Source organism: Hemicordylus capensis, chromosome 3 (assembly GCF_027244095.1).
Source record: "Hemicordylus capensis ecotype Gifberg chromosome 3, rHemCap1.1.pri, whole genome shotgun sequence".
In the NCBI taxonomy this organism is placed as follows: Eukaryota; Metazoa; Chordata; class Lepidosauria; order Squamata; family Cordylidae; genus Hemicordylus; species Hemicordylus capensis.
In genome coordinates this window covers 314,189,082-314,455,794 of record NC_069659.1, presented here as the reverse complement: position 1 = coordinate 314,455,794, position 266,713 = coordinate 314,189,082, and the positions used below count along the sequence as shown (strand labels likewise).

At 43.5% G+C, this 266,713-nt stretch overlaps 3 protein-coding genes across 6 annotated transcripts; 1 reads left to right on the top strand and 2 right to left on the bottom strand.

Moving 5' to 3' along the window:
* Positions 1-25,743: 25,743 nt before the first annotated feature.
* On the top strand, positions 25,744-83,084 carry PCOLCE2 (procollagen C-endopeptidase enhancer 2). The gene is made up of 9 exons (XM_053305347.1): positions 25,744-26,065; positions 34,639-34,744; positions 55,847-56,102; positions 57,651-57,775; positions 65,877-66,013; positions 75,880-76,031; positions 76,842-76,925; positions 78,457-78,624; positions 82,585-83,084. The coding sequence occupies exons 1-9, from the start codon at positions 25,968-25,970 to the stop codon at positions 82,713-82,715; spliced, it is 1,257 nt and encodes a 418-aa protein (XP_053161322.1). The 5' UTR covers positions 25,744-25,967; the 3' UTR covers positions 82,716-83,084.
* Positions 83,085-84,768: 1,684 nt separating this feature from the next.
* On the bottom strand, positions 84,769-147,316 carry TRPC1 (transient receptor potential cation channel subfamily C member 1). 4 transcript variants are annotated; one of them, XR_008318720.1, is made up of 14 exons: positions 146,938-147,316; positions 142,129-142,283; positions 141,847-141,948; positions 140,436-140,638; positions 137,741-137,872; positions 135,457-135,652; positions 132,693-133,029; positions 122,814-122,953; positions 119,767-119,910; positions 117,066-117,241; positions 115,564-115,765; positions 114,275-114,469; positions 91,099-91,242; positions 88,875-89,003 (listed from the first exon to the last, which is right to left on the bottom strand). XR_008318720.1 is itself a non-coding variant. In XM_053305343.1 (13 exons), the coding sequence occupies exons 1-13, from the start codon at positions 147,071-147,073 to the stop codon at positions 88,776-88,778; spliced, it is 2,346 nt and encodes a 781-aa protein (XP_053161318.1). In that variant the 5' UTR covers positions 147,074-147,311; the 3' UTR covers positions 84,769-88,775. The 4 variants fall into 4 exon arrangements, 3 of the variants coding, with proteins under 3 accessions (XP_053161318.1, XP_053161319.1, XP_053161320.1); XM_053305343.1 differs by lacking the exon at positions 91,099-91,242 and having other exon boundaries at positions 84,769-89,003; positions 146,938-147,311; XM_053305344.1 differs by lacking the exons at positions 91,099-91,242; positions 122,814-122,953; positions 132,693-133,029 and having other exon boundaries at positions 84,769-89,003; positions 146,938-147,311.
* Positions 147,317-150,022: 2,706 nt separating this feature from the next.
* PLS1 (plastin 1) lies at positions 150,023-266,125 on the bottom strand. The gene is made up of 16 exons (XM_053312024.1): positions 266,022-266,125; positions 227,629-227,737; positions 212,218-212,381; positions 203,523-203,652; positions 197,994-198,126; positions 196,727-196,808; positions 185,439-185,604; positions 184,692-184,834; positions 182,833-182,928; positions 179,590-179,785; positions 170,818-170,896; positions 169,703-169,817; positions 168,661-168,794; positions 167,490-167,613; positions 164,157-164,281; positions 150,023-152,232 (listed from the first exon to the last, which is right to left on the bottom strand). Exons 2-16 carry the CDS (start codon positions 227,696-227,698, stop codon positions 152,097-152,099), a joined length of 1,893 nt encoding a protein of 630 aa, XP_053167999.1. The 5' UTR covers positions 227,699-227,737; positions 266,022-266,125; the 3' UTR covers positions 150,023-152,096.
* Between the last annotated feature and the right edge of the window lie 588 nt (positions 266,126-266,713).

Sequence of the window (266,713 nt, the reverse complement as noted above, 5' to 3'; positions counted from 1 at the left end):
GTAACTGGCCCTATCCACCCCCAGCACAGTACTTCCAGTGACTGTTGCTGGTGTGTGTCTTATGTTTCTTTTTAGAATGTGAGCCCTTTGGGGACAGGGAGCCATCTTATTTGTTTGTTATTTCTCTTTGTAAACCTCCCTGAGCCATTTTTGGAAGGGCGGTATAGAAATCGAAATAATAATAATATCAGGATAAGAATGGGTGGCAGAACTATTGTGCAAAACCATAGCATTCACAAACCTCTATGCTAGATGATATTACTTCTTCCTCCCCTACCCTTGTCATGCTTCAGCAGGGTCAAGAAGTGGATGCCCAAACCTGAAGAAGCTGGTTGTCAGCACAGGAGGCAGAGATGATGGTATGTTCCAAATCAGGCAAAAAATGCTGGTGAATTCTGGAGAAAGCAGATCAGAATCATAGGGGCTAAAAGCAGATGGATAGTCAGAGGTCGGCTGAAGAGTGAGTTCCAAGGAAAGCAGAACAGGATCTGAGGAATCAGATGCAGTAACATATTCAGAGCTTGACCAAGTTCGGCTAGGCTACGATAGGCAAGGGTGACCCAAGGTATTACAGTGCCTGAGGCGAGGCGTCAAATTCTGCCTTGCCCCACGCCACCATTGGGGGCCAGGCCCCTTTCAAAAATGACCCTTGCAAGCTTTGAAAATGGTGAGGGCTAGGAGGAGGGAACGTTGTCAGCAGCCTCTCTCTTCTCTTCTCCTTGTGCTTGTTGCAAGGAGTGTTTAGGGCAGTGCTCCTTGAAAAACTTGCAGAGGTTAAATTGGTGCCAAGTTTCTCAGACTGATGAGCAAGATCGGAAGCCAGGGTTTTATAGTTCTAGGTTAGCAGAGATTGATCTGTGGGGTCAGTTGATAATTATTTGGTTCGTTGTAACCTAGATGGTACCCTTGTGCCACAAAGTTTAGGCTGCCAAGTTTGCTGAGGAGGCAGAGCACTGCTGGTACAGGAGGTAAAATACCAGATCCTGCCTGACCTTATTTTGAGACCTCATCCCCCACCTGATGCCTTGCAGAAATCAGAGAAAGCAGCTCTAAAGAGCCTTGCTATCCCAGGATGTGAAAAATATGATACCTTTATGGGATCAACTGGGCTTTAAAATACCATACTCCCCCTACACATGCACACACCCAAGTGACACATAGACAGAATAAAAATTACAAAAATAAAATGTTACATCTTAAAGATGATGGTAACCTGATTCTGTAGCTTTTTCAAACAATGCAGCAGGAAGAACTGAACATGAAAAACAGCCATGCCTTTCTGGGAGGGTTTGGACTGTACAAGTTTCAGGGGCAAGGTGGTTAGAAAACGCAGCTAGATCTGTAAAAATATTAAGATGGACAAACTCTACACTAGTTGCTTATTGCAGTCTTTAGCATCAATCCAGGCAGGGGCACACCTGCCTTGCCTTTTATGCAGTGTTGCATGCACTGGATCTGTGTTGCCCATATTAATGTTGATAAAGTAGTACTGTACAGCTGAAGTGATGGAAACAACAAATTTGAAGAAGGGCATTTTTGTGGACAGAAATCTTGCAAGTCAAGCCTTGCAACTGTCAGCTGTGAGAAAAGCTTATTGGCTGACATACTGCACAAGAATACATTGGCCTAGTAACACTGTGTTTGGAATAATGGGCTTACTCTTGTGTAATACAAGTTGCACACATTTTGTGTCTGCACAACTTACATAAATGCAACGTTGCTAGATTGACATTAAGGCTGTTCACATTACCAGCTGCAGCAGGGTAGGAGCAGGAAAACCTGGGTAGTGAGGCTCGGGTGGAGCCTCAGGACCCCCTCCTACCCTGCTGCTTCAGAATAGGGCTACCCTGTTATTTAACCTAACCTTTTATCTAGGTTAAAGGGGCAGAACCCCATCTTATCTTGGCAGTCCCAACCATGTGTGTGATCAGGGCTGCAGTTTCTGGCAGCCCAGCTTCCAGAAAACCACAGAGTGCTGCTTAAAGAGCAGCCAAGATGATGAGAGCTGCAACATGGCTGAGAGCAGCTGCTCCACTGCCCACGCAATGCATCATGGGATACTGGAGGACTTCCTCCTCTACCTCCCCAATGCAATAAGTGCCACCGTGCTGATCATGTGGGTGTGTGGTGTGGCGGAGTGCAAGCGCCAATAAGCTCATGTGGGGGGAAACAGGTATATTCCTGCCTTCCCCCACCCCCCAGCTCTCCCTAGCCACCAGAGATTTTGGTTATGCAAATGACCTCAGTCTCTTGCACAGTATGTCAACCACTGTGTCTTTCTAAACTTTGGCTCTGTTGTCCCTGTGATGAGCATGCACAAATCCCATCTATGGACGCACATTTTCATGATCAAAGAATTTTTTTAAAGGAGGCTTGGTAGTAGGAGGCATACAGAAACATAAGATTGCGAGGTCTCAGCTTAGACATTTGTTCAAGCTATGCCTTTAAATTCAAATGAAGGGGAAGATGAAGTAACTTTCCAAAATCCAGACCAACAGCCTCACCGAAACAAAGCCATGTCCACATGTCCCTGGGGAAAGCCTAGTTGCCCCCAAATTATCCAAATTATCCAAGTTGGTGTGCAGAATTTATTTCTAATACAGAAACAGTAAAAGGATAAGCTGAGAAGGTGTCATGGAGTATTAGGGATGGAAAAAACATTTCAGCATTGAAATGTTTCTACTTCAAATGGGCCATTTTGAGTGTCTTGAGCTTGAAGCAAAGTGCCCGTTAAATAAAGGGCCTGTTTTGAAAAAGGAACAAAACAATCTCATTTCAAGTTGAAACATTTAGATTTCAGGCATCATTTTGGAGGCCTGTTTTCCCCTTACTGATTGGTTTTCTGGCACTGGCTCCTGATTGTCTTGTGATCTCCTTGCTTCTTGGTTGGTTTGTTATCATACTAATCAAGTCTTATCAAGGGCAAATGTGCCCCCATTGGCTGGGGGAAGGAAGGAGGGAGGGAGAGCCCAAAGTAGGAAGTTGTTCTAGTTGAGCTTATGGCTATGCATGCTGCTATCAGTCAATCATCTTTATTACGGTCGAAGGCCAACATAAGATAGAACAGTAGAGCATGATTCAAAATAATAAAAACAAATTATTAAACTATTAAACTATATTGCTTTAAATTACTTTATTTTAAATTACTTTATATTACTTTTATTACATAAAACTATATTACTTTAAAATTACTACTCTAATAGTAAAAAGCTATATTATAATACTATAAAGCTGCTATCCTTAGAAAAGAGGGTAACTATGAAATTATTAAACAGCTGTATTAAAAAAATTATGTACATATAAAATGTAAGGCATCTAAACAGGAACACTAAAAAACACTAAATAGTTGAACCTTGTAGCCATTTATACTCCAGGGACGAGTCTTGAGTCTTCTGGTGAAAGCCATAACTTTAGTTTTTTGATAGTTGATTTCTAGTTTATCATTCTTGCAGTACTGAGCTAGAGCAATCAACGCTCTTCTAAGACCTATAGGGATCCTAGAGAGGATCACAGTATTGTTGGCATAGAGCAGGGAGGAAATGCATCTATCTGCCAGCTTGGGATGGTGAAAGTCTGGGTTACTAAGGTGTCTCACCTTGTCATTGATGTAAAAGTTGAAAAGGAGCGGGGCCAGGATGAATCCTTGTTTGATTCCCTTGTGTCAGGACAGGGTTCGTGAGGTACCCTTGTGGGTTGCACCTTACCTTGAGGGTCATGTCTGCATGAAGAATGCAGATCAGATAGAGCAGACATTGGTTGATCAAGGAGGCTTACGACTTCTCCCATAGCTTGACTCGGGAGATGAAATCAAAAGCAGTCTTAAGATCAGTGAAGGCAGTGTAAAGGGAGGCTGAGTTACTGGAAGAATATTTTTCAATGAGGTACTGAAGCACCAGGCATTGATCAGTTGTGGATCTACCCTCCCTAAAGCCAGCATGCTTCTCTGCAAGCAGATTTTCTTGGTCTAGCCAGTCCTTGTTTCCCATGTAGATGTCTAGCATAAAGCTTGCTGATGGTGTTGAGCAAGCTGATGGGCCTATAGTTGGAAGGATCATCCTTTCTTCCCTTTTAAAATATGGAGACAACTGCCAGTTCCCAGTCCTCGGGAATATGGCCATGAGAGTCAATATAGGTAAAGAATGAGGCCAAGACTGAAGCCCACCACTCTATATTATTTTTATAAGGTCTGGAGGGATGAGGTCTTCCCTGGGGACCTTCCCCACTCTGATTTGTGAAATAAGAGACTCAATCTCAGCCATAGAGACCTGTGGCCAAGAGACCAGTGGGCAAGTCCTCTACATCCAGTGGGGAGGGGAGAATCTTCCACAGTGCAGTGGCATCTTCATACAGCTTCTGAAAGTGCATTTCCCAGACCTCTGATGGGATATGGGTCCCTAGCTGAGCCAAGCCATTGCCAGTGGAGTTGGTCGTGATGCGCCAGAACATAGCTGCTCTGACCACCTGGATGAGTCGTGACCAATTGCCTCTCTTGTCTTGTGTGCCAATAGGTGTTTATATTGCCTCTTAAGGTTGAGGAGGTTTGGGAGGACCATTGCAACATTGGTTTCTGAACTGGATATGTGAATTTGGTAAGTGGAAACAAGAGCTTTCCTAGTGTCAACATGGTCCTTGTCAAACCACGGTTTGGATGGACACACAGGCAGCTTTGAGGGAGGGTCAGCCTCACAGATTAGGTGCTTTTGTAGCTCATGCACTAGGGTTTTGTACGTCACTGGGGAGGGACGAGTGGGATCCTTTGAAGATAGGTCTAGCTGGTAGCTATGTAGAGTTTCCTCTGCAAGCAGCTCCTTTATTGTTTGATCTAACGGGGGGCGGGGACCATTTGGCATGATTTGGCTTGTCCTGCAAGTAAGATTGTGTGGGGTGGAAGTGGGCCTCCAAGTGGATCTGCTGGGGAGGAAATGATAATTGAAGGCAGATTGAGAAATTATCGCTGAAAAGGTCAATTCTCAAAGGGTAGCAGGTTCCCGGAGATAGCAATGTAAGCAATGGTACTTATTTTGGAGCCAGATAAATAAGTACATTCTCCTGGATGGTCCTCTGCAAAAGAGCCATTTAATGTATGGAGGTAGAGCCTGGCAGTCGATTTTGCTAGGCAGGGGCCCACGTAATTTGACCTCTGGTCCTTAGAAAGGCAGGTGGGTGGGGGGTGTCAAGAAGGGAGGTAGAAGCTGATTTCAGGAGAATAGGATGTGGTCATCAGGCCCCAGCCTGGCATTGAAGTTGCCCCTCAATACCAGCAGTGCATCAGGATTGGCCAGCACAAGGTTCTCTGTATAATCTTTGAGTTCTGCCCATGCAGAGCTGATTTTGGGTTTTCTACGTTGTGGTAGGAGATACATATTGATTATCAGCAGTAAGCTGGTGAATTAGAATAGCCATAGCAGCTTGCTTAAGTTGGATATGGGGTGATGTTGTCGGACGCAGGGTAGTAGAAACTAATATCCCTAGGCCACCTTTAAGTCTCCCTTGGCCTGCCCCAGGAACCTCCCCCACTTTGTACGAGTGGTATCCATTAAGCGTAAGGTCATCCACTGTCCAGGTTTCCTGCACCAAGATTATAGCGAACTGGGAGAGGAAGTTAGTGGAATCTGCATCTCTGAAATGGAGCCACCCAGCCATCTTCCATCTTATGCTGGTCTGTGGGATGTCACAGGGTTGAGGTAGTAGTTGAATTCTGGGTGGGAGAACTCCGTGTACGAATCAGAAAATCACTGGTGGCCAAGCTCAGGGACTGGGGTTCTTGTCGAGATGGGGGTGGGGGCACCTGCTAGTTCCTGCCCTTCTGGCCCGGGGGGTGCTGGTGAGGCACTCCGTTAGTCCAACACTTCCTTCACAGAAGCCTGCTGTCTTGGGTCCAGTTCAGGGAGGTCATCAGTGACAACCTGAGTGCTCATGGACTCAGGTAGGCTGCCTTGGGTGCTCAGCTTGCTAATGTTCTCATGATGAGAGTTGCCATCCAATGATACAGACATTCCTAGACCCTGCAAGGCAGTGGGCGCTTTCACAGATTCAAGACCTTGGGTGGGGCTATGCCACTGGACTTCTTGAGAGGATGCTATAGGGGGTGCTGCATGGCTCTGCCCTTCATTCTCGTTGAATGTCAAAGAGCTTGTGTGAATCAGTTCTTCCATCATAGAAGTCATCCGCCCTAGAGTCAAATGAGGGGTAATCATGGGAAGGATCCGGGAGACCCGTAGCGTGGACAATCTTTGTAAGGCTGTGGCAGAAGAAGACCAAAATAATCCCAGGAGTAATTGGTGCCCTAGGTGCAATATTATTATTATTTCTTGTTTACACAGTCAGACAGGTGTTATTGACTGGTTTGTTTTATCCAGACATTGAGTCCTTCCCAAGGACCTGGGATGCCAGAATTTTATTGTCAATTGTTATAGATATCGTCACAGAATATAGGCTGTTCCCAGTAAAGCTGCTTTTTGTAATTGGCTGATGGTGATTTCTGTGGCCCCTATGGTGTTGAGGTGCTCTTCAAGGTCTTTTGGAACTGCACCCAGGGCGCCAATTACCACTGGGGTTATTTTGGTCTTTTTCTGCTACAGCCTTTCAATTTCAATTTGTAGATCTTTGCATTTGGTGATTTTTTCTATTTCTTTTTCTTCTATTCTGCTATCCCTTGGTATTGCTATGTCGATTATTTTGACTTGTTTTTCTTTCTTCTCGACTACAGTTATATCTGGTGTATTGTGTGGCAGATGTTTGTCTGTTTGTAGTCGGAAGTCCCATAATATTTTTACATCTTCATTTTCTACCACTTTTTCAATTTGATGGTCCCACCAATGTTTGGCTACAGGTAGCTTGTATTTTTTTCAGATGTTCTAGTGTATCATCCCTGCTACTTTGTCATGCCTTTGTTTGTAGTCAGTCTGTGCGATCTTTTTACAACAGCTGATTAGGTGGTCCACGGTTTCATCTGCTTCTTTACAAAGGCGGCACTTGCTGTTTGTTGTGGATTTTTCGACTTTTGCTCTTATTGCATTTGTTCTTAGTGCCTGTTCTTGTGCAGCCAATATTAAACCCTCAGTTTCTTTCTTCAAGTTGCCATTCTTAAGCCATTGCCAGGTCTTGGTGATGTCTGATTTTCCACTTATATTGTGCAAATATTGACCATGCAGTGGCTTATTTTTCCATTTTTCTGCTCGGTTCTTGACTTGTTCTTTCTTGTAGGCCTGCTTTGTTTCATTGGTGTTGAATAGTTTCGCATTATTGACCATTTGAAGTGCATCTTCTTCACTGTCCTTTATATATTCTTCAAGGCATTATTATTATTATTATTATTATTTAGTCATCAACTGTATTTTTAACCCCCTGTTGGTGCTTTAAGATAAGATGAATTGCTAAAATACCTGTCTTAAATTGTCCATTTCCTGCAATGCTGTTCAACCTGCCAAGGATAATATTTAAGGATTCTGCTGCAATTAAACAGGCATTGCTGAGATGCTGAGTGATGAGTTCAATCGAGGAGTGGGGTGGGTGGCCAGGAGCTAAGAGACCCCTGCCTCCCTGTTTCATGGAACTTCCTGGCTCAGCCCTCTAATGAAACAGTATCGGAAGAGTTTGATTTATAGCTGCCTTCCAAGATGCCAGCTTGCATGAAGTGGTCTCCTTGGCTGAAGGGGAGGGAGATTCCATGCCCAGAGCTGTAAATCTATTCTTGGTATTCTATTCTGGTAAATCTATTCTTGGTACTCATAGTGCTCACATCTCCCACTGTCACCTCTGAGGGAGAAAGGAAGGCATCGGTTTTCGTTTGCTTCTTCTTTCCAATGCATCCTCCACTGTCATCAGCAGGACTCTTGCTGGCAGGGCTCTTGTGATATCTTTTCCTCCCCCTGGTGGGGAGACAAGCCCCTGGAAGGCATGCCTTGGAAGAGGGGGAGCCCAGGTTGGGGCAGGAGCTCACGAGTTGAGCTGTTAACCGGTCACCATCTTGGCTCCACCTCTCCTATGCTTGCTGCTGTGGCTGCTGTTGCAATACTAAGAAGTAAGGAGTCATAATTATTTGTGAGAGAACAACTCGTGCCAGTGAAGTTCCTGCAATGCAGGCACTATGGCTGGCAGTGGATTCTGGTTCAGTACTTCTTTTTTTGGCAATTTTTGGACTGTGTTTGAAGTGTGTGTTCTGTGTTGGAAGGAACTGATTCCCTTTTACTGTGTGTTTCTGCAGTCTTTTTCAAAGCAGGGTTGTAAAATGCATTGCAAATTGCAATGCAAAACTTGTTTGGATGTACTTTGTGAGTGCAGCTTGTTCTGGTCATAGGGAAGAATGGGGAAACTCAAAACACCACACAGTTCTCCATGGGTAGTGCCTAGGGACACCAAAGTGGGTTTGTGGTAGGGCATGATGGATGCTACCTACCACCCAACCCACAAAAGAAATGGGTAAGCAGGCAATTTTTAACAAATGTTTAACTTTTCCCCAACACACACACACACACACCCCAGATCCTATGGTTAACAATAGTTTAACAATAGGATCCATATAGGTTGTTAAAAATCACCCACTCAAAATGGTTTGAATTTTGTTCCACCAAAAATACTGGTTCAGCTGCTGTTTCGATGAAAGTTTTTGACCATTTGCGTTTTGTTTTGCACTCAAAACAAATCCATTTTGTGCACATCCCTGCAAAGTATGTAAACAAAATGAATGTACATTGCATCCATTCAGAGCAAGAGAACTTTACTGCAGTCATGCTTTCAATTAGCTTTTTATAATAGGTATTTGAGCAGGTGTGTTCAAGGGTGGAAGCTATTAATAACTGAATTATTGTAAGTTTCCTATTGTTTTTCATTTAACATGCATAGTCATGGGAATTTAATGACTGAATAACAGTCCAAGCAAACAACATATAAGTGTGCTTGGGAAGGAAGTAGAAACATCATTCAACAGGATATTGGAAAAAATGACAGCGCAACATAGATACCCATAAGAAAAACACTCTGAATTTAAAAAACTGAATGCAATTTCTTTGTACAGTGCAACCATGGGGGTACTGTAGTTGTTATAATGTGCTTATACCAGCATCATAAACTGCAGCAAATTGTATATACTTGGGGTGTCACTCAGTTAATAAAATCTTAGTTGATTTATTACAGTTTTCATTTATAAAACTATTTAATACGTATTATTTGCATATGACAAATAATTATTTTGAAGAAAAAAGCAGATTTTTGTTTTTAGCTTATGCATGATGCCACAGCAGGCACCATATTACTACTAGGGGTGTGCCAAAATGCGATTTGGCTGTCTGAATAGTGGGCACCTCCCTTTCAAATTGAGGGCTTACATGGCCCTTTAAAGCAGAGAGCAGCTCTGTAACTGCTCCTCATCCGCTTGCCAGCATTGCCACCTTACCAGTACTCCCCTCCCCCAGCTATGCCCATGCTCTGGCGAGGCATCTGCTAGCTGCCTCTGCACAGCGCTGGCACACACATGGCTGCTGCACATGTGCAGAGGCCACATGCTTGCTGGCACCACAAAGGGGCAGCTAGGAGACGCCCTGATGGGTCACAGGCATAGCTGGGGGGGCACAGGGATGGTGGCAATGGCAGCGAGCATAGGAGGAGCAGGTATGGACCTGCTCTCCTCCGCTTTAAAGGGGCTCTGTAAGCCCTCGATTTTAAAGGGAGGTGCCCATGATTCGGACATCCAAATCTCATTTTGGCACATCCCTAATTACTACCACTAATAATGATGATGAGGTTTATATACCATTTCCCAACAAAAGTTTCCAAAGTGGTTTACATAGAAAAATAAATAATAAACCAATAAGATGGTTCCTTTTCCCAATGGACTCACAATCTTAAAAAAAAAAAAAAGTACGGTAGACACCATCAACGGCCACTGGAGGGATTCTGTGCTGGGGCTGGATAGGAACAGTTGCTCTCCCTCTGCTAAATATAAGAGAATCACCACTTTAAAAGATTCCTCTTTGCTCATTTAGCAAGGGTTAATTAGAAGACACAATATTCTAGGCATTAGAATATTAGAAGAGGCATTCCCTCTGCTGTTGGTGTAAAGTGGGAATGCCTCTTCTAAGATCATGCTTGTTATCTGCATTTCATAAGTAGGTATTTTAAAGATAATTAACATTTTTAAATGTTTTACCCAATTAATTCAGATTGCATTTTTAGTCATTTAAAATGCTTTTAGTTAATTAATTGAACAGATTAATCCATTTATTTAATCAAAGTCCTTATTGTACTTTGGGTACTGATTGCTAAAAAAAATGTAGTTATCTGTCTGAAGCTACATGGAAGTGTTGAAACCTGCATACAGACTGTAGCAACAAGGTTAACATGACTGCTTCACATTTCTAGAAGCTGCTCTATGGAAACAATAGCAGGCATCCTCCAAAAGACTGATGCAATGAGAACGTCAGGTACACTCTTCATTTGGTGTAAGAACAAAAGAGGAGGAATGGTATTGATTCCCCTTTTATAAATAATGCAATACAATAAATGCCTTCCACTTTCTCCTGTGGCATCAGTGTTTTCATCCTCACCTGCCCTTGAGATTATTCCACTTCTAAAAGAATTCCGGTGTTGCCCCTCGAATGTTGAGGCCCAGCATTCCAGCTGGCCCAAAAGTGTGACCAAACATTCCAACTGATTTGCTCACACATGGAACACATTATCACTATTGTCTCAGCAATGTAGTGCCTTAGAAAATTGGAGGGCCTGCTGTGGCTCAGACTAGCTCAGGTAGTGCCCTTTCCCACCCACTCCAATTATATTTAAGTGAGTGTTTGCCTGTTTCATGTCTCTAATAGACTGGTAGATATCAAGTGTGAGTTCACTGAAGATGAAAGGATGCTGTTTTAAAATAACTGGGGAAGAATGAGAGCTTTTCCATTTTAACCATTTTATGGTCATATACTGGAGCCCAGACAGAACCCATAGCATTGCATGGTACTGCACACCCTTTTCTCGAGCCAGAATCAGTATAAGCATTTCATCAATGTCACTACATTTAGCAGCAAATACATTTGAAAGCCCATACAAGTGGCTTTAGTTCAAGTATCCTCGGATTTGCTTTTGGAGCAGGTATAGGCAATTCTGTCCCTAGAAGCAATCTGGGCCATCAAGTTAAGAGATTATACTTGGCTCTGTCCAACATCTCTGCGGTCCAAAGAAATTCAAGATAAGCCTGTGCATACTTGGTTTGTGGCTTAAATACCACACTCATGTGAGTCTGGGAGTAGTTAAAGAAAAGGGGGATGCCATAAGGAGAGATAGACTTCATTACGGTCATTGGCCAGTACATCTATACAGAAACAAATCATGTAAACCCTTTACAGCAGTAACAAGTACCATACCAAATATGAAGTCAACTTTATAGACACAGTCAAGATGTCAACTCCTGGTGACCACAGAGCCCTGTGGTTTTGCTTTGGTAGAATACAGGAGGGGTTTACCATTGCCATCTCCCATGCAGTCTGAGATGATGCCTTTCAACATCTTCCTATATCGCTGCTGCCAGATATAGGTGCTTCCCATAGTTTGGGAAACATACCAGCGGGGATTCAAACTGGCAACCTCATGCTTGCTGGGCAAGTCATTTCCTGCTGTGCCATTAGGTGGCTGTACCATACCAAATACCAAATATACCTATACATTAATACTATATAATCAGATGACAAGTTACTCAACTATATCCATCATTATTTATTGTTGAACATTCACAGCTGCTAAACAAAACTTACTGTAGCTACATTATCCAACAGAATAAATAAGATATAAGCTTCATCTTCTCTATCTTGCATATCTTTTAAAATGCAATAAAGAGAAGACGGCTCCAAGATACAGGCCCACTTGGGCAATGGACAAGGAATACAAGTTGATCTGATTACTTCTGTCACGGAATACAAGCTAATCTGAAGGCCATATAAAGCTTTCTGCCTTAGAAAATGAATTGTTGTATCATTTTTTTTAAAAAAAAACATGGCTCATCTGCTTTGGTAATCTGGAACAATGTGCTCTACATGCACTTTTATTACCTACATTCCATTTGCAGCGTTTGTAGTCAGAACTGTATGCCACACCCTCCAAGTTTCTTGGTCACATCCCCTATACATTTATAAGTTTGTCCCTATTGTGGAATCCTCAGCAGTGGTGTGAGATGCTGTGTCAGTAGTATCCCCTCATTCCTCTGAACCCCACCCTCTCCCAAGCTCAAACCATATTTCCCGATTCACCCCCCTCCCTTGCCATGTTGCTTTCTTGGGACCAGGGACAGCTTGCCAATGAGGTGAGGCGAGATGACAGCTTCAGGGGGTGCCTGCACCCTGTGGCAGTGAGTTGTGGGCATCCTGCCCCACCATCGGGGGTCATCGCCTCACCTGCCTTACCACTCCCTTCCTTGATGCCCAACACCATTTCCTAGCTGGCTAGCACAGTGCTGGGAAAGTGGATGGCTCTTTTCTCTTTCACTCACTCCAATGAGCAGAATATAACCCATCCAACCACTGTGCCAGCCCACTGGGATATGGAGATGGGTGGCAAGGTAGGGAGTGGTGACAGCCCTGGGAAGTAGAGACGTGGAAATCCTCAGGCAGCACGGGTGCTTGCCTCAGGCAGTGCAGGCAATCAAGCCAGCCCTGCTCAGTGTTAAAAATTCTAAAGCATTGCTCTTAGAACCACAGTAACCTCTTCTGGCCACTAGAGGCATGAGGAGTTATTTTAATAGGTCTCTCTTGGTCAGTTAAATGTCAGAACTGTTCAGCTGCTGAAGGCTAGTGCCTGTTTGTGTTGTTGTTCGATGGCCCTCTCTTAGTATGTGATGTTTTAGTTTCTTAATAAATCTTTGGTTTTTGGAACTCAACCTAATGTCTCCAGACAATCTCTTGGGCTGAACTTCTTTACCACCAGAGCATACTCTGCTGTGTGAGGGCTTTAATGACAAAACTGAGATCTGCTGAATTCTTTTTATTTCAAATGGCGGGAGGGGGCCTTGTCACAGTCATGGACATACAGTGGAGGATGTGTCAGAGGCTGAAGTCAAGACCGGGAGGGCCCGCAAGAGAACCAGGAGCAAGGGAACAGACCAGTATCTGGAGTGAGGAAGCAAGCCAGGAGACAATGCCCAAATGAATGGCCAAAGCTGAGCAGACAAATGAGAACAGAAGCAAAAGGCAAGGCAAAAAACCAGAGGTCAAGCCAAGCATGAACCAGACTCAAGAAACACAACACAGCAGACCTTGAAACTAAGGCAAAGCCTAAATCCAGGCAGGAAGCCTGTGTATCCTTTCTGTCCTGGAAGGAACCAAGTAACTGCCTCACTGGGTGGAGTGAGTCCAGGATTTGAGAACTCCATACTGGAAAGGCTACTGTTGTTCAGTTGCTGACACATGGGACAGCAGTATGCAGGTTTTCTAATTTCCGGTCTTAAAAACAGGCAGTTCCAGATAGGCCTCCAAAGCTGATCAGAATAGTGGTGCTGAGGGGCAGGGGCATAGCAAGCTTGGAGTGGGCCCAGAGACAAGATTTTAAAATGGGTCCCTCCCCTCACTGAAACTCAGCTCATGAAGTAAAGAAATCTTAAATGAGGCTGAACAAAAAGCTGTGTGTGTGTGTGTAACACACACGCACAGAGGATATATATATCCTATGTGCCACCATAGAACATAATCCTAAATTATTTTTAAAAGGTTTTGTAAATTGTGGATTATGCAAGTCATTTAATGGTACTAGAGAAAGACATGCTGTTCTGGTAGCTCCAGGTCTTAACACTCACATCAATTTTGGAGGATGAATACAACTGAAGGAAGCCCGGGCAGGTGCGTGGCTGGGAGAGTCAGTCACGTGACTTGCCTCCAGGGGGGCCCCCAAGGCAGTGGGCCCCAAGACAACTGTCTCCCCTTGCCCTATTATAGTTACACCCCTGCTGAGGGGTGGTTAACTCTTCTCCCTGTGCTATTTTCCCCCATTTAAATCACTCTCTTGAAGCTGAAGCTAAACCTACAGTTGGGGGGGAAATACAGCTGCCTATATCATGTCTGTATTTCTCCCCCACTGTAGATCTAATAGCCACTTTGTGGAGAGATGCAGATTAGAAGAACAGGGCTAAACATCCACACACACACACACACACACCCAGCAATTCTGCACCAATCAAAACTGCAGCCCCTCATGTTTTCAGGCTGGGAGGAAGGTGCTCATATGTGGTTTGGTCTCTTAAGTCCCCTCCTCCTGGAAACATTCTGGAACGTTGCCTCCATACCTCAGCAGCTGCTTTTGATTCAGCACTAAGAAATTCTGCTGGAAAGGAGAAGCCCAGGTTCATGCTTGCATGTCCTTGCATGCCTCTAAAGGAATTCTTTTCCCTGATAGTTGAATTTGGTCCATGGGTGGAACTTTATCAACTTGATTCTTTCAGCAGATCTTGAACCACACTGTTCTGTACCACCATCAGCCTTGAAAAAGTCTTCAAAGAAAATTACAATAAATAACTAATGACAAAGACATGATTTATTACAGATCAGTGGCATGACTGAAATCCTAGTTTCTTTAGCAAAGAGTTCCCCTTGTATGAGGGTGGTCGCCTCAAGAACACAGCAAAAATTTGCTTTCTAGGGCTGTGGCAAAACTTGTGCCCTGAAGCGCTCTATGCAGATTATGTTCTGTGGATAATCAGAGGATGTCCTCTTCCAACACTGTAATTTCAGCCTGTTTTATGATCATTATAAAAGGAACTGTAAACATTATTAAACCAAACAGCTAACCTTCAGTTTACTTCAGTTGACAGCAAATAATTCCTCCATAGTATCAAAAAATGAAACTCTACCAAGGATCTTTGTAGAAGTAAAATACATTGAAAGTTCAGATTAGTCAACAAAGAAAATTGTTACATTTTTCAGGCTAAAGAGAAGGGGACTTGCAAAACTCTCTTTGTCTAGAAAATGAAGTTCTGTAACTAGTAGGCATGTGCAAAGTCAGATCAGCAAAATCAGACATGGTCCCATTTTACAGGAATCAGAGGCTTTCAGAGAGATTCCATTCCCAAACCGAAAAAACCCAGTTGAGGTCAGACTTTTCTGACCCCTTCCGAAAAAAATCAGCGTGATGAGAGGGTTTTTTTGCAGGGGGGGGGACATCTTCTGCCCTGCCTGTCTGCCTGTCCATATCTCATTCTTTAAAAAAAGTTTTTTAGCCTGTTTTTTACTCACAGGCAGCCCGCCAGTGTTTTTTACTCACAGCCAGCCAATTTTCGGGTTTCTCGTTCAATTCTCTGGTGTGCGGTAACTTCCCCTTAGAGTCTCTTCACTTGTTACCTCACTTGCTTCACCTGCAACTCTCTGGTGTTGTGTTACTTTTCTTCTGGGTTCACAGTGAGTATTTGTGGTTGATTTCATATCCCTGTAATCCTGATTCTGACCTGATCCCCAACCCCAATCCTGATTCCGATTCTGACCCCAACTTTCAGAGGGATCCAAAGGACCTTAAATTGACATTTGCGGGGTCAGAAAAGGTTGGGTCAGACCCAACTCTGACTTTAAGGTCTGTGCACTGGCCTAGTAACTAGCACAACAGTATTATCATTGCTGAAACATAGGAGGTGAGCTATAAAGGCATGCAGATTTCTCCAAAACTGGCTGGCATAAAGAGCAAGGATGCACAGGTGCAGCAAGAAAGCCATCTAACAGAACTTTGTAACTAACTGCATCAGGGAATTGGCAGTTTTTGGCCCCTTCCCAGGAAGCCCTGTATACCACCTGAAAAATGTCCCCAAGAGCTGCGCAACCCCCTGGGACATATTTTCAGGGGGCACAGAAGTTTACTGGGAAATGGGAGGGCATCGAAAATTGCTGCTTCCCTACTGCTCCAGTGCAGTTAATTGGAAAGTTCTGTAAGGCTGCTGTCTTGCTGCACGGGTGCACCCTTCCTTGCTCTGTATGTCAGCTAATATTTTGAAAACACCAAACAGGTGTTAACATTATTAATGAAACAGCAACCCTTTAAAATTTTTCAGTCCTAAGAAATCAGATTGGGAGGCTTGAACTGTACTATACAAGTATGGCCACCTTGTATAATAATAAACTTGAGTAAAAACATCAGCATAAACAGAACCTTCACATTGAGTGGTCTGCCTGTTCCAATGCAAGCACTGACCTTATTTTTATCTGGTTTGGACTAGTAGCAACTTGGATGTCTCTGACTATAAAAAGGACTTCAAAGGGAGGCTGTTTGTTTTAATTATTTATATAAATTTAAAATGCATACTTGCTTTTCCATCAAAATGGAAGTCCAAGGCAGATAAAAACCTAACAAAACCTTCAGTAACATAATATGATATTCATTAATAAAATAACACTCCATACATCCTTTAGAATAAGAACAATTATTATTCCTAACAAAAATGTTTGGCAAAATGTGTTAACTTCTTTCTAAAAGATAAATGATGCAAGAACTGGAGGTTCTCCCTGGGAACAGAGTTCCGCTTATTTATTTAATTTATTTATTAAATTTGTACACCACCCCATAGTTCCATCTCTGGGTAGTTTACAGCAACATAAAATGAATTAGAACAGAAATAACAACCTCAAAGCAATTTAAAACCACAAGTCTGGTTAAAAAGCTTGGGTGAATAAATGTGTCTTTAGAGACTTTTTTAAAGTTGTCAGAGATGGGGAGGCTTTTATTTCATCAGGGAGCACATTCCAGAGTCTCGAGGCAGCTGCAGACAAGGCTCATTCCTGTGTAGCCATCAGACAAGCTGGTGGCAGCTGCAGACAAACCTCTCCAGATGATCTCAATGGGCAATGGGGCTCATAGTGAAGAAGATGTTCTCTTAAATACCAAGGGTCTAAGCTGTTCAGGGCTTTATAGGTTACTAGCTTAACCCGCGCAGAGCATCTGTGAACTAGTACTTGATTGCTCCCCTCACCTCCTGCCACAGCCCCCCTCACCTCAGAGATCTCTCCACCCTCACCTGAGCCGCACTCCTGCTCCTCCTCCATCCAGTTGCTTCCATCCCCCTCACCCCTCTTGGTCACTTCTCCATCGCTTTACTCCACCACCCGCTCACCACTTTTGGTCACAGCTGCAGCGTTGCTGGTGCCTATTGGCCAAGCTGCAGCCACCTATCCCCAGAGACCTCCCCACCCCACCCCTGCTCCTCCCCAAAGAAGCACCAGCAGTTGACCGGGCCCTTCTTCACTGCTGCCACTTTCATGGGTGCTCAGGCCGCTGACAGGCCTGGCCCATCCCTTGCCTGCCTGCCTCCCTCTACCAATGGCCTCGGTAGCCCCAAACAGCAGCAGTGGTTGACTGAGCCCTTCTTGCTATCAATAGGCTCTGCCATGGCCGCTCGTTCTCCTCAGACCGCTGACAGGCTCAGGCCTATCGCTTGTCCTTCCTTCTTTCTCTCTTCCCCTCCCTTCTTTTTCTCTCTTTCTTTCTTCCACTCACTCTTCCCCTCTTTCTCCTCCCTCCCTCCCTTCTTCCCTTCCTTTCCTTCCTCTCGCTCTGTCTCTCCCTTCCTGAGTTCTTGTTCATCTTGTTTCCTCATCTAATTCACACAATGGCAGCCTCCTTCTCCTGAAGGGGCTTTTTCCTCCCAAACGACACCTCTCTTCGCAGACCCCTGCCCACTATCCTTTTATATCTCTATATAGAATATAGATTCCTCTCCTCTACAGTCAAGAACATCTTCCAACCAGTAACAGTTGCATTCCAACTGATCTTAACCATCACAGGCTCCTCCTCCCTATCTGCATATGGAATCCCCACTGCCCAATCACCACAGTGCTTCTGCTCTCACAGGTTCCTCCTCCCTTTCTGCATATGGAATCTCCACTGCCCAATCACCATGGTGCTTCTGCTCACAAATTATTGCGAGAGCTGCCACACACAGGATTAGCCACGGGTACCCTCAGAGCCCTTTGGTTTGCTTTGGTATAATACAGGAGGGGTTTACCATTGCCTCCTCCAACTAGGAGTTGAAATCAACTTGATGGCACACTTTACTTTTACTTATGCCTTAGAGAATTATATAGATAGATAGTCAACACTTTGTATTTTGCCAGAAACTTAATGATAGCCAGTGTAGTTCTTTTAATATAGGAATAATATGGTCTCTTAGAGATGACCCAGAGATCAATCTGGCTGCAGCATTCTGTACCAACTAGTTTTCAGATTACATACAAAGGCAACCCCACATAAATCACATTGCCAGGGGCATAGAGACCATAGAGCAAGGGGCGGGGGACAACTGTCCCCTGGCCGCCAGGGTCTGGGGGAGTGCTGCCAAGGTACTCTCTTGCCCTTGGCCAGTGTGCGCCCTTGCGCCCTCAACATTGGCCCTGCCCCTTGCATCTGATGTCAGGTGCAGGGGATGTGGCCTGGCATGCATGTGTGCTTTGCACATGTGATGGTGAAGCCTAGGGGGCAGGGAAGCCACTGGAGGACTTCATCCTCCAGCTGCAGCCAAGCTCTCTATGTCCCTGCACATTGCAGTAGCCAAGTTTGGAAGTGACCGGCATATGTACTAATGTTCTGAGGTCATTTATCTCAAGAAATAGATGCAGATGGTCTATCAGCCGAAGCTGATGGAAAGCACCTCTGGCTGCTGCTTCAACCTGAGACACCAAGGAGAGTTTGGGATCCCGAAGCACTCCCAGCCTTCATACCTGTTTCTTCTGAGAAAGTGTGACCCCATCCAGAACCAGCAGATCAAAACTGTCTCTTGAGTTCTGACCCCACACAATAAGTACCCCCACTATACTTTGATTCAGTCTCAGTTTGTTATCCTTCATCCAACCCATCATTGGCTCCAGGCAGGCATTTAGGGAGGTTATGCCTTCTCCTGATGATGCTGACATGGAGAAATAGATTTGGGTGTCAGCATACTGATAACACTCTGCACCAAATCTCCTGACGATCTCTCCCAGCGGTTTCATGTAGATGTTAGATGTTAAAGAGCATTCGAGATAGTATGAAGCTGTGGGAAAAACCATACAAAGTTCACATTTTGAACAACAGTCTCCAAGTGATGCCATCTGGAATCTGCCCATGAGGTAAGAGTGGAACCACTCCTAACCCTCTCAGATAGTCCAGAAGGAAACTATGATCGATAGTATCAAAAGCTGCTGAGAGATCCAAAAGGGCCAACAGAATCACACTCATTCTGTCAATTCCCCATTGGAGATCATCCATCAGGCCAACCAAGGCAATTTCCACCCCATGGCCCACCCGAAAACCAGTTTGAAATGGGTCTAGATAATCAGTTTCCTCCAAGACTGTCTGAAACTGGGAGGCCACCACCTTCTCAATTACCTTGCCCAACCAAGGAAGGTTGGAGACAGGCCTGTAGTTGCTTAACTCTTGGGGATCCAATGCAGTATAAAAGAACTGGTCACTTTGTGACACTGATGAAACAAGCCTAATTTCATATGCTTGCTGTATACTGGCATATCTAGTATACAAATCAGACTTGGTTCACAACAAGGGCAGGATGCCTCCTTGCCTTAAAGAAGCAATTACTTTGCCTTAAAGAGGCAATCATTCTTCAGACTTCTTCCAAAGAAACCTGCATTTGAGTTCAAACCAAACTGGGCCAGTTTGGTTTTGGCCCCCTTCGAACTCCCCCCCAGTCCGGTTGGGTGGGGGGGTGTTCCTCGAGCCTTTTGAAAAAAATTAAAGGCTACCCCCTCTGGGGGGTTTCTCCAAGGTGTGTGGGGGTCCCACAGAGGTTCCCCCTCCCCCACCAGCCTTCCTTCCTTTAAGATTCTCACTTTGCTGGCACACTGCAAAATAGCCACTGCACCAAGGAATAGGCCTGGAAAGAGCTGAAGACACACAGACTGGGTGAATTTTAAAGAAAGGAAGGCCAGCGGGGGGAGGGGGAACCTCTCGCGGAACCCCCCGCCATCTTGGAGAAGCCCCCCGGAGGGGGTAAGTTTAATTTTTTTTAAAGGCTTGTCGAATCCTCGAACTGGGGGGACGGTGAATCGGGGTTGAGCCGAAACTGGGGGGGGGGTTTCAGCTCAACCCTGAACCTTCGAACCGAATCAGTTTGATGTCGAGCCTGTTTGCACACCCCTAGCCACACATATTGCCTGAGCATAAGTCTCCAAATGTGCTCTATGTTGTAATATGTTGGATTTGAGTAGAGTCTTTCTCCACTTGCACTCCTATCATCTATCTTGCCACTTCCCTTGGTTCTTCCCATCTATCTTGCCACTTGCCCTTGGTTCTTTTGTATACCAAGGGGCCAGTTCTGAAGTGGGTTGGAGAGGATGCTTAGGAGCGACCGTGTCTACTGTTCTGGTGAGGGTGTATCAGGGGCAGCATCAGGGGATGGCCAAGACTATCAGAAGGCCCATGGCCAAGCCTTGAGACCTTGCTCAGTGCTTGAATTGTTTTGGAGCCTCGGCTGAGAGCTGGGCAGTGATCATCTAGAGCACAATCCATAGCACCATCTGGAGTGCTTCAGGGTGACTGTAATAGCCATCACTTTATTATTTTTTAACAACAATGCAATGCACTCATTCTGTTGCCATATGACTGTGACACAGTGATGGAACAGGCACATTTGATTGTGAGCCCATTTGGAACATGAAATCTTTTTCTCATACGTTTTGCTATATAAACCACTCAGAACTATTTTGTTGAAAAGTAGTATATGATTAATAATGATAATTGCATTGTTACAAAAAATGGGGCAGCTAGGCACAGTGTGTGTGCTATCCATCACACCAAAAGCAGGTAGGATTCAAAGCAAGGTTATAAAGAGTTAGCAAATAGAGTGATTTCAAATATCATACTCACTTTGCAATAAAGCCCATTCATTTTTTATACTGATTTTTTTTTTCATTCCCTCTAATACCAAACTGGACATGGTCATATGCTTATCATTTTGGAAAGAAATAAGACCACCCCAAAATATGAAAGTGGTTTCTACATTCTTGGGGGACTCCTTAGTATGTAGAAGTAAATTATGTAGGAGTGAAGTTTGTATGTAGAAGTAAAGTTTGTAAATTAAAAGGTTTTAAGAGACTGAGAAAGAAAAAAGGAGTCTGTATTCCTTTTCTTCTCATGAGCCCTAAACAGCACTTATACATAGCTCATGTTCCAGGCTGGCTGGGGCCCTAAACAGGAAAACTCATGAGAAGATGGCAAAAGCCCTTTTCTCTCCTGCAAATACTGTATGTCCCTGTATATCTGTGGGCTTTTTGTTTTGTAATTTTACAACTTGCATTTGATGAGATAGCTTTTCTGTTATCATAAATTTCCATACATTGTCTATAGATTGATTATATATGCAAATACATAAGTATATATAAAATATATATAAATACAAATATTTATATACCACTCTTCAACCAAAGTTTTCAAAGCAATTTACGTAGAAAAATAATATGGAAAGATGGTTCCCGGTCCCCAAAGGTCTCATAATCTACAAATACAACCAATATTTATATACCACTTTTTAACAAAAAGGTCTTGAGGTTCACATAGACACAGATAGATAGATAAATAGATAGATAGATAGATAGATAGATAGATAGATAAAATAAAATGACTCCCTGTCCCCAAAGGGCTAACAATCTAAAAAAGAAACATAAGATAGATGCCAGCAACAGCCACTGGAAAAGATGCTGTGCTGGGGATGGATAGGGCTAGTTGTTCTCCCCCTGCTAAATAATGAGAACCACTGTTTTTAAAAAGGTGCCTCTTTGCTCAGTTAGCAATCTAATCTCAATCAGCAATCTGAACATTGCTCAGTTAGCAATCTAATGTCTACATATAGACATCCGTGCCCCTGACTGCCCATAATCTCGAGGTCACAAGTTTTCTGCTAACAGCAAAAATGTGAAATGTTTTAAAAATAATCCTATGCATGTATACTCAGAAGTAAGTTCCATTAAAATAATAGGATTACGGCCTTTGTTCATTTTAATTTTGTGAATGCAGAAACACTGCTGGGATAGTTTGTGGTACCTTAATGCTTCAATGTATTCTATGCTAGGGATTCCAGACAAGTCATAATGTATCCTGACCAGTCATAATGTATCACATGACCATCGCTTAGGCAATAATGTGCCTCTGTACATCCTTTCCATCAAGCAATCGTTTGTATAAATAAAACTCATATGAGGGTGTGAGTTGCTATCTAGTACTTTAAAGGTAGGTTTCTTCATATTTATATACAATGAAATTGACAGACCCTGTGTCAATTCCTCATCTGTGAGGGACTCTCGCATCTATACCCCAAGCACCACGTATGATAACCAGGTGTGCACTTAAGAGTGCAATCAAGCAGATTCTCTAACACACTAAAATAAGCAATCCAAACTGATTCAAATGCAGAAGGGCTTCTTAATATTTCTTTTTTCAGTCCTATTTATATGCAATAATTAGTAAAATGCCCATTTAATGATACATTATGGTGATTTTTGAAGAGATATATTTCTTATTTCAAATTATTATTAAGGCATGCAGCTTTGACAAATAAATTGATGGTAACAAACAGAAAGTGTGCAGGAATTATTGGGAAGCCTGTGTGCAGGTCTAGTCATCCAGAGAAATTTTGTGCCCAGGGGACTCCTGTCATAATTATATCATCAGTAATCATGATTCCTAGCACCTCATCAGATTCCTAACAGTTCCCTTTGTGCTTGGCTCTATTCTAGGGGATTGTGGCACCTCCAAGAGATGTTTAAATCCAGACCACTTTCCATCTTTTTCTGCAGAACAGATCATCAGGGGAGTGAAGGAGAAGTATCCCTGTCTGTGTCCCAAGAAAGTTGGGCCTCAGACATTCTCACCCTGGACTGATGAGAACAGGAGGGGGGGTGATAATAAGAGCGGGATGTGATAATAAGACCCATTAACAATTTCCTCACAATGCTCAGCACATCTTATGCTGCAGGTCTTAGTTACAGAGGAGTTGCATACCAAAGTGTAGGTGTGCCACATGGTCTGCCCTTTACCTCAAACCAGTAGGACAATTTGTGCGACTGCTGTTTTGGTATCTGGATGGCATTCAGAGTGGTGTTAGGTTGTCCTTTGCCACATATTCCTGGTCTTAGAGAAAGAAAGTGCCTTGTAGCTGTTCCACTGTCTGCTGCACCAGAGTCTAAGGCAGTGGTTCCCAAGCAGGGTTCTTCCAGATGTTGCTGAACTACAACTCTCATCATCCCCAGCCGCAATTAATTGTAGCTGGGGATTAAGGGAATTGTCGTGCAGCAACATCTGGAGGAACCCTGCTTGGGAACCAATGGTCTGAGGCGTAGGCAGCATAGGGTTAAACTATGTCTAGGTTTACAACTGATGCCTCCATAGCTATAGATCTTCAAATGTGGTGGGAATGTCTGCACTACCCATGTACTTTAGATGTAGATTCAGTGGCTCAATCTCAAGGACACATGTGTTGAGGATATAAAGTTCTTGAGCAGGGAGCAATACCAATCAGAATACAAAAGAAGTGACAACCAATTAAAAACCGAGACAGATGCAGGCAAAAAAAAAAAAGAAAGAAAGAAAGAGTAGGGCACTCACTGAATACTCATCCATATCATGGTTTAGCATGCCTTTTTCACTGGAACATTTCAAATAGTAAGTAAAACAAATAGCACATTATGCCCACAAATGTGTTATTTTAGTCTTCAGTCTTGCAAAAGTAAATATGCAAACCTATTTAGAAGTGCCCCCAATCGAGAATCAGGACTGACATTGTGAAGTTCTTCTGTGGTTACGGGCTCAGTTCTGCAAATACTTATACATGTCCAGGGAGATGCACTGCTCTGAACGCTATGGATTGTCCCCCACCAACTTGAAAAGAACACTTCAGTGCATGTTTGTTTGTTTGATCCTGCTCTATCCCATAGGTTAACAGCATTTTTGTTTTATCTTCCTGTTCCTAAGGGGCTCACAATCTTGAACAATATTGTTCAAAGCCCTGATGATGCATAAGACTAATCCTGGTTCCCACCATGGCCAACAAGATGCCCACAACACACAGGTCATGAAAGCAAAAGCACACTGTTGCCCTCAAGTGTGTGTAGAAGGGCAATTCAGATGGATGCCCCCTCATGCTATTAAAGGATGCCTCAATAGCACGTTGGGACATCCTGTAGTGACGTCAGGGTGGGCACCCTCTGGGCACATGCTCTGAGTGCTTTCCTGACAGTGTGTGCTGATGGATGATCATCCGAATTGGCCCCTTATATTGTACAAGTATACAGATGATGTCTGCATACTCAAAATTTTTGTGTGAATGACCGTACCTGCATTCATTTTAAAGGTAAAGCTGGCCCCTCAAATGCATGGTACATATAGGAAATGCACTGCACTGCTGTACCTGCATTCAACATAGTGTGAATAATGGTACCTGTGTACACTGTACACTTGTACATATGTTGAACATAATGTGTGAATAGGGCTCAAACTGTACCAGTGCACAGTGTATATAAGTCCCCGAATGAATGTACACATTCATACATCAGCCCTATTTAGACTTTTTAAAAAATGCTGCACATGGTTACACTGTTGAAAGCAGGTCTGAAAGTCCTGCCCCACCACGTCACTCACTTACTCCACTGTAACTCCGCTAAAAAAGCGAACACCAAAACCATGATGGCCAGGACTTAGGTGATTGGGCAGTCTGGGGCGATCCAGGCTGCTGATCACAGAAGCACCTGCCATCATGGTTATGACATTTGCCTCTTTAGATGAACACTCTTCAGATGAATGTACAGTGGGGCTGTTGGTTCCCCCCCCCCCTTCTAATGTCTGAATAGGGCTATTGTGCTGAACACTGGCACAGTAATACTGTTCTATTTGTAGCATGCATTCAGATGTATGGAAGTGCAGTCATTCACCCAGAAACATGCACCTGTGTACAGACATCTAAACACAGGTACAACACAATGTCTGAACTGGTATTTGTACGAGTGTACAAAAAACCTGCATTCATTTTAAACGTGAAGCTGGCCCCCTGAAATGCAGGATAGAGACAGGAAGTGTACTGCTAAACCTGCATTCAACATAACATGTGAATAACTGCCCCGCCTATCGATCTGTACCTGTACACTGTACACAGTTACATGTGTTGAATATAAGGTGTGAACAGGGCTTCTGTCTGTGAGGAATACCTGGGCAGCAACAGTGCCTGTGAGGAAGAGAAAGGAAGGGAGCCAGTTGGGATATTAGCTTTGAGCAACAGGCCTCTTCAGTCACAGACCAACAAGCAGGGGCGTAGCTAGGGAAGAGGGGGTCCTGTGTTCACCCCTCTCCCTGGCAGCCCCTCGGAGTGAGGGAGATAATGAAGAAAGAAAACAAGGAGGGGTGGAGCTGGGGCGGGGGCTTCCGGAGCTGGGGGGTGGGTGCGTGGGTTCTTTGAACCCATCTGCTCAATTATAGCTACACCTCTGTGAGCAAGGGGGAAAGTCCTGCGTGTGCTTCCCTACTGGCCGTGTTGTGACCCCCCAGGCCCTGCACGGTAAAGCAAGGTGCCCATGCCTTCTTTGGGCATTCGACATTTCCCATGCCTTCTTTCGGAATGCGGCTTGAATTCGGCACACATAACGTTGCAGTTTACACCACTTCGGGGGTTGTAAGGCTTGCTATGTGGAAACCACCCTGCTGCTGGAGTGGAGGACAAGAGCTTAAGGGGGCTGGCTCCTCCCGAAGCGGCAGCTTGCCTCTCCTCCCACCCACCTCGAGAGCTCTCCTCACAGCGAAGCAGGAGAGGAGGCCGAGGGGGTGGCTCCCTCCCTCCGGGTTGGGGAAGAAGAAGCCTCTTCTCTCCTCCCCTTGCCTTCTCGAACAAATGGGATATTCACGAGGAGCCGCCAGAGGAACTCCTCCTGGCTAGGGCAGCGGTCGCTCGCACGCTGCTTTATAAAAGCCAGCGGGGACCCCCTGAGCAAAGCCCCGCGCCGTCGACGCTCAGGAGCGGCTCTTGCCCGGACCAGGAGGGGAGGATGAAAGCAGCCGCCTCGTGCTCCCTGGCCCTGTTGGGACTCTTGCTGGTGGCAGCCGCGCAGCCCTCCAACAACAACCGACAGCCTCAAAGACCGAGGTAACTGTTCGCGTCAGTCAGCTTTGCTGCTGCAGTGAGCGGGAGAGCCCGAGCCCGCGAAGGGCAGAGACAGTTTCTCCCGCCGCTTGCAATCTGCTGCTTCCCGCTGCTAGTGCCATTCTCTCGCCACGCACGGCAGCAGAGCCGAAACACGAGGCTGAACTACCCCACCTGACGTACCCCATGGTGGCACGTTCTTGCTGCTGTCCCCACAAGGCATTGCAGCGGCGCCGGCAAAGGAGTGCATAGATGCCTTGCCTGGCCGTGGCTGAGGGGGACTCGCTTTTGCTCCCTCGGGTGCTGCAGAAGGGGCCATCCCTGGCCTGGCCCCTGCTCTGTATCTGGCTTGTTGAAGTGTGCCGCGCGCGGGGGTGGAGGGGAGACGATGACCGTCCCGTCGCGTTGCCCCGTCTGGAGTGTGCAAAGGCAGCCTCTTCTGGCGGGGCAACTTGTTGCAGAGAACCCATACTCCGAGCCCAGTAAGCGCGCGCATGGCTGCTGCTGCTGCTGGTTTTGCTCAGAGACCCAGAACCGCCTTCAAGTGCTAGGAAAATCAGAGCGGCACAAAAGCGAGCATGCGTCTCTCTGAACGTGTGCAGAGTGCAGTTCCCTCCCCACCTAGTAACCATAATTGGCGGTCGCATAAACTGAACTGTAGAGCAAAGCTGCTGGGTCAAGGGTGTGGTTTCTGCAGAAGCAAAATCCCTGACACCTCATATTTTAAACACAGCCATATAAGGATGATTCTTTTGGTTTTTGAAGAAGAGCGTTGCTGTATGACCCAGAAAATGATTCGGATTCACACTTAAATGGCATCTAGGTCTGCTGCTGCTTCACCACAGGGCTGGCCAGTAAACAGTGCGGTGTTTGAATGGAAAACATACGTTGGACTCAAACCAGAGAGCCATGATTTGCCACAGCAACTCGGCACATGCCCACCACATGTTTACGGCTGCAAGACCTCATTTCCAACATGCACACCGTCCACAGTAAAACACAGTGGGCAAGGGGTCTACTCATTTGCTGTGTAGAGTGTGAATTGGCTTGGGGAGAGAAGAAATATTTTAGTGAGATAGTTAAGTTTGAAGGCTGTTTCGTACCCCATTCCCTGCACAGTGTAGAGGAAACCTGTGTGCACCCTCATGTGTGCAAGCTGTGCACAAGTCTTGTTTTACCACATGTATATATTTGGAAGAGTCAGCTGGCAGTGGCTTCACAGCTCATGAATGTGCTGTAGAAAAGACATAATGGTGTCCCCTTTTTTTAAATACACCTGTGCAAAACACCATGGAGCAGCCCTAAGTTCTGTTCATGGGAATGTGAAAGTTTTTATCTAAATTAAATGGTAAAAACTCCCCAAGTGTGCTTGCTCTGTTAGGAGGCTGTGGCTACTGGGAAACTTTTTAGGAATTGGATGCGTACATTGACTAGTACATCCAGTCCCTAGAATATGACAAATATTTATACACCAGTTTTCAACAGAAGTTCCCAAAGCAGTTTACACAGATACAATATAAGCAATCAAACAAACAAATAAAATAGCTCCCTGTCCCCAAAGGGCTCACAAACTAAGAAAGAAACATTAGATAGACACCAGCAACAGCCACTGGAGGGATGCCACTCTGGGGATGGATAGGACCAGTTGCTCTCCCCCTGCTCAATAAAGAGAATCACCAGTTTTAAAAGATGCTTCTTTGCTCAGCTGACAGCAACAATGTGCAATCTGAGTCAATCTTTTGCTGATTCTCCCCCATCTGCATGATATGAGAGTGGTGGGGGGGTGGGGTGTGTGTTTGACAATAGCACCGGTTTACTTAGGTCCTGCTTTTGTCACAATCCACAGTATTGTGTTAGTACAGGACTTTCTCGCAGTATGCTGTACTTTTGTGGCAGAGAGTTCTCTCATTTATTTACTTTGTCACTAAAGCATGGAACTGGTTGTAGAAAATGTCACTCAGTAGACTAATTGAGCTGTATCAAAGGAGTTGCACCTGTACCCCCAAATACGAAATTAAGCATGCTGTGTGGATTAAAATGTATGGATGTGCTGTTTTTGACCTTTAAAGCCCTTAATGGTTTGGGCTAGGATATCTGTAGGACTGTCTGCTCCCAAGGGTTTCCGGCTACAAGGTCCTCAAAGGGGGCTCTGCTCCAAGTGCTGACAATAAGGGAGGCTCGGCCCTTGACAGGGCCCTCTCAATTATTGCCCCCGGGCTTTGGAGTGGGCAACCACTCCTAAAGTCTCCACTACAGCTTTTAGAAAGCAAGTAAAACCATGGCCTTTTACCCAGGTTTTTATATGAATGTTGATTTCTTGTTGCTTCTACTTCTGTGCTGGATTTTATGGTTCTGTTGTGTGTATGTTTTGAACTTTTTAAATATATTTGTATTTTTTCTTATATGGTATTCCAATTTATTATTTGTAGTGTTTGAACTATTTAATAGTTTTGGACTGTTTTGCTTACATCTTCTTTTTATATATATATTTATCTTAGGCATACCCGTCGCTAATCCCATACGTGGCAGCTCTCGTGAGAATTTGCAAAAAGCTGCCGGATAGCAACAGGGACGGGTGGGAAAGAATAGTGGCGGTGGCAGCCGGCCAGTTAGCAGGGAAACAAAACAGTGGCAGTAGGCAGCGGGTGACAGGCAGCCAGGAAGAAAACGGCGGTGGCAGTGGGTGGCTGGGTGTGCTTGGGAAGTAGTAGTTGGCAGGCAGGTGGGGGGAAACTGCAGCAGAGGCTGGCTGGTAGGCGGGCAAGTTGGGAAGAAGACGGCGACGGCGGTGGGGGAGGGACGGTAGTGATGGTGGCAAACTAGAGGCACAGATGTTCTACGCTTGGTTCATCTAGTTTGTTATAAACCACCTTGAGATTATTTTAGTGAAAGGCTATATATAAATCTAACAATAAAACTTGGGCCATAACTTTAGTAATAAACTTTTCTGTCTGCAGCAGCAATTAATCTAGAATTCAGATACAGTTCTGTGACTGAGGCAGAAACCAGCTTGCAGTTTCTGCCTGCCACTTTCATGGGTGGTGAGCTGAGGAACAGCAGCAGCCGCCGTCTGTCTGCTCACTGCTCCTCAAGCCACACAGCTGGCTGTGTTAAGGGAGATTTTCTGCATCACCACCCTGAAGCCTTCTAACTCTGAATAGTGAGACAAGTCATTCTCCAAAAGGAGATCCATTCCCTACATCGCCAGGCCACAAAGCCGGGAGAGCCTGTTCCATGAAGTCCCCCCTACACTAAATATGAAGAGGGCCACACTAAATGTGAAGACGGCCAACATGAGGACTAGCTTGTATAGCTCCCACCTGATGGCAGCACTTGGTCCTCTCTGAAGAATCTTTACACTGCCTAACACACCATGACACATCCTGCCTCATTTGCACCTGGACGCAACTCTGCCTTCCCTTCCTTTTGCATTACTCTGGGAAAATAGAGGCTTCATTCAGCCTGTTCTTCTGTGTTGCTTCCATACATAAATTAAAGTTGTAGTGAAGTCAGCTGTTGAACTGGTGAACTGCTCCTAATATTCCAAGAGTCCTAATATACAAATTGGTGCAACAGTTGACTCACCAAGGACCAAATCAGTACACACCTGCACGAGCCTTTTTCATGCTATGCTGAGTGCATCTGTGGTGTAAGCCACATGGTGCTTTGACTTCAGTCTGCACAGCTCCTCTGCTGTCCAGATGGTACATAAGGACTATATCAGGGCCAGGCAGTTAAAAGAGTGATAATAGACTGCCATACTTCGTGTTTTACCTGCATTTTTCCTATGTCTTCCTTTCATATTTCTGCTTTAAACACCAGGCAGGCAGAAGTGTTCTTATCTTAGGGAACATCAGGACTAAAGTTTAAAAAATTCATCATAGTGTAGCAGTTAATCTTAATCTGTAGATTAGTGGCCCATCTAAAGATTAGTGGCCCATCTAGAGTGCAGAATCTTGAATAGGATAGCCATAGAAAATGCCTCAAAGTGACTATGCATCTCCTGTAGGGATGTGCACAAAACCGGTTCGCCCGGTTCGGTTCGTATCCGAACCAGGAGGGGGTGGTTCAGTTTTGGTTTTGTTCGAACCACCCCCTGGTTCGGTTCGGACCTGGACCGGTTTGGACACCCGAAAATTGGTAGGATGGTAGCTGGCACCCAGGGGTACCTGTCACCCAAACCCCAAAGCAATCGGACACTTGTACGATATTTTTATGAATTTTTGAAAATTATTTTTATTTTTTTCTCATAGGATATATTGGGACTCGAACCAGGCCATTATTCCTTATTGTGGAGCACCCATGGGTGCCAACAACCATGCAAACCCTGAAGCAATCAGACACCCCTATGATTTTTTATGAATATTTGAAATATTTTTAATTATTTTTCTTATAGAGTAAAATGGGACACGAACCAGTCCATATCCCCTATTGTGGAGCACCTAGGGGCACAAAAGCGGGGTGGGTGGTAGACAGACAGGGGTGCCTACCACCCAAAAAATCCCAAGGCAATTGGACACTCCTCTGATTATTGGTGAATTGTTAAAGTATTTTTGAATTCCTCATAGAGAATAATTAGGATTGCAGCAAATGTATAGCTTCACGTCTGGGGGAAAGGGGTGTCATAGAGTGCAGTGTGGTGGGTGGTAGTTCCCAAGGTGGTCAAGGAAGCTACCTGAATTATTTAAAAGGAATTGGGCAAAGGGGTGATTTTTAAGTGATTTTTGAAGTTTACACGTCTTTAAGGTTTTTCTCCATAAAGAAGCATGGAGGTGTCAACAAATGTATAGCTTCACTTCGGGGGGAAAGGGGTGGCCTAGAGCAGTGTGGGGTTGGTGGTAGTGCCAGGTAGGGGCAAGGAAGCTACCTGAATTTTTTCAAAGGATTTGGGCAGAGGGCTGATTTTTGGTTAATTGTTGAAGTTTACGTGTCTTTAAGGTTTTTCCTCATAATAAGTTATAATGTAGCTTTCAGCAGCCCCATAAGTGCACTTGGGGGGTGCTGGGGTGGCCCAGAGTGAGTGGTGGTGTAGTGCACATAGGGTGCCAACCACCCCCATGGGTTTCTAATCCATGGGGTACAGGGTTCTGTTGTTTCTGAGGTATTCTGAGTGTGGATTCTATGATAGCATATTAGAGTGGATTCGTGGTGTCTCATTAGAAATCTCATTTGCTATCATAGAATCCACACTCAATACCTCAGAAACAACAGAACCCTGTACCCCATGGGTTAGAAACCCATGGGGGTGGTTGGCACCCTATGTGCACTACACCACCACTCACTCTGGGCCACCCCAGCACCCCCCAAGTGCACTTATGGGGCTGCTGAAAGCTCCATTATAACTTTATCCAAGGCCCAAAGATATTCTATAAATGTTTTTGAACGTGGCACTTTCTTTCTTTTATATATATTTTCATCAGTGTCCCTGGTAGAGAATGTCAGGTCCCCTCTACCACCCACCATTCATACACAGCATTTGAAGTTGAGTGAGTGGTGTCGGGCAGAGGAGGGAACCTGATATTCTACACCCAGCATTGGCAGCTTCAGATGACATGGAAGTGGCAGCAGTACCAGAAGCATGTACTCAATGGGAACTGGTGGTTTTCTACTACTTTCTTGTCCTATGGTATATGAAGCCGTCCGTTGTCTAGAACAGTGTTTCCTAACCTTTTTAATCTGGTGGCACACCTAAATAAATTTTCAAAATTGGCACATATTGGCCTCCCACAGAGACTCTCTTTTTTGTGGTAGAAAAGCTGCCACATGATTTTACTTGTTTGTTTGTTTAAAGCTGGCTCCAAAAGCAGGATATTTAAAGCTGGGCCATTTTGCTCCCTTGTGCATTAGGAGGGTCAGTTCCTTCCCAATGCATTATGGGGCTAGTCAGTTTCACCAATGTGCATTTATTTATTTGTTTGTTTATTTAGAGCTTGCTCCAAAAGGTGGTGATTAAACACCCCACTTTGGAGGTGGTAGTTAAACACATATGCAACAGGAGGGATGTGTCCTACCAAGTGCATTATGAGGTGAGTTGGCTCAAAAAGTGAGGTGTTTAAATAGCCTGCATTTGGAGCTGCCTCCAAGCGAGTCAGCATGGTACCCTGGCCAGTGTCCTGTGGTACTGTTGGGAAATGCTAGTCTAGGACATTTTTGTTATTTTAAAATGTGTCTGTCCTGCTTCCTATTCCACACAAATCCCACAAAAAGCATGAAAGAAGTATATTCTGGTGTCAAGTGTGAAGATGATGTAAGCCTAAACTCTGTACCATCTGCCCAGCTGAGCAAATTGCTGATGGTGATTGACCTTTACAGCCTCTTGATTTTAGTTACATGCTGCTTAGAAAAAAATACTCCTTTTTGCTTAATCATAGCAAGAAAGCTGTGCAAAGAGAAGCATTGTTGGACTAAGGCTGTCTGCCTTCACTCTGCATTGCACCTTAAGGGATCCTGAGTCTGTACCCTTACTTTCTAAATTAAAACACTTAGGTGAACTATATAATGGGTTGTAGTAAACAAAAAGCAGACTATGGAAGATTGAAGATCACTGATCTAGTTTACTCCTTCGTTTAGCATTAGTCAACACTTTTCCACACTTGTGTCATCTCCTGTTCCAAGTTAAATGGAGATGAGTCACTGGTGAGGCTTGTCCAGTGACCTTGCCATGGCTACTCCACCCATTGGGTTCTTTTTGCTATTTTGCCTTTTCTTTCCAGATTGAAGGCATAGATCTGATTGTGTCCAAGCCAGCTCTGTTTTCTGATACAACAGATGCTCATTTTATCCCAATTATTGTAACAGATTCTTAGAAGAGTTATCCTTTCTTTCACATTACCTGAACAAATTGTGCACAGCATTTATAATATATCTTCCCTCTAAGCTGTGAATCTTTAATATTTCATTTTCTCATTATATAAGAACTGACTCTTTGACAGCCTTCCATAAATCTCCAGAGTCCATTTCAAAACTTTCTGTTTAAATAGCTACACATGATTTGTACATTTCTCCACCATGGTTAGAACTGTTCCCTGGCACCCCGATGTGCTGTCTTATTCCATATGTAGTTTTATAGCAATACACTTTTAATTCATTATTGAGATTAGTATTATGTTATCATTGACAGAGTAGAGTCTCAGCCCACTGAGCTTCTGGGCAAACAGGTAGGGTTATAGGACTGCTGTGTGTATCCCAAGATGCCACACAAATATAGTATTGGCACTGGGTTCAGTATCCTGAGAATCCTGACGTTTAAAAAAACAAATCAAGTTTCTAGTCCATATGAGTTTGACTTGAAAATGTACACGCAATGTCTAGTTAAATTTCTGAAGCCAGAGCAGGGTTCAGTGGGATTTTTCATAGTTCATGATGGTGCTTCAGTGTTCTGATAGTTCCTTGGCTGTCTCCATGAAGCAGAATAAGTTATGAAACAAGGAACACTTATGTGAATTTTATTTAATTTTCATAACCATTTGGGTCAAAGAATTCAGCTTTTTTGCTTCAGGTTTTGGGTTAATGTGGCACAGAATTTCGAACTTTTTTTTAAAGCACAAATTACATAAAGCACAAATTACATACATTACATGTGCTTAAAGGTTCAAGTGCCAGGAAAACAGTAACCATCAGTGCTATATGCTTATTAACTGCCACTAGTGCAGTGTTTAAGTAAAGTGCAAAGATGGGGCAATTTAAGGCCAGCAACAGCCACACTACAGTGCATTTAAAGAGCCCTAGCAAGCCATTTTTCTCAGTATATACACCCCATGTGTAAAATAGAAATGATGGTAATATTGGGGTTGTTATCAGAATTACTGAGATGATGTGGATGAAATACCTTGACTTTGGGGAAATATGAAATATTGTTACTACTACCTTCTCATGTGCTACCAGGAAACTGCATAACACATTTCTTGGGTGTTCCTCCCTTGGTAGGGGCAGGGTGCAGTGATCAAATCTATAGTTTTGCCTGAAATATAGTTGGCTACTCAGTAACTTCTCAGAGGCTACTTAACCAGCACAGGCATTCCATTTTTGGCCCCCAGTAGCATAGTCCAAACTGATCAATAATAAATGTGCACATTACATGTGTTGGGTTGTTTTGGCAGTTTGCATGACATTTCAAATAGCTACAGATAGCTTCACTCATTTTCACAGATATTCTGTACCTTTTGTCAATGGCATTTTAGATGGTAGCCACTCTATCCATTCTTTTTTTTTTTTAAATTATTATTATTTTATCCATAATATAAACAGAAAAACATAAGAAAAATAGAAAAGACTGGGGGCGGGGGGAGATGTGATCAATTACAATGATTCTCATTACAATCTGTACTTCCACCTGAGTTCTTTACACCATCATCTCCCTCTCCCCTTCTCCAATCTGAAAGATAAATGGCTGCAAATTTTAAAAACATTAAGGTCAATAATTAGTGTACCTGTTATCTACACAGAGCATTCAGCATTAAATTTATCTACAAAAAGACACTAAATCTCGGGTGAGGAACCAAACCCTGTGATATATTATATTATACTCTATTCTTTATGATGCCATCTCAAAAGTAATACTTTTCTTTCCCCCCTAGGTCTTTTAAATGTGGTGGAATACTTACAGGAGTATCTGGGTTTATTGGGAGTGAAGGATTCCCAGGAGTCTATCCTCCAAACAGCAAATGTACTTGGAAGATAACAGTAAGAACTTCTAATGTCACAAATCACATTGCAATAATGGCATGCAACCCTTTTCTGTTGCTGGCCCTTTGTTTCAGGTGATGGATGCCCATGATACCCCTGCTAACTTGGCAAAGAGGCACCTTTCAACATGATGATTCTTTTTATTTAGCAGGGGGAGAGTAACTGGCCCTATCCACCTCCAACACAGTAGCTCCAGTGACTGTTGCTGGTGTCTATCTCGTGTTTCTTTTTAGATTGTGAGCCCTTTGGGGCAGGGGCGGAGCCACCATTGGGCCAATGGGTTCAAAGAACCCGGGCCCCCAACCAATCAGGGGCCCCGACTCGCGGCCCCGACATTCCCCCCGCGTCTGACGTCAGATGCGGGGAGGCTAGTTTAGCTCCCATGTGGGGGCCACGTGGTCCCTTCAGAAGTTAAACAAAGGCTGGCACTGCGTTCACAGCGCCAGCCAGGAGCGGCTCTTCCCTGCAAAGGCAGGGAAGAGCCGCTCCTGGTTGCACGCTGCGAATGCAGCACCAGCCTAAGTGGCTCCTGAAGGGGTCACGTGGCCCCTTCGGCAGTTAAAGGGCAACTCTCCCATCCCGGGCCTCAAGGCTCCGTTCAGCCAGACCACGCCCCCGCGCCTGATGTCAGACGTGGGGGTGGGGTCGGGCTCAGCACAGGCTGCTGGCGGTCCCGCTCCGCCATTGCTTTGGGGACAGGGATCCATCTTATTTATTCATTTATTTATCTCTTTAAACCACCCTGAACCATTTTTGGAAGGGCGATATAGAAATCTAATAAATAGTAATAAATAATAATAATGATATAAAATTGGTAGCATGTCAGCAATTCATCAGCGAGGACTAAAAGTAATGAATCTGATCTTGTCAAAATAGATCAGTGGTAAAAAATCCTTAACTTGAGTTGCAAATGGGTTATAATTTAACAGTTAACTTTTATCTCTGATGAGAGCTTGGCTGTTGACCACAATAGAACTAGGACCTCTTGCTTTAAATTAGAATCTATATTTGGAATGTAGGTTTTAATGCTGGTGCATGTGGACTATATGGATAGGGAACAGTGAATGAGTACAGAGTGCTCTTGTGCTGATACATAAAAGGAAATAATTGCTGCAGCATCGTATAAGTGCAAATGCTCAATCTTACCAGCAGTGTTTTAGATAACTGCTGCAGTGCAGAACCATCTGTGGTACATTGCACATCATATCAGTCAGTATATATCTCAGGAGTGGAGCCACCATTGAGTGAATGGGTTCAAAGAACCTCAGGGGTTTTGCCTTATGTCCCAGACATGCTCCCCGCTTCTGACGTCCGACTTGCACTGGGAAAGTATTGAGCTGCCTCCTTTTAAAACATTTTAAGAGCCCTTAAAACCCATCTGTTTGGCCTGGCCTTTCAGGGTTTTTAATTAGTTTTAATTGTTTTATGCTAACCTGGTTTTCAGGGTTTTAATTGTTCAGACAGTTTAATTGTTTTTAAAGATGTTTTAATTGTTATATTTATATTTCTGTTTTAATTGTTATTGGTTTTAATGGTTTCTGTTTTAATTGTAAACCACCCTGAGCCATTTCGGAAGGGCGGCATAAAAATTGAATGAATGAATAAATAAATAAATAAGAAATAAAGTTGTTTGATTCTTTAAGACATTAAAGAAAATAATACAATCGTCTACAACAGGGGTGACAACAAAAATTCAAATAATTTTGCTTCATATTAGACAGTCTAGCCAGTTCCATTTGAAATGTCAGCTTATGCTTGGTAAGAACCTCCCACGCTGTTAAGAGCCAATACTTCCTTGTGAGTCGCATCTGACCTTTCCATAGTTGAGCTGCAAAAATTTGGCTACAACAAATAATAAAACAGCTAAAAGCTTTTTATGGTTATAGACTGGAGTTTGATTATCATAATAATTTAACAATAAGACAGAACTGAGATCAATGTGATAATTATCTTACCACATGTTATAACAACTTTTCTCTAGAAATACTATATTGAATTACTAGTAGGGGAGACCTGTTGTTGACTGGGCAAAGTAATTCTGTATAGATTACACTGCTGGGAAAATTCACAAAATGAAATCCAGGAGGCCTCTAATATTGTGGGGATAATGTTTGTGGAAACTGATATTGGAGTGCTTTACCTAACCCCCCAAACCCCCAGGGTGTGGAGGACTGCTGAGGGAGATGCTGTTCCGGGCCCTCACCTGCAATAAGCCCTGCCCCCCACAGCCCAAGAGCCAATGAGAGTGGGACCTAGTCTCATGCTTCTTACGAAGGAAGCTTGGGCAAACAAGCTGTGCCGCACATGCGGGTGGTGAGCGGCTGGATTGGGTTCCTTAGCTAAACAATTTGATCTCGCGAGGAGAGTGGATGGAGCAGCCTGCGTGGGGAGAGTGGCTTTTAAACTTTCCCTGTGTGTCAGCTGAGAATCATGGGGAAGTGTAAAGTGTATATAGCCACACTCTCCCCACTTCTCAGCTGACTCATGGAGCTTTCCCAGACAGCAGGCTTTACTGCAGGTTCTGAGTGAGGCTTTACTGTGAGTTCAAAGTTGCAAAAAAAAAAAGGACGCGAAAAGTGGATTTATTTTTTTAAGCCCGGCTGTCTAAAAACAACCAAAGGGCTCTGTGGTTGCCAGGAGTCGACACTGACTCGATGGCACACTTTACCTTTACCTTTTCAAACTGGGCTACATTCTAATGTGCACTAAAAAACCCAAATTGTGTATAAAGTGCTCCCCGATAGCTCGCAAGGACTTTGGTAAATTTGGCCGATATGTGACACACACCCTCAATTCTGGAGGAGATACGAGCTAAAAGCCAGGGGTGAAAAACTTTATGGAGAAGTTTAAAGAAGCAATACAAATGGTGAGAATGGATGGAGCGGTCTGTGCCTCTTGTGCCGCTTCTTTAAATCTCCCTGAGTGCTAGTTGTATACATTTAAACTGTATACCAATTTAGTTAGTGGGGTGGAAAACTGCAAATAACTGAAACTACCACTTGTGATGTGATAACTAAATTGGTATATACACAGAGGTGACCAAAGAATGGGCAAAACCACTATTTGAGGGCCACCTGTATATTAATGTTATTAGCACTTTTTTTATGTGCTTGCAAAAGGGAAGTAAAAGAACAGTGTGAAATTTGTAGGATTTCAAACATTATTAATTTTATTGAATAATTACTATATATGATACATTTGAATAACAGTACATTTGAACCTGAGAAAGTTCTTATCTTGGGCATGATGTCATTTTGTTCTTCGACGTTATCTCTGTGCTTTACATGAATGGGATTTGCGCCTGCGCAGAGAGACAACATTGGAGCTTCCAAGCTAGATTTCTCAACATTTGGCGGTAACCCCACCCCCTCGGTATATAGGTGGCTGCACCGGCTTCCCTCTCCAGTCTTTCTTCGTCTGCGATAGAAGAGACATCGTTGAGCACTCCTTGCTAGATCACTTTGCTAAGTACAAACTTTCTACCACTTTTACCCTATATTTTGTTCAGTGCTCCCCTTCGTTAGCGTTTTTATTTCGTCCATGGCACCCCCCCTCCTCTTTCGAGGTTTTCTCTCGGTTCGCCGTCCCGTTGTGGCCTTCGGGCCCGGCGTGCTACGGTTCCCTCATCTCTGTTTTTTATCTGATACTTCTCCAACCTATGGCCAAGACTACAAAATTCAAGCAGTGTGGTCGCTGCAAATCTAAGATCCCTTCGACCGACGGCCACAAACTTTGCCTTTTTTGCCTGGGCGAGGCCCATAAGGTTGGCTCTTGCCCACACTGTGCAGCCTTTACCGAGCGTCTCGACTTCGTTCAAGCCTTCAAGTGTTCGGGCTTGGACAAACTGCCTAACATGCAGGCCTCAACAAGTGCCTCTCTTTCGGCCCGGGGCTTACAGCCTGCTTTGTCCCCACCGGGGATCTCAGTAGCCACTCCAGAGACTAATGTACCGGTCGATCCTGTGGCTCGGGCTTCGACTTCGGTACTGAGGAGTTCCATGGCAGTGTCGATCTCGACAGCGGCACTCATTGAGCCACGTTCCATCCAACCTGCTAAAAAGAAAAAGAGAAAGAAGGACCGTTGTGCTCCTACGGAGCCTGTTAAGAAAAAGCAGAAATCAACGTACGATACCGAACATCGATCCCATACACTTCAGATGGAAATCATCCTGGATGCTGAGGTAGTCTACGCATCTAGTCCTCACGATCCCGCATACGAGTCTGAGCAGGACTCTGAACCCGAGGAACTTCCTCCGGAGCAACCCTGCTGGTGGAACAATCGAGAGCTCGAAGCTGCCCTTGACGAGCGCTACACCCATCAAGTAGAGGAGGAGGTGGACTATTTTTACGCACACCAGGAGATTCATCAACACCACCGGGCCTCGACCACCACAGAACTGCCTCTTTGACGTTCTGCTTCACCCCGCCCTGCGATACAGTCCTCTTCGGTACCGACCTCGATACCAAACCCTAGTTCGGGGACAGCAACTCTCCCTCCCATCCTCCACCTCAAACCACATCTCTGTTCCCACCACGGGTTCAACCCAGAAACTCCCCTGTGCAGGCAGCCACGGCCACGATCGCCCCAGACTCCAGACCGACGCCTACTCGGCTTCGAATCCGACCCCTTCTTCCTCCGGTCTCGAGTGACTCGTCGGATTCATCCTCAGATGAAGGCCCAGAGTTGTCTTTGTCCGACAGGATATCATTGGGCTCCTTGCCCCCTACACTTTTAATGGAGCCTAGACCCAGCTCTCCATCGGAAGATTTCAGAATATACACAGATTTTGTCTCCCGCATGGCAGCTTCTCTGGGAGTCCAACTATCCCAGAGGAATAAATCTGAACCAGACCCCCATTTCAATTGATTGAAGACGATGCCCGTCCCTCGGTATCGCTTCCCCTGAACCCGTCCATCCTCAAGGTCACCAAGGCCTCCTGGACTAAGCCTTCCTCCCTTCCCCAGATGTCAAAAAGACTTGACTCCTTCTATAAGGTACATGCCTCAGCTGACCAGGATGACTCCTTTCTAAAGCAGCACCCTTCTACTGACTCCATCGTAGAGTCTTCACTCTCTAAATTTCGTGGGTACACCTCTTCCACCCCACCCGACAAAGAAGGAAAGAAATTGGACACATTTGGAAGGCGTTCCATATCCTCTTTATTAACAAGAATTACAAATTATCAGGCCTACTACACCAGATATCAGTCCTTTCTGTGGGACCATATTGCTCCCTTTCTAGATCATCTGCCTGAAGAGCAGCAGGGCCCTACAAAAGTCTTCCTGCGTGAAGCCACGCAAGTCTCAAAGCAGGAACTCCATGCAATTTGCCACTCAACAGAAGGAGCTGCTGAGATGATGGCAAACTCTGTCGCTCTTCGTCGACACGCCTGGCTCCGGTCCTCCGGCCTTACCCCCGACGCTAGATCCAGGGTGGAAGATCTTCCCTTTGACGGCTCATCCCTGTTTGGAGAGAAGACAGACGATACACTTCAGAAAGTACAAAACCTTCGCAACACGGCCTACTCCATGGGGTTTCAACAATCCTATCCGGGCCATATAAATCTCAGAAATGGCAGCAGCAGCCATACTCTTCCAAACCCCATTTCTATCAACCACAGAACAAGTCTTTTCACTCTGCCAGGTACCAGCCATACAGAAAGCGCTCCCACTTCACCGGCTTCAAGCAGCAGCAACACTCTAACACAACCCCAAACTAAAAGACAGTGACTTGAACCCCCCTCCCCAATGGGGCACCAGACTCTCCCCCTTCATCTCCACCTGGGAGAACATCACCTCGGACTCCTGGGATCTTACCATCATGAGGGTCGGCTATGCTATAAAGTTTGCATCCACCCCACCATACAATCCTCCACTCCGGCCACCCCTGCTCTTCTAGCAGAGGTAAACTCTCTACTCACCAAATGTGCAGTAGAACTGGTCCACAATCCCCAGGTTTCAACTCCTGATACTTCACAGTACCCAAGCCAGACGGCTCCCTTCGCCCCATCTTGGATCTCTGGGAGCTGAATTCCTACGTCACATACCAGAGGTTTTGGATGGTCACCATTCCCACCATCATCTCCCTCCTGCACAAGAATCAGTGGTTCATCTCAATAGACCTCAGAGATGCCTACTATCACATCACTATCAGACCTCAGCACCGTCGTTTCCTCCACTTCCAGATAGCGGACACTACTTACCAGTTCCGCACCCTACCCTTCAGGTTGGCATCCGCGCCGTGGGTGTTCACCAAATGTATGGCTCCAGTGGTAGCGGCCCTGCAACAACAGAACATTCAAATTTTTCCACACCTTGACGACTGGCTCGTGGTAGCCAACAACCCACAGTCCCTCCTGAGCGACCTACACATGGTCATCAACCTCCTCTTTAACCTGGGTCTACAGGTGACTTATGAAAACTCCAAGCTCCGTCTGTCCAGGACGATAGAATTTCTGGGGATCCTCTTCGACTCCATTCAGTCAAAAATTTTCTTACCACAGCGCAGGATTCAAGCTATCCTGGACTTATCCTCCCACCTTGTCTACCACCCACGTCAGCATGCACGGACAATCCAGCACCTATTAGGCCACATGGCCTCCACCACCTACGTCCTTCCACACGCCCGTCTACGTGCCAGGAGTCTTCAACACTGGTTCCTTTCAGTGTTCTCTCCACACGAGGACTCCCTTGCCTATACCCTAAAAATCCCGCCTCGGGTCCCACATTCCCTTCTATGGTGGACAGACCCTGCCAACCTCTGTGTCAGCTCTCCCTTCCAGCCCCCACGTCATGCCCTCCTACTCACTACGGACACGTCCATGGATGGCCAGGGTGCCCACGCCAACAATCACAACATCCACGGCATCTGGTCCCCAAAGGAGGCCTCCCACCATATCAATTACCTCGAACTTCTGGCTATATTCAAAGCACTAAAAGCTTTCCTCCTTCTGGTAGTGGGGTCTCATGTCCTGATCGAGACGGACAGCACTACCACCAAAGCTTACCTGAACAGGCAGGGAGGCACATCCTCCAGCTCCCTCCTGTTCCTCACCATGGAAATTTGGTTCTGGTGCATTCGCCACGGCGTCACACCCCTGGTGGTCTACATTCAGGGCCAGGACAACGTCATGGGGGACAGGCTGAGCAGGACTCAAACAACATCACACGAATGGTGACTACATTCCCCCACGCTCCACTCCCTCTCCTGCCGCTGGTTCCTCCCAGAAATAGATCTCTTCACGTCGGAGACAAATGCGCAATGCCACCGATATTGTTCCAGGTCTGGGATTGGACTCAATTCCCTGGGGGACGTGTTTGCCATGACTTGGATGGGACTCCTAGTCTATGCCTTCCCTCCAATTCCCCTACTTCCTCGAGTCCTTCAGAAAATATCCCAGGACCGCCCGCACTGCATACTAATTGCTCCTTGGTGGCCCAGGAGGCTCTGGTTCCCCCGCCTCCTGCGCCTATCCGACCACCGTTACCACCACTTGCCACACACGCCTCACCTCTCGCTGCAAGGGGGTTGCCTCCTCCATCCAGATCTACAGCGCCTGAACCTCACGGCTTGACACATAGTCCCAACCTGCCCATAGATCTGCAGTGAATAGTCAATGCGTCACATAAACTGGCTACCGTCGCCTCCTATACACATAAATGGACATGTTTTCAAAACTTTCTAAAGGACAGGGAGATTCGCTTACATTTCATCTCGGTGGAACATGTTTGTACATATTTGTTATCCCTCAAGGAGACAGGATTTAAGATGCCTTCCTTATGAGTACATCTCACGGCCATAGTGGCTAACTCCCTGCCTTCCACACCATAGTGGTTTCAGCACCCTATGGTCAAGCGTTTCCTCAAAGGACTTAACCACCTTTATCCGGACCCGCCAGTTATGGTCCCGGCATGGGACTGACTTTAGTGCTCTCCTCCCTCGTGTACCCTTCCTTCAAACTGATGGCCATTATTTCTTTGGACCTCCTGTCCTGTAAGGTGGCCTTCCTCACGGCCATCACCTCTGCCAGGCGGCTCAGTGAACTCAGGGCACTTAGGGTGGACCCGCCTTACCTGGTTTTCCACAGGGAAAAAGTTGTCCTTAGACCGGATATTGCCTTCCTGCCAAAGGTGGTCACATAGTTTCACCGATCCCAACCCATCTCCTTACCTGCGTTCTTCTCTGAGCAGTCTGCTGATGCCGAGCAACACCTCCACACTCTCGATGTTTGCAGGGCACTTGCCTTCTATGTAGATCGAACCTCCGCTCTCCGCACCTCCAACTCTCTCTTCGTGCTTCACTCTGGACCCAATAAGGGCAAGCAAGCCTCTACCCAGACTATATCCAGATGGGTAGTTCACGCCATCTCTCTGGCGTACCAGCTTTCCAAGAAGCCACCCTCCATCAAAGCACACTCAACGAGGGCAGTCGCGGCCTCCACTGCCTTTGACAGGTCCATTCCCTTGGACATCATCTGTCAGGCGGCTACGTGGGCTTCAAAACACTCCTTTGTGCAGCACTACGCCCTGGATGTCCAAGCGAGAAAAGACACGGCATTTGGTAGGGTGGTGTTGCAATCCATCTTTGCCTGATCCCTCCTCCAGGTGAGCATGGCATGGGTGCAGCTTGCTATGCACCCATTTGTGTAAAGCACAGAGACCACGTCGAAGAACGACAGGTTGCTTACCTGTAACTTGGGTTCTTCTAGTGGTCATCTGTGCTCTTACATGACCACCCATCCTCCCCTCTTCTCATGTCTTTTCTGCTAGTCTCTTTCAGATTTGTGGACTCAGAAGACTGGAGAGGGAAGCCCACGCAGCCGCCTATATACTGAGGGGGCGGGGTTACTGCCAAAAGTTGAGAAATCTAGCTTGGAAGCTCCGAAGTGGTCTCTCTGCGCAGGCGCAAAGCCCATTCGTGTAAGAGCACAGATGACCACTAGAAGAACCCAAGTTACAGGTAAGCAACCTGTCGATCTGATTACTGAGTGTTAAAAATCTGTTTGGATAATAATAGTTAAACTCTGATGATTATATTCAGAACTTCTTCTTTTAAAATTACCCCAAAATAATGTAGACCTTTCCCTCAGCATATTCTGGTGTAAAAAGTAGTGCATTCGGCTAGTTTTAATGGCAGGGTTATTCATGCAACAGTTGATATCTGTAGGTAATTGGGAAGATGATATTTAAAATTTCTTCAAAAAACCACAGTACAAACAAAGTATTTAAATTTTCAGAGAGCATATTCCAATGTTGAAAAATGGTGCATTCAGCTAATTTCAGTGGCAGGATTATGTATGCAAAATTTGGTCTCTGTAGGTGATCTGGAAGTATGACTTTATTTTGCACAAATCAACCAGTTCTTCAAAATATATAATATATATTATTCTCTCGCTGTAAGTGGCAGTAAGTCCCAAGATGCCCACAACTCTTCCCCAGAGTCATATATTTAATGCACTTCCTGACTGACAAAGTATACCAGTGGGTGGCTCAGGACCTCATCCTGAAATTATAGATTTGTATTGAAAGCCAAAATACCATACCTTCCTTTATCCTATGCTTGTTCAAATCATTTCCCCATGCCTTAACAAAGGAGAAAAGTGTGTCATTCCCAAGTGAGATAAATATTTGATAAATTTATGACAACATACATTTTGAATACAGGTAAATATGTTGAATCATAGATTCAAACAGCTGTGATGGAGGAACGGCTTCTTTTACCATATGCTACCTGGTTGTTCACAAAATGCCAAATTTGGAGGTAAAAGAGGAAAGAGAATAGACATTTATCAAATGATCTAATTGAATTGTTTTAAATGAAGTCAGTCAGTCTACAAAGCTTGGCCTTCCTCCAAATACAGAAAGATTTTGGGCAATTCCAAGCCGCAAAATTCCAAGCAGTGGATTTAGTGGGAATCCATTGACGTTAGTGAAAATCAACTTGCATTTCCTCTCGCTGTGCTAGGTACATACTGGGGCCATTCACACAACCTACTGGGCGGGTGGGCAGATGAAAGGCTTCCCAAACCTTGCCTCCCACCCAGATGATCCTTCGATGCTCTGTGGGAGAATGCTCTGCGCTCCCACACAATCAGCCCTGCTTCATGCAGCATGGAGCAGAGTGGATTGATCTGAGGCAGGGACTCTTTGTCCCAGCCTCCATGAAAGCCTGCAATGTAGTGTGTGACACATGAGCTTCACTGGGGGATTCCCCTAAGAGACGCTCTAGGCACCTGTCTCTGTGTGCAGCCAGGCTGGAAGTAGCCCATGTTTGCACATGATCTGGTAGTCAGGGGTAAGGAAACACTCAACTTCAGCTAAGAGCTGGTCTTAAAAGCTGGGCTTTGCGGCACTTTTCCTCTGGGATTGGGCCTAATCCTGGAGGTTCTCATGCACAGCCTAACCCAGGCTGGGTGGCCCTAGCCCAAGTTAAACTGCGTGTGAGAACAGCCTCAATGTTTCTCTGATCTGTATCTGAGCCACCTCTAGTAAACCGTTCTAAAATTCCTTACAAGACTGTCTAGTGGGATAATTGAGGATAACATGTAATTCTTTATGAATCAACTGGATATCTGGAGTGTCATAACTTTTCAGCCCCATAGTAACAATTTCTACAGGAGACCAGTAGTCATTCTATAGTCAGAGGTTTTTTTAAGACAGAACTTTTAAACTGAGGTTTACTTCCAGACCAGAAAAAGTTTTGAATCCGTACCTGCCATTAGTTTAGTATTGTAAGTTCTCACTAATCCAGGAACACCTGAAAACAGGCAAAAATGTGAAGTGGCACATTAATACACGGTGTGGCAGTAGTAGTACTGGCTGACAAGAGAAGCTTTGCTTAGCCCATTCATATCTTTGGAAATTGTTTCTTTGAAAGGGACATAATTAAGGTCAGTTGGCTGTTTCAAATTAAATGCATCTTGCAATTATTCCCGAAGAGGAAGGAAGTAGATTCATATTATTTCATATTTTGGCAAATCTGACAGATATTTTAAAACCAACCCATAAACTTCATAAACACAAGTAAAGCATATTGATAATTAGAAACACTGATAAGCGTATGATCAGTGAACAATTCCCTTTTTGCATCTAGAAATGTGCATCTAAAACAATGTTCTAGAAGTGTGCATCCTTTGTCAGGTCACTTTTTGTTATCACACTTATAAGGGAGTGGCACTTTTTGTTGCCACTCCCTTATAAGTAACATTCAAGCTGTTCAATATATTCCTCAGCAGTGTTCTCTAATTTTTTTCATCTGTGTGTGGAATGAGTTTTGTTCTGAGCAGCAGTATCAAGACAGTGTGTGTGCACATGCATTCAGAATGGAGTCTTCCTGATTCAACTTGAGTGGGATCTAAAATTAACTGAGCAGACATCAAAAAACGTGTGGAAATGTGTGAGCACACGCACATACCTTAGAGGGAACACTGTTCTTCAGGAATACAAAGAAGGTCACATGTGTGCATTGGGGAAAGGTGCAGTTTGCACAGCCAGAGTTCCATTTATTATTTTTTGGAACCATAGTTTTTCACTGCCTAAAAGACAAGCTGGTGTTTATTTTTTTTAAAAAGTGTATTTCCAAGGCGTGGCAACTGCTGCTGCAAAACAAAACTCATTCTAAGGTGCACATGTGATATCTTTGGATCACTACTGCAGTGTGGACTTCCCATCTTGGGTTAAAAAGGGTGCAATGAGGTAAAACCTAATAGTTACAACACTGAACATAAGAACATAAGAACAGCCCTGCTGGATCAGACTCAAGGCCCATCTAGTCCAGCATCCTGTTTCGCACAGTGGCCCACCAGATGCCGCTGGAAGCCACAGGCAGGAGTTGAGGGCGTGCCCTCTCTCCTGCCATTACTCCCCTGCAACTGATACTCAGAGGCACACCCTTGAGGCTGGAGGTGGCCCACAGCCCTCTGACTAGTAGCCATTGATAGACCTCTCCTCCATGAAGTCATCCAAAGTCATCCAGTGTAGTAAGTTTACAGGAATTTAGTAGTAAAATAAATTTTAGAAAAGATTCTGTTGTGATTGATTTACTAATGAAGTCGAATGAAAAGATATTGCATTACAGTTAAGAGGTTCAGTCTTTGATTTATCTAACTATAGAAGTTGGTCATTCTATTTCTGTAATTATAGAAGCTGGTCATTCAGCACATTATATTACAGCCTTCATACAACCCTTGAACTGTGCTGCTACCCCAGCTGTTACGGTTACTGTCTCTTCTATAGCAATTTGTAGACCACAAAGCATCACATACCAATGGTTTTAACATAATCTCCTTCTTGGCAGTTTTCAGTTATTTACGCTGAGTAATCTAAGAACACTCAGTACATACAATGTATAAGAATATGATATAAAAATAGCATTCAAGACTATCATCGTCCTTTAAGAAGATAACTTAATATACTCAGGAGCTGAATTCCATTAAAAGGCTGGTCACAAGAAGGATTTTTTTTAAAAAAATCCCTAGACCAGAGAGCTTTAATGCATTTTGCATCTTAATGTTAGATATTTATTTGAAAAATCAAGTGCTTACAGATTTTGGGGTGTGGGTGGAAAAATAACTTATTAAATACAAACAGATTTTCATTTCTGGAGGGAGCATTTTTCGGCAATTGTGTGCATATTGTGTGAAGCTGCAGTTTAATTCCAGATAATGCAACCATCTCCTTGTATTGGATCAGATGATACTTGTTTCCTGATTCGGCTCATTGCTGGAAGGGAAACCAGTCACACCTATACTTTCTGCCCATCCAGAATCCTGTCCCCATATTTCCCCGCAAGGACAGAACATGGATGCCTCTCACATGTATAAAATCCAACATGCATAGACTAAAACTGTGTAGTTTCACTGGATTTGATGAAGGAAATCAATCACATGGATTGGATTTTATTGCATAGGTGGCACTCTCACATTCCATCGCCACTTTTACGGATGACTGTTGGAACTCAGCAGGATTAGTACAGCAGTTGCTAACACTGAAATGCTTTGAGCACTTGTCTCCATTCCTAGTTGCATAGGCACACTACAGAGTTTTAATATCATCACATGAGCTTTCTCCAGGTACTGCTCATATACTTTTAAGCCTGACTTTTCTATCTTCATTTTAAACAAAAAAATTAAAAGTTGTGTTTTCTAAGATGTTGGCCAAGATGATATGCAGTTTGGAAGAACTTGCAATGCTGCAGCAGCAGCAGAGCTGGAAGCAGCAGTACCACTGTAGAGAACAGATAGTAGGGCTACCAGCCTTACCACATGTTTTCCCATTCATGACAATTGGAAGATATATTGTAATGCTCTTAACTTCTGCTTGCCCTCTACAGTAGTGCTGCTGCTTCTAGCTTTGCTGCAGCACCACCGCAAATTCTTCTGAAGACGTTTGAACCATGGATTATGTCAGTGAATGAATACTTGTGCCCAGTACCAATTTTTGTGGTAATTACATAGGAAGCTGCCATATACTGAGTCAGACCATAGGTCCATCTAGTTCAGTATTGTCTACACAGACTGGCAGCGGCTTCTCCAAGGTTGCAGGCAGGAATCTCTCTCAGCCCTATCTTGGAGATGCCAGGGAGGGAACTTGGAACCTTCTGCTCTTCCCAGAGCGGCTCCATCCCCTAAGGGGAATATCTTACAGTTCTCACACATCAAGTCTCCCATTCATATGCAACCAGGGCAGACCCTGCTTAGCTAAAGGGACAAGTCATACTTGCTACCATAAGACTAGCTCTCCTATCCTGACTGTACAGTCAGGTAATACACACCTGACTGTAGACCATGGCTAGAAGCCATGGGACTTCAGAGCACATAACTCTAGGCTAGACAGCAGCCAGTATGTCAAATAACTGGATGGAATTTGTTGACTTTTTACATTTTATTCAGAGGAAGTTTAAATTGTACTGAGAACTGACAGGGGAGGGAGGCTGAGATGAGAGATAATAAACCAAAATATCTTTTGTTCTGCCAGATCTGTTTAAACATAGATAATAGAAAAATAATTTCCCTGATGTCTATATGGTCCAACAATTAATTGTGGGATGTAATTGTAGAGGTTTACCTCTGATTGTAGAGGTTTAGCTTTGATATGCAGGCATCAATTAGAGAGTTGACATTTTGTGAACCTCTGCTATTGTGGAACTTCAAAAAGCGATGTTAAATTTTAGCTCCATTATAGGAAAAACCCACAGTACATTAGCAAGTTGTGGGAAGGAATCTCTGCCAATAATATAATGATAGAGTCAGGGCAGTCCAATACTGCTGCCTGAGGCAAAAGTTAACACCCACCTACCCCTTTCTGCAAGCAGCTGCTGGAAGTGATCAGGCTATGCTGCCAAGGAAGCAGCAGTGGTATGAAAGCACTCTCAGACTAGCCCATCAAGACAGGTAGTGGTAGGACAGGTGCTCCTAGTTCACGCTGGGAAAAGAAGAGGCACATCCCAGAGAGAGACAGAGGAGAAAATGATCAACATGTCCCAGTGGGGTGAGGAGGTGTGGTGGCAGCAGTCAGCAGGGAAGCCCGTGAGCTGGCATCTGTGGTGGCAAGAGGCTGGCACTTGCTGCCCACTTGTGCTTGTGCAGCTGCCTCACCCTGCCTCATGGAAGGACCACCCCTGGAAAAAGTTCTGAGACTGTTAGATGTCTATTATACTGTTGTGAATGCAGCTGGAGCTGGGAACCAACTGGGAACCAACTTCAGCCTCACAAAGGGTTGTAAGATGTGTTTTATTGCTTTTGTATTAGAAGAGACTTGATGTATATATGTGAAATGTTGAACTGATTAGTATTTGTCTGTACATACTCCAGACATTGGAGCATGGGCAGATTAGAAGGAAATTAATCATTACTGACAAGCACATAGATGGAACATTAAATTGGTTAACTTAACCCATTGAACTGAGGCATAATCCTCTCCCATCAAATAGGAATGTAATCAGACCCTGGATAGCTGGATTCAACATCTGAAATATAGCTTAGTTTCTGATGAGGTTTGCTAACCCAGATAGAAATTTTTCTTATACTCCTGAGAGAGCAGTATAAGTAAATATTTGGGTGAGAAAATATTACCACAAAAATTGCAAGGCCCTTCTATACTCACAAAAATAAATCTTCTGCACATTCAGTAATAGCATTTTTGGAAGCAAGCCAACATCTGCCCATGAAAATTGTCCATTAAAAAAAAAAAGTGACATGATCTGGTTTTCTGCAAAGTATTTCAGTCATGTATGTGTGTACAGATTTTTGTTTAAAAGCAGACAGCATGGGGTATAGACAATGGAGCTGAATGTTGGAAACAGAGTTCCCAGTTTTTCTGGCTCTACCATAGCTTTGGCAAATCATATCCGTGATCTTTAGTGTGTCCTGTGTCATCTCCTGTGAGATGCATGGGTTGACATGATGTGCAGTGTACCATCGCCCTAATGGTCCATCCCATGGCTGCTGCAGACTTCAAAGCAAGCCCCAATTCTTTTAAGCAGTGGATGTGGCAGCAACATCTTTGCAGGTTTCTCCAATCATTCATCTATCTACCTATCTATCTATCATATTTGTATACCACCCCAAACTGTCGTCTCTGGGCGGTTAACAATAGTATAAAACAAGTTAAAACATATTCAAAAACTTAACAATTTAAAAATCAACCACAGATTAAAACCTAAACAGTTAGAAAGCTGAAAAAGCTTGGGTGAAGAGGTGGGTTTTCAAATGCTTTAAAAAAAATTGTTGGAGCTGGGGAGGATCGTATTTCAGTAGGGAGCACATTCCACAGTCTCAGGGCAGCAACCAAGAAGTCTCGGGGCAGCAACCAACCGAGCTGGCGGCAACTGGAGACGGACCTCTCCAGATGACCTCAATGGGCGGTGGGGCTCATAATGAAGAAGATGTTCTCTTAAATACCCAGGGCCTAAGCTGTTTAGGGCTTTATAAGTTACTAGTGTTTTTAAACCCGTTAAAATAACGGGCGCTAGTACGGAGCCTGTTTTAGAGCTCTTCCCTGGGGCTCGACCCCAGCAGCAGCACTTGAGACCCAGAGGTTAGCCTGCCTGCCCATCTCCCCCACCCACCCCAGAAACATCACCCCAGCCCCCCAGTTAGAAGCCTCAGCCCCCATCCTTTCCCCTCCTTCAGGTCTGTTCCAGCCCCACCTTCCCCAACGACGGTCTCTCTCTCTCTCTCTCTCGCAGCCTGCTGCCGCCACTCCTTCTACGCAGCTCAGCAGCACCTCCGCCTTGTCGGCCACATACCTTCCGCCGCCGCCCCCTCAGCCCGCTCGCTCTTCTTCCCACCGCTTTGCGTGGCCCTCCTCAGCCGAAGCGACCCCCTGCATCGGGGGGAATTGCAGTTCGTCGGCCCTTCTCTTCCTTTCCATCCCAGCCTCCCCCTCGTAACCTCTCTTGCCGCATTTCTTCTATTTCTCTGGAGTTCCCGTGGCGCTCCGGGCCCCCAGCCACCATTCCCCCTCCCTCCGCCGCCAGCCTGCATGCTGTGGCCGGTCTCCCCGGCCAGGCAAGGGCCCCAAACTCTCCCCCCCACCCGGCTTCGGCGGCACCGCCAGGCTTCGGCGGCACCGCCAGGCCTCGGCGGCGGCTCCGCCACCACCTCGGCTGGCTTCCCCCACCGCTTCTTCCCCCGCCCGGCTTCGGCGGCGCGGCCAGGCTTCGGCCATGGCTCCACCACCGCCTCAGCCGCGCCGCGTCCTCTGGCCGAGGTGGTGCCTCTGCCGCCGCCTCGGCTAGTTTCCCCCGCCGCCTCTTCCCCCGCCGGCTCTTCCCAAGTTTCTCCCCGTGGCCGCCGCTGCCTCTTCCCCGGCTGCCTCTTTCCAAGTTTCCCCCGCCATCTCTTCCCAAGTTTCTCCCCGTGGCCGCCTTTGTCCACTCTGCGGCCGGGCAAAGCAACAAACATGGCCGCCTGGTCCCTTTGTCTGTTTCTGCCTCGGCCGTCCTGCGCATGCACTCCGCGCATGCCCAGAACGGCCAAGGGAGGTACGGACACACACCTGGGTGTCCACGGACGGACACCAAGGCTTTTATTAGAGAGGATAACTAGCACTTGTTATTTTGCCCAGAAACCTATTGGCAGCTAGTGTAGTTCTATCAGCAAAGGAGTGATGTGGTCTCTCCGAGATGACCCAGAGACCAACCTGGCCGCCGCATTCTGTACCAACTGAAGTTTCTGGACTATGTACAAAGGCAGCCCCACATAGAGCGTATTGCAGAAGTCAAGTCTGGAGATTACCAACATATGTACCATTGTTTTGAGGTCGTTCATCTCAAGAAACGTACACAGCTGGCCACAGCTGTGATAAGGAGGCTCTTATTTCAGCAGAGAGCACATTCCAAAATCTCAGGGAAGCAATGAATAAGGCCCATCCCTGAGTAGCCACTAGATGAGCTGGTGGCAGCTGCAGATAGATCTCTCCAGATTATCTCAATAGGTAGTAGGGCTCTTAGCGGAGAAGGTATTCTTTTAAATACCCAGGGCCTAAGCTGTTTAGGGTTTTTAACCAGCACTTTGTATTTTGCCCGGGAACATGTCAGTAGCAATGGTTTCTCTGAACCATACATAATTTTATAAATTTTTGTCATGTCCCACCTTAGTCATCTTTTTTAAAAAACTAAAATGCCCCAAATGCTCTCACCTTTTCTTATATGGGATATATCTGACCTTGTGATAATTTTGGTTGCCCTTTCCTCCAACTTTTCCAGTTCTAAGATTTTCTCTTTAAGGTAGTCACCAGAACGGCACATAGTATTCTAATTGTGGTTGTCAGATTTCTACAAAGGCATTGGTGGCTGATATTTGTACAAGGGCATTTTGCCAGTTCAATCTGGAGAAAATCTGTCTATGTGGTTGCTAAGAGTCGACACCAAATTGACGGCACTCAATCAATCAATCATTGTGCCAGTGCTAAATGAGAAATGGTGGTGCTCCTGATGTGTTTGACTAACTAAGCAGCAGTGACTGCCCACAGGGGTCGCTCAGCCCTCAGGGATGTACGTCTGTGTGGCACAGAGCTCTTCTGGAGGAAGAGCTTAAGCCCCACCCCCACCCCGCACCTCACATCACGTCAGAACTAGCAGTGTTTAAATTGTGAAGCCATCAGGATGCTTGTGCTTCTTAGACAGCACCGGTGCACCCTTCATCTGGATGTCAGCCTATGAAAATAGCAGTTTAATTTTCAGTTCCTATCCTAATAATCTCTGGCATGGCTTTTCCCATTGCCATAGAGAGGGTTGATTGCCCCTTCTTCCAGCTGGAGTTTTGCAAACCGCTTTGGTGAAGTTGTTTGCATTCAGTGCACTACTAGGGACAGAGAGACTAACTGTGTATGTACAATAGTCAGAAAATCTCGGTAGCTTTGACTGAAAAAATAGCCCTCTCTTCCCTGGAAAGAGAAAAATGGGTTCACTCTCCCTAGAGAAAGGGTGGGAGAGAAAGAGAGAGAAAACACCTGCAGCTGATTTATAATCTTTCCTCCTTCTTTTCCATCTAAAGTGTTACAGCTCTGCAGTGAGGCCAAGCAAAAAGGCTCTGTGTAGCAGATAAATGTATGAGTAATGTTGCCTTTTAAGCTTGGTCATTAACATACACAGCAGAGAATGCTTGAGAAAAACCACAAGACAATACGGATATTCACACAGGCGTGCACACAGAGGCAAGGCTGTTCCAAACTTACCTTCCCACCCCCAGACAGCGAAAATGTTGCTGGAAGTGTGGACCACACTTCCAGACAATCCACGCTGCACCTAGCAGCAGGGATCTCCAGAGGCTGGGACAACATGCTGCAACTTTTGGGAATCCCACAATGCACTGCTAGTGGTGCATTGGAGATTTCCCCCATCAGACAGGTGCTCTAGGCACCCATCTCTGTCTCTACCCAGGCTGCGTGCAGCCCAAGGAGGCATACGATCCCGGCAGCCAGGTTAAGGGAGTGCTCGCTCCCTTTAACCTCGGCTAAGAGCCGGGCTTAACAGTAAGGTTTAGCTGGCCGCACAGATCCCAGCGCTCCACATAAGGCTGGGCTAGGCTGCTCATGAGAACAGCCTCAGTATATTCAGATTTGCATCCTTAGTAGAATAAAATCATGCACATGCTTTAATGTATCCAGAATCAGATACTAGTATGGCCTGGGATCCAGAAGACTGCACATGGTGTACCAGAGCTCTTCTGTTCCTCATTCACTTCCAGCCCCTTATGTGCCTCTCCACAAACTTTCCATGAGAGTTGGAGATCCTCTGGAGCAGCTTCTGATGCAGCAAAAAGATCTGATGCAGCCAAAAGGGGGGAAATGGCAGTCCCTCCCATCTGCACATAGAAGCACTCTCTTCTTGCACATGGTGCTCCTTGAATCCTAACCATAAATTTAAGTTTAGTTTAATTTAAAGAAGCAGATTCCAGAATTAGGATTACTGTATGCCTATAACAGGCATGTAAATAGCCTCCAAGTCAATGACCTCCAAGTTAATGCAGTGATGATGCATTAATGAAGCATCTGTGGCATACATCTGACCTGCCGTATATCCTCCATGATGGGAAACAATGTTCGCATGGAACAGCCAAATGGGTTTCTATTTGTTTAAAACATTTATACCTCACTTCATGAAGCAGCTCATGAAAAAGAACAATAAAACTCCACCTTGATTCAAAAGGGGGAAATGATTTTATAAAACTGTCATATTTCCCTTATCCCTTTTTCTAAATTAAAAAGACCTTGCTTCCATTTTCCTATGCTGCACAAAGTATTTGGGCAGAACTCCTGTGAGTCTGACGCAGCCCAGTTGTCCTTTGCTATTTTTCCCTAGCACAAAGGGGGATTTTTGCCAAGTTTTGCTTGCATTCAGCTCCACTTATCACTTTGTTTGTAGAATGTATGTCACATTACAGTACCTCTTCTTCACAGTATACCAGTTTGTCTAGATAGTATATCTTTGAATTAACTAATATCATTGAAAGATGTAAATCTGCATGGCTAACTGGGTAAAATAACTTTATTTACTTGATGTGGGTGTTGGCTTACATTAACCAAATATGTTGAGCATATCACTAAAATTCTAATATATTAAGTTCACATGCTAGAGGTTTATGTGAAATTTCTTAGACTATTTAGTTATACAGACCAATATGACTTTTGTGAGGTATCTTGGCAGCTTCTGTAGTACTTTGAGACAATACTCATTATGGTTTGATTATGGCATACTTTATTCTTATTAATTTTTTTCTGTTGCTGAGAAAGTTAATGGCTGATATCCTCACTGATGGTGCGCACTTGCAGTCAAAAAACCCCATGTGTGCAGAACTAGTGATCTTGCTTCTAAAGCATGGCGGGTGGGGAGGGTTTTTGTTGATACTCCTTCCCTCAGAAATATTCTATGCAACCCAGAAGTAGGCCCCTGAAAATAATGCACAAAGCACTTCCTGGGGAAAGAGACCAGCAAAAATTGCCCCCACCCCTGCTTCAGAAGTGGGGCCACTAGCACTGAGCATATGATTTCTTTTGCCTGCACATATGCACCATTACCATGGAAGATGTCAGCCATTATCTCTTTCTGCTTTTTAATCTCCATGCAGTTTTGCATTTTAACCTTCTGCTCTTACTACAACCCTGTTTAAAAATAATTGGAAAACAGAAAATCACCGCTATAATACAGCCATAATACCAAACAATGTGTATGATACGAATTGTATTATACAAGGGACATCTTTTGGAGTGGTATTTATCTTATATTTAGCAGGGGGAGAGCAACTGTCCCTATTCAGCCCCAGCACAGGGTTCCTCCTTGGGTTGGTTTTTAGAATGTGATCTCTTTGGGGATAGGGAACCATCCTCTTCCTTTTATTCTTTATTCTCCCCCGCCACCCCATATACACAGAAAAACGGTTCCATGCACACTCCTAATTTGGAGATAATATGGAACTGAGGGAGGAACAGAGTTTCTTATTTGTGTAAACTGAAAGAAAAGAATTGGGGAGGTTTGTAAGAAAATGAATTTGAGAAGGACATGGTATATTTTTGTATCTTAAAATGTATATAGATGGTAACACCGAGAATGGATTATAATCTATGACTCACTAAGCTCTAGAATTCCTTCTCTCTACAGGTGCCTGAAGGGAAAGTAGTTGTTCTTTCCTTCAGATTCATAGACTTGGAAAGTGATAATTTATGCCGATACGACTTTGTAGATGTGTACAGTGGCCATGCAAATGGACAGCGCCTTGGCAGATTCTGTGGCACTTTCAAACCTGGTGCTCTTGTGGCCAGCAGCAATAAGATGTTGGTGCAAATGATTTCAGATGCCAATACAGCTGGAAATGGCTTCGTGGCAAAATATTCTGCAGCAGAGCCACATGAAAGAGGTATTTGTTGCAAGTTCTTAAAAGTTTGTGTATTAGCTACACTGAGGCCAGTATTTTCTTGTAAGAATCTTTGTAAGATCAAGGTTATTCATCTAGAATTAAAGATTATTTGCTAGCCATCCAAAAAGGTGTAATATCTAGAGCAGTACATTCTTACCCTAGAAATTTGGAGGCATACTAAAAAAGTGTAGAGCTGGTCTGGAGGGGATAGCTGATCTTGTGGTAGCAAACATGACTTGTCCCCTTAGCTAAGCAGGGTCCACCCTGGTTGCATATGAATGGGACACCACATATGATCATTGTAAGATATTCCCCTCAGGAGATGGAACCGCTCTGGGAAGAGCAGAAGGTTTCAAGTTCCCTCCCTAGCTTCTCCAAGATAGGGCAAAGAGCGATGCCTGCCTGTAACCTTAGAGAAGCCACTGCCAGTCTGTGAAGACAATACTGAGCTAGATAGACCAGTAGTCTGACTCAGTATATGGCAGCTTCCTGTGTTCCTAAGAATGAAAGAGTTGGTGCAATCTTATTCATATCCACACCAAAGTAAGTTCCTTAGCCTGATATCTTGACTTACACTGTGTGTGTGCTCCTGGCAGCAGTGTGCTTCCAAAGCACAGGTGCATTTGTGCAAGAGCACCTCTCTCCCCATGACCTGGAAGTGCTATCTGACAGAAAGTTGCACAGCCCTCAGGGACATATTTCCATGGATCCAGCTGTGTTTCTGGAGCACAGGGAGAATGGCAACAATCATTGCACTCTCACACCAATGTACTTGCACCTTGGAAGCGCTACTCTTAGGAGTATGCACACAGTGTTAGTTGGAATGTCAGCCAGTGTGTTTAAAAACATTTTGGTGACGGATGGGGCTGTTAATACAGGTCGGCATCATTGGGTATCTGCTGACAGCCTAGGACCATCAACTGGCCCTGCTGCTGAATCTTAAGACCACCTCTGTGCCCATAGCCTTTGTGTGATGGAGGGAGAGCAAATCTCTCAGAGTCCACCCAGCTAGGAGGGGCCCATGGAAGGCAGTTTGCCAAGGGCCTCCTGAAACCTGGAGCCAGCCCTGTTGCTGGGAAGCTTCCATCACATTCTGGCATCTTAGCATGACACTGGATTAACTCTTGTTCTACTTCTTCCTGGCTAGGCAACCCTGGGGTTTGGAAATGGATCAACACTAGAGCAAATTCTTGCCAGATTAAAAAAAAGGAGAAGTTTCATTCCCGCACCCTCTAACCTGGCAAGAATTTGCTCTAGTGTTGATTCATTTCCAAACCCCAGGGTTGCCTAGCCAGGAAGACGTAGAACAAGAGTTCTGACTTGGGGGTGAGGTGGGATATGCCATATGGAAGTGGAACAGCTGAAATTTTTATATTAGCATCTACAAGGGCTCAATAATAAATTGACACAAAGAGCATTATAAGTGCTCAATGCTGGACTGGGCAAGAGGGCTGCAGCAGACTGGGATTGCTGTGTGCTTTATAAGAGTTGGGAAATCCAGTTACATGAAATTGTGTGTTTGTTTAACATTATTTTGTGCATTTTCAGGAGATCAGTACTGTGGGGGACGACTCGATAAACCTTCTGGATCCTTTAAAACTCCTAATTGGCCTGATCGCGATTACCCAGCAGGAGTGACCTGTTCATGGCATATTGTAGCTCCAAAAAATCAGGTGAGTTGTCTTAAAATTTATGATTTCCAGATTCACCCATCCTCTTTTCTGTCTGCAAAATGCCTCCGTTCTCACCTCTCCTCCAAGCCCAACAACATTTCTAGAGCTTGCCTGCCTGCTTGGAATTCACCACTTTCTTCCAACTGCCTGCATCCCCCTACCAGCTCACAAACTGTCCAGTGGCTCCTGGAAGTTTTCCACATCTGGCTTTTAGCCTGCATCTCCTCTGGAATGGAGGGGGTGCATTCACATATTGGCCAGATTTACCCCGAAGTCCCTGCAAGCTATCAGGGAGCACTTCACACACAATTCGGGTTTTTCACTGCACATTAGAATGTAGCCCAATTTACATATGGGGTTAAAAAATCCACTTTTTGCATCAGTTTTTTGGGGGGCAGCTTTGAACTCGCATAAAAGCTTCACAGTAAACCTGCAGTAAAGCTTGCCGTCTGGGAAAGCTCCTGGTGTGAGCTGTGCCAACTGGGCCAACTAGAAGGATGGAGGCTAAGCTTACCCTGACCGAAGCTATGAAAACTGTTACTCAAAAGAAAGCCCTTCCCAACCAGTTATCAAACTGCCTCTTGATTAGCTAGGCATTCCATATATGACTGAACTGCCATGTGGTGGTAGAGAGAGTGCTGACAGCAATCCCATGGATATGAGATGTAATAGGAGACTTAACATGTCTTCTGCTGTTCTTAGGTCCACACATAATAAAATGTTCATATTATCATAGTAGGTTTCACGTTCAGCACTGATTGTTATTCCAGTTAATTACGCAGCTGCTAAATCCAACAAATGAAACTTCTCTTTTAGGTAAAGTTATAAACTTTCTTTCTAGACACCTGACATAGATAAACTCTATTCTTGCTTCATACACTTTCATCTGTGTTAATTTGCTCCTAGTTTTCTTGTTTTCTCAATTTTTACTGTGTCCTCAGTAAAATCTATTTTTGTGTGAACATTATTTTTGTTTAGACTTTTAACTATATTGAATAGAAAAGGGATATTTTTAAAAAGAAAAGAAATGAGATTTTTCCTCAGTGTATATGAGCACTGGAGTAAATGCTACTAAATTATCATTTAATCAAAATTTACAAGGAAGTAAGTTTTTCGTTTAAGAACATCAAGAGGTGCATTTTTCAGTCAAGGACATTAATTATTTTCTGTGATCTATCCTGAAGCAAGTATAATCAGTTATACTTGGTAGTTAACCACTGTCAAATTCATTCGGTTCCCTTTGCCCATCTTTCAGGTTTAATTTCATAATCAACTTGATCATTCCCAGCAGTTTTCCTAGCAACAAGCATGTTACCATTTCGCTTCTTGAGACTGGAATCATTTTGTCAAGTCTCATATCCTTTTATCACCCCAGACCAGTCCTACTAACACTCATTTTCATGCTATGCAGGCTACTCAATCTTTGCTCTGTCTTTTTTGTTGTTGCCCAGGTTTCTGCTCCATAAACTATATTATGGCAGGCGACACATAGTGATTGAATACCTTTATCTTCAAGCATATTTGGTAGGTTGGTTGCTTTTCATATCTACATTTAGATTTCTGAAACCTTTTCCATGACACTTTGAGTTGCCTTTTAATCTGCTTCTCATGACCATAATCCTTCAAATGAAAGAGCTGTCCAAGATAAATATAGTCTTCTGATCCTTCATTTTTCTCTCCCTGCATTGATCAAGATAACTTAAAAAAAAACAAAAAACTGGGGCTGTGTTTTTGTACTGGGCTTAATCTTCTCCTGTATTCATCTTTAATCCACATTCTTTGCTTGCTATATACAGATCATTTAACAATCCTATGGATAATCAGTGATTTTATTGAAGATGATAAAGTGTAAAGTACTTTGAATGCTTTCATTTATTCCCAAACATGCCTGAAAATCTTTTCCACTGTCATTGAATCACATCATTCCATTGGTGTATTCTTCTCTCTTTTGGTTCTGATTCTTGAGAAACTGTCCTTATTTCAAAACATCTGAAAATATGCCTATTTGTACAGGCATATAGCTACTAATGTATCAGGGTCTTGGTTCTCTACCTTACCACTTTTGTTGTATTTTTAGTTCATCGGGATAGCATCGAATTGTGAATGAACCAAGAGAATAACAGCCCTGCTGGATCAGGCCCAAGGCCTATCTAGTCCAGAATCCTGTTTCACACAGTGGCCCACCAAATGCCTCTGACAAGCCCACAGGCAAGACATGGCCTCTCTCCTGCTGTTGTTCCCCTGCAACTTGTATTTAGGGGCATCTTGCCTCTGAGGCTGGAGCTGGCCTATAGCCCCAGACTAGTACCATTGATAGGCCTGTTGTCCGTGAATTTGTCTAAGCCCCTTATAAAGCCATCCAAACTAGTGGCCGTCACCACATCCAGAGTTAGAGAATTCCATAGATTAATTATGTGTGGTGTGAAACAGTACTTCCTTTTGTCAGTCCTAAATTTCCTGGCCTTTAGTTTCATGAGATGACCCCTGGTTCTAGTGTTGTAACAGAGGGAGAATAATTTCTTTCTGTCCACTCTCTCTACTCCATACATAATTTTATACACCTCTATCATGTATTCTCATAGTTGCCACTTTTCCAAACTAAAAAGCCCCAGATGCTGTAGCCTGGCCTCATAAGTAAGGTGCTCCAAGCCCCTAATCATCTTGGTTGCTCTCTTCTTCACCTTTTCCAGTTCTATAATGTCCTTTTTGAGGTGTGGAGACCAGAACTGTAAGCAGTACGCCAGATGTGGCCACACTATAGCTTTGTATATAGGTATTATAATATTAGCATTTTTATTTTCAATCCCTTTCCTAATGACCCCTAGCATGGAATTTGCCTTTTTCACAGCTGCCATGCACCAATGTTGTCTCTAAAAAGGATTCTCAGATGTTGTTGACTGACTGACTGATTGATTGCTGTCAAGTTGGTGTTGACTCTTAGCGACCACATAGATAGATTTTCTCCAGGGTGACTACAACTCCCATAATCCTCAGCCCAAAGGCCATGGCAGCTGGGGATGCTGGGAGTTGTAGTGGACATCTGGAAATCCCTTTTAGAGGGAACACTGGCATGCACTGAATCAACACTTTCAATGAGCTGTCCATCAGTTGGGGTTTTTGCCCATTATGCATTTACATTGAACCTCATTTGCCATTTTGTCACCCACTCACCCAGTTTGGAGAGATCTTTTTGGAGCTCTTCATAATCTGTTTTGTATTTCACTACCCCAAATAGTTTAGTGTCATCTCCAATTTGGCAACTTCACTGGTTATCCCAATTTCTAGATCATTTATGAATAAGTTAAAGAGCACTGGTCCCAGTACAGATCCCTGGGGGACCCTCCTTCTTTCTTCCCTCCATTGTGAAAACTCTCCATTTATTCCTACTGTCTGCTTCCTGTCCTTCATCCAGTTACCAATCCACACATGAACCTGTCCCCTTATCCTATGACTGCTAAATTTACTTAAGAGCCTTTGGTGGGGAATTCTGTCAAAAGCTTTTTGGAAGTCCAAGTATACTATGTCAACTGGATCACCATTATTCACATGGTGTTCATACTCTCAACGAACTCGAAAAGATTAGTGAAATTGCAGAAATCATGCTGGTTTGTCTTCATTAAGGCCTATTCTTCTATATGTTGAACAATTTTGTCCTTAAGTATGCTTTCCATCAATTTATCAGGCGCAGAAGTTAAGCTAACCAGCCTGTAGTTTCCCGGATCCCCGCTGGATCCCTTTTTGAAAAGCAGAGTTAACATTAGCTACTTTCCAGTCCTCTGATTGTAGTTACATATTTTTGCTAGAAGATCAGCAATTTCACATTTGAATTCCTTCAAAACTCTTGGGTGGATGCCATTTGGCCCTGGCAATTTTTTAATTTTCTCGTCAACTCAAATTGGCCTAGTTCTCCAGCTTCCGAGTCTGAGAAGTTCATTTCCGGAGCAAATATATGGTCAGTATTCTCCATTGTGAAGACAGATGCAAATAACTCATTCAGCTGCTCTGCAATCTCGTTATCCAGTTTAATAACCCCTTTAATACCCTCATCATCTAAGGGTCCAACTGCCTCCCTGGCAGGTTTTCTGCTTCTGATTTTGAAATTCCCCTTGTCACTTCTAGCTATATGCTCCTCAAACTCTCTTTTTGCATCCTTTTAGTGTCTCCTTGCATTTATTTTGCCAGAGTTTATGTTCCTTTCTATTATATTCACTTGGGCAGGACTTCCATTTTCTGAAGGAAGTCTTCTTCCCTTTTATAGCTTTCCTGATTCTACTTGTTAGCCATGCTGGAGTCCTCCTGAACTTGGTGGTACCTTTCCTCCTTCCCGGTATACATTCCAACTGAGATTATATTATTGTGGTTTTCAATAGGTTGCATGCTTTCTGGAGTGATCTGACCCTCCTGACTTTCCCTTTCAGCTTCTTTTTTACCAGTCCTCTAATTTTTGAGAAGTTTCCTTTTCTGAAGTCCAACGCATCCGTGTTGGACTTCCTTGTCAATGCTCCACTCGTATAAGCTGAATTGAGTGTGAACTGAATCACACAATGGTCACTGTTCCCCAATAGTTCTACAACTCTGACATCTCACACCAGCTCCTGGACACCACGCAAGATTAAGTCCAAGGTCGCCTTCTCTCTGGTTGGTTCCACAATCAACTATTCTAAGACACAGTTATTTACCATTTCTAGAAATTTGGTCTCTCTGTCAATACCTGCAAGTGAATTTGCCCAGTCTATGTGTGGGTAATATAAATCACCCATTATTACAGCTCTGTCTTTCTCCGATGCCTCTCTGATTTGCTTCTCCGACTCCAGGTCAGTCTCAGTGTTTTGATCTGGAGGGTAATAGCACGTCTCTAGTAACACATTCCCTTTCAGTCCTCATATTGTCACCCATAATGATTCTGTGGAGGACTCTGGTCCCCTGAGGTTAGATAAAGTGTGGGTGTAGAGTGGTGGTTGTGGGGAAGCATTTTATTCTTAGCTTAGCATTGCAGCCTTTCTCTCCATATAACTGATACCATCTAGCCTTGGTGAAGGGGATAGCCACAGTCCTGCTCAGTCTTTTAAAAAATAATCAGGGGAGATTGCAGTCCAGCACTAGAGACTGGGAGTACATCGAGTTCAAGAAACTAACCAAACAAGGAAAAAGTTCATGAAATCATGTGGCACTGCTGTACAGGGAAAGAACCATCCTTGGCAGTGTCCTATTAAAAGGACAGCAGAAGTTCATCCATACTTCAGAGGGGGAATGTTCATTCTCTTGAGAATTTAATAGAATTCAGCCAGGCTTTATACTGAAGCCAGACAATGCCTTCACTTGGTTAGAGCCAGCCATTGTTATCATATACATGTCTACTTCTGTTTTCTTTCTATTGCATCATTAAACATCCCTTCAGAATTGCAAGCTGTCTTGATGCAACAAGAGATAAGGCTCTCTGAAGAACTGCTTTTGTTCTCTAGGCAATAACCCACTATAGCTTCTCATTCATTCATGTTCTTTTTTTATCCTGACTTTCTACTATTAGGCACTCAAGGTGGCCTACAAACCATCAGTTAAAACTGAGTGGCTTAAGTGGCTTCTATTGAATTTCACCTGTATATATGCAGACTACATCAATATAGCGTAGCTACCTAATGGCGCAGTGGGGAAGTAACTTGCCTAGGGAGCAAGAGGTTGCTGGTTCAAATCCCCACTGGTATGTTTCCCAGACTATGGGAAACACCTATATCGGGCAGCAGCTATATAGGAAGATGCTGAAAGGCATCATCTCATACTGTGAGGGAAATGGTAAGGCTAAACCCCTCCTGTATTCTTCCAAAGAAAACCATATGGCTCTGTGGTCACCAGGACTCAACGGTACAATTTTACCTTTACATCAGTATACACCACATTAGGAGTTCTTAACCTTTTAGCACCTACAGACACCCCAGATCTGCAAGTATTACCCATGGACACCCACTCAATTTATATAATACATTTTTAGAAGGCCTGTAAATGTATATAATACATTTTGACAATATATAATGTATATTATACATTTTGACAATATATAAATGTATATAATACATTTTGACAAGGCATATAACAGTTGGAGGAAAAAAATAAGTACTTAAGATAGTTATTATCAAAAGCCTACATGATGAGGAAAATTACTTAGAGCAAACCTATTGAAATTAAAATGTCCTTTTAATTTCAATGGAACAACTTTATTATTTATTGATTTATCATATTTTTATACCACCTGATATGTACATTTCTAGGTGGTGTACAAAAATTAAAACACAATATAAAACAGAGTAAAAATTTAAAATTTTACAATAAATTGAAAATTTCATAAAATAAAAAGAAATTGAATAGTTTGAAATGTATATATAATATGCATTTATAATATTTAAATATGAATATTTATATATTATTATGCATATTTACATTACTTTTCAGCAAGGAGTTCACAAAGTAGTTTACAAAGCAGAGAAATTAAGAAAAATTACTTTGAAAATCAAAATTATTTTTCTCATCATGTCAGCCAATAACTTAATTTTTATTCACTAGGGAGCAAATTAAATTCAGTGGCTCACATGCTGTGCAGGGTAATGCGGATGGTTCAGCACCACCCATGCTGCTGTGAGCATCAAAAGCATCGCTTGCAGTGTTGCAGAACAGCCATATTCTGCTGCAACTTAAAATTGCACAATCACAGTTACACACCACTAAGCCCATTATTTCCAATGGATGTGGCATTCCACAATTACACAATTTAAAGTCTCAGTGGAACAAGACTGTTCTGCATGACTGCCAACAGTGTTTTAGACATTTGCATAAGCATTAGTGGTATTGAACCACCCATGTTAACCAACACAGCATATGAGCCAATGCAACAAAGATTTTTCACAGACTACTTGGACCTACCTACGCCATGGACCCCAAAGTTTCCATGGACCCTAGCTTAGGAATCTCTGCACTCCACTATGTCAGCATTTGGATTGCAGGCAGTTCAACAAAAATCTCATCAGCTGTATTTAAGACGGTTATAATTCTATTTATGATGTTCGCCCTAAATAAGTTGCATAGCTGATACACTGAAAATACATTTCCTAGCTGATACATTTTAACTTTGACAGCTTTGGAAATAATTGGGAATAGCTCCAAAAACCCTTCAGTAATTGTAAAACATGTAATCAGAACTGACCATTAGTTTTACAGGGAAGTTGCCATGATCATACTTTTATTTTGCTTTCTCTTGTACATTCAGTTCAGTTACTATAGATCGTTCAATCAAGTATTTTGTTAGAAAATGCTTCCCAACATACTATCACAGAAAATTAATACTAACTGGTTTAGAACATAAGGACAGCCTTGCTGTATCAGGCCCAAGTCCTATCAAGCCCAGCCTCCTGTTCCATGCAGTGGCCCACCGGATGTTTCTGCAAAGCCCACAGGCAAGAGGTGAGGGCGTGCCCTCTCTCCTGATGTTGCTCCCCTGCAACTGGTACTTAGAGGCATCTTGCCTCTTGGGCTGGAGGTAGCCAATATCCACCAGACTAGTAGCCATTGATAGACCTGTCTTCCATGAATTTGTATAAGCCAATTTTAAAGCCATCCAAGCCATTGGCCATCACCACATCCCATGGCAGCGAATTCCATAGATTAATTATGAGCTGTGTGTGAAAAAATACTTCCTTTTGTTTGGTCCTAAATTTCCCAGCCTTCAGTTTCATAGGATGATCCTTGGCTTTCTGTTGCCAATTCTCTTGTTTCCTCATGCTAGTTATTACTACCCAAACTTATAAGCACTGCAAATAATAATTAAGAGTTTGATCCTATCAGGTGCTGAACACACCCATTTACATTCCCCATAGCATGTACACTGTATTTGTGTCTTTAAATGCACTGCATTGTACAAATTGTTTCAGGATCACCTGTTTTGGAGGTTTTGAAAAGAGGGTTAAAAGGAGTCAGATTGGATGGCTTTTGAAGACCTTTGTGATTTAGGTTTATCATGAAAAGCAGTAGGCTAGTTTAAATTTAAAGGGTGAAAACATGGAGCATTAATTCACCATAAAATATTTTAATTAGATTCCTACTTCTTTTCTTGCAGTTAATAGAGCTGAAGTTTGAAAAATTTGATGTGGAGAGAGATAACTACTGTCGATATGACTACGTGGCTGTGTTTAATGGTGGGGAGATTAATGATGCTAGAAGAATTGGGAAATATTGTGGAGACAGCCCACCAGCGTAAGTAATAGTACTCATTTTATTTAGATTACTTTGTTTTCAAATCCTCTGAAAAGAGAAAATAACTGCACAGCCTTTGTTGTTGCAGTGTCAGCCTGCTCGTTCTCTCAATAGAGCTTTTCCATTAAACAACGCTTATCCTTTGGTGTGTTATAACTGACTAGTGTTTCAGGCCCGTTGTGATAACGGGCGCTAGTAGGGGAGAGTTCCCCCCCCCGCCCCACTTCCTCTGGCCTCCCCCCCCACGCCCTCCCAGCTGGCCGAGACTTCCTTACCCAAAGCAGCCCGCGACAGTCGGGCGATCAAAAATCCATTTTTTGCGAAGAAGAGAGGAGCTCCGGAACAGAGCTCCTCTCTGTGCTAAGCCAATGCCCAAACTGCTGCTATGGACGCAAAGGAATAGGCGTCCTTTGCGTCCATAGCAGCAGTTTGGGCATTGGCTTAGCACAGAGAGGAGCTCTGTTCCGGAGCTCCTCTCTTCTTCGCAAAAAATGGATTTTTGATCGCCCGACTGTCGCGGGCTGCTTTGGGTAAGGAAGTCTCGGCCAGCTGGGAGGGCGGTTGGCGGCCATGGCGGCGGCCGCGGAGGCATTCTTCTGGGCCGTTTTGGCCCTTAATCATTTGCGGGGGGGGGAGCGGGGAAGGAGTATGTGGGCAGCTGGGAGGGCGGGAGAGTGGGCGGTGGCGGTGGTGGTGGCCGGGCAGACTCTGGGGGCGCCGCTGCCGGTCCGGTCCGCCCCCGCCTCAGATTCCCGGCCGGTCTCCCCGGACGGGCAAGGGCCCCAAGGACTCGCAGCCGCCTGGCTGCGGCGGCGGTGCCAGGCCTCGGCGGCGGCTCTGCCGCCACCTCGGCCGGCTTACCCCGTCACCTCCTCCCCCCGCCCGGCTTCGGCGGCGCGGCTCCACCGCCGCCTTGGCCGCGCTGCGTCCTCTGGCCGAGGCGGCGGCTTCGCCGCCGCCTCGGCCAGTCTCCTCCTTCCCCGCATTCCCGGCTTCTTCGGGGCAGCCGCTTCTGGCCGCCCAAGATGGCCACCGGGTGCCGGCCCTCATGTCTCCCTTGCCCTGTTCTGCGCCTGCGCTTCGCGCAGGCGCAGAACAGGGCAGGGAGGCACGAACACACGCTTGGTGCCCGTCCACGGACGGACACCAAGCGTTTTATTAGAGAGGATTTCCTTTGCATGGAATTTTACTGTAGCTGCAAAGGTGAATAACAAGTACTATTTTATAACGATATTTAGTAGGCATCATGACTATAACATTACAGGCTTTCATACCACGCTATGTGATTCTAAGCTGTGTCCTTGCTGCTACAAAGCACACCGAGCCTCCATCACTCAATAATTTGTGTCGCCATTGTAGCAGTGCTGCTCCTACTGGCGGAACGAGTATGCCAGTGGCACCTGTTCAGTTTGGTGGTGGCTCCCGCTGCCCTAGCCACACCCCCTGGCAGGGAGAGGTGCTCCCGGCTGTGCTGCAAATGTGGCGCCGGCCAAAATTTCCTTGCTAACATGGTCATGCCCCCTGTGTCTGATGTCAGATGCAGGGGATGTGGCTGGGGTGCCAGGTGTGGCCCTTGAGCATGGTGGCCCAGGTTCTTTGAACCCCCTGCGCAATGATGGCTCTGCCCCAGGCTACTCCTATTGGGAATAATTGGAGCAGTGTTACAAAATTCTATAGCAGTGACAGAATTCTTAGGAGCCACAGAGGCTCTGTGAACTCTGCAGCAGTGAGGACAGGGTTTGGAATTACTCAAAGCCAGCACTCATGTCCTACTTTTCCATTGGTGGGGTGCTTGCAAACTCAGAGTCCTCACTGATTCACTCACTGGCATGAAAGTTCCAGATCAAACCACAAAAGCTAGAAACATGCCTTTTTTGCAGGTAGGTTCCAGACCTCCCTAACCATTTTGGTTGTCCTATCCCATTAATAAGGTGCCTTTTACACCTTTTAATCATCTCCTTTTGCATCTTCTAATCATGTAAAACTTATTATTAATTGACAACAATGTTTTAAAAGGGAGATAACCCTATTTAAAACCACTCATTTTGTGAATTAGTGTAGAAACACTACATTATCTTGGGTGTCCATGAAAGGATGTAATAAATAAATAACAAAATGAGTGCACCAGTGAAATACTCATTTCTATAAAATGGCGCTGTCAGGGAGTGCTGACATCCTTCCTTGGCCATGCATGAGGATCTCTGAGACCTCTCAGCTTAACCCTAAGTAACATGAGGCATTACAATAAAATACATGAAAATGTTTCTGTTCCAGTTAGATCGTGTATTAAGTTAAAATGCTTTTAGATGAACTCATAGAAGATACTCAAGAACTAATGTAATCCATAGCCTACTAAAACATTTCCTCCCTTACTAAGGCCTTTGGAATATGACAGTGTGAGCTGTTTAGAAGTCAGATAATAGTGTGATATAACGGTTGTTTGTTTTCCTTTTGGTTGCAATTCTGCAGTCTCATTGTAAGTGTGCAAGTAGCTGATATAGCTGCCATTTCAATTTCAAGAAGGTTTTTAAATTGTGTGGTATGTCTATTACTTTCCGTAATAAATTCCTACATTTTCCTCTTAGTGTAATATTATACCAAAGATCATAACTTGGAGTGTGAAAAATCTTTCTAGTAAAGCCATCCCACCTCCCTGAGAAAATTCAATTTCAGGCTTAAAGCCTCTAGAAATACCACTATAATGAGGAGCTGCTTTGCTTGTAGCGAAGGGTATTCAGCCTGAAAGAAAAGACAGCCAATAGCAATGTAATTATAGAAGCAGGTTCAGATAGGTACTTTTAGTGAGGTTTGCTTTTAAGTGCATTACAGACATTGACCTGCAGTTTAAAACTGCATGCTGATAAAACAATTTCATAAAGTAATGCTGTTGGCTTTTATAAACATAAATGACATTTTCCAGTGGAGTTGTCTCGGGTTGTGAGAAGGCTAGTACATGCCCCTCCTCCCTTGAATGAGAACTTGGATCCATCAGTTACCCATTGTGATGTTTAATGAGTTTTTTGCAGATAAAATATCTTGTATTCGAGCTGAACTAGACTCTAGTTACTACAGAGCCTACTGTGGAGACTCTGCTCCTCTTGTATGGTTAAATTAGATCAGTTTCAGTTTGTGACTCCCAAGGATGTAGACAAACTGCTTGGGACACTTGACCTTACTACCTGTCCTCTTGATAGGAAGGAAAGGTGGTCTTGTGGTAGCAAGCATGACTTGTCCTCTTAGCTAAGCAGGGTTCACCCTGGTTGCATATGAAAGGGAGACTAGAAGTGTGAGCACTCTAAGATATTCCCCTTAGCGGATGGAGCCGCTCTGGGAAGAGCAGAAAGTTCCAACTTCCCTCCCTGGCATCTCTAATATAGGGCTGAGAGAGAGATTCCTGCCTTATAGAAGCTGCTGCTAGTTTGTGTAGACAATACTGAGCTAGTTGGATCTATGGTCTGACTCAGTATATGGCAGTTTCCTATATTCCTATCCAACTTGGCTTCTACGATCTAGCAGGGAAGTCATTGGAGTGGGGTCTTGTTAAGATAATTAATGCTTCTCTGAGGGAGGGCAGAATGCAGAATTGAAGAAACCTGGATTGGACCCCTCAGAATTAGGTAATTATAGGCCTGTCTCCAACCTATAGGCCTGTCTCCAACCATGGCTGAAGGAGAGCTTTCTATCAGCTTTGGCTGATATGCCAGCTACATAACTTCAGATAAACGACCTTAGAGCAGTGGTACATTGCTTGTAACATCCAGACTTGACTACTGCAATGTGCTCTAGGTTGGGTTGCCTTTGTACATAGTCTGGAAACTGCAGTTGGTACAGAATGCAGCAGCCAGTTTGGTCTCTGGGGTTACCCAAAGAGATCACATTTTACGCATTTTAAAAAAACTACACTGGCTGCCAGTAAGTTTACAGGCAAAATACAAAGTGCTGATTATTACCTATAAAGCCCTAAATGGCTTGGGTACAAGGTATTTAAGAGAACACCTTCTTCTTCAAGAATCCTGCTGCCTATTAAGATCATCTGGGAAGGTCCGGTTGCAGTTGTCACTGGCTCAGTTGGTGGCGACTCGAAACCGGGCCTTTTCTAGTGTTGCCCCAGGACTTTGGAATGTGCTTCTTAATGAAATTAGAACCTCCCCATCTCTGGATGTTTTAAAGACGGATTTATGGGCTGATAATTTCAAATGACTGGTTGTATGGGAACAAAACATGCTTTTTAATTATGCTGTACTGACAATAGTCCACAAAGGAGTCGAGCATAATGTTATATGATGTAAAGATGTCATCCTAAAAGCCACAGTAATCCAGGCTTCAACAAATTTCTTTGGCTCTAAGATCCAGCCCAAAAATGTAGGAGCCAGATTGCCTTCTGCTTCAAGGGGAGGGGCAGATTCACTGCTTGCCCCCAGTAATACGTTCCACTCAGTATGCGGGGGAGAGCGAACTCTGACTTTTTTGCTCACTCCATTAGGTATGTGCACAAACCATGGTTCGAGTACTTTTTGGGCAGGAGGACCGGGAACTTTAAGAAAAAGAGCTCTCCACAGCTCCATGCAGCTTCCTGCTGGGGCGGTATGTGTTCCTATAAAGCCCGTGTGGCGCCAGCACGCATATGATGTCCACATATGCAGGCACCATTTGTGTGGTCAGCAACACCATATTGACCACACAAATGGCTCTGGTGCATGGGCAAGTGCATGAGCAGATGCCATGTGTGTGCTGGTGCTGCACAGGGGTTACTGGAATGCACGCCACCCCAGCAGGATGCTGCATGGGGCAGTGGAGAGCAGGTAAGGACCTGCTCCATTTTCTTAAAGTTCCCAGCTCCCCTGCCCAAAAAGTGCTCAAACTGCAGTTCTAATCGCTGTTTGTGCACATCCCTAGTGTCTATCTTGCTCAGACAAGCAATTGACTGATGTGATCAGGAGTAAGAACAAGGCGGGACGAGTGGCTCCATCCTGTTCTTGGTCACATCCATCTGTTGCCTGGCTCAGGTGCCACTCCTAAATTTCCAGGTGCCATTGCGATATGGAGCCTGGAAATTACCAAGCCCTGCAGTAAGTTACCATTCCCAATATCAGTTTGTTTACAAAATTTTCAAAACTGTCTTTCAAAACGTATTCCTGTGCATTTTGAAATGACAGATAGATGGTAGTTTGGAATAGTGCTCCAGTCATAGTACTTATCCCATTTCAAAAAAGATGTAATAAAGCTGGAAAAGGTACAAAATAGGAGAGTCCCAAAGTGATCAAGGGATTGGAACACTTTCCTTATGAAGAGCAGACCAGATCATATGGAGCTTTTGTATTTAGAAAAAAACTACTACTAAGGAGGACATAAGAGGCTTTTAAAATGATGAATGGTGTGTAGAAAGTTGATAGTAATGTTCCTTCCTTTCTCACCCAGTGAGATTTACTGCCAGTAGATTATGGACATACTAAAGGAAGTGCTTCTTCACACATCACGTAGTGAATTCCATACGTTACCAGCTCCTAGATGACTGATAGTTTAGATGACTTTAAAAGGGGGTGAGACAAATTCATGGAGCATCAAGAGCTATTATCTATGACAGTTAGAAGGTACCTCCACATTCAGAGAGAGTTCCTCTGAATACCAGTTGAAGGGGGACAAACAGTGAGTGTGACTGCTGCCTTGATATCCTCGAAGCATTTGACAGACTATTCTAAGAAAAAGGATGTTGGACTAGAGGACCTAGTCTGACCCAGGAGGGATTCCTTAAAAAAAATAAATCCTAAAAGCAATTTTCTTTGATAGAAAATGTTCAGTCACATAGATCACTGGAATAGAAAAAGGAGTTAATCCTTTTTGTAGGTAACACTTAGATGAATGTGTAAAATATATCTCTGATAATTATGAAGGGAGGGAAGAAAGTGCGAGGACTGGAATTTATCCTAACTAATGATAGGAAGTTGAGAATCTTGGTGTACTAACTTCCACAACAAGAAATCAGAAGTAGAACATTGATCGGGGCAGGGAATGGGATGAGATGGAACATGCACCCCATTCCTGACATCCTGTGCTTTATTCACATGTTATGTTCAACAATCGTATAATCTGTATGTCAACCAGTTTCCTGAGATTTTTCCACTCAAGAGGAAGTTTCTTTATCCTGGCAGCTATCAACCTTTATGAAGTTAAATCATTGTTGCAGCTCTTATACAGAGCACAGCTTGGCCCATACCCCCTCTTTCTCAGTGCTCGAAGTTATACGGTCAAAAATTTTGAGGGCAACATTTCAAGTATCTCACTGAGGTGAGGGGGTTTGCCGGGAGAGCTGGCTTAGCCCGCTCTCCCCACAGACAATCAAGTCGTCTTGACTGCCGACTCCGTCACAGAGCTGGCAGGGGCTGTGGGGATCGGGGGCCGTGCGGCCCCCAGAAGGTCCAGGATGCCCCGTGCAAGCACGCGGGGCATCCTGGAGAGATCTCCAGGGCTGGGAGGTTTGTTTCAGCTTCCTGGCTGTGCGTTGCCGCAGTGCAGAGCTGCGCTGCAGCAATACATGATCACAAAAATGGGGTTAGTGGAGTGCTCACTCTGCTAACCCCATTTAAGGGGAGGGCTACAAAAGCAGGTCACCTGCTTTGGAGAAAAACCAGGCTCGCCTTCGAGCCCAGTGGTTCTCACACTCAGCCGAAATCGGGCTAGGCTCCGTTAGCCCGATTTTGGCCGATCATGAGAATAGCCTCAGTGTGTCTCTAATGCGACTAGAAGTTCCCTGCTAACTGAGCAAAGAGGCACCTTTTAAAAGTGGCGATTCTCTTCATTTAGCAAAGGGAGAGCAACTAGCCCTACCTATCCCAGCACAGCAGCCCTCCAGTGGCTGTTGCTGGTGTCTATCTTACGTTTCTTTTTTAGATGGTGAGCCCTTTGGGGACAGGGCAGCCATTTTATTTTTTTCATTTAGATCTATGTAAACCTCTTTGGGAACTTTTTGTTGAAAAGCAGTATATAAATATTAATATTTGTCATATTCATAAGCAGGGGTTCCAAAAGTTGAAACCAGAGTGTGGATCGCTATTTTTAAATTCTGACTGAAGTTGATCTACCAGTTTGTTTAGCCCTGTTCACCCTTGTAGATGGCTTTCAGTCCACATGGATGAAAGCCTTGCAGCAAAAAGTTCAAGCACATGGCTTTTCTACAGATTCTCTGATCCCTTTGGAGTATGAGAAAGCTAAGTTGTCCTTAGAACAGCACATTCTACATGCAGAATGGCAAAAAGATGTGGGCTCCATTCCTGATCACACTGTCCATAAAAGATTAATTTGTAATAGTAGGCCATTGGATTCTCTTAACTCTCTCACAGTATTAAAGCACCAGAGGATGTTCTCCCTGGTCTGCTTTGATGTACTTCCCTCTGTGGTACTAGATGGAAGGTTTCTTAAAATTCCTTACCCACAGCATTTGTGTCCCTGCGGTTCGGGTGAGGTTGAGACAGTAAAGCATGTTTCATTATACTGCTTATTTTATAAGGAATTGTGTGAAATTTTTATATCTCCTTTTTATATCAAAGTTCCCTGGCCATTCTGAAGATTTTTCTTTCTTTCATTGGGCCGGAATCAAATAATAACTTATAATGTGGCCAAGCAAACAGAGTCCATTGTGGGATTATTCAAAATTCTTGCTGAATTTAAATGTAGTAGTATATTTGAGGTACGGTGGTGTTTGTTTTGGGGTTTGTTTGTTTTTTTCTATTTCTGAGATGAATTAGGATAATCCTGCCCTGTTCTATTTTGAATAGTTGTCACAGCTATGTAAATAGTTTTTGGTTGTTTTCTCTTTACTGGTTGATGACCAAAATAAAGTTTGGATTGAATTGAAAGCAATTAAATAAAAATATACAATAGACCCATATTAAAACAAAACTACAATAAAATACAGCTAAGAACAGAACAAAACATTTTTAAAAGCCTAGGTGATCAAAAAGGTCTTCATTTCGCATCTAAACCCCCCCCCCCCCACATAATGATGGTGCCAGGCAAGCCTAAATGGGGAGGCTATTCCATAAACAGGATGGCACTGATGAAAAGGTGATACCATGCATTTGAGGGTCCAGTATCTAGGTTTGCATTTAAAATGAATGCAGATATACTCATTTACACAAAAACACATATGTGCATACCGACATCTCAGTGCATGTACAACATAATGTCTGAATGGAGATCTAGATGCTGCTGCATGTACTCAAGAGCTGTGTGTATGGTGTAATGAAGGGACTGTCACTAACAGTTCACTTTGTTGTTGCTGCCACCAGGTAAATCTGGGTGGAAGGCCAGGATTATAAGCCAGATCCAAATTCCTTTGGCATGTATGCCCAGTTTGGAATGGGCGTGGGGAAAGAGTTTCAAATTCGTGAAGTTTATTTCTGAATCCACCTTCAAGCTTTCGCTTTAATCATTAGCTCAAACTGATGGACTGTGAGGTCATTCACACAACCAAAAACTGGGTAGGACAAGCATCCTACCCAGGTTTGGGAGCTATGTGTGCTCCCAATTTTTGGTTAGGAGGGAGGCGAAGGAGGAAGCTGTGTGGAGGCAAGGTAGGAGGAAAAGCTGTATGGAGGCAAGGTAGGAGGAAAAGCTGTGTAGGACAGCTTTTCCTCCTACTTTGGTCAAACCTGGCACTGAAAGCTGAGTAGGGCAGCACTGTCCTACCCAGCTTTTCCTCCTCCCTTGATTCCATACAATCACTTCTAGGGATGTGCCAAAACATGATTCAGCACCTGAATAATGGGCACATCCCTGTAAAAATGAGAGCTTACACAGCTTCTTTAAAGTGTAGGAGAACAGGGCCATACCTGCTCCTCCTCCTATTGCCGGCATTGCCGTAATTCTGGCACTCTACCCAGCTGTGCCAGCATACACAAGGCCTCTGCGCATGCTGACCATGCACCATGCTGACCACACAAATGGCCGCCGCGCATGCGCAAATGCCATGTGCGTGTTTATGTTGCACAGGTGCAGCTGGGAGACACCCTGCCAGCTTGTGGGCATAGCTGGGGGGCGTGCTGGGATTACAGCAGTGGCGGTGATCAGAGGAAGAGCAGGTATGAACCTGCTCTCCTCTGCTTTAAAGAGGCTGTGTAAACCCTCATTTTTACAGGGATATGCCCATGATTCAGATGCTTGAAGGGGCTGTGTAAGCCCTCATCTTTAAAGGGATGTGCCCGTGATTCAGATGTTGAATCGTATTTCAAGCACATCTCTAATCTCTCCCTCCTCTTACCTAGTTGTTTGCTCTCACACAACCAAAAATTGGGAGTACACACAGCTCTCAAACCTGGGTAGGATACTTGTCCTACCCAGTTTTTGGTTGTGTGAATGACCTCTGTTTGTGGTGATGTTCTGTCAGTGGAGTACTTCTGGATTAAGTCTGAAATACTGTATATGACTTGCACCTATGCAACATGTGCATAAGCTCTTTCCAGTTTTCTGGGTTTAATTTTAAGACAAATTGTGCACAAATCAGGAAGCTGATTCATGAATGTGTTTTTGTGTAATGCTCCATTTTAAATCTACTTGTTTTCTCTAACGTATTTGAATGTCACTATTCTCCCAAGAGCCTAAGTAAATATTTGTGTGGAAAAAGATTTCTTCAAGAGTTGTGAAGTTTACTTCACTCTGAAAATACATCCAAGTACATACTTGTTAACAGGAACCTTCATACTCTGTATAGAAGCATTTTACATGAAGGAGGAAGATCCAGCTTTCCATTAAGTTTTACTCCTCAAAATATTTACATATATGGTATGTTTATATACTGTGCTGTGTTATGAAACCTGTTGGTTGCGTATAGTTCAAGTAACTAACACGAAGGCTACATTATTCTCTTTCAGGCCTATTATATCAGAGAGGAATGAGTTGCTTATTCAGTTCTTGTCTGATTTAAGCTTAACCGCTGATGGCTTTATTGGCCACTACAAATTCAGACCCAAAAAATTACCAACAACCACATCGCCAACTACAACAACTCTCCCTGCCACAACAAGTGAGTGTGAAGCTTTTGTTTAATCTGTATCAAAGAAGAAATAGCTTCATTTCTTCTTTGATGCCATTTTCTGTTCAGCTGTAATCTTCTTACTGTTGTTCGGATGCTAAGAAAAAGGAACGCCTTGATTAAATAGTAGTAGGACCTTCTAAACTGGATGTTCATGTGTGCAACAATTTCACATTAAATAAATCAAGAGGAAAGGTTTATGAACTTGTGCACACCACATAATCTTATTTGGAAATGTATGCACATTTTCAAAAACAAAATGGGCATAAAGATGCTTGATAGCGCTTAACAATTTTGTGAGACTGGCAAGATCAGACACTTCTCATACAAGAGATCCTCTTCCTGTCATTTTCTTCCTCAAGGGCACAACTGTGAAAAACTCCTGGGTTCACTATTGCCTCTGAAACTTCAGCTTAAAGATCCTTTTAACCATCTAATTCAAAACTAGAGAGTTCATTTTCAAAATTGGATCTTGAGAGTATTATGCCTCCATTAACTCAAGGCTTGATCATTGCCATTAAATGCCTGACTCATCATCACAAAGCTGGTATAGTCTGCCTTCTGACAGGGGCAAGTTGCCACAAATACGTTGGACCAATATTGCCAATAGAATATTTGCTTCTTTGGGATGTGGTGTGTCTGGATTGTTTTGGGTTACTTTGAAAATGCTAGCTCTTTCTTTGTACATGGTTTTTTGTTATTTAAAAAAGCCACAAGGAAAAATGAAAGTACTTAAAATTGATTTCTTCGACTCTTAAACTGACTTCACTAACTTTGCCTTCTGGATCTTTTTTGGGACAGCTTTGAAGCCTACTGTTGCCCTGTGCTATCAAAAATGCATGAGGAGTGGAACTCTTGAGAGCAATTACTGTTCAAGTAACTTTGGTAAGAAAAAGCCTTTTCCTCCCTTCATCCAGTGACTTGGGGATGTATGTTTGGTTTCAGTGGAGGGTCAGAGCATTTATTTGTACATTGCCATTAACGCACAAGGAAATTCTTTCAGATCATACCACTTGCATACCTTATACTGGTGTCTAGGTCTGAAGTTATACTCCTTGAGATGTTTATAGGAGAAGACAGTGAATGTGTATGAGAAGAAAAGCAGTTTTCCAGTCTAAACACAAATGACTATACAGAAGGGGAATTGTAACTCTATGAAAGTGTTGATTCAGTGATGACACTGCCACGTTGTCTTCTTGGAACTGCCTGTATTTCTTATTCACAGTGACTTCCTTTTTCTTTTTTCTTTTGTATGGGCAGCTCTACTCCTATCATAACTCCCAGAGATATTCCTAAATAATGCATGTTTAAGATGGCAATGTGAATGCCTATATCTTCTCTTAATCTATTCATATATATATATTTGTGAGTAGTATGTGGTAGCTGGATGTCCTTTGGCAATAGAGTTAGCTTATTTTTCTTAGTGATATTGAAAAAGTCCTCCACATCAGTGCTTAAGCATGGAAATTACTTAACTTATACTTCTTTTTTACTGAAACCTTATGATGCAGGCTCATTCTCTTTTCTTTCTATTGTTACCTTCAAATGTAATAGAATTAGCTGTTATCCTTGTTCTTTCTGTGCATTGGGTATGTTTGTGGTGCTTTATGGTGTTTTCAGAGTGTTAAAACAGCTTTAACAAGAGGAGGTCTAAGTTTTGCAAGTACTTTCCATTGTGACCATTCTATTGGGAACCACAGACAACTGACTGCCATCCTTGTATAAAGCAGAAAGACCTCTAGGATTCTCCAGGCCCCTTTTATTTATTGTGTTTTTCAATGTAATCTTTTCCTATTTGCATTTTTCCTACCACACTGTTGGCGTAGACAGGCAGGAAGATGAATATAAACTATTGGCTGTGGGTGAGTATGCATGATCACCAGAGGTTCCCAGCAAGCACACGCTCCCAGTGGGTATGTTTGAACCAGCTGCTAACTGGTTCTTCTAACATTCAAATCTTGATTACAGAAGTCAGGATAAAGTCAGGCAGAGGGCATGGGAACCGGTGGTTGGTGGGTTCAGACAACATGCCTGTTAGCAACCTCTGGTTCCCAGCTTAATAACTTCCTGGCAATCATGCAAATCCACCCTATAAATTGTTATGACATCTTCAAGTCAGTATCAAGCAGTATATGAATTCACAAGAGGTTTGTGCTAAGAAACATATCAATATCTGTAAAACATGTCTAAATGGTACCTGAGGCCAGCTTAATATGGGTCAAACCAAGGCTGAGGAAGAAAATGGCTTATTATTACTTAACAGTATCACAGTAAAGCCCTTGTCCAAGCTAAAGGGCAAGAATTCGTGGATGCATTTGAGGTTTTTCTCTCCTCAGGGTGCAAGGTGAAGTACCCATGTGCTTCACCATGTCCCAGTTGCATTTAAATTTATCGATCCTACATCTTTTCTTTCTAGTAATAACTGGATCTGTTATCACAACCAACACCAGAGGTGGAAGCTTGCATGCAACAATAGCAATCATTAATGTATACAAAGAAGGGAATTTAGCAATCCAGCAAGCTGGCAAAAATATGAGTGCCAAGATTGTTGTTGTCTGTAAACAGTGCCCTCTTATCAGAAGAGGTAAGTAGAGACAACTAACAGTATTCTGCATTATGCAAATAATACTTGATTCTATATTGCTCCTTTCATTGTCATGATTTACTTCAGGAGGCCATATTAACATTGTTCATTTGCATAAAAAAGGTTAAGCCAAACTATCCCAAATGGTATTGTATACTGATGGATGGTTATATAATTTCATAGACGATAATTTCTTAGATTCAAGAAAAGCTTATCTGAACCCTCTTCAGTTTACTTCAATTGATGTAATCCAACAATAGGGCATATGAGTTGAAAGAGGAGAAAAGCTGATTCGTTAAACCACTTTTGTTGTCACAAAGATCAGAGCAGTAGCCTGACAGAAGCCTATGATGGTAGCAGCTATGCACACAATACTTTTGAAATAAAGCTTGGCTGGCCAACGGCTGTAATAAAAATTGATTGATTGATTGAATAAGGAAGTAGGGAGAAAATCTGGATTGCATTTACTTGTTCAGCTTTTAGATTGGCTGCTAGAACTTGTTCTGGTTTAAACAAAGCCTGGCCTTGCAGGGTGTTTAAAAGGAAATAAATTAAGAAATAAACTAAATGAACACTGTATTCTGATTTCCTCTGTGTACATGTGGTATTCCTCACCAAGTAATATGCAGAGCATGTCATCTTTGATCCGTAATATGCAAGCATGTCACCTTCAGCTGCTCCAGTCTTCCCTACCCAAATAATACCACTGCCATACCCACAGGCAGTTAAGGCGACTTCCTATTTTTCTTCAGATGTTGACATTGCTCTTCTTTGATTATACAGATGAATTAAACTTCGGATAGGCCAGTATCTGTCAGTTGGACATAGTGGCTCATGCTCAGTCCCCCATTAATGGAAAAGACCCAGTGGGGCTGCTGTGCAATTTCAGAGGTCTAGCAATAGGGCTGGTGCAGAATGCCTACAGACCACTTCCAGGCAGCACAATGCTTCCACTGGAAGGAGCAGTTTTTAGGCATTCCATAGCAGCCCTGTAACTCCACCATCAGGGCTGCCTTGCAGTTGCTCAGCAGCCCTAATGGGTCCTTTCCATTGAAGAGAGACTATGTATCATGCAAGCCAATGAAAATTATAACAATCTCAGCTTCCTCCAAGCCTTTAGTAATTATCTGTTGATAAAAAGTTAGACAAGATATAGTGTATAATCTGAAAAGTGAGACAAGATATAGTGTATAGCCTGAAAGGGTTTACAGTACTATACATTTTTTGTATCAATATCATATAGCATGAGTGTATTGGCGCCTTATCACTACAAAATGAAATGGCCCATTATGGGTCACTTGGTGTCCTTTTCCATACATCCAAAATGTCCCAAATTAAACAAACAATCTCATTTCTATGGAAGTGTTCCATGACTGACCATATTCTCCATCAGAGATAAAATGCTACTAAAAGTTAACAAGCATTACAGTCCAAGTTTCATATTTCTAAGACTGTGTGATTAGTTTTATCTCTTTCTCTCTCTCTGTTTTCTGAAACAATTGACCAGTCATTTGCATATCTGTATGAGAGGAGAAACAAAAGGGATACCACATCTTTAGGTCTACAATCAGCTATGAGACTTAATTGTTTTCAGTGATCTAAAAACCTTTGGTGTGAGATGAAGAGTTAAGATGCTTCATCCGTAGTATGAAACGTGAAAATGGCAAATAAAGGTGCTCATCAACTTCCACCCCACATAAGCTGTAAAGACATTGTACAGACTTGTATATTACATTGTTTTAGAAATGAGGCTTCATGTTACTTTTATGAGTAGACCCCACACACTTACAAGAAAAATTTGTATCCCTGTTTGCATATAGACATTCCATTCTTTTTCAGCAGTACACTCAACCTGAGTAGACCATGCATTCTTAATTGCTTAGATGACATATACAGCTAACAAGGCTATAATGTGTAAGGCTAGTCTACTCATGAGTAGGAATGTACCTTTACCAATAAACCTCCAACCTTTGCTCATTAGTGAACTACTTAACTAACCCTTATTTGCTAGTAGACCACAACCTTACTCATGAGTAAACCTTGCATCTTATGCAGGAATAGACTTACTTGCAAGCCACTTTATTTATTTATTTAACAAATTTATTGACCTCCTGTCTTCCATAGACTCAAGGCGGTTTACATAAATTAAAACAACAACAAAAATAAGAGGGGGGAAAGGGGGAGACAGACAGACAGACAAACTAAAAGCCTGGCAAAATAAATAAGTTTTCAAGAGCTTCTTAAAGGACAGAAGGGAGGTGGCATTACGAATCTCAGGAGGCAGGGTGTTCCATAAGGAGGGGGCTGCAACAGAGAAGGCCCTCCCACAAGCCCGGGCCCCACGTACCTCCCCTGGGCCCAGAACTCTGAGAAAGCCCACCTGAGACAACCTCACAGGGTGGGTCGAAGCTGGACGGGAGAGGCAGTCCCTGAAGGTACACAGGCGTCAAACCCTGAAGAGTTTTATAAGTGATAACCAGCACTTTGAATTGGACCCAGAAGCGAACTGGCAACCAATGCAGTGACCGCAACAAAGGTGAAACATGGTCATATTTTCTGCTGCCTATAAGCAGCCGAGCCATGGCATTTTGGGCCAGCTGAAGCTTCTGAATCATCTTCAAAAGCAACCCCAGGTAGAGCGTATTGCAATAGTCCAACTGAGAGGTGATGAGGGCATGAGTCAGGTTGCTAGGGCCTGCTGGTCGAGGTAAGGTCCTAGTTGGCACACCAGACAAAGCTGGGCAAAAGCTCCCCTGGCCACGGCTTTCACCTGCTGTTCCAGCAGGAGCCATGAGTCCAGGATGACCCCCAAATCGCGAGCCTGCTCTTTCAAGGGGGGTGCAACCCCATCAAGGGAGACACTCAAAACTGGAACCTGGCCGGATCAAGAACTAAACAAGAGCAATTCTGTCTTGGAGGGATTAAGACTGAGCTCGTTCTGGCCCATCTAAACCCTTGCAGCCTCCAGACACTGAGTCAACACATTCACAGCATCCCTGGATCAGCCCATGGTGGCGATGTACAATTGTGTATCATCAGCATATTGATACTTCGCCCTTGCAAGACACCACCACCACCTAGCTGCCACCTCACATTCTCTTCTAAGTCCATTTGCCACCTCACCCTACCTTCCTTGCCTTCATAAGGCCCCTTGCCACCTTGCTGTTTTCTTCAGTTGAAGAAAACAAAAGCCCATAAAAGGTAAGAGGGGGGAAGGAGTGCTTATTAAACTATTATATTAACTATTCTATACAAGTGCCAGAGTGCTCATAGACACATGGAAATTTTAAAAACTGTTAAGGTATGTTATGGCAAAAGAGGTAGCCAAGATGTGAACACTCTCTTTTTAGGAGTCACCGCCCCACCACCACTCTTTTTAGGAGTTTTATATACACCCACCCACTTATAGACCACCTATAACTAGGTCTCAAGGTGGTTTACAATTGATTGAAATATCTATAAACATTAAAATCAACAGTTAAAACAAACAAGTTGATGTTTAAACTGCTTTATCTCAGCCATTTTTCTGCACTAAACTTGGAGGGCTGGTGTCTCTTGTCACCTAGCTAATATCTGCTTGTGGTCAGGTAGATGGATAGATTTATTTATTTATATCCCACTCTTCCTCCAAGGAGCCCAGAGTGGTGTACTACATACATTGGTTTCTCCTCACAACCTGTGAAGTAGGTTAGGCTGAGAGAGAAGTGACTGGCCCAGAGACATGGCTGAATGGGGATTTGAACTCGGGTCTCTCCGGTCCTAGTCCAGCACTCTAACCACTACACCACACCAAAAGAATGTCCAGGGTTTGTAATGATCTCTGACATATAGAAGATCTCATTTGGAGGTCGTGTAATACCACTTAGTACATTGAAACCTACCTTTTTATTCAACTCTCACATTATAAATGCAAATTGTATACTGTATATGCAGAAATTCATATTTCATCTCTCTTTCTAGGTTTAAACTATGTCATTATGGGCCAGGTAGAAGAAGATGGCAGAGGCAAAATCCTACCCAGCAGCTTTACTATGAGTTTCAAGACTAAGAATCAAAAGATCCTGAATGTCTTGAAAAATAAACAGTGTTAAAACTGAACTCTTGCAGTTGTGCCCTATCACCTTTCTGTCCTTCAAAATCTGCCTTCATACAAACAAAATTGGGGGAACGGACATCCGCAAGAACAAAGTACTTTTTGCATTTCTGCAACTCTAGAATTCCTATTGACTGATTGATATTGCAGCTAACGGGGAAAAAATTATATTTCAAAATTTTCAGCAACACCAGACCAACATACCAAATTCTCACTATATTGAAGCTCTTAATTTATACTTCTCCCAAAAGGATTTTCTAGAAATTATTTATGTGGTGACATGAATACGTGCAATATTTATAATGCTTTTTTAATTTGGCTTTTCTGTTTTATTGCATAACCATTTACAATTAATAAAAACTTTAAACAATAATGGTGTACTTAATTGTTGTTTAGCAAAAACAAATAGGCCTAAAACAAACTGCCCATATGCTGTACAAGAGGCTGGAACTAATACCATTTCAGTTTCTATACAGTGTGATTATTCTTCTCATTCAACTGCAGGTATAATGTGGCGAGCACGAAATTTGGAGATACAGTGCCAAGTGGAGGGACCTTTTTTTGTCCAGGGGTGGCCATGCTCAAAAGTGTGTGTACAGGCCTACACATCATCACAGTGCACAGACATAATTTCCTTCTTAATTTACTTGTCCCCAGCAAGTTAAAAACGTCTTTTAGGAAATCCCCTAAGTTTAGCCCCAGCCATGTTTCTTATACATTTGTGTTAGAATTGAAATCTAACTCAGGCTGGGCTCTTGATGGTATTATGCTGTGCTAAGGCTTGGGGCTATATGCTCTTTCAGAGTATTCGAATTCAGTGAGGGCTACATAGGCATATGCAGGACACTGGTCAGTTTGTTTTTTTCAAGCAGTCTCAGAGGAATTTTTTAAAAGAGCACAGATGTGTAAGGTCCTATCCTATAAGTGCCATGAAGAGCTAATAGAGGTGTTTCTCATTCATATATTCTACAAAATACAAACCCCATTTATAAGAGACTGAAATTCATAGGATTGTTGTAAGGATGCATACAATAAGCTAATAATACAACTGTAAAATTAAAATGCTAAGTCCTAAGCAGAATTAATGGAGCCTATTTTCCACTTTTTTTAGCATGGTTACTCTTACCTAGGGCCAGTGTCCCCTCTCAGGTGTGTGTGCACACACACACACATTTTTTGATGTCTGCTGTTAATTTTAGATCCTGCTCAGGTCGAATCGGGAAGGTCCCATTCTGAATGCATGTGCACACACACTGCCTTGATACTGCCGCCCAGAAAACTCATTCCACACACACATGAAAAAAAATGAGGGACCACTGCCTATGACTCCCTCCCATATGTTGTGAATTTGATTTGTCAACTGCCAGCACATGGGTTATAAAGGGGTGTTGCCTACTTTGAGTGGCCACCATCCTGAAACATGATGCCAGATTTTTAAGAAATACTAAGAATATTTTAAGAAATATCCCCTACAAGTCCTGTGAATTTACAGTAGAATTTGTATTCTACTGTAAAGCACAAAAGTTATTGGAGGACAATACACACACACACTAATCTCATAAGCCTTCCCTTTGGAAAGTCAGCGAGAGAGAGAGAGAGAAAGGGGAGAAGTGTGTTATAGTGGCTAGTGTTCGAAAAGAAAAGAGATCTGGAAGGATAAGCCTGTGGACATCAGCTGGCTCATTAGTAGAAAGCTAGCAACTACTGTCATGCCTTATTGGATTCTGCATTCTATATAAAGGTCTTGAATCCTGAAATAACACACATTCTAATCAGGCTTCCTACTGCATTATTTCTATACTGCTTGCTTGGGGCTATTCGTTCTTCTTATGTGCCCTTGAGGAATAATACAGATAAGAAAATAAATGTTTTAAAACAAAACATACCTTTTGGGAGGCGAGAACACAGGGCATTCCAGTTACTTGCTGTGGATCAAATGATTTGCATCTACTCCTAAGAAGTTTCTTTACAATCAAAGTATAAGATACATATCCTTCATAGGACCCTTCAGATTGATAGGACCCGCATTATTAATGAGACAACCCGGGAAATGCAGATCTTGTTATTTATTTCTGTGGACATTTTTAAAAAACAAGCACAGCTGATAGTGAATAGGTCAACCCAAGAAAATAGCAGAAAAACAAGATAAGAGAAAGTATCACAAAAACAGACTAGCTTCTGTTCTATAAATTCCAATGAAAAGATATCCAGACCACATTATATCATTTCATGTGATATACAGTAGCCAACGTAAACTTTACTGAATACATCCTCGCATTATCTATTAGGCTAGCATAAGCCAAATGTTTTACAAATACAGTTCTATTTCTGACAAAATATATGGCATTAAGCATTCACATATTTTTAAACAAAAATCTTTCATTTACCTTCCAGTGAAAAGAATGCTATTAATTCCTTTTTTTGGAAAACAGAATAGTGATTCAATTATTATTTAAATGAAGTCTACAGACAATTCAAAATAAAACTCAAATTTTAACCAATAAAACTCACCCAGAACTCAATAAAACTTACCCAGTGAAGTAATATGCAATGCTATAATACACAAAATAAATATGCTTTTCAAGAAATATTAAACTCCCTCAAAAGGAAAAATGTTGACTTAAATCTCATCCTCTCTTTATTAGATACTGGGCCAGTTCAGACACAATGCAGAAGTTAGGTTGAATTTCATCTTCCCTGGTTTGTTTTTTGTCTGAACGCACCTCTGAAATTCATCTGAAGGTTCAATCTGGCCCAACAAACCAGGCGCTGTATCCAAAGTTTGTAGTTGGCTTGTTTGTTTTAACTGCACTTCAATTTGCCACCACGTTACAACCCAACTGACCCTGGTGATTTTTTATTTTTAGGCTTGTGGCAAGAGCTCCGCCTCTGCCCACAAAGAAACCAGTGCAGAGTGCCCCAGAAGCAGTTGAGTAGTGTGGCAGCTGTAGGTAGCCAATGCCTTAGTGGTTTCTCCTTCAAGCACACTTGGGCACAGACACTGACCAGGAATATAAGGGGGTGGGGGGAGGCAGGAGGGGAGGGAGGCTGACTATGGGAGCCAAAAGAAAGCCGCAAGCAACTTTCTGTGCTGTGGTGCCATGGGCCAGTGTCGTCCTTTCCTGCTCACCTGCTGCAAAGCAAATGTTTCAGAAGCAAAAACATCAACAACACTCCTAACCTAATTTCTGACTAATCATTTCGGATCCCTCTCACATCTTGGTGTTTGGTGCCTCTTTAATCTTTAGTTAAGCAGTGCTATTTAAACATCTTTGAGTTGTGTGTTTCTTGCATGCACAAAGTTGCAGGGCGGGAAAGGGGGAACAAAAGTGACTGAGGGAAGACTGGGTGTGGGGCAAGCACCAAGCCATGGGCTGAGGCAAACAAAGAGAGGTGGACACAAGAAAGAGGACATCGGTTTAAGCAATAAGCCCCATTACAGCGACTGAGGTGGAGGTAGTGGGGACTTAATTGGAAATGCAATGCTCCCTCTTTAACCATCAGGAAAGGGGATCACCATCTTCTGATAGTACAACACTAGGGAACGTGAGGAAAGTGACAGCCATACCAAGAGCAGCCAAGGATGTGCCAAAAGAGCCAAAGTGGCTGCTTTTCAGCGCCCACACCAAGCTAGTGGCCAATGATAAGAGAGGGAGTGATAGGGCAAAGGATTGCCAGGAGTTTGGCAGACTTGGATTCCGTTCGGGCAGACTGGGAAAAGGAAACCACTGGCAGCCAAAAGAAACCACATTGTCACTGAGCAATCTGCACAGGCACAGAACTCCTATTTATGACTGTCGCTGGATCACTATCCAGATCAGAAACATTTACTGTACAAACAACATTCCCCCTTACTTCCTTATTAAGCAGAATGAAATTGCTGATCATTTCAATGTTTACAATATAAACCATATTACACTTAGCACTTAAGAAAATTAAGCAAAATGCATTCATAGCAACATATGAAGCTGCCATATACTGAGTCAGACCATTGGTCTATCTAGCTAAGTATTGTCTACACAGACTGGCAGCAGCTTCTCCAAGGCTGCAGGCAGGAATCTCTTTCAGCCCTATCTTGGAGAAGCCAGGGAGGGAATTTGAAACCTTCCGCTCTTCCCAGAGTGGCGGCTCCATCCCCTGAGGGGAATATCTTACAGTGCTCACATTTCTAGTCTCCCATTCATATGCAACCAGGGCGGACCCTGCTTAGCTAAGGGGACAAGTCATGCATGCTACCACAAGACCAGCCCTTCTTCTTAGTCATTCAGAATAAGAAAGTACAGTTTGGACAATACTTTTTCAATCAGCCCCAACACACACACACACACACACACACACACACACACACACACACACACACACACAGAGTGTGTGTGTGTGTGATTTATACACTGCCCCAAACTTCCATCTCTGGGCAGTTTATAGCAACATAAACAAATTAAAACAGAAATTAAAACCTTTAAACAATTTATTTTATTTTTACATTTATATCCAGCAACCACAAGTAAAACCACAGGTCTAAAAAGCTTGGGCAAATAAATGCGTCTTTAGAGACTTTTTTAAAATTGTCAGATATGGGGAGGTTCTTATTTAAGCAGGGAGTACATTCCAGAGTCTTGGTGCAGCAACATAAAGCCCATCCCTGTGTTTCCACCAGACAAGCAGGTGGCAACTGTGGATGAACCTCTCCAGATCATCTTAGTGGGCAATGGGGCTCATAGTGAAGATGACATTCTCAAATGATATGATGAGAATGTGCTGGAATGATGTCCTGGTATAGGCACATCCTTATTGCATGCTGGGGCTGACAAAGTATCATCCAAATTGGCCCACAGTCTTCATAAAGTATTTCCTACCAACACACAGACCCCAATCCAATTTAAATAAGTAAATCTTCTATTAGCTGTCGAAACTGACTTGATTTACTTATTTCAATTGGACTTAAAAAGAGTTGTGCACGGGAAAATCTTCTACACGCACACAGAGAAGAGGGGTGATATTTGGCAATTCTCCTTTTCTTCACAGCAACCTATGCCTCCTGAAAATGTATCTGAGCATCCCATAACCCTGAGGAATATATTTTTGGAAGGCACGGGCAGCTACGAAGGGAAGGCAGGGGAATAACTGAATATTGTCCTGTCCCTTTGTGTGTATGCAGAAATGTTCCCCACACAATTCTTAGTTTGAATGGAGACCACTGTCTATAATAGTTAACATTGTGAAACAATGTTTGGAATTTAATTCCATTGAAACATATGTGGGACTTACTTCCACATAAAATGATTTAAAGGTTATGTTGAAATTCAATATTTCAAGTATGGTTTAATGGGTTGCCATTTGAAAATAACTTAATTTTAAAAATCCAAAAGATTTGGATACGAATTGGGATTTCCTATTGGAAACTTCACTTAGCCACCAGTTTTGCTTAAAAATAAGATCACGAATCCAGTCCCAAAATGTTATAATCTTTGGTATCATACAGTGGCATCAAATACAAAAAACCCCAGGAAATATTATAGTGATCTAGCCTTTCAAGATCTATGCATGTCTGCTTCAAAATAATCATTGTAAAAATGTTTTATATGAACTTTACATATCACCTTCCACAAATGTGCTTTTTCAGTTATTCCAATCTTTTGCTGCTGCCTGTACTACTAGAATGAATAAGGGTAATTTTAGGATTCTTATTTGTGCTGCTGTTACACAGTGGAAGAAGGTGAAAGACATTCAATCCTTATTCACTTCTCAAAGATGCAAAAAAAAAAATGCAAACAAGGATTCAGTTCTAATATCGAGTAGTTAATGAGACTTTTCAGCAGACCTTTGGCAGAAAATTTGCCTTTAGCAGACTATATACAAGTTTTCTATACTGTACACACGATAAAAAGCTTCAAAATACAAAAACAGTCATTTTTTTCACAAGTGAATTTGGCTGTGCTCATGCAGTGGTATTTTTAAAATATATGAATAAGAAAGAGTCACCTTTTTTTATTTGGGCTGATAAAAATATTCAAATGAAGGTATTTAACGTTAGGCATTTTATTTTAAATGTCGAATTTTAGTTTCGCTGATAAAATATGGCATACTTCGAAGTCCGGAAACCAAGTAGATCTCTAATTTCATTTCGGAATTTTGACAAGTCCTGTCGTAGTTCATTGAGGTTTTCAACCGTTGCCTGGTCAGTACTTTGCATTCTCTGCCTCATGGAAGTCAAGTAACGATGAACTAAGCAACACATCACTTTTTGGTAATTTTCATCCCTCTTTTGCTTCAGATTTTTCCACTCCTTTAAATAAACAGTGATAAATAAGATAGGATGTACAAGGAGTCACAGGATTTTCTCAATTAAGCTTGTGCATGATCGATAATTCCACAAACTGTAAAATAACACTGGCTGTGATACATACAAAGTTAAGTAGTTTTAGGCTGACTGACGCAACTGGAGGAATAAAAAACATGTACTTAGCAGTGGGAAATGACTTGTTTAGCAAGCATAAGGTTGCCGGTTCGTATCCCCGCTGGAATGATTCCCAGATTATGGGAAACACCTATATTAGGCAGCAACGATACAGGAAGATGCTGAAAGGCATTATCTCATACTGCACGGGAGATGGCAGTGGTAACCCCCTCCTGTATTCTACCAAAGAAAAAACACAGGACTCTGTGGTCGCCAGGGGTCGACACCGACTCGATGGCACACTTCACCTTTACTTAGGATCATGATCTGTTGCATTCAAAATGAATGGGTGATTAGCCAGCTTCTAAATAAGGTGGAGGGCATAGTAGACCCAGACGCCTATGGCAACACCCTTTTTAGTAAGCTCCTCCCAAATCCAGCCTGTTCAGCCAATCACAGGTCAATGGCATAATGTTTTACGAACAGCTGCTGTGAAGACCATGTTGCAGCCAAACAAATATCAGCCATCCTAACCCCCAACAGATGTGCTGCCGAGAGAGTGTATGCTTTTGTTGAATGTGTTCTTATGGTACGTGGGAGGTCCACACCCTGCTGCTTGTATGTTTGCACAATCAACTCCACCAACCAATGCACTAGCCTCTGTCCTGAGAATGGTTGGCCCTTGCCTTTCCCTTTATAAGCTATGAAAAGTTTCTTTGTTCTCCTGTTTTCCCAAAATAGTATAACATAGAACGACGTACATCCAGAGATTGTAGTGCCTTTTCTAATGGTGATGCTGGGTTTTGAAAGAAGGTAGGTAGAGTAATTTCTTGATTCATGTTTACTCTGCTTTCGTCCGTATATTGCAAACTTCTTCCATTTGCAACTATAATTTTTCCTTGTTGACAGCCTTCTATTATTAAGTAAAAAATTTCTTAATACCCAGTTTTCCATGCTGTCATTCTCAGAGTCTTTACATCTGGGTGCTGAACCTTTCCATCATCCCAAACCAGAAGGTCAGGCCAAAGAGAGAATCTGTAGTGGAAACTCTTTGAGAGTTTAAGAAGTGATGCAGACCAAGGCTACCGTGGCCACCATGGCATCACCAGTATGCAGGTTGAGTTGCTGCTCATGATCTATACTAGCACATAATTGATTAACAACTGTGGTGGAAATAGATACAGGAGACCTTTGTTCTACTGATGTTGAAAGGAATCCCATAGGGATCTCCTGCCGACTCCTGCATGTGAGCAGTATCTCTGACATTTTTTATTGGCAGCAGTCACAAACAAGTCCACAGTGGGATGTCCCCACAAGTCAAAAACTCATTGTAGATAGGTGCTGTTGATCTCCCATTCGTGGTGTCAGTTGAGTTGTTTCGAACTGAGGTCATCCACCAATATATTGTCCACGCCTCTTATGTGCATGGCTAGAGGGCACAGTCTGTGGCTGATGCACCATTCTCAAATCTGTATACTCATCATCTATTTTATTACAGCCATTGGCCAGCAAGAATAGAGGTAGCAAATACGTCCAATACAACGATCAATAATCAATGCTAAAACACAATAAAACAAAATACAATCATTCATAATAAGTTACTTAAAAACAATAAGCAGCTCCCGCAATTAAGCGCTTAATTGAGACCTTAACCTAATGGCTATATAAAAAAAATTAGCTAATTTTTGTAATCTCAGAGCTTAAATCCGCGAGGCAATAATATGTGTAAAAAGGCTCACACCTTCCAGGAAGTTTAAGTAACAGAGGGAAAATAAGTTCTTCTCTAACGTTCCAATACAAAAAACAATATAACAAAACATGGTTGACAGTTTCCAAGAGACCAGCGCCACAAGGGCAAAAAAAGTTACAGGATGATTTTTAGCAAGCCTCTATTCCAAAAGAGAAGAGGGCAACACATTTAACCGGGCCCGAGCAAATGAAACCTGAAATTTAGAAAAATGCAGCGTTGTTAAATAGTTAGTACCTTTATCTCCCCAAGGTGGCAGAATCCCAAAATGTAAAGGGGAGCAAGTCCTATTGGCCGAAAACATCAGTTCCTGCCATTCAATATCATGCAACCGGAGAAATAATGTTTCCTTCACCTTATTATATTCCCAAGTAAGAAGTTCTGAAGGAGAAAGACCCAGTTGCATTATTTTGTTGTTTACATATGTTAGCCAAGGGTTAGGATAAGAATCCACCCATAAATATTGGAAAAAAGAAAATTCCTGAAACTCTGAACAAAGTTTACTTCATCTAGCAAAAGTAAGCTCCCAGGCTTTACAGGCTATAGAGACACACCCAGATTCCAAACATAGAACAGAGTAAGACACGCACCTAGGCACTGCAAAGATAGCTCTTAAAAAAAAATAGACTGTACTCTCTCCAGTTCAGCTGTTACTCCCTGGATCCATAACGGGACTCCAAAAAGTAGTTGAGCCACAATCTTAGCACAAAATACCTGGAGTGCCATGGGAACAAACTGACCCCCTTTAGAATAATAAAATCGCAAAAAGGCACTGAGGGTATTTCGGGCTATATGAATTGGGTGACAGCCTATGGGTGACAGCCTATAACTGAGATTATATTGAAATAATATGCCTAAATATTTATAGCTGTAAACCTGCTCAATGCACTTCTGATTTATTACCCATTTATATAGTTTCCTGGATTTAAAAAAAACCAAGACCTTTGTTTTTTGTAATTAACAGTTAGTTTATCATTACAGTAGCCGGCAAAAGTGCACAACAGTCTTTGCAGACCTAATCTGGACTGAGATATCACAGCTGCGTCATCGGCATAGAGTAATACAGGCACTCGTTTGTTGGCTAGCTTTGGAGCATGGGAATCCACCCTCTCCAGAAATGGAGCCAGATCATTAATAAAGAGATTAAACAGTGTCGAGACCAAGACGCAGCCCTGTCTAACCCCTCGAGTAGAGGGGATTGAGTCAGTTAGGGCCCCATTGGTAGCATATCTAACCCGTAATGAGGAATTAGAGTAAAGTTGCATCAATCTGTATACTCAAGGTGCAGAGCGAACGGGACACTGTCCCCCCTTGTCGGTTCAGATATGCAATGGACGTCATTTTGTCTAAACGGAACTGCACCACTCTGTTCTTGAGCAGCGGCTTGAATGCCCTTAATGTAATAAACACTGCCAACAGCTCTAAATAGTTTATGTGTCATTGAGTTTGTTGTATTGTCCACCGCCCCTGCATCTGATGCTTGGCACAATGGGGCCCCCATCCCCACATGGACGAATCTGTTATTGCTCACTGAGCGGGGGTTAAAGGCTCAAAAAGAACCCCTTCCAAAAGATTGCTCTCCAGCGTCCACCAGCATAGAGAATGTATTATCGTCAGTAGGAGGGTCAGCAACTTTTTCTGACTGTTGACACTGGGGCGGAAGTTCCTGAGGTACCACTTCTGCAGAGGCCTCATACGCAGATGTGTGTAATGCACTGTGGCACTGCAGGACACCATCAATCCTATCAACTGCTGAATGCTTTCCGAGAGCTATATTGGGTAGGGGTGTGCACGGAACCGCAGAGCTGCGGTCCGGCACTGTGGGGTGGGTTCCTTTAAGGGCGGGGGAGGGTTTACTTACCCCTCCCGCCGCTCCCCCCCCCCCCAGCACGTGTATTCTTTGTAGTAATTGGAGTGGCAGGATACCTCCCTGCTGCCCCCTCTCCCTCTTGAATGCAAAAGGCTTGCCGGAGCCTTTTGCGCACGCGCACGTCGCGCACGAGACTCACGTCTCTCTGATGTGCGCGTGCGCATATCGAGGAGACGTGAAGCTCGCGTGCAACATGCCCGTGCGCAAAAGGCTCCAGCAAGCCTTTTGCACTCAAGAGGGAGAAGGGGCGGCAGGGAGGTATCCTGCCACTCCAATTACTACAAATAATACGCGCACTGGAGGGGGGAAAGCGGCGGGAGGGGTAAGTAAACCCTCCCCTGCCCTTAAAGGAACCCACCCCACAGTGCCGGACCACAGCTCTGCGGTTCCGTGCACACCCCTACCCAGTATAGCTCTCGGAAAGCATTAAAGGAACCCACCCCACCCAAACCAAACTGGCCAGGTCCGAACCGGTCCGGATAGTCTGGAGGCCTTTAGAATGGCCTCCGGACCGGTCCGGACCCATCCCTAATACTGGGGTCAAGGTGAAATAACGGATCAAGTCCTTGATCTGCTGATAGCATTCTATTGGTAAGAATGCCCTTTTAAACTATACATCCAGAATTGCTCCAATATAACTCATGCATTTCTGGGGTTCCAGGTTTGACTTCTTCCAGTTGACGTTGATGCCGAGATCCTGCAACAGCTGTAACACATAGTGGATCTGCAAATGTAACCTTTCTTTGTCATCGCTCACCAGAAGCCAGTCATCTTAATATGGATAAACCACAACACCTTCCGTTCGTAAGTATACCACTACTACTACCATGTCTTTCGTAAAAACACGTGGGGCTGTTGATAATCTAAAAGGAAGCACAGTATATTGGAACACTGCATTTCCCACTATAAATCTTAGGTACTTGCGGTGTCCTCCTTGAATGCCCACATGGAAGTACGCATCATTCAAATCTAACATTGCTACCCACTCCTCCTTAAACAGGAGAGGCAGTATCCCTTGCAACGTTGTCATTCCGAACTTGCATGCCCACACAAAGCAGTTGAGAACCCAAAGGTCCATGACTGCATGAATTCCCCAATCCCTCTTTGGGATCTGAAAGTAATGGGAGTAAAATCTGGACAGTCTCTCCATCCACTGCACAAGGATGATTGCCTGCTTCTCCAGAAGCACCTGCACTTCTTCCAACAACGTAGGAGTTGTTTTGGTGTACTTCAGTCCCACAAATGGAGGCAAAGCTTTGAACTCTGTAGCATAACCAGTCTCAATAATTTGAAGTACCTACTGATCTGATGTTATGTGATGCCATGCTTGGACATGGCTTGCCAACTTGATGGAATTGTCGGCAACCACAAAGCAGATGATGTGACTGCTTTGGCAGTCATCTGTTCTTGCTTGTGCGGTGGACAGTCATGCAGATCAAGGAGTCTGCTTATTATTGTCCTTCGTAGGCCTGTTGTTATGGCCCTTGTTTCTTTGGCCAAATCCTTTATTTCTTTGGTTTGGTCTGTACTGACGGAAGTCTAGTCTATCGTGCTGTCTGTACATGGGTTGTTGGCGACCAAAAGGGCACTTAGGGGAAGACATTGCTCTAGTTGTTGTGGATGCCATGAGTGTTTTGGCTGTAAACTTTGATTTCTTTAATGATTCCATTGTGGAATCCGTGCTCTCACTAAAGAGGCCTTTCCCATTAAATGCCAGGTTTTCTACACATTCACGCATGTCCTGCTGTAGAGCTATAGACCTCAACCATGCGTGGTGGCGTAAAGTCACCACAGTCACCATGGCTCGCAACTCTGTTTCTACTAGGTGCTTGAATATACGAAGTTGCTGCCTAGTGACAGCAGTAGCCTTCTCATATATTTCTGCAAATGGATCCTGAAATTCCTCTGGTCTTAGGGAAGCAGAATCCTGCATTAAAATGTCCCATAAGAAATGATTAAATAGAGCCATACTGGCTGCATAGTTGGCAATCCGGACAGCCAAACTTGAAGTTGTATAAATTTTTCTTCCCAAAACATCAATTTTCCTGCCTTCTTTATCTGAAGACATTGTATGTTGATGTCCAGCCTTTGATGAAGACACACAGTCAATAACCATGGAATTTGGGACAGGATGAAATAATAAGTATGCATTTTCTTCCTCTTGGATCCTATATAATCCTTCCAAACTCTTAGACACTGGTGTAGAGGTCTGTAGCACCTCCCAAGCTGTCTGAGCCACCTTAGTGATCACCGGGAGCATAGGAAGGACGACCGGATGTGAAGTCTTAGCCGCATATTATAATATTATAATATATATCCTTTAAATCCATCTCTGGCAGCTTCAAGTCCATACCCAAAGCCTCTGCTATTTCTCTTATTAAGGCATGGTAGGCTTTTAATTCCTCAGACAGGGAAGTAGATGTCTTTGGCGGTACATCCGGAGATGGCTCTGCAGGATGGCTGGCCCCATCTGAATCTGTGTCTGTGGACTCAGAAGAATATCCATCAACTGTACCATCTCCAGCCAGAGGCAATGCCACCGGGGGCACTGTCTTCTTTTTCTTTGGCAATAATGGTACTACAAGGGTATCATTGGCCTTTTGTAGATCTCGGACAGGTGCAACATTAAGTGGCTGTGCTGTTGGTAAAGGCAGATCTGGCAGTCCAGGCTGTGTCTGACAGGCAATTGAGACCCTCAAATATGTAGAGGTAGGAGCATTATTTGGTAATTATTTGGTCCATGGACATGCCCGTAGTCCGGAGACTCATCCATTTTTCTGGGACTACCAGTAGAGATGGTTGTACAACATGTTGTGCTGTACAACATGTTGTGCCCTCCACTGTTGGTATTCAGTATAATCATCAGGTAGCGTAGCAAATAGTGCATGCCTGAAACCACATGAATGCGTCAGCTCCCCGTGACCGTGCAGGCCCTGCATGTTTTGCTGCAGGAGCCCCTGAGCGGTCACATACTTCCATGCTAGATGTGCAAAGGCTGTTGCCGTCGCAGCTGGCGCCATAGGTCTAGAAAGCATTGGAACAGTGCGTGTCACCACAGGCTCTGGTATGCGCAATGGCGACATCATTCGGAACGGCATCAAAGGAGTCGTAGTAATGCATAGCAGAGCCACTGATGGTGTCTTTGGATGTGACATCTGAACTTCCTCGACATCGAGCCCACTGCTTAAGAATCCATGAAATGTTGATCCCAAAGGGGTGCTATTTGAAGAATCCAGTATTGCCAGTAACGAAGTAGCAGTGTTTGGGTCCAAAGAGACATTATTGTCCTGATCCTGTTCTGAAGCCAGATCCAGGTAATACACCTTATCTAGCATCCGTTCATGCAGGGGAGCAGATGGGGATTGTGCCAGCGTTTGAGCTGGAGACAGCTGTAGCACCTTTCTAGGTGGAACCACTGACAGAGCTGATCCCGTAGCTGTTGTAATCAATGCCAAAGGCTGTCTCAACATCAATGTCGACAGCAAGTTCGAGGTCGTGACTGTGGTGGATGGCTGCACTCTTGACGTTGACATTGATGTTGAATGTGCCTGTCTTGATGTTGATAAAGCCACATTTGACATCGAAGGTGGGCTATATGCTTGTACCGTAGTAGGTGATGGTGTACTGCACTTTGATTCTGTTTTGCTCTGGTGCTTCTTGTGGAGAATCTTGCTTCTCATCCAAGGAGTGTCTCCACTTCTTGTCCTTATGGCGATGAGTCATTTTCAGGACTTCTGTCAGTCTTTTAAAAACCGGCTCTGATCCCTCAGCAGCGGTTTTAGACTGCGGTATCGCAGATCCCCCGCACGCATGGTATCAAGCTAGACATTGTGCTTGACAGTGACCCCAATGTCAAAGGGTAGTTGGGTCTTAGTGTCGGAGGGCATGACAACTCATCGTAAAGCACCTCACGGAGATGCAGCACCCTGTTCTTCATTGTTTGTTTGGAAAACAAACAACAAATGCTACATGCTGCCGTATTATGTTGTTCTCCCAAGCAGAGTAAACATGAATCGTGGTAGTCCATAAATGGTAGCTTTGCATGGCACTCCACACATCTTTTAAAGGTCTTTTTCATCTCCATCTTGAGAATGAGAGCCCCGAGGCTTCCACCTCGCGGCAGTCAAACTAAGACAAACTCAGTCCTTATTCTCCCACTGTTAAAGAAAGACTCCCCTTTTCCAAAACCACGCGCTATTTACACCAGAAAAGGTTTCAAATGGAGGGGGAAGCATTTATGCATTTATGCTTTGTTTTATGTTATGATTTCAAAGTTAGAAAAACTATAAAAGGGCCATTTTAGAGAAGATATTCACTGCCTTAGTTGCAAATCCTGCTTTTTTGAGATTCCCTACAATTGAATAAAGCGATAATATACACCTTTGCTATTTAAATTGGTTGGAGAGTATTTATGACAATAAAAAATGAAATGGCATTTCAGATGCAACATTCGTTGCCTAAGACCACTCAGATTTAACTAATCTTCATCACATTGACAAAAAGAGCAATTAAAATTAAAATCCATGACTAAAACCAAACCACTTTGGGGTTGTTTTTAATGAAAGGTGGTATATAAATTTAACAATAAATGTTTAGAAGTATATACTTTCACCCCCTGCCCAACCTACAATTAATTCCAGCTTATTTTCAAAGGGCTTCAAGTTTTATTTACAAATTGCTTGGCAGCACCAATGTTTAAGTAATCGCTAATTGCTCCTAATGATAGTTTTACTTATTGTTAAATTTATATACCACCTTTCATTAAAACATTCTCTGTTCATCTGATTTTCAGTCTGGTTAATTAAATCGGTGGAGGTTTAGACTTTCCTGATGGGCTGAAACAGCTAATCCATTTTGATTATGACATATAATTAAATTAGCTTGCATTACATAGTGAAAAAGTCCAGGAAGGGAGAGATGGGGGGATGTGGAACCCAAGGTTCCACATCCCCCCATCTCCCCCTCCCTGAACCTTTTCAGTTAAAACGTGGTTCAGTTAAAACGAAATGTAGCATTGACTGTAGAAAATGCAGATGTCTGCATCCTAAGATTAGATTTGTTATTTCAAATGAATAAGTTAACTCCAGTCTCTCTCACCTCTGCAGTCCCCTGCCACATGCACCTCTCTTATCTACCCATTTTCTCTCTAGCCTTCTTTCCCCCCACTCCTTCCTCAACTGCTCCCTCAGCTAAACATCCTTTCCGAGGCCTGTCAATTCCCTTGTTGCCTACCCAAGCTCCTGCCTAATTTTGTTTTTTCTATGCCTCTTTACCTAGCTCCTTCTGCAAGATCTGAGCAGCTTATATAGACTTCCTCTCTCTCCCTCAAGCCAGACCTCCCTATCCTCTTTCCATCTCTTTCTTTTCTAGCTTTTTCTCTTTCTTTCTTTCTCTCCCTCTCTCCCTTCAATCCTGCTCCATCCCCTTTTCCTTTTTCTTTCCCTCTGTGTCTCTCTCTCAAGCCAAGCCTGTCCCATTCTCTTTCTCAAGCCAAGCCTGCCCTATTCTTTCCCTCTTTCTTTCCCAGTCTTGCTTCTCTCTTTCCTTCTTATGAAAGCCTGTGTGGTGAAGGATCAAAGTATAATCTTCTTATCAAAAATTAAGAGAAAAACTTCTCTAATTCTTTTCCTTAGAAGTGCTCCATGTAAGTGTGATGATTTGGTAGAGGTGGAAAGGAAGAACAATGCATTTTATTGTTATGTATTCTGTACAGATTGTATTGTATTTATTTTATTATAATTTTTAATTCAATTTATTTTATTTTAATTTGAATTAATCTTGGCCAGAACTTCAAAAGTTAAATTTTGATTAAATTCATTTTAATTAATTTCACTTTAAATTGATTTAATTAATTGATTGATATTAAGTTTTACTTTAATCATCAGCACCCTAAAAACTGACCTTGACCCCCATAAGCCAACTAACTGCTGGTCTGGGAAACTGCACATGAAGAATGTAGTGGTTCTTGAAACTCCGAATGAAGAATTTAGCGGTCCTTGACTCCAAAAAGGTTAAGATACACTGCGTTAGCCAAAGAATGGTCTCATAACAGTCCAAGTCCAATAAGTCCAAAGTATCAGTTTTTTCTTCTCTTTTCTGTTTGTATCTAGATGAACCGAGGAGCCAGCAATGAGGTGCTGATGCTTTGGCGGTCAAATAGAACCTGGGAAAATGGTGCCCCCAACTGCCGATTTCAATGGAAAGCACAGACCACATGCAGGGCAGAGTGGGGGTCACAAGGAGCTAGTCAATCTACCTGCGAGGTCCCTGTTCAGGCACAGAACCCATTCTTTATGAATGCAACAGATCACAATCCAGATAGTTAGGCTACACATATGAACAAGCCCCTCCATAGCTTCATATGTTCAGGGAATAATCTAGTAAGTGAATGAGAGAATATTTGGTTGATTCCTTAAAAGAAAGGAAGGAAGGAAGGAAGGAAGGAAGGAAGGAAGGAAGGAAGGAAATGTACACACAAACACAGCCTGTACTTGTATGTCGGATTCAACCCAACCCAACATGGAAATTGTCAGGAGTAGCCAACGCAGCCCCTCCCAACTCAGGTCAGGCCAGAACTCCAACATTCTGTTGGCCCACTCTTGCTCCTTTCATTCCTTACCATGGTAGGGGTGGAGGCAAGGGGCAGGCACATTCTTTTGGCTCTTTAAGGGAAGCCCTGAGGCAGCTGCCTCACAAATGCTTTTTGCCGCAGCTTGAGTCAAGCCAAGCGGAAGGTAAGCATGAGGTGGTTGGCTGAGTGGACATTCCCCGCAGGGACTTATCAGGACATGGTCCTCCCTAAAAGGACAGCTTGGTCACTCAGGATCAAGTGATGGAGTATTCAGCAGTATTGGACTGGCTGCTGCTGAGAGATGATGTCATGTGTTATCCTCAAGGTTGAGGCCACCTGGGGTCAATGTCCAAAGTGTATCTCTCTCCATTCCAGGTGGCCTCAGCTTTGATGATTACACCCATCATCTCAGCAGCCGCCAATCCAACACTGCTGAAAATTCCATCACAAACATTCCAGAAAAACAGGTTGCTTACCTGTAACTGATGATCTGGTAGAGATCCGTCGATGTCCATAAGAATGGGGTTCTGCACCTGCACAGGAGCCATGTGGTAGCCATGCCTGAGCTTGTCGAAGCACCTAGGCCACACTCTCATGCTGGGGCGTGCTATTTAAGGCGGGGCCATGGCGCAAAGTCCCTCAGTTCTTGGACGACCATCCAGGTAACAAGGTGAGTTCATCCACAGTAAATGAGAAAGGTAAAAACAAGAGCCTGCACACCTGCATACACATAGAGGCAGCACTACTGCAGAGGGGAGGTCGGGATAGTCTTATGGGCATCGACGGATCTCTACCAGATCATCAGTTACAGGTAAGCAACCTGTTTATCTGGATCAAGATCCATTGATGCCCATAAGAATGGGTGTTTAGCTCCATCAGGTGGAGGCGAACAGTAGTAGCTATTGCAACATCCTTTTCAATACACTTCTCCCAAAAGTAGCCTCTGCCGCAGAACGTACATCTATGGCATAGTGTTTTATAAAGGGGGACTCAGAGGACCATGTGGCTGCATTGCAGATGTCCATGAAAGTCACCCCAGGAAGGTGTGCAGCCGAGGAAATGTGGGACCTAGTAGAATGGGCCTTTATTGTTTCCGGTGGAGTCTTGTTCTGCTGTTTGTACGTGAACAATAGATGTACGTTCTGACAACCGCTGCCTGGAGATTGGTGTTCCCTTGGGTATCCCCTTGTAGGATATGAAGTGAGGCATGGGAGGTTCGAAAAGCCCTTGTACGGGACATATAAAACAACAGAGCCTGGCGCACATCCATGGCATGTAGAGACCGTTCCAGGGTAGTAGAGGGGTCCCTGAAAAATGTTGGGAGAATGTTGGAAGGATCCAGGCGCATCTGGACCTTGTCCAGGTAAAAGACAGTATAAGGAGAGTCAACTCTAAGGGCTGTGAGCTCGCTCACATGCCTGGCTGTAGTTACGGCTATCAAGAAGGCCATCTTCTAAGAGACCAGTTTCAAAGAGGACATAGCCATGGGCTCAAACGGAGCTTGGGTAAGTGTAGAAAGTACCAGGGACAGGCTCCACGGCTCCACTGGAGGCCGGATTGGTGGATAAACATGAGAAAGCCCTTACTCCACGGGTGTGAGAATAACGTTTTCCTGTCACATCCCGGGTGCTGCGCGGCCAGGGCGGCCAGATGGACCTTTAAAGAGATATTGGCCAGATCTTGGGATTTTAGTGAGGTACCGCAAGACCTCTCGGACCAAAGCTTGTTTAGGAAGAAACCCCCTGGAGCGGGCATAGTTCTGAAATCGGCGCCACTTGCTCTGTTAATTTTTCTGTGTGGAAGCCTTCCGCTGGTTAAGCAAGATATGGTTCAGCAAATTATCTGCCAGGCGGTCAGGTGGAGTGTTTGTACACCTGGATGGAGAATGTGACCTTCGTCTTGGGTCAGGAGATCTAGGCGGCGAGGCAGGTGCTGGTAGCAATTCCTGGACAGTCTGCATACTTGTGGAAACCAGGCCTGCCTTGGCTACCATGATGTTACTAGGATGCCGCTGGTTGGCTGTGACAATAGGTGTGCCACCACCCTGGGTATCAAGGGGAGCAGCCGGGGGGGGGAATGTATGGGGTTCCCCGGGACCAGTCCAGTCGAAAAGCATCCCCCAGAAACTGTGTGTCACGGTCTGCTCTTGAGCAATAGCGGGAACACTTCGCATTTGTGGAGCACACAAACAGATCTATGGACAGGGACATCCACCGGTCAAAGAGGGGGATTAAGACTTCCATCTGAAGTTCCCACTCGTGCTGTTGACCCTTCAGGAAGATCTTACTGAGGTCGTCTGCTAAGGTGTTTTCCAAGCCCTTAATGTGAACTGCTACTGGGTAAAGCTGGTGTTGGATGTACCAGTGCCATAGCTGAACACTGAGGGCACATAGGCTACATGATACCATCCCGCCTTGCCAATTGATATAGGCTTGGCCATCGTGTTGTCGAGCTGGATTTGGACTACTTGGCCTTGTAAGATTGGTAGAAATGCCTGCAGCGCCTGGAAAACTGCCAGTAGCTCCAGGAAATTTATGTGTAACTGGGCCCGACATGGAGACCACCTCCCCTGGATCTTGTGGTTGTTGCAAGGAGCACCCCAACCTTGCAGAGATGCATCCATGGTCAACCAGACAGTAGGTGATGGAGCCTGAAATGGGACACCACTGACGAGGTTTTCCCGCCGTGTCCACAAGGAGAGGGAACGAAGGACCTGTGGTGGAATCAACAAGCGTCTCCGTTGGTCGTGCCTGGCTGGGTAGAAGATAGACAGGAACCACAGTTGCATTTTTCGCATCTTCAGGCACGCAAAGTGTATCACTGCATTGCAGGGAGCCATCAGTCCCAGCAGGCACTGTATGGAGCGAGCTGGTTGAATCCGTTGCTGTTGGAAGAACAGTACCAGATCCCGAATGCAAGTATACCTGTCCTCTGGTAAGAATGCCCTTTGTTCTTTGGTGTTCAGAACTGCCCCTATATAAGAGATTATGGGCGCCGGTTCCAGATGAGACTTCCTCCAATTGATTTGAATCCCCAGGTCTCGTAGAAGGTCCACTACATAATGGATGTGCAAAAGTAACTTGTCTCTGGCCTTTGCAGTTAGAAGCCAGTTGTCTAGGTAAGGATAAATAGAGACCCTATTGGTTTGTAAGTGTGCAATCACTACAACCGTGCATTTTGTAAAAACCCTCTGAGTGGTGGACAATCCGAAGGGCAATACATTGTATTGGTACAGTTGATGGCTGACGGTGAAGCTTAGGTATTTCCGATGACATGGACTATATTGATATGAAAATAAGCGTCCTTACGGTCCAGCTTTGCAAGCCACTGCTCTCCCTGGAGAAGCGGTAGGATGTGCTGCAACGCCATCATAGGGAATTTCCTGACACTGATGAACTTGTTCAGGCGACAGAGATCCATAATGGGCCAGATGCCCCCATCCCGCTTGGGAATTTGAAAATAACGGGAATAGAAACTGTCTCGCCTGTCTGCCCACGACACCGGGACTATCGCCCCTTTCTCCAAAAGTTCCTTCACTTGCTCCCACAGAAGTTCTGAAGGAAGGGTGAATCTCATTCCCATGAACCGAGGCGTGGTCCTGAATTCAAGCGCGTAGCCCGTTCTCACAATCTTCAGGACCCATCGATCTGATGTTATATGGTGCCATGCAGGGGCATGGCTGGCCAGCTTGATGGAAGGCTGGGACGGAATGATCCGTCAAGGCAGATGTCAAAACCCCCGCTGGTGGGAAAGGGGAGATGAGGTGTCGGTGGGCAGTCCCAAATTTCAAAGATGCTTCAAGGTGTCCTGCGCCTTTGAACATTGGGTTTGAGAGGCTTTTGGCGTCTGGTGGTATGCCCACTTCTGGTAAGTAGAATAGGGCTTTCTAAAGTCTCAGCGATCCTGACCTTGGAAAGAAGTTTGATACTTTCCATAGCTGGGTCAGAATTTGGATGCCTGTGAGGAAGTGGAAGCCACCGTGGTAAAAGTCTTGGCTGTAAATTTTGACTTTTTTAGTTGCTCCATGGTGGCATCCATGGTCTCGCTAAAGAGGCCTGAACCATCAAATGGGAGACCTTCAATTTTGTCCCTCATATCCACCTGGAGGCCTGTGGATCTTAACCAGGCATGTCTGCATAGAGTTATGGCTGCTATCATAGCCTGGGATTCACTCTTCGCCAGGTGCTTGGCAATGCTGAGCTGGCGACGTGTCAGGTCCCCAGAACTTTCCAGGGTTTGGCAGAACTTGGCTTTAAAGTCATGCAGGGACATTATATGAATTTTTTTTCCAGAAGTTCCCAAAGGCCATGAGTATACTTAGCTGTGCAGGCTGCATAGTTAGCTACTTTAATGGAGAGGCAGGATGTAAAATAGACCTTCCTTCCCAGTAAGTCCAACTTCCTACCCTCCTTATCGGGAGGCACGGTATGATACTTGCCCGTCTTCGAAGAGGAGGCACAAACAATCACCAAAGAGTTAGGTGCTGGGTGCTTTAGGAGGTAGCCATTGTCCTTGTCTTGCACCCAGTATAGACTTTCAAGTCTCTTAGAAGTGGGAGTAGAGGTGTGCAGCACCTCCCAGGCGCATTTAGCAGCCCTGGTAATCACGGGTAGCATAGGCAAAGCCACAGGAACAGTTGACTGTGACTGAAGCATGAAGTTATATACTGGATCGTCTGTAGTAGCAAGATGGGAACGAATGTCCAGTCCTAGGCCATCAGCCATGACACGAATATGCTTATGATAGGCTTTAAGCTCATCATTCGGGGAAACATAAGTAGGAGGCGCTACATTAGCAGGTGGATCCACAATGTTGTTTTCTTCATCAGAGTCTGACTCAAAGACCGATGAGCCATAGTGTTCAGAGGGGGAACATGGTGGAGGTCTGTTACCCTCTGCATCAACAGTAGTTTGTGTTCCCGCTGCAACCATGGAGGAACTGGTAGGGGGTCCGTCTGAGTAGCAGTTGAATGGGTAGACACCACAGATGTTTGGGAACCCCGCTGAACCATACCCAAAGTGCAGGTCTGAGTAGCTGCAGTGCTGCAAGATGGCAGTGCAGGCTGTGAGTCTCTTGCCGGAGGCAACGCCCAAGGCCTATTGTCCTCAGAAGCATATGGCTCCGCCGGTGATGTGGCACCCAAAGTAGTATGAACATAGCCACAGTTATGCCAAGCAAGTAGAGACTGGAGCTGGGCAGCCGACAGGGGTGGAGCTGACTGTGCTGAAGGGGCTGGCATAACCTGCCGGGCCAGTTCGAGATCCGAAGGTAAGAAACCTTTAAAGGTAGATGTGGAATGCTTACTCGATGATGAGTCCAGCAAGGAAAGAAGAGAGCAAGTGGCTGCAGGCAACGTATCTTCGGCATCGACAACGATGACCTCAAAAGTAGGCAACGGAGCCCTGTACCGAGGGGTCACTTGTGTGGAGGTGGAGAGGACAGGAGTATGCAGCACAGAAGGTAGAAGCCTAGTAGCCGGAGTTGACGGGGAAGCAGAAGCAAGCAGTGTCAGCGCCGGAGAGAGGGAGCAAGCTATCGGCATCCAGATGGGCGTCGGCAATCCGGGCTCGGTATTGACCACTGTCTACGTCGAGGGATCCAGCACAGCAGAAGAGGTCGATATTGAAGTCACCATCGAGCCCACGTTCGTAGGAGCTGCATGCGGAGGAGTTGGCATCGAAGGTTGCTCCTTAGATGAGGATGGGGTATGCTCCATTGTCAAGTCTGGTGACTTACAACGCTTGCGAGGTGGAGACGTGGTGAGGTCCACATCATGCCGTTTGGATGGTGTCCAACGTCCTTCCCTTGAACTTGATCGGTGGGTCGATTTTGAAGAGGAAGAAGAAGAAGAAGAAGAAGAAGAAGAAGAAGAACCACCTCTCGATGTCGATGTTGACTTTGATGGCTTCGGTGTCAACATCAACGTTGAAGGTTTTGGTGTCATCATCGATTTTGGTGTCAACACGGAAACTTCCTCGATGTTGAAGGTCTCGTCGACGCCGAGGGTTCATCTTTAGAAGACTTCAAAACCTCATGTCTCGAGGTCGGAGACGACGATTTCGAGTGATGCTGGCTCGACGCTGAAGGAGGAGGAGCCGATGTCGATCTTTGCGTCACTTTCGAAGATGAAGACAATGTTGAGGGACGAGGTGTGCCTGGAGTCGAAGGGCTGAAGACCTCGTCATAAAAAAGCTGCCCGAGGGCAAAGTGCCCGATTCTTTTGTGTCTGCTTTGAGAAAGACAAACAAATCTTGCAGGAGGAGAAGTTGTGCTCCTCACCCAGGGACAATAAACAGAGGTCATGAAGGTCTTTTGAAGGGAGCTTTGCCCTATAGCCTTCACAACACTTAAAGGACTTTTTCTCCTCAGCTATTTTCAGTTTCGATAGTCAAGTCCATTCCAAAGTCAAAGTCCAGGGGATCACCGATAGCCAGTCCGCGTCAAGAGCCAGAAATACCATCAGCCGTTCCGAGTCAAGAAACTAATGTAAGTCGTCAACCAGTCCGTAGTCAAAATTCCAGGAAGACAGTCAAGTTAGGGATGAACCGTAGAAGAGAGAGGAACTTTCCGACAACAGAGGCGGCAGACCGAGGTCCAAATGCAAAGGCGGTTGGAAAAGAACTGAGGGACTTTGCGCCACGGCCCCACCTTAAATAGCACACCCCGGCGTGGGGGCATGGCCTAGGTGCTTCGACAAGGCGCAGAACCCTATTCTTACAGGCATCGATGGATCTTGATCCAGATCTGCCACTATTAGCTACCTTATATTTCCAATAACAGGAGCAGATGAAGAAGGCATAAGCCAAAACATCTTGCCCTTAAATGTAATTTGTTATGTTAATATACAATAAATTTCTATTTATTCTTTCTGATTAACTGCATCCTTCTGGGATCCAGATAATACTTGTGTGGAGTGCTGTTTGAAGCTTAAAAAAAACCTCTCTTTCTCTCTGTGTTTATCTATCTATGTAGGCTCATCTGTTCTACAAGCATGTTTAAATTCTTATTTTGTGCTCACAACACTGTTATAATCTGGACTGAGTTAGGTTGATCTCTGGTAGTGTGATATCATGTGTGGATGAAATTGCTTGGGGTTGAAGAACAGCTGTTCACTTTGGATGAACAGAGTATTTTCTGTTGAGTTAGTTCCTTCGCTGTGCATGCCTAGTTCTGCCCTCAAGTCCTGTCCAGACAACAGATAATAAAATAAATAATAAAATAAAATAAAAATCATCATCATCATGAATTGGCAAACTAATTTGCATAACCATCATCAGTACATGCACTTGTTAAGTATACCCAAATTTACACAGCCAGTCCTTGGATTGTGAAGCAAGAAATGAAACAATTTTCTATGTGCAAATTTCAAATTCCTCCTTATTTATAACAAAATATATGAAGCACAGTGACTCCAGGACAGATTACTTATTTGGTTTTGAAGTGAACAGTCACATGAGGGTAAAATATGCCTGTCCTATAGACAAACAAATAAAGCCCCTCAATACTGTGCTATGGTGTGGGATAATCCTTCAGTTATTTTTACCTGCCAGAGGGAGCACTAGTAATTATAATATCTAATGAGAGGGTATCTTAAATATGTTTATTCAAAGAAGCTGTTAAACTAAGAGGCTTCAGTGTTCCCTCTGCGTATTTTATTTTTACATCTAGCAGGAAAAGTTTAAATTAGAGTATTCTATGGGAAAGATTTATTATTGTAGAAAAAGGCTTTTTGCTTTACTGAGTTTGTACAGCCAGACTTCAGATTCTGAAATGATGGTGTGAAATAAAAAAAGCAGAAGGACTTTAGATGCTTCTCTCAAGCAGTTCCTGATAGACATGTGGAGAAGTAGAACTTACGGCCTCTGAGGCATAACACTTTTGCCACATCCCAGTTCCAAAGGCATTAATGAGCAACTTGATAACAAGACTCATCCAAACTGAAGGCATTCATTTCTGCGATCTCAACTCAACCTAATCAACTAGACTTTCTACCCCATAGTCAAAGTATATGACCATATCATTTTACTAATTAACCTACTGGATATTTCTGAGAAGACAGTCCAGCAGTAGACCTATATTTGGAAACTGACAAAGGGTATATCTAGGTGCCAGGGTTCATAGGAGGTACTTATTCTACATTCTGGAGTGGGGGTGGGGATCCGTTAGGAAATATAGTTAATGAAGAATAATTAAACATAGTGAAAGAAAAGAGGAAATGGAATATAGGGATGTGCATGAGCTGGTTTGGCGCCTCCTCTGGGAAGTGCTGAACCGGCTCAAGTGTGGGCATTCAAACAGGCTCGGTGGGGTGAGAAATGGTTCCCTTATAAAGCAGGTAAGGAGCTCCTTACCTGCTCATCCCCACCCTGCCACTGTTCCGGTGGCGGTGCCCGCTCTCCAAACTACGTGCAGCCGCAACACTATTCCCTGCAGTCTCTGCGTGGCGCCAGCGAACTTACCATTTGCGTGCAGAGATTGCAGGGAACAGCGCCACAGCAGCGCATGGCATTTTGGACAATGGGCGCCACCACCAGAACAGCGGTGGAGCGTGGATGAGCAAGTAAGGAGCTCCTTACCTGCTTTTTAAGGGAACTGTTCCCTACCCCACCACCAGCTGCCCCGAGCCATTCGTGCACATCCCTAATGGAATATAAGATAACTGTTTTCACCAAGAAGGTTCTGTGCCAGACTAATATGATTTTTTAGTTTTCACAACATAGAAGATGTAGTTACTCCATCAGGAAATGTACTACTCGAAATGGAAAATAATGACAGGCATCTTCACTAACAGTATGAAGGTGCAGCATGCAAAACACTTCTGAAGCATATAGTAATCCAGAGTCGTGCTGTGCATGCACTGAAAAAAACAGGTTGTTCACCTGTAACCTTTGATCTGTAAGTGATCCACTGACATTCATAAGCCTGGGTTCTGTGTGTGCAAAGGACCTCATGGGTGCTCATTGTGGCACTGGTGCACCACCCCTCATGTTAGGCATGACCATTTATTTTGGCGGTTGGAGCGCCATTCCTTTGGTTCCTGGACAACTACTGTCATCTGACAATCAACCATCAAAATCTTTGAGAGAGCACATATTAATGACCTTCTATGCATTTATTGCTGCAGGGAGGATGGGAGGGTCTTATGAATGTCAGTAGATCACTTACAGATCAGAAGTTACAGGTGAGCAACCTGTTTATCAGTAGTGTGATTTGTTGGACATTCATAAGCCTGCGTGTTTAGCAAGATTTCCCAGGCAGAAAGAGCAATAAGTTACTGCAGGATCCTCTTCAGCACACCTCTCCCTCCGCTAGTTAGCCTCCACTGCAGAATGAAGTTAGCCTCCGCTGCAGAATGAAGGTCAATTGCAGAGTGTTTTACAAAAGGCTGTCCTGACGATCATGTAGCCACTTTACAAATGTCTTTAGTTAGGGTACCTGAGAGCTGTCCTGCAAATGCAGCATAAGTTCTGGTACCATTAAATAGTCTGCAACAGCTAAGTAGACCTTCAGGGAAACATAGACCAAGGTTCTGAGTTTTAAGCTCGTAAAGTATAATAGTATTTGTCTAATAGGTGCTTCATCAAGAATAAAACCCTGTACACGTGCAGAAGATTTAAACCTCCTCCACTTGTAAGAATAATTATGGCTAGTGGAGACTTTTCTCTTGTTTAAGAGTATTCGATCTCCAACCTCCCTTTTTTAGCGAAGGTGTTGAAGAGGGCTGTATGTGCCCAGCTCGAGAGGGTTTTGGAGGAAACCAATTACTTTAATTCTTATCAGTCAGGTTTCAGGCCTTGGCATAGCACGGAGACAACACTGGTCGCTCTTGTCGATAACCTTCTTCAGGACCTTGATGAGGGTAGTGTCCCCTCTCGGTCCTTTTAGATCTTTCAGTGGCTTTTGACACTATTGATCATGCTAACCTTCTCAACCGCGTGCGTGGGTTGGGTACTGGGGACACTGTTTTACAGTGGTTCCGTTCATACCTTAACAGGCGTGTCCAGTTGGTATGCATTGAGGACAGGTGTTCTGACCCATGGCCACTTCTTTATGGAGTTCCCTAGGGTTCAGTTCTTGCCCCTATCCTTTTTAACATCTATATGAAGCCGCTTGGTCAGGTCATTTGCCAGTTTGGGGTGAGATTCCATCAATATGCTGATGATACTCAGCTGTACATTGCCATCCCAGGCCATGCTGGGGATGCTGTTTCTGTGCTTGCTCGATGTTTGGAAGCTGTTAAGACCTGGATGACTCAAAATAAGCAATACTAAACCCCACTAAGACTGAGCTGCTCTTATTCAGCCCTCGTACCAGCCAACAGTTGGATCCAAACATTTTTTTGGATGGGGTGGCGCTGCCCCCAAAGGAGCTGGTCTGTGATTTGGGGGTTCTTTTGGACTTGTGCCTCCTGCTTGAACAACAGGTGGAGGCTGTGGCCAGAAGTGCATTTGCCCATCTTCATCTGGTTCGCCAGTTACGCCCTTATCTTGATCGGCAGGCACTAACGACAGTGACTTGTCATCTCCCTTGTCATCTCCCACTTAGATTACTGTAACACGCTTTACTTAGGCTTAATTTTGAAGACGATCGGGAAGCTTCAGCGGGTCCAGAATGCAGCGGCTCGCCTTCTCATGGGTGCCAAGAGATATGATAGGGTAACACCTCTCCTGCAGTTGCTGAACTGGTTACTCATTCACTTCCAAATTCAATTCAAAGTCCTGATTCTTACCTTCAAAGCCTTACTGGGCTTGGCGCCTGTTTACCTACAGAACCGCCTCTCCCATCCAGTTACATCCCATCCTGGCGGGTCGAAACTCCAGAGATGAGTTTGATCTCAGACAATGAGTAACTCCGTCTTATCTGGATTCAGTCTCAATTTTTTATCCCTCATTCAGCCTATCACTGCCTCCAGGCAGGCATTTAAGGAAGGTTATGCCTTCTCTCAATGATGGTGACATGGATAAATTTTTTGGTACAGGAGCCTTGTTACTGCTTCCCTTTGAGGTTGTAACCCCTTCTTTGGTATGGACAGTAGGACTGCTTGTAATCTCTCCGTTCCGGTGGTTTGTAGGATTGAAGCTGCCAGTTAAAGGGCTTATTCTTGTATGATGAGTAAGACTGAATGATAGAAGTCATAAGTATCTTAGCAGTATACTTTGATTTTTAAAATTTCTCCATAGTATTGTCAGTCTCTTCACTAAACAAGCCCTTCCCATCAAATGGAAGTCCCTCGATGCTTTCACAGAGAAACTGCTGATGTCACTGTATGTGACTCTGTCTCCAAGTGCTTTGACATGCTAAAATGCTGGAGTGTAATGTTTGTGGATTTAGCAAAAGTGTCTTTGAACTTTTGATGGAATTCCTCTGGCAGATTCGTTATGTCCTGCTGTAGGGCATCCTAAATGGATGGAATTTTGCCATACAGGCCATATAATACTCAATCTTATGGAGAGGCATGAAGTAGAATAAACTCTCCTACCCATAGTATCAATCTTGCAGCCTTCCTTGTCCACTGGCACTGAGTTACGCCTGCCTGTTTTGCTCGAGGTAGCACCGTCTATAACTAATGAATATGGTGTTGGATGTTGAACAGAAAACATCCTTCTTCTTCTTGCACCCAGTTCAAACCTTCCAGACTTTTAGATGTTGGGGTTATAGTATTGAGAGCTTCCCATGCAGACTGTGCAGCCTTTGTAATAACTGAAAGCACAGGTAAAGAAACAGGGTGAGCAGATTGAGATGATGCCATAAAGTCATACACATGGCCTTTTATTTCAGAGATTTGTTGTCGTAACTCTAGACCCCAAACTGCTGCCATCTTAGACACCTGCACATGATAACCTACCTCACAGGGTTGTTGTGAGCAGAAACTATGTACCCCACTCTGGACTCCTTGGAGGAAGAGCGGAATATAAATGCAAAAACAAACAAACGAATGAATGAATAGAATAGAATAGAATAGAATAGAATAAGGCTTAAGCTCCTCAGTAGGGAAGGAGATGGAAGGTCTAATTGGGATAGTCTCATCTGGAGACAGATCAGAAGAGTGTTCTGTTGTGGCAGACGCCACATCAAATCAGAGGAAGATATATAATCTCCCCTACTCTATGCTAATCTCAAACTGGCTGAACCAAAACATCCAAACCACCCGTACCCTAATCATAGTTACAACTGGTAGAGGCTACTGGCATAGGCTTGGCTGAAACAGGGTATGCTTGAGAAACAGCAGTCAAAGAAAGGATAGGCTGTAATGTAGAAGGTCCTGTAACAGCAACAGGAATTTTGCTGGTGAAGAAAGAGCCTCATGCTGCGAATGATGTTGAACACCATTGTCAGCTTTCATCACATTTAAGTAAGCAGACTTCTGTGACTTCCACAAATGGTAGTCTTCATAGTCATTCTTGAATTTGCATTGGTCTCTCATGGCAGGAACGATGATGATGAGAGCACCACAGAGAAGCAGGAGAACTCCAGTAACTGGAACAGTCACAGCAGTGTGAGCACTAAGCAAATGCCTCAGGTGCATCCTTTGAAGTAGGAGTGTGATCCAGGTGTTAAGTGTCTCTTGCGGAATACGTTTTCATCGGAGACAGTGAGGTAGTTTTCAGGATGAGAATAACTTCCTCTCCAATATCGTCCTCCATGTCGAGATCTTGGCTAAGGAAACCTAGAAATGTCAAAGGCAAAGGGGTGCTTTCAGAATCAAGCAGTGAGAGTAAGGAGTGGGTAGCAGCTTGATTAAGGTCTTCCCCTGTAAGGTCTCCTCCTTCCTCCACATCAACACTGATAACAGACGTCAATCATTTATCACACTTATCTGCCTGAGGGGGAAAGCTGGCCCTGCAATAGGGTATGCGACGCTGTTGATGCCAATGGATCTAACAAAGGAGAGAGCCCTCTCAACGCAGTCTCGGTTGACATCGGAAACTGATCTGAGCTTGCACAGTAGATTCCCTTGACAATGAGGTTTATGTTGATGTTAAGATGCACTTCAGTGTCAACAGCAGAGACTTCTGTGCCGCCAGCACTTAAACCTGACAGGCACAGTGTAAGGAGAGAGAATTTCAGTGTCAAAGGCTCCATTGACACGAGAGAGCTACACTTTCACGTTGGTGGGTCAGAATGTTGATCCTCATCTGAAGAACTTTTCTTCTACTGGAGGCAGTCTTTCGAAACCTCCGCAGAGTGTTTGAATACATGCCCCCCCCCCCCCCCGCTGACCCCAGTCTCAAGATTGAAGTTGACACCAATGTATTGGCTGTGTCGACACAGAGCTCAATATCGACCGTGATGGATGTGGAGATCAGTCAGATCTGGGAGGCAAAATGCTTGCTCATACAATGCCTGAGTCCAAGTGCCCACTTTTTTAGGATCTGGAGAGAAAAGGATGTGCAAATTCAGCTGATCCTTGCATTATGATCCTTGCCTAAACCGAGCCAGCAGGAGTCATGCTGATCCATTGATGGCTATTTACCCCCACAATCTTTACACTTCGTGAAAGTATTTCTAACTTGCATTGAGACACAGGAAACAAGAAACTATCTGAGTCAATATGGGTAAACTTACTAATCCTTCAACAAACCAGTTCATTTAGTAGAAGAATAGTTAAAAAAATAAAACCAGCCCAAGATCAATAGTACTTCATGGAAATTATCTCTCCATCTATAGCAGTGGTTCTCAACGTGTGGGTCCCCAGATGTTGCTGAACTACAACTCCCAGCATCCCTAACCAAAGGCCAATGGGGCTAGGGATGCTAGGAGTTGTAGTTCAGCAACATCTGGGGACCCACACGTTGAGAACCACTGATCTATAGGAACCAATACAACTGAAGAGCCCTAGCCAACAATGCAAACACTTCGACAGACAAAAAGGAACTGAAGGAATGGCACCCCAACCACCAAAATAAACGTAAGGGATGGTGCACAAGAACAAGGAGCTTGGATATTCCACCTGTGAGGTCCTGTGCAGGTGCAAAACCCAGGCTTAGGAATGTCCAACAGATCACATTACAGATCAGTTGTCACTGATTCCCCACATCCTCCCACCGGAAACACTCCACACAACCCTCAGGGATCTACTTCAAGGTTGCAAGGAGGACTTCCAGTGAGGGGTGGGTGGGATTGGCAACACCTCCCCCCCCCATTACTTGCTGCTGAGGCTCTAACAGAACCTCCACACTGTTAGTAGACATGCTGACCATAGTAATCAATTCCAGTATTTTTAAGCTTGGAAAGGAGCTAATTAATTCAAGAATACCAATCATTATCACTTTCACATCTGAAAGCAACAAACCTTTGATTCAATGTTTTCATTAGAGGCAGAGAACGGGGGGACAAGGGTATATTGCTGATGACACACTGCCAGGAATTTGTTTTATTTTTTAAAAAGTTGAAATCAAACTGGAACACATGCAAAAAAAGATCAACTAGAACTAAGATAGGGATGGAGAAACCTCTTTTCAATGAAAGAACTGAGCTCATCTGGCCTACTATGAATCACAGGGTGCAAGATTACTCTCTGAGAACACAATGGACAGAGAAAATAATTTTAGCTAAATGAGTACAGATGAACAGAGAGTAGAGCTATTGATGCACATGGTACACAATTTGATTATTCTGTCATACTAGGATAGTTGGACTTGCATGCTTCTACAGTACTTCAAAGTGATACCTGGGAAAAGCTGAAGCTCTCTGCAACCACTAACAGAGCTATAACAGATGCTGATAAAGCTATCACAAGTATCAACTGGACAGTACCCATTACATCATATTATGTAATATCTCATAAAATATATTAAACATTTGCTTTAAAAATTAGGCTAGACTTAAGAAACTGAAATAATAAAACTAAATTTAGGATAGGCTGGGACTATATACAAAAGTACAATTTCTGTTATGACAGGCAATGTCGTTAAAACAGTTTACTTAGACATCTTTAGATTTGATATTTTGTTAATATTTAAAATTCTTACTTTTAAGCTGTTCTGTCGCTTGACTTTGCCAGATGATGTATGAGAACAGATCCACTTACTGAGGCTGTTAAATAGATAGCAGATAGTCTTGGGAGAGGGAATAATATTGAAAGGTGGAGGTAGGGTGCATTTGTCATCAAAGTAGCTAAGCCAGAGTTTGGCACGAGCAAACTTCCATTCTTTGTCCTCGTGATTCTAAAATATTGATAAAAGATATCAGTGATGCTGCTAAATTAGAACTGTAAATTACAAACGTGTGTTTAGATTTATGATGAGCATATCAGGCACTGGAAGGAAACAACAATTCCCTGGAAAAGATGCTCCAGAGTATGCTCAGAAGCATCTAGGCCTTAAGGATGAAGCCAACCAACCCTCCCTGCTTCATCTCCTACAACCCCACTTTGCAAGGGTGTTGCAGGTGAGGTACTGGTCAGGAGAACTGACTGGCAGAAAACCAAGATTAAAAGAGAGGGTAGGATTCCCAAAGACGCTGGATCAATATTAATCAGTTCTTTATTCAATCATTGCCCTATTGCCTTACACATTTCAGGCTTAAGAATGCTCTTCCTCAAAGGCAATTTTATTATACTGTAGTACCTGTAATTATACTGTATGCTCTAATATCTTTCTTTGGGGATTGCATCCCACATCAGCAGTAATATCTTTTCCTGGCAAAAAAATCCACTGAGAACCAATGGATGTGCTAATGTACTAGAAATAATTTTAAACGAGATACGCCATTAAAAAGGTACAATATGAAGACGGCAAACAATGTCTCCCCTAGTCTTCAACACTACTACAGCCAAAGAGTGTATAAATTCATACCAGACAGTTCTTTATAACAAGAGTACACAAAAAAAATCAACATCCTAGTGCTATATCACCTGGTTGGGGCTTTGCACTAAAGTGTACCAGGATGTCTGTGTTTGAGAGCAAGAAAGTGCTATAAACATCCCTTTACTATATATCCCACATTAGTGGGAAGACCTGATATACCAATACTCCTTTCCCTCAACCCTATGTTAGTGTAGGACACAGTTGCTTTTTATTTACAGAGATCTGATTGTGGCACATCTCATAGATAGCTCCATGTCAGGATCTATGGGGATGCATAGTTGCATGCACAATTTGCATTGAAATAGCCAAGTTACTCAAGAGTAGACTGATTCACATCCATATCTACATACCCCTGAAGTAAGTCAGAAGCAGATTTCAAATCAAGTTATTTGGGGTACAGACTCTGTTATCAAGAACTTAAATACAATAAATCTGGTTTTAAAAATACTTACTGCTATCAGCTGAAAGCTTTTATGAAGCATCGCTACTAAGAGTTTGGTAAGGACGATCACAACTACTACATTATATGTGCCAACAATAACAGCACCCACAAAAGATTGCAGCTCTTCCCCATAGCTGAATCTGGTTACAAATATGGCTACATGTGCCAGAGAGAATATGTACCAGAACAGAGCAAAGCAGGTGCCAATAAACCTAAGAAAGAGAGAGAGAAAGAAACCTTGAGGTTAGATGAACCATGAAGATATGCCAACAAAAAGTAGGCAGATTATATTCAAGGCAAGCCCATTTTTCCCCTTCTAGGAAAGCAAAAGAGTTCTTAGTTGGTACAAAAGCATTCTTCATGTTACTCATATTCAATAAAATCCTGTTTAAAATTTCAAAATTAGTATTTTCATTTTAATTCATTTGAATATATTTCCATAAATTAGCAACACATCAAGGTCATTCATGTGACCTTAGCTGTGGGGCTGGGTGGGGGGAAGGCAGGAGCTTACCTGCCTTCCCCCCACACAAGCAGCAGCTCCCTTGGACTCCATCGTGCCACAGACCCACACAATCAAAAAAGTGGAGTCCCAAAGTGGGATTGGGAGGAGGAAATCCTCCTGCAACCCACATGGCACAGTAGCAGCGGAGCAACTACTCTCAGCAACTACTCTCTGCTCAGCCACACTGCTGAGAGCAGCCCCTGGCTTGATGACTAAAATAGCAGCGAGCCAGTCGGGATCCCGGCTACCCAGGGGTGATCATGCATATGATCACCTACCGTGGTAGAATGAATTGGTCGGTTCGTTCTACATTGGTAAAGTGCCAGTTAGAGGAGCTGGGCTCTGCAGGTCTGAGGAAGCTGGGAGCAGAGGGGTCCCAGTGCTCCCAACGACAGAAGCTGGGTTGTGTGTATAGTTGAGCATCATGCTGCTCAACAAAATCTATTTGCTAAAGGACTGCTCCATGGTCCAAACCATTTATTGATCACAGCAAATAATTCACCAATAAAAGACTTTTTAAAGATATGAGTGAATCCCAAGGTGGGCCAATATGAAGCAGGCTTTTTTTTTGGCTAGCGCAACCAGAAAAACAGTCCTCAATGTGAGAGAGCTTACTACAAGCTTTTACAGTATTTTGCAATATAGTATAATATCAGACCCAGGCCCAGAGAACCACATACTGTAGTGGACTTCCAACTTTTTTTATTTTATCACCAACTCCACATGTTGCCTGGGAGACTGGGGAATCTGCCCTGCATTGCAACAGTTCATAATTAAAAGTGGGGAGTGTGGTGGCAGCAGGGGGCAGGGGAGGTGAGTGCCAGGTGAGTGCCAGGTGATCCACTTCCCCATGTGTGCAACTCTTGGGTATTCCTAAAGCAGCTCTTTGTTCACTCACACGATTTGTGTGATGGATTTGGATCCTAAAGAGTGAAGGTTACATTACATTACAGTACAGAATAGTTCATTTTTACAACTGCCATCTCACTCAACAATTTGAAACTCACGAGTGAAATGTGTCATTGCTTTGCTGTTCACAGAAGATCCCAGCACAGTCCTTTTCTTCATCTACAGTGAATCCTTTGTCATACAGTTGAGTCAACCCAATTGTGAATGAGAACAACACAAGAAGGAACATTCCAAGAAACTTTCCAAAGTCTTGCAGCATCTGCCCCATTGAGATCTGTAGGGCATATTCATATTAATTTCAAACAGCTATCAAATATCAGGACATAAGAGGAGCTCTGCTGAATCAGACCTAAAGTCCATCACATACAGCATTCTGTTTCCCACAGTGGCTAACCAGATGCTTCTAGGAAGCTCACAAACAGAACATCTAGGCAACAATCCTCCACTGCTGCTGCCTGCCCCCCCACAAAAAAACACACCCTGGTCTCCAGAGGTATAATGCTTCTGAGCATGGAGGTTAAACAAGCCCATAATGACTATTAGCTAGCAACAGACCTCTCCTCCATAAATTTGTCTAATCCCCCTTTACAGCATCTACTAAGCTAGTGGCTTACAAAACAATGGCTGAACACTGAAAAGAAACAATATTTATTATAAGGAAACAATTACTGTTAGACAAGCAGTAATTCTTGCCAAATTCATGTCACTTTAAAAGAGTCAATTTAGCTGTCCTAACACTTTGGGTGCAGACTGTTCATTAAAATGATTCACTTTTATTGTACAAACAGATCTGTCATTTTATCTTGATTTTTATACTCTGAATCAAAAGCAAAACTATAAACTGTATATTGAATTCAAATGGTAGAATTTAAAACATAGCAATGATCCATTGTAGCATGTGGAACAGGAGTGAGCAAACTTGGCCCTCCAGCTGCTGTTGAATTACAACTCTGGGGATGCTGGACTGGGAGTTGTAGTCTAAAAACAGCTGGAGGGCCAGGTTTGCCCACCCCGATGTGGAATTATTACATAGCCCTCTAAGATATTTCTTGACTGAAAATGGAGTCATAAATCTTAGGGCCACAGCATGCATACGTACAGTATAAAAAGATACCTCTTTTTACGAGCCTATGCATGTTTACTTGAATTAAGTCTGACTGTGTTCGGTGGAGCTTTCTCCCACATAAATGTGCACAGGATTACTTACAACTCAGCTGTAACATTTAAATATACACATTTTTAAAGCTTTGAATGTGTAGCTTCTACAGTAACTCTAAAAGAAAAATAAAGGTGATTCAGGGGCATAACTATAATTGAACAAGGAGGGCAAATGTCTCTGGTCCCCTGAAGGAGAGGGGGGTCTGCCAGCGGAGCAACAACTTGCTCTTCACTCCTGTACCGCATCTCTCGGAGGAGGGGGGGGGGATCAGGATAGGGTGGGGGGCAGAGACCCATCTTCACTTTTTGTCCCAGGGCCCTTTCCAACCGCACTATGCCCCTGCCTTGACTCAAACTGTCAATACTATCTTCTATAAAATGTAAATAGCTTGTAGGTGCTTTAGATAAAAAACTTATAAAATAAAACCAATCTTCTGGTAAATATTGTTAAATTTTCCTATCAAATACAGTTATTTAAGGTACCTATCCTGCTTTTTTCATCCAAACAGGAACACAAAGTGGCTTACAACAGATCTAAAAGCTAACCAATGAATTAATAGCTTTTAAAATGAAAATAAAGGATTTAAGACTGTGACACAATTCACAGCTATTAAAGTGTCTATGGGAAAATGAAGGTGCTGCTGTAATATGTCTGGTTTCACTGACAGAGTGCAGTACCATTTTTTATAGGCATTTGAAGGTTATGACCTACTTTTGGAAAATAGTGTGTGGGTTATTGCTTAATCTATGGTTGTCAACAAGAGCAACTAAAGCTTCAGTGTGTCACTGAATGGAGTGACTGTTGGCTGTTTATGTATACCTGGAATTCCGACTTCACTACATAGAGAACTAATAAAAAAATCAATGTTAAAGATGCAACACATAAATAAATAAGAACGTTACATAGTGAACCTCTTCAAAATGAATGAGAGCTTTTAGTGGTCAATGTGTTTTGCCTCCCTGTGCCATTTAGGCTTTTGAAAGTTATGAAAAAGCAGTTTGCAGTAGAAAAGATATTAAAACAGAAAGCAATAGGTACAGATAACAGTTCAAAGTCCCCAAAACTATTTAAGAGGCAACACTTTTTTTTTTTTGCTTGTACTGTCTTACTCTTTAATTGTAATGAATTAAGGGGTAGGAGCCCTAATTTATTCACAGAATGACAGCAACATTATTTTTTGTTACATCTAGATAAATGGATATACTGTATGTATTAGATATATATGCATTACTTTCTTTGCCTGCTGTTGTTACACAGCTATCCTGTACAGCTATTTCGAACTAAACCTTTTGAGTTCTCCTCAAATTATCTGGCTCTGCACAGAGTGCTACTAAACTTGCATCTCATGCAGCTTTGACTAGTACATAAAGCAAAATTCTCTTACTACAGTACTTCATTAACCATGTGCAATTTTATCATTGTTTCTATGGTTTCTAGTGCAGTGAAATCACCAACACTTAATTAGATAGCCCCAGGAAGGAAGCCTACATAGCCCAATTAAAATCTAGCCACAAGAAGAGCTGCTGCTATATCAATACAGTCAATGATTCAGGAATTACAAGTATGTATGGAGTCTACATCTAAACAATCAAAGAGATCCAAATAGCAAAGCTAGCTTTCATACCAATATGACAACCTACCTGAAGTGGCCCTAGGACAGAGCTTGTCGTATACATGAAGAAAAGCCGGAGGTAACTGAGAACATTAGCGAAAGCAAACAGACCTTCTGCCACCAGTGTAGGATGGAAGGCATCCCAATCCTTCCTCTCAGCAAAATCGTAGAACTAGAGTTTTTAAAAGATAAGTTACTTTAATGATAACATTAGAATCAAATGATTAGACGAACCAATCCATCAGCCAACACCACACTGAAAAGCTGCAATTATAGGCAGGAATATCCCACTACTGCTAACAATCCAGGACAAGATATTGGACCCTTATGAGGGAAGACAATATACTAATGACCAAATAACTGCCCTACTCTCTTTTTTACGCTCCACTTGTTTCTGTCCAAAATAACGGCAAGCTTTATTCTAATTAGATTTTATGTCTTAGGGAAATATTTTGCAAGGAGATATATACAAGCTATTTAATTAAATTAAGCTGAAAGGTTCTTATATGACTAGCAAGCAGAGCTAACAAGCTGCAGGTTAATCTTCCACTCAAATTGAATGCCAGGCAACAGGAAAGCCAGCTCTGAGGATATCAGTTCCATGAAGAGAATCTGAGAGATTAAGATTAGTCCTGTCACGGCAACACTGCTTCTTTTTTCCGTTATGGGTGTGCAGAGATATAATATTTCTCATCCTTTCACCACTGAAGTGGCATGGATCACAGGACCACATGTTTCCTTCCCCACACACCCTTTCCTCTTGAACACAAATCTCCTCACCACCCTTAAGCATTGTTGATATACTAACATTAAACATGGTTAAGGCTAAGCAGGGTTCAACCCTAACTTAATAATAAGTCTTAAACACTAGTTTTAGATCTTGGACTGGGTACAAAGGCTTCTATTATAAATGTAGTTGAAAATGTTAACTGAACCATGGAGTCCAATGGGGAAAGGCAGGGTGATTAATGTCAAGATGGAAGGAACTGAGGGGAAGGACTGCATAATCTTGTTGTTCATTCCTGATCCTTTAAACATGGGAGCTGTGGAAATATATGTCTACACAAAGCCCTGTGAAGATGTGATGATATGCTACTGACACAAGTTCAGGTGGATCAGCGGGAATGCTGCATTCAATATAAGACCAAAATAACAAAGTATTGATCATGTAGAAAGGCTCTCATTATTATTTATACAACATCATTTGTGTACACAACACTTTATGGGGTTGCATCAAGAAAACAAAAACAGGTCCCCTGTAAGCCTGAAATCTAAAGTGGGAAGAGAACATAGGTAAGAGGGATAAATATGAGCAAATGCAGTTACACTCAAGACTCAATTGTATCTGGGAATGAAGGTTAAAATATGGGATTTGGGAAAGGATATGATGAGACATGAGGCACGGTATAGGTGTTCTGCAAAGCAATTCTAGGCACAGGGGAAGCAAGAGAAAACATTAGGAGTTATTTCAGAGAGTCTTTAAGAAAGACCAACAGTGGTTAAGATCAGAAGAGCAATGATCACAAGGAAATAAGGGCAGAAAGATAGAGTATGGTAAAACTGTTGAGGCTTAGAAGACTGGCTGGCATCCAGACTAACATCATATTCACAGAAGAGTGTTTTCCGTCATAGGGTGGGGCATTTTTTGGCAATCCCTCTTTCCCTCTGCAGTTGCCTGTGCCTGCCTGTCCCTCCTTGGGAGGCATAAGGAAGAATTGCCTAAAACCGCCCCTCCCCCATTACACAACAAAAAAGCACTTTTGCATGAGTGCGATGTTAGTCTGGATGTCAACCACTGAGTTTAGATCTCACTTCCACCATGATCTCAGTGGACGGTCGTGGACAAAGCACAGTTCTCAGCCCGAGTTCCTCATGTAGAATACAGGAACAAATGTTTCACGCAAGATACAAGGATGTAACCTACTTTATTAATTTCCATGGTGCTGAATAAATGATTATGAAGACAATTTCATCTGCAAAAAACAAAACAAACTTGCTGCTGATCACTGAAAATTAGCCAGTTTCTGCTATATTGACCTTCCTTTTCCAAAAAAGGGGATGAATGTTCCAGGTTGAAGCGAAAGCTCCATCTTTGGCAACACAACATCCATTGAAGAAAATGAAGTCTAAATAGAATTAAGTAGATGTCTAATGTGTAAGAAAATGATTTTTGTACAAATACAACCATATACAGTACACCTCTAACCTGTTATACACAATGGTTTCATGGACAAATTGCATGTAGCTTCCTAGACAGAAATTGCAAAGTGTTGGTTTGAGGAATTCTGCAACACATGGCATGCCTCTTAATGAAGGGGTGGGGGAGGGAGAATCAGAGTACCAGCTGGCTTTTCAGCTATGATTTGTCTCATCTGAAAAGCCAGAAAGTGATGTCTTTTATCTTGCTGTCAAAAGACCTTCACTTTCCACTTCTGATCTGCACTCATATGTTTTTTTTCAGTTTACACTCTCCTACTACATTATTTTCTGAAGCAGTTAACCCATTTTATATATGTTAACATGCAGCAAAAGTATGAGTGGTTATTAAATGCTGGATGAACTACATACAGATAACTGTAATTCGTCAATTTGTGAACATGAAGTATTTCAGAAAATACACACAATATGCCACCCTACTTTATATTTTAAAAATTACAAAACTTTTGATGTACCACACATTCAGAAAGTTTTTGCCTGGTACGTTTTAAAAATACACAGCACATAATATACATGTATAATTACTGCACCTGGTTTATGTGCTAATTTCAGATAAGAACACAAATATGACTGTTGAAGTCAGCAGGGTGCCTGCCATTTCACATCCAGTTTTCAATATGAACATAAGAATAATGCACACAAAACTTATGTATTTGTCCTGGAAATCCTTTCACCAATCACACTAAAAACACCTAAGAAAATATGAAAATTCAACATACTGCTTGCCCTTCACAGGCCTGTACTTAATGTACAGAGATTGAAATCAAAGACATATTTTAAGACTTTCAGAATCAGAGCTCCTGACATGCTCCCAATTTTTGAAAAACAAAATAATTTTATACTGGTGTCAATGTTTACCTTGTTATGGGCAACTACTTTGAGAGCAAAAGTTGCCAAATAGAGAGAATTCATGACAAAACTAAGTTGATTTCTGGATTCATCCAAGAAGTCTTCTAAGCCTTCATACCAAAGCCTTTTAACATCTGACCATACCATTCCTAAAAACAAGAAGAATGTAGTCAGTGGAATATACTGGACTTGTCTTATAAAAAAATTCATTGCCTCCCACCTGTTCTATTAAATAAAAACAGGTTGCTTACCTGTAACAGGTGATCTGGTGATCTGGTTGTGATCTGTTGACATTCATAAGTATGGCTTCTGCGCCTGCAGAATTCATGGGTAGAATTCGTTAGCTCCTCGTGGCGCCGAAAACCGCCTTCTGCGCATGCTCCGCATCCATTATTTTTGGCAATTTGGCACCATTTCCCTTCTGTTTCCTGATGGCCGCCAAGGGAGTGACAGCCTGTTCTCATTTTAAAAGTAGGTCTCAAAGTAAAGGTAAGTAACATATTTGCAATATCATTAATATTGTACTCATTAAAAAAAACCAAAAAACAAATACTGAGTATCATTGAGTTTGCTTTCTGCAGTGGGGACAGATGGGAGGGTCTTATGCATGTCAATGGATCACTACCAGATCATCTGTTACATTTAGGCAACCTGTTTATCTGGATCGTGATTTGTTGACACTCATAAATATGCACGAATTACGAGCTTTCCCACTGGAGAGGGGAGCAGAAAGCTACTGAAGCACCCTTTTCAACACATTCTTCCCAAAATTTGCCATAGCCGCAGAGCAAAGATCAAATGCATAATGTCTTACAAAAGTCTGGTCAGAAGACCAGGTTACAGCCAAATATCTTTAGATTTGATTCCAGATAAATGGGTTGCAGAGGTAGCATACGTCCTTGTGGAATGGGCTGTGATAGACTTTGGTGGATTCACCTTCTGCAATCTATAGGTAAGTTATATCAACTCCACCAACCTAGCTGTTGTCTAGACAGCGGCTGGCCTTTCATTCTGTTCATATAAGCTTTTTTGTTCAAAAATCTTTTTTTGCTTTTCAGAAGTCATGAGTCCTTTTCAAACAGAATAGTAAAGACCTGCATACATCTAGACAATGCAGAGCCTTTTCTAATGGCAAAGATGGGTCTCTAAAAAAAAGGAAAGAAAAAGTGGGTAATATTACATCTTGGTTTAAGTGAAAGTCAGTAATCACTTTTGTGAGGAAAGTAGGGTCCAACCAGAAGACAACTTTACCTGGGTAGAATTTGGTATATGGGTAATCAATACATAAAGCCGTGAGTTTGCTAGCTCAGCGAGCTGTAGTAATCGCCACCAAAAATGCTGTTTTGAGACACCAACTTCAGGGACGTTGTAGCCATTGGTTCAAAGGGTTTTTCTGTCAGAGCTGCCAAAACCAGGGACAAGCTCCATTTCTCCATAGGCTCACAAACAGGCGGGTACAAAGTGTTTACCCTCTTCAAAAACCTCTTACATTCTGGCTGACTGAAAACCGCCTTTCCATCCCAGCCGCCATGGTGAGAGGAGAGAGCAGCCAAATTGACTTTAAGGGAAACATTGGCCAAATTCTTTGATTTTAAACACGCCAAATACAGCAGCACCTGATGTATCATGGCAGAAGTTAGGGAGAAGTGATGCAGTTTAGCATACTGTTGAAATATCCTCCTTTTATTTTGTTTATTTAACATATTTATATACTGCCCCAAATGCAAGTCTCTGGGCATTTTGCAACAAAACAATAAAAACAACAAATAAAAAGGTGAATAAATTACAACAATTTAACATTTAAAATGTTAAAACTATTAAAAATCATCAAACGCTTAAAACAGTATCTAATTAAAAGCCTGGGTGAATAAATGTGTCTTGCCTGCCTTTTTAAAAGTTGTAAGAGATGGGGAGGCTCTTATTTCAGCAGGGAGCATGTTCCAAAGCCTCGGGGCAGCAATGGAAAAAGCCCGTCCCCGAGCAGCCACCAGACAAGCTGGGAGCAACTGCAGACGAACTTCTCCTGACGGACTCAATGGGCAGTGTGGTTCATAACGAAGAAGACGTTCTCTTAAATACCCAGGGCCCAACCTGTTTAGGGCTTTATAGGTTATAAAGACCTTTTGTTTTGCCTGGAAACTTATCAGCAACCAGTGTAGATCTTTTAAGACAGGCGTGATATAGTCTCTCTAAAACAGGGGTGGGGAACCTTGGCCCTCCAGCTGTTTTTGAACTACAACTCCCAACATCCCCAGCCACAATAATTGTGGCTGGGGATGATGGGAATTGTAGTTCAAAAACAGCTGGAGGGCCAAGGTTCCCCACCCCTGCTCTAAAATGACCCAGAGACCAACCTGGCTGCCGCATTCTGGACGAACTGCAGTTTCCGGACTACGTACAAAGGCAGCCCCACATAGAGCACATTGCAGTAGTCAAGTCTGGAGGTGACCAGGAGATGTACTACTGTTCTGAGGTCATTTATCTCATTTACAGCTGTAATTCCTCCTCGTGGAGGCCTTTTTATCATTTAACAAAATCTCACTCAGCAGTCTATCTTGCAAGCTGTCAGATGTAACATGCATAGACACAGATGTAGCAGCTGACCTTGCTCTTGAATGAGCAGGGCCACATACTGAGGCAGACCTCTGTACTTTCATTCTGACAATCTGAGTAGCTTTTGAAATCATAGTTGCCGTGGCCACCATGGGCTAATGAGGATGCAGCATGTCATGTCCTGCAGAATTTTGGCCATTACTCTGTTCAGTAGCAGGTAAAGTGGGAGCAAGTAGAAGAAACTCTGGGTCCATCTGTACTGGAAAGCATCCCCCTTGGAATACCTTCCCAGTCCTGTCCTTGAGCAGTACTGATCACATTTTTTGTTTAATTGTGTTGCAAAAAGGACTACTGTTGGTGTCCCCAAAGCCTTGAGTAGAGGGAGCAGATATTGAAGGTTCAATTCCCATTTGTGCTGTTGTAGGAGTACCTGTGACCTGCTCAGCACATCTGCCAATGTATTGTCCACTCCCCTTATATGGATCACAGTTAGAAAGATCTGGTTCACAATGCACCAGTTCCATATTTGCAAACTCAGATTGCACAGTAAGTGTGATACTGTTCCACCTTGCTTCTTGATGTAAGCAATGGTGGTCATGTTGTCCAGCTGTACCTGGACTACGTGACTTCTCAGATGTAGATGAAAGAACGTGAATGTATGATAAACTCCCTAGAGCTTTTGGCAGTCTATGTGTAACTGTCTGTGTTATGGAGTCCAAAGCCCCTGTGCCCTGAGATTGATTGTACTCACACAATCAATCTCAAGGCACAGAGGAGACATGGTACTACTACATGATCTTTCAGCTGTAGATGAAAGGACGTGAGTGCATGATAAACCCCCTAGAGGTATCGATGGTGATACAAGCCATAGACACTAGTGTCCTGAACAGAATGCCCTCCATGAGATTCACTTGGATTGTCCACCAATTCAAGGATTCCAACACACACTTGGGAACTAGAAGCATATGTGGGCTGTCTACACTCGGGTGGAATGCAGAGAGGTACCGCAGTTGTATCCTTCGCATCCGTAAGCGTGCATATCTGACTGCTGGTGCGCAGGAGGCCATGAGGCCTAGAAGAACTTGAGTGGTATGAGCTTTTTGAGTAGGATCTGAGTGGCGTGCCATTATGAACTTTAAAATCCTTTCAAAGTGATCCTCTAGGAGGAATGCTCTTTGCTGTTCCATGTTGATCACAGCTCCTATATATTGCAATCTCTTGACAAGTGTCAGATGAGACTTCTTCCAGTTTATCTGGATCTCCAGCTTGTTGAAGAGATCTACTACACACAAGTTCTGAGAACGTAACTCTCTTTTGCTGTTGGCAGTCAGAAGTCCAGGCATGGGAAAACAGTTACTCTCTTAGTACATAAATGTGCTATCACCCAGCCATGCATTTTGTGAACACGCTGGGAGCCATTGCCAGGCTGAATGGTAGCACATTGTACTGATATACATTGTTACCCACTGTGAAACACAGAAACTATCGGTGGTTCTCCTGTATCCTGATGTGAAAGTAAACATCTTTCAAATCCAGCATTGCAACCTATGTCTCCCATGAAGGAGAGGCAGGATACTTTGCAAAGTTATCATCAAAAACATCTTCACATCAATGTACACGTTCAACCAGCATAGATCCATTATCGGAAGGATTCCCTCATCGGAGAGGTTGAATGGGTGGAGATTGTAGTCTGGGGCTGTGATGGTTGAGCCCTTTGCAAAGACAGAGTCTGTGTGCTCATGGTAGCCTGTCATGGCTCAGACTTCTGACTCAGAAGAGTCAGAGCAGGAACAGGAGGATTCGCCTGCTAGTGAGGGCTCAGAGGCACAGCAACAGGATTTGGCAGGGAGACCAGACTCTGGAGCTGAGGATTCGCAACAGCTGCCAGACATGATTTCTGATGAGGAGCCTGGGATTTCACCTGTCTTGAGAAGACGTCTCAATAGGAAAGCTCAGTGGGAGTCACACAGGTGCAGGAGATCACGAGAGGAAGCAGAAATGCTGACTCAGGGAAGCCTAATTGGCTGCTGGTTCTCTTGAGCCATATATATTTAGTAGTCCGTCAATCGCTCAGATGCTGTTAGCAACTTTCGCTGACCGCAGACAGTGTGCTATTTGAATTCCCAACTTTTCCGAGTTCCAATTTGCCCTTGCTTATGCTTTCCTGCTTTGTTCCGTTAATTCCTTGTTTTGCTGTCCTTCGTTCTTTTCATTCTTTGCTCTGTGTTTTCTTTTCAGTTATTACTCAGTTACTGTTAGAGGGGGGTACCTAGTTCAGTTAAGGGGACTTAATTCATTCACTATTTTTCTTTGTGAGCCTTTTATTTTCCTTCGTGTAGCTTCGCTGCTACTTTCTGTTAACTCATGGGGGGGAGTGCTGAAGGGGGCTGTAAATCCTGTTGGGTTACCTGAGCTAACAGATTTATGACATAGCCACAGGATGCAGTTATGGAGTCGGTGTTTAAGTCACAATGGCCATAACAGTCTTTGGCACTGGGGAACTCAACCTTGGGGAGTCTTGGTGGGGTCACTTGAGTGGCCATGGAACATATGGTTTGATGCTTTCTGGTGGGCTTTCCACAACTTAAATTCATAATAGTCTGCTGGTAAACAAGGAGACAGTCTCCTTGGAGCATGCAGCATCTCCATATGTTGGATAAAACCGTTGCATACTCGAGTAATCCCTTGGGGACTTCCAGGTAGACCTTTGATGGAGGAGATCATGTGTGATGGTGTGAATGCTGTTGATGGAGCTTGCGAGGGTCTTGTGTGTGACATGGATGGAGTCTTTGGGACAGCAAATGGAACTTTCACTAGACCAAGGTCTTCAGCTTCACCCAATCTCTGACTGATGGAGCCTTTAAAAGGTAAAAGCTGAAGGAGTGCTCTCATTAGACTCTAATAATGATAGCAGATTTTGAGCTGTATCTGGGTCTAAGGCAGCTTCCATATCTTGTTATTCTGCCTTGCTTCAAAAGCAATTGGGGAATGAGTTGAATGCCTCAGTGTCAAAGGTGACTGTTGTGGCGTCAGTGCAGGGAATAAGGATGCCACTCGAGGCCAAGCAGTCGATCCCCATGAATGTGTTTCTTGAAATTCTCTCTATACTGATGGGAACACTATCGACAAGATCGGCCACATCATCAGTAGAGAGGTTGATGAGAATGGTTCTGGCTTCGAAGTTCTCAGAAACCAAAGTCTGAGACGGTATGGGACATTGAAGCCCTGCTAATGCATGCAATTTCTCGAGTCTGGTGCTCTTATCTCTGTGCTTCTTGAGTGGCAGGGCCACCTTATCCACATCTATAGATCTGCATTTTGCCTTCTCTCAATACCAGTGGGAGGTTGGGGCTAGCAGCTTCTTAAATGGCACATCAGTTCTCAAGGTTGAAGCCTCTGACACTGAGGGTTTAGACTGTGTGATGGTAGAAGCAGCCCTCGGCATCAATCTCAGAAATGAACTCGAAGCTGAAGGGGACTGAGGCACAGGAGTCGCTGGGCTAAGCACTTCCTCCAAGAGTGCTACTTGTAATCTTGCCACTCAGTTTTTTAAATGTTTGGCAGGAGAATGAGCTACAAACTTTGCATGAAAAGGTATTATGATCTTCCCCTAAGCAAAGGAGACAAAGCTCATGGCTGTCTGTGGACAGAAGTTTACCTCTGCACTCCCCACACCTTTTAAAGGCTGTTTTCCCCCCATGTAGGTTTAGAGTCCATGGGGAAAGAAACACCAAAGAGAAAATACCAACATCCAATAAGCACTAGAATGTTAATTTTCAGTCAAACTAAAAAAACCCCACCAATTTTACATTACATTTACAGAGGAATTGTCAGGAACAGTCCAGAGTCAAAATGATCTACCATTGTCTTTATTTCTCACATAATCAACAGTGAGGTAACTTTCTGAGGAGCCATAGTTACTGAAGATGTGAACACTTTGGCAGTCAAAAAGGAACTGAAGGGAAATGGTGCCGAACCACCAAACATAACGGACACAGAGTACACGCAGAGGGCGATTGTCAGCACCATAAGGAACTACTGAATTCCACCTGAATGGTCTGTGCAGGCACAGAATCCATACCTATGAGTGTCAATGGATCACAATCCAGATCACAAGGACACTTCTCTTTTAAAAAAGCATTTGAGGGCAGAAAAATATAAAGATAAGTATACTGTATAAAAGCACTGGATCTGAACACAAGCTGGGATCCAAAGAAGAATACAATAGTTCCACGTGCCCAAGGCAACTTTGGGCTTGCAATCAACATGCAACATGCTCCTGCATACCATGGGGAGGAGCCATAGCTCAGTGGTAGAACATTATCAGCTCTTCAAGCACTGCTGAAGCTGCCACTGTCCAGAGGTGCCACAAAGAGAATGTTAAAAAAACAAAACAAAAATCCACCAATGCTGCTCACCCCGGCATTAATTTCAGGTTGCCAGTAGTGACTGGGCAATCGGATAAGGACAAGACTAGATTATAAAATCTCCCCTCCACCCTTTACTCCTGAGATGCTCTCAATTTTTGAAAAACTAAATTTAACTGGTATCTATCAACCTATAGAGTTAAGGGCAACTATTTTGAAAGAAAAAGTTGGCAAAAGGGATACTCATGACAAAACTAAGTTGATTTCTGGATTCTTTCAGAATTGAAATTAATAATTAAATTGTACAGTGTATAGATTAAAAAATGAGTGAAATACCTAGGGTGAGTCCCCTGCTAACTGAACAAAGAGGCACCTTTTAAAAGTGGCGATTCTCTTTATTTAGCAGGGGGAGAGCAACTGCCCTGATCCATCCCAGCACAGCATCCCTCCAGTGGCTAAAGCAGTATAAAAAAATATTCACCATGTTTGTATTGGTATAGCTCACACTGGATTACCTCAGAAAATTACCCCCCAAATTAGGAAATGGTTTGGTTCATTTCCAAATAAATCCAAATAAAAATCCAAGCTGGAAAAGGATTTTAGAGTCCCAGTGCTTGTATCTTCTTTATCGTGAGCATCAGGAGACTGGAGTCCATGAAACTCATATCCAGGCCTGAGATTTATTGACATTGCTGCTATAGGTTTCTCCCAGAAAATATAGTCCAAAAAGAAAATATAAATATATCCAAAAGATAGTGGGATATGACCTCTTAGCAGTGAATTAATTATATCAGTAGGATGCAAAGAACAGTTCTGCTGCGTAAATCATTTGCTACTGTCACAACTGTCTTTTTCAAGAATTTGACAGGATTCTCTTCTACATTTTGGCATAGAAAAACTCAGTTTTTATGTTTGCCACAATCTTTATAAGTAGAAGAAAACTAATATTTACATTTCAGGCTACTAAATGTTGGACTTGGCATAATGTCCAGGTTTACGGGGGGAAAACCTGATCCAACAGCACACATAATAAGTCACAGTCAAGTTGCATAACCTTTCATGCTCAACTTGGCAAAGAGGCACCTTTTAATGTGGTGATTCTCTTTATTTAGCAGGGGGAGAGTAACTGGCCCTATCCACCCCCAGCACAGTACCTCCAGTGACTGTTGCTGGTGTCTACCTTATGTTTCTTTTTAGATTGTGGGCCCTTTGGGGACAGGGTTCCATCTTATTTGTTTATTTCTCTGTGTAAACCGCGCTGAGCCATTTTTGGAAGGGCGGTATAGAAATCGAATAAATAATAATAATAACAACAACAACAGGATCTAAGCACCAGCACCAGCACCAGCAGATTAGAGTCAAGCTGGAAATAAGCAAGTTATCCAAGGCATATAGACTTCTAGTTTTTCTAGTTCAACATATATAGCATTGTATATATGTGCAGGATCTTAAATGTTTTGCATAATTAAAATGGCTAGCACTTTGTTCCCAAATATCTGCCCAAGCACAACCGACTCATGTCAGCTTAACACCCATACAACATCAGCCTAACATATTTATTTATGATACTATTCTAGGACAGTACATAAAAATCCTACACATTTGTTTGCTGATGCAGCAACTCTTTCAATCAAACAGCAGGGGTGCACACTCAAGGTTACTATGAGCATTATTTGCCCCTTAGCATCCTTTATGCTCCTACTTTCCCCCGTTATTGTCATAGCTCATAATAAGTGTGGTTAAAAATATAAAGACGTATATTTCAAAAATACTGCAGACATCTTAGTAATTTTTCCTTACTAAGAAAAATTCTAATTTATGTAAATATCACATGTTGGTACTCTTACATCAGTAGAAAAGAAATTAATAAATGTCTGAATAATCCCTTGAATAATCCCTATACTTGTGGTTCTTCAAGTATATTTTATATTATGTCACACTAAACATTCATAACAGAAACAATGTATGGAAGTCCAAACAACTGAACATATAAAAAGTATATGACCCCATTTATTATGTAAAGAAAGTACCTTCCATAGGATTAAAGCCATGTAGGCTTGTTTGTACCCAGGCAATCTTAGGAAAGATTAGTGAATTCACTTAAAAACCAACTCTGGAAAGTAGTAGTCTGCTCCCTCTGGTGGCTCTATAGTTACGTCAAATAATCTGCATGTTATTCTTTGAGATATTGCTGATAATTACAGGAACAGGACCTCTGTATGAATGATGCAGGGACATGAACACACAGGCTCCATCCCAATCCTTCCTCAAAACGTAGCTCAGCATAGAATGCATATGCACAATTCATGCTATCATTACTTCCCCTTCAAAACGAGAAGGAACCGTATGTATAACCACACATCACATGTTTACTACATGCAAGAGGGCATACCATACTCCCTCAGCATCTATACACAGAGCTCATTCCAGTAAACATGTAAACTAGCTATGAGGGTTACTTCATAGAAGGCAACTTTTTACATGGATATTATTTCTGTGTAGGAAAACATGTATTCGTGTAGGAAAACATGAACACAGTTCAAACACACAAGTTGCTTTGTAGATTTTTGCTGAGGGACAATTTAAGATGCCACAAGGGCAACTAATTTATACACACGTGTGCATCATTTCATGTAAAAGGTGGGTTGAGGCATCTAATTATTTCTAGCAAAATAAATTAAGAGCATAGTTTCATGTCCCTAAAGAAGCTTACAATCAAACACAATGGTAACACCAACAACAGCCAATGAAAGGGATGTTATGCTGGAATGAAGTGTGACAGGACCTCTCCCCCTGCTAAATGTAGGAAGGTGACCATTATGGTGGCTCTGCCCAGTTAGCACAAATTAACTCTCAGTTCCATAAAAAGAGAGGGAGAAATACCTGACAGACGTAATACAATTGCTGGATGAAAAGGACCACAATGTTAGAATTTTATCAGTGAACATTGTACTCATTTTATACTTACCAATTAGCCACAGTATTAGAAGATAATCTATTCTCTCCAATTCTGGTCCCATTGTGTTTTTTTTATCTTCATTGTAGACAAGCGAATATAAGTTAAGTAATAACAGAAAGGTGAAATATGAAGCTCCATGGATAATAAACTTCATAAAAGGAGTATGAATTATTCGGCCTATTCGTGATTTGGGGGCCAGTAAATAACAGAGAGATAATATTGGCCAAAAGATGCCAACTGTCAAGACCGTGAAAATCTTCTTAAATGTGTGCTTGCGGCGGTAACCAGCCATTTGTCCAAACCAGACAGTGTTGAGAAATTGCTGGCAGTTAGACTGTGCAACGAACTGTAATAGGAAAAGATGTTCACATCAACAACACTCTCTAAACTAATGACTGAAATCAAACTTTGTTTAAACTAGTAAGAGAACCAGGGAGAAATAATTGCAGTGGTCTTGTATGTTGTGTATTGCCTCTTCAAGAGGCAAGACTAGAATGCCTCAGGATTGGACTTGCCATGTGAGAAAACTGAAGGAAACAATTTCACTTTTGCAGCAAAGGTTCATGTGAGTGGTTGAATCTGCATGATCTCCTCAGGAGCTTGAAGGCCCAGATGGACCAGTAATCAGAAGTAGTCCTCAAATAAGTTGTAGTTGTGTCTTCACCAATATCAGGTTTTTTGCCCTGGATCTTTCCAATAAATTGCAAGAAATAACTGGAATAAGTCTGATGTATGCTGCTGTTGCCACATACCCAATACCCTAGTTTGAAGGGTACTGTTTTTCAAAACTTCAGTTCTGAGTAATTGTTTAGGATCAGGACATTAAATGGAATTTCCCAGCACCTTTAAACAGCATGAGTTCAATAATTAATTACAATGTCATTATTTGCTAGCAGTAGAACACTTGATTAGCAAGCCAGAGGTTGCCAGTTCGAATCCCTGCTGGTATGTTTCCCAGAGTATGGGAAATACCTATATCAGGCAGCAGCAATATAGGGATATACTGAAAGGCATCATCTCATACTGTGTGGGAGGAAGCAATGGTAAACCCCTCCTGTATCCTACCAAAGACAAACACAGGGCTCTGTGGTCACCACGAGTTGACACCAACTCAAAGGCACATTTTACCTTTAGAAAAATTACCGACTGCAAAAAAATAACCAAATCTTCAATTTAATCCTATCACTAGCTACCCCACTCCATAATACCTGAGTTGTGTTACATGGGGCTCTAGTTTCACACAACAGCAAGTGGGGGGTAGATTTCCAGTTTAGGAGATAAACTCCTCTTCCCAGAGATATATAAGATACCAGAAACTTGCCCAGACTATAAGCTGGAAATCCTTATTGTCCTTTCTCCAGAAGCTAGAATATTAGAATCCACAATTTTTAAAAAGAATGTACAGACAGATGTAGAGAGCACATCAAGCAATATAATCAGAAAGAGCCATGAGTAACAAAACTACAGAAAGCAGTTAAGTGAGGAATTGCTATAATAAAGGGGAAATGTTCTTTACTGTAGTGCAACATACTGACAGTAAAAATTCCCAAAATATTTTATCCTTCAGTCTACAAACATACAGTACTTTAGCTACAACAACTGCAGTACCATTTCATATAAATGTTACCCTATCTGTATCAGGTCTGGCTCTGCTTCACTGATAGAAAAAAAATCTCAAAGAACTTAAATACTGGTACACTAGTTTCAATGGCATCAACAGACCCCACCCCCCAAAAGGCCTATAGAATACCATACAAGAGGGTGAAAGGAGATTCTGAATCTTACCTACCAGCAGCAGCAACATGGTGCAGTGAAATTAAATAGTACTCCATTGTGCTGCATCAGAAGCAAGAGGCAAGAATCAGAACAGCAGAGCTCTATTGCTGGAATGTATGCTAACAGGAACACACTAATTCTCTTTTGCCAGTTTCACACCTCACACCCAATAATATGAGCTGCTGTGCTAGTCCAGCAGCACATAGGATCAGGCTGCTAAATTTATTTTCCAAACTGCATTTCATGTGCAGATTTAATATATTTTATTCATTTCAAGTATCCACCATAGTTCTTGCAACTGTTAGAAGCAGGACACTACAGGAACACAGGAAGCTGCCTTATACCATTGGTCCATGTAGCTTAGTATCGTCTACATAGACTGCAGGTATGTGCATGGATTGCATTTCGAGACACGATTCAGAACACATCCCCTGCCCCTTTAAAATGGAGGAGAGCAGGTGCATGCGCGGAGGCCATGTGTGTGCTGGCGTCATGCAGCGATAGCTGGGGGAGAGAGACGCAGCATGTGAAGATAGCTGGGAGGAGCGCTGCCGATTCAGGAAGTGGCAGCGAGCAGCAAAGGAGCAGGTATAGACCTGCTCCCCTCTGTTTTGAAGGGGCAGGGGATGTGTTCCAAACTGCGTCTCGAAACATGATTTGTACACATCCCTAACAGACTGGCAGCGGTTTCTCCAAGGTTGCAGGTAGGAGTCTCTCTCAGCCCTACCTTGGAGATGCCAGGAAGATAACTTAGAACCTTCTGCATGCAAGCAGGCAGATGCTCTTCCCAGAGTAGCCCCATCCCCTAAGGGGAATATCGTAGGTCTCACACATGTAGTCTCCCATCCAAATGCAAACCAGGATGGATCCTGCTTGGCAAAGGAAACAATTCATGCTTGCTACCACAAGACCAAATCTCCTCCCATAATTTAGCCTCCCACCAGGCTAACATAAATCACTCTGTCAGTTGAATCTATAACAAACAAACAAAAAATACCTCCTTTTGGTTATATTTAATAGCAAGCTTTAGGCGACTCAAATTCATTCTCTCTTCTAACAGTCCTCGTTTATCCACACGTTCATCACTTGCTGTGTGGTTCAGTATAACTTCAAGCTCCCGTGAATTCCTCGCCTGAGCAAGCAAATCTTTAGCAAAAGTCTTACACTGCTGGGCTAGTTCTTCATAATCATTTCTAGGACATATAAAAGGTGGCAAATAACAATATACTTTTGATGCAAATATCAACCAACGAATAAAGGTATTTCCTAGACTTGAAGTGAATGCCAGTCTGGATGAGTTAAATCAGGATAATTAGTTAAATCATTATTTAAAATCACCAAGAAAGATCACTCATTTAAAACATTGATATAAATTAATATTCCCATTGTGTAAAATGCATACTAATTGGTACTATAACAATTAAAACATAAATAGAGCTTTTATACAACTGCTTCTAGAAATGTTTGACCATTTTAGTTGCTGAACAAGTGATCTTGCTTAGAGTCCTCGTATGTGGATAGAGAGCCAAATCTGTGAATTTTGTATTTTGTATTATCTCCTAAACAGATAATTCAGTAGACCAAAAAGCATTTGGACATAGAAAGGCACTTCACACGATTACTGTGAAGCGCCTCGATGAGGTCTGCAGGAGAGTGGGCTTAGCCTGTTCTCCCCGCAGACAATCATGCCCTGGGCGGCCGGATTGGCCGCCCACGTGACTACTGGCTCCATCACGGAGCCAGTGTGAGCTGCGGGGATCAGGGGCCACCCGACCCCCCAAAAGTCCCAGGATGCCCCACATGAGTGCACAGGGCATTCTCGGGGAACCCCCAAGCCTGCAGCCTCCTGGTCGGGGTTCTACTCGTGTGTTGCTGTGCGCTGCGGCGGCACATGAGCAATAGAATGAAGTTAACAGAGTGCTCGCTCCGTTAACCTCATTTAAGTGGAGGGTGAATTGGGCCGGCTAACCACCTGAGAACCACCGGACTCTCCTGCGAGCCTGGTGGTTCCCACAATCGGTAGAAAGCGGACTAGGCTACCTTAGCCTGCTTTCTACCAATCGTGGAAATAGCTTCATAGAGTTGGACCTTAATTTACTACTTTATGAACAAAAATGCCTCTGATCACAGAAAGAGAGCTGAGCTCACAGAGGAATCCATTTAATGGGCACAAATCTCCTACGAATGGAAGAAGCTTCAGTTCACAGGGCACTATGTTCCAATTCCAACCTAGTGGTAAAATGCATTGTGGTTTACAAAAGTATCTGTTTAGGAGACAAGATGGGCAATTGTGAAATTCAGAATTTGTTTGGCTATCTACACATACTATAAGCAAAATCACTTGCTCGACACGACAACTAAACGGTCAGACCTTTCCAGAAGCAGTGACTTCTTGTTTGGCATGGCAATGTTCTTTCACAAGAAGGATACGAAGCCAAAGTTAAGCATATTCATTCATGAAAGGTGTCCCTGCTTAGTTTCCAGGGATTCCCTTCCCATAACAGCCCTTCATGCTACCTCCCACACTAACCTCAAAAGTCTCTTAACCCCAAGGTCAGTGCAGCTTTTTGAGGGGTTCAGCAGGTTGCAGTGGGGAGGGGCAGGGGAGACGGAAGATCTCCCGCATAACCTTTGTTGCTTGTGCAAGTCTAGATGCAAGTCACTAACAGGATGTTTAAAGACAGTGTAAAATACCCAGTTTAAATTTTATTTTTAAAAAAATGCAATGATTTATATCTACCTGCATTGATGCTGACCATATAAGTTTCTTCACTCACCCTAATAACTTTTTCTCTCATAACTCAGTTATATCATTAATACAGAGGTTTATAAATAGCAATAGCAATAGCACTTACATTTATATACCGCTTTATAGCCAGAGCTCTCTAAGCAGTCTCTAAATCAGACAAGAACAAAGTATTTGAACTACACTGCCAAGGAATCAACCATATTGTTCTTTGAAACAGAGGAGGCTCCTCATTTGGGGCAGAGGGGGCCAGCTCCACATTCTTGCCCTCATTCTCTCACCAAACATACCCTCTCTGTCTCTGCCTCTCTTGCTTGAATGTTGCTCTTGCATTTCCACTGCTTGCCAGTGGATGGTGCTGGCTCTTGGTCTTTTTTCTAAACCTCTTTGTAAAACCATTTCCTCCTAGGGTGTTCGGTGGGAACCACTGCCCCAGTAATTACCGTACGTGGTCACTACCCAAATTGCATATTCAGTGCCTCAGTTTTTCAGTACCCTGAAAATGAAATAATTCAGATTCAGTATTTGTGCATACCTGAATTCAACTTCTACAAGGCTAAGTTCTCTTAAATCCGCACTAAGTTCAAAGGCTCTCAGAATTGGATCTTCCTCTGTCAACATTATTAAGGCAGGACTGGCCAAACATCGATATATATCAAGGCGAAATCTGTGACAAAAATATCAATGAAAATAGTTTAAAGGCAACTAATTTTCATGTGATTACTATTTTCAACACATAACATGCTCTAATTATTTACATTAGAAGTTTAGCACATATGTCTACATTTGAAGCCAAAGCCCGTAAGACAAAATAAATCTGAGAAGTCCTATATGCTTCCCAGAAGCATATGTACTGGCAAATTACTGAAGAGTAATTTGTCTTTCCCCCAAACCCTTAAGAAAGATAATTAATAATCAGATCCTATGTCTGCTGATACGTACTTAAGATGAGGAGGTGCAGATGCCTACACTAGGACAGCTTCAAAGATCTTATGTTCATAAAATCATATTCCACATTATGCTAGAATTGCAGACAGGTATGTAACCATAACTGTTCAGGACTGAAGTACCAGTGAGTAATTCAAAATAAGCATGCTGATATCAAGAGGAAAATAGCAGCAAGTAGTGCAATTTTCTACACTTGCAGAATTCCCATCATATTGGAATTTATATTATATCAAGATGCATACATACATACTGTATATCTGAGCTACTATACAGTGTGATTAGAGGGACATCTTGTGCATGTTTGATTTCAAAGATAAAGTTCTCATAAGACTACTAAGTACTATAAAGGTGAATGAATGAAGCAGTGCAATGTAAGGAATATAAAAATTTTTCACTAAGCCTCACAGGCTCAAATATACAGTAGTATTAAAGTATTGGGGGGAAACGTTAATCGTGCGTCTCAGTTTAGTAGGATGACTCTAGTTATGAATTCCATATATGTACCTACCACCGCCTTAAGTGGCACATTGGGGAAATGCTTGACTAACAGGCAGAAGGTTGTCGGTTCAAATCTCTGCTGGTACTATATCAGGCAGCAGCGATATAGGAAGATGCTGAAAGGCATCACCTCATACTGTGTGAGAGGAGGCAATGGTAAACCCCTCCTGTATTCTACAAAAGAAAACCACAAGGCTCTGTGGGCGCCAGGAGTCAAAATCGACTTGACGGCACACTTTACCTTACCTACCACAGTGAGATGAGAATCTATATTATTAATTCTTCAAGACGGGCCATGCGTGGTGACGTGGTAGAAAGGAGGCGATTGGCTGACAGAGTTTGCAAGCAGAAGCACCTGATTGGGCAGTGGGGATTCCATATGCAGATAGGGAGAAGGAGCCTGTGAGAGCAGAAGCACCATGGTGATTGGGCAGTGGGGATTCTATATGCAGATAGGGAGGAGGAGCCTGTGATGGTTAAGGTCAGTTGGAATGCAACTGTTACTGGCCGGAAGATGTTCTTGATTGTAGAGGAGATGAATCTATATATATAAAAGGATGGCAGGCAGGGGTCTGCAGAAAGACGGGCCGTGAGGGAGAAAGGAGCCCCTTCAGGAGACGGAGGCTGCCGTTATGTAAATTAGATGAGGAAACAAGATTAACAAAATATGTTGACTCAGGGAGGGAGGGAGGGAGAGAAAAAACATGAAGGGAGGGGGAAGAAAGAGTGGGGAAGAGCGAGTGGAGGAGAGAGGAAGAGAAAAAGAAAGGAGGGGGAAGAGAGACAGAAGGGCAGGGGACGGGCCTAAGCCTGTCAGCAGCCTGAGGGCAATGAGTGGCCATGGCAGCACTAGCAGCAAGGAAGGGCCCAGTCAACCACTGCTGCTGTTTGGGGCTACCGAGGCCATTGTCCGAGGCAGGCAGGCAAGGGACGGGCCCGGGCCTGTCAGCGGCCTGAGAGGAACAAGTGGCCATGGTGGTGGCAGCAGCAAGGAACGGCCCGGTCAACCACTGCTGCTACTCCTGGAGGAAGGAGCAGGAGCGGGGTTCAGGTGAGGGTGGGGAGGTCTCTGGGGATAGCGGGCTGCAGCTTGTCCAATAGGCAGCAGCAATGCTGCAGCCACGACCAAGAAGGGAGAGGGGGATGGAAGCAACGGGATGGAGGAGGAGGAGTTGGAGTGCAGCTCAGGTGAGGGTGGGGAGATCTCTGAGGTGAGGGGAGCAATCAAGTATTAACGTGCAGATGCTCTAGAGCATGCAAGAGTTCCAGCATTGAAGCGGAGAGAAATAATGGCGGCGGCCAGGATGCAGAGGTGGAGGGCTGGCAGGCGAAGCCCCTCTGGCCAGACGAGGTGGCTGGACGGCGGGCGAAGAAATAATGGGGAGAAATAATGGCGGTGGCGAGGAGGTGGGCAGACGGTGGGCAAAGCTCTACCAGCCGGGAGGAGGAGGTGGGAGGAGGAAGCGGGATGGCCTGGCTCTGGCCTGCCTAATGGGGAGAGTTGCGGGGGGGGAGCGAGCGAGCGCACTGCGGGGGGATGCCACAGGCTCAGTGCACAACTGCACAGATGCTCTGTGCCGGGTCAGCTAGTACATTCTTATTACTGAAACAATCTCATACATAAGCCCATTTCCCTCCCCTGGTCACCTACATACAATTCTTACTCACAAAAAGCAACTAAGTAAGAGCTCGCTTAAAAGTCTGTGCTGAGCTGCTCTGGAAGTACTGCAAAGAAGCAGGTGGAAAAAAACTGAATGCACATATAAAGAGCTAATTATTGTAACCTGGAGTGCCGTAGGCTATCTTTTTTGTTCTTGGCTGTACACAATGTGCATTCACAGCCCACAGCATGAGGTTTGGGTAGTGACACATCTTGTTTTAAAAGCATGGTAAGGATTTCATAGTTGTTACGGTGAGCAGCTAAAATAACAGGTGCCACATCCATGGTTGTTGAATATTCTGGATTCTGAATACGTTCCATTAATTTCTGCAACAGAGAGACAGAAGTCTGAGAATAATAAAGGAAGCTTTATGAATTAATTTAAAGATCAAATCTAAAACACGTCTCATTTGAAACCAAAATATCTCTTTCTTATATCTCTCTTGAGGTATTTTAAACTCAAAAACTTCAAAACTGAATAAGCTTGTTCTTAAAATGTAACTTAATCTGTTAATTTTTTGTTCCCTGACACAGAGTCCTATAGATACTCTTCCGTAGTTAGAACAGTAGTAAGACATTCTGAAAAAAGTCAAAGTCAATTGCCGACATCCTGATTCCCAAATGTGCACAGAACACCTCCCAGCTTGCAACAGGACCTCCATCACAGATCTAGCAATTCACTTAAGTTTATTTGTGTGTAACGGAGCCAGCAAACACTTCTCTATTCTCCCCTCCCACCACCCCATAGTCAGGATTGTCAGCCAATATTTCTGGCACTTTTTGAAATACATTATGCTTATAAAATATACCTGAGTTTGCAAAGAGAGAAATTTATCTGTCAGTCAAACAGTTATCCTGATTCAATTATCCTGATTCAATTTTCTGCAAGCATGTAGGGCTCCAAGGCACAGACACTCCCTTTCCTGCAGGTATTTTAGCACTAATGTTGAAAGGCCAGTCCCAAACATGCTCCTTCTTTATGACGCTTCCTCTCAAGTGACTAGAAGCTCCAGGCAGTGTCTCATTTGAGGCAACGGTGTTTAAATTATAAAGAAAAAAAGTATGTGTCTGACAACTTACCCAGAAATGATCATATAAATTGTAATGAAAACTTCTGGTTACTCTCTCATGTTTAATTGAAAATTTAATCAAAACATAAAGGCTTGCAGGCTAGCACCGAAGAGTATTTATATTACAAGAATTAAGAATGAGTATAGTTCTCTTCTTAATAAATGCACAGAGGTCACTGCAGTGCCAATCTTCTTCGGTCATTTCTAAGAGAACTGAGTCTGAAGCTATTTATAATTTGTTTATCTAATAACATTTTTTAACCCTATCCTTTAAAAATGTGGGGGAGGGGGTAAATCTAACCATTTCCATATGCATTATTAATGGGCTCTAATTTTCTTTCCCCAAAGCTGAAATTTTCCAAAATGTATCCAATATCATTACAAATATGTGCTTAAGACAGAGACTGGAGCCCTAACTGTCTGCATCTGATGTGCCCCTAAAATATATAATTAAAGTATACTAACAACAATTGTTGGCCTACTGGAGCGTTTTGGTCGATGATTAAGTAGTATATCCACAGCTCCTACAACTTCTGAGTCAATGGCCACCAAGAGTGCATCTGTAGACTGAAGAAAATGAATATTAAACCGGAAGTAACAGTAATATGGATACTATGAAAGAAATATGCATATTATAAAAAGAGGTAAAACTAAGGAGATTTTTTTTTTCCTGAAAGGATAGGCAAAAATATTTTTAATCACAATTATTATTGTAATTTTTTTCATTATTAAACAAGATCATAATACCTGGCAGCCATAATCCAGAAGCAACTGTAGTATGTCTAGATTCTCATTTTCAATAGTTATGGTAACAGCATTTCTCCCAAGCACATCCACACAATTTATGTTCATTTCCCCAGAGCTATTCTGCTCCAAAAGCTTCTTCACCATGTAGAAATCACCTATTATCAGTAACATAGAAAGACCTATTTTGGTACTTTGCAATTAAAATATCCCAAATATTTGAACACATGCTACTGAGGTATATTTCTCAATTGTAACTATTACTTTGTACCTTCGGCATTCTTACAAGCTTTAGTATTCGAAGTCAGAAAAGATTCTGCTTTTCAAACCTGTCATGGGGGTGGGGGAGGGTTGTTTCCAGCACCTGCAGTAGATGAGGCACTATCCCTATACCTCACAAGCACTCCCTAACATCTGACCCATGCTTTCAGTTTTGACCCTCACCATCATTTAGATGACATCAGATTCTAGTAGATTCAGGGAGCTCCTCATTGGGCAGCGGGGGGTGGGGGGAGGACAATGCCCTCCTTCTTACCAGCCCCACATTCTTGCCCCGCATCCTCTCACCAAACATACCCTCTATACCTCTCTGTCTCCCTTGCTTGAAAGTTGCTCTTGCATTTCTACTGCTCGCCAGAGGCTCTTGCTCTTTTTTCTAAATTCCTTTGTAAAATAATTTACTCCCTCTTAGGGTGTTCAGTAAGATCCCACCCAAATTGCATATTCAGTACCTCAGCACCAATGAAGATGCACCTTTCCTTTTCTTTTCTTTCCCTATGGATGGGCAGTGGCTAGCCCTGTCCCCAATCAAGCAGAAGTCACAATAGCTTACTGTTCCTTAAGTTAGCATAATAACTTTATAGAAGTCACAACAGCTATTAGGTATTCTGACCCCTAGCCAGCAAACAAGGCCAGCCCAAACATCTGATTTTCCCAGGATCCTTCTAGGCGGGCTGAAAAGACTCTTTGGAGACCTTTGTACAAAATGGGGACACTCATTCTGCAAGCAAATAGACTAGAGTTCAGAGCAGATGGGGAACCTTGCCACTTTTCTTCAGTCTCCTCTTCTCCAGAGGGAAGCCAGCTCTATTCTCCTCACTCAGCACCCCAACCAAGCCCTCAGAAGGCACTGGATTTTTCCAGCATTTGCTGGGAGCTCTTTTCTTTTCCTTTTAAAAAATGCCACTAGGAAATCTTGGCAACATTCAGAGATCTGGAAGACGGGAGGTATGGTGGAATGGCACTTCCTCTGAGCAGTGATGTACATGGAACAGGCGATGGCCGGTTTGACAATGGGTGGTGGGGGAGTTACCTTTAAGTAGCAAGGAGGGTGCTCTCCCCCCACCGACACATTTCCCCCACCAGCACTGTGCTTTAAAATGGTCCCACTGGGCAGGAGCATACCTCCTTGCCACCCCAGTGCCGAGTGCGTGTGTGTGCAAACAACGTGCACATGCACACTGGGCACTTCCAATCCGACGCACACCAGGGTGGCAAGGAGGTACGCTGCAGCCCTGTGGGACAGTTTTTAAGCACAGTGGACAGTGCCAGCAGGGGGAATATGACTGGTGGGGGGTAAGAGCACCCTCCCTGCTCCTTAAAGGTACCCCGCCCCCACTGTCAAACCCACCAAACCATCGGACCTTCAAACCAGTTCAGAGGTCCATAAAAGGGCCTCCAAACCGGTTCATGCACATCCCTACCTCTGGGTATTTCTTTTTACTAACAAGCAAACAGACTCCCCGCTTCCCTCTTCTTCTGGGACTTTTAAGCAAAGCCTGTTACTAGCCCACTTAACTTTCACTTACTTTTTCCTCTCTTGAGGGTGAAAGAGAGGAAAGAAGTTATGGCTTCCAAATAAAAAAGGGCATTTAAACTGAAACTACTAGATGGACAACTTTAAACTTATCCTGTCTGAAATGTGTGTCTATAATGCAGTTTGGTTATATTTTTAAAAAAATTCTGAGATTATTGCCTTCTATTTAGGGGCAACCTAACAGGCACAGCTTGGAAACCAGGCCAGTTCAAAATAGTCAAGTAGTTCCACCATTCTGTAGTCCTTATGCCAGATCTGGTGTGGTGTTGGTTGCTTATTTTGTGTGTTACCTTTGCAGGGGAGTGGGGGGAGTAGTAGCAGTATTAAAAGTAGAGATCCTCAACATAGGTTGTTTGGACAGGTTTGTGGTTTTTATGGCTTAATTTTCAAATCTGATAAAGGATCCCTTCTAGAAAATATTGTCAGAACCACAGTCAATTATATACAGTTTATTCCAGATAAAGCCTTAATCAACTTATTGGGGCATACTCCCAAGTAACTTCTGTGTGCATAGGATTGCAGTTTGAGGACATAACCCAGAAATGTTTATATGGTGAGAAAGGGAGAAATAAGGCTTGCTTTTTAAAAAAATGTGTGTACATATTTGTGAAAAGAAAGGAAACTAGTGGGCTCTGTGTATGGCCAAATACGCTGTGATATTTTTCAAGTGATGTGAAACGTGTGTATGGAGGTGTTGGCTGCAAATAAGTGCTCAAGACTCCAACTCCACCCCGCTTAAGTTGATCTTCTTAGCTTAGTCCTGCATGGGGTAAGGAGGAGGAGAAATGGAGGCAATGATGATAGAAGAAGGGATGGAGTTATTGAGGGGAAGAAGGGGCATGGAGATCTTGGGGGGGGGGGGCATTGCTACTTTCCAGATGCACCCACAACTAACAGTCTAAGGTCATGATTCCTTTACTCACAGCCAACCAAGGGGCAGATTTAGTACTAAACAAGCACTGAATAGCCAATTGCCAAGGTCTGGTTTGAATGATGGAGATTTTGGTTCATTCAAGTAAACAACTTTACAGATTATAGAAAACCATGGGCTGGTGATTACCTTTCCACTTCTTAAATTTAGGATTTGACCTGCCTGCTGTTAGCCCCACCTATGGTTACTCCTATCTCCTTTCCCTCCCCTTGACCTTCCCAGCCCTAAGAGGCAGCCACTGCCACTGGGCTCCTCTCTTCCCCGTGTCACCTGCTGGTTAAGTTGTTCAGCACTAATAACATGTTAATAAATAAATAGTACAGCATTTGAGTGTTCACATGTATAATCTTCTTGGACTTCTTGCAACAACTGTGGATGGTGAGTGTTTATTATCCCTGTGTTGCAGATGGGGGTCTGAAGCAGAGTGGCTTCTCTAACGGGTGAAATTCAAACCTGGGATTTCCTGATTCTTAGCTTAGTCTCTTAGCCACTATGCTACTCCGAATCTGAAAGGGTAACCTCTGCAAGCCTAACAGTAACAGCTGCATATTGCCTTCTGTTATGTTCACAGTTCCATAGATTTAGGTCCCCCTGGCTGCACTGCAGCATCTAAAATATAAGTGGCTCATCTCCCATGACCAGAGCACGAGCACCAATGTAAACAGTGATAAAAAATACTAGCCATTCTATTATATTCCTTGATTTACAGAGTGGTCCAGCTTAGATGATATTCTGAACTGCCCATCCTAAACATATGGGGGAGGAGAGTGGGCAAGTATGCTTTCCTTGCACAGTACCTCCTAATCACATTGGGAACTGTTTATCCAGATCCTTCTATTTAATTAGCACAATTAGGGAAAGGTACAGTGGGTGGGGGGAGACGCATACATCCATGCTCTCCCTCCCCCCGCCCCTACATATTTAGGCATGATTCAGAGCATCATTCAAGCTGGTCCATTTAATCTCAAATTCAGGAATTCCATTAAGCAGATGTTCAAATCCACTGCAGTCTAAGAAATTATCCAGTTTTGGGAGATACTAACTGACCAAACTTAACTACACACTTTGTTAAGCACACTTTTGGAGGAGATGTCTCTCCCTGCCACCGCCCACAACAAGTGTGGAGTGGGGAGGGAGAACCGGATCAGCACCATGGTATGGGGGATGGCAGCTTTAAGGGGTGTCTGGTGGTCTCTGTCTCAGTTTGTCTGCGTATGGAGCAGTTTATAAAGAGCTCAGGGCTAAAAAAATTAGGACCACACATTGCGATGTGAATGTTTGTTAGCAACAGTGATTTAAAACTGAGTTATAAACCAAAGCCGCCCACCCCCACCCCCCGCGGAGCGGGTAACCATTCAAGTAACACGGCCTGGTCCTGGTTCACTCCATCAGGGCAGGGACTGGCAGATTTTGCATTCCAGGTAAAAAGGGAAACGGGATGCAATGCAATGGAGCTGATCCCAGAAATCTCTTGCCGTTCCTGAACCTCTTGCCGTTGCCGTTCTTGAACAGGGCGAACAGGTGCAGTTAAAGCTGCGTAAGTGTTTCCCCGAACACGCTTCGATCATCATAACGCTGCAATCGCAATTCGAGGCCCTGAGGAATAGGGGGACCGGGGCTCTTTGCCCCCCACCGCCACTTTTTTAGTGCATGGTGAATTCAGTGTGATGTAGCTGCGCATTCGGAAGTGCAGCAGGCGCTCTCCGTGACAGCTCCCACCACGGCCATGCCCGCCCCAACAGCCAGAGAAGCGGAGAAGTACCAACGCTCCTCCTTCCCTGCCGGTCCCCCACAACCCCCCGTCCTCCACTACACCCCTGCATGAGTTTATTGGTGGGAAGGATCGTGGAGAGGCAACGTCTCCCTCTCCCCCGCGCCACGGAGCCCAGATGCGCCCAAGGCAGCAAAGCGGGCGAGAGGGAGGCCTGAGCAGCTGGCGATGGGATGCGCTTTCTGCCTGGCGCCTCTCCCGGGCGGGTCCCTCCTTGCCGAGGCCCGCGGGCAGGCTGGGGGCTGGAGGGAGAAAACGGCCTGTGCTTTTAGCGCGCGCAGGCGAGGCACCGACCTTTGTCGCAAGCCAGCAGGAAGAGCTTCTCGTCCAGGGTGGTCTCCTCCTTCACCTGCCGGACGTCCTTCAGCGCCAGCAGCTTGTTGGGGGAGGCCGAGGCCGACGGGTCCGAGCTCTGGTAAAGAGCAGCCATAGCGCCGGCTCCTCTAGGCTGAGGCCCATCGGGAGAGGCCGCTCCAGGGACCTCCCGTTCGCCACACCCGCTTGTGCTGCCGCGAATTCACTCGGGCAGCAACACACGCCTCAGACCCCGCCGGCAGAAGGGCGTGAGCCGAGGACAGAACCTGCGATGCCAGGCAGCGGTCAAGCGCGGCGGAGGCAGAGCGAGCATCCGCCGCGCATGCGCACAGATGGCCCGCGCTTTCTTCGGCGTGGAGCGACAGACCTAGATGGCGCCGGGCGTTCTTGTCTTTTCCCTGAAGTGGCGAGCAGGCATGCGTTGCTGTTTGTATCCGTGGAGTGGAGTCCAGATCCACTCCCTTCAAAGCATTTGAAGCGTTACCCCCCTCACCAAACCATATCTTCAAAACATATTTTATTTTTCCTCAAAATTGCCATTCCTCTCTCCTCCTCCCAAATTTTTAAGTGAGGAATTATGCCTCTCCCTCAGGCTTTCCCTCAGTCTGTGCTCCTGTTGCTATTGCTTGCCTTTCCTCGTTGCAGAGGTGCCAGTGTGCCATTGAGGGGGGGGAAAGCAGGTTGTTGCAGCAGCCCCCCTTTTACAATGTATTAAAAAGTGACTCTGAAAATGCTCCTAAAGCACACTTCTCCTCTTTCTTTCGTTTTTTGACAATGTAGTCTTGCGTATATCCAAGAGCAGGCCTGTACAGTTTGCTGTTTGCCTCCACATTCACCATCTAAAATGGTGCCCCTGCTTGCTTAGGAGGTTTTTGGAGAGGGAGGGGACAGGAACAGTGTTCTCTCTCAATTTTTCTTTTTTTCCATCTGTGTGCAGAATGAGTTTTGTTCTGGGCAGCATTATCAAGGCAGTGTGTGTGCACATGTGCATCCAGAGTGGGACCTTCCTGATTCAACTTGAGCAGGATCTAAAATTGAGCGCGCATAAAAAACTGTGTGAGCACACACAAATGTAAACACCTTAGAGGAAACCCTGGACTGGATCCAGATTAAGTACCAGTGGCACAGACACCATTGGACTGGGGCCAACAAAGGTTCCTGGGCTGCCTGAAACCGGTTAGTGGCCCCTGCCAGACTAGCCCACAGGGCAACAGGGCATATTCCCAGTGTGCCCTACCCGCAGTGCACCCCTGCACCCTGACTCCCACCCTTAATTAATTATAAAGCCCGAAACTGCTTAGGCCCTAGGTATCTAAGAGAGCATCTTCTTCACTATGAGCCCCACCACCCATTGAGGTCATCTGAGGAGCTCCATCTCCAGTTACCGCCAACTCGTTTGGTGGCTACACAGAGACGGGCCTTCTTGGTCACTGCCCCGAGATTGGGGAATGCACTCCCTGCTGAGATATGATCCTCCCCATCTCTGGCAATTTTCAAAAAACACCTGAAAACCCATCTTTTCGCCCAAGCTTTCTCAGCTTCCTAAAACTTTTGGGTTTTAATCTTTGGTTAATTTTTAAATTGTTAAATTGTTTTTAAGTTTTTCTATATTTTTTAAACTGGTTTTATGCTATTGTTAACCGCCCAGAGACTAAAGTTTGGGGTGGTGTGCAAAATTGATAAATAAATAAATAAAATTACTCATTCTGTTCAAATCCCGACATCCTCCCCACATACATTCCACCACCCTCTCAGTACCCCCAGTCCAGCCCTGGCCCCTGCCATTCCCCTCTTCAGGCTAACACGGCTATAAATATGAACAGTGTAATTCTATGGGGCCTTTTAAGCTTGCCATAGTTTTAGGCCTCAGCATGTCATAATCTGGCCCTGAGTGCAATCCCAATAAAAACTCTGGACAATTGTTAAGTATTGGTTTTGTCTTAATGAAGAAGAATCTGTGTGCTGCATTGATGCTAAGAGACTGAGCTAGCTAGATATTTATATTCTTCCTGCTCTTGCCTCTGCTATTAATTCACTAGGTGATCTTACATAAGTTACTCCCTCTTATCCTCAGCTGCTATATGGCAATAATAGTGCTTACTTACCTGACAGAGTTATAAAGATCATACAAGCACATGAAGCACTTTGTATACTCAAAAGGCTCTATACAAATGCTGGTTGTTTTGTGGGGTAGATAGTTGAATGAATGCACTTTTACAAGAAAACCAGTGATACAGAATATGTTCATGCATACTAGGGGTGTGCACAAAACCAGAAAACCCAGTTCAGCTTGAATTGAACCAGACTTGAGCTGAACCGGGTCTGGTTTGGTTTTGTACACACTTGAGTTGGGTGTGGTTTGGTTCGAATTTGAACTGGATCAGGCCAGTTTGAGGGGGCAGGGTGGTAAAATTGTTTCAAAAAACAAATGACTTACTGCCACCAAGGGCTTCAACAGCTTCGGAGGTACAGCGGCCACAGGTGGGGTCTCTGGCAGCTCCTCCTCCCCCCGCCAGCCTCCCCCAGGCCATTTTGGCCCCCTCTGCCTATGTTGTGGCCTTTGGGGGGACCACCATGTGCATACAGAGGGCCGGAATTGCCCCAAAATGGGCCGAACCGGCCCAGAGAGAGGCTGGCGGGGGAGGGGGAGCTGCCTGAGGACACCCCCCCCCACAGCCACTGTAGCACCCCTGAGGCCGCTGAAGCCCTCGGTGGCAGTAAGCCATTTGATTTTTAAAACAATTTTACCAACACCATCCCCCTCGAGGCAGGCTCAAACCAGGCCCAGCTCAAGCTAGAGCCAAGCCAGTTCATGGTCAAGCCAGCTCGCACACCCCTAATGCATACTAAATACCCATCTATATAAAACAAGAACTCAGACAGGGTTAACTTGGATTCAGCCTTATAAATGAGAGTTTTCTTTTTTTATTTGTTTTTATTTTGGAGGTCAGTAAATAAATGAATGAATGCATGCATGCATCCGACCTAAAAAATAAAAAAGTGCAACAGAAAATACACATGAAAAAGACAAAAAGCACGTCGCATATAAAGGAGGGCCCCAAACTGGACTTAACATCTCTCTTTATTGCTTTTTAATGTTACATTTTTAAGAGTTCAGATATTTACTCTTATTGCAAATCTTACTACATAAATACATGTTTTACATACATGTTGTTTTGCATATTTCCACAGTTCTATCTGTGTTTATTTAGTTTTAGTCTAGAACAGAAACCACATGTCAATTTTATCATTTATGAACAAATTTATTTATTAATTTGAAAAATCAAAATATGTTCAAGAGGTTGCTTGATACTGCAAGTATCACTACAGAAAAATCTCAGCATTAGGGAATGAAAATATTTAAAACAACTCATTTAAGATTACTTAATCTTAAGGGAGGGCCTTAAGCAAGGGCTCTCTTTAAAGCCAGGTTATCAGTCAATGAAAGAGTTTTAATTAATCACCTAGTTAACTGATAATTAATAAAGGGCGCATCCTATGGACACTTGGGCCCACTGAACAGAGACTTACTACCAAGTAAACATGCATAGAATTGCACTGTAAATTTAAATACATATGCATAATTTTATAATTTTAGTACAGATCACTTTTTGAGATACTCAACACTTCTTAAGAATATTGAGGTAACATATTTAATAAACATAAGCTACCACTCAGGGGCCAATGCATTTCATCCATTCACCATGGATTAGAGATGAACAGCAAATAGAAATGCAATATGATAATGACGTTGAAACATGAAATAAATTAATGCTACAGATTCTGTCCTATTCATTTGCTTCAGCATGGGGTTGTATTTATGTATACATTTGCATATTTCATTAAATTATTCATTTTATATTATAAATAATTTATATTAAGATATAAAAAAGAACATTTTGGAGTGCTCTTCTCTTGTGCTTTATTTCAACCATTATTAAGACTTACATTAGCACAAGCCTCTTGTGAAGCTAGCTTCCAACAGTGGTTTCTAATCCTGATTAACAGCAAACTTTGGTGAACATTAATCATGATCATCAGAGGTTTTGACATAACCATGCTTAATACCAGCAAGGGAAATATGAAGGGAATTCATTCTAGAGAGGGGAGGAACTAACATTAGAAAGCATGCAATCAAGGCTGTCATTATGGGCCCCCAATGAATTGCTCAAAGCCCCAGATCTCATTGGCCACCTCCCTGCTCTATCACCTGTTCCAGAAAGGAAGTGCTGCAACAGAGGTAACTGCACAACACATGAGAGAGCGCTCCTAGCCTCATCTAGCTTTTTGCTGCTTCCACCTCCATAGATGTGGTCTTATAATAGTAGAGACTTAAAGAACACACACATATGTAATTATTTATGTGAAGGAATGATTAAGTTTAATTATAAAAGCGGGGTTGTGAACCCAGACCCTGAGCCTGGATCTTTTAAGCACCTAGAAATACGTCTGCATCCTCAATCTTTCAACTATGGCAAAGGGACAGAGTTCATTAAGCTACCTTGGTCCTCATTGTTAGAAGGCCATCTTTTCTTTTTTCATTTCTATGTATAGTAATATCCCAGAACCAAACAGCCCTAAAACATTAACAAATATGCTCTTAAACTTGCACTACACCAATTAAAATATGAGCCCCTTCAACTAATCAACCTTAATACCAACAGGAGTTTGAGAAGTCTCTTATAGTAAGGCAAGGACACTGACTTTTAAGTAAATATAATAGGATTGGAATAGAATCATACTTGCAAAGTCTTTCACACATGGGGGTACATGTTAGCAACACACAGAAATAAAGTCTTAATTTCACAGCAGGTCCTAAAATAGTATGTTAAGATGTATATACTATGAAAAAAGCCTGAATAAAATTTGTTTGAAACAACTATAACACAGAATAATCTTTAACCTGATTATTACTGAATTCATCAGTAATGTCAGCTCACAAATTTTGACTTAATATAAAACTTTTCAGATGAAACCTTAAGTATAAACAATTAATTTTTTTAAAATAATATCTCTATACATCTCCACATTTGTGCATATAAATTATTTGTTTTACAGCTACTAAATTTCATTAGTCTGTAAACAATGAGGCATCCATTGTGTTTGTCATGGCAGAAAATATGAACATGAAATCTTCTTTATTTTGCTTTGTTCAGTCCTCTTCCCATCAAGCATGCAAACACTGTCATAACCATTTTTGGCTTCACTTCTACCAAGTCATCTGGTAGGGCATATATACAAGCACCAACTTTCCGAGCAACTGAAATAGCATATCTTGGGGGCGAGGGGGGGAGAAAACACATTATTCATTTAGCATAATTTTAATAAAAAGAGAGACAATAACTTTATTACACTGTAATAAAGATAGTAATGTGCTCTTTGTTTAAAACATATATTGCTTTACTAATGTGGGCTGTGACAAGCAATTAACAAAACCACTTGGCTATGAACAATTTACTATGGTTATTAACAATTTACAAATGACACAATATTTACATGTGTATCTAAACAAACTTTTATTTACTTATCTATTTACAGGCTTGTCAAAGCAGTATGCAATATAAAACTATACTAGAGCATAAACCATCATAAAATATGTTAAAAATAAGTAGCAACACAATAAAATAAGAAGATGAGAATAAAAACAAAATCAATAACTAAATAAATATTAAACCAGAAACAAGACTGTTAGCAGCCTCAACTTCCAAAAGAAGGAAAGCTGGCAGCAGAAGGAGAACTGGCCTTATAGTAGCGAGCATGAATTGTCCCCTTTGCTAAACAGAGTCTATCCTGGTTTGCATTTAGATGGGAGACTACTAGGGATGTGCGGAATGTTTTGGGTACAGAACAATCTGTACCCGAATCAGGTCAACAAAACAAATCACCCGATTGAAAGTCCCGAAAGATTTGTGCAGAAAACAAATTGCCCGAATTTTGGATCTGAAAGTTTTGTTGTTTCAGACCTCCATTTTGTGGCAGTCTCCGTGTAGTCTCCATTTTGTGTTTGACGTCACTTTGAATTTCCCGCCTTCAGTGAACGAAAGCATGGGCTGATCTGCTGACAATTGTCTCCTTGTTTCCGATTGGCTCTTTTGGCTCTTTCACCCCCTTGAAAGAATCACTGCCTGCTTGTGCCTGCTGTGTCTGTGCTGGCCACAAGCCCCAGCCCATGTGGCCACTGGCCACCTGGTCAGCCACCCCATTTCCCCCAGATTTTCCAGGCTTTTGCCCCAGCCCCCCCCCCCATCTGAAGACTGAAGAAAGAGAAGAAGTCAAGAAGAAGACTGAAGAAGAAAGAGTAGACTCAGAGACCAGACCACAGAAGTGGACAACTGGACACACAACGTGGGTGAAGCCTTTGAGTAAGTGCCCATTTACACACACACACACACACACACACACACACACGTCTCTGGAATTGTGTATTCTTGGGGTTTTCCCCCCTGTTTGGAAGGAGGTTTTGGGCTGCAATTGAATTTAAAAAGTTGTGTGCTATTTAGAAGAAGTTTAAAGAGGGGTTCTGTGTGGGAGAGATCTCCGTTAGCTAGTACTAGTAGGTGGTTAGAAGAGTAGCGTAGCCTCGTGGTTTTAAAAAAGAATTCTGTCTTTTTTTCTCAGTCCAAAGATTGGGGGGGGGGCATTTTTTGAAAAACAGAAGCCTGTCCTCCAACCCTCTGTGCTCATAATATATCAGTATTAATATTCTCTGCCCAGCAGCCTACAGGCTCTGAGTGGGCAGGAAAGCACAGACTCTAGCCTCCTCTCTGTGTCCATTTACCCCACTCCCCACCCCCAACTGCAGCATTCTGAGGCCATGGCAAAAATTAACCCTAAACCCACTAACCCATTCGCAGAGCACACACGCACAGGTATACTATGCTCCCCCACAACATAATCTCAATTCTAGTAGTATGTGTGTGTGTGTATAAAAATTCAAATGCCTTGGATGGTTTGTTGTTGTGTCTGTATTTTGGGGACCTCATGGATAGGCACTGGACAGGTTCTTCTGTCTCTGTGTGTGGAGTTGTTTGCAATGAAGATTGCATCATATTGTGACTTCTAGCATCATCATCATTTTTATTCAAACTAGATTGCTTGCATCTAAAATAGGTTGTGCTGGTGCCACAGGCATCTGTTGCAGAAATGTCAAAAAAATGTACCAAAAAATTGTGTGCCATTGTTGTCATCATCACTCTTTTACTTGTATAGGTGAGAGTGGATTCATTGCTTGTCATTGAAAATGAATCCACTCTCATTTGCTACCAGATAATCTACACTCAGAATACCTCAGAAACAACAAAACCCAGTACCCCTTGGGCTTGTGGGTATGGAGGTGGTTGGCACCCTATGTGCACTACACCACCACTCGCTCTGGGCCACCCCAGTGCCCCCCACATGGAGCTAGAAGGTTGCTGGAATCCCCATTATTCCCTATGGGGAAAATCTTAAAGACGCATAAACTTCAAAAATTCTTTTAAAAATCACCCCTTTGCCCCATTTCTTTGAAATTTGGTTGGTAGCTTCCACCCATCAGGCACTACGACCACCACCCTCTTTTGGCCCCAGGGCCCTTTTTAAAATCCAAACTGATTTGGAGTCAGAAGATTTGGGTACAAATAGAATCTGGGGTGATTCAGAGGTATGTGTCAGATTCAGACCCAAAACAAATCAGGGGTGTTTCAATTCAGGTTAAAATCAAAATGAAAAAAATCAATTCATGCACATCCCCAGAAACTACATGTGAGTGCTGTCTGCTGTTAAGATATTCCCCTTAGGGGATGGAGCCATAACTCAGTAGTAGAGCATCTGCTTAAATGTAGAAAATCCCAGGTTCACTCCCTGGCATCTCTAGGCAGGACTAGGAGAGATTCCTGCCTGAAACCTTGGAGAGCTGCTGCCAGTCATTGTGCAGACAATACTGAGCTAGATGGACAAATGGTCTGACTTGGTTTAAGGCAGCTTCCTATGTTCCTAACAGATCATGAAGATCTAAGGATCAAAATACATAGCATGCTAAATGTGTCATTCATGTATCCATTTTTAGGTTTTGCTTTGGTTTTCAGTTAAAACAATAGATATGGGGTACCTCAGGAACACAGCAAACAGGGAAAGGGGATTTTATCCTCATGCTACAGTTCCAGTGAAAATCACCCCCACCCGAAACTGCTGTTATTCTTTAGAGGGAAACTGCTAATGGATCAATGGCTGATCTGTAACATCTGTGGCTGCTTTTAAAAACAACTAAAGACCTTTTTATTTGGTTCAGGCTTTTACCCCTTAGGGGCTGTCAGGTGTCTCAGCTTTCCTGCTTCTGTTTAATTTTTTATGGTTGCTGTTTTTGTTTTTTTTGTTTTATGGTTTTTACTGTTAAACTGATTTTAAGGTTTTAAATGTGGTTTTTATGGAGTTTTATTGTATTTTAACTTTTATAAAATGCCTTGGGATGCCTTATGAAAGATGATATAAAAATTGAACAATCAATCAATTTACAGCAGTAGCATAGTGAGAGGGGGTTTACCAAGAAGTGAGAGGGGGTTTACCAAGAAAGAAATAAACCTGTACAAAAGGTCTGAATGCTCCATTAGGTCACCCATGTTCATTCTGCCAGCCCCTCTTCAGACTAGAAACAATCAGCTCTGGTACCAATGCAATTCCCAGGTCATTTGTGGATGTAAAGCCCGCTGGATGAGTGTGGATAACACTGGATTCAGGAAAAGGGTGTTCACTTGTGGAGGCAGGTTGATATATGCATGAAAACACTGCAGTGATCACCTGGGCCCCACTGAAATGGTTGGACACATTTTTTGATGTGGTTAGGAATAGGGATGTGCACGGAACCGGGCAGGGGTGGTTTGAAGGTGGGGGTGCATCTTTAAGGGCAAGGGAGGGTGCACTTACCCCTCCCTCCGCTTTTCACCCACCTGGGTGAGGGGAGCCACTGTTTCTGGCAAACCCTGGAGTGATAAGCTCCATTTATCCACAGATGATCTTACCGAAGGATATAGGTTATTAATTCCCCTTAGGAAATGTTTACATTTCAGGTGAATGAATACCGACTTGCCATCCCAGCCACTATGGCGGGCTGAAATAGCTGCCAAATGAACCTAAATGGAGACATTTGCCATGCCGCCGCTTTTCAAGGAGGTGAGGTAGAGCAGGACCTCTTGTAGGGTAGCCTGTTTGGGCTGAAAACCTCATGTGGAAGCGTGACTGCAAAACCTGTGCCACTTCGCTTTGTAGTTATACCTCGTTGATGCTTTCCTGGTGTTGAGAATAATCTTCTTTAGAAGCTTATCCTCCAGGCGGTCAGACTCAGCACCAACAAATCTGGGTATTGTATGCGGCCCTGACATTGAGAGATCAGATCTGGCCACCACGGAAGCTTTCTGTCTATCCCCTTGGAAAGTTTGAGGATATGTGTGAACCATGGTTGCCTTGGCCACCATGGAGCAATTACAATGCCCTTCGAATGCTCCTGTAGCAACTTGGATACGACTCTGGATAGTAGCGGTATTGGAGGATAAGCATAGAAGATGGCCTGTGTCCACTGGTACTGGAAAGCATCGCCCTTGGATAACGGCCTCAGTCCCATCCTTGAAGAGTATTGGTTGCATTTACTGTTCTGTGGAGTTGTGAAGAGATCCACTTGGGCTCTGCCCCAAGACCAGAAAAGTTGTTCTATAATTACGGAGTTTAACTCCCACTCATGCTGTTGACATACTACATCTGTGTGTATGTCGCTGCTGAGGGAGTCCGCTAGATAGTTGTGGGTGCCCTTGATGTATATTGCCTGGAGATGGATCTATCTGGGAATACACCAGATCCAGATTTGTAGGCTGAGATTGCAGAGCAATCTGGACACTGTCCCACCCTGCTTGTTTATATAGGCTATGGCTGTTGTATTGTCCATCTGTAGCTGGACAATGCGTCCTGGTATGAGGTCCTGGAACGTCTGCAAAGCTTTGTAAGCTGCCAGGAGTTCCAAGTAGTTGATGTGATAACGAGCTTCTGCTGGAGACCATTGCCCCTGTATAGTAAGCTGGTGTAGGTGGGCTCCCCAACCCATCAGTGGGGCATTCATCATAGTCACTGAGGGCTGCGGCGTTTTGAACAGTGTTCCCTTTAGCAAGTTCTCTCAACTGGTCCACCACTGTAGGGAGGTCAGCACATTCGCCAGCAGCCGGACTTTCTTGGATTGTGGCTCAGTTTGTGGATGGTAATCCCAAAGGAACCATTGTTGTAATATACGCAGCCTCAGCCTCGCATGAGGGACTGTTGCGGTGCAGGACGCCATGAGGCATAGTAGGACTTGCACCTGCCATGCTGTCTGTAATGGAGTCACTTGAAATGCGTTGATTAAGGCTCGTATTCGAAGGAAGCATTCCTCTGGATGAAATGCCTTCTGTGCCACCATATCCAGTCGTGCACCTATGTATTGTAGGCAGTTGGATGGCGTCAGGAACGACTTTTTCCAATTGATCTGGATTTCCAGATTTCCTAACAAAGACGTTACCAGATCTATACGGGACAAGAGTTCCTGTTGCGTTCTGGTCGTCAGGAGCCAATTGTCTAGGTAGGAGTATACCGATAGCCTTGCATGATAAGCCACGATGACCACTAAGCATTTTGTGAAAAACAAATGAGCAGTGACTAGACCGAAGGGCAAGACATTGTATTGATAGATTTCCATTGGTAATGTGAAACGGAGAAACTTGCGATGACTTTCCTGTATCCCTACAGGGAAGTACGCATCCTTCAGATCGAGCGTTGAAATCCATTGCTCTCTGTGAAGGAGCAGAAGGATGGCTTGCAACGTCGTCATTCATAATTTCCGCACCTCTAAATACTGGTTTAGCCAACGCAAGTCCATTATGGGACGTATACCCCCATCCCTCTTGGGAATTTGAAAATAATGGGAGTAGAATCCCATCTGGCTCTGAGCCCACTGCACCAGTAAAATAGCCTTCTTCAGCAACAGTTGTATTTCTTTCCGTAGCACTGGCATCTCTGGGGTGATTTTCACACCTGTGAAGGGTGGGAGTTCTTTGAATTCCAGCGCCTAACCCATTGTGATTATGCGCAGGACCCACCGATCTGATGTTATATGGTGCCACGTGGGAGCGTAGCTTGCTAGCCTGATGGAAACTTTGGCTGGCAACAAGGAGATGTTTTTCCTTGCGTTCGTGTTGTTGCTGTTGACGATGAGAGGGCTGTTGTTGCTGTTGGTGTTGAATGCTGGTGGGCTCTGGCCCAGATCAAAGCTGCTGTTTGGTCTGTTGTACAGCCTTATTACCCTGGTGGCGCAGTGGTAAAACTGCTGCTCTGTAACCAGAAGGTTGCAAGATCGATCCTGACCAAGGGGCTCAAGGTTGACTCAGCCTTCCATCCTTCCGAGGTCGGTAAAATGAGTACCCAGAAATGTTGGGGGCAATATGCTAAATCATTGTAAACCGCTTAGAGAGCTTCCAGCTATAGAGCGGTATATAAATGTAAGTGCTATTGCTATTGCTATTATTACGTCCAGGTTGGTTATTCCTGTTTCTAGGGTAGTATGGTTTCTTATTGTAGCGCTGATATTGTCATCTATAATCCTTGCATTCAGATTGTTGATAGAACTGTTGCTTCCATATCTGGAAGCAGTGTTCCTCTGTGCCATAAATGAGCATGTGCTTATCTTCAACTTCTTCCATTGTTTCGTCAGTCTTACCTGAAAATAAACCCTTCCCATCAGAGGGAAGAGTTTCAATACGGTCTTTCATCTCTTGTTGTAGGCCTGTAGTCCTAAGCCATGCATGTCTTTGGAGGACAATGGACGAAGTCAATGTCCGTGATTCAGACTCTGCAAGATGCTTGGCGTTCGCCAACTGCTGCCTAGTTGCCAAGGTTGTTCTCATGAAGGTAGCCTCAAACTTCTTCACAAAATCAGCCAGGTCAAGAGAGGCACAAAGGTCATACAAGTTTTCCTAAAGGGAGTGAGTATATTTAGCCTGACATGCAATATAGTTCGCTATCTTTATCAACAGACAGGCTGTGGAACAAGTACGGCGGCCCAGCACATCCAACTTCCTGCCCTCTTTATCCGCTGGAGTTGTGTGTCGATAGTCCCCTTTGGCTGTAGATGCACAATCCACCACTAAGGAATTAGGAGATGGGTGGCGAACGAGGTACTCATTCCCGTCTTCTTGTACATGGTACAATGCCTGTAGGCGCTTAGAGGTCAGCGTTGATGTTTGGATTATTTCCCATTCTGATTTTGCCGCCCTTGAAATATGAGGTAACATGGGAATGTAGACCGGGTATATCCTGGTGGCGGACTTCATCATATTATAGACGGATTGTCTAATTCTGTGGCTTTCTGTTTCAGCTGTAAACTCAAGACTTGCCCCATTTCCGCAACTTGCTGGTAATAACCTTTCATTTCCTCGTTGGGAGATGTTGAAGGGATAGCTGCCACATTGGAATTTGGGTCCGGCAGATCCGGTTCTTCAGAGTCCTTTGGATCAGGTTCTGTTGAATCTGAAACGTAGCTGTCTGTGTCATTGTCGTCATTGTCAGAAGAGGCGACAGGTGAATGAACCACTGGTGATTTGCCTCTTGTCGAAGAGGCTTGCTGTGTAGGCGGAAGCGCAGGGGTTGTTTGAGTGGCCATCTGGCACAAGGTTCATGCTATTAACGGAGGGAAGTTCGCTTGAAGTGACACTGTACACTGATGCAGCAGACATGTCACTGTCTGAACAGCAGCTTCAGACTGCTGCATGGGAATGGAGGTCATTTGCACCGCTGTTTCCTTTGACTGTTGGCCTGGTTGTAGTTGGCCCTTCTCCTTCAGCCACTGTTGGAAAAGAGTGGCTTCCAATTCACATTCCCCTCGAGTGATTGTGTAGGAGTCCCCCTGACCTCCATGGGGTAAGAGGCTGGTGATCAGGGCGTCTTTTGCGGAGAAAGAAGGAGTCTTCAGTACCATGGCTTGGATATCGCTATCTTGGAAGCCAGTGAAAGTACCTGTTGAAGGGGTGCTTTCCTCTGAGTCCAGCAAACGTGCTAGCTGCTTTGTATATAGATCCCGTGTCCCTATAGGGGTTATGGGAAGTTCCTCCACCTCTGCTGCATTGACTTCTATGCCAATGGCATAGTTATTGTCATTGTCGGCATCGTGTTCAACACTGGCATCGAACTCGGTGTCCACAATAACAGCCACTGTTTGGCTGTCTGCATCAGCAAGCCGGTGAATGGTAGATGTTGAAGCCTTCTCCTTCAGTATCCATGTCAATATCGACATCGTTTGGCCATGCTTCGACCTCGTCTTCGACATCAACCGATCCTTATCCTTATGTTTCGGTCGCGGTGCAGCTTTTGATGTTGAGCGACCTTGAGAGTCAGAGTGCGGCGTCGATGGCGACTGACATGGAGTCGGTGCCGGGGACAAAGAGGCTGCTCGATGTCGAGGCGTTTTGAATGTTTGCAAGGCTGAAGGTGAGGGGCTGTGCTCAGGACTGTGGCTGTGGTGCTCTTCTCGTCTGGATTTCTTTGGCGGAGGTGGCTCCATAAGCTGCGCATTTGTCTTTTTCTTTGAGCCTGAATGGCGGCCTTGCAGCTTCTTAAACATTTGCGTGCCACCCGATATCAGTGCCGTTGATGCCATGGCCTTCGGTGTCGAAGTCACTGTGGGAGGCGCCGGGACTTTAGCCTGAAATTGTAAAGCAGGTCCAGATGGCATGGATGTCGAGGAAGCCTTCTTGGGCAGTAGAGCTTCCTCAATTAAGTAAACCTTTAGCCACGCCTCATGTTTTTTTAACGTCTGCTTGCTGAAAGCAACACAGACTGAGCAATTTACGATATCATGAGCCTCTCCCAAACAAAACAAACAGAGGTTGTGACCGTCTGTTGAGGGGAGTTTTCCACAGCAGTTGGAGCACCTCTTAAAGGTGGTTTTCTCCTTACCCAATCCCTTTGTTGTGCACATTGGTTGATTTGTTTGCGCGTGTCGTCAAAAGGCAAAAACCGAGGCAAGGTTGTTGAGGGGGAAAGGAAGTAGAATCGTCATCCGTTCCGTGTCCGAAAGGGGAATCAGAAATGTTTCCTAGATTGAAGAAAATGGAGGCAAGTAGAGTCGTCGTCCGTTCCGTATCAAAAGGTCCAAGAATACGTCAAGTTAGAGGGGAAATCCAAGAGAGTAGTTATGTCCGTTTGAATAGTCGTTTAAGGAATAGTCTAAGTAAAGAGTAGATTTCTGAGGAGCAAACAGTTTCCGAGGACTGATCCGAATGGCGGTCAGCAAGAAACTGAGTGAGAGGACACCCAACCACCACTAGAGAGTACTACAGTCACGTGCAGAAGGCAGTTGTGGGCATCGCGAGGAGCTAATGAATTCTAACCGAAGCTGATCTGTGCAGGCGCAGAACCCATTATTATGAATGTCTAGAACCACTAGCCAGATATAGATAGATAGATAGATAGATAGATATAGATATATATACATATACATATATTGTTACATGGAACAGATTGCATATATTTGTCAGCTGAGCATAGTGTTTCATTCGTCTGATAAAATGTGTACCTGCTAGTCCACAAAGGCTTATGCTGCAATAAGACAGTCTCTAAGGTTTTTGCTGTAACACAGTTACTGTCTCTGGAGTTGACTAACATGTGCAGCTCATTATGCACAACTAAAGTTAGATTGGAACTCATTGGGTGCCTTTACACATAACACCAAACCAAAACCAGAGATAAACAAGCCTGAGGTTCAGTTTCGTGGTTGTCCAGGTGCGCGAAACTTCTGTTTCATTACAAGAGTGACCCAAGGTTTCCCTCTCCAAACCATAATTTGAACCTCCAGTTTGTAGTGAGTTTCGTTGCTCGAACCTCAGGTTTGAAGGCGGCATCATGTCATCCAAATTCTGCCACCACCATAACCTGGTTTCCGTGCTGTGGCTCCTCCCCAAACCATAGAGGATGGTTCAGGCCAGCTCAGAAATGCGTCAGCTCTATGCCTGCCATGCTCCTCACTGGCTGCCTCTCAGATCAGTTGCCCTGCCCTCCAGAGTCTCCGCACTCCTCCTGTCATTGCCTGATAACAGAGATGCTGTGTTGCCCCATCCCAAGCTTCAATGCACGTAAAGGGAGAGACCCACATTTGGCAGGGGCACTTTCCACTGTTCCTTATGTCCTCCTCTTCCCAATCTGCACAAAAAATGGGTGGGATGACAAGACAGGCACAGTGGAAGAGGTTTCCACAAAGCAAGGACTGGGGAAATATTTGCAAAAGTACATGAAGACCCGGTGACACTAGGAACTGGGCAGCTCGGTTGTTACCCAACAAAGATCACATATGCCAGGGGAGAAATACCCAAAGTTTAGGTGAAAAGATGGCCCCTGGAGTTATTGAGTGGTGCTGTTCTATTTTTTGTACAAGTTTGTTGGAGAAGTGAGGGGCCAGCCCTTCCCCTTGGGTGCAAGCATGCAGTCTTGGCCATTCCTCATGAGTGGGACCATCCTGGGTTAACTAGGATGGTGTTGGGACAGGATCAAGTTCCCTTCTCCCAAGGACTGCTCTCTCATAAGAGGGGCAGGCCATGGAGACACACATGAGGGCCAGAGGGCTGTTGCCGCCCAGCCCAGTTGCTAGATTCTCGCAAGCCCCAGGGAGGGGCACCCCTGCAACACCTTTCCCAGTCCTGGCGACTGGTGGACAGCAAGAGTCAAAGTGCTCTCTCTTGCAATCTGGCTGCTTCATAGCATATATACAGGTTTTTCTGTGCCCAACATAGCCACACGCTTGGCAGGGTTTGCCAGAAACAGTGGCTCCCCTCACCCAGAATTCCCCATGGTGGCCAATCTACATATGCCACTATGCCAGTCCCAGCCTGGGAATTTTGAATGTATATGTGACAAGGTCATCTGAGGGGGCTCTGCTCCAGGCGCTGACAATGAGGGAGGCTCGGTTGGCGTGCACGGGACAGGGCCATCTCTGTTGCTGCCCCCAGACTCTAGAATGCTCTCCCGGTGGTTATTCGCTCCTCAGTCTTCATTACAGCTTTTAGAAAGCATGTTAAATCTTGGCTTTTTACCTAGGCTTTTATATGATTGTCTCTGCTGCTGCTCTTTGTATTTTGTATTGATTTTATACTTGTGTCTTAATTTTTAAAATCAGATTTGTCTCATATTTTTAGCTTAATGTTTTAACTGTATCCTTTTAATAATCTTGTTTTTAAATTTTGCTGTAAACCGCCTTGGGATTGTTTTAATGAAAGGTGGTATATAAATTTAACAATAAATAAATAAATATTAGGAGACATCCCCAGTGTCATCCAATTGGCGACCCAGGAGTGCCCAGACACACAGAGTGGCCCAGACACCTTGGGAATGTGTAAGGGGAAGGAGCATAGTATGAGTTCTATTGTTAAACAGAGATATCAGGGGGCCCACTTCAGCGGGGGCAGCTATAGTCGGATGGGTTATCACATGAGAGTGCAGTCTGATGGAGACCTGAAGCTCATGTTTCCTCTCGTCATCCCTAGTGGACTTGCCCTCTCATGGGAAAGCTAATCCCCAGCTGGCAAGCCAACACTGGGGCAAGAGTGTGTGGGGGCTTCCTGGACTGCTTGGCCTGAGTCTAAGGTCCAAGAGCATCCTCTGTCACAGTGGACAAAACCCCGGCATCCTTTGCCTGCTCTCATACACATATTCCCTCCTAAGAAGCCATCATGACCCTTTCCCAGAGTAACAGAAAACAAGTGCCCCTCACCATCCCCCAATACCAGTAGTTCAGCTTGTGAGAGACTGCATGGCTTCTGGACTCTTGCAAGGGCTGCACCGCAATTGGTCTGATGGAGGGTTTTTAATGTCCTTTCCCTCCTGAAGGTGGCCAACCAATGCCAAAAAGGCACGATCACTCTTGAAATGCCCTCTTGAAGATTGCAGCCAATGGCTGCAGCCCTACTGGTGTGCTGATGCCTTGCCCGCAGTATGACGTGAGCGGCCCATGGCTTGATGGGATTCGGCCTCAGTAGGCCTCAGTAGACCAGGAGGGGCTCCTCTGCCCAGAAACCAGAGGTTGCCTAACCATGGCTGGGTGATCGTCTGCGGGACAATTCCCAGGTCAAAGAATTAACCTCAGGTTCATCAACTCGTAGTTTCACACTATGTCTAAAAGCGGCCAGTGTTAATAAAGGTAAAATTATGCTGCAAAAACTTACTTAGCATTATTCAGCTTGTCAAAATCAGAAAGATCTTCCCTCTTGACCATTTCTGGACGGATTGCTTTTGGTGCAATGGCATCTATTAAATCTAGCACAGGTAAACTTGTGCTAATAGATTTGTCCTGAAAGGAGAAGTGTTAAAATATTCAGTTATCAATAATTAAAGGATTTTCTTTAATATATTTGACAATATTTTTTCCACATATTGTCTTTTCTTTACTCACTTTTTCCGTGATGCATATCTCATTGTGTGCCTTTGTTGCTGCTTGTTCATATGTAATCAGTTGCTGCTACTTTGTATGTATTTTATTAGATGTACTTAGGAACATAAAGTCACACAAATTCCAGTAAAGAGAATCAGAGTAACCTACTGTTACATTTTGTGAGATTTAACCTTTCATAACCGTCTTCATCCAGTTTGTTATTCACAGAAGATGATCTCGGCTTATGGTGCGAGACTAACTTAAATGCAACTTTTGTTAGGAGAGTTTATTAAATCCTTAGCAAATTGGTTGCATTTGCCAAAATGACATTTCAATGGTTTTTTGTTGACTTTCTTCTAAGATTAGTATTTCTTTTTGCTTGCTTATAAATGGTATAATCTACCTATTTCTAGAATCCCAGTAGGACTCAGAGCTTGCTCCTGAGCTCTACATTTTGTTCCTAGGATACAGAAAAGCACTTCCTCTCAATCTTAAAATAGCAAGTGCTACTGCTGTAGTCACCTCCTTCCAACAGCTAAAGCAGATGGGCAGCCTAGTCCATGACGTCAAGTAATCGGCAGGAGGTACCACAGAAGTGATGTAGTTAGCTCTATTCTTTGAAAATCTCAGCATGCTATTCCTATTCTAGGCAGACTAAAGCTATGGTTTCAGGTTTGCTTATACTCTACCTAACTGCCGCTGTAACTGTAAAATCCTAGCATTTTGTTATCTTGTTTGAGCTATTAAGCTGGTGTGTCTCACTACATTCATACACCATAAAATAGGTAATGTTTGACCATTATCATTCTGCTGTCATTCCATGCACCACATGTTTCAGTGCCATGAAGACCAGTTCCTCAAATGGGGAGAAAACTACCAGCTCTCTGAAAAATATTGGGCTTAATTATCATGATACATTTATTTGACACTTACATTTGGATAAGTGGGTAGCCTGCTATTCAGGGTATTATTCAGGGTGTTATAGCAACACAAGGCTTATTGAAATTAATGTAGGCATACACTGGAAGACAATATTAAGAACTGTACCCTTACCCTGATTACTTTGGCAAAAGAATTCAGGACGTTATTACAATCCCAAAGCCCTGTAACTGTTTATTCGAGTGGACATTTTGGGATCCAAATCTCTTTCATGACTTTATGGCAAGATGCACTGATCTTGGACATACAGGCAGCTGGGCTATGTATCCTTCCATGGCCACTGGAGATGTCTCTATCTGAATGGACAAGCTGAAACTCTAAGCTGTATCCCAGCCTACAGGCACATATGCTTAAATCCTACTGAAATCAGTGGGATTAAAGGGTGTTGTTTGCGGACTGCTGCTTATGCTTGTAATGAGGTCAGGCTACTGTATAAGAATGATAATTAATATGTAAGGAAATTATTTATTTTGTTTTCTAGTATTCAGCAAATATTTCTTAAGATCTTATAGGATATGAGGCAGAGAGTGGCTCTGTTATGTTTTTTTAAAATTGTATTCAACCATGATCTGTTAATTTTTTTTATTTTTGACTGCGCTCTGTGTCAACTGTGGAGGAACACTAGAGTTCAGTCCTTTTGTTAAGGTGTGCTCCCTCTGCTGGTTTTAATGCAATATTGTATTACAAATGTGACAACAAAAAGCCAAAAGCCCACTCATGCTTCAAAGTGGGACAAGCTTTTTATAAGAGCCATCCTGAGAAGTTTCAGGATTGCTGCTTAAGTTTAAATCCTTCTATCACATGCCCAAACCCCTCATTTTTACATGCAAATGTTTTGCTACTTGCTATGGCTGGGCAAAGCTTTGGGGGCCTATTGAGCTTTGGTCCACTTTGGGCAGAAAAACAGGCTGCTTACCTGTAACTTATGAGCTGGATGTGATCCATTGGATGTGATCCATAAGAAATGGGTGATTAGCAAGCTTTCCCCCTACTGGAGGCGGGTGCAGATGACCCATAACTACGCTAATACCCTCTTCAGAACAGTCCTCCCAAAATTGGCTTCCCGTGCCATCCGCAAATCTATAGCATAATGTCTGACGAATGGCAGTTGAGAAGACCACGTGGCCGCCAGGCAGATATCCGACATCTTGATGCCTGATAGATGTGCTGCTGACTCCTGTCCTGTCCCCAGAACCCTCTCCTACCACCCCTGGGATTCCAGGAGCGGAGGTGACACTGTGCCAGGGCCAAACTCCAAAACTGGAAGCAAACTGCTTACCTGGCCACTCAGAGCCTCCCTCCCAATGATCCTACTTGGAGGAGGAGAAGGCCAACTCAGACCCCTGTTTTGGATTAGGGACAACCTGAGCTCCAGAAAGAGGTGAAGCTCCTGGCTTCTACATAACCCCTCCATTTTCAGCCAGCCCTTGCTGGTTCAACAGCTCTTTCTTTGAGTTCTGCTCCCAGTTGTTGCCTTTTAGACCTGGGTACAGACAATGGAATGGGTGCTTCTGGGAATTGTAGTCTTTTCTGAGGCTGCAACCTTAGAAAAACTACAATTTCCAGGAGTACCTATGCTATTCCCAGGACTCTAGGGCAATTAAAGAGAAAAGGATCATTTTAAATTCAAACTGTGGGGAATGCTACCTGCCCTCTTTCTGCTGGGAGTGGATATACTAAAAGCAGCCTATCTCCTGCCAGTTCTTTTGAGGTGAAAGGAGCAGCAGAAACAAAGCAGGACCTTCCAGTGGGTTGCAACAGAATTGGAAGTCCTTCCAAAGTGCTGAAACAGTCCCTAAATTGAACAGGACCTGTTTCACACAGCCCTACTTCTTACACAGAAAAATACAGACAGACGTTTAAGAAAAAAAATAGCCTTGCATATTTTATTGCATTGCATTGCATTGCATTGCATTATTTATTTATTTATTTATAGTGTTAGGTTTTTATAACAGCTTTCATTAAAACAATTATTGGGGGTGTATTTATGCTGCCATTTAAAAAAAAAAAACTATTATCTCTTTTTTTTAAGGTGGTCTATTTTGAGAATGTGCATAATCTCCAAGATATTCTGCAGCCACTTATAAGCAATTTAAGAAAGGACTAATGTTGAACTTCTGTTATAAATTGGTTCCCATCAACAGTTCTATCATTTACATTTTCTTTCTGGGAATAGTCATTTCATTACCTTGAAACTAGTTATTGAAGTGCTCTTGTTTGCATTTACAAGAGTTTGATTCACCCATTTAATAATAATGTCATCATTTACTTTCTCCCCTTCTCCAAGGTCGGATAATACATTCAAAGTATACCTGTAATAGAAAAGATACTATTTGCATCTGATAAGGAAAATATAATATAATATACAATATATTTCCTGATAAGGAAATACAAAATTAATTTGTTAGGATGTTAAAATAATTATAAAATTCTGTTTTCAACCAAAGAAACCAGTATGGAATGTGAATGCATCAGGAACCATGGAAGGAAGTAGGACAACACACATAGTTAACATGAAAACAAGCCACAACTTTACTGAAGATGACTCAAGAGCAGCTGGTACTATATTATTATTATTACATTTATATCCCGCTCCTCCTCCAAGAAGCCCAGAGCAGTGTACTACATACTTAAGTTTCTCTTTCACAACAACCCTGTGAAGTAGGTTAGGCTGAGAGAGAAGTGTCTGGCCCAGAGTCACCCAGCAAGCAACATGGCTGAATGGGGATTTGAACTCAGGTCTCCCCAGTCCTAGTCCAGTGCTCTAACCACTGCACCACACTGGCTCTATAGTAAATCAAGTACAGTACAATTGGCCTAAGTACTAGGTGGTAGACCACAGTACTAGGTGGTTAAGGAACCATCCTTGAGGGATAATAAAGAGCCCTAATATATATATATATATATACACATACATACACACACACACACACACACACACACACACGTGGGAATATTTTAGATCAGAGAAGCAGCTATTTGTGTAGCTGTACTTAACGTTTTCCCAGTCTGTAGCTTCTAAATTAAACAGAACACTTATAAACATGTTTTTCATATAATATAACTCCCAGAATTTCCAAATATAAACCTTGCAATCCCTTGCTAGACAGGAAACAAACTATAGAGGATACATCTAGATGTTGTGAAAGAAAGAAAGCCTCTGTAGAGGCATTCATCCATACTTCGGAAAAGGCAAATAAGTATTATTTAGCAATTCTGGTTTTTTGATGAATGTAAAACTGAACATAACTATCTGATTTTATAAACAAAATCTGCAGTCTGGTTGCAAAGAAATCAAGAACCTATCTCCCCCCCCCCTTTTTTTTTTAGCCATTGTGTTCAATGAACTGTAACATTACCTTCTCATTAACTGCCACACCAATGCCAGGGTCAATGTTGGGTTGCCTTCATTGAGATCCTGTCCACCAATACCGACCAAGGAGAATCTGGCTTTTGTCTTCCCTAGTTCTACTGCATAATTGCAGTTTTCAAGCTGAAAACAATTGATTTGTAAAAACAAATATTCAAGTTAATAAGCTATAGATAATTAGAAATAGCATTTATTAAAGTGATGGTTTGGACAGTACAAACCAGCCACAATATGAACACAGCAGGAATATCTTGTCTCTATATATTTCATACATGTGTATGGAAAGAAACTTGGGAAAGGGTTTGTCAATTTTGGCAATTTTATCTATGTATTTATTAGTGTGTCCTAATTCCTGTTCCAGGCCAAAGCAAGGCCTCCACTGAGGCAGAGATCGAAGAACCTTGGATAGCTCCAGGGAGAAAGGGGTCAGAACCATGGATAGCTCTGAGCAAGAATGCAAGAGAGCTCTGCTGAGTATAACATCATAAGAAGGATGTTGCTACAAGCAGCTGACTGCTTATTTTTATGACTGCTGTCCATATGGTATAGATTGGTCCTGCCCCTTTCCTGGAGAAGACTCTGTTTAGAGGGGCTATGTCTAATTTTCTAAGCACTGTCTCCAGTGGTGCTGGGGGAACTCTACTTAAGCTGACAGATCCTTGAGGGACTCCTCTGAGCCAGTGGATGAAGGCAGGGCTGTGTCCTTGGGTCATGATGGGGGTGCTTACTCCTGGAGCAGGGAGTTCCAGGAGTGTGTGGTCACCTGGAGTCTGGGTCATAGGATCTTCACCTATGCCTATCATCCCCCAGAGACTCCCATGTTCCATCTCATGACCTGTTGTGTTCTCCCATCTTACCTGCTATGCTCAAAACCAAAGGCCCTAGAATGTACCAGAATGTTTTATGTAAGGTACTGAAGCTGTATTAATATCACCTTAAGAAACAACACAAGACAACACAATTCCTGTGAATGCAATTTAACCAAATGGTTGAGTGGCCATTGTAATTTCTAACACAGAAAATTGATTAACCTTTTTCATGTTACCCCCAAGTGCAGGATACGGTGGTTTGTTGACATGGTTCCATTCTACTGGTACACGGATCATTTCATAGAGCTGGAAGATTACTAAAGCATCAGCAAGATCACTGGGTCAGAGTAGAAGAAGCGGAGGGTGGGGGGAATGAAAGATATTTATTTTACAAAATAACATGGTAATTTAACATAGCCAGTAACATATCTCAGAAATTTTTTCTAACTTTCATCAGCTGGCCCTTCTGTATTTCCCCTCTAATTTATTTATTTAGTATCAGTGCCATTGGAATAAAAACTGATGAATGTTCTAAGGTATTATCACTGATCCATATGAGATTGCAGGTCTGATTACATCATCATCATCATTATTATTATTATTATTATTATTATTATTATTATTATTATTATTATTATTTCGATTTCTATACCACCCTTCCAAAAATAGTTCAGGGCGGTTTACACAGAGAAATAATAAATAAATAATATGGTTCCCTGTCCCCAAAGGGCTCACATTCTAAAACGAAACATAAGATAGACACCAGCAACAGTCACTGGAAGTACTGTGCTGGGGGTGGAGAGGGCCAGCATTGATTGCAGTACTATCTTCAACTGAAGTATGAATGGACCAACTCAAGTCGATCAAACAGCCATCTGAGGCAGTACAATTCAAACCATGCTCTCATGCTGCTTCCACCATGGCAAGTTTCCTGCAAAAATCCTTTGCAATACTGCAGTGGATTTGGGAACAAACTAAGTTCACGTGGCCTTGCATTTGATTCAGGGTGGCAAAAAACTTTAGCCTGGCATGCCTGACAGGGAACACCCCTATCCCTCTCTTACTACTAGACTTGGTAGGCAAATATTTGCATCAGCTTCTACAAAACCTCTTGATTCAAATGATTTACCAGATGCTACACAAGTGGAAAGGAATAAATGCAGATAGCACTATGGTGGTATCCCAGTCCTAGTTTAGTGCTAGGATTTTACAGGTCTGGGCTTAAAAATAAACTCTTAAATCCCACTGAAGTAAAATGATGCTTTTCTGTAGACTTTAATGAGTGAGGATTGCATCATATATCAGCTAATGACCCAAGTCAAGAATAAAAATGTCACCTGTACAAATGGTTAATGTAAGGAGTAACACCCAAAGAATTCATCCAGTTTCGGAATGTTCTCTCTTCCTTACTCTCTCCTATAGCAAAAAGCACAGAAAACACATTTGATGTTGACATTTGACATTGAATACATGCTTTCACTGTAAAAGGATGTCTGTAGACTAAAAGTAATTTATAATTTTTATTTTTACTGTATGATTGTCTTAAGCTTTTGTAAGCTGTCTTGAACACTATTTAATAAAAGAAAGGCAAGGTAATAGACAAACATACAATTTCTCTTTTACTCAGGAGCAGTCTCTCTTGAGCAGCTTGTATAACTCTGTCGAAGCTGAGGTGGTTGGATACAAATGGAATAGGCATCATAAAACAGAAGAGCTATTTCCCCTTTTCTATTTTTTAAAAAAATGTCATTCCAACTGTCACCGGGTGGCGGTGGGAACCACATTAAAGAAGTGGAAAAACCGAGGCATTTTCACATACTTATACATTGTGAGAAGTGAAATAAATGAAAATAATAAAGTAAAACTGAATCCAGAGTAGTTATCACATTTGTATGTCAAACCTGCTCCAAGGAGATCAGGAAAATATACAGTATTCTCAGTTTCTGCTGCCTTAGACAGCAAACTAGACAATTCTGCTATGGTCTTTATGTGGAAATTATATGGTCTTTGATTCCCATGAAAATCCCCTATAATATGCAGCTATTTTTCTCTTTATCCTATTGCTCTGGCCCTCACTCTCATTCATACTGGTTAGCAAATTTGCCTGTATTACAAATACTATAATTACTACTTTAAACATACATACCCTTCATTATAAAAACCCTACCAAATTAAGCCAATTAATACTTGAACCATTCATCTTCATTTTCATACTTCTGTTACAATATCAGCATATTTTGATCAATTTCTTACTGTGATGCATACAAAGCTAAGTCCAAAATCAAAACAAGATTTTTTTAAAATGCCCAGGTATATGAGTTGTGTGCAAAGAGGGCATGCTTGCTTGGTTTGTTCTGCTCAAAAAGAGAGCTGCTATATTTTATTCAAATGAATACTTAATCGAAAAAGAACTGGATTTATTTAATCAATAGAACTGTATTTTATTCAGTATATAACTGTGTGTCTCATCCTTTGAGACTAACTCTTTTGATTTATTTGCAATCATTTTAAAATCAATCTCTAACCCTTTAAAGACAACCACCAAAAACTTTCAGGAAAGCTTACTAGAGAAAACAAAGATGCTAAAAGAAATATTCAGCAACATCATTCTAAGAATTCAAAACTGCATGCTGAACAATGCCAAAAAAAATCCACTCTAGACAAATAGGAATAATAGCATGCAAGCTGAAAGAATACACTTCTGACTAGAAGGATCTGAGGAACCAAAAATAGCACACTGTATTTAATATGCCACTCTAAACAAGATTCTTTATTATAAGAATTCTTAAGCTTTTCAGATGACTGAAAGCTGGCCTGCTTTTCATTAACTGCAGCCCTCCTCCCCAGTCTTTTTCATTGTTCAAAATGTACCTTCAGGGAACTCATACTACATTTCATGTGACAGAAGCAACAAATAATGGGAAACCCACAGAAACTGGGCCATGTATATTAAAAGGGTAGCAATTCCTATGGCACGTATCGTCTGTGGACTCTCTCTCTCTCTCTCTCTCTCTCTCGCACATTATAATTTGTATCCTAAGTTTTCCTCTGTGGCATTAACAGCCTATTTAAGTAATTTCAGCTATCAAAATATCTGTCAACAACACATTGCATTTTGGTTAAATAAGGAATCGACAGGTATAACTGCCACTGTAATAGGTTGTATGTTTCTGCATGACAACCAAATTCTCTGTCCCTCACTAATAGACATTGTAAAACATGGTGCAATTGCCTGACCTGTGGAATTTGGCCCTAAATTTCTATGTAGTGTAACATCGAAAAGTCATTATTCCAAAAATAAACCAGTGGAACACTGTATCTCTTCATGGATGTGCAAATTCTCTAGAGTCGATTAGTCTTGCTTAAAAAACAAACAACAAAAAAGATGTTACATTAGAATTCTCCAAGTCTTCACATTTATACTAGATACAGGACCTATCCAAAGTAAAAACAAAAACCTGGACCCGAGGAACTCAAAATACTGTTATTTTTAAGCGTTTGCAAAAGAGCTTTCATTTAATTAGAACTCAAGTCATTCGAGAAAGAGAGAGAGAAGAGGTATTACACTGTTTCATATGATGAAAATGTTTCTCTTGTTAGAGGCTTAGCACAGCAGCAAAATGAGACACAAAACTGTGTTGACTGCCTCTCAATTCATATTTCGAAGGCTGCAAGTCACGGTTCTTGAAACAGCCCAATTACGGAACAGCCACCAACAGAAGCCAATATAGCATGTTTGCAGGACTTTTAAATAAATGTGTACATGATTATTTTCCATATTATTATTTATGCTGAAACGACATATTAAATAAAAGATAACATAGCCAATGAAGAAGGACAAGTCAGAGGAAAGCAGTTAAAGTAATAATAGGAGGGGGGCAGGAATCAGAAGTCTCAGGATGAACACATTTACAGTCTAAAGAATAATACTAAATACAGTACCTACATTAGGAGGGGTCAAATCTGCATTTCATGAAGAAAAATAGGAAATTATAAAATGTCAGATGATGCCAGGTCACCAAAAGGAACAACTATCAAGCAAATGTGCTCACCATTCATACAATAATATTTGAAAGAATGACAGCCACATAACAGAGGTCCTGAATGAGTGTTATGATAGCTAAATGGAACCAACAAGATCAGAAGCAGTATTCCTCTGAATAGCAATTGCAAGGGGGAAAGAAGGGCTATTGCCTTCATGCCTGACTTGTGGACTTCCCTGAGAAATGTGGCTGGCCACTAATGGACTCCTGGTCTGACCCAGCAGGGCTCTTCTTCTTATTTTTATTTTAATATCATACTGAAGGAGTCAATAGGTGATCTTGTGGAATTGGCCTGGAAGGACATACCATAGAAATTCTGAATAGCTCAATATAAATTGGTTTCATATTATTCAAGACTCCAATTAAAAAAACAGGTTGTTTACCTGTAACAGATGATCTGGTAGTGGTTCTGGACATTCATAACTGTAGGTTCTGTGCCTGCGCAGATCAGCTTCGGTTAGAATTCGCTAGCTCCCCAAGACGCCCTCAACCGCCTTCTGCACGTGACTGCAGTACCCTCTAGTGGCGGTTGGGCGTCCCTTACTCAGTTTCTTGATGACCGACTACCCTTAGATACAGTTAAGTAGTGTTGAACATGCTCTTGTTGAACATGCTTGCGTTGAGCCTGTAGCTTGTGTTGCAGTGGGGATGGACAGGTGGGTTTTATGAATGTCCAGAACCACTACCAGATCATCTGTTACAGGTAAGCAACCTGTTTATCTGGGTAGTGGTCCTGGACATCCATAACTGTGGGTGAATTACGAGCTTCCTCATTGGAGGTGGGTGCCACAAGCTACTGCAGCACACGTTTGAGGACTGTCCATCCAAATTCCGCCACTGCCGCACTGTAGAAATCAACTGCATAATGTTTCACAAAGTGACGACCAGGTTGCTGCAGCACAAATGTCCTCAAACCTAATTCCAGCGAGATGTGCCGCAGTGATGGCATAAGCCCTGGTCGAATGTGCATGTAGCATGGAGGGCGGAGTCATCTTTTGTAGACCATAGGCCAGTTTTATCAGCTCCACCAGCCAAAAAGAGAGTCTCTGTCTACTTGGTGACAACCCCCTCTGTCTGCCTCTCACACACACAAAGAGGTGTGTTGTCTGCCCAATGTGGCGCGTAGCTTTAAGATAGAAGAGGAGAGCCCTATGCACGTCCAAGGAATGCATCGAGCGTTCCAGAGGAGTGGAAGGATCTCTAAAAAAGGTTGGTAACACAATATTTGTATTTAAGTGGAAGTCGGTCACTATTTTTGGTTTAAATTCTGAGTCTAGGCACATGACTACACGGTCAGGATAGAATTTAGTGTAGGACTCATCAACACGGAGGGCCCTGAGCTCACTGACCTGCCGTGCACTGTAATGGCTACCAGGAAAAGGGTCTTCAAAGTTGTCAATTTCAAAGTGGCCTTAGCCATTGGTTCAAACGGCAGTTCTGTAAGTGCCGCAAGAACTAGTGACAAACTCCATTTCTCCACCGGCAGTCTTACTGGTGGATATAAGTTATTGATCCCTTTAAGGAAATCTTTACACATAGGGTGGGAGAACAAAGTCTTTCCATCCCAGCCACTATGTCGGGCAGAGAGTGCCACCATATGAACTTTTATAGAGACGTTTGCAAGACCTTTATCCTTTAATGAGGTGAGGTAGAGAAGAACTTCTTTGAGGCTTGCCAGCTTGGGCTGAAAGCCCATTTTAGCAGCATGTGTGCAAAACCTGTTCCATTTAGCCTTGTAGCTATGCCTTGTTGAAGCTTTCCTGGTGTTAAGCAGGATCTTTTTTAGAAGCCTATCTTCCATGCAGTCAGACTGAGAGTTGACAGGTCTGGATGCAGTATCTGTCCTTGATCCTGAGTGATGAGATCCAGCCACCAAGGGAGTCTCCTGTAATTTCCACCGGAGAGTCTGAGTAGATGTGTGAACCAAGGTTGCCTTGGCCACCATGATGCAATTACTATTGCCCGAGCCTAGTCCTGTAACACTTTGGCTACCACTTTGGTCATCAGTGGTTTCAGAGGATAAGCGTAAAAAATGTCCTGTGTCCATCAGAACTGAAAGGCATCGCCTTTTGACAGCAGGCCCAGACCCATGCGAGAACAATACTGTTCGCGTTTTTTGTTCTCTTGAGTTGTGAAAAGATCCACTTGGGCTGTCCCCCAGGACCAGAAAAGTTGTCACACAATTACTGGGTTTAACTCCCACTCGTGTTGACGTCTGTGCACATGTCTCTGCTGAGGGAATCCGCTAGGCAATTGAGGGTCCCTTTGATGTGAATTGCTACGATCTGGATTGATTGGGGGATACACCAATTCCAGATCTGGAGACTGAGATTGCAGAGGGATCTGGATACGGTCCCCCCTTGTTTGTTTATATAAGCGATGGCTATTGTGTTGTCCATCTGCAGCTGTACAACCTGCCCCATCACACGGACATGGAATGCTTGCAGCGCCTTGTAAGCCGCCAGGAGTTCTAAATAGTTGATATAACACCTCTCCAATGGAGTCCAGAGGCCTTGCGCTGTGTGCTCGTCCAGGTGGGCACCCCATCCTGTTATTGAAGCATCTGTCGTTATGGTTGGTCCTGGTATTTTGAAGGGCATCCCCACTATAGTAAGGAGGTCAGTACATTTCTTGGGAGCGGTACCTTCTTGTTCTGAGGTTCGATTCGTGGGTGGTATGCCCAAAGGAACCATTTCTGTAAAATGCGCAGTCTCAACCGCGAGTACGGGACCATTGCTGTGCAAGATGCCATGAGGCCTAAGAGCATCTGAACCTGCTGCACCTCTTGCAACGGTGTCGCCTGAAAGGAGACTACGAGCACCTGTATGCATTGGAAGCGATCCTCCGGGAGATATGCCATTTGCGTCACCATATCCAGTCGTGCCCCGATGTACTGGAGGCAAGTGGATGGCGTTAAAAATGACTTTTTAAAATTGACTTGGACGCTCAGCTCCTTCAACAGAGAAATCACCATAGTTATATGAGTTAGGAGATCCTGACGTGTTTTTGCAATCAGAAGCCAATCGTCTAGGTAAGAGTAAATCGACAAGTTCTGCATCCTCAGATAGGCTATTAGCACTGCAACACATTTTGTGAAGACTCTCGAGGCGGTGACCAGCCCGAAGGGCAAGACATTGTATTGATAAAGCTCTGTGCCCAACGTGAAGCATAGAAATTTGTGATGACTGTCCCTGAGCCTGACATGAAAGTACGCATCCTTTAAATCGAGCATTGCAATCCATTGCTCTCTGTGAAATAGAGGAAGGATGGCTTGCAGCGTTGTCATTCGAAATTTTCGTACTTCGATGTACAGGTTCAGGTTTCGCAGATCCATTATAGTACGTATGCCTCCATCCTGTTTTGGGATCTGGAAATACTGGGAGTAGAATCCCACTTGGCCCTGAGCCCATTGCACCGGAGAGATAGCCTCCTTCATTAGCAATTGCTGCACTTCCTCCCGTAGTACAGGTGTTCCAGGGGTAAATTCTACTCCCGAGAAGGGAGGGATTTCCTTGAACTCGATCTCACAGGGGTTCCTGGGGGCATGTCTTCTGTGTAGGCAATGTCCATCATAGCTCCATAGTCCTGTTGCACCTCGACATCGGCGTCAAGTTCCGTATCCATAATAACGGCAACTATGTGCTGTTCGGTAATCTCATCCATAGGCTGGGTCGACGTCGATAGGGCAGGCGTCGAAGGCTTCGATGTCGATAGGGCAGGCGTCGAAGGCTTCGATGTCGATAGGGCAGGCGTCGAAGGCTTCGATGTCGATAGGGCAGGCGTCGAAGGCTTCGATGTCGATAGGGCAGGCGTCGAAGGCTTCGATGTCGATAGGGCAGGCGTCGAAGGCTTCGATGTCGATAGGGCAGGCGTCGAAGGCTTCGATGTCGATAGGGCAGACTCCGGATGCACTCTTGATGTCGAGCTCCTACAATGTCGATCCAGAGTCTCAGACCTCGACATCGAGCGCACTCGCGAGTGTGGTGTCGAAGGCGATTGACAAGGAGTCGTGTCGTAAATCTGTTAGCTCGGCTAACCCAACAGGATTCACAACCCCCTTCAGTAGTCCCCCTGTGAGATAACAGAAAGCAGCAGCGAAACTGCAAGAAGGAAAAGAAAAGGCTCACAAAGAAAATAGTAAAGGAATTAAAACACAAAGCAAGGAATGAAATGAGCGAAGGACACCAGAACAAGGAATTAATGGAACAAAGCAGGAAAGCAGAAACAAGGCAAACTGGAACTCGGAAAAAGTCTGGAATTCAAATAGCACACTGTCTGCAGCCAGTGAAAGTTGCAAACAGCATCTCAGCTATTGACAGACTGCTAAATATATATGGCTCAAGATAATCAGCAGCCAATCAGGCTTCCATGAGTCAGCACTTCGGCTTCCTCTCATGTTATCTCCTGCACCTGTGTGACTCCCACTAAGCTTTCCTCTTGAGACGCCTTCTCAAGACAGGTGAAATCCCAGGCTCCTCATAATCAGAAATCATGTCTGGCAGCTGTTGCGAATCCTCAGCTCCAGAGTCTGGTCTCCCTGCCAAATCCTGTTGCTGTGCCTCTGAGCCCTCACTAGCAGGCAAATCCTCCTGCTCTGACTCTTCTGAGTCAGAAGTCTGAGCCATGACAAGTCGGTGCCGGGGATAAGGAAACTGCTCAATGTCAAGGCAGTTCCAAAGTTTGCAGACTCGATGGGGAGGAGGTTTGAGTAGAACTCTGACTTCGTTGTATCTTGTGCGAGATATGATGCTCCTTGTGCTTGCTCTTTTTCGGAGAATGTTGCAGTGTCGGCGCCTCAGCCTTCCTCTTAGGGCAAGAGCGGGGGCCTTCCGGTCTCTTAAATTCCGCCCTGGGCTTAGATGTTGATGTTGATGTGGCTGACACCGAGGTCTTCGACATCAAAGCCTTCGACGCTGTGGCCAATTTCGGCCCCACCGGGACTTTAGACTGCGCTAGTGCAGGTCCTGGTGCTGCAGAGGTTGGTGGATTCTTTTTTGGTAGGGGAGCTTCCTCCATCAAGAATACCTTTAAGCAGGCCTCCCGGTTTTTAAGCTTATTAAAAGTCACACAGACTGGGAACTTAGTGGTATCATGGGCCTCACCCAAGCATAACAAGCAGAGGTCATGGCCGTCTGTGGAGGGGAGTTTCCCGTGGCAGTCGGAGCACCTTTTAAAGGTGGTTTTCTGCTTACCTGCTTTCTGTTTTGTGCTCATCAGCAGCTTTTACAGATTTTATTTTAATTTATCCTTAGGATGGTTGTTCGTTCCAAGGTTGAGTATTTAAGTCCTTGGGGGGAAACGAAAGTAGAGTCATCGTCTGTTCTGCGTCTAATGCCGAGATTTCGCCAAAGTCCCAAAATGATTTCCAGAGAGTAGTCAAGTCCGTCCCGTAGTCGTAATGGTAAAATAAATCAACTTTTAATGAGTAAATATTAACTTCCGAGGAGCCAACTGTTTCCGAGGTCTGATCCAAAAGGCGGTTAGCAAGAAACTGAGTAAGGGATGCCCAACCGCCACTAGAGGGTACTGCAGTCACGTGCAGAAGGCGGTTGAGGGCGTCTCGAAGAGCTAGCGAATTCTAACCAAAGCTGATCTGCACAGGTGCAGAACCCACAGTTACTGATGTCCAGGACCACTACCCAGATCTACTCTTTGGTGAATGATTAGGCTCTTCCAAAAAATCATTTATTTCAGATTCAGCACAAATTCTCATAGGAGATGCAACCATATCATATTTAGTTATGTTGCATAAGTTCTTAGCGCCATCTGATGACAACCCACGAAAAGTCCATGTCTTTTTCAAGTTAGAATAGTATTGAAAGTACATGGCTTTTTCATGAATTGCTAGCAGGTGGCGCTAAACACTTATGCAACATACTTGAGCATCATGTGGACAACTCGTTACATCCCCCATTAGAACTTGCACTGAACTTGGAATAAATCAGTATCAGAGCCCTTTGAGTAAGAATTGTTGTTTTGTTACATCTGTGAAGCATTTTGGTTATGGCATGAATTCAGAAAATCCATTCTCTAAAGTCACCATCAGTACATGTTGAAGGTACTCACCTTCTAGTAAATTGACATCATAAGAAGTGCTTTCAGGCTTGTGCAGGGCAGGGTATGTATTGAAGAGGTTTGCAACAAAGGCCATGTTAAGTTTAGGGTTGCCAGCAACTACATCAGCTGGGGTCACAAACTGTCTGCAGCCCAGTTTCTCTGCTTGTTGAAGCATATATTCAGCTCTCTTCAGATCATTTTTCTCCTGGAAAGAAAAATAGTAAATAGTAAACTTTGACACATTTTTTTTCCTTGAGTACTTTTTATGTGTGTGCAGGGCTCTGTGTACAAAGCCTATCCATCCATGTATACTTTGTACATGCATGGGGACTATGCCAATAGTATATTGATTAGTGAATGTGTGTGGGTCCTGGAGGAGTCCACCAATTTGCCTCCTTCCCTGCCCCCTCCAAACATGTTTTCTTTCTACTCTTTGAATCTCTGAAGAAGATTTGGCAGGGCTACGAATGGCAGATATATGCTCTGTGGCTTCATGGACAATGGACCACACATTTGTGAAACATTATGCCTTGGACCTACGGTCTGCGGCGGAGGCAAAATTTGGGAGAGAAGTTTTGAAGAGAGTGTTACAATAGTATGCAGCAGCCGCCACCGGTGGGGGCAGCTCGTTACACACCCAAGTTTATGACTATCGCTGGAATCACTATCCAGATAAACAGGTTGCTTACCTGTAAGATGATCTGGTAGTGATTCCATGACATTCATAAAACCCACACATCCGGCCCTGCTGCAGACTGCATACTAAACATACTGCTAGACTTACTATGGAACAGACTTAGTGTCAGCACACTAAGTCGGTCAGCCAGAAACTGAATAGTGGGACGCCTAACCGCCAAAGAGAGGTACTGCAGGTTTGTGCAGGGGCAGTTGAAGGTGTTGCGAGGAGCTAACGACTACTACCCGAAGCAGGTCTGCGCAGGCGCAGAACCCACATTTATGACTGTTGCTGGAATCACTATCCAGATTGGAGGTTATCTTAGTAATCATTATGTAAGAGAACAGAATCTGATTAAGGAAACAACACTAATCAAAATGTCCTGCTATATAGCAAATAGCTGGTACAAACCATTAAAAAGATAATATTTTTTAGCCTACTTCCCAGGCTATGAGATCACCCGGCATTCCGTGAGTCCATGTGTGGGTCCCCCTACCATCAACTTCGCAATGCCTGGACCAATGTGAACCAAATTAGGTATAGTTGTAATGAGTGACACACAGGGACACCTCAATGGCATAGTCTGTGATGATGTCATCCACCCCAATTCAAGATGTTAGACACATAAACATTTGGAGGTGCAAGTGGGCTAATTTGTGAACCACCTAACCGATTTGAACCAAATTTTTGCTACAGCTGTAGGGACACATAGGGATGCCCCAATGACATAGTTTCTGATGATTTTATCTACCCCAATCCAAGATGACAGACACATGAACATTTGAGGCGCAAGAGGTCTAACTTGTGGACCACCTAACTGATCTGAACCAAATTTAGTCCAGTTGAAGGGATAGTGAAAGGAAAGTAGGCAGATTAGTTCTTACTAGTTACTAGTTTGCAATCCTAGAAAAATGTGTTCTGCTAAAACCTGTGAAGTATGCACTCTTTAAAAAAAAATCTGCTTCATTCTCTGAGCACAGGGTTGGCCTTTCTTCTACACTCACTAAACAGTCTACTCTGAAGCTCACTACATTAGACTATGGAACAACAGCATTTAAAATCATGTCTGTGCAACTACCAAACTTAATGTAGCCACAAGCCATGTAGATACTTAACAGCTGCTTGTTTTTGAACCCACAGGCAGGCAGTAAAAATAAAGTTTATTGATCCCATTGTGGGCCACTGGTTGATGGTTGGTGAACTGTGTTCAACTTGGTGGTTGAGTTACCATTTATGCAGGTCTGATTTAAATCAAATGCTACCAAAATGGCAATGGAAGGTCCAATGGAAGGTGCCTCCCAAAAGCAAAATATCTTTGGATAAAAAGCTTTCTATTAGGTTTACACCCTTATCAGGAATACTGAAATTATATCAAAGCATAAGTATTTCCATTTTGGGGGAAAGATGTTCCTGTGCATTTTCCTTTAACAGGAAATTCAAGCTCCTATTAAAGGAGACTTTAATACAATCACACAATCAACAAGGCCTGATTATACTATGTTGCTGATAGAGTTATAGCTCAAGCCTACATTCATAGCACAGTAGTATCAGTGTAAGTTGCCAAAGCCAGTTGAACCTTTTAGCTATACAAGAATCGAGGTGCTCTGAATCAAGCCTGCTCAACTTCAGCCCTCCTGCAAATGTTGGCCTAAAACTCCCATAATCCCTGGCTATTGGCTACTGTGGCTGGGGATTTTGGGAGATGTAGTCCAAAAACATCTGGGGAGCCAAAGTTGAGCAGGTGTCATGGCTCAGACTTCTGACACAGAAGAGTCAGAGCAGGAGGATTCGCCTGCTAGTGAGGGCTCAGAGGCACAGCAAAAGGATTTGGCAGGGAGACCAGATTCTGGAGTTGAGGATTCGCAACAGCTGCCAGACATGATTTCTGATGATGAGGAGCCTGAGATTTCACCCATCTTGAGAAGATGTCTCAAGAGGCAGGTTCAGTGGGAGTCACGCAGGCGCAGGAGATAACAAGAGAGGAAGCAGAAGTGCTGACTCAGGGAAGCCTGATTGGCTGCTGGTTCTCTTGAGCCATATATATTTAGCAGTCTGTCAATTGCTCAGATGCTGTTAGCAACATCGCTGATCGCAGTCCGTGTGCTATTCTGAATTCCTACTTTCCCGAATTCCAGTTTGCCCTTGTTTCTGCTTTCCTGCTTTGTTCCATTAATTCCTTGTTTCTGGTGTCCTTCGCTCTTTCATTCTTCGCTCTGTTTTCATTCTTCGCTCTGTTTTCTTTTCAGCTATTACTCAGTTATTGTTAGAGCGGGGTACCTAGTTCAGTTCAGGGGGACTTAATTCATTTACTATTTTCTTTGTGAGCCTTTTATTTTCCTTCGTGTAGCTTCGCTGCTACTTTCTGTTAGCTCACAGAGGGAGTGCTGAAGGGGATTGTAAATCCTGTTGGGTTAGCCAAGCTAACAGATTTACAACAGCAGGCCTGCAAATACTGCAAAAGAGGGATTCCCTGAACCACTGAGGTGTAACTTGGGCTTGTATTTGTATTCTAGATAGTCTGCAATAGTTTGGTACAAGAGCAGTTTATACACAAATAGATGTATCCATACACTTACTTCAAGGCCTGAAAGATCAATGGCAATGGCAGTTTCTCCACTGTTGCCTCCTTTGGGTGCAATTTGATTCAGCAGATGATAGTAGGCTTTTGAGTCCTGAAACAAACAATATAGTTCTGAACAAAAGTCCTTAATGAACACTGGTCAGCAAATACTAAAGGTGAATCACTCTGCCACCAGCTGCAATAGCTTGCATTAGTTTCAGGTCTAGAAACACTATTTCTTTCAATTCATGAAACAGCAGAATATACAAAACATGACAGTGCAAGTTAAGGAACTTTTAGAATAAGACTGAAAGGAAAGAGTTGAGAAAAGATTTAAATTATGAGTTGGAACTTTCCCGATGCTAAATAAGGCCTACAAATTAGAACACTTTATAGCAAAGACTTATCTCAGATGCTTTGAAGCCTTGTGTTCTTGATTTATTTGCACAGCACGATCATATACCTTACAAAGTATTACTAGGGGGGAATAGAAAGATCTCTGTTTCAAGGAGCTTACAGTCAAACAGGCAATGAGAAAGACAACAGAAGGCGTGGAAAAATAGACAAGGATAGGAAGGGCCAAATGTGAGCAAATGCAGTTATGTCTTTAAGGCTGATTGCAGTTTGGGAATGAAGATTAAGTGGTTAAGTAGAAGTCCTTGCAGAAAAGATGGGTTTTGAAAAGGGAAGAGAGAGAAGGAGGCAGCACTGCGTACATTGTACATGTGCAGGAGAAAGTCTTATGCACATAAGAGCAGCAGTGCAGTGGTGTAGGGAGGGCATAGGCAGCCAGTGTTCTCATTGACATCTCACCCCCAACCTGCGGTAGCAACATGCTCCCTACCATGGCAGTGGTGTGTTCAGGTGCCAGCAGCAGCTTCTGCCCAAGCGACAGTGTGCTCCACAAAAAAGCAGCAGTGGTGGGCTGTAGGTGTGCACTACTTGGGAAGGGCAGCACACGTGGGGAGCAGGAGAACCCTGCTACTGGAGCCTTCCACTCTGCTGCCACTTCCCTTAGGGCTCTCTCTCTCGCACAACCTCCCCACGCCACAAACATGCCTGGTGCAGGAATGCCAGGAGGCCAGCGGGTGAGAGGAGGCAAGCAAGGTGGCCTCAGAGAGGAATGAGGCAGGCCCAGAGGCAGGAGGGCATGGGTTCTTAGGACCCATGTGCCCTGTTATAGTTCCACCCCTGCAGCAGTGGAGAATGTAGCAACTCTAAAGGGTAAAGTACAGTGTTGCCAAGTGACCCCTCATGAAAATCAAAGGAGCAGTAGAAGGTTGTGTACATACTGTTCTGCATGGGGACATTGCCAGGTATACAAGATTGTGCATACACTTTATCGTGCTCCTGGGGAAGGTCTCATGTCTCAGCCCCACCCAGCAGCCATTTGCAAACCTAGTATAGCCAATTGCTCTCTGGATTGGAATAAGTGGCTGAATCCAGCCTAAGTTACTCCAAAGTATTACTCAGGAGTTATTCTAAAGCACTACTTAATTTCAATATGTTCAGAAGTAATTTAGTCTGAATGTCAGCCAGTGAGTGAGATTTAACTCATTCATATTTTGTTCTTTCAAAGATACTTGAATTTCAGCTTTTGAGTTTGTAAAGTTGGAGAAAAGCTTAAGAACATTTGAAAAGTAGAAAGCAAGTCAATCTATTAATATTTAGCATACCACTAATTATTTATTTTGGTGGAGGATGCAAATGATGTTAGATTCAAATAGGGTTCCTCAATTATTTATTTAACATAGGATAATTTTAGTTAAAATGCAGCTATAAAGAGATTTTTATAATGGTCTTGGTTAGTTCCACTTAAAAGCTTCTGATTCAAAACTATAGTTTTGTTTATTAAAGAGTTAGACTAAGATATACCTTAATATCTTGACTAAAGTTACTGATTTTCTTCCATCCAGCATTGTTTAGATGGTAATTAACCCAACGTAGCAGGAGATCCTCCGGAGACAGTTTCATTAATTGCTCTAATTCTTCCTCTTCACTAAGCAAACCAATAAGAGCTGCAAAAAAATATTTTTTTTTCAGGAAGGCTTTGAATGGGGGAAGAGATATAAGAAGCGGTTACAATTATAATTTAAAACGTTTTAAGTTGCTTTGAAGTCTAAGGATGTGCACGAAATGGATTTTGCTATTCGTTTTGAGCTCGCAAACCAGTCACACAGTGGGTAGACCACCCTCCGGCCTGGTCTTAGCACATCGGCCTGCCCCAGAGAACTGGTCCACCTGAGACCAATCCTCCAAGGCGAACTGATGCGCTAAGTCCAGAGTAGAAGGCTGGTCTACACACTGATCCCAATCAGTAGGCCAGATCTCCCTGGAAGAGTTGAACCGGGGCTGTTTTGTTTCGAGCTTGAAACAGATCCTATATTTTAAGGGTGTTTTGTTTCAAACTCGAAACACGCAAAATAGCCCATTTTGAGCTAAAATTTATTTGACTTTGAATTGATTTGCACATCTCTATTGAAGGCCTGGCAGCTGAAAATCAGGATATAAAACTAATAAATAAATATCACTGGTTTATTTTTTAAAACTTCCGGGTGAAAACAAGAAGATACACTTTCACAGATTCCAGAATATAACTCCTGATAATGTGTAATTTCTTACCTTCATTTCTGGAAATTTCTATATCGGCAAAAAGCCCAACTTTAATTATTTGCCACAACAGCCCTAACACCAAATGTGGTTTGCCTTCCTTTAGATCTTGTGATCCAATATTGACTACTGTACAGCCAATAGCTGAAGCAGAATTCAGTGCAAGATCTAGGTTTTCCTGCAAGGGAAAAAAAATACATTTGGAAGTTAATATGTTAAATCTGAATGTCAGTAACTGAAATTCATGAACATACAACTATATGTAAAAGGAAAACAGATATAGAAGTTAACAATGCATGAATCATACCAGTATTTTCCTCTGAAATACCTACCCTGGTCACTAAATCAAATGGAGTAGAAGCTTTATCTGCTATTATTAACCTTATTATTTGCTTGTTTTATGCATTAAACAACAACAAAAACAGAAATATTGTTGAATATCCCTAGTCCACATTTACCCTAGGATTTCCAAATCACATTTATGTAAATTTATTTTGCCCGGAAACCTATCGGTTTCCGGGCAAATACAAAGTGCTAGTTATAACTTTTAAAAGCCCTAAATGGCTTAGATCCTGGGTATTTAAGAGAGCATCTTCTTCACTACTAACCCCACCGCCCATTGAGGAGGTCCGTCTCCAGTTACTGCCAACTCGTTTGGTGCTCACACAGAGACAGGCCTTCTCGGTTGCTGCCCCGAGATTGTGGAATGTGCTCCCTGCTGAGTTACGATCCTCCCCATCTCTGGCTATTTTTAAAAAACATTTGAAAACCCTTTTTTTTACCCAAGCCTTCTCAGGTTTTTAATTTAAAAATACTGCTTGTTAATTTTATGGTTTTTAAATTATTGTATTGTTTTAACTTTTATATGTGTTATATGTTGAACTGTTTTAACTTGTATATGGGGTTTAATTGTTGTTAGCTGCTCAGAGACGTAAATTTGGGTATAAATTTAATAAAATAAATAAATAAATAAATAAATTTATAGTAATAAAGCACCCCAAAAAAGGACTAAAGCACCCAAAATTGAAAGGAATGCAAGAGCTGCTGCAGCCCCTACTATACATGACTAGAGAGTTTACAGTTCCTGACACAGTCTCCTTCCTATTCATGACATCCAGGTTATACAAAGCAAGGGTAGAGTAGAAAGAAGAATGGAATTAATTGCAGGGATGCGGATGTGTACATTATGTAAGAGAGAAGTTTCAGAATGAATCTGAACAAGCAGAAGGAAGGAGTAGCTCAGTCATGGACTGTTGGGGACAACCTGAAAACTGGAGATATAGTACTTTCGAGGCTTAGGAAGGGCAGAGCAGAAAAACAGGCTTCGGGTGGTGGGGGGAGTATCTGAAAATGCCCACTAGCATTTTAAATGTTGACAGTACAGAACCACATCCAAATTATGCCTGTATGGTGGAGACCTGGTTGTTTGAGCACACAGACCTGCAAAATATATTAAAATAGCATTAAAAATGTAGGAGTGCATCCTTGAGTTCTGGATGCACATTATTAACACCATGTATGTTGAGACTACAAAAACTTAACTGACACCTAGACAAATGGAGTGTTTGGGTGCTCAAGCACACATCTTTTTATAAACTAAGATCACATTAGAAAGACTGGACAGGAAAGTGGACACCCTTTAAAAAGGGCCTACAGTTGCCACCAGCTTGTCTGGTAGCGATTCAGGGTTGGCCTTCTCTATAGTTGCCCCAAGACTCGCAACACACACTCCCTACCAGAATAAGAGCAGTACCATCTCTGATAGCTTTTAGGAAAATCTTAAGATGCACCAGTTCAAGCAGGCTTTTAGTTTTATCTATCTATCTATCTATCTATCGAAATTGTACACTGCCCCAAACTTTCATCTCCGGGCAGTTAACAATAGCATAAAACAAGTTAAAACATATACAAACACTTAAAACAATTTAACAATTTAAAAATAATCCACAAATTAAAACCTTAAATTTTATTTTATTTTTTTAGTTAACCATTTAAATGGTTTAGATGTTTTAAACTGTTTGATTGTTTCAATTTTTATAGGTGCATTTTAATTTTGGTGTGAACTGCCTTGAGACATTGGTTTCAGGCAGTATATAAATATGCAAAATAATTAAATAAATTCACAGCATGGCACAGCCTATGACTATGACTATGGACAATCTAATGACAGGCTGTTTAAGCAGTTACTTGAAGAAGTAAAAACAGGTTGCTTACCTGTAACAGATGATCTGGAAGTGGTTCCATACATTCATAAGTAGTGGGTTCTGCGCCTCTGCAGATCAGCTTCGGGCAGAATTCATTAGCTCCTCGCAACGCCAGCAACCGCCGCCTGCACGGGAGTGCAGTACCCTCTAGCGGTGGTTGGGCGTCTTCTCCCTCAATTTCTTGATGACCTGACATGGTACGTTGACTCTTGCTCTGTCACTACGAGTTGATGGTCCAGTCACTTGCTGGTATGTTGCAAGGCCGGACGGGCAGGTTTTATTAATGTATGGAACCACTTCCAGATCATCTGTTACAGGTAAGCAACCTGTTTCTCTGGATAGTGGTTCCAACATTCATAAGTAGTGGGTGAATCATGAGCTGCCATCATGGTGGTGGGCATGCGTTGCAAGTCACTGTAACACCCGCTTTAGGACAGCCCGACCAAATTCCACAGCAGCTGCATTCCGAAGATCTATGGCATAGTGCTTGACAAATGTCTGATGAGATGACCATGTAGTCGCTGTACAGATATCACTGAAGCGAATGCCTGCCAGATGTGCAGCCGATGTGGCATACGCCCTTGTCGAATGCGCTTTAATGGAGGCTGGAGGCTGCTGACCCTGCTGGTCATAAGCCATTTTTATCAGCTCCACTAACCAGAAGGACAGTTTCTGGCGCGTCGGAGAACAGCCCTTGCATGGTCCCTGCAAATTCACAAACAGATGTTGTGTCCTCCGAACATGGAGAGTGGCTTTTAAGTAGTAGAGCAGTGCCCAACGGACATCTAGTGAATGCATCACCTTCTCCAATGGAGATGATGGACTCCTGGAAAAGGTAGGAAGTACAACCGCAGTATTTAGATGAAAATCTGTCGCAATTTTAGGCTTGAACTCCGGATCCAGACGCATCACTACATGGTCTGGATATATCTTTGTATATGGTTAATCAATACAGAGTGCCTGCAATTCACTCACGTGCTTAGCTGTAGTAATTGCCACCAAAAAGAGTGTCTTAAGGGTCACGAGTTTCAGTGGTGCCTCAGCAAGGGGCTCAAACGGAGCCTCAGTCAGAGATGAGAGGACCAAAGAAAGACTCCATTTGTCCGTCGGTAGCCTCACTGGTGGATATAGGTTATTCATTCCTCTCATAAAATCCTTACATCTTGTATGGGTGAACACAGACTTTCCATCCCATCCGTCATGGCGAGCTGATATGGCAGCCATGTGGACTTTTATGGAGGCGTTAGCCAAACCACCTTGTTTCAGAGTGGTAAGGTAGAGCAAAACTGATTTCAGGCTTGCCTCCTTTGGATCAAATCCCTTGGCAGCAGCATATGTGCAGAATCTGCGCCACTTAGCCCTGTAATTACGCCTGGTGGACATTTTCCTGGTATTCAGGAGGATCTTCCTTAGAAGCCTATCCTCCATGAGGTTAGACTCAGCACACCCAGCTGGGGTGCAACAAGGTGCCTTGGTCCTGTGTCAGTAGATCCTTCCACAGGGGTAGTCTCCTGAACTTGCCCCGGGATAATCTGAGTAGCTACATGAACCATGGCTGTCTTGGCCACCATGGAGCCACTACAATTGCTTGTGTTTTGTCGTGCAGGAGTTTGGCAATTACCCTGTGCAACAGGGGCGTCGGCGGATAGGCACAGAACAGCCCCTGGTTCCAAAGAAACTGAAAGGCATCGCCTTTGGACCGCAGTCCCACTCCCATTCTGGAGCAGTACTGCTCACATTTTGCATTTTCCGCGGTTGCGAACAGATCCACCTGTGGCTGCCCCCAGGACATGAACAACTGTCGTATCAATGTAGGATGCAGTTCCCACTCGAGTTGCTGAAGTAGGAGATCCCTGCTTAGGGAGTCTGCCAGACAATTCAATGACTCCTTGGTGTGTATAGCGACGGGATAGATCCTGCGTGGGATACACCAATTCCATAGCTGGAGGCTGAGACTGCAGAGGGATCTGGACACTGTCCCTCCTTGCTTTTTTACATAAGTGATGACCATTGTATTGTTCAGCTGCAGTTGGATGCATCGGCCAATCACCTGTGCCTGAAATGCCACCAAGGCCTTGAACGCTGCCAAGAGCTCTAGGAAATTTCTGTGCAGCAAACGCTCCTTCGGGGTCCAGTGACCCTGTACTCTGTGGTGGAGCAGGTGGGCACCCCAACCCAACATTGAGTCATCGGTCATCAGCAAGACTGTAGGCTGAGGGGGTTGGAAAGGCACGCCCTCCAACATGTTCCCTTCCCTTGTCCACTAGTCCAAGGAGGACAGGACGTGTTCTGGTAGTGTGACCTGCTTGGTCTGGGGCTCCTGCCGCGAGTGATATGCAGTTTCGCATAATAGACCACTGTGGTACAAGACGCCATGAGTCCGAGCAGCACCTGTACCTTCCGTGCGGTTTGTGCTGGCTTCTTTTGAAAGCCCTGGATGATCTCCCAAATGCGTTGGAAGCACTCCACAGGTAGAAATGCTTTCTGTTCCACCATATCCAACTGTGTGCCGATATATTTTAGACGTTGTGATGGTTCCAGGAACGACTTCTCCCAATTGATCTGGATGCCTAAACTCTCCAAAAGGGGATTCATCACCTTTACGTCTCGTAACAATAGCTCCCGTGACTTGGCTGTCAGAAGCCAGTCGTCTAAATAAGGATACACCGACAGACCCTGGGTCCTTAGGTAAGCTATTATCACCACCATGCATTTTGTACACACCCTTGGGGCGGTGACGAGTCCAAAGGGCAGCACATTGTACTGAAAGATCTCAGTGCCCACTGTGAAGCGGAGATACTTGCGATGGGTCTCCTGAATTCTGATATGGAAGTACGCATCCTTCAGATCGAGTGATGCAATCCATTGCTCCTCATGGAGGAGCAGAAGGATGGCTTGCAGCGTCGCCATCCTGAACTTCTGTACTTCGATGTATTGGTTCAACCCACAGAGATCCATTATTGGTCTTATCCCCCCATTGCGTTTGGGAATCTGAAAATACTGGGAATAAAATCCGTCTGGCCTAGAGCCCACAGCACCGGTGATATAGTCCCTTTAGCAAGAGCTTCTGCACCTCGTTCTGCAGCACTGGTGTCTCAGGAGTGTACCGTATCCCAAGAAACGCAAGTACTCCTTGAACTCCAGAGCATAGATGAGAAGAACCCACTGGTCAGATGTTATATGGTGCCATGCTTGGGCATGGCTTGCCAGTTTGATGGTCTCTCTGGCTGAACACAAGGAGATGGTGGTCCTTGGGCTGATGTTCCTTGGAGTCTTTAATTTGAGGTTGCAGTGGTGTGCAGTCGGGCCCTGACGCAGATCAAAGCTGCTGCTTGGCTTGTGGGGCCCCTTTAGCACGGCCCGACTGGGCCACTCTGTTTCTTGGGTAGTAAGGTTTCTTGTTACAGTTATTGTATCGTTGGTAGGAGCGCCGAAAGTCCCTATGGTCAGATTGGCGATAGGAAGACTGTTCTCGCTGGTAGTGATTATACAGTTGGTACCTGGTAGCAGATGTAGAATAACGCATGTTTGTAAAGGAGCATGCCATAATCCTAGATTTTTTCCATTGCTCCAAATTCTCGTCAGTCTTGTCGGAGAAGAGACCTTCTCCATCAAAGGGTAAGTTCTCGATGCGGTCCTTCATGTCTGATTGTAGGCCTGTCGCTCTCAACCAGGCATGTCTCCTCAAAATAATGGACGTGGTTAGTGTTCTTGAGTCTGATTCTGCCAGATGTTTCGCATTTACCAACTGCTGACGGGTTGCCGTGGTGGTTTTAGCAAACACTAACTCAAAGTTCTTTACAAATTCACCTAGTTCCAAGCTTGCTCGCTAGTCAAACAAAGCCTCCCAAAGGGAATGAGTATATTTTGCTTGACAAGCGATGTAATTAGCAATCTTTATAGACAAGCAAGCTGTGGAATATGTGCGCTTGCCTAAAGCATCTAACTTACAGCCCTCCTTATCGGCCAGTTTGTATGCCTCTTGCCACCTTTGGATGTGGTAGCACAATCCACCACCAAAGAATTAGGCGATGGGTGACGTATAATGTAACCGTTTTCCTCCTCCTGGATACGGTACAACGCCTCCAGTCATTCAGAGGTGGCTGCTGATGTCTGAAGCACCTCCCACGCTGATTTCGCTGCCCTGGTAATATGAGGTAGCATGGGTATAAACACAGGCTGAAGCCTGGTAGCCAATTTCATCATATTATACACCGGATCCTCCAACTCTGTAGTCTTTTCTTTGAGGTGTAAACCCAACACCTGTGCCATCTCTGCCACCTGTTGGTGGTACACCATCTCTTCATTAGGCGATGTGGGATAGGTGCCACATTTGCATCTGGGTGAGGCAGACTTGGTTCTTCCGGTTCCATTGGGTCCGGCTCCGAAGATTCCGAGGTGCAGTCATCACCATCTTTGTCATCATCCCCATCTGAGGACACAGCATCTGGAATCAGTTGTAGTAGAGTGGCAGGTTGTCTTGACTGCACAGCTGTCCGCGTAGCTGCCTGTGTGGCTGTCTGCGTAGTTGTCTGGCACAGTTGTGGTCCTGGAGGGCGAATCAACTGTGGCGTAAAGTTGGTCTGGAGCGACACATCCCGCTGAGGCAGCGGGGCAATGGTCTGAAGAAGCGACACAGAGCGTCGAGAAGCCAGTGGTTGGCTGGTCTGAATGGCTGACTCCGCATGTTGTACCTGCGGAACAGATGTTTGTACTGCAGCTTCCGTTACTTGATGCCGCCATGGGGCTCTTGTTCCCTCTCCCTCAGCCACCGAGATAAAAGGGAGTACTCCTCCTCAGTCACTAAGTAAGAGTCCCCCCAGCCACCATGGGGCAGAAGTCCAGTGACTGGAGTGCCCTTCAGTGAGAGTGATGGGGTCCTAGGTACTCCCATGATATCAGCATCTTGAAATCCTGTAAATGTCCCCGTGGAAGGCGTGCTCTCTTCTGAGCGTAGCAGGTGGACAAGGCGAGTGGCACTCTGGTCCTGTGACTGCGGGCAACTTGCATGTTCCTGCAGAGGAATGATCAGTTCAATAAAGTCCTGTTGTTCTTCCTCGAACTCGATATCGGCGTCGAGCACCGTGTCCACAATTACTGCCACCGTCTCCTCTACTCGAGCTGCTTTCGACATTGAGGTAGTGTTTGGGTTCAAGGCAGAGCTCGAAGTTGAAGTCGCTGAGGTCTTAGATGTCGACGTCAACACAAATGCGCCCGTCACTGATGTTGTTTGTGGTGCCGATGGTGGCTCAATTCGGCAATTGCTCGATGTCGAGGTTGAATCCGAAAGCCTCTCCTTGGGATTCGAATGTGATTCTCTCGATGCCGAGCGCCTTCTACACACTGTGCTATGGGAGGTGCATAGCGTCAATGGCGACTGCCTTGGTGTTGGTGCCGGGGACAAAGATACCACTCAATGTCGAGATGTCTGAAGGGTCTGAAGGCCGTAGGTGAGGGTGTGTGTACTTCAACCTGTGAATGGCGCTCCTTATGCTTATGCTTAAGTTTCTTTCATAAAGTCTCTGTTGTCAAAATGCCGGTCTTCCTCTTAGGACTGGCCTGTGGGCCTTCCGGTTTCTTAAAGAGTTCCTTGTCTCTCGACGCCGAAGCGGCCGAAGTCGAGAGTTTAGCCGTCAAAGCCGAGTTCTTAGATGATGAAGATCTAGCCGTTGACAAACTCTCTCTCCCAGCCGGGAGCATGGGGGCCTTCTTAGGCAATAACACCTCTTCTAACAAATATACTTTAAGGTGCACTTCACGATTTTTCAACACCTGTTTGTTAAAAGTTGCGCAGACAGAACATTGCTTGGTATCATGCGCCTCCCCCAAACAAAACAAACAAAGAGTATGTCCATCAGTGGAGGGAATTTTTCCACGGCAATTTCCACACCGTTTAAAGGTAGTCTTTTCCTTACCCTGTTGTGCCTTCCCAGACATGTTTTAGCAGAGAGTAGTCGTACGTTCCGAGGTGGCAAGGGAGAGAGAGAGAGAGATAATGCCGAGTCCACGTAGAGAAAGAATCGTCCAAGTCCGTTCCAAGAGTCATTTTCCAAAAGACAGAAACCCACCAAGTCCAAAGGTTTAAGCAGTAAGAATAGTCAAAGTCCATTCCAAACTTCAAAGGGTCAAATTGGTAAAGAGATAAACTTAATCCGAGGAGCAAACTGATCCAAGGACTGATCGCTATGGCGGTCAGAAAGAAACTGAGAGAGAAGACGCCCAACCACCACTAGAGGGTACTGCAGTCACGTGCAGGCGGCGGTTGCCAGCATCGCGAGGAGCTAACAAATTCTGCCCAAAGCTGATCTGCACAGGCGCAGAACCCACTACTTATGTATGTTGGAACCACTATCCAGATTAGAATATGGTTGAACAAGGAGGGGGGAAACGTATCTCCAACTGGGTGCAATTTGCCATCACAAACTACACTCATAAAAAGTCAGGGACACTCATACAACCACAGGTCATGCTGCAATTACAAAGGCCTGTAATTTGGGAGACGTTTTGCTTTGCCCAGATACAAATTAGAAACAATAGCTCATCGATTTGAAAATGTAACCAAAAGGGTGAATTGAGCAATATGGATCAGGCAGTGTGGCTCTGATGGCTTTTGCAAAGAATTACATGGAAAGCTCCCTGAAATCTAGCCATAATTACAAGGTTCAGGCACTGGTATAGTGGAGCCGGGATGGGGAGTGCAGGGTTGCTGACCTGGCACTTCTCCCAGGCATGCTGCCGAGTCCACTTTGCTAAACCACTTTGCTAAAAGTTGTTCTGCAAAGCATCAGTGACTTTGTCAGAATGGACACATGAGGAGAAAAAACTATAAAGGGGTGTGCGGGGAGTTCATCTGTGGTATCAAGCCCCTGACATTTTCGACTGGAAAATCAGCAGATACTAGACCCAGAGTGGCTGCTAGCCAGGATGGTGAAATTAATCGAATTCCAGAGGCTCTATAGTAAAACAACTAAAGCTTGTACTATGGGTGTCCACACAGTTGTTCAGTGCTGTGTTTTTATCACCATCTCCTTCCCTCAGAATAATGATTGGTGCTAATATAATCCAGTATATGTTGGACAAGTTTCTTTTAAGAAGGGTTTTCTCACAGCTTGCATGTTTGCACACAAAACCATGAAACTGCTTTTAAAAATACAAATAATATAAAACTGTCATTTGCTTGGTGTGTGTGTTGTTGTTTTTTTGCATCGGTGTGTGACTATGGGTCGGGGCTACTGGGGTTGGTGTAGCTATGTGGGCTGGCATGGTGAGCACCTGCACTTCTGAATTTGCAGCTACACCATTGGGTTCAAGGATTGATTGATTGATTGATTGATTGATTGATTGATTGATTGATTAAGTGCCATCAAGTCGGTGCCGACTCTTAGCGACCACATAGGTAGATTCTCTCCAAGATGATCTATCTTCAACTTGGCCTTTAAGGTCTCCCAGTGGTGCATTCATTGCTGTCGTAAGAGAGTCCATCCACCTTGCTGCTGGTCATTCTCTTCTCTTTCCTTCAACTTTCCCGAGCATTATGGACTTCTCAAGGGAGCTGGATCTTTGCATAATGTGTCCAAATTATGATAGTTTGAGTTCAGGTATAATGGTTTTCAATCTGTGCTATAGCCCACTGGGCTACAACATAGGGGCATCCAAGAACTTGAGTAACTCTGAATTGAATCACTACAGCAATCTTATTGCTTCAACCATTTTAATGTGCAAAGTACTTTTTAATCTTTATCCTGTTTGTCTTCTGAACAAGCTTTTGAGGTAGATTTAAATATTTAAATGGTATCCTTCTGGGCCGCCACTCTAATATGGGAATTGGAGGCACTGCGTTGCAGTGGTTCCAGTCCTTTCTTGGGGGGAAGGTCCAGAAGGTGGTGCTCGGGGACTACTGCTCGGCCCCATGGCCGTTGGCCTGTGGGGTCCCGCAGGGATCGGTCTTGTCCCCCATGCTGTTTAACATCTACATGAAGCCACTGGGAGAGGTCATCCGGGGACTTGGACTGAGTTGTCAGCAATATGCGGATGACACTCAGCTCTATCTCTCCTTGGAGGCGGTGGATGTCCTGAATCGGAGGCTGGAGGCCGTGATGAGCTGGATGTGGGCTAATAAACTGAAATTGAATCCGGATGAGACGGAGGTACCGTTGGTCAGTAGGAGAGCCAATCGGGATGAGGAGATTTTACCAGTTCTGGATGGGGTTTCACTCCCCTTGAAGGAGCAAGTACGCAGCTTGGGGGTACTACTGGACCCGGCTCTGCTTTTGGAAGCTCAGGTAGAGGCGGTGGCTAGAGGTGCCTTTGCACGGCTTCGGCTAGTGCGCCAGCTGCGTCCCTTTCTCAAGAAGGCAGATCTGGCCACGGTTATCCATGCCTTAGTCACATCGCAGCTGGATTACTGTAACACGCTCTACGTGGGGCTGCCCTTGAAGAATATCCGGAAACTGCAGCTAGTGCAAAACGCGGCAGCGAGGGTTTTATCCGGAGCTGCCCGTTGGGAGCACATCACCTGATTCTGAAAGAGTTGCACTGGCTGCCAGTTTGTTTCCAGGTCCAATTCAAGGTGCTGGTTTTGACCTTTAAAGCCCTTAACGGTTTGGGTCCGGGGTATTTGAGGGACCGCCTGCTCCCAAGGGTTGCTGCCCGCTTGACGAGGACATCTGAGGGGGTCCTGCTCCGGGTGCCGACAATGAGAGAGGCCCAGCTGTCGTGCACTCGGGACAGGGCCTTCTCTGTTGCTGCTCCCAGACTTTGGAATGCTCTCCCAGTGGCCATTCGCTCCTCGGACTCCATCATGGCTTTTAGAAAGCTTGTTAAAACTTGGCTTTTTACCCAGGCTTTTACATAATCGTTTTTACTGCTGCGTCTGTGTGTTTTTACCTGTTGTATTGTTTTTATGCCTCTATTTTATATGTTTTTATATTTTTTAGCTTGATGTTTTTATTGCCTTTTTATTGTGTGTTTTAACTTTTGTAAACTGCCTTGGGGTTGTCTTTTAACGAAAGGCAGTATATAAATGCAACAATAAATAAATAAATAAATAAATAAATAAATAAATAAATATCCAGGTTTGGATTATGCTGTACTTACAGAGATAGTGAATGGGGTGAGCTTCTTCTTATTAATAGCTCTCTCATCAATTGTATCAGGTTGGGATAAGTTAATCATTTTGCTGGAGAAGTAAAAGTCAATATTTAATTATATATGTTTGAAAGTGATTATCAGCTTTACGTAAATGGCAAAATCAGCTTTCATTTGTTTTGAGAGGATTAAAAATATTCTAACATCCCAAATTCTTCCCCATTCCCCCAGATTGTAAACATACATTAGAGAATAATACCACTAGCCAGAAGCCGTAGAATTAGAAGGAAATACAATGGAGTGGCAAGTTAATAGGTGTCTTGATCTCAGAAAAGTAATATCATTATAACAAGAACGTGTCCGACTCATCAACTGAATTGCAAAATCCAGGATTCCAAAAGAAAGTCTCAGAATACATGGATATATCTAAAAACCAGCCACATATGTTATATTTATCTGTGTTATACAGTTATGAGAATTACGCCCTGATCAAATCAAGTCATCTTAGTAACAGGTTCCTTAATGAGGATGCTTGTGTGCCCCAACCTCACAGGTGCAAGACCTAAACCACTCAGTGGGTTTGACACATGGTGGAACATAGGAAGCCGCCTTATACTGTCAGACCATAGGTCCATCTAGCTTAGTAATGTCTACACAGACTGGCAGCAGCTTCTCCAAGGTTGCAGGCAGGAATTTCTCTCAGCCGTATCTTGGAGAAGCCAGGGAGGGAACTTGGAACCTTCTGCTCTTCCCAGAGCGGCTCCATCCCCTAAGGAGAATATCTTACAGTGCTCACACATCAAGTCTCCCATTCATATGCAACCAGGGCAGCCCCAACTTAGCTAAGGGGACAAGTCATGCTTGCTACCACAAGACCAACTCTCCTCTCCATGTATATGCATACATATGCCACATGCAAACATCCTCAGCACGGAGGATGGGCATGGATACCAAAGAGGTGAATGCCAACAGGAGGAAAAATCTATAACCACCTCCAGTAATGGTCATGTGATCAGCTTTTAATCATTTCCAGACATTATATTTTATTAAGAAGTATATGGAATGACACAGAGACCTCCAGAATGAAAATGCAATATGGTTTAAGTCTAATTATTTAATGAGAGAATTCAGAACATTTTTAATGTTCTCACTGAAATAAATGGGTCTTAAAAGTGAATTCCTCTGATCATGCCCCATGTGCTTTAACATGAAGATTCACCAATCAGATTAATTTTTGGTGGGTGTTTTTTTAAATTTTATTTAACACTTAACATACCAAAGAAGGATTCCATCAGCAAGCGATTTAAAAAGACTGTCATCTGAGGGATTCATGGGGAGAAGATGTTTGCAGTCAGAGTCATCTTGCAGAGCTTTATTTATCCAGTTAACAAAAGCAACCTTTTCTTCCTCTGAAAAATAAAATAAAAACGTTAACACAATTTTAACACCAGGACATCAATTACATAATATAATAATATAACTGGAAGGGACTCAATGGAGCATATCTAGTCCAAATCCAGTACTGAAAAGAGATTCTGCAATGACCTTCCTAAGCACCTTATCTCATTGCTAAACTGATCTAACAGTTGGCAAGCAATTCCTGGTGTTTTATTTAGTTAGCATATTTTTGATTGATTATGTGCCATCAAGTCAGTGTCGACTCTTAGTGACCACATAGATAGATTCTCTCCAGGATGATCTATCTTAAATTTGGCTTTTTAGGTCTCTCAGTGGTGCATTCATTGCTGTCACAATCGAGTCCATCCACCTTGCTGCTGGTCGTCCTCTTCTTCTCTTTCCTTCAACTTTTCCCAGCATTATGCACTTCTCAAGGGAGCTGGGTTTTTGCATATTGTGACTGAAGAATGAAGTTTGAGCCTGGTCATTTGTGCCTTGAGTGAAAATTCTGTATTGATTTGTTCTATGATCCATTTGTTTGTTTTTCTGGCTGTCCATGGTATCCACAAAAGTCTTCTACAGCACTAAAGTTCAAAAGCATAAATACTCTTTCTGTCCTGCTTCTTCAAAGCCCAACATTCGCATCCATAGAGTATCACGGGAAAAACCATTGTCCAGATGATTCTAATCTTCGTAGGTATAGAGATGTCTTGGCATCTAAATATCCTTTCCAAGGCCTTCATTGCAACCCTACCAAGTGCTAGTCTGTAGCTTATTTCTTGACTGCTGGATCCTTTACTGTTGATGGTCGATCCTAAAAGGCAGAAGCTATCTACCACTTCAATGTCTTTATTATCAATTCTGAGGCTGGTTGTGTACCTGCTGTCATTAGTTTAGTCTTCTTTACATTTAGTCGTAGTCCCATTTTTTCACTGTGCTCCTTGACTTTCATTATTAGAGGCTGCAGATCATCTGCATTCTCAGCTATCAGAGTGGTTGGTGTCATCAGCGTAGCGCAGGTTATTGATGTTTCTTCCTCCAACTTTAAAAATGCACTCTTCTTCTTCTAATCCAGCTTCCCTCAATGTATGTTCAGCATATAAATTGAATAAATAAAGAGAAAGTATACAGCCCCTGACTTACTCCTTTGCTGATCTGGAACCAGTCTGTTTCACTATGTTCCATCTGGACTGTTGCTTCCTGACCTGTGTATAGGTTTCTCATGAGAACAATGAGATGTTCTGGGATGCCTATTTTCCTAAGGATATTCCACAACTTGACATGATTGATGCAATCAAAGATGTTTCTGTAGTAAATGAAGCACATATTAGCTCGTGGGCTGTCGTGGGGAAGGAGAAATAAGCTTACTTTCCCTGCAGATGAATGGCCGGTAGTCCCTGGGTGGGCAGATCGCCTGCCCAGGTGAGCGGCGGCTCACCCAACAACTCTGGGGGTTGGGGTGCCAGGATGCACCGCCATGTGCCACCTCGCCCCCAGGAGTCCCAATAATGCACCGTGCTAGTGCAGGGTGCATTACTGGGAAACACACACCCAAGTGTGCCCACAGCCACGGTGGACACACAATTTTAAAAAGGAGGTTAAGGGAGCACTCTCTCCCTTAACCTCATTTTAGAAGGAGGCTGTTTTGGTGGGTTTGCCGCTGTGTAGCCCCTGGGATGGATGTGCAAAACCTGGCTGGGCCCCTTAGGCAGGTTTTGCACGCTTGCGTGAATAGCCTTGTTGACTTCTTTTTGGTATTCTTTGTCTGTCTCAATTATCCAGCATGCATCAGCAATGATTTATCTTGTTCCTCAGCCTTTTCTGAAACCAGCTTGAACATCCAGCATTTCTCTTTTCACATAGGGCTCTAATCTGCGTTGGATGATCCTGAGCATTATTTTGCTAGCATTGAAATTAAGGATATTGTGCAATGGTTTGCACAATCTGTTAAGTCTCCTTTGTTTAGTATGGGTATGTATACTGACCTCTTCCAGGCTGTTGGCCACTGTGTTGTTCTCCAAATTTGCTGGCATAGTTTGGTTAGAGCCTTGACTGATTCTTCTTTTGTTTCCTGCCATATTTCTATAGCTATTCCATCAATTCCTGTAGCCTTCCGACTTGGTAATGACCGGAGTGCTGATCTAACTTTATCTTCCTGTACTAGAGGTTCTTGCAAGTAGGGAATATCTTCTAGAGTATCTTGGATGTTGATGTCCCTGCAGTACAGACTTTCAGTATACTCCTTCCATCTCTGTTTGATCTTCTCTGAACCAGTTGCTCTCTGTCCTTTGGCATCCTTTAAGATACCAATTCAAGGTTGGAACTTCCTTCTGAGTTCAGAGATCTTTTGGAAAACTTGCTTGTTTTTCTGTGCCTATTTCCATCCTCAAGGTCTTTACAGATATCATTGTAGTACTGCTCCTTGTCTCTTCTAACAGCTTTCTAAAATTCCCTATTAAGTTCCTTCATGATGTCTTTATCTTTCTTGACTTTGGCTTCTCTCTTCTTCTTTCCACTATCTGTTCTGACATCCATTTTGCTTTCTTCTATTTCTTGGTCTTTGGCAGTCTCTTTTCGCATTCGTCCTTAACAATTTCATTCCATAGTTCCTCTGGTTCCCTGAACCCCATGAGGTTCAGAACTTCAAAACGGTTCCTGGTGTTCTCCTTGAAAATGGTGTGTATATTCTCAAGAGCATATTGTGTAAGCTGTATAGGTTTGTTTTTCTGCTTTAGCTTGACTTGGAGCTTGCACATTAGCAGTTCATGATCTGTTCCACAATCGGCTCCCAACCATGTCTTTGCTGTTATAACTGAGCTCTTCCACCTCCTTGCACCAATAATGTAATCAGTTTTATTTCTGTGTACTCCATCTGGTGATGTCCATGTGTATAGACGCCACTTTGGTTATTTGAAGAATGTGTTGGCAATGAAGAGATCAATGGATTGGCAGAAACTAATAAGTCATTCTCCTGCTTCATTTCTGTTTCCTAGGCCATATTTTCCTGCTTACCATTTCCAACGTTGGCATTCCAGTCTCCAACCACCATTTCATCTTTCACTATGCTGAGCTTTCCCATATTCATCCTTCTTATGTTTCACATACCCACTGTAATTCTGTCTTTGGAGCTTCGGATTTTCTTTTCTCGCATGGCAACATCAGCAGCTAGACATCCAAAAAGCTTTAACTTAACCGCATCCTAAACACCATTGGTACTCTGAGACATCCTCAGCTCTTCCTCAATAGCATGTTGAGTACCATCCGACCTGAGGGGCCCATCATCTGGCACTACATCGACAATCATTCTATCTTGTCTATCCATGTGATTTTCCTGGTAAAATACAGGAGTGGTTTACCATTGCCTTCTCCCATGCAGTATGAAATGATGCCTTTGTCATTGTCACTAAAGTGACTGTCCTCCTTCAGCACCTTCCTATATTGCTGCTGCCCAAAATAAGTGCCTGCTTGCTTTAGCTGGGCATCTGGGATGACCTTCACACCTTGGGTGACCCTACTGGGAGTATACCTCCTGGCGTACTTTGCTCACCCCTCCCAGGAACAACCCCCACCATGATGAGGCAGCACAGCAAGACTTGTGGGAGGGGGGCATATTTTTAAACCACCCAAAACCTGCATCTCTGGGTGATATACAATAAAAACAATACAAATTAAACAAAAACCCAAAATGATAAAAACATTAAAATCATTTAATGCCCAACATTAAAAACTAATAAAACTATAAATCTAATTAGAAGTCTGGGTGAACAAATATGTCTTCAATGCTTTTTAAAAAGTTGCCAGAGATGGGAACTTAGAGCTAGGCACATGTTATACTTACCACACCAGAGCAACTCAACTCTGTCTGCTAACAATTCTGATGGCTGCCCTACTGACTGACAGAGGAAGCTGGGAGGGACTATAATCATGAGGCAAAATTGAGTGCTCTCTCTCCTTAGTGGCTAATTATCCATAAAGAGATGGGAAGAGAATTTTGTATGTATTGACTATTGCTGTTCATCTGCACTACTTAACTTGTTTTTAGCTATCATTTTATTAATTATTATTATTATCGTCACCGTCGTCATCTATGTAAACGACTTTGAGAACTTTTGTTGAAAAGCAGTATACTGTATAAATATTCGTAGTACTCAATGCAAATCATTGTGTTTGATCCATGTTAAACCTCAAAGGGCTTCTGCTGTTTCTCCATATGCTTGTCCAATATAAAGGAAGCTGACAAGTATGCAACATGTTTGCCTAATAAACAACAAGATACTGTGCTGTGTCTGTTTTTCTAGGAGTAATGAGTGGGTCCTACAGGCTTAAGAGTGATTTAAGGCCATATTCATGATCGTGTCAGCCATGGGGTGGAGAGAGGATGCAGAGAGCAATCTACCTTCCCCCCAGGCAGTCAATGTTCTTTCCCTTGGGTGCGCCGTCGTGCACCCCTATGATCCTCACTGCACAGAGCAGCGCAGATCTCTGGACACCGTCCCAGCCTCTGGGAATCCCTCAATGCACCTCACAATGAGCACAGTACACTGGGAGATTCCCCCAGGAGTCGGGTACTGTAGGCGCCCAACTGAGTATGCAGAGCCTGCAGCCCGAGCATACATGACCCCCGCCCCAGGGCTAAGGGCGCACTCGTGCCCTTAACCCTGACTCAATGCTGGGGTCAAAAGTAGGGTTAGGCTAGGCAGCAGCACCAGAATTGGCCCCAATCCCGGCGCTGCACACAAGCAGCCTAACCCAGGCTGGGCTGCTCTAGCCTGGCTTAGGCTGCTCATGAGAATCACTTGTTGAGTGACTGAGTGAATGTGTAAGTATAGTCTATGGGGGTTATTCTGCTCCCCCCCCCCCGTGCTCATGTTGGCTGTACATCAATGTAATGTGTATAAATCGTATTGTGTAAAGGTTCCCCTGAAAGAAGAAAATCTGGAAGGTTTAGTGGTTTTATGTAATCTGGGTTTATGTTCCTCCCATATACTTCAAAGCTATTGTGTTATTCTGCCCTCAGTGAACAGCTGTTGCCCTTCTTTCTGGATAATAACCGAAGACTGTTTTCAGGAAGGCCTAACAACCTTGATCCCAGCACTACCTAAAATTAGGTTGTCCAGATCTGAACACAATACTTCAAATATAATGATGGAGTAAAATGTCTCTTTGTCTATACAGTCCAATGCACTGAGGGGTACGAGTATCTAACAAATACTTATGAAACTGTAACAATATTCTGGAAAGTGTATTTTTGCTCTTAATCATTGTTTTATCTGTCCTGTTTGTTCTAGCAAACACATCAGATGAGACAAAATCCAGAAGACCAACTTTTATATATTAGATCTGCAGGGATTTCCCTGTATTAAAAATTAAATACTGGCTTTATTGAACAAAAGTCAGTGTTACTTACCTGAATAAGAGTGCTGAGTCCCCTCACTGGAAATTGGTGATGTTCCTCCAATTGCAGTAATTCCCTTTTTTTTGTTTATAGATTTTCGGAATGATTTACTAATATCATTACTTTTCAATTCCTGAATAACCTGGAACAAACCAAAGAGATATGGTTTCTGCCTGAGATGGGCCAGACCAATACTGAAAAAGCAAATATGTGGAGCAGCTCCATGGAAATACTGCCTAACACAATGTATCAGTGGTTACAAGGTGGCACATTTTCCAACCACTGCCTGCAGCCTGAGCATACGCAACCCTAGTGCCAGGGTTAAGGGTGCTCTCATGCCCTTAACCCTAGTTAAAAGTCGGGGTCAAAGGTATAGTTAGGCTAGGCAGCAGCACTGGGATGGTGGCACATGTTTCAACCACTGATGGTGGCACATTTTTCAACCACTGTCCTCAGATGTAACTGTGGATATACTATGTTGGGCACAACTTCCTCTATGTGACTACATCTATTGGGCTTCACTGAGTGGTGTTTTTTCCCACTCAGTGTTAAACTTTAGGGATGTGCATTAAATGGATTTAGCATTCTATTTTGAGCTCAAAATGAAAAGCAAATGGTCGAAATGTTCCACCAAAACAACTGATCCAACTGGTTGTTTTGATGAAACAAACTCAAAACCTGTTAACCCCTGCTAACTGGGCAAAGAGGCACCTTTTACCGTGGTGATTCTCTTTATTTAGCAAGGGGAGAGTAACTGGCCCTATCCACCCCCAGCACAATACTTCCAGTGACTGTTGCTGGTGTGTGTCTTATATTTCTTTTTAGAATGTGAGCCCTTTGGGGACAGGGAGCCATCTTATTTGTTTGTTATCTCTCTTTGTAAACCACCCTGAGCCATTTTTGGAAGGGCAGTATAGAAATTGAATTATTATTATTATTAATAATAATAATAATAATAATAAACATTTTGAGTGTTTTGGCCATAGGGAACAATGGGAAAACTCTAAACACCCCATTGTTCCCTATGGGTAGCTCCTCATAGGATCCTATGGGTGTTTAAAATCGCCTGCTTGCTAATTTCTTTTGTGAGTTGAGTGGTAGGTAGCACCCATCATGCCCTAGCACACAACCCACTTTGGTGTCCCTAGGAGGTATACATGGGGGGAAATGGGGTATTTCGAGTTTCCCCATTGTTCCCTATGGCTAGAACAAGTTGCACTCACATAGTGCAATGCATTTTGCAACCCTGCCTTGAAAAACACTGCAGAAGCACACAGTAAAGGGGAATCTGTCCCTACCAACACAGAATACACATTTCAAACACAGTCCAAAAATGGGCAAAAAAGAATCACTGACCCAGAATCCACCACTGCCAGCCACAGTGCCTGCACTATAGTATCATTGGCACAAGTTGCTCTCTCTCACACAATTATAACTCCTTATGTTACTTTCTAGCATTGAAACAGCTGCTATAACAGCACCCTTAGCAATAAGCATAGCCATAAGCTCAACTAGAGCAACTTCAGCCACATTTTGACTGAGTATACCTTGCAATGCAGATTGCAGAGCTAACCAGAGCAGTGAGTGAAACACAAGTTAGTCTCAAGGCCAGACATGGAGCTCATCACAGCAACGACCAAGAAATATTACACACACACACACTCACCACTGTCCATTTCTTATCTCACAAACAAAACAAACCACAACTCAAAGAAGGAAGGCACCCAAGTTCTTCTGACTTCCTCAATTTGAGATCCAGCAAAACCAGATAATTACAGCTGCAATAGCACAGCATATTATACGCAGTGGTGCTGACAAGAAAAACACAAAATCAAACCTTCCTTCCATCCAGAGTGACAGGAGGACAGAGTACTGTAGAGAATACTGAGCTAGATGGACCAATAGTCTGAAAAGAAACAATGCTTCTAGACTCTTACCATGAGAAGAGCTCTTCTTTCTTCCTTCTTCTCCAGTGTATATCCCAACACTGCTGCCTGCCTGCATCTGAATAACACCATGGCCTCAGATTGGTGCTGGGCCCTGGCTGACAGCCTGACATATGGGTCAGGGCACCAGTCTATCTCATTATGGGCCATGGCTGTGGCATGTGTGCATCGGAAGCACTAATGGGCAGACTCTGACATATCTGGTTTGGGGGTTGGCCATCACGCACTCTCCATAGCCAGTTCTGGATAGCCCAGCAGGAGGTTGGCCCTCAGGAAGACCAGCTGCTCCACCAAGCTGGCCTCCAAGCATGAGTAATGGGGTGTCACCATATTCTCGGCCATGGAGAACACCCTCTTGCTCTGGTCGCTCCTTGGCAGGAACAAGAGAAACCATCTGGCCACCATCGCCATTTCTGCCAGACTTGTGGATGTGTTGCTCCAAACTGGATCAGCTCCATCTCTCAGGCTGCCAGCAGCTCCTGCAGAACACACTGCTCTGCACTGCTGCAGGGCTCAATGGGCTCCTCCCGTACCCTTGGTAAAATGTCAAGGAACCCCTCTGTGAAAAACCTGGTGGAAAGCTGAGGCAGAACTACCAGCTCCCTTGGCCCTGACAGGGATACCACACTGCTAGACCGGGAAGCAGTGGTGATGCTAATACTAGGAGTGGACTGTGCACTAGTAATAGGTGCTCCAGCACTCTCCTAGTGGTTGCGCTCCAGTCTCCTCTCCTGGGTTCGCCTAAACTCTTCAAGCAAGAGGTCCCTCCACCTGTGCAGATGGTCAGAGGTGAAAGCTTTGCCTTTAATCCTTGGGTCACACAGGCAGGACAAGACATGTTCTGCTGTTACACCCAAAAGTATCCTGAACCGCTCCACCACTCCAGTCCTCAGACAACCTGCCAAGGCGATTGCTTCCTCAGTGTTCAACGTGGACTGGAGCTCACCCATCGCCTTATCAAGGAGAAGAGAAATAGGCAAAGCCTGGCTCAGCGTTGCTGTCTCAGCACACAAGCCATTCATGGCAACAAAGAACAGCCTGAGTGCCAAGAGAACCTCAGAAAGGAGCACCCAGTCCTGGTCCAGGTCACAAACTGCCAAACCACTGCCAAGTCCAGGTCACACACTGCCAAACCATGCCTCCTTGCCAGGCTGTGGATGGCCACCTCTTGCTCCTGCAGGCCCTAGAACAAAAGAAAGCTGGAGTTCCACCAGGTCAGAACATCCCGAGGGATCAGGTGTTCAGGTAAGCCAAGCTCAAGCTGCCTCTCCTTGAACATCTATCTACCCTTTTCATTCCAGTGGAAGTAAGCTGTGATTCTCCTGCACCTGTCCACAAGAGCAGCCATGGAAGCATCTTCAGCAGGGATGCCTGGCCTGGCCTCAGCCCCAGAAAGGCCAAGCACATTCCGCATTACCAGGTTCAGAGTGTTTGCCACACAATGGATGGACACAAAATAAAGTTACTCAGCTGCCTTCAAGAGATTTAGACCATTACTGGTCACCATGAACCCTCAGTGAAAGTTTGGCTGCCTGGACAGCCATCCCTCCACCTGACGATCCATGGCCACCGACAGCTCCTCTGCTGTGTGGTTAGTGTCTAACACCTCCATATGCAGCACAGCCCACCTGTGCTTTGCTGCATGGGAGGGGCTGGCCATGCCACCACCAGCAGATGCCCCCACTAGTATGCTGTGAGGGACAGGAAAGAAGCATGCAGTGAAGTGCATGCTTTATGAAGCGTGGCTGCACGCAGCAGCCCTGACATGGCCTTCCTGCATTGCTGGTACAGGGAGGGCTCCGCCCACCTGCTGAAGGTGGTACATGAGGGGATCTTATAGTTGGGGGCAAGCAGCTGGAGGAAGCTGGCATTCTCTACCACCTGGAATGGCTGGTTATCCAAAGCGATCATCTCGACAATCACCTGGGTCATGAGAAGAGGCTTTGGGTGGTCAGACTGCTTGCTTCACCCACTCTCCTGCTTGGAAGCAGGAGCAGATGCCTTGCCAATAATCGAGGGCACACCAGCCTATGGGTGCCAGCAGGAGCAAGGCCCCCGGGTGATGCCATTGCAGGTGCTTCAGCATCCCCGACATTCCAAGATTAGGGTCCTTCCCCATGCTGACCTGTGCCTTCCAGTGGGTGCAGACAGCATGTGTTGATTCACCAGGGCAGAGCTCAAAGTGGGCCCACACCATGCTGCCTTTGGAGTCGGTCTGTCCCCATTTGGGTACTGGAGCTGCTGGTTCCTTCTTGGGGCCACCGCCACCACTACCCTCAGTCTGGGACTGAGGAGGTCTAGGAAGTGGAATGAGTTCCTCCTGCTCCTCCTCGGTTTTAGACTGGGAGATTGCACTTTCAAGGGGGATTGGGGAGGATGGTGAGAGTAATCTGGCTGGGCTAGCAGCCAACACAGTATACTCTGATGCCACAGGAAGAGCTTCTTCCCTGATAGAGAAGGACCTCCCAACTAATTATAGCTCAGCTGCCACTGGTTGCTGTGCTGCTGGACCACCCTCCTCCAGAAAGGTAATCCTGCACACAGGGACAGCTGTGCAGTTGACTCAGAGAGTAGACTCCTCTTGCCATCACCCACCACAATCAGCATCACCCCTCCTTCTGCCTGCCACTCTGCTCCTGCCTCTGCCTTGCACCCTCCTGGACATCTTGGGTTTTTCCAAGCTCTAACTCTGATTGGGGGGGGGGTGCCTTTAAGGCAGGTATTTTCAAAAGCAGTGTGTGGTTGGCAGTGGTCTATTTATGCTGTGAGTGCCACACACAGTGTTATCTACAGCATTGTAGTACATATACAGAAGCTAGAAAAATTAAATCCTCCCCCGCAAAGAAAGAAGCAAGCTGTATTTGAGTTATTTATTTATTCCCCCCAAATAAAGAAGCAAGGTGTATCACATTTTTTGAGAAGGTAATAGCTAACTTGGATAAATATAAAACTATAAATAAAATAAATAAATTTTATGGTATCTGGAAAAAGTAGCACATTTTAAGGAAAAATAATGAAGTAGTGATATAGCCTAATACAAGATGAAATTCTCCTAAGTGTCTCATCTTTCTCAATATAGGAATGGCTAGGATAATTAAATGGGATGATGTGGGAAATGCTATGTAGGCTCTAATTAGTAATCTTCAGTAATTCTGAAAGGGAAAAAAGCTTAATGGCTGCATAGTTGATTAGCTATTATGCAGCTGATAATGACAATTTAAAAATGATTGTAAGCTCATTTGCATCTTTAAAAAAATCTAAGGCGCTGGTTTAGCATAATTTGAAAAGATAGTATCTTTCTATCTTGCAGCTTGCAGGAGAGAGCAGAGGAGAGACAACATCTGCTCCTAGGTAGACCCCAGGGTGAGAGACTGGGTGCCTGCCTGTTTGCTTATCCTGCTGCCCCCCTGTCTGCTACCTGTCCCCCAGGACTGGCTGCTGTGCTGAGGTGAGGCCTTGCAGGACTGGGGCCTGGGGAGGAGGGTGACTTGGCAGTTTCCTGGATTCCATCTGCCTAGAGCTGCCTGTTCAGGGTTATATACAGTTCTGCCAGTGGCGGCGGGCCCGCCACTGAAGGGGTGACTCCAATGAGGGTCACCCCTTTGGGGGAGCCACTTCAAGGGACAGCAAGGGCCAGGTCTCCTGGCCCAGGTATTTGTATGTGGGGGCCTATGTAATAGTGCAGCTTCTGTTTTAATTTGTTCTGGGTGAGACAGTCCTAGGATGTGTCTGGGCTTACCTGGAGATGGGGAGACAGGGGGCATGTCCACTAACTGTGGGGCGGCCATTCCAGTGGTGGTGGGCAACAGAAGAAGTAAAGTTGGCAGGTCAGCGGGCCATTACAGGGGAAGGGGACTTGGAAATCTAATAGCTGTTTCCCCTTCCAGCTGTCCTGTCAGCTCTTTGAACTTGGGGAGCAGTGCCGACCACCCCTGGAACCTCACCTTGCTCCTCTGTAATGCCAGGTTGGTCCAGAATAAATCAGAAACCATCCAGGATTTGATTCTGGATGAAGGTGCCGACCTGGTATGTATTACAGAGACCTGGCTGGGAGAGGCTGGGGGCCCAGTGTGGTCCCAGCTTCTCCCTCCAGGGTACTCTGTTGAGGAGCAGGTGAGGGACCGTGGGTGGGGAGGTGGAGTGGCTGTGGTCTATAAGAATAACCTTTCCCTTACCAGGATCCCTGTTAGCGTGTCGGACCATATAGAATGTGTGTACTTAAGTTTGAGGTCCAGGGATAGACTGGGACTTCTGTTGGTGTACCAATCGCCTCGCTGCTCAATGGAGTCCCTAACTGAGCTGACGGACTTGGTCTCAGACTTGGTGTTGGAGTCCCCCAGGCTTGTGGTGCTGGGGGACTTCAGTGTTCACTGGGACCAATTTGTCCGGGGCGGCTCAGGAGTTCATAGCGGCCATGCCTACTATGGGCCTATCCCAAGTGGTCTTGGAGCTGACACACATTGCTGGTCACACACTTGATTTGGTCTTTCACTCTGATCAGAGTGGTGTTCTGTGGGTGGAGAATCCTGTGATTTCCCCATTGTCATGGACAGACCACCATCTGGTTAAGGCTGGACTCACAATCACTTCCCACCTTTGCAGGGGCGAGGAACCTATTAGGATGGTCCGCCCCAGAAGGTTATTGGATCCAATAGGATTTTAAGAAGCATTAGAGGAATTTAGTGTTGGCTCTGCTAGTGAACCTGTTGATGCCCTGGTGAAGAATTGGAACAGCAAACTCACTGGGGCGGTAGACGTGATTGCTCCTAAGCGTCCTCTCTGACCCACTTCAGAATTGGCCCCTTGGTATACGGAAGAACTACGGAAGCTGAAGCGACGAGGTAGACGATTGGAGTGCAAGTGGAGAAAGACTCAGCTTGAATCTGACAGATTGCAACATAGAGCTCATTTGAAGAACTATGCTCAGGCGATACGTGCGGCAAAGAAGCTATTCTTTTCTGCCCGTATCACATCTGCAAGTTCACGTCCGGCTGAGTTGTCTAGGGTTGTGAGAGGTCTAGTATGTGCCCCTCCTCCCTTGAATCAGAATCTGGAACCATCTACCACCTGCTGTGATGTGTTTAATGAATTCTTTGTGGGGGAAATCTCTCATATTTGGGCCGACAGACTCCATCTCCTCAATTACTACAGTGTCTGATGTGGAGGTATCCTTTGACTCCTCTTATGTGGTTAGGTTGGATCAGTTCCAGTTTGTGACTCCTGAGGATGTGGACAAGCTGATTGGAACAGTGTGGCCTACTACCTGTTCTCTTAACCCTTGCCCGACATGGCTTATACTATCTGGCAGGGCGGTTGTTGTAAAAAGCCTGGTAGAGATTATAAATGCGTCTCTGAGGGAAGGTAGGATGCCTCCTAGTCTTAAGGAGGCAATTATTAGACCACTTCTGAAGAAGCCTACCTTGGATCCCTCAGAGCTGAGTAACTACAGGCCTGTTTCTAACCTTCCGTGGCTAGGCAAGGTAATTGAGAGGGCGGAGAGAGAGAAAGAGAGACAGCGAGTGCCTGGTGGCTTATCTGTCTCTCTCTTTTTCCTCTTTTCCTTTTTGCTGTGCCAACCAACTGCTTCATTTTTAAAGAATTTTTACTAGCAACCCCAGTGGCTTTAACTAGATGCTGCTGTGTAATTTAGGAACATAGGAAGCTGCCATATACTTAGTCAGACCATTAGTCTATCTAGCTCAATATTGTCTTCATAGACTGGCAGCAGCTTCTCCAAGGTTGCAGGCAGGAATCTCTCTCAGCCCTATCTTGGAGAAGCCAGGGAGGAAACTTGAATCCTTCTGCTCTTCCCAGAGCAGCTCCATCCCCTGAGGGGAATGTCTTACAGTGCTCACATGTGGTCTCCCATTCAAATGCAACCAGGGCAGACCCTGCTTAGCTAAAGGGACAAGTCATGCTTCCTACCACAAGACCAGCTCTCTTCTTCTATGGATTTCTTCTTCTTGTAGTCATCCCCCAGTGTCTTTAATAACTGGGGTGCTGTGCTGACTATTTTTTGCTGCTGCTATGTGCCTGGAATTGATTTCATTTTTTGTTTTAGTAGGCTCCTGTGTTCTGTGACTTCTGTCTGGTGTGCAGCCTGCCCATAATAAAATGCTCTGGACTGATTTTACAATGTCTTGAAATACTATCCCTTTGATAAGACAAGTTATTCTTTTGGTTGTGGGCTCTTACTAAACATTTCAAGAACAGCAACTCCATACCAACCAGATAGATGCTTCCCATTTATAAATTCAAAAATGTCTGTTGTAGCAAAAACAATGGATTCCAGTGACAACTTAAACACATACATGCACCACCAAATTATTGTTGCATAAGTGTTCATAGGCAAAAATCAATTTCATCAACTGAATCTGATGAAACTGGGTTTTCTGATAATTCTTAAAATTGTTGCCTTTAAAATATCCTTTTGGGGGGTCTCTGGTACAACTCTTGACAAACTTAACAGCATTGCTAAACAGCTAGATACCTATGAATGTTACAGGAGGAGTGGGACTCCTATAGCTATTCATGAATTAATATGACAGGCAAATCAGTTCTTTTACCACTCACATTCCTGGTACACTGATACATTTCACGAAGATAATACACTAAGTAGAGGTGTGTTACATAAGGAAAAGAGACAGTATGTAACACAATATGCCACACAGTTCGTAATGACCTTATACTTAATTTATAACCCACTAGTGCTAAACCAATTCTCTCTAGGTAAACATATAATTGACAGCATAGTTACTTACGGATACAAACTCTTCAAAGTTGATTTTGCCATCCTTGTTGTTATCTGTCACAGCTATAATTTTTTCTACAATTTCTCGTACTCTGTAACCAGGCAGGGGAAGGCTTGCTTCTTTGAAAAGGTCTTGAAGTTCATAATCACTGACATATCCACTATTGTCAATATCTGTAAATTAAAATTGTTATCAGTAGGGTTGTCACCTGATTAAAGTCATCAGGAAATTAACCTATGAGTTTTACTCATTCAATTAATTGATAATACTAGAAAAACAAATTAATTGATCATACTAGTAAAACAAATCATTCTGAACAAAAAAGCACGAACATAATAGATGGGGCATTACCTCCTGTGTGAGTGGGAAGGAATACCTTTTCTAAGACGTTGCTTACCATTTTCAGGGTATATATATTTATTCCTGGACAATGTGTGTGCATGCACACACACACACCGCTTGTACCCCTGACATGCACACACATTCCAAACAATACTTAAATAATACTTAAACAATATTTTTTTAAAAATCTGCTATCCAATTAATTGAGGTGTCTTTTTGGTCAAACAATTTTTAATCAATTACATGTTGTAGCCCTTTAGCGTTTATATCATTCTCACTATATCATTAGTTTCTAGAAAATAGCCAAGCCAATAGACAAAGGAAATGAAGAAATTGGAATTATACATGCCATTATTACTTTAAATCTAAATAAATTTCTTTCAGAAGCTCTTCCAGTATAAAAGAGCACAGAACTATTCCTGTGGATGAGAGATTTTTGTTCAGAAGAAGGTTACAGATCATAGACTGCTGTATGGTACCCTGCTGGATAGGCTATCTGAGTTGGGTTGGGGAACACCATGTCACGATGTTCTACTTCTACAACTTGCACCTGGAGGTAGGTCTGGTGTCAGCACATGGCATCCTCAGACAGATGTCAAGACCCCAGAATTCCATGGTGTCTGGGATCAACAATGGTCTGGATGAGGCTAATAAACAGAAGCTCATTCTTGACAAGATGGAAGTACTGTTGGTGAGTGGCTCCATCTAATCATGAAGCTAACTTATCTGCACTTTTATCCATCTATTCCTTATATATTTTAAATTTTTCTAATACCAAGTCATGGTCACTAGGGGTATGCATGAATCGTTCGATGTCGAACCAGTTTGACATCTAAGGGTAGAGGGAGGCAGTGGGGAGGTGGCGAGAAATGTTTATGGTGCTTACTGGCTCCCAACCACTCACTGCCCCTCAGTACACCCCAATTGCCTCCAGAAATAGACAAATTTAAACAGGCCACCACAGCGTTTCAGTGGATTCCCCAACCCTTTTACTTACAAAGGGAAATCCTCACCGGATTCCCCTTTACAAGTCTTGCTGCCCAAACTGCAGAACCAGTTTGATTGAACAGTCTGGACCGGCTGGTTGATTCAACCAAACCAGTTCAGGGGAATGAGGTTCAGTTCAAATTTGATTTGAATTCAAACTGAACTGCATTTTGGGGTTTCTGCACACCCCCTAGTTGTTGTTAACTGTATCTGTACTTTTTTTAAAAAAATCCACTTGATTTTTAAGGCATTGGGTGCATTCAGATGCAATGCAGATGCTTGGTTTAATTTCGCCATTTCCAGTTTGGTTTTTTGTCCAAACGCGCCTCTATAATTCAACTGAGGTTCACTTTGGCCCAATAAACCAAACTTTGTAACCAAAGTTTGCAGTTGGCTTGTTTGTTTTAATGGTGCTTCAATTCACCATTGCATTGCATCCAAAGTTACTCGAGCGGTTTATTCTCAGCTTGTTGCAAGAGCTCCACCTCCACAGAGATGGTGTAGAGCAGCCAAGAAGCAGCCAAATAATGCCTCTGCATGGTTTATACTCCATATGCACTCGGGTAAAACTTGCCTAGTGACTACTGATGTCAACACTACCATAAGCAGTCTGCAACAGCAACTCTCCTGTACTGTTGTGTGCTGGGCACAGACACTGACCAGGGGTTTCAGGGTGGGGGGAAGGGCAGGGTAACTACAGGGGCCAAAAGCTAGCCTCAAGCGGTTTTCTGGTGGGATGCCATGGGCCAGCATCCTCCTTTCCCTCAAACCTATTACAAAAAAGCTCCAGGCTGCATGTCTTCGTACAGCTGCGCCATGGCTAGGTTCTAGCTAAAAGCATCTGAGGACAGGCAAAAAGTGCCAAAGTGGCTTATGCAACTTTTCCATGCTCACACCATGCTGGCAAGCATTGTTAAAGAAGGAAGTGATGGGGAGAAGTATTGCCAGGAGTCTTAGAACTCTAAGAATGCATTTGGGAAGACTGGGCAAAGGGAGGAGCAAAATAAACCACCAGGAGGCTTTACAGACAGGGCTTCTAGCCCGAATCTCCTTCAGAACGGGGTATGCGCATTCACACACCAGCCAAACTTACTCCAAAGTCCCTTTGAGATCCTTGGATCCACTCCACATACAAATTGGGCTTTGTCTTGCAAATTCTAGCTTATCTCAGTGTATTTCCGGGTTTTTTAAAGGCTGGTTTTAAGCTACTTTTTCTGAAAACAGCGGAGCAAATAGGGAGAGGCACTGACTAGAATCCTTAGCATTATAATAGGGATACTCTCTTTAGAAATGCAGGTGTAGCTCTTTAGTAATTCCCCCCCCCCACGCACGCATTGGCTAGAAGGAAAACACTGAGGCATGCCATGTGAACTTGCATCAAAACAAAACCCAAGAGCAGAGGGGAGGGGATGTTTCCCTCAATGTCGCAAGTGTGATTCAAAGTGTCTTCATTCAACATTTATCCCGCAGCATGAAGCCATGTGTGAATAATTCCCAGTTCGGTTGGCTTAAAATCGTATACTAAACAGCCAACACGTAACTCTTATGTTTTGAAGTTGTTGCTCTCCTTCGAACGTTCACTTGTCCCTATGTCTCTGGTTCATATGCGTTATTATTTAAGTCACTTCAGAATATATCCTGGGAGAGTGTTTACTGATTTCCAGCCCGATGATCCAGATGCAAATTATTACTCTACAGTAAAGAAGCTTGTAAGAGCCCGTAGAGGGGTGGATTCTCTCAAAGTATTTGAGAAACAGACACAAACCGCTAAGGAGAAGCATGGATGTGAAACTGAGACGCAAACATCTTTTTGCTTAGAGATAAGTGAAGTTGCTGAAAGGTCTGGAAGCCTGACCAATTTGGACATTTCAGTAGAAATAAGGGAGGACCATCCACACTCTCCAACGTCTGCATTAACCAGATAAAAGGATGCCAAGCCCCAGATTCAGAAGACGGACACCTATACTCAGACTCCTTGTATAGCTATTCCTCAGGATCCCCTTAAAAGTCTATTTAAATGGTCATTTTGGACAGACCCGCATTTTGACAAGTTGGATGCTTTATTATCGCCTCTTCAGCTTGTGGATTCATCAATTTCTGAGATCTTGCCAGCTTACCCTTCGCCTCTACCTACATACAATATGCCAGAGAACAAGTCGTTGGAACTTCTGCAGTTCTGCAGATGGATCAATCCTTTCAGGGAAATTCTGTGTTATTTCAAACAACTGCAGGGCTGGATTTGATAGATCGTTGCTGTGCTGACAGTCTTATGTCTGATGTGCCGGATTTGGGAGGGCTGGACCGCAGGTCAATTTTATCAATTGACAATTACCTGGTAATAATCACCAGCAGCAAAAATTATCACTGCTCTCATGGAATGTAAGAGGGTTGTCTGGGAAAATTTTAGACTGTGATTCTTTAAAATTTATTTCTTCTTTTGATATCATATTTCTTCAGGAGACTTGGATGACTGCTGAATTTCAATTTCCCAATTATTGTTCTTTTATGACATCAGCTGTCTCAAACCCTAAAGGTGGTAGACCAAAAGGGGGTCTTGGGTTATTTGTCTCTTCTTTTTTGGAGGTGCAGGTTGAAAAATTACCCTTCTCACACAGATGGGTTGTGGCTGTGTTGATAATCAATAAGAATTTCCAATTACTCTGCATTAATTTGTATTTGCCCCCTCGTTATCTTTATGTGGATATTGAACAACAATGGGAGGAAGTGGAAGCCTATATTTTGCAGTTGGCTTTGGTTTATCCAACCGCTTCTTTGATAATGGGAGGGGACTGTAATGCGAGATTGGGGACAGATGATGCTTCATTGTATGAAAAGTTCTTTTTATGGCCTCCCTCACAAAATACAAACTCTTGTCTCCCCATACTTCTCTCTCTAGACCCAACTGGAAATTTTGCAGGGTTGTGTTTGGTTCAGATGGCCCATAATTTAGATCTGATCATCCTGAACAGAGTTGCTCCTGGGGATTGCCCAGACCAATTTACTTTCTGTTTGGGTGTTAAATTCTCTATTATTGACTATTTTGTGGTTACTTGTGACTTAGTTATGAAGATAGAGGATTTCAGGGTTATAGTTAGACCTGAAAGTGACCATTACCCACTTACTCTGATTTGTAAATTCACAGACCACTGTCATGGAACTTCTAGCTCTTTGTCTTTAAGTTCTTCTGCTTGCTCTGGGCTGATTAGAGTAAAATGGAATAGACAGTCTGAGCAAGCTGTTTGTGGATGGCTTAATTCTAAGTCCGGAATAGAGACATGCGCTAGAATTTTGTGTGATCAAGTTGTTCCTTTGATTCTCCCTGCCTATGATGTGTTTGTGCAATGCCTGAAACCGTTTTTGACTAGAACATGTCATGTCTATTCTTCTTGCAGACCTAGACATTAAAAAAAAAAAGGTTTGATCAGGATTGTATAGTAGCAAAAAGGGATCTGGTCTCTTTTACTGTTCAGTTTAAAAATAATCCGACCCTGCTGTTGAAATTGGAATTAGCTAAGAAAAAGAAAGCCTATAAGGTGTTCTTGAGGAGCAAGAAAAAAGCTGCCATGCAGGAAAATTGGCTACTGCTCCTTAATACAGTCAAGAATGAGGACTCAGTGGGTTTTTGGGGGCTAATTTCTGCCTCTGCCAGTTCCTCCAATGGTAACAGAGTTCTTTAATCCCAGCGGAAATCTGGGAGTCTCACTTTGCGTGTCTATATACTGATCAGAGTGCGCATTTTTGCTTGGATCTACCTTTAGGAGATTTGCCTCAGTGGCCTGCTGTATCTCAAGAGATCAAGCAACTGATTTCCCAACTTAAAGATGGGAAAGCCCCAGGAAATGACTTTATTCCTCCTGATCTCCTGAAGGACCACGTTGATTGGTGGGCTCCTGTGCTGGCTGCTTTATTCACTTATATCAATCAGACGGCCCACATCCCAAAGGACTGGGGTATGGCTATTGTTGTCCCACTTTTCAAGAAAGGGAAAAGAGAAGATCTATCTAACTACAGACCAATAAGTCTCTTAAATATAATAAGCAAATTATATGCGAAACATATATGCATAAAATTATGTTCCTGGCTGGACCAGGAAGACTTATTAGAAGATGAGCAAGCCAGCTTTAGACAGGGCAGATCAGTTATAGATCATTGCTTAATCTTGCAACATCTTATTGAAAAGTACATTTCCTTGGGTAAGCAATTGCTTTTTGCTGCATTTGTTGACTTTCGTTCAGCCTTTGATTCTATTTCTAGAAATTTATTGTGGACAAAATTGGCTAATACATCAATTGATAAGCGGCTCTTACTGTTACTTTATAAATCACATGAGAACTCTTTTATCTGTGTCCGTTTGAACTCTACTGGTCACTTATCCAAAGTAATCTCAACTACAAAAGGTGTGAGAGAAGAGTGTATACTTGCACCTTTCTTGTTTAATTTTTATGTAAATGATTTAATTAAACGTTTACAGAAATTGGATACTTTTGCCCCTATATTAGCAAACAGAAGGCTGCCACTATTGATGTATGCTGATGATGCGGTGATTCTCTCCCAAACTAGATCAGGCCTTATGAGAGCTCTGGGGGCTCTGGTTACACATTGCCAGGAGGAACATTTGGTCATGAATTATTCCAAAACGAAAATAGTTTGCTTTAACAATAAAGCTAAGAGTTTTAGATGGACTGTTGGGGGACATCAAGTTGAGCAAGTAAAGCAAATCAAATATCTTGGTGTGATATTTCAGTATAACAACAGGCAATGCGCTCATGCCAGAATGGTTTCTGATTTGGCTCAACAAAGCATGGTAGCTATTCTGAGAATTCACCATGCGCAGGGAGGAGGATATATCCCTGCCACAATTAAACTGTTCCTCGCTAAAACTGTACCACAACTTTTGTATGGAGTTCAGTTGGGCACCTTTGATAGTTTTATGCCCCTAGAGCGGGTTCAGTCGGGCTTTCTAAGAGTGCTTTTTGGTACACCTAGATGTACCCTTAATGTAGTGCTACGACAGAAGGCTGGGTTGTGGAGGATTGAGACCAGGGCATGGTTGCAGATTATTTTCTACTGGCTGAAGCTTCACCTCTGGCCAGTGGGACTTGTGCCTGGGTTTCTTTTGGCTACACCCCCGCCTATTTGACTGGTGACAATTACAGATAAACTTTCCCGTATTGGCCTGGACCCTGAGTTTTTATTAGAAACTGATCTAGTGAATGCCAAAAAATTAGTATATCAACGTTTAAATGATATGGAGCTCCAGAACAAGTTGGCTTGTCTACCAGCATTTTACAGTCAGTTTAAGGCCAGGGTGGGTTTTCCCCCAGCTTCATATCTGTCCACCATAACTGTCAGAAAGTTCTGCTGGGCTTTTTCAAGAGCACGTTTTAATGCCTTTCCTTCAGCTATATTAATGGGGAGATTTCAACATCTACCCCTGGAGGCTCGCTTGTGCCCTTGTGGTTCGGGCGAACCTGAATCAATTGCTCATATTTTTACACTGTAGATCCTACAGTAATATTAGATATCATTTGATTCTGCTGCTTCTTTCTAGGTTTCAACATCAATTGGATGATTTGCTTGTGACATTTTTACTTGAAGATAATGCACTCTGCATCTCTCATGTTGTAGCAAGATTTTGTTACATCACAATTAGAATTTGTAGTTCATTGATTAATGCTAAAATTAATGATTGAGTTAATGTTGAATGCTAAAATAATGTTTATTGTTTGTATTGTTGTTTTGTTTTGGTCACTGGCTGTAAATAAAGTATCTATCTATCCCAGAAGACAAAACACACCATGTTTTTAGCGAATCTCTTCAAATTGACCCATTTCCCCCTGTAGTTCTTTTATTTTTCTCTCAATCCATTGTTATTCTGCCTTTAATAATAACACTTATGAAATAGTAAAAATATAATGTTCCCCCTTAAAACCTTCAATTTTTAAGCCCTATACTTTGGTGGTGTCTGGAAACTGTTGCCTTGAGCGTCTGATGTCCTCCATACTCAGAAACTGCATAGTTGTTTTCTATCCATCTGCCATACTACCTATTTTATTTCTTTCATTTGCTTATCACATTATTCCCTTGACCTTTTGTGCAACTTAAAGAATTACCTAATAACTGCTCTATGTACTTTGTCATGTTACAAATTCCTGTCTTATCCAGTAGTAATTGCTTACAAGACCTCTAAACTCTAACTTCATTACCAAATAATTACTTTTGTTCCTTTATCTTTTAGTAGATACCGCAAATATAAACTCTTATATCTTAATTTACACCTTTTCATTCCAGGGGCATCATTAGGGCATGGGATACAGGCCTCCAATTAATTGTTTCAAATTCCAAATCTCATCAGCACATGGCTTGTATAGCGAATTTTTTTCTTGGCCAGTCAGATTCCTTACCTAGTAATGTCTTCTGATAGACAAGAATGTAATTTTTCATTACCTTCTCAGATTTAAGTACCAGAGAAAGCTTTTCTGATGGGTAATGTTTTATGATGGACTACCCTGTCAGATTCCAGTACCAAGACAAGCTTTTCTGATGGGTAATGTTTTATGATAAACAAGACTGAAATTTTTCATTAACCTGTCAGATTACATTACTGAGATAAACCTTTCTGATGGGTAAAGAGCCAGCGTGGTATAGTGGTTAGAGTGCTGGACTAGAACCAGGGAGACCTGAGTTCAAATCCCCATTCAGCCATGATACTAGCTGGGTGACTCTGGGCCAGTCACTTCTCTCTCAGTCTAACCTACTTCACAGGGTTTTTGTGAAAGAGAAACTCAAGTATGTAGTACACCGCTCTGGGCTCCTTGGAGGAAGAGTGGGATATAAATGTTAAATAAATAAACAAACAGAATGGGTAATGTTTTTTGAACTAGTCTGTATCTTTTCATTACCCTGTCAGATTTCAGTACTGGGGTGAGCTTTTCTGATGGTCTGGACAATACATTTTCGTTACTATGTCAGATTTCAGTATTTTCCAGTAATGTTTTCTGATGGACTGGACCATAATTTTTCATTGCTCTGTCAAAGTAAGAGCACTGGCTACAAACGAAGAGACTGAGCATCTTTTCTTGTTAGCTTTTCAGACATTTCACCACACTTCAGGTTTGCCTTAATAAACACCACTGTAGTATTTCCCTCTTTGTATTTCAATTATTTGGGAGGCAAATAACTCCTTGTATTTCAGTTATTTGGGAGGCAACAAAATTGGATGCATTTCTGTAGAATTTTGATTTATTTTGTTCCCATTTGGAAGATAATAAAATCTGGCAGGAATTATGGGCAAAAAGAGAGCCATTTCCTTTAAATATACTCAGCATGTTCCACTCCTGTTGAGCATGCTCAATTGCATAGGGTAAGAAAATCTGATAGGTTAAAGGGTTGGGGACTGCTACCAGTCTTGCATCAGCCATCTCCATGACCTTTTCTAGAAAAGAAGTACAGGTGGAGACACCAGCACAGAGCATGGGAGAGAACACGTAGCCTTACTTAGCTCTCTGCTGCTTCCACCTGCATAGGTGCTGTATTATAATATTAAAGACTTTAAGAAGCATACATAATTATTTTTGGGGGGATAGGATAGAGTTTAATTTTCAAAAGGGAGGCTGTATGCTTAGGCCCCAAATCTTTTCAGTACCTAGTAATACCCCTGCACTACACAAGCATTTTATTTAGTTTATTACATTTTTATACCACCAAATCATAAAATCTCAAGAGAGTTTACAAACCAACTTTAATAAGGAATTAAAGCAATAAGGAAGCATATTGCATGTACATTATTTTACTGGAATACTCTTGGCCTTAAATAAGATATTGCCAAATTATTTATTTTTAATTATTTCATAGAGATGTGCAATTCGATTCACACAAAGTTGATACACAACAAATTGGGGGTGCTTCATGGATTTGCCCATGAATTGAATCACCCCTTAAATGAAGGGGCTGATTTGAGAGTGAATCGAATTGCCTCTGATTCATCATGAATTTATTTGCATTATTCATGTCGCAGGCGCCATTTTGTGTATGTGTTTTTCAATTGCTGATTGGTTTTCTGACACTAGCTTCCAATTGGCTTGAGATCTCCTTCTTTATTGATTGGCTTGTTGTCACTCAAATCAAGTGTTGGCATGGGCAACTGTGCTCCCATTGGTGCAGGAAGGGATCAGGGAGTGGGGAGACCACAGGAGAGATTTTCAAAATGTATTTAAGGGACTGCTTGGAGGCAGAGAGAGCCATTATTTTTTGTGCCTCAGGACTATTTCCAGATTAGACCCTGCAATGGGGTCAGGACACATCTCTGAAGTGTGCTTCCACACTTCTTGTATTGTAACAACACAGTCCCTATGCTAACAGCAGGGTGCCATTCATATTTCCAATGCCTTGTTTTGAATTTAATAGCTGCAATATAGTGTTATGACATCGTATATCTGGCGTAAATAAGTTGCTGTTTTCTTCGGGTTGTTAGTTTTTGCGAGACTGCTCTGCCTGCTGTTTGTTTTGAATGCAATTTGCCTGAACAGAAGCGTTTTGCTGCTGTTGAGTGACTAACCTGGAAAGCACCCAGGAGTGGATCATCAGAGAAAGACTGCAGCAACACTGAAAGCAGAATGGTGGTGGTGGTCTGGGCCTGCCTGCCTGGCCCCCGCTGTGAGTGGAGAGAAATATTTATCTGACTCTGTTTTGTTTTGTTTTTAATCTTTTTAATTTGCATGTTGGTTCCTGGTGAGCAAATGATATTAATTCCTTTAAAAGTGTGGTTGTGGCCTCTCTTGTTATGCATTCCTTCTATGTCAAAATAATGCTCATTTTCCTGACATCATTATAGTTCCCTCAGTGGGACTATAATCTTGAGAAGAGTTTCCAGGGAGCCCTAGTGTTCCCTATGTGTGCCTCCTCCTAAGAGAGCTGTGAAGCTGCTGGATGTTCTGCTGGACTGCCTGCCTTTCCTTCCCTGTCTGTTCCACAAGTGATCACTTGCAGTCTGAAAATGATCATTTGCAGAGGATCCATACCTTAGCATGTAGAGACTCTTCGGGCCTCTCAGTTACTGGGAACCTGCTGCCTTGAGGCATCTTTATTGTGTCAGTCAGGTTGTCTGTCTTATATGTGATGGAGTGGAAGTGATGTTGTGGTGGCATGCTTCCATCTTGGCTCCTTCTGGGCATAGCTACTAGTATAGGGAGAATCATCAGCATGCAGCTTCATGATTGGCGTGGACATTGGGAGAGTAGCTGTTGGGATTGATACACTCCCTCTTGTTTGCAGTGCTGTGTCATTCCCTTCTCAGCTTTGTTGCTGGCAACACACAATATCCCAGCTAACCAACCATCACATTATGGCAGCAATAGCTGGCTGCTGGCTTTACAGGCCATTGGATTGAGTTGCTCTGCCCATAATGAAACATCCTCTACAGATTACCAGTTGCCCTTATTCATTAATTCACTTGCTCCAATTCCCTAAAGATAAGTTTGCTTCAGTTCAGATATTTTTTGTTCAGTTGTTCCAGGCCAACAATTCTGTTGTCATGTTTCTTTTGAAATTAAAATGCCTCAAGTCCTTAGTACACATTGCTTCAATTCCTTTATTGCTCAGTCAATTCCAGAGCATTAATTTCCCTTCACCTTCATCCCTTCCCCTTAATATTCCTTTACCGTCATATTTTCATATTTGGTTGTGTCAGTTTCTTAATAACTCCATTGTCACAATCCCCTGATAAACATTTATCACCAAAAGAAAGCCATAAGACTTTAAATCTGTCAACAGATCTAGAATAAAAATCACTTTTCTGTTCTACCTGGAAATTCTCAGTATAACTAATGTCTCTGCTAGATGTCTTTTAATTCCAAGAAGATGAAATGGATAGACTATGCTGGATCCTTCCTCAAGATCAGCTCTCATCTGATGATCCAGTCTTCCTCTCCCTTCCTTCTTCACATTCCACTCTTTCCCCCTGCTTAACTGGGCAAAAAGGCACTTTTCAAAGTGTTGGCTCTCTTACATTTAGCAGGAGGAGAGCAGCTGTTCATATTCAACCCCAGTGTCACTCCAGTGAGTATTGCTGGTGTCTACCTTCTTCGTAGACTGCGAGTCCTTTGGGGACAGGGAGCCATTTTTTAAAATACATATGATCATTCTATGTAAACCACTTTGAGAACTTTTTCACTGAAAAGCAGTATATAAATAATGTTCATTCTTGTGCCAAGTCCATACTTGGTATATTAATTGAGGCACTACCTCAGCCACAGCAAAAGTCTTTATGGGACCTTCAGGACCCTCCTTCTCCCATCAAAAGTCTTCAGCTATCCCAGTCTGCAGTGGCAGCAAGCGATCTCCAACCCTGCAGGTGGTGCTGTAAGTTAAATAGTTGACAGGACCTTAGCTGGCCCCTGCCACATACCAAGTCTCGGCTACAGCAATTATCCTTACAGGAAAGGAAGTTTCCTCCCCATCATGCTGAGAATCCTAAATCCTCCCAGCCTCTAAGTGGGGTAACAACTCTCCAGTCTTGCAGATAGGTTACATAGGCAGAGTGGCTGACATAACCTTAGCTGGTCCCTTTTGCATTCTTCCCTCAGTCTCACAGCTTCCCTTCTTGTATGTTTGCAAGTAGAGTTGGCTGAAACAGTTGCTTTCTGGGAATCTGACACAAGATCAGCAGTTGTGCTACCTGCCTTAGAAAACTACTTATTTCCATTATCTGCCTTAGAAAACTACGTATTTCCATTGCATGACACCATAAGCCTCCAGTGTTCCTTCTTATCCAAAGAAAACGATCTGTGTGGTGCTTCCCCTGCACTTCTCATCACACAGGAAGTGGGGAGCATAAATCAAAGAGCTGTTGGTGTTGCCATCTTGAATAACACCAAAGCCTTTAGATTTCTGCCTAGCTTTCAAAATCACAAAATTAATCATAGTGTCTGCAAGTTTTTATATATTTGCAACATTTTAATATGTTTGCAACCCAGGTAGGTTTATAAACTATTGGTAGTAAAGTAATGACTTTTAAATATAGCCTGGTTTTGTTTATTTTAGTCTTCCATAAAGACAATGAACTGCAGGTCATTTCTGTAAAGCAGATACTTCCCTTACTGTGTAACCCATGTTGCCTTATTCCTGTTCTCTAAGCTCAGCTTTCACAGAAGTATAAGCTTTCTGTGGCAATTAAAACCAATAATACAGTATGTTCATTGTTTGCAACTCTACCTGTCAATGGATTATTAAAAATGGATAAAAATACAGGGAATATACTGAATTTTGAAGATGACATTCGTTCAGAAAATTGAACCCTAAAATGTACATTACAGGAGAAATCACTATAATTAAAGCCCTTAATTAAGTATGGTATTAACTTGTCTAATTTTAAGGTAACAGAGAAATAGTGGTTATAGCCTTGACTGAAAAGGTCCTGCAGAACATAATGCATTAAACTGAGTTATATATTAACAGCATTCTCTGCAAAACAACCCAATATAACAAGATTTGTCTCCCTTGATTTGCAGATCTAGAGCAGAGTTGGGAGTGGGGGAGAGAAATCTCTAAACTATTAATTCATAAATGCCTGATTGTTTTGCTTTAGGTCCAATTATAACACTGCAAAAAAAACCAAAAAAACAAAAACCCAGGTTAAGGAAGTTTATTGCAAACAAAATAAATCTCATGTGGATTGAGAATATTTTCGTTGCAAAAGGTGTTTGCTAACAAAACAGAGTCAGCCAAGAGTTATCTAAAACAAAGTGCTTTTATTTAACACAATAAAAACTCCTCCACTGTCTCTACTGCTCCCTGTTATGCCTAGTTTTTCTCCAGTCTGTCTTCCGTTTGCATCACTGAAGTATTCTTCCTGTGTGCTTTCCTAACTCTCACTTATTTCCACCTGCATTATTACATTTTCCTTAACACTGCATCAAACTGCTAAGGAGGAAAGAAAGTGACACCACAGAACTCTAGTTTTATAGCCCAGATAGAAATGCATGCTTAGGCAAGGTACAAAGGTTACTGTAAGTACAAAAAACATTTCTTGCAATATACCACAGTCAGTGTCTCACACTGAAGAATTATGATGTCCACAACATTCTTAACTAATATAATTAATTACATGAATCTTTTTTTCCAATCATTTGTGAAAGTACCCTGGAAAAGCTTTCTTTAACACTGTCTAACATCCAGACTAATGTTGCACACACCAAAAAAAGCTTTGCACATGCAGTGAGACAGGAGCAATTTTCATCAATCTACCCTTCATAGGAACATAGGAAGCTGCCATATACTGAGTCAGACCATTGGTCTATCTAGCTAAGTATTGTCTTCACAGACTGGCAGCTGCTTCTTCACGGCTGCAGGCATGAGTCTCTCTTAGCCCTATCTTGGAGATGCCAGGGAGGGAACTTGGAACCTTCTGCTCTTCCCAGAGCAGCTCCATCCCCTGAGGGGAATATCTTACACTGCTCACACTTCTCATCTCCCATTCATATGCAACCAGGGCAGACCCTGCTTAGCTAAGGGGACAAGTCATGCTTGCTACCATAAGGCCAGCTGTCCTCTCCTCTTCCCTCTGCTTCTCACTATGCCTTCTGAAAATATGTCCCCAAGGATCCCACAAACATCAGGGACATTTTTTTGGGAGGCACAACGAAATGCAGAGGGAAGGAGAGACTGGTAAAATCACCCCTTCCATTTTACTTGTGTGAAATGTTTTTCAGCATGCACATTTCCCTGAATATTAGACCCTATTTTTAAGGGGCAAAGGCCAATTGAGGACTTCCTTGTACAAACAATAGCCTTGGAAGATCACACATTCCTTACAGGAACATATTCACCACATGTTTCCAGATACATGAAATACCTTCCAAACATTACAGAAAATACACAGTTGACATTAGCAGAAATTTGGGCATCTGTATTTGCTATAATGTGTGAAGCAGCCCTCAATGGGTCTATAGACAGAGAAGCATGGTGCAATCTCAAGCAAGAATTCCCCTTCATCCATCAAATGGCAGTATTTCAGATTCCTATAGGGACAGGCAAGGATACTGGGGTAAGGTATATGGGGCAGGTATTGTCGAACTTTACTTGTTGAATTCAGGTCCAGACAGTTTGGTAATGCACAGGTTTTATTAAGAGGGTTCGGTAACATTCTTTGGTGTGACTCTCAGCACAGACTTGAATCATGGTTTCTCCCAGCATAAAGGTAAGAGAGGGAAGTTGCAGGAATTTGAAATCTGGGCTGTGCCCGAGAGGACACTGCACAGTTAATTTACTGCCTCAAATGAAACAGAAGGAAGGTGAAGAGAATGCACAGAAAGACTAAATTTCAAAAAGAGTGATATATTTTAAATGCATCTGTAATTATTTTGATAGATCGTAATAAATATAGCAATGTTACAAACACAACTCTGTCACCCTTGATTGTCTTTTAATTAAAGCCCCCCCCCCCGCTAAAAAAAAAAACTTTGGTGAGGAGGACAGCTGTGCTGGCAGACACCATCCCGTTGTTTGTTTGTTTGTTTTAACCTATAATGCAGTGCCTCTGCTCCCACTGGATTGTGCTTGAGAGGATGCAATGGCAGGAGTGACCGCATTGCATTAAAAGCAAAAAGGAGCCAGCATGACTGTCAAAGTGTACTTTGAGCTGCTGCCTCTAAAGGAAGCCTCCACAAAGGTTTGGAAATAGCAGCAACAGCTTGGAGCACTTCTTGGCAGTTGTGATGGCGGTCACCATATTGTTTTAAACAGGGACTCGGGGATCAACCACGGGCCCTTTGGTGACCCTGGGCCTTCAGCCAGAGCCTGCATTGGCTGACGACCCCCATCCCCCACCTCCGCATTCCAGCCCTTCATTGTTCCGTTTAACTGCTTATAACAATAGTCATTCAGTATATTGAATTTGCAAGCTGGCCAGAGATATAAGCATCACTGAGAAATAATCATATGTGTTTTAAAATGAAAAAGGTTTGTCAAATGAAATTGCCTAATTGCGGGGGGGGAGTAGTAGTGGAGCTCAGTGTCTCCCTAAATGGCACACCTATTTCTCCAACCTCACAAGAAGTCATCTCCAAGGATATGTAAGAATTATGTAAAACATACCTATTTTACTGAATGCTTCTTTTAGTTCTTCCAACTCCTCACGAGAAATTGTGGTTATGTTATTTTCCATCTTTTGATTGTCACGCCAGTTGGTTTCCGTTCTTTCTACCTAGAGAACACAAACACGGCATGTCATAAAATATACTTTAGAAAGTTGTGGTATGTTATTGAACCATATAACTATTTAGGGGAAATACTCTGTCATCAATATATTTACTTATTTATTATCGTATGTAATACAATATGTATCTCTAGGTGGTGTACACAATTTAAAACACAACAAATATAAAAAAATTTAAGATTTCATTATTGTATATATATATATATATATGATTCATTGGGATTGCCAATCCACCATATTTTTTAATATTAAACAAAAATAGCCCTGGTTCCTAATTATATATTAGTAACACCCATGTTACCCCTCCCATTGTTCTCACAATACAGATACAACTGTAGAGATACACATATTAGGCAGTATATAAATATGATAAATAAATCTACATCTGTGCAAAATTATGGCTGACTCGTCCTGAATGATTATAGTGTCTAACCTCTTGTGGTTGACAAGCCTATAGCATTGTTCAAATGTCCAGCTCAACACAGAGAGGGTAGCAAATGGGAATGCACTGGATAACCATACCCCCTGTGCTGATGTACTAACTGTTGGAAGTGAAGGACTTTGCGCTGTCTCTTGTCTCAATGACAGTGGAGGACAGACTAGTGAGTCAGAGGGCTAGAGGGTCAAGACATTGGTCATCCCTTCTCTACTGCTCTGGCACTATCCCTTTGGAATGTAGATTGCTAATCTTAGGGAGTTCCTTCCTTCCTGCCACTTCCTCTTCCTCTTCCCTTCCTGTTCCTTCTACCTTGCAACATGCAAGCTCCTCTCCCTGTACCATGTGTGCAGAGATGCAGAATCCATCTGCATCCAGCTAGCTAGCTAGATTAGAGATCCTAACTCCTCACTTTCCTATCTAGAATGGAGTTCTTTAATAAATGCCATATATATTGATTTGAAACTATGAACTGGCTCCAAGTTACTTTACTCTCAGCATACACACATGCCTAAATAAATCCACTGTGTTGTGCCTCTGTGCACTCTGCTATAATGAAAAAGTGTTTCTCTTACCAGAGAGAATTCCCAACAGGTTATGGGAGCCCAGTATTTTGAGCTGCGTGTACTGCAACTGAAGTTTGTTCCAGGAAATCCAGTGAGATCTAGCGTGGACACTTTGAATTGCTAATCTACAGCAGCTGCCCTTCTTGGAGCTTAGTGAGGATGGCTACTTGCCTAGAGGGAAAGCTCAGGCTGACTATCCTGAACCCAGACAATTACTTGGAATGGAAAACCCGACTGAGGCTTGCATTGCGTGCTGAAGGGCTGCAGAAAGTAACTGAAGAGGAACCTCCCACAGATGGAACTACAGCTGCTGAGAAGACTGCTAAGAAGACATGGCTGCTCAAAGATGCTCAAGCTTTGATAGCTGCTTCTGTGAGTTAAAACTATCTTACTACTATATGTGATCTTGAGATCTCAAAAGGAAATGCTAAGCAAGCTAGATTCCTTGCATATGAAAAAGGGGTGGGCATACACCTTTAACTTAAGAAAATGCAGAATCTCCAGTATAAAGATGGGGACTGTTTTGCCACGCATGTTGGACTGCTATGGGACTTTTTTGCACAATTTAAAGCTGCAGAGGAGGGATTTACAGAGAGTCAGAAGCTGGAAGCTCTGTTCCTAAGCATGCCGCCTAGCTATAGCAATATAATTGGCCAATTGGAAGTCCACACCGCTCTAAGCTTTGAGAGAGCAGTGGAAACCATATCTTCTGAAGCAAGCAGAAGAAAAGTTTTGAATTCTCGCTATGAAAGTGAATTGGCAAATAACTTTGCTCTTTAAGCAACAATTGGCCATTCCAGAGGAAACCCAAGGTGAGGAGGGAATGCTGCAAAAGGAAACTGCATGCCCCCCCCACATTTGCATACAAAGAGGTCTGGCTTTGTTGCCAAGGAAACTCAGTCCAGAGAGAGGTCACATGACCGCCAGCAGGGAGACTGCTCCTGGAATGAGGCCAACTGGGCCTAATGCCTTTAGATGTTTTCTGTGTAACCAATTTGATCACAAGGTGCTGAACTGCCCCAAGAATCAGACAAGAAGAGTTGATTTTACTAAGAGAAATTTAAATAAGGAGTTTAAGCATACAGATTCAAATAAGAATTTCAGTGTTTGCCTGATGCAAGGCGATGAAAAGTTTATTCTGGACACTGGTTTGACGGTCCATATTTCTAACCACTTAAGTTTCTATACTGAACTGTTTGATATTCCTGAAGAGATTGTTCATTTGGGCAATAATACTACAATTAAAGCAAAGAAGAAAGGCGAAAGAATTTTGTATTGCAAGTTATTGGATGGATCAATTAATGAGTTTTTTGTGAGAGATGTCTTGTATATCCCTGACTTCTCAAGCTCCTTGCTTTCAATATCTAAGCTAGAGAAACAAGGCTGTGAACTGTATACTAGAAATGGACAGAGTGTTGTTACCCAGAATGGAGAGGTTTGCCTTGTAGGCTCTGAATGCAAAGGCCTATACAGCGTGCAGGAGCAACTTGTATCAAAGACAGAGAGAGAAAGACCAGCCTGGTCCAAACCTGAGGCATACCAGCCTAATGAAGTGAACCTTGCTAAGTCATGCCTGCATGAAAACTGCTTGCAACTGTGGCATAGATGCCTGGGACACAGGAGCTATGAGTCAATCCAGAACATGAAGGAAAAGGGATTAGCTGATCGCATTGATTTTGAACCATGTGACATTGTGACTAACTGTGTTTGTTGTCTTGAGTCCAAAGCAGTTAACAAGCCATTTCCTAAGCAGAGCGAAAGGAAGACCAGAAGACCCCTGGAGCTGATCCACAGCGATATATATGGACCACTACCAGCAACCATAGGTAATTTCAAATATTTTCTCACATTCATCGACGATTTCTCATGATATTCAGTTGTGTTTCTACTAAAGGAGAAGTCACAGATGCTTGAGAAACTCCAGGACTGCGTGGCCATGGCAAGCAACAAATTTGGCAGGAAGCCAAAGATCCTGCGCACAGACAATGGAGGAGAATATATGTCCAGCGCCACACAGCAGTTCCTGAGAGAATATGGAATCGTGCATCAAACCACGGTAGCTTACAATCTGTCCCAAAATGGAGTCTCAGAAAGAAAGAACAGAAGCCTTCTGGACATGGTAAGATGCATGCTTGCTGACGCACACCTCCCACAGAAACTCTGGGGAGAAGGCATCATGACTGCTACATACATACAAAACAGAATGCACACAGCCTATAGGAACAACACCATATGAACTTTGGCATGGTCATAAGCCGTCCATGACACATTTGCGTGTCTTTGGAAGCACGGCTTATTCATACATCCCAAAGGAAAGAAGGACTAAGTTAGGGGCTAGGGCCACAAAAGGGATTTTTGTAGGCTACTCAGCGCAATCCAAAGGCTACAGTATTCTGGATCCTGACACCAACAAGATAACCAAAAGCAGATCGGTGTATTTTGATGAGAATGAAAGAGCTACGTCTTCAGAGGGGGCCTATACCGAAGCAAGCAACCAGACCAAACACCCTGACGACTGGATTATGCCTCCTGATCTCAGTGGAATTGAGAAGGAGGAAGAGACAGCAGATCCAGATCCAACCACGCTCGACACAGAGACCCCCAGCGATCCACCAGATGCACCTGAGATAATGGAAGGGACCACAGAGGGTGAGGTGAGGCGATCAACGCGCTCAAACAGAGGTGTTTCAGCCCTGAGACTGTCCTACCTTGCAAGAACGGCGGAACCACCAAAACCCTCATCGTGGGAGGAAATATCCCAGCTACCACAACCAGAAGCCCAGAAGTGGAAACAAGCTGCAATAGAAGAGCTTGAGGCTCTACAGAAAAACAAAACCTGGACTCTTACTAAGTTACCTCAAGGAAGGAAAGTTATAGGCTGCAAATGGGTTCTCAAACTCAAACATGATGCTGATGGTGAGATTCAGTGCTACAAAGCCAGGTTAGTAGCGAAAGGATATTCACAACAATATGAAGAAGATTATGATGAAACCAGGGGCATAACTACTATTAGGCAAGGGGAAGCGGCTGCCAGGGGGGCCCCACGCCTCGAGGTGCCCCCCAGATGCAAGTCACATGAGGCAAGTCACATGACTATATATTGTGAAGTGTGTGTGTATCAGCGAGGGGCCCATTTTAAAATTTTGTCTCTGGGCCCACCCTGGATGAAACATTTGCACCAGTGGTTAAACATACCACAGTAAGGACTCTGTTAAGTATTGCTGCTAGCAAAGGAATGCATGTTGAACACCTAGATGTGAAAACTGCATTCTTGCATGGCAAACTAGAAGAGGACATTTACATGCAACAACCACCAGGTTTCTTAGAGAAAGGCAAAGAGGACCTTGTATGCAAACTGCAAAAGAGCATTTATGGTTTAAAACAGGCTGCCAGAGCATGGAACACAAAACTAAATGATATGCTGCTTCAAGCAAACTTTAAAAGAAGTGATGCTGATCCCTGCCTGTACATCAAATTCAGACATGGCAAATGGACTTACATTTTGGCATATGTTGATGATTTGATTCTTGCCTATGAGAATCCAGATGACAGCAAGGAAATAATGCATCATCTGAACAGAGATGTGGAAGTCAAGCGACTTGGCAACACTGCACACTACTTGGGCATTCAAGTACAAAGAGAGAAAGATGGAAGTTTCCTCATCAACCAAGAACAGAAAATTAAAGACTTGATAAACCTGCTCAGACTGGAAAATGCGAATCCTACACCAACTCCAATGGAAGTGAACTACATAAAGCAAGAAGATCAAACTGAGCCACTATCTGACAACCATAGATATCGTGAAGTATTGGGTAAGCTTCTATACATTAGTACACTCACTAGGCCAGATATCAGTACAGCAGTTGGCTTACTTTGCAGAAAGACTGCATCACCAACAGCAAGGACTGGAATGCAATTAAGAGACTTGTTAGGTACCTAAAGGGTACTGCACACTTCAAGCTCAAGCTACCAGCTAACAGTGAACCAAAACTAGAAGCATACATAGATGCAGACTGGGGTGGAGACCTAACAGAAAGGAAATCCACCAGCGGCCACATAATTTTCTATGGAGATGGAGCCATAAGCTGGTCAAGCACCAAGCAAGACATAACAGCATCATCAACCACTGAAGCAGAATATGTATCAGCTGCACAGGGCTGTCACGAGATATAATGGCTGTGTCAACTACTGAAGGATCTAGGTATAGATGTACCACAGCCCATACCAGTGTATGAAGACAACCAAAGCTGCATTCAACTCTCCAAACAAGAAGATGTAAAGAGGCATACCAAGCATATTGATGTGAAGTATCATGTAGTGAGAAATCTGCAAAAGGATGGACTAATCAAGCTGATCTACTGCCCAACAAATGAAATGCTTGCAGATCTACTAACTAAGACACTACCAAGACCCTGCTTTGAAAAGCTGAGAAAGAAAATGAATCTTGTGAACTGAGTCACGAGACATTGAGAGGGGGTGTTGGAAGTGAAGGACTTTGCGCTGTCTCTTGTCTCAATGACAGTGGAGGACAGACTAGTGAGTCAGAGGACTAGAGGGTCAAGACATTGGTCATCCCTTCTCTACTGCTCTGACATTATCCCTTTGGAATGTAGATTGCTAATCTTAGGGAGTTCCTTTCTTCCTGCCACTTCTTCTTCCTGTTCCTTCTATCTTGCAACATGCAAGCTCCTCTCCCTGCACCATGTGTGCAGAGATGCAGAATCCATCTGCATCCAGCTAGCTAGCTAGATTAGAGATCCTAACTTCTCACTTTCCTATCTAGAATGGAGTTCTTTAATAAATGCCATATATATTGATTTGAAACTATGAACTGGCTCCAAGTTACTTTACTCTCAGCATACACGCATGCCTAACTAAATCCGCTGTGTTGCGCCTCTGTGCACTCTGCTATAATGAAAAAGTGTTTCTCTTACCAGAGAGAATTCGCAACACTAACTAGCCACTTAATGAATATGCATGCAGAAAGAGATCCTTCTCAATACCTAGCACCCCATGCATCAGCAATCCCACAAAAGTAGATGTGCCAGAACAATGGTTAAAAGACATCTTTTTTCACTTGCTCTCAGTGCTTGCCCAAGACACTTTGCTGTCTGAAGTGGAACACCAACATGGTGTCCCCTCCCTTCCTTCCAGTTGCTTTTCTATTAAAATATCACCCCTTTCCATCAGCTCCCTTCCCTTTCCAAGGAGAACAAATAGGAAATTATAGATTTCCATTTAGTTCTCTTTCTGGTTGTTTTCAGGAAGACCCTCAAGTCTCACCTGTTCTCGCAGGCTTTTAATTAGAATTAATTTTAATAATTCATTTTAATAACTTGTTTTAATTGTGTTTTGTGGATTTTAATCTGGGACTTTTATATTGTTTAACTTTTGTACACCACTTAGAATAAGGCAGTATAAATCATAGAGTTTGGCAGTATAAAAATTTGATTGATAAATAAATAAATATACACATGCAAGAATATGAAGCAAGTTCACTTACAAATTGGCAAGTAGAACATTAAGACAAATGTCCCCAAAAGCACTGCTTGAAACAGTCCATTTTTACGTTGCTTCATGGCAGAGCTGGTCCAAAGTAAAAACATTAACTTTTCCTACCCCTGTTCAAGAATAATATCCAGAAAACGTTCCAGCACATTTGATACTTTGCCTCTGCAAATTGCACGTTTAATACCATAGTTTTCTACAGGACACACTGTGGCTCTCATTTATTGATTGACAAGTGGGGATGAGAAGAGCTCTTAAGGCCTTAGCCCTCTATTGCAAGGAAGAGCAACTGGACATTAATTATCAGAAAACTACAATCTTGACCTTCTCCAATAGGAGGAAAAAATATAAATGGAGGATTGGCAATCATGATATAGAGCAGTTAAATGTTTCAAGTATTGGTGTGGGCTCGTATTTCAGGATTCTGGGAGGAAGACCACCCAGATTAGATATGCTGCTGCTCAGGCACTGAGAAGTGCGTCAGCAACTCTCTCCACAGGTGGCAAAGATGTTCATTCTAGCTGCCATCAACTTATTCAAGGCAAAGTCAATGGCTGAAATGTCATATGGGGCACAACTGAGACCCTATGTTAATTATCCCCTCCTGGAGCAGATACAAGCCAGGTTCTTAAGAGCATTATTTCTGACACCCAAATTTATTTCTAATGCAACTCTGAGACTGGAAGCGGGTGTTATCTCAATAGAGTCCAGAGGGGTGTTATCACAATAGAGGCCAGAGCTTGCTATCTAATACTAATAAACTGGGCAAGAATCAACTTAATGCCCTCTGGTCTCCTTCCCTTGTTATTATTGGATAGGGACTGCTCGAGTTGGTGGGGAAACTGTGTTAGGAAACTCCATACATACGATCTTTCGCCTGAGGCAATCCTCTCTGTGGGATTGGTCAGGGCCAAATAACTTATCTACGGAAGCATCTAGGATATTGAGTTTCAGAATGACCTGTCAAGGACATCTAGGTCATTCCACCTGCTCAATGGTGGGATGAGAACTTGCCCATCAGATTATCTATACCTCCTTACCTTCCCTAAACATGTGTGAATGCCCTCTCCTTGGAACTTCTGGCTGGAAAACATAGCAGAATTCCAACTGAGCAGAGATATTGCCTCTGTAACTCTGAGGAGATAGAGACAGTTGCACATGTGTTCCTGCAATGTGTCTTTTATACAGATCTTAGTCGAAGGTTAATTGACCCTGTTTTACATAACCTGCCAGGACGATAGGACGAATTCTATGTCAAATATTTGTTAACGGATGTGAATCCGTCTTTCATACACACAGTTGTGAAATTCTGTTGTTTTGCAATGCAAGTTTGACGTGCTCTGCTTGCTAATGGTTAGATCCAGTGTACAGATATGTTATCAAGATGGTTATGTTTAAATTGTACATTTGTTTTAGATGTTTTGATATTGGTCAAAGACCATAATAAAGACTGACTGACATTTTTTTATCTATCTATCTATCTAGCTAGCTAGCTAGCTTTAAAGATCTATTCTTTGTTACCATTTTCAAAACTATCATTAGCTCTCCTTCAGTCACTTTTTCTTTTGTCAAAAGGTCATGATCCATATAAATAGAACTCAAGGAAACTCAAATAATACCCAAATTGTGTGCCCTGTTCTTTGGACTACATATGTCTACTAAAAAGCATGCTTGTAAGAACATTCCATTATGAGATGAAGCTTGCACTATTTCTTCCCCAAACAACAAGAAAGCAACACAGTGGTGTTAGTCCATTAGTCAAGGGCAGAAATTACCTCAGTTGGCACCAACTAAGGCTGCAAACTCTAAAAAAATTTTTAAATATAGCTCTGTGTTTGTAGAAGTTATTTACATGTGAACATCTTTTCCATGTGACAACTTAGTAGAAGTAATCACCTGCTTAGTGACACCTCCTTCACAGCTGGAATACTGAATATATTTTGAAACCCAACTGAACAGGTACAAAGTCTGGATTGCTAACATAGCATCACATCCTAATAGGGCAGCACAAGTACTGTTCGGACTGAAAAGTAAATGCTGGGATATCAAAGTCTTCAGTATAGGTCTGGTGAAACACACATTCAGAGACTGGAGAGAGAGAGAGAGAGAGAGCACAAAAGTTGCCATAGCAACCACACATGGCATGTTCAGAGAGGGATTTAAATAAGGACAGGTGGCAACAGTTGTGACTTAGTTGGGAGGTGAACAGAACAGATCTAAGAGAGCAAGCGGTTTTGTGTGGTGACTGAACAAGGAAAATTGTTCAGGGTTTGTGAGAGTTCTTGGTCAGTGGATGTACAGAGTGAATGGCCGCCAGTGGAGTACTGGTGCAGTGCTCTGGGAGTCTGGAGTAATAAGCCTGAGGGGGAAGCCTGAGAGTGAACGGTACCCAGCGGCAAATACTCCTGGTCAAACAGACTGAAAAGGTCTGGGCAAACACACCAAGTTCCACAAACAAGGTTAAAACACATCTGTCCCAAGTTATTTACCATCTCTAAAAGCTAAGTTTGTAAAGAAGGTTAACACACTCTGAGAGAGTCCAACAGCTGACTTATTTAGCAGCATTGTAGTGAAGTTGATGTGTCCTGCTTTGCAGAGATATTTATTATCTTTTGTAAATAATAAACTTGTTCTTATTTATTTCAATACTTTAAGCTTTGTTTTTTTAAAATGCATGGAACATAAACACCTATCTTGCAATCGTGAGGCTACGTGACCATGGAGTTAATTACTGAGAACAGGGTAGTAAATGATCATACGGTGGCAGTGAAGGAAAGTAATATCTTATTGATATTAAAAAGTCATATAAAATGAGTCACCTCCTTGGACTTGGGAGGGGCATCAGGGTGGGTTCCTGATAATAGGTATACAAGTTTTTCTTCCCTCCTCGCCCCCTTTTTAAAGTCCAACATGCATTTCCACAAGAGTAAAATACTCAGCCCAAGCCCATTCAGCATTCTATGGTGGTTCTTCCATGAGGTGAGGTGAGGTGAGGTGGCAGTTACCTCAAGTGGCAAATTATTAGGGCACAGCAGGATAGCAAAATGTCTCCTATCACTTCACCACATTCTTCTGCCAGAACAGAAAAGACAGTATGTGTCTCTCTTGAAAAACTTTAAAGTGGGGAGAAGGCCTTAACCCCAGGTCCCTAGACCAATCTTGCTTGCCACACCAAGAACAAGTAGACTCTAAAAAACCAATCTACTTCCATTTATCTCCATCCCACAACAGCTCAAGTAGAGACCCAAAAAGTGAGAAAGACAAAGGCCCGATTAAGAAGTTAATTTAAAAAGATCCTGTGCACGGAACTGATTCCGGTGGTTCATTTTGAATTCAAACCAAATTCAAACCAGAACACTGGGCTGCGAATTGGTTCAAGTCGAACTGGCCCCTGGTTCAGTCCAAGGGTCGAACCAGGCTGAACCAGCTCAAATTGGCTCAAGGGGGGATGCTTGTAAAGGGGAATCTGCTGAGTATCCCCCTTTAGGGTGGAAGGGTGGAACCTTTACCCTGTCTACCTTTTAAAAAAACTGCAAATAGTGGTGGTGAGAGGGCACCTCATAGTTGGAGGCGGTGCGGCAGTGCTGATAGCGACACGACTCCTCCAAACTCTCCAAATTGGGCCAGGGCTGGACCCAGGCCATGCTGGAGTGCTGGACCCAGTCTGGAGAGTTCACAGGAGCCAAACCACAGCCACACCGCCTCTGACTAGTCGCCACCTCTTACTACGAGGTGCCCTCTCAATGCCCCATTATCAGATTTTTTAAGGTAGGCAGGGATCCCCCCCTTTTCCTCGTAAAAGGGAATCTTCACCAGATCCCCTTTACAAGCATGCTCCTTCGAACTGCCAAACCAGTTCTGAACCAGTTTCATTAGAACCGGGGATGGTTCGACTCGAACTTGGACCAGCACCCCATTTAGGAGGTCCGGTCCAAGTCCAAATTGGCTGAGCTGGGCTGGTTCTATTTAAACCAGGTTAGAACTGGTTCTGCACACCACTAGTACAGTGTCTCAAATGGAGCTCGAAGTCCCAGCCTGGCCCCGTCACTCACCCCTGCTGCTCGTCGCCCAAGTTTCCAACAGCAGCATTTGTCTGAGGAGGTGAACACCACTTCCATTATGGTGGGCACTTCTGTGGACAAGGGGCTGGGGCGCCCCTGCCTCCTGATCACGCAACTGTCCACCATCACGGCATTCACTTCTTCAGACAAATGCCGCTGGAACCATGAGTGGCAGGCTGCAGGACTGAGTGACTGGGTTAGGGCAGGATTTCCAATCCTGTTTCAGATGCTTTAAATGAGTACAGTGTCTCTTTTATTGACTTCTTAAAAGGGCTAAATTCTCAATTGTATACTAGTTATCAATGTTTAAGGGCAATCATTACTAGTTAGTATTTAAGGGCAATTAGAAATGAAAGGAAACCACCAATGGCTCTTATGAAATCCTAAACCGTCTAGCAATTCATTAGAAACTAGTGCCCGACATGACAGGCAGCCCTACATCAACGTTAGGGACTCACTAGGGCTGCTGCACAACTTGAAAGGCAGTTCTGACAGTGTTGTGTGACAGGGCCACTGCAGAACAACTAAAAACAATGTCTGGGCAGTTCCACACTGCAACGTCCATTGTTTCCAACAGAAATGATGGAAGGAGCACTGCACAACTGCCCAGAAGCAGTTTTAGGTAATTCTGCACTCCCTTGTTATGCTACACTGAAGTTGTACAGCAGCCCCGGCAGATCCCTCATATCAGCCAGTATTCTAGTAATCCTGTAACATCTCTCTATATATAATACACTAAGGTCATATGTGGCAAGCCCCAGCCCCACAGCAGCCAGGACCAATGAAAATTTGGGGACGGGGCTTTCATGTACAGCCTGGTGAGTCCATGGAAGGACCTTTCACCACCATCTCCGCCACCAGCGCCCCGTCGTTGCCCATCCTCTCCACCACCATGGGGTGGCATAAGGCAGAGGGGGAGGTGGGACAGGGGGCCGAGCGGGGAAGGAAGCAATGGCTGAGTGGCGAGCATTGTGGGGGAGCAAAGGCCAAGTGGCAAGCTGGGGGGAGGAACGGGCGAGCAGGGTGGCAAGGAACAGCCAAGGGGTGAACGAGGGAGGAGGAATAGCCAAGAAAAGTCTCAGGGGGGCTGGCTGAGCGGGGGGAAAGGCTGAGTGAGGGGGCCTTCCTTCGCCCTGCCAAGTCTCTGGGGTGGGGAAGGCCGAGTGAGGAGGCCGAGTGCACTAGCACACAGATGCTCCGTACAGGTTCAGTATATCTATATATAAAAGGCTAAGGATATGCGTGACAAGCCCCGCCCACACAGTACTTTACCAATCTAAGGTAACAGAGCAGAAGCATCATGGTGATTGGGCAGTGGGGATTCCATATGTGGAATAATAGCTTTTACATATTATTAGCACTCAGAAATAAATATCTTCTTGAAGTGTTTATTCTAAATACTCAGAAATAAGTCCCTTCTTAATAAGTATGTTTAATCATATACACACTTACTCCTACATAAGTCCCATTGAATGCCATGGGACTTGCTTCCGAATATACATGCACAGGATTTGGTTTTAAGACTGCAGAGAGTAAGAGTCTAGTGTATTATTCTGCCACTAGAACTCTAAGGACAAATTCTGTTTGTTGGAAATATTCCTATTAACTATTGATTAGAACAAATTATGAGTCAGACAAAAAGCAAATTTGGCCTCAAAGGTGTACAAAGATTTAAGTCTTGTTCCCATTTCAGTGCCAAATAAATACACTCTTTGTGGCTACACTTTATAAAGCTCACTTGAACTCCATACTTAATTGTAAAATGTAAAACACATACACAATTTCCAAAGAGACAGCTTCAGACAATGAAAATATGAACTATAAAATCATAGGGTTTTTTTTTTAAAAATGAAAGTAAAATGCAGGATGTCCAAGAGAATATTTAATAATAATGCTGCTGGTTTAAAACATGAGAACACTACATAAACACACTACATAAAGTTAAAATAAACGTTCCATTGCAATTATCCAGCAGACTGAACAACCAGAGTTTCTCACTTACATTCAAGCCATGAGCAGCCAACATTTAGATTTGAACTACTTTCCAAAGACTTTATGGATCATACAAGTAGAAAGCATATAGATTTAGACTATTCCACAGTTAAGCGACTAATAATCTCACTGCATTCTTCTCACCTGCACCACAATCCAAGAGAGCTCGGTTTCGGAGAGCCAGGTTTTTTATAAAATAGTGTCCACTTTTTGGTTACTCAGGGTTTGTTTGTTTCCAAAATTCTGGCTGAATAAGCCAGTGAAACTGTGGGAATAATCAGTTCAGTCCTTGCCAAAGCAGGACTAGACCACACAAGCTAATTCTAAAGATTAGTACAGCAGATCAAGGTACAGTGATGTTTTCTATGCTGTTTCATCTCTTGTTAGTGACATCTAAAATAGAATCCAAAGAGATTTGAGTTGTTATCACTAAGACCACTCACTATTCTCATTTTTAAAAACCATTTTGAGGGAGGACAGGTTATGTTTAAGAAATACATTATTGAATGATTTGCGAGATGTAGGTTACTTCCCCAACTAAAAATAGAAGCCCATGCCCTTGGATGCAAAGGATATCTAAGTCCTGCACATGGGCTTTTATGCAGGCACTTGAAATGTATGCCATATATACTGATTAGACATGTACACAGTCATTTGCCTAAACAGTATGTTTAGCATATCACATATATTTCAAGCTTCTCTATAAAAGTGCATGTGCTGGATTTATTTATTCTTTGCATATATATATATATATAAAACCAGAATAAATCTTTTGTCTATGTGAGTTTCTCCTGTTACACTAAGTAATTCAATTAGAGTTCATCTGAAATAGTTAATAACAGGTAGAATGCAATCCATAACATGCTTAATCCCCAAGGATCTCCTCTTTTGATAATATATTAATCATATTTAATTTATTTACAGCTTTATAATTTATTTATAATTCATAATTTATTTACAACTTTATAATTTATTTACAACTTTATAAAGTCTGAAATACAAGTATATTTTTGCCATGTTTAATAACATTTTGGTCATTAACAAGTACCAACCTAATTTCCTACCTTTTGAATGAACATGTTTAACTGTAGCCAACATGATTATTGCTGTTTTGTTTATTTTTATTTATTTTATTCATTTAATTTATATACTGCCTGACTCTAAAGGCTCTAGGCGGTTCACAAAAATAAACATAATAAAGTAAAAACTGCTAAAACAACAATTTAAAAGAATTTAAGCATTCAAAGATTACTTAGAGTCAGGCTAAAAAAGATGTTAGACCATGAATGTCTTATAGGGAGTGCATTCCACAGCCCAGGAGCAATTATAAAGAAGGTCCGCTCCCAAGTCACTGCCTGATGGGCTGGCAGCATATGGAGATGGACCTCTCTCAATGACCTTAATGTGCAGGGGGGATCATGCAGAAGAAGCACTCTACTAGGTAAGCACTGGCTTCTGTTTTCCTTGGGCCTTTAGCCCTTTCGAAAGGGGCCCTCTCTGGGAAAGAGGGAAAGGGGCCTTCAATCCTCACCTGAACCCGTCTGAAGACAATGGTCTTTTTACCTAATGGGTTTAATGTCCAAGTATCACCAAAATGAACAAATTCTGAGGAAACAGCATCTATGATAATGTGAGTTATTCTTTGAATGCTAGACAATAACTATCATTTCACCTTTTTAAATGTTATCTCATTTGAGTAAACTGCATGAAATCATCTGATGTTCAGAACTTTGGGCATGAATCCAAAGGACAAGTGGTAGGCTGAACATCTCCAAGGAGCTTGACAACATCCTCAGGAGTCACAAATTGAATCTGATCCATTCTGATTGAACCAGAGTAGTTAATTGACACCTCTACAAATTGACCCCGCTATATCTGTGGAGTCCAAGTCAGCTCGAATGCAAGAGATTTTATCAGCAAAAAAGTTGTTAAAAGCATCTTTATATTAGATGGTAAAGAAATAATCATTAGGCATGTTTTGCACTATGAGTTGCTGTGATGTCAAAAGTAGTAATGTATTTTAATTTATAAAAGAATTTTAATTTAGATTTTTAGAAAATATTTCAGTTGAATAAGATTGCATATCGCCAAAACTGATTAAAAATATTGGCTTTAGGCTAAAATTCTAAACTTTTTTCCTATAAATTTTTTTAAAGGACTACTCTATGGCAGATTGATTCAGGATTCAGTGTAGAGGCATATCTCAGATTCAGAATTAAAGGGAAAAGTTTATAACACAGCCCATGGCTGGCATCCAGACTAGTGTTGTACTAGTAGTGCAACAGAAGAAGTTAAGTGCAAACAAGAAGTTTGCAGAGCTGAACAAAGCTCCAGTGCCCCATAGTATTGCACAACTGCTAATGGAAGACTTTTTCTGAGACACAGAGAAGTTTGCACAAGGCATTGTGCAACTTGTTGCGCAATGTATCAGCATCTTTCACTAGTACAAGAACTGTCATTGCACTCCATTCTTCTGCTAGGATAATTCTATTGCATTAGCACAACAATGGTATGGATTAGGCCTGTATTTGCACTGCAAGGTATCTTGATTTTGCCAGGTGCAGTGTTGATTTGTATGACTTACACTAGAGCACATTTATACCTTGTCATCTTGTGTCTCAGTGCTCCCAAGCAGGGCCCACCTGTCCGCTAAGCAGACCTAGACATTCGCCTAGGGCACCAGTTTTTGAGGGCCTCCATATATGTGGGGGCATAATATAGCACTGCCAATTTTTATTTAAACAGAAGAGTTCTCAAAACAGTTCACATAGGTTTTTTTTAAAAATTAAGAAAATTGTTCCATGTTCCAAAGGACATACAGATTAAAAAGAAACACAACACAGACACCAACAACAGCCAGTGAGGAGACGTTGTGCTGGGGTTGAACAGAAATAGTTGTTCTCCCTCTGCTAAATATAATACAGCCACCAGTTTTAAAAGTACCTCTTTGCCCAGTTAGCAGGGCACATTATTACTGTCAAACCAAAATAAATTACATTAGCCAGGATCTATGTGCATGGAAGGAAAAGTGATCACATGACACAGCATCCCCTTCTCCCCTGACTAAAGCAAGGGGCCTCAAGTATTCGTACATAAAACAGCTACCCAAATGCATCAGTAGTATCAGTTTCACAGTTAGCTTAGCCTGCATGATTGAAAAGGATCTTAGCACACATGTGCTTTGTATTATATTCTGCTTCAGTAAGAAAACACTACAATAGAAAAATTGGATGCTGCGATGCAGGCAACGTTAATATAACATTTCTTTTGAATTACTATTATAAACAAAGCTAACGGTGGCACCAATATATTTTAGGCTTATTAAATCTATACAGTTCCACTATAAGAACTCTGTTTTAAGTTGGTTGTAGCTTTGCTGAACCTTAATATCTTCTGAGCTAAATTCTGCATGTTCTCCTCAGGCAGGTGGCCATTTTTTATTTTATTTTTTTGGTCATAAAGTGGAGAGCCCATAGAAATAGCCCCTCTCCTCATTTTTCGATTAAACCTCTGTTGCCTCTTTCTTTTCTTTTCCCTGTCTTCTACAATGGGGCACCAGAAGAAAAAAATATGGAGGAGGGGGCACAGAAGGGACAAAGTGCATAGGAAGTGAACGTTGTCCTCCCTATTAGATTTCTGAAAGAGAAATACCACTGTATGTCACATTCATGCTCTCATCCTAAACATAAATTCAACCCATTGGGAACTGCTATTTCAAGGTAGAAAAAAACTGCCTTGAAACTGCTATTTCAAGCTAGCACAGAGATCCAGCAATGGGGGGAGCTGGTGAGTTACTTGCTTCATGAGGATTGGCCACCTTGTCCCTTTCAGGTGCCACCTATTGCCTTGAGGCTTAGATGCAAAGATCCATCCCTCAATTCAAGTTCAATGTGTGGGAGCCCTTCTGCATAGCTAGATTCATGCCAGCTCAGTAACATCTGTAAAACAATACTGTCAGAAAAATAATATGATTCCATACCAGCATTGCCTCTCCTTGGAGACTGGCAACACTGGTTGCCAGATATTGTACCTCTGTAGAGCTTATCTTCCACAGGTAATACTAAAATAGGAGTGTTAAGTAATTGCTTTCCTTGCTTTTTGGAGCACACAGGAATTGTAGAAACTAGAACACTGTACAACCCTTTCAGCATATTAGCAGCCAAACAGGCTTGTCCTGGCCTTGTACCTAGCCAGCTAATCCTACTTGTTTGAATATTCCTGCTTTTTATCAACATTCCCTTTAATAGCAAAGTGGAAAGTCATGAGCTAAACCACAGCAAAACTGGGCCACCCACAGACAAAGGTAGGCTTCTGCATGCTTTGGGAGCCCCCACATATCCAGAAGAACTTTCTTTCTTTCTTTCTTTCTTTCTTTCTTTCTTTCTTTCTTTCTTTCTTTATAAATAACACATTTGTATACAAACCAAGACTTGCAACTCTGGATGGTTTACAACAAAACAATACAAATTAAAACAAAATTTAAAATGTGAACCCATTAAAATGATTTAAAATTTAACACAACATTAAATTATTAAAAACTCTAAATTTAATTAAAAGCCTGAGTGAACAAATGTGTCTTAAGAAAAAATGTGTTCTTCTGGATATGTGGGGGCTCCCAAAGCATGCAGAAGTCTTGCCTGCCTTTTAAAAAGTTGTCAGAGATGAGGAGGCTCTTATTTCAGCAGGAAGCGCATTCCAAAGCCTCGTGGCAGTAACGGAGAATGCCCATCCTTGAGTAGCCATCAGACGAGCCAGTGGTAACTGCAGACAAACCTCTCCTGATGATCTCAATGGGTGATGGAGTATTTAAGAGACATTCTCCTAAATACTCAGGGCCTAAGCTGTTTAGGGCTTTATAGGTTATAACCAGCACCTTGTATTTTGCTCAGAAACTTATTGGCAGCCAGTGTATCTTTTTCAGTAAAGGAGGAACATGATCTCTCCAAGAGACCAACCTGGCTGCCATATTCTGTATCAACTGCAGTTTACGGACTACATACAAAGGGAGCCCCGCATAGAGCACGTCAAGCTAATGTACCACTGTTCTGAGGTCATTTATCTCAAGAAACAGACACAGTTGGTGTAGCAGTTGAAGCTGATAAAAAGCACCTCTGCCTACCACCTCATCCTGGGACACCAGGGAGAGGTTAGGATCCAGAAGCACCCCCAGACTGCTTACCTGTTCCTTCTGGGGAAGTGTGACCCCATCCAGAACTGGCACATCAAAATCATCTCCCGAGTTCGAACCCCACACAATAAGTGATTGATTGACTGAGTGCCATCAAGTCGGTGTCAACTCTTAGTGACCACATAGATAGATTCTCTCCAGGATTATCCTTGTGACTCTTGTGCTTCTTAGCAGGCATCTCTGACGCCGAAGTCACGGCCTTTTTCTTTGGGGACACCCGGTGCTCGCTTGGTTTTTTAAATGAGGTTTTGGCGCCTGAGGTCAAGGTTGTCGATGTTGAGGGTTTGGACTTCGACGAAGAGAGTTTAGATTGCGCAGAGTTCGCTTTCGATTCTGAGAGTTTCGACTGCGCAGATTGCACAGGTCTCGGTGTTGGCGGCAATATGAAGGCCTGCGTCGGCCGACTTAGGAGAAGGGCTTGCTCCATTAAGGCCACTTTCAAACAGGCTGCCTGGTTCTTTGCTTAAAGAATGTTACACAGATGGAGCAAGAGGCTGTATTGTGGGCTTCGCCCAGAGAGAAGAGGCAAAGCTCGTACCCGTCCGTTGACAGGAGCTTTCCACGGCCAGCCTCCACACCTTTTAAAGGTGGTTTTCTTCCTCACCTTGCCCCACTTTTTCTTACTCATGAGAGGTTAGGTGCACCCAAGCCTTGGGAAGGTTAAATTCTAAACTATCTATCTCCTTTTTTTTTTTTTAGGTCGGCAGGCGTTAGGAATACCATTAGCAGCCCATGGTCATTGCCGAGAGATCCAAGTGTGTCAAGTCCATTGGCAGTAATGTGAGGAAACTTTAAGTCCGGACCATGGTCAAATGCTGTTTAAACACTAAACATGCCAGGTTTGAAGGGTAATCCATAGAGTAGTCTATTAATCTGTGCCAAAAATCAAAATGATGGAATCCAGTATTAAATCTAGTATACTGAGGAACAAACTGTTTCCGAAGGTCTGATCGCAAAGGTGGTCAGCAAGAAACTGAGCAGAGGGACGCCTAACTGCCTACAGAAGGTACTGCAGGCACATGTAGTTAGCAGTTGTAGGCATCACAAGGAACTAATGAATCTAACCCAAAGCTGGTCGGCTCAGGCACAGAACCCACACATTATGAAAGTCTGGAACTACTATCCAGATAGATAGATTCTCTCCAGGGTGATCTGTCTTCAACTTGGCCTTTAAGGTCTCTCAGTGGTAGGCTTGAGCCCGAAACATTTCAGAGGCCATTGTAGAGGCCTCAAAAACATTTCGGCAGCCAAGGCCATTTCAGTGTTGGCGGGGGTGTTCCCTTAAGGGCAGGGGAGGGTGCACTCACCCCTCCTACCGCATTTCCCCCACCGGTGCTCCATTTTTTTAAAGCCCCTCAGGGCAGCAGCATTCCTCCCTGCCGCCCCGTTGCCCTCATCGGCTGGAAAGGCTGGAACTACCAGGCACACATGCACCCGTCACATGCACGTGCCAGTTCAAGCCAATTTGAAATGGGTCTAGATAATCAGTTTCCTTCAAGACTGCCTGGAGCTGGGAAGCCACCACCCTCTCAGTTACCTTGCCCAACCATAGAAGGTGAGAGATAGGCCTATAGTTGCTTAACCAAGGCAGACACCTTCAGAAGAAGTCTAATAATTGCCTCCTGAAGGCAAAGAGGCATCCTCTCCTCCCTCAGAGATGCATTTATAATATCTACGAAGCCTACCCCACTGCATGATAGTATAAGCCATGTCGGGCAAGGGGCAAGAAAACAAATGGCAGGCCGCATCACTCTAAGCAGCTTATCCACATCCTCAGGAGTCACAAACTGAAACTGATTTCACTCTTATGTAGCCTCTTATGTAGCCTAGCCACATAAGAGGAGTTGACGGACACCTATGCATCAGACACTGCAGTAACTCTGGGATCTGAATCTAAGTGGCCCGAATGCAAGATATTATCCACAAAGATTAAAAATGTCACAGCAGGTAACTGATGGTTCCAAATTCTAATTCAAGGGAAGAGAGGCATGTACTATCGCTCTCACAACCATAAACTAGGGATGAGTGAAGTGCCTCCCCCCAGTAGGCTTGCGGGTTTGAATGTTTTAAAGAAAATGTAAGAACTCACTGCCTCTAGGGGGCACAGCTATGGCCGTGGGTGGGGGTGTCCGGCAGTTCCCGCTCACCCCACCAGCTCCCTCCGTCCCGGTCTTAAAATGGCCTGGTTCAGGTGGTTTTCTGGCCCGGTCATGCAGATGGCCATTGTGCACGCACAGCAGCCTCCAAAATGGCCACTGCCAGTACACAGAGGCCCAGAACAGGCCCCAAAACCACCCGAACCAGTCCATTTTGAGACCAGGGGGAGGTCAGCAGGGGGAGTGGAAACCACTGGAGACTCCCCCGCAGCAGCATCCCCTGAAGGCAGTGAGTCCTGTAAAAAAAATTTCTTTTAATGCAGTAACCCCCGAATCAGCTCAGATTTGAGCTGAGCAAGGGGAGTGTTTGGGGGTGCACAAAACCCCACATGCCTGGTTCTGTTTGAGTCCAGTTCGGACCACATGTATTGCCTGAGCATTGGTCTTCAAATGGGCTCTATGGGATTCAGTTCAAGTCTTTCTCCACTTGCGCTCCAGTTGTCTACCTTGCTGCTTCCGCTCCCATAGTTGTTCTGTATACCAAGGGGCTAATCTTGAAGCGGGCCGGAGAGGACACTTAGGAGTGATCATGTCTACTGCCGTGGTGAGTTTGCTGTTCCAGTTCTCCACCAAGGCGTCACCAGAAAAACCAGCACAGCCAGCCAACAATAAATCCTTCAAAGCCTTCTTAGAATCCTATTGGATCTAATAACCTTCTCAGGAGGACCATCCTAACCAGCCCCTCACCCCCTTGGAAGTGTTACATGATTGTGAGTCCAACCTTAATCAGATGGTGGTCAGTCCATGACAATGAGGAAATCACAGGAGTCCCAATGCACGGAACACCACCCTGATCAGAGTGAAAAACCAAATCAAGCATGTGGACAGCAACGTATGTCAGTCCTGGGATGACTTGGGATAGGCCCATATTCATCATGGCTGCTATGAACTCCTGAGTCACTCCAAGCAAATTGCTCCTGAAGTATACATTGACTTCCCACACCATCACAAACCTGGGGGCAGGGACATAGCAACCAATGAGGAAGGGGTGACAATTGTCCCCAGGCCCCAAGAGTCTGGAGATGCCCCCCCCCAAGGCATCCCCTTGGCCAGGGCACCCCCTTGCCCTCTTATGCATCAAGCCAGCAAGCAAAGTGCTCGTCGGCTGGGAGCACGAGGAACGCACCTCTTTTCTCCAGTCAGCGTTTCAAGCTGGCTGGGGAGAGATGGACTCTCCTCTGCCCCCAGGCATTGGCCCCTCTCCTGCATCTGATGTCAGATAGAAGGGGGTGGGTCCAGTGCAGAGAACAGGGCTATCACAGCCCAAGTATAGTTTCATTTCCTCATTTCCCCTGTCAGGAGTTGGTGGAAGGAGGTCCCTTTCAGTGATTCCACCAACTGCTGACAGGGGAAATGATACTATGCTGGGGCTGTGACAACCCCCATTTTCTGCACTGGCCCCACCCCCTTCCATCTGACATCAGATGCAGGGTGTGGCTTGGGAGGCACGCACTCCACCCAGGGAGTAGGGGAGCAGCTGGTCAGACTTTGGCCCTTGGCCCCTGCAAAGCTCCCTACGCCCCTGGCTGGCACTAGCATTCGGCCCTTATGCTGCTTGGCTGCCAGCCCCACCACCTAGTCTGCCAAGCAGCACATCCTGACTCCAATGTACCCCCTCCAAGATTTTTAAAGTTGTTAAGGAGTCTGCCCCTTCACAATTTAAAGGTAATTAAAATCATACGGTTAATTGGGATCATAAGGAGGGAACCCTCCTCTGTCCAATTCAATCAAAAGAAGGAAGGAAGGAAGGAAGGACGACTATGTTTGTCAATAAGGCAGACTCCTTAAAGGATTCTGTAAATGGAGAAAATTGGGGTGTGGAGATGGGCAACCCCCAGACCCAGTTTCTCCCAACACTCTTCCATACAGCATGATAAGAGGGTTGAACTTCCTTGGCAGTGCACTGTTATCAGAAGGTTCAGGGATAGTTGACCCATTCCCAAGTACAGAGCTGCTATTGTGCTATAGAGCAGGTGAGATTTCTCCATCATTTATTTCCCACAATTCATTTCATAATATTCCTGATATTTGACCTAGTTCTCCTGAATTGGTAAACCTTTACCTGGGTTATACCATTTCAGACTGCAGGTAGGAGCACACATGACCAAATGTTTCTCCATACATCCCTGCACATAAAAAATTAGCATGCTAGTGGGAAAGCTAGGCTAACACTCTTCTCACATTTAGTTTTCTATGCGGCTGGAACCATTTATGAAAGAGCATTTAACCATGTAAGCCTCCACCTACAGTCTGAAATGGTACAGCCCAGACATAGGTGTTTACCCCCTTGGTGAGAATTAAGCTTTCATTTGCACTATGAACTAGAAGCTTTTCAATCACTACAGAAGCTAGAACTCCTGCAGTGAAACTCCAGGCTGATCAGCTATTTTAAGGTCACTCCTGAAGCTAATCATATAATGACAGGTATAAATGTACAAAGGTTCCAGCTTCAGGAAAAAATGCAAGAAAGTTAATCAGTCATCACACAGAGCCTAAAGAATTCATGTAATTGCAAAATCTAAAAATTAAAATACAAACAGCATTTATTACACAGGAATATGGCCTTCTGTTACCTTGCTAATTCCTGGCACAACTCTACATGGTTCAAAAGATTATTAGATTAGATGACTAAGATACTATATTACAACCAAGGCAGGATTTTCCGTCATGGAAAGATTTGTTTGTGGGTGTTGCTTTTTTTTAAACTTCCCTCCCACAGTATTGATGTTCCTCCTTTCCCTTGCCTCCATCAATCTGAAACAAAATATTACCAAAATGGCACTAAATGAGTATGCCCTCTCCAGCTTTGGCATTTTCTCAGCTAGAATGGCAGAAATAGCACACATTAAATGCTTTCACTCAGAGCTTCCCAAACGTGGGTCCTCAGAGGTTGGTGGTCTACAACTCTAATGAGTTGTAATCCAACAACATCATGGGACCCATGCTTGGGGACCCCATCCTTAAATAAAATTATTTAAGCATTCAAATTAATATTAGACTAGATACAGGGCTGCATTAAAGATCCCTCAAAAGATAAGTGTTCAAAACTATTAAGCATTATTAAATCTATTCAAAACTGTTGCATAATTTTAATAAGGCAAGTCTGCACAACTTCAGCCCTCCAGCTATTTGGGACTATCAACCTTAGCCACAGTGGCCAATAGTCAGGGATGATGGAAGTTGTAGAGCCCTTTCTCACGACCAGAGTAAGGGCTCTAAGGGGGCGAGGGGAGGAAGCTACAAAATGCTCCACAGCCAATCTCCCCCACAGATAATCATCTCTCCCTCGGTGAGCGAGCAGATCGCTCGCCCAGATGGTTCCTGGTGCCTGCTGGCAGCAGCAAATTCCTTGGGCCAGGAGGCCCCTGGAACTTCCATAATTCACCGCACAAGGGTAAGTGCACCCTCCCCCATTCTTAAAGTGGTACCCCCGCCGCCTTTGAACTGGTGGAACCACCGGTTCTGTGCACATCCCTACTAAGCAGTAGGCTCCCTAAGTGGGTTTGCCGCAGCAACAGTGGCATTGCCAGGAGCCGTGCAGCTCCTGGCGGTACACATGCGCACTCCAAACCAGGCTTGGCTTCCTTTGCCCAGTTTTGGTTGTGCGTGTGAATAGCTTCGTAGTCTACAGCAGGGCTGAAAGTTGTGCTGCCCTCTTTTGGGTTACAGTTTTACCAATATTCACTCAGAAGTCCATCCTATTAGCTTCAGTGGGACTTACTTCCAATTGAATCTGTTTAGGACAGCAACTTTAAGTGCTAGAGACAATTTGCAACCATATTTATTTATTTACTTACTGTGTAAACCACCCTGAGCCATTTTTGGAAGGGCGGTATAGTAATTGAATGAATGAATGATGAATATAATGAATATTCACAGCATGTGACAAGATCTGTATCGCTGGTCTGCAACTAGTTTTGTAACAGGGGCTTGTTTTAAACAGAGCAAAGGATAAAGGTCCAGCACCACTGGACTGCCAACAAACTCACTCCCACACAAGCCAAGATGCAGGCAATGAAGCTCTTTTCACAATTGGTGAAGAGAAGAGCTTCTTCTGGGTCTGTGGGGAGAGTGGGCTTAGCCCGCTCTCCCTGCAGATGATCAAAAGACAACCCTGGGTGGCCGGATCAGCCGCCTACATGACTGCCAGCTCCGTCATGGAGCTGGCAGGGATTGGGGGCCGCATGGCCCTTGGAAGTTCCAGGATGCCCCATGCAAGCACGCTGGGCATCCTGGACAGACTCCCGGGTCCGGGAGGTGCCGTGGTGACACACGAGCAAAAAAATTAGGTTAATGGATCTCTCCTTCCGTTAACCTCATTTAAGGGGACGGGGAATTATGCGGGCTAGCCTCCTTGAGAGCACCAGGCTTGCCTGCGAGCCAGGTGGTTCTCATGATCCCTGGAAAGTGGACTAAGCTCCCTTAGCCCGCTTTCCAGGGATCATGGGAATAGCCTCAATGGGTTTTAGCTTTAACCTTCTTCCCTCATTTGAGACCTGGAACAGAGGGCCAGTTTGGACCATGCCACCCAAGTTCTGGCTCAGTTGTAGCACGAGGAGAGTGTGTAAATACTTCTTTGTCCCTATCATGCTGCCCCACCACCACATAATCATGTAGGAGGGTGGAACATCTGATCCTCTCCTTATTGCATGATTTAAATAGTACTTTAAATAGGCATTTCAATTGTGCAATGAGGGGCTGTTAATACGTGATTAGTAAGAACACTGTCTAAGAAACTGAATACATTAGTTTGCTTTCAAAACTCTTGTTTAGACAATTTTGCTCACTTAAAAAACAACTTGGCATGTTGTGAAGTTCAAAGGGTCAATAACTCCATGACCTCCATGGACTCTGTGGCTAGAGAACATTTTAGGGACTACTCCATGTGGGAGGCAAAGAAACGTTTTTCTCCACCTCCATTGCATATGCCTACTGTATGCCAGTAGAGCTGTTCCATGTGGCAAAGTCACACAGGCCCTCATGTGACAGGGAAAGAACCATCAGCAGCCCTCTGTGACCAGTTTGCTTGACACTGCGTAGATAAAGTCGCTCACATTCATGCCGATTTGGACTCCAGGATTTAGGCAGTTCCATCTGGTCAGATTATGGTGGATTCTTTTCAGTTAGTGCAGTGTTAGGAAGTGGACAAGATCCTAGGCAGTGTGTGGGCAACATCATGTGCTCTGGACCTTTGCCCTTCATGGCTAGTAAAATGTGCCAGAGAAGAAACAGATAGCTGGAGCCAATTATTAATGCTTCACTAAGGGATGCCATTGAGCCTCAAGCAGGCGGTATGGTAAGACCACTGTTAAAACAGCCCTCCCTTGATTCCACTAACCTTGATAACTATCGGCCTGTTTCAGATCTTCTCTTTTTAAGCAAGGTGATAGAGCATGTGGTGTCTGTGCAGTTGCAAAGGGTATTGGATGATATGGATTATCTAGACTCTTTTCAGCCTGTCTTTTGCTCCGGGTTTGGGACTAAAACTGCCATGGTCACCCTGGTGGATGACCTACGCCAAGAACAAGACAGGGGGAGTGTGTCCCTGTTGGTTCTGCTGGACCTCTCAGTGGGATCCGATACCATAGACCGTGGTATCCTTCTGTACTGCCTCTCAGGTATAGAGATTGAGAGTGGTGCATTGGAGTGATTCTGGTCCTTTCATGGGGGAGGTTCCAGAAGGTAGTGTTAGGGGACTTCTGTTGACTCATTAGCCTCTGGCCCATGGAGTCCTTCAAGTATCAGTATTGTCCCCCATGCTGTTTAACATCAACATTAAACCACTGGGAGAGGTTATCCGGAAGTCTGGACCAAAGTGTCATCAATATGCATATGGCACTCAACTCTACCTTTCTTGAATATCAGATCTTAGAGAAACAATGTATGTACTGAACCGTGGGCTGGAAGTGGTGGTGGGCTGGATGTGGGCTAGCAAACTGAGGTTAAATCCAGACATGATCGAGGTGCTGCTAGTCAGTAGAAGAGCCAATTAGGATAGGGTGATTCAACCATTTGTTAGAAATTTAACAATAAATAAATAAATAAATAAATAAATAAACAAACATACAAACAAACCAGCTCTGGATGGAGTTCTACTCTCCTTGAAAGAGCAAGTGCGCAGCTTGGAGATGATCCTGGACCAGGCTCTGCTTTTGGATGTACAGGTGGAGGCAGTGGCCAGGGGTGCCTTTGCACAACTTCAGCTAGTGCACCAGCTGCATCCCTTTCTCGAGAAGGAAGTTACCCATGCCTTAGGCACATCATGGCTGGATTACCACAGTGCATTTTACATGGGGCTGCCCTTGAAGAATATTCAGAAACTTCAGCTGGTGCAGAATGCAGCTGCCAGGGTTCTTCCTGAAACTGCTCACTCACAGTATATTACACCTATTTTGAAAGAGCTGCACTGGCTGCCAATTTGTTTCCAGATCCAATTCAAGGTGCTGGTTATTACCTTTAAAGCCTTTAACGGTTTGGGTCCTATATACCTGAAGGATCACCTGCTCCCAAGGGTTTCTGCCCACCCAACATGGTCACTGGAAGGGCCTTTCCTCTGCTCCATGTGCCAATGCTGAGAGAGGCTAAATTGTCATGCACACGGGATAGGGCCTTCTTTGTTGTTGCCCCCAGGCTCTGGAATGCTCTCCCAGTGAATGCCCTCTCTTTGCCATGTGCTTTTTTAAAAAGTCCCTTTTATTTGTTCAGACTTTTATCTCTTTGGGACTGCCAGCTCTCATAGTTCTCCTGTTTCTGTTTGTCTTTTTATGGTTGTTGGGTTTTTTTGGTGTTTTCTGGGTTTTACTATTGAACTGATCTTAAGGTTTTAAATATGATTTTTATGGAGTTTTATTGTTTTGTTTTACCACCTTGGATGCCTTATGAAAGACAGTATAAAAACTGAATAAAAACCAGGTAATTTTTGGAGTGTTTCTGCAGTAGCTGATTATGACAATAAACAGGAACAGGATAGGAAGGGGAGAGCCACATGTGTGTGATCTGCCTACCCTTCCTTCTAAGAGCCAAAATGCAAGCCATACTAAAGCAGTTACCTGTGAACATTCCATGCATTCCCTATCCTATTTACATGTAGTATTGGTATGCCAGCAATTGACTGCCCAAGCCATTTAATGGCCAGTGGATGCAGTAAGTGTATTTAAAAGTGATAAGGTGATTTATCCATATCCCCATGACATACCTGTTTCAGCCCTTAGAGTGTAGACTTAAGTCTCCTCAGGATGGGTGTCAAGAGTACATACAGGTCAGGTGTCCCCTATCCAGACACCCGAAATCCGGAATGCTCCAAAATCCAGACACCACAGCCTTAAAAAAACAAAAACAAAAAACCCTGCCTCAGCTCACTTTAAAAATGTGGTCATGCTGCCTTCAGGGCCAGGGCCAGGGCTATCCTGCCGCCTCCCTCAGGCCCGGCTGTCCCGCCGCTGCCGTCGTCACCGACGCCTTCTGCCTCCTCTGCTCGCCCACCTCCTCACTGCCACCGGCGCCTCCTGCCTTCTCCACTCGCCCACCTCCTCCTCGCTGCCATTTTTTTTTTTTGCCGGTGGAACTCTTGCACCCTCTCGCGAGAGTTCCACCCAGATTACACCCTGCAGTGGGGTCACGGCGAATATCTGAAGTGTGCTTCCACACTTCCTGTGTAGTGGCACCACAGTCCCTATGCTGACAGCAGGATGCCATTCAGATTTCCAATGCCTTGTTTCAATTTTAATTGCTGTGATATAGTACTATAAAGTTGTATAGCCGGCATTAAAAAGTTGCTGTTTTTTCGGGTTATTCATTTTCACAAGACTGCTCCCCCTGCTGTGTGCTTTGCTATTTATGTTTTGAATGCGATTTGCCTGAACGGAAGCATTTTGCCACTGTTGAGCGGCTAATCTGGAAAGCACCCAGGTCAGCTATGCTGGATGTCATGACTCCGATTCTATTAAACTTGCATGCACAAGAGTAAAACACATATTATGCTAGAATGAAATGACTGGTAGATAACATTTACCTCACTCTACACAGAAAGGTTCTTAGGAACTAGTCACACACATACCTAATAATTCACAGATAAACTAATTCTGATCAATGAGATACCCTATGGCTCTTTATCACTAAATGGTGCCCACTTTGCTGTAATATGGGGAGGCCTCTCACTTCACAAAAGGATGAGCCTTCAAATTCTGTTCTACAATCCTCAGCTGGCAGAGACAAGGAGTACCTCAGAAACAGTACACTCTCTTGGGGATGCAAGACCTCATGTTACTCTCTCTCTTGACCTACTTTGGGAAACAACAGTAGTGGCATTGACAGGCTGTGATCAAAGGACTCCCATAAAGAGTACACAGAGAGATCATGGTGGGGATGCAGAAGTAATAGATACAAAAGGGAAGGGGGAGGGTTAAACATCTGTGGTTCATAATGGAACTTGAAGCTTCCAGCAAGTAAATGCATCTATAAATGTAAAGCTATTAGGAAAATTACAGGCTAACATTTCTAAACAGTGTGATTTTGATGAAGAACACATTTGGCAGCAAAATTAGAGGATTCTAAAAGCTGTGATAAAGAAGCTTGGAATTGGGGGGGGGGAATGTTAATGACAGGAAAGAGTGTGTAAAAGAAACCCAAGGCTTTGCGCTTACAAATCAAAATTATACTGAGTACAACTAAGAATCTGAGCTCAAGGGCACGGAGCCAAAATTTGAACTGGATTTTTGTTTTAAAGGTTTGAATTATTCAGCAGTTCATAAAATTGTTCCATAGCACATAGAAAAACCTCCAATGCTTCTTTTGGTTGGAAAAATCTTTAACTCACCCTGCAATGATGCTAAAAGCAGAAATGCTCCACTCCTCAAATTATTTATTTCATTGCAGAAATTATTTGGATTGCTGTCTTTAATTACTGGCTTACAGAAAAACACTCCACTGTTTTAGCCATTGAAAATACTCCAGCAAACCACCCAAGCCTGTACTCAGAGAACTTAAGCAAGATTCATCAGGACTCAGCCACAGAACTTTCAATGCTGGGGCTCACACTTGAGCAAGAGAAGGGCTCTAAGCCAGAGTTCTTCATTCAAAGGCCTGGGGGCCAGTGGTGACCCCCATCAACCTTAACTGTGGATGGCTCCTTGACTAACTGTTTATTGGGCCTGTGTGAAGCTTTAGCCAAAACTGAATATGCTGTGTAGTCCCCCTAGCACCATGGAGAGGCAGTCATTCTCACCATGCAGTGCTGTGCCCTGCCCAGTGCTGGGGCCTCCTTTAAGGGAAATGGAGCTCTTGTGAACCCCTGAAACGGGACGGAGCCACCATTGTGCAAACGGATTCAAAGAACCCGGGCCGCCAATGGAAGAAGCTGCAGTGGGGGCATGGCACAGACTCTGGAAGAGCCCTGAGTTAACTCCCCATGCCCAGGCCTTGAGCAAGTGGTCCCCTGTCCTTTTCAGGCAGCATTTACTGCCTGAAAGCATCTATTTCCCTGTCTCTTCCTCCAGAGCAAAGAGGGAATGGCCTCAAGCTCCAGAGAGCCCGAGTGAGTTCTCCCTGTCATTTAAGGCAGTGCTTGCTTCCTGAAAGCATCTATTTTCCTTTCTCTCCCTTGCTGGAGGAAGAGAAAGGGAAATAGATGCTTTTCAGGTAGCAAGCACTGCCTGAAAAGGACAGGGAAGCGCTCGCCCAGGGCTCTGCTTAGCCCAGGCGTATGGGGGGCGGGGGGAGTTCTCTCGGGGCTCTTCTGGAGCCTGAGCAAGATGTTGCTATAGTGGCTACCAGGCGGGGCTGGACCCAGGCCACCGTTCAGTTGGATCCGCGCCTGCCCTGCATCATCTTGGAAGGCGTGCACAGAGTGCTGGGAAGTACAGGCATTCCTAGTGCTTTCCTCCTAGAGCTCTTAAGAGAGGGCTCTATCCCCTGCTAACTGAACAAAAAAGGGACCTTTTTAAAGTGGTGATGTTCTTTATATAACGGGGGAGAGCAACTGGCCCTATCCATCCCCAACACAGTATCCTGTGGCTGTTGCTGGTGTCTATCTTATGTTTCTTTTTTAGATTGTGAGCCCTTTAGGGATAGGCAGCCATTTTATTTATTTATATCTATGTAAACCGCTTTGGGAACTTTTGTTGAAAAGTGGTATATAAGTATTTGTTGTTCTTGTATCTCTCTTAAAGGGTCCTCCCAGCACTAAGAAAAGCTCAGGTCAGAGAAAGTTCAGTACTGAGCTTTCAGGTTAGGTCAGTAATGAGAAAAGCAGAGGTCAGCAGAGTGGGCAATGGCTTTCACTTTGAAGTTTGTTTGTTTGTTTGTTTCCCAAAGTGGCCTCCGCTTGAAAAATAGTGAAGATCCCTGCTCTAAGCATATACAGGTTTCACAACCACACTGGCTGCCCAAACTACCTAAACAGTTGTTTGGGGCAGCAGTATTGTTAGGGGCATCGCTGAAGCAGCATGTGATCTGAGAGGGGTATGCCAGAATCCATTGCAATGTCAGAGAGTTGCTTGGAGAATACCTCTTGGTTCATATATGCCGCCGCTATTTGGGGCAATAGACTGTTAGCTCTGAGTGCCTTGGAGTAACCTGAATCACTGACTAAACCCAGACACCTCTCTCACATATAGAATTAAGGGCTTCTGGATAAAAAGCTATTGCCTGCAGGTGTAAACCTTGGCACCATTTCTTTTAGAAACTTACTGTCTGTTCCTCAGTAGCACCCTGCTATGAGGATCCAAAACAATAGCATTCTGTCTTCAGTAAATATTAGTAGTGATGGGGGGGGGGGTTGACAGCTTCATGCCCAGGGGTGGATTATGCTTTTTGCTGTCTGCAGGCAAAAAAGATTTGCCGCTCCAGCTCGAGGGCTTGGGGGGGGTTGGTGTTCAGGGCAAATTAAATCTATTTTTAGATTTTTTTTTCAACCGCCACTTTGTGGCAGGGATGGTAGCACAGACAGGGGGTGGCTGGCGGCAGGCAGGCACTCACAGAGGTGAGGGGACACTGAGGGGGGGAGGCAGAAAATGGTCTGGCCTGTCATTTGGGAGGCAGGCGGGCTCAGGGAAGGAGCTCTTGCTGCCTCCTCCACCTCCCCCACCTTGGTATCCCCTCACCTCCACAAGTGCCCACCCCCACACGACAGCGGTTGGAAAAAACATAGATTTAACTTGCCCCCGACCCCCCGAATTTGCCACATCTTAAGAATTTGCTGCTGTAGGCAAGTGACTATCTTGCCTATGTGTTAATCTGCCCCTGTTCATGCCTCATCTCTTCAGCCACAGAAACATGCTTCCTACAACATTGTGCTGTCTCCAGTAAAGGTGTGCATGAAATTGATTTTGTGTTTTGTTTCGAGCTCAAAACAAAAGACAAATTACTCAAACTGTTTCCTTGAAACAATAGCCAAGCTGGCTGTTTCAACAAAAGTAACTCGAAACATTTTGAGTGTTGCAGACATAGGGAATAATGGGGTACTTGGAACACCCCACTGTTCTCCATGAGTAGCTCCTAGGGACACCAAAGTGGGCTGGGTGGTAGGGCATGATGGGTGCTACATACCACTCAACCCAAAGAAGAAATGGGCAAGCGGGTGATTAATGTTTTTAATCCCCCCCTCAAAAAAACCCCATAGGATCCTATGGGAAAAGGTTCAAAATTGCCCACTTGTCCATTTCTTTTGTGGGTTTGGTGGTAGGTAGCAGGGCAGGTGAGTAAGTCTAAGGCAGACAAAGCACCAGTGCAATGGTAGAAGATTGGTGCTTTGAAAAAGTTCAATTAACTAAGCTCGACTGCTGGTTCAGTGATGAGGGCAAATTTCGAGAACCTCCCTTTCCAATGAAGTGCTCTATGCCTGCAAAAATATGTCCCAGAGGGCTTAATAGCACTCAAAGACATATTTTTGGGTGACACAGAGAGCTTTCAGGGGAAGGAAAGGTTGATGAAGTTCACACACACACACACACACACACACACACACACACACACACACACACACTAGCACCAGTGTTTGGAACTCTTCAGAAGCACTGGTGCTATATTGGTGCTTCTCCCGCATGGGTACTTCATTAGTTAGGCTGTTAGCCATAGTCTGGTTAAATATTAGAAAAACTTTCCATGGGCAGCAGTCCTATCACCATTTACTAAGGAGTAAATCTCATTGAACTTAGTGAGGCTTCGTTCTGAGTAAACATGCATAGGAAACATGGCACTCTACATAAAACACACAGGTGTACATTCTGTGAAATACTGATTGTGTTTCATAAATAATGGATCCTTGAGGCTTAAAGTAACTGTAAAAGTTGCTGAAATTCATAACCTTTATCCTGATATTACCAGAATAATTTTTAGAAAAGCCAGGAAAACATGCAGTAATTCTGAGCAGTGGTAAACAGGCACATTATTGTAAAGGCCTGTAGCTGTTGCCTAATGGAGAAGATCATTATGGATCAAAAGTGGGTTAATGAACCAATGTTCAAATACTGCACTGTAATGAGTAATTATGTAACTCAGAGAGATACTTGCATTTACAAAACGTACAAAGTTCACAGAAGGGAAGGCTCTCTTACTAAATTTTTTACAGTAAAGATATTGGCTGACATCCAGTCTAACTTACTCAATAGTACTACTCAGGAGCTACACTACAGGACTACATAATTTCAATAGAACTACTCAGGAGTGATTTACTCTGCATGTCAGCCATTGATTATAACTGCCTATGAAGCTCCAATGAGAAGTCTGCAGCATTTGACACACTAATGTGCAAATCTTACATGGGTGTTTTTCACACAGCAGGCTTTACCACAAGTTTACTGTGAGGCTTTACTGCAAGTTCGAAGTTGCTTCCCAAAAACAACACACAAAGTTGATTTTTTAAACCCTGGATATAAATTGGGCTACACTCTAATGCGCAATGAAAAATCCAAATTGTGCGTGAACTGCTCTCCAATAGCTTGCAGGGACTTTGGGGTAGATCTGGTTGATAGGTGAACACACACCCTCCATTCCGGAGGAGATGCGAGCTAAAAGCCCTTTGTGAAAAACACCATGGCAATTAGAGGGGAAATCTAATTTTTAATCATCTGAAATAAAGTATAATACTAGTGGGAATTTTAGACACTATTTTACAAGTATGGAACTACAACAAAATGTTGTGCTACATCCCTGGTGTTCATGTGTTACCCGAGCCTGTGCCTGAGCATGGTGGAAAAACAAAAGTTAGCAACCAAGACAGGAGTACCTGCTCTAACTTGGGTCTTATTTCATATGCAAATTTTAATTTTTTCTTTTTTCTGGTGTTTTTTTTTGGTGGGGAGGGGACAGCCTGATGCTCAGTTCCACCTCCTAGGCTTTTCATCCAGCCTGAAAGCTGGATGAAAGAGTTAATGTTAAGTGTCCAATAAGTTCAATTAATCTTCAATAAGTATCAGTAGTGGTGTCTTGCTATTGTTTTTCTGTTGGACAATGAGTATTTCTCAGAGGGAATCCATCAGTTGTTTCCCATCATCTGTCCATTCTGTCTCCTTAAAGGTTTCCAGGAGACACCACTGCTGATACTTTTCGAAGATTAATTGAACTTATTGGACACTTGAAAAAGACCCATTGAAACAGTGTGTAATACTGGAAAGCTGTTGTGGTCTCATAGTTTTCGATATTATTGTTCTATTGTTTGTATATATGTGTTGTTATAACTGTTTGGTCATTACCTCTTATTTATATATATATCCAGATCACTATATATAAGTTAGTGATCTACTTTGAATATAATTTATATTCACATATTTAGTGGGTTTTGTTGTTGTTGGTGGTGGTTATATTATCAGAATCTGTTGTTTTGTTTTTATGTACTACATTTCAGATCCTTCAAATTGTTTTGTTGCCCATGAAAACCGCCAGGATCCACATGGATCCAGGCACTGCTGTGGAGCCAAACCCAGCTTTCAAACCTGGCTTTTAGCCAAGCTTAACTGAGCAAGTGCTCCGTTAACCCAGTTTCTGGGATCGTGTGTCAGGGATCGTGTTGTCTAGAACACCCATCCCCCGGGGGAATCACCCAATGTACTGCACTCATAGTACAGTGCATTGTGGGATTCCCCCGGCCTCCAGAACAGTGCACTGGTCACTGCGGCAGTTATCATGTGTAGTGCGGCCTGGCTGGGGCAAGTCCAGGATCATCTGTGGGGAAGGTAGGCTTAACCCTGCCTTTCCTGGCCTGAGCGATCATGTCAACGCTCCATAGACTGGATAAATTCATATTCAAGTAATGACAAAGAGGGCAAATTTCTAGATACACTGAATGACTGTGCCCAATAACATGAAACTGATTGCCAAGAAATTTAGGACTGACAAAAGGAAGTACTTTTTTACATAGCGCATAATTAACCTATGGAATTCTCTGCCACAAGATGTGGTGACAGCTAACAGCCTGGATAGTTTTAAGAAGGGCTTCAATAAGTTCATGGAGAACAAGTCTATCAATGGCTACTAGTTTGAGGGCTATAGGCCACTCCAGCCTCATAGACAAGATGACTGTAAATACCGGTTGCAGGGCAGCAACAGCGGGAGAGAGGGCATGCCCTCAGGTCTTGCTGTAGGCTTCGCAGAGGCATCTGGTGGGCCACTGTGTGAAACAGATGCTGGACCAGATAAGCCTTGGGCCTGATCCAGCAGGGCTGTTTTCTTATGTTCTCAAGCATATCTGACCACTGCATCCAATAGCATTATCACTGACATTATGAATTAAAACAACAACAAGAAGCCAGTTAGTCTGTGGTTAAGTGAATCCTTAGCAAGTTATATCAAAGAGAAGCAGTAAGTATTATATACATCCCTATTGAATCCTTGCTCAATTTACTTGCAAATGTTGCAAATCTATCAAACAGGACATACAACCTCATATTTTTACAGTCCAGAATGACATTAGGACTCACCCATAGTAATTTAGTAAATGTCATCAGGGTGTTTTAATCTAAATAGAAATACAGGCAGTGATTTCTGAAACACCTAACCACACAATATCCTATTAATTTCAACAACAACAACTGTAAAATGAGCACATTTAGGCCAGATGCACAAGGATTAGATCCTAAGCAAGCCCCTTTCATGTAATCCTTGCAAATTATAAAAGGAACAAGGAGTATAATTTGCTCTGCATATTGTTTTTTGATGATCTATTAAAAACTCAGCACAATATAGTATGGTCAAAGGTCAATTACCTAGCTTGTCAGGTAGGCTGGCATTTTCATGAGCTTTGGCAGGAGAACTGGTCTTGTAGTAGCAAGCATGAATGATCCCCTTTGCTAAGAAGGGTCCACCCTGGTTTGCATTTGAATGTGAGACTACATGTGAGCACCATAAAATTTCCCCCTTAGGGGATGGGGCCGCTCTGGGAAGAGCATCTGCATGCAGAAGGTCCCATATTCCCTCCCTGGCATCTCCAAGATAGAGCTGGGAGAGACTCCTGCCTCTAACTTTGGAGAAGTTGCTGCCAGTTTGTGCAGACAATATTGAGCTAGATGGAACAATGGTCTGACTTGGTATAATGCAGCTTCCTATGTTCCTATATGGATATAACTACTAATAGTCACACTAGCTATCAAGAATGCCTTGACACACATATAGGCCGCCTGCGGACATAACATGTAACTGTGTGTCCAATGGACCCATGCTTCTGCCCCCCCTCCCCCTTCCCATCCGCATTCAGACATACTGGAGAGCATCCTCTCTGAAGTCAGCAAGACTGTAGAGAGGCGGGGGAGACAACTGTGCAGGCTTCCTTCTTTCATGAAGGACAGCCTGCACAGCCAATAGCAGCTGGAGCAAGAGAGGAGCTTCCTCCCTCAGCTTTGGTTTGGGACAAGGCTAATAGCCGTGTCAGTGTTAGGATGTCATGCTGGCACCGCTAAACCAGAGGCAGAGGCAGTGAAACATAGAGAGAACCAAAGGTACAAAACGGAGTTTGGGGAGGGAACCGCAGATCCATTTTTGGCTTTAACTGTGTTTGCCTGCGTTCAGTCATACGGTTAGCAAGACAGGAGGTTAAGGGACCTCCAGTTTCATGTTATCTGTGAATGTGGCCATAGTGAGAATATTTTTTATCAGAATCCTTGTGAACACATGAGTTTGCTACTTTCTATGAACATGTCTGAGATTGAACATGTCTGCATTGTCTGAGGATGGATGGAAATTGCCTATCAGTCTCCACTGGCCAATATAGTGCTATCATACTCAACAAGTTCTGGTATAGGAGCTTCATCATTGTGGTTGCTCCTCCCTTCCTGATGGCATCTCCTCAAATGCTTTTGCAGATACCATTTTGAGTAAGTTGCGGGTGGTGGGGCTTGGAGAAATAAGATATAGTATCTAGAACACTAGCAATATAACATTTTCAGTGTAAGAACCGGCTCACAACACGACAATATTTAGCAGCTTTTCTTTTCTTGATGGATTCATCTGTCTACCCAGAAATAGCCAAGGGTTGTTCAATTTCACTCCACAGGTATTCAATTTTATTCTAAAGTTCTGAACAGACAACATAACAAATAGCTGTTGAATCCTAGGAGAAGGAAGACATTGGAGCCTTAGACAGCCGACTGTAGAAAGAATTTTTCTATGAGAATGAGTTTATCCTTGAGTTATTGGCTGTCATCATAAGAACATAAGATAATTGTTACACATTTATGTAGGAGATTATTCAGTGCCTTATTTCCATATTGCTCACACTCATTTTAAGAACAGCACTGTTTTCACCTCTGAAGGATCCAACAGTCTTCTTGGCTTTGCTGCCTACAGTGCAATCAACGATACCTCCGCACTGGATTGACAAATTTCAGGGTTGATAGTCTACACTACATTTATAAAGAGTGACAGATCAGTCCTACAGAAGCAAAAATAGCCATTTAACTAAGAAAGGCTCGCTCCTTCCCTCATCATGAATAAAAAGGAAAAAGAAGGAACACCGCTACATGTGCTAATGGCATGTTCTGGAGGGACATAAGGGAAACCAAAAAGTTGGCAGAAAAGAGGAATGAGCAAAAAGGTGGGGCAGAGACTCTCTTATTGCACTTATTGAAAGTGATCAACCTGTTTTCTCCTGACTAAAGCAAGATTCACTCTGGGGGAAGAAGATTAAAAAGTTTGCATTTCCCCACCAACTTCCAGGTCTTGCTAAAATCACCTACTTTGAACTTGTGAGATCCATTAACTCATACAATGTGATACCAGCAAGCATTTCTAAAATTATCTTAGTAAGTTTGAAAAACATATTACACAAGCATTTAAATTCTGCAGAAAACAATAGGGATAGATATTTGAGAATTCCCGGCATGCACTAGTACTGATCCTTCTAGTTCATGGCATTGCATAAATTTTTTATTCCATTCCATTTCTATCTAACACAACAAGCATCAAAGAAGATCCTGAGGTTAAACAGTGCTAATTTCCTTTCCAAGGATCAAACAATGCAAAAGAAGAAGAAAATGACAACAAAGTGAAATGTAAATACAGTATCACATTTGAAAGCCTGGAAATGTCTGCAGTCTTTCATATATGCTTTTGATCTTTGAAAGAATAAGACTTAGAAGAATTATATTTTGGTGATGGGGGAAAAACACAGCCTGGGTGTGGCCAGTTATGAATGAAAGGTGACCTGCGGACAGCACTCTCAAAAACATCCATCTGACACTATTGAGAAACTGGGCCATACACCTGCTATCTTCATTTTGTTTTCAGTGAAGCACTGAGAGCAGGCACCGCAATATGAATGGCAGAGAATTGTATTTCAGTCCTGCCTTCATGTGTATAATAAAGCACATGCAAACTATTCATGAGACCAAAAATAAAATGATTGTATACATCAGGCATTTAAAAATTGTTTTCATATCTGACCTCTGTATCATCCCCCTCCCACACACCCCTCTAACGATATTTCTACCTATGGAGAATGGATCCTATGGAACAACAAAATATTTTCTTACTCAAGCCTATCTGAATAAGACACGGCAAAATCAAAGAGCAGTCCTTTTTAAAAAAAAATAAAATAAAGCAACAACAATAGGAAAATCCTACTTTGTCTCATGTGTTATCAGCTCCCTGCAAAACATAGAGTCATAAAAGGGAGAGTTAACTTGTTTTGTACTTTAGAATACTTCCCACATCTGCTCTCCACCTTAATGTTTCTTGGGGAATAGTTAGACTTCTTTACTTTGAGACGATGGTTATGACAATTAAAAACATCATATTAAAAATGGCAAAACTACGCTGACAAAGCACCAAAGTTTCAAGGCATCTAAAAATAAACCTTCCATTATGAACAACCTTGCTGTGGCTGTAAGGAAGGGAGGATGTCAGCCACTTTCCCCCACTGCTGCCCTTGAAAAAGGTACCTGTAACACAAGGCGGGGTCTGGACTGGAGGCTCCCTTCACTTGCCGCTTCTGATGCTGCTGCTCCCAGTCGGGTCTGGCTGCAGCTCCAACGCCAGGCGCGGCTCCGCTAGTAGGAGCTGAAAGTACAGGACACCTGCAGCCGGCCGGCAGTCGCTGCTGCTGAGTGACAGCTGTAGAAGTCAATCCATTGGCGTTCCCCGAGATAGGAGGCGGGTTCGGATCGTGCAAAGCTGCAGGGAGGAGATCTGTGGCTTGTCATCAAGCGGATCAAATTCCAGCGATTGTCATGTCGAAAGAAAAAGTCATTGATTTCCATGGTGTTACCAGCGGGAACTAGGCTGCTGTGTCTTTGAGGAACTGCTTTACAGCGAGTTAATCTCTCCCACTAAGGGACTTAAACAGCCGCAGTCCCCTGTGCACATCTACTTGGGAGTAAGTAAGGTCATACGGCACTGCACTCAGTGGGATTTAGTTTTGAGTAAACGTGGAGATCCCCGGGCTTCACATTTGGCTGGACTTCACCAATTAGTTTGTGTTTGCTGAAAAGGAAAGAAAAATTCAGGGGCGTAGCTAGGGGAGAGGGGGCCCATCTTCATAGGGTGATAATGAAGAAAATAGGGAGAGGTGGAGCTGGGGGGCCCCCAGGAGCTGGAGGACCTGGCTTCTTCAAACCCATTTGCTCAATTGTAG

Excerpts from the sequence above, each read along its gene's own strand:
- PCOLCE2 (XM_053305347.1), top strand. The coding sequence starts at position 25,968 with ATGAAAGCAGCCGCCTCGTGCTCCCTGGCCCTGTTGGGACTCTTGCTG. Across the intron at positions 34,745-55,846 it reads AATGTACTTGGAAGATAACA|GTGCCTGAAGGGAAAGTAGT; the intron begins GTAAGAACTTCT and ends TTCTCTCTACAG. Across the intron at positions 78,625-82,584 it reads GTGCCCTCTTATCAGAAGAG|GTTTAAACTATGTCATTATG; the intron begins GTAAGTAGAGAC and ends CTCTCTTTCTAG.
- TRPC1 (XM_053305343.1), bottom strand. The coding sequence starts at position 147,073 with ATGGCTGCTCTTTACCAGAGCTCGGACCCGTCGGCCTCGGCCTCCCCC. Across the intron at positions 140,639-141,846 it reads CCAGTAGGCCAACAATTGTT|AAATTAATGGAACGTATTCA; the intron begins GTTAGTATACTT and ends TCTCTGTTGCAG. Across the intron at positions 119,911-122,813 it reads AAGTAGTTGCCCATAACAAG|TTCTACGATTTTGCTGAGAG; the intron begins GTAAACATTGAC and ends TAAAAACTCTAG.
- PLS1 (XM_053312024.1), bottom strand. The coding sequence starts at position 227,698 with ATGGAAAATAACATAACCACAATTTCTCGTGAGGAGTTGGAAGAACTA. Across the intron at positions 198,127-203,522 it reads GACTCAGCACTCTTATTCAG|AGGAAGAAAAGGTTGCTTTT; the intron begins GTAAGTAACACT and ends TTTATTTTTCAG. Across the intron at positions 169,818-170,817 it reads TACATTAACCATTTGTACAG|TGATCTTGCTGATGCTTTAG; the intron begins GTGACATTTTTA and ends ACTCTGACCCAG.